This window comes from Anarhichas minor, unplaced genomic scaffold, assembly GCF_050575085.1.
Source record: "Anarhichas minor isolate MPS153535 unplaced genomic scaffold, ASM5057508v1 ptg000033l, whole genome shotgun sequence".
NCBI lineage: Eukaryota > Metazoa > Chordata > Actinopteri > Perciformes > Anarhichadidae > Anarhichas > Anarhichas minor.
Window position 1 is genome coordinate 5,684,987 of NW_027466479.1, and position 277,219 is coordinate 5,962,205.

The window sequence follows — 277,219 nt, forward strand, 5'->3', positions numbered from 1 at the left end:
ATAAAAGGTTTAATGAAATACAATTGTATTGTCAGCTACAATTCCTGCTCTGGAGCGTCAAAACAAGTGCAAAGTGTTCATTGATAACCGATTGATCTCTGCTTTCCAAACATGAGCAAGTGCCTAATCTACATGGGACGAAATCCTCTCTTTATGTTGTTGGCTGTGGTATTATCATCAATTTTTTAAAGTTTTTTGTTGAGTGAAAGATTAAAGCGAAGGCAGTTTTTTCTTTGAAAACTGTTCCTATTTTCCCTTTTTTGTTTCCTCTTAAGAATCAATAATCTTATTCCACGCTGTCTGACAGTATTGTATATATATATTTTTTCATCTTTTTCCAGCTCTTTATTAAAGCGATATGATGCTCAGACTGTTTCCCTAAATTGCCTCATAATCCGTCCATGCAGAGGACAAACTAAAATGACTCTCGATGTCACCCAGCTCTCTCTGGTGTCACAGTGAACCGCTTCCATCCAACACACTCACCGTCATCTCCTCCTTTCTTCTTCTCCTCCCTCTTACTCTCATGCGTGGTGGACTTCCTGCTGTGCTTTGCAGACTTTGTTACTGGACTCTCTCTGTCTGCGCTGCGGTTCTTCCCTTCGCCGTCTCCTCCTCGAGTGCTACTCGTCTGTGCGTGGCGTTGCCGCCGCTCCTCGTCTCTGTCCCGGTTTTTTTCGCCGTGGTGGTGGTTTTTGTTGGGTTCTTTGTTGGGTTTGGCAGGGCGGACCTCTTTGCGAAGAGGAGGAGGAGGACTAGGTTCAGGACTAGGTTCAGGCTCGGGTTCAGGCTCGGGTTCAGGCTCGGGGCTCTCATACTCGTCCGACTGGTAGCCTCCTCGCTGCGGGGGGCTGTAGTGCTCGTGTTGAGGAGGTGAGGGCGAGTAGTTCGTGTGATAGCCTCTCTCTACTTCTACCTCCTCCTCCTCCTCCTCTTCTTCCTCTTCCATATAGGAGGGCTCTTCCTCAGGGGAGGGCTCCCGATTGCGTCTGTGGACTCCTCCTCCTCCTCCTCCTCCTCCTCCACCACCACCACCACCCGCCTCTGGGCCTCGAGAGTGCGTGTGTGACCGTGGTGCCTCTTTGACGTTGGAGGGTCTGAGGTAGAAAGATGGGAAATGGTGAAAACACCAGTTACTTTTAAGATTAGAGTTTGACATGCAAAACATGCAATAAATGACATGAAGTTTTAGGGAGTTTAATGACCCAACAACATTTATACACCTCTAACAGGTTAACAGAGCAATAATTCATGAACAGTCTGAAAAGGAAAGCTCTTCAGAATAACCGCTTTATCCCAAACAGTGGACAGTAACCGCTGTGAAACGGTTGGATGACGTTTCCATTTAAGCAGAACTGATGTTAAATGATGTGAAATACAACAAACGAGATTGAAGGAATTTGCGCAATTGGTCCTCTGCGCGTCACAAGTTCCTCCCTGTACTCCGGAGCTCGTATTTATTTCATCTAGAACAATGGTTCCTAACCTGGGAGTCGGGGAACCTCGAAGGGCTCGAAAGATAAACTGCAAGACGGGCGGCGTCGAGACATTTAACAGGATAAGGAAGCAGGAAGAAAAAACTTTTTGTATCCTACCTCTCGTTAGGTCTCAGCAGCGTTGTTCTACTAAACATGTGCCACAATATAACTCTGCGTCAGTTTATTTATTAAAAATGGACTCAAATGTATCCCCCGTTGTGTGTTGAAGACGTCACTGATAGAGTTTAAGACCCCTGTGACAGATATAGATGTTGCATCTCCATCGCACATGCTCACTGCAGGATTAGAAACTTACAGTATACGGGGACATTAGAGCTAACACAGGGACATCTCCACTCCTTACGACTGTTTGCGTGTGTCGAGGCTCAGGTATGCACAACGTACCTGTCTGACTGAGGAACCAGTTTCTTCCATTTGGCCACGAGGCCTTTCGCCATCTCTCCAGCCAGCTGATGCTTCCTAAAAGAATTGACAGTCTTCCCCACACCGGTTTCCTACAAGAGAGAGCAAAACAAAGTCGGATCTAATTCAACAACACGAGGCAAGCTTGATGGAATCTTTATAGTTTATATTTATATTTTTAGATACCACATTAGTCTGACATCCTCTTACATCTTGTCTGTTTTCACTTTTACAGCTGTTATTTGGCAGCTTCAGCCGAGTGATCCGATTGGTCAGAAACAAGATCGAGGCCGCGCTCATAATTCCCACAAAATCACAATCAAAATTCTGCCCGGGAAGCAAAGCATTTTTGTTCCCAGCAAAGCTCCAATTCTTGCAACTACGACTGTCTGGATTAAATGCCTTGCTGAAGAGCTCTTCCCAAAACATGGTTATCTACTGGTCCTGTCTGTTTTATTGGCGGACATTGTAGTGTGGAAATCAAGAGGACCCTTACCACCAGTATGGTCACAGTCATGGGAAGCTCCCCCAGTCTTTTCAAAGTCTTCAGGAGCTGGAAAACAAGAGAGCATTTGAATTATTTAGAGGACGACTCTGGTGTTAAAGTCAACACATTTTTAGTATCGATACTTTCACTTTAAGGGTTCATACATATTTTTAACAATACTTTTTTTCTTCTCTGAAAACGTCTGTGTACACTGTACGTGAAAAATAAGAATAAATCGTCAGAGTCTGACGTTACACCAACGCAGGGAACGTAACATCAGGAGACCCAACTGATCTGCCCGAACATTACAGCACTGTTTAACCCATATAGATTTATCTCAGCCGATCTTAACTGAACCTCAAATACTCTATTAAAAAGGTATTTGTGAAGCTAATTTCCACAACTTCTCTAAAAAGTGTCTCGTTCTTGTATCCATAAAACACTAAAAAAAAGTGTTATATCTAAATCTTAAAGAATTGTTGTTCCAGAGTTTACAGGTCGGAGGATGGAGTCGGCTCAGTTGTCATGGACGACCACCTGTTATCACACAGCCGAAGTTCAACGCCACGGGTCACGTGGCGACAACTGGGCCATCACCATGGCGATGGAGCAGACTCCATCCACTAAATTGGAGCAGATGTGGTCGAAAGTGACGGAGAGATCCACCAAGTCATATCAATGTCAATAGAAAATGTACTTTAAATATAATATCAAATATGTGCTGACAGAATTGTATAGGATATGAAATATTATTAAAGTTATATCATATGTTTGAATTGCAATTTTAAGTCAATTAAATGACAAACTACTATAATATAAAATATATCAATATGGTGATGTAAAGTTAAAGTAAGAGAGGATTAGATCTATAGGTCTTCTCCTATTTGGAGACAGCAGGGGAGGTGAACCAGCAGTGTTTGTGATTAGAATAAATAAATAATCATCATCATCATCATAATCGAGATGGGATGGATGTGTCATAACTTAGTACACCCGTAGCTGTAGCATGACACACTGGGTTTCATTACTAATGATCTTCATCTTCATGATGACTGTTAGTGTATTACTTAATTCTAAAGCACAGTAACATTACTGTGTGCATGCACGAGCGGTGCGTTCACAGGTTTCAATTTCAACCACTGGAGTCCCTTCAGGATGATTTACATGAACACATTCTCACACGTGGACTACCTTTCTTCACATTATTGTCTTATGAATTAACTCCCAAAGAAGGGACACCTGCTTCAAGCCTGGTGTTTGAGGAGCTCTTCTTGACCTTTTCATTTACAGTGACATGAAACAGCAGCATTCACCAGCCTGCGTCATGGTGGAGACTGAATGATAACGTGGCCTAACGGGGCCGGGCTGTAGTAAAAAAACAAAAAAAAAAAAATCACCCAGCTGTGATTTTGCCAATTTTTAATAAAAGATTTACTTCTCTAAACCGGATTAAATCTTCTGTTTACCAAACCTATCACACAGAGCACTACTGCTTTGTGTTGGGAGGTTGAGCAGTGAAAGTAAACAAAGAAGGATCAGGACATTGTTAATTATCTTTTATCCGCTTTTAGTTTTTAACATTTTAAGAGCAGATCCCAATGCAGTGATGTGCAGCTGCAGACCCGACATTAGATAAATCATTTTATCATTACAGGCCTGGAGTCGGTGTAACGTTTACTGTCATCACTTTCCGCACTAGCGTTAGTTAGCTTGATGGCTAACGGCTACTCTGGCCCCGAGTGTCGTTATAAGAGAAATTACGTTGTGGTTGATGTTATTATTTGAATGACAGATAGAGTGTCTATGCGAGGTTATTAAACCAAGCGGACAGGGGTTCATATTAGCTAAAATATAGCGTTAAAGAAGTACATTATAACTAGTTAAAACCCCTTAATTATCGTGACGTCTCACGTGGTGCCTTCGCAGGCTGTCGGACATGCTGAAATTCTAAAGTGAGCACTAATGATTCACATCCAAGGCATTGACATGATTCCTTCCAAAGTATCAGGACACTGAAGAACTTTCATTTTACGGTATACTATAACACCAAGAGTGAGACATAAATATGTATCCGGTGAACAACACGGTAATGTATTTTGTTTCTGCAAAAACATAATGAAGCCACAGAACACATTTTAGTTTCTTCTGGTCACTCCCAGCTATATTGGAAGCGAATTAAATAATGTATAAATAAAATCTTTAGGGAATATGGATTGATAATAAAGAAGAAAACTATAAAGTTACTGATCACAAAGCTAAATCAACAAAAACGCCTTAAAATAACTTGAAAATGACAAAGGAACAGTTAATTATTAATGTATTGCATTTTAATTGAACATTATTCAAATGAATATTATAATTTGAATTATATCTTTGAGTGTTTGATGGGATCTGGAAAGGTCTACCACAGTCTGCTGCCTTGTTGTTTGTATTGTTGTTTGTATTGTTGAAAAAGATGAGCACAATTGACCTAATCGTGAATGTGGGATATTAATGGCAAAGACTGCCGTGTCCCATTCGTATTTTTAGGGGAAAGAGGATGTGCAAATGATAGCTGCTTCTGTTAATTAATGTATTTTAATTGATTTAAGAACATTTCCAAATATTTTAGTGCCAAAACAACTCAGTGTATTTTCTGACAGAGTTGATATGGTATATTTAATTTCAACCTCTAGCAATTTGCTTAAGACCTTTGTGATTACTTTAAACATTCTAAACTTGGATTCAATGTACAAACAACATGATGAAATTCATGGTTTCAGCCCAACTATTTATACTTGGTGATTGATGGGCTGTCACGGTTTTCATTCCTGTGTAGTTGGTTGACTTTACAGTTGTCACAACTTGTCACAACTTGCCACAACTTGATTGGACTGATCAACCACTGAACTATTCATTTATCAATCACACAATTACTTCAGGAAACGGCTGCAGTTTCAGAACTACTATCATTTGTATTTCCGACCCCCCAAAAAGCAGCTGAATGGTCTTTAACGTAAAAGCGTGTCAGAAAAACGAGTCCTGAGAGCGGCCCTCGAATGCAGCATTTAAAATAGCGTTGCGACTTTCGCAGCACTGCCGTGGCCGCGGCTTCGTTTAGTGCCGCCGGAGACGAACCGTCACATTTCGGGAGACGGTCGGTGCTACACACCAAATCTGTCCGTCTCCAGCTGTTCAGTCGTTACCTTTCGAGGCTCCGGATTCTCCAGGAGCCGCGACTGGAGTCTATCCACTGCTTCCAGCAGTTCCTCCGCCATGTTTACTGCTGGTACCCTGTCGCCCGGAAACTACTTCATCCTGACTGAACGGAGAAAGGGTGAAAAAAACGGAGAGGTTCCGTTTAACTCAGTGAACGCTGCTGCGAAGAAGAGGCGTTACAGCCGTTTGAAATAATAACGTATATATTTAATAATAAAACGGCATCAATACATACATTAAGAATGAAATTATTAAGAGCAATGAGGAAATCTGAAGTTTGTACATGATGAGAACAGTTACGAAAGACGGAACTACGTCACAGTACAGCTGACAGAGCACGCAGTGACGCTGGTTGGTTTGACGTCAGTGAAAACGCTGAATAAGCATGTAGTGTAGTTTACTATGTAACCTGTTGGTACAGTGTCATCTTTCATATAAAGAAGTACTATAGACACATATATATATATATATATATATATATATATATATATATATATAATATTATGTATATATATATATATATATATATTATTTCTTCCCAAGCACAGTTCAGAGACAAATATTTGTTTTTACTTTTTACTGAATTACATTTATTTGATAGCTTAAGGTACAAGTTACTTTGCAGAGTCACATTGATAATACAAAATGTAATCAACCAACACATTCTGATAGGTTGAGATTATGATATCTTTAGTACAGTTGTGTGGTACTTATTTCCATTTTATGCTACTTTGTACTGCCACTCCACAACAATGAAATATTGTACTTTTTACTGCACTACATTTATTTGACAGCTGCAGTTCACTTGCATATTAAGAGTGAGCATAACAAACATATGACTCATGAACTATGACGCATTTTCACAGATTGAACTATCCAACAGTAGGTTAATTAAGTTGTTAGAATTGATGAAAACATTTTTTATGAAATACCAGTATGTATAATATAACAATAAAACACATCCAGCAATTCGGCAGAATGAGTACTTTTACTTTTGATACCTTTGTAAAAAGTATGTTTTGAATACTTTTATACTTCAGTAAACTTTTGAATTCAGGATTTTTGCAATGGAATATTTTTACATTGTTGGTATTGGTACTTTTACTCAAGTAAAGGATCTCACCTTCCATCACTGTTAGGTAACTCTGTAGTAATCCTCTAGTAACTAACGCGACCTGTGGTCCCTCTTTAGAGTTACATTAGATAACATGCTCTAAACCTGTTCATGCAGATTCCCGGGGAGAGTTTCTCCTGTTTTGTTGGTGTGGAAGAGGAATGAGTGAGATTAACAGTCAAAGAAAGAAAGCAGACACACAGTCAAATCTAAAACCTGAAACCCAAGGGCCATGAGGGGGGTGAGGTGGGTGAGGGCGGGGTTGGGTGCGAAAAGAGCCCTCCTCTGATGGGATATTTTTGGAGGGGAGGGCGACGCCGAGTGCCTGTATTTGGAGATGGAGGTGGATGTTGGAGGAGGTGGGGAATGACGGAAGAGGCTCTGATGTGAGTATGGTTGGATTTTAGAGGTTTAAGCGGGTGGGGGGGGGGGGGGGCTGGTTTTCTTTTGATGCTGACACACACACACACCAACATGCACACACACACAGCCCTCTGACAGAGGACAGACGGACGAAGCAAAGGGCCTGTAGAAAAACAGAGAAAAGAGAGACGCTGAGAGAGCAAAAGGAAGGGAAGAAGAGCAGGAACCAGGAGGGAGAAAGAGGTAAAAGAAAAATACACTTCAATTTTGAGGTATTTGTACTTTATACTTCTACTCTACTATATTTCAGAGGGAAGTATTGTACTTTTTGCTTCACTACATTTATGTGACAGCTGGAGTTATAATTACTCTAAAGATTTTACAAACAAAACATATGAATTTAATATAATATCAATTTATCCAACAGCATAAAAAAGTTAATATTCGTTAACAGAGTATTTTTACGTAGTGTTATTGCTACTTTTCCTGAAGTAAAATATACTGTATGACTACCGCCACTGGAAACCGCATTTTATCAAATGATACATCTAATGACATAATCATAATAATTCGTAACGTATACTTATATTTATATTTAACCGCTGAATGGAAACAATGTGAAGAAGTTGCCAGTTGTGGATATTACTACTCTGCAGGGGGGGGGATCGGCCCTTCCTTTTCCATTCCTTAGCTGTAAAACACACAAAATACACACACAAAGTACATGTTGTGTGTGTCAGCACCTATAAATACACACACGAGATAGACGAGGAATTCAGCTGCAGCCACAGAACGATAGAAGAGTTGGGAAGGCACGCAGAGTGGTGTTTTTTGTGTGTATGTGTAGGTTCAACTGGTGGACAAAATAACAGAAACACTTGGATTTTTCCTTTGGATTTTCGATTATTGCAGAATTAAGCTCTGTGGCAAACATTTATGATACTTACTTCTGTTCAGCAAGATACAATTCAAGAATGAACATCACTTTTAGGATCTTTTAAGCGTAAATACAATCGGCAGGAGTAAAAAGCTAATGTTCGGCTTTAAATAAACTACAGCACGGTCACATAACTTCAACGTCACCACCATTAAGCTTAAAGGTTGACTAGTGTTCTAGTGATGATGTTTTTGAAGTCACGTAAAAGCTTAAAAATTCTCAAGAGTGGTATTTACTGACGTATGTTATATCATAGAAGAAAACGTAAAAATCTCTTAAGCTTGTGTTAAACACTGACCTTATTTCAGGCTCCTAACCAAAAACACAGTCAAAAGTAACGTTGACCCCCAAGACGAGGGAATCGGGAAGTGCAAAAATGCTGACTCATTTCTGAGTTTTAGGATTCTTTCCTGCAGCCCATTATACCAGAGCCCTGCAGTTAAGAGCACTTTGGTTGTTTAGTTTTTTTTTTAAATGATCATCTCTACAGAGTGTGTTTTAGCATCTTTTAGCCAATAGCCAACTCACCGCTCTCATATTGTAGTTTTTGGATACAGCAGGCAGCTGTTTTCATCAACAAAGCTGTAAAAGCCCACTGTACACTATACCTGCTCAGCATCAAACGGCAGATAGACACAGTTAGCGACTAGCTGGTAAACATAGTGGAGCATTTAGCAGCTAGTGAGACAGATAATTTCCTCTGGAGTTGGTGGAGACCAAACACAGCCAAAAGTGAGAGAATATGGACTTACATTCATCAGGTGGACACAAACACAACTCCTAGTGAGTGACAATGTTGCTCGGTAACTGCTAGATGGGCAAATTAGCAACTGCACGCTAACATATCTGTCATATCAACTTAGTACATGTTACCGTGTCACCTTTTCATGTTCACAGCTTGTTTACACTGCCTACAAGTGGACGAATAAATCAGTTATTAGAGGTTTAAAATAATTAGTTTGCAATTTTTGGGAATGCAATTATTTGCTTTGTTGGAGAGAGTTAAGTGTAGAATTATGTAAATCTCATGTTTGTGCGTTAAGTATGAAGCCAGAGCAAAGTAGCTTAGTTTAGCATAAAGATTGGAAACAGCTGGTCCTGCTCAAACTTTTAAAATACACCTGTACCTAAACCTACTCACGGTAAAACACATCAAAACACACCGATATAGACACTCAGTGAACTGGAATCATAAGAATGTGGTTGTTGCTCACAGTTGACACTCCTTAAAACCACAGCTCTGACTCAAGCATCACAACGCTTTCCCTCATGTCAGTTGTCTTTTTCCCTCTGTAAAGCTTCAAACACTCCGAGCAGATTCACACTCTGAGATCGGCGTCTAAAAATAAAACGAAGGGCCCCGGGTGCTTAGATTACCGCCCTTCTCCTTTACTTACGCACTAAAACAGTTTATTTTTCAGTTTGAGTTAACATACACACACACACACACACACACACACATACACATACACACACACAAATCACCTGACAACCACGAATTAATCTGCAATTACTTTTAATTGTTTTAGTTTGCATCGAGGAACAGGTTTTTTTGCTCCACGAGACACAAAACAGTCATTACTTGAGGAGGCAGTTTCGATACTGTCATATTGCTTTAAACATGACATTTGATGTTGGACATGGATTACTATATTTTAGTCGTATGCCTTTAAATGTTAAGGTTTTTGCAATTTTTTTTTCGAAATTTTGAAAAATGATTTTGTTTGGTGTCTGACCTGTTACTGACATCTGCAACCTTTTGGAGTTTGGCTACATTTTTAAAAACCCTCAAGGCTCCAGTTTTGTATATAATAACAACATAGTAACACATAGTAGTTCATGACAGGAGAATATTAATAACACGATTTTTCAAGTCTGTTTCCTAATAATTACACAAACGTTTCCTGTGAAATTAGTTCTAAAGTCTATAGTTGTTTATTTCTACTGCTCCATTTAAGCCAATAATTGTTTCTTCCCTGCTCATTATTATTAAAAACTTAATTATTTCTTGTGTTTTTTTTCTCATTGCATCACAATAACTTAGATTGTAAAAAAATATAAGAAGAAAAGAAAAGGAGGAAAAAGTATGTAAAAGAAAAAAAGACACACACACACACACACACACACACACACACACACACACACACTCATATATACTGTACCTACAATATCAGTACCCAAATACTATAAGTAACATACACATATAAATACTTAAAAACAAAGTAAAATAAGTACAAAATAAATGAGCAGTGTGACTAAGACACAGGTTATCAATTTCATTAGCATTCATTTGAAATTATTCAATTGGGAATGAACCAATTAAACCTGTTTTAATTGTAATTAGTACTAAACTACACAGTTCTAAGGACATTCTATGGAAATATTGAGGAATTTGAGTACCTTAAAAGTAAAGCATTACCACATTAATTGTCAGTAGTGTTTAACGATGGGAAGGTGTAAAAATGATCGATAAGACTATGTACCCTCCCTCGGTTGTTAATCAGGCCGCGGGGCTGTTGCTTAGAAAGCAGAGTTGTTAGTTCCAGTACATCTGTCAGTGATGATGGTGATGGTGGTGGTGGTTGGGGGTAGTGGTGAGGTCTGGTTCCCAGTATGGTGGTTGACAGAGCAGCTGCTCCCTGCGCCAACCTTGGTCCTGGATATTTGTGATGGCTGATCTCTGCAGAGATTATTTTCATGCCACAGAAAAGACATGGATTTTACATTTCATGGATTTGAACTGCAGTGGGTTATAATGCTGTACTTGTACTTTAGAGGCACTTGTATTTCTATTCTATACTACTTTATACAGTTATATAACAGCTACAGTTACTCTTTAATTCAACCTTTCAACCTTTCAGATAGTTTCATTTCAATAACAACGTGAAGCCCAAAGAGATAAAAGTATCACATAATTAAAAAAACAAAACAAAGATTAGAGAAAAGTCCAAAAAATTTGAACAAATTTGTGAAACATAACTTTGTTTTTTCTTCTTTCCTGCCCTCATTAATCATCTCACAACCCCTCAGATTGATCTGCTTACCCTTTGTGGACTGACCCGGATGTTGAAAACCACTGTACTAAAGTAGTTAAAACAGTAAAATGCTGCTTTCACATTGATGCATAAGTATTTGTAATATAATAATGTATTATATAATAATATATCAGTGAGATATTTATCTGCAGAAGGAGTACTTTTACTTTGATACTTTAGGTAAATTCTTCTGATAATTCTTGTGTACTTTAACTTGTAATGGAGTATTTTTACACTGTGATTTTGGTACTTTTACTTAAGTAAAGGAGATGCATCTGTTGTTATTTGTGGAAGGAGATTGTTTCTGTTGTGAGTGAGGTATTAGGAATACTTTATCAAAGCCTATGGAACGTGTGATTATTAAGACCATACTCCTCATTAGTAATAAAGTAAAGTCATAAAGTCATAGGATATATTTCATATCTTCCACCTTGTTGTTTTTGCATCAATCAAATATGTGTTTGACATCATCCTGCCCCTCGTGTCTCCAGTTGGCCCTGACATTGAACTCATCGTCTCCCCACATGTTTCAATTGCTCAGGGTCACATTCACAGAAGCTCTTGGCTGCTGTCAAATAATAAATAACTCTTCTTCTTGGTTAATTTGTGGTGTATTGAGGTTATACAGTGTCCTGGCAGCGAATCGTTGCTGTTCCAACAGTTTAAAGGGGGATAGCAACATATCAACAAGTAGCCTATGGTCTGTAACGGTGAGCCCCTCCTCTTCATATGACACCGACAACAGCTGCTGCCCCGTCACGTGCCATCCTGCCTCGGTCCCTGGTCTGCCCATGTGTGGAGCCTCGTTGGCTGGCAAGCCAATAGATGCTATTTAAAAAGAGCCAAGTTCAGACGCTGAGCGAATGAGGAGGAGGGGTGGAAAGAGGGACGCGGAGAGTCATGTACATGTTTGTAGTCAGAAGCAATGGAAGTAGCATTATCAGCATTGTCAGGATTGTTCAAAATGGCCACTAGATGAGGTTATTAAAGAGGTCACAGACAGTGGTGTGATATGGTCGGAGAAGGTATTTAAAAATAGAGACATGCAGCTTTAGTTTAAGAAAGTAATGGCAAATCAATTAGCCTTAGCGACGCTAATCTTTGATATTATGAAAAAAGATATCTGACGTTGCTTCAAGAGCGTTAAGCTCAATACACTTTCCAAGCACATTAATGACCATAAATTGTAAAGGAACAGTGCATGGCATTTAGGGGGGATCTATTGGCAGGAATTGAATATAATATTAATAAGTATATTTTCCTTAATGTATAATAACCTGAAAATAGTTTTGTTTTAGTTACCTTAGAAGGAGCCATTTATATCAACATAGGAGCAGGTCCTCTTCACAGAGCCGGAAGTCATGTTTCTACAGTAGCCTAGAATGGACAAACTAAACATGGCTCCAGATACGGATATTTGCATTTTAACGTTTTCTTATTGGCCAGCGTAGCGACTACACGCTTGGCAAACTGAAGAAGTTTCAGTTGGTTGCAACCTCAACGCTAGATGACGCCAAATCCTACAACCTGTCCATTTAAGATTCTACAGTCATACTAGCAGCTCTGTGATGCTGTACTTGAACTGAATGCTAATGTCGGCATGCTAACTCGCTCACAATGACAATCCTAACATACTGATGTTTACCATTTCCATCATGTTAATTTAGCTTGTTAGCATGCTAACATTTGCTAATTTGCACTGAATAAGGTAGAGCTTAGCCTAAAGGGAATGCCATTAGTTTTGCAGATATTTGGTAATAAAACAAAATATTGGACAAACTGGAAATTGGAGCTGGTTATGGCGCTAGATGAAAAGTCAGAAGATTCCCAAAGTTATTAGGATTCATCCACTGGGAACCAGATTCATGGAAATCCATTCAACAGTTGATGAGTTATTTCAGTCTGGACGAAAGTGGTGAACCAACTGACCGACAGAGACATAGGATTGGTGTAAATATAAGACATGAAAAAGGCAACTAAAAGTCAGACTATGAGAAGCTCCAGTTGAATCTAATAATGAACGGACAATAAATGATCTAACACCACTCAGGCCCAAAGGGCAAAGTTGAGAAAATGTAAAGTACAGATCTTGATGTGAGAGAAAGATCATTTAGAACCGGCACACAGCTGAGTCCCTAAATAGCCCCTTAGGTTTCATTTACTTCCCGCCCTGAACGAGCACTGAGGTGATCTCTGCACCGAGGCTCAGGTGAACCACAACAAAGATCCTGCTGCTGTTTACCACCAGACGTCCAGCTGCCAGTCACTTTAAAGGCCTTCAACTTTGCAATAATATATTGTGACAATACTGAGTCAGTGCGCTGACTTTATGACTCCTCTCCACGTGAGCTAGTATCACAAAAGCTTTAGCTAAATGCTAAAAACTACTTTAGTAGTTAGCATTATCCGACAATTGTTACAGCTGCTGCGGTTTAGAAAAATGTACAGCCTCACTGTGATAGGTGGAGAGTTGATTTTAACGTGTCTTGTTGTTTCCGAAGCTGTGTGAACATCAAGTACGTTTTTTTTTAACAAAAAAAATAGCACAACAAAGATTTAGTGGACGTGAAAACGAAAAAAAACATTATTTTGCTTCCTCAAATATGCTGCCAATTGGTGAAATCACCTCGTGCTCATTGCCTTTAATTAATGTCATTATACAATTTGCTAGAGTTTGGACACTATTGCTGACCACTTATGGCTGGTTGTTGTTGTTGTTGTTGCATTGTTCCGGTTTGAGCAATTCCTTCCAGCCAAGCCTCATGCAACAGATACAAAACTAAACCAACCAAGCACACAAAGTACAAAAAACCCACAACAAAAATTGAGATATATGCTCTGGATAACCCCTCCAGTATCCTCCACGACCCCCATTTCTCCTATTTGTTTATCTCAGACTCCCTCTCTGTGTCTCCCCTCTCTGCTGAAGTTGGCAGACTGCGGCTCATGAATAAGATTCCCCCAGTTGCATTAAATTCCTTGTGGCCGCTGTAAACCACAAAAACCTAACCCTGAGCTTCTTCACTGCACTCGTGCCCGTCATTCACACTGCTGCTGGCTCAGAGACAGAGAGTTTGTAGGTGACCCTCAGTTGGATTCAGAAAAAGGTGTCAGCCTGTGTGTTGTTGTGTTGTGTTGTGTGAGGTTAGAGATTAGCGGAGAAATGCGCGTCCGTCAGTGGGTTTGTCATGTCCTCCAGCGACCATGAAACTGTGGTTTAAAGGCTGGAAACATTTGCCAGGGACCTGTTGTCGGTTGTTTATGAGGAGCTCACTGTTGGCTTTGGAACACACCTTTCCCTTTAATGAGTCAAGATATAAAGAGGCATTGTGGCGGACAAAGGAGACATGACAAAGCATTTTAAGGGCAGGGAAGAGTGACTCTTGTTTTCTTAGCTTTGTGAAAGTCAAGTAGAAGTAAGTATAAGTGTTATTGTGCGTCATTTCAGTGCTGGAGGAAAATCAAGTTCCAGACTGTTGAATTTTGCTTTACAGATCTAATCCATTTCTGTGGACATTATGTTCTCTTATATCATTGTCAAAGTTATATTATGGAAGCACACATCGATTCAAAAAGTCAAAAACAATAGAATGTCAAGATAGATTAGCCTTCGTTCTATACCTCTGAATGTTGATTTTCAGACTTATCTTCAATGAATCCAAACGAAAGGCCGCCTAAAGTTGGACAAACATTAAAATATCCAAAAACTGTGACGCTTTGTGACTTATTGCTTCTGGTACACCAAAGATGTATTATGTAAAAAAGCCTTGTTTATGCGAAACTTTTGCTGTCAAAAAATGTATTGAAACTAACAGAAGTCAGAATAACATAAAAATATCCAAGTTAGTGTGATATGTTGGGGATTTTTAACACAAATGTAAAATATATGGAATAAATTAATACACCGGTGATCCATCAAGCAACATTTCTGCATTTCTATATACAGCATGTTCTTCCAAAAGGTCTTAAACTGGACCGTTAATGCGCCAGTTACATGACAGCCAACTTAACTTTTAATGAATGTAAAGACCAATGAAATAAAGGGTTTGAACAATTCTTCACTTTTCCTTCTTTTTTTCAGGTGCTGTGTGCTGTGTTCAAGTAAAAACACCAACAAAATCACAAATAATCCCAAACCAGTCCAACCATTTAGAACATTCTTAGCTACAACCTCCAGCTAAAAGAAGAGGACTTCAACTGAGTGTCAAGAAACATTTTACATTTTATTTTTGTTGATCAGCTGGATTTGTAGCAAGTGAAACAGCGTCCCTACCTTTCAAGAAGTCAACTCAGTTAACCTTACTTACTGTAGGAAACCATTTAGTGTAAAGTAAACACATGCTAAAATCTAAAAAAGACAACCTCAACGGTCAAACGATGGCGCCCAAGAAGAAGGCCTCCCGCCAGAAGAAGCCTGACGTGGAAACCATCCCTCAGGTTGCCGTGGAGACTGCCCCAGCCCAGCTGAAGGTGGTGCACCGCGGTGACGGTGTGGTGGTGGTGGAGAGCGGAGTGAAGAAGATCGAGCAGATGGCGGCGCTGGACATCGCTCAGCTGAACAGCCTCAATCTGCCGCTGCCGGTCATCAGGCCCGGAGAGCGAGGCCTCGGCCTGGGCAGCGAGCTGACACGACCCCTGCACGGCAACGCCCTGCTGGAGGAGCTCAGCAAGATGCGGCAGGAGAAGTGGGTTCTGATACTTTCTGTATTGCATTGGAATATAATATGAATTGATACAATTACTATAAGGCACAATAGCGACACGATACGATTAGATATGATATATTCACGATAGAATACAGTTTGGATACAATACAATTACAAGGCACAAAATAACAATGTGGTACAATTACGATACGTTCAAATTGCTATACAATAAAATTACATTACGATACAACAGAATTGTGATGCGGTACAACATCATAACGTGTGTATTGTATTGTGTCATGAGTTATTGTCTCAGGTGTGTGTGTCATCCATCGTCCTGCTCTCCTCCTCAGGTTCCTGACTGACCTGGAGTTGGCCTGTAAGACGAAAGCCTTTGACGTCCACAAGCTGGTCATCTCCTCCATCAGTCAGTACTTCAGAGAGATTCTGGCCAAAGACCCGGGCATGAAGCGCCTGGAGCTCCCCTCCCTCTCACCTCTAGGTACACCTACCAATTCAGTTTAAGCTGAGCCACGATATTACAATAATGTTTACAATATTTGAACTTCAGATCAAGATCCCAAACTTTCGAGCTGCCAAATATATTATGCTTAACTTTCAGGAAATTAGTATAAAATGAGAACGATTGACAGAATTCTGTAGTCTCAGCTTGACAAGTGTGGATTCTTCTTTATTTTATTTTGAGTTATGTGACGGCAAATTCAATATCTTTGAGTTTTGTGATGGCCTCAGTCCCTATTTTCTAACATTTTATGGGCCAAATGATGAATTAATTGAGAAAATAATAATAAAAATAAAAATAATAAAAATAAAAAGAACATTAGTTGCAGCCCTAAAAAGAAGCATATGTCAAATGTTGTAATGTTTGACTCAGTGTAAGCGTCATAAAGCCTCAATGGTGCGTTGAGGAGCTAAAATGTTTAAATTGTCTTGAAGAAATTTAAGGAAAGATATCAGTTTTCATGAATTCAGTTCCTCCTGTCCACAGCAGTTTTCTGCTTCCTCAAAAATATCTGGTTTTAAGTGAAATGTCCTGTCTCGCCCGGTCTGCAGGCCTGGCTAATGTCATTACCTTCGCCTACCTGGGTCGCGTCCACATGTCCCTGTACACCATCGGCTGCACCGCCTCGGCCGCCGCCACCCTGCAGATCCCTCAGCTCCTCAAGATGTGCACGGACTTCCTGCTGGCCGAGCTCAACGTGCAGACCTGCGTCTACATCTGGAACATCGCCGCCGCCTACGGCCTGGCGTCGGTGTGCGACGCCGCCCGCCGCTTCGTCCTGGAGAACTTCGTGCAGTTCGCGGACACGCCGCTCTTCACCCAGCTGACCCTGGAGCAGATCTCCGCCTTCCTGCAGGACGACTCGCTGCTGTTGCCTTCAGAGGTCACTGCCTTCCAGGTCAGAGGTCAAGCTTTGTCTTTAAAGGTCAAAGGTTGAAATTTGTAGCTAAAAATTTGGGTTAAAATATGACATTGCTGTCTAATGAATTTATTCACTACTGATATCCTAACTGAGGAGAAGTGCCAGGTCTTCTAGGAGGAGACCGACTTCCAGTATTAACTCGTCGACCCTCTGGGCCTTCCTGCTATTTTCATCCAGGCCCTAAAAACAGACCCCAGACCAGCTGCTCAGAGCATAACACAGATCCATGCAGCATTGTGGGCAGAAACCGCTGAGAATATCTCACTGTACACAAGAAGAGAGCTCGTGTATTAATATGCAACTCTGTTACAGACGCAAATAGACAGACAGCTGAGAGAAGCAGCAATCGCTGTATTTATAAACAGGACCAAATGTGAGTCTGTCTGCACTGTGAGATTATTATCACGATTCAGGTTTTGACTACATTTTACTTTACTTTTATCACTGGAATTGGTTTCACGAATCCAAATGCATTTTTTTTTGATTTTGTATTTGATTATATAATTTACTTATTTGAATTTGCTGCCTTGGGTGAGTCCCAAAACAAACAAAGGTGGCACAATGTTATCAGACAAGCAAAAAATATAACTGAATTTAATAAATCGGTTGTTAAATAATTAAAAGAAATATAAAGCTTTGTAATTTTCATTAAACCTCTAGTCAGTTAGTTCAAAAATAAATAAAGGTATTTATTTGTTTTTTCTCTTTACCATGGAAGTTGATGGAATAAATCAAAACTTTTTTTTTACTTTAATTTTATTTCCAAATAGCTCATTTCCTGCTTATTCCCTATTTCCGGCACATATTTAATAATTTATCTATTTCCTATCGTCCTCCTAACAACATTATTGATCTATTTTGAACTTGACATCCTTTGGACTGTTTTGCAGCTACATGCTAATCACTTTGTACCTTTTGGTTTTGAACAGTGCTTTGTGAAGAGATTTATATCATAACACATGACATGTATCTATGTATGAAATATCTTCCCTGTAAACTCTCCCTCCAGTTGGTCATGAGGTGGCTCGACTTCGACGCCTCTCGTCAGGCTCACGCCGCCGAGCTGCTGTCCCACATCCGCTTTGAGACGATCCCCGCCAGCGAGCTGGTGAGCCAGATCCAGCCGGTGCCCCGCATGATGATGGACCCGCACTGTCACCGCCTGCTGGTGGACGCCATGAACTACCACCTGCTGCCCTTCCAGCAGAACACCCTGCAGTCCCGACGCACGCAGGTCCGAGCCGGTCAGCAGACTCTGCTCACCGTCGGTGGTCGGCCGTCGCTGACTGAGAGAGCTCTCAGCCGCGAGGTCGGTGCTTTGGTGTTGTGTTGTCTCTATTATCCACCACCGTAGTAAAAAAACAACACAAAAAAACCCTCGCTGACCTTTGACCTCTGTAATCCAGGTGCTGTGGAGGGACCCTCGTGAAGGAGCAGCCACCTGGCGTCACCTCACCCAGCTGCCGGCGAAGAGCTTCAACCAGTGCGTGGCTGTGATGGACGGCTTCCTGTACGTGGCCGGAGGGGAGGACCAGAACGACGCCCGCAACCAGGCCAAGCACGCCGTCAGCACTCTCAGCAGGTAGCAGGGTGCTGCTGTTTAGGGCTGTGGATTGGCAAGCGCCTCACAATATGATGCGTATCGCAATACACGTGTCACGATACGATATATCGCGATAATTTACTGCTGTCTGACATAAACACAGTAAACAGTGTATGACGAGACACAAACCAATAGCCGGATTAACCCTAGTGGAGGCTACTATTAATCACTTAGTCCCAAATATGCAGGTAAACTGATTAAACATACATTAGTTGGGGAACATGCACCATGTAATGACAAGTCTTGAATCTAGATTTTGAGACACAGGGCATCAAGGTAAAACAGGACACACCTGAAGGTCCTGGGTCTGGGAGTCGGGATCCCCTCTGAACGTGACCCTCTACCCTTTACCTGCCAACAGATATGACCCTCGCTTCAACACCTGGCTCCACCTGGCCAGCATGAGACAGCGCCGCACCCACTTCTCTCTGGCAGCCAGCGGTGGCCGCCTGTTCGCCATCGGCGGCCGCAATGTGGAGGGTCTGCTGGCCACCACCGAGAGCTACCTGCCGTCCTCCAACGCCTGGCAGATGCGCGCTCCCATGGAGGTGCCCCGCTGCTGCCACTCCAGCGCCACCCTGCTCTCTGGAGACATCCTGGTGACCGGCGGCTACATCAACTGCGCCTACTCCCGCTCCGTGGCGTGCTACAACGTGGACACCGACGCCTGGAGCGAGAAGGCCCCCATGGAGACACCACGCGGCTGGCACTGCTCCGCCGCCCTCGGAGGGAAGGTGTACGTGGTCGGAGGGAGCCAGCTGGGGCCCGGCGGTGAGCGGGTGGATGTGCTCTCCGTAGAGGTCTTCTCCCCGGAGAGCAGCAGCTGGAGCCGGGCCGCCCCTCTCCTCCTCGGTGTGAGCACCGCCGGCCTCTCCCCGCTGGCCGACAAGCTGTACCTGCTGGGCGGCTGGAACGAGGCGGAGAAGCGCTACAAGGCGGCCGTCCAGAAGTACGACCCGGCCACAGACAGCTGGTCCTTGGCGGAGGATCTGCCCGAGCCCACGGTGGGAGTGTCCTGCTGCACCTTGACCCTGCCGCCCCGCCACGTGCCGCGCCGACAGCAGCACCGCAACACCCCGGCCCACGAAGAGCAGCTGCAGTCCGGGAAGAACCGGAGCAGAGAGAGCAGCATGGCTCCTTCCCAAACCATCACGGCATAGAGAGACAGGATGCACGGGAGAGAGTAGAGGAGAGGAAGGCTGGTTCAACCTCTGGAGAACATCTGGATAATGTTTGCTCTATATTGGGTTATATCTTGTGTCTGGAAAGGTGAATACTTAAAAATAAATTTAAATGTATTTTCATCTTTAAATAACACAAAGAATTTAGGAAAGAATAGAATTTTAAAAAACGACAACAAAAAAAGACAATCCTAAATAAATTTAGAAAACAATGCAACCTAGAAGATAGATATTTTTTGTAGCATTATTTAACTAAATTATATAAAATTTTAATAAATATTTAATATACATATACAGTATATAGATATATAATAAAATAAATACATTTTATATTTATATAAATTGAACTATAAAAGTACTGATAACAATGATTACTGAGAATTTGATTGGACAAAATTCAGCCCTTTTTTTTTATAGATTTACACCATTTAGATTTAGTGTTGGTCCTCAGTCTTTCCCAAAGGGATTTGGGAGTTTCAAAATCATATTAACTTGACATCTGACCTCCATTATTATAATTTCCAAGAGAAAGCTGCAAATCTAAAATACAACCAGATACAGATCTATGAAATGTCCATGTGCTGGTTTTGTATGAAAGAAAGAAAAGAGAGCTTGTGTGATCCAAAGTGGTCTCAGGAGGTTTTACATTGATGGAAACAGAGAAGAAAAACGTGGATAAGGGATGAATTGTTTAGTGGAGCAGGTGGAGGTAGAGAGGTGATGGATGGAGGAGGATGAATGATGAAGACGGGAACAGTGGCATGCGTTTGAGTGTGTTGAACAAACTATTAAAAGTTTGTGTACAAAGATGTATCTTAGCAGTGTTTGTAGCGTTCAACTGTGAAAATAAGTGCGTGTGTGTGTGTGTGTGTGTGTGTGTGAGAGACAGAATGACAGGAGTGTGTGTCCGTGACAGGAATATAAGCCAATTCTGACAAAAATTGCAATAATTAGGATTTCTCACCAGCAAACTTTAGCAGGTTAGAAATAAACAAACCTCATTTATTTGATGGTTATCTGTCAGAAGTAGCGCAACTGTAACAAAATGTATTTAAAAAACATAGATGATGTACTTAAATATATGAATATTTTATAAGTGCAATGCGAGAGGGATTACGGTGTGAACTCTACAACACAGGAGAGATTTTAAAGGAAGTAAAAATGTGCAAAAATGTATACTAAAGCGGGAAAATCGAGAATATTTATAACATATCTTAAAAAAAAAATCAAAAAATGTAGAAAAAAAATCCAATAATTTCAAACAAAGCCTCACCTGTTTGTTTCAAAACATTTGAAGATCTCTGACTGAACTAATTTTTACTGAAACTAAGAAACTACCAACTGAAGAACCAGTGAGACGCCAGCAGGTGGAAAGACAAACTGCAAAGAGCGGCAGCTGCATATCGAGTTATTGATTATTATTATTTTTAACATGAGATACAATGAGGTCAATCTGGCTCATCCGATTGGATGAATCCCTCTGTATTTGATACTGGACGAGCTCTGAGCTGGTGGTTTCACCGAATAAAGCCAAAGTGATCAAAACATGTCCATTTCCTGTCTTACTTTCTATTTCTACTTCAGGGCAGGCTGCTGGGAAATGTAGTCCGACAACAGAACGGAAGCTGTGCTGCAAGAAACGTGTTGTTAGAGGTCAGAGGTCAGATTTAGAGCAAATTGAGCTTTGAATTCAGCAATAAAAAGGGATCATTACTTTACGCGAGATGATGTGTGATCGACACTTTAAAGATGCAATGGTGGAAGGATTCAGATCCCTTACTTTAGCAAAACAAGCAATACCATTATGTAAGAACTACTACTGTTTATGTTGGAAATTTTAAGTAAGATTATAAGCAAAATGTTTTGAGTATTCGTGCAGCAAGAACGTCCCCTTTCACTGATGTTTTACTGATGCAATCAAGGGTAAGCAACATTTTGATGTAGCTGGTCGAGGTGGGGCAAGTTATATTTAATATACCATCAGGAAATGTACTGCTTAACAATGGATCTCACGTTGTATGCTCATACAAAGTAATTTAGAATGACTTATTGGTATCATTTCACATCTGTCCAGATGTTCCTGATTTTAAGGTTTTGTTCAAGAAAGTTTTTCCCTTTAACTCAATAAACAGGGCCGATTAGGCGATGACACAACTGCAAGTTTCTTTAAGTGAGGTACGAGACTCATGAAAATAAGTAGCCATGTCTAAAACGTGTACATTGTTGAAGTATCATAGTAACAACACCAAACAGAAAGTGTCCTTTTTTCAGATTTTATTTGTTACAAACATCAAAAAGGTGGTCCTTTACTTGCCGGGGAGGATGATGCCGTCATACTAAAGAAAGGGAAATAAAAAGAGACAAATATTAGATCGTAATATACAGAAAATAAAACGCAACATGAAAGACATTTGATTCTTAAAGTAACATGTCAGCTGCAGGGGGCCACAGACAAGAGAGTCAACACACAATATTAAAGCCACAGAATGCAGTCAATCTAATTAAATCATGAAAAATCTAATTGACCAGTTTACAATCATGCAGCAGTTTCTCTAGCATGTTGTTGGAGGTGGACGGTCAGTACAATAAGCCACTCTGGGTTTACATTTTCTGAAAATAAGCTTCCAAATCTCCCATCATAAACATGTTCATTTCTTCCAGGAAGTTCTTTTAAACAAAACCTGGAAAGCCAGTCGACAGTTTCCAGGTGTCTCAGGATGTCAATGACAACACTCACTTTCTGCTGGAACCAGCGCATGGCCTCCTCTTTGCGGATGCGGTGCCTGAAACCGATGCGGCCTCTTTTCCGCTTCTTGTCGGCGATGCTGAAGCCGGGTCTGCCCAGAACCTGAACAACAGAGGTGGTGAGAGAAGCTTCAGCAACGTCTCTCCGTTACACATGAACACTGCAGAGGCATCGATTCACATCACTGAATGGTTGTCTGGCCTCCTGACTTCAGTACTGGTTCAACATAATGTTTAAGATTCAAGGATTTCAGTAGACTCAGCAACAAGTCCAGTATATATTATTATATACAGTGTAGAAAATAGCATCTCTTTACATTTGAGAAGCTGCAAGTAAGAAATGATTACAAATCTTTACTAGATAAACGATTTGAAAGGTTAATCACTCGCTTACACAGTCGATAATTGGATCGATCGAAAATGAGTCATCTTATTGTTTTAGCACTAACATTTAATACTGATGTTAGACATTTTACAGAAGAAATCTTTTTCATGGAGACAAAACTGATTGTATTTGGCAAAGACAGACATAATCAAGCATACTTTTGATATTTGCACCTCCAGTGCTTTATCAGGTTCCTCATCAACAACATGTCAGCTGACCATGGACATGATTTACTTCAGACAAGCAACATAAAACAAACAAAAAACTAAAACAGCATTTAACCGATCTTCTGTTGATCTCCGACTGAGGAAGAAGTCCGAGGAGCAAGTTAACGACCTTTACATTAAATAAAATTACACAATCCATAATTCTACAAACACCTATTATCTCAGCTGCAACACGTTAATGTGTAAAGCACAAATCATGTCACACTTTACATAAAACCTTTTACAACAAAAAACATCCTAAGTGGTTTTAATTGTCTTAACTTGAAATTTAAAAATTGAGGTGCTCAATTAGTACAACTTCAAAACAATAACTACTTTTAATTTATCGTAACAAATCCTTCCTACACCTCCCACATCTGTATGTACTCCATCACTTAGACCAGTTCAACGAAATTTCTAGGCAGCATTTCTAGGCAACACCTTGGGTTCATGTTTACTTCCCGTCGGCTTTTGTCACACAGACTGCAACAGGAAATAAACTGGGAATTTTGGAATCTTTACCGTAATAACTGAAATGTTCCACACCCAATTTGTGCCGTTACAACTAAGAATTGTTTACATAATTAGCTCTCACCACAATATCAACCAGTTTTTGGGGCCACTTACCACGTAGAAGTCCAGTCCGTAGATGCCGATGCTGGGGTCGTACTTGATACCCAGATCGATGTGTTCCTGGATACCGAAGCCGAAGTTTCCGGTATCTGAGAAGTTGTTCTTTCTCAACTCGTACTCTCGCACCTGGAATCAGGAAGCAACAATACGGTCATAACATTGTAACACAACCCCTAGTTGGATGAGTGAAGCCAAGATTTGAAATAATCAGCCAAAAGCAGGAGTCAAATAAAAGCGGTCAAACATAATTTTGTTTCCGCATGCATTCTGTTCTTGGAAAGTTGATCGTGACGGAACTTAAGACACATTGTCATCTGTACAAACAACCCTGAGTACAAGGCAACAGAAAAGTTTTTTGCATGATGAGCACATCAACTTTGTCCTTTAATATTAAATTGAAGGTAACACAAAGACCAAAACCAGCTTTTAGCCGTATTTAACCTGACATCTCTCTATTTTCATTTAGTTGATGAAAAAGGGCCCTTTACCCTCTAGTTGATCTACATCTTAAGAAACCTGCAGCCAAGTCACAAGCCAAGGACGACAGTTAGGAACAACTGAACTAGTGAGATGTATAGACTTTCTGACCTTGAGTCCTTTTTCCAGGATCTCCTCTGCTTTGGCTCCACGGACGGTGCAGTGGACAGCAATCTTTTCATTTCTGCGGATACCGAAGGATCGCACGGTGTAGCGGGCTGAGAAAAGAAAACAGGACATTGAATACAAGAGAGCAATATAAAAAAAAACCTAATCACTTTCATGTCCAACAACTTTATCAAATCTTTCCCATTCTTAAGGCAAGTTTGACCATGACTGTCAGCTCGAGGAATGTGTATAAGTAGGCCTTGATCATGGTGTTGGATAAAACATTACTTCACTAAAGGCTGTACCTCAACACTTCCACAGCTCAGAGTCCTGCACTACAAACACTCACCCTTGGAGAAGACGGGGGTCTGCCCGGTGAGCTGCTCCAGCACCTTAGCAGCACGGGTCAGTCTGTCTCCGCTCTCACCGACACAGATGTTCAGGCAGAGCTTGCGAATGCGAAGCTCTCGCATGGGGTTCTCCTTCTTCTCACCCTGTTCCTGGAGGACACAAGACAAACGGTTGAATTCACACTATGAAGTCACAGAGACAAATGACTACGAAGAAGTTGCAACACCCTGTCAACCGCTGCTGCCATGTTGAGTTTACCTATTAGCGTTAGCCTGCTATAAGGTTAGCACAGGCTAGACAGATAAACGAACATTTCAACAGCTTAACAGTCAGCTTCAGGTTAAAATACACACTACCATCGTCTTTAAAGCCACGACTTCTCGCAATGCTCTCCTCTGTCTCTACATTAAACTACCAACAGTCTCAGGCCAACGCATGCCGGCCGGAGAACATGTCCGTACATATCCCCGCTGCTTCTGCTGTTAGCGTTGTCACCTAACGTTACGTGTCCTGAAAGTATAGCACTTCTACACAACTAAAATGATCACAATGAGAACATACACATGCCTGCTGCGTAGCCTTGGTGTCATTATACAACTACAATATTGTCTTCAATGACTGAATATTACTACAAACGTACGAGTCAACCGCATATTCCAGTAGCTAGCCTGTTAGCATCACTCGCTTTTTTGGTTAAACCGTCTTCCGCTTCATTTGTTAAAGAAATACGGCTCTAGTTTAATCCTTCATATTAGAGTTTAAGTCTCTGTACGTCAAGGAGCAGTTAGGATGACCCAACAGCTCCGATGATTGTAGATTTCAACTACAGCTTCGCTTATGATCACCATCGTACGGTGTGAGACAGTACTCACCGCCATGTTGGATCACTCGAAGAGGCCGAAACGTTTCCGGCAAAAGAAATTTATAGTGAAGTGTTCACCGCAAAACATCTCGGGGAGACATCGCGGAGAAACGTGAGAGTTCCGGTTTACGGCACTAAAAGCAACAAAATAAGTACATTATTTTATTGTCTATCGGAATTACACATTTAATTGGTTTGAATCATCCACAAGTATCTTCACAGCGTGTATTTGTTTCACGAGTAGAGTTGAAACGATTAGCTGATTTGAGTTAATTAGTTGAATAATCAATTGATGAAGAGGCAATTAATTAGCAACAGTTTTGACAATAAAACAAAATATTTTTCAAATCATTCCCACTGGTTCAATATTCACAAATATCACAATTTGCTACTTATATATAAATAATACTCGTTTTAAATATTGAATATCTTACTTGTTTTGGATGTTTGTTTGGCCAAAACAAGCAAACTGTTACCTTGGGCTCTGGGTATTGTTACATTTTATAAAAGAAACATTAATTGAGAAAATAATCATCAGATTCATTGTTGACAAAAACATTCCTCAGTCCTTGTTTATTGGCTTTTCACAGTACATACTTTTGCCATATACAGTATGTTTATGTATTAAACACCTATTATTCGTCATTACAGCAAAAAGATGAGGTATAATTATTTAATCTAGAAGAGATGACAGTAAACTGAGAGTTACAAAAACACAAAACAATACGAAACATTTTACATTAAAACAAAAAGGTGCCAAATAATTTTTATGAAAAAAGGTCTTGCACCGAGATGATGTTAGGCTCATCTGAAATAAGGAAGGAAAGTAAAACATTCATACATAGGTTACTAAGGTTTTCTCTTTTTGAAAAGAACTACATGATTAAATCTCCCATTAAAACATTTCTGAAACAATCTGCATTAAAAGTAGACATGAGGATAATTATTTTCCCTTTGCATTATACATTATTAAAACCTTCTTTATCACCATGGAAATATAATATTTGAAATAGTCACAGATGAATTAGAATCAATACGGAATAATGCCCTTTATTAGGCTCCCTGTTTTCACCTAATACATAGACTCCATCCTAACTTACATATAAAATAGGACACAAACGACAGCTACAGCAAACAGCAGGACCAGTATATACATAAATGCAGTGTCCAGAGAGAGAACTGTAGTCAGCATGGACAACTTGTCGGTGGATATCTCAGAGGAGGAGTCTCCTGAAGGACTCATCAGTCTGAGTGGTGGGACAGGAGCTGGATGCCTCAGCAGGGGCAGGCCTTCCCTCCTCTGCTCCTCCAAAGCGCTGACGAGGAAAGCCAGCGCTCTGCGGGGGAAGAGGGCCGGGGAGAAGAGGTTACAGTTGGGAGCGAAGAAGTGAGGGAGGAGGCCCGTGCGAGCGTGGCTCTCCATGGCCCCGAGGAGGTGCAGGAAGCAGGCGGGGAGCTGCTGGCGAGCCCACATGGAGTCATCGAACCTGACAGGGGAAAAAGGTGTCACAGAAATGACTGAAAGAGAAATTATGACACTGAAGGATATTTAATAGTAGTTTTTACAACCAGTTCTGCTAATATCATTCCAAAAACTACTTCCACCTCTAACAAACATACCAATAACAGCTAGATAACGCTGCAACTATTGATTATTTATATTATTTATTATTCTTTTTCGATTAATTGCTTCAGTCTTTCAAATGTCAGAAAAAGGTGAAAAACATAACCAAAATAATAAACAGCAAATATTCATATTTAAAGTAGCTGGGACCAGAACATTTTTGGCTTATATTTTGCTTAATCAATTACTTAAAATATGAATCAATTATCAAAATTGTTGTCAATTAGTTTTCTGTTGATAGACTAATCAATCAGTCAATTAATCGATACCTTGTTCCAGTACTATAGTTACATCATCCTACTGCGATAACTGTTGCTGATATACATTACATATTTTGAATACTGCAACCAATAATTTTTTTATATGACTGATTAATATGTTGCTCATTTTTTGAATTAATCGAATAGTTGTGTCGTAAAATGGCAGAAAAAGTGAAAATGTTGATCATAGAGTCCAATTAGGTGTCTTTCACCTGCAATAACCAATTATTTTGGCCACTTGGGGGCAGCGGAAACTAGTTCAAATACAAACACAACATTAACAGTTACAGAGCAACATTATCATTCATTTTTTAGTTGTGTTTGTGGCTCTGTTTTTGTTCTCGAGTCAATGAGCTGAAAGCTCCGTATATCAAGCCAAGGGAAGCTGCAGATTCAGGCGAGAATTCTCTGTAGGTTCATCCCTACGAGTGACTCCCTTCACATTGTAACATTGTTTATATTATTGTTATAAAAACAGATTATATGCTTTAAATGCATAAAATCCAAGGATATTCAATTTACAATGATAACACTACAACTACCTTTAACACTATAGAGCTACTACTAATGCAACAACGTCCACAAGGCTGTTACAGCAGCTGCTTACTTTGACAACAACCACCAGTGCTACGTTTCCATTCTTACAATGATAATAAAGATATTTTCATAATAATAAAGATGTCCTACCTGATGGACAGGGTGTGTAGGAAGACTGTCTTCCCGTGGTACGAGCAGAGGTCATCCAGCTCTTTGGGGAAACGTTGTTTCAGGCCTTCAATCAGAGACTTGAGGAGCATCAAGCACTGTTTACTACCAGAGACAAGATGAAATTGTTTCTTGTAAAAGGGCTCCAAGAAAAATGTTTTATTCCAAATTTATATGTCTTGCTTTTTTGAAATCGCGACACCGAAAACGTCTTCAGTTAGAGTTATGGTGGCCTTTTTCAAATCTCTTAACCATTTGTTCTTTTATTAAGTTATTGTTGACCCTATATACAGTATTGACTGCCTTTTTGAAGAAGTACATTATCTTTAATACCGTCCCCTTTATGAAGTGTTCATAAGTAGTAAACAATTGTTTTTATTGATTAGCCATCAATCATGTATTAAAGATTTAATCGGTTACAAACCATTTTGTAAGAACACATGGTGGTCGCCAGGGTTAGGGTCAGTTTGATAATAACACAGTTATTCATGTTGGTAATCCCATTTTATTAAGTCATCAAGTCTGCAGTTAGAAATGTCAATTAGATATTATTAAAGGGTTTAAATGATCAAGTCTGAAGCTGTAATTAGGTGTTTAGTACAGAGTGTCTGCAGACCTTTCCTAGAAATAATTGGTCTGAAAGAGATTTTTTTTTCACAACCTGGCAACCTTATTACAGTGAAGGATGTGAAAACAGACGGTTCAGAGTCTCACCGGCAGCATTTGGTGGCGTTGCTCTCACAGCAGGTCTTCTTGTTGCCGTGGCTCCTGATGAGTATCTTCTCGACGTGAGAGAAAGAAATCCTCCAACTTTCTGATACATAAAGACAAAAACAACCTGATGCGATGATGACAGCGTACAAATAACATGAACACTCGCACGCACAAAGAAGTCCTACATGTGTTACGAGGACAACCATTCAAACTCCTGCAGCAGCCGGGGGAAACGTGATGGGAACACAAAGCAGAGCCACGTTGTTCCTGTTTTTATCGGGTTACAGTTCAGCCCCACGACGGAAAATAACTTACAACTCCAAAAATGTGTTTTATAAACAAACAATTGGAAAAGAAAACGTTAAAATTTGACTTCTATCAATGGTTTCTGTACATATTGGAGCTGTAAAAGATTCAACTCTGCTGAGGTGGAAGAAGTACTCAGAGTCTCAGATCTTTTACTTAAGTAAAAGTACCAAAATGTAAAAATACTTCATTACAAGTAAAAGTCCTTCAAATAAAAGTTAAAGTTAAAATTACACTAAATTCACTTACCCTGTGACTGATATGATAAATGACAATATTAATACTGATGCATCGACACGTAGGAAGCACAGATACAGTTGTAGCTGGCCGAGGTTAGTTAGGTAGTGTAGTCCAGTGGTTCCCAACCTAGGGGTCGGGCCCCTCTAAAGGGTCACAAGCTAAATGTGGGGAGTTGTGAGATAAGTGATGGGAGAGTAGAGAAGGAAAAAAATCAAGTTATGATACACAAATGTATGCAATTTTTCTTATACAGAACAAACCTTATACAGTTATTTCAATGTAACTACTACTGCAAACGAATCACAGACACCTGAAACATTAGACTGAGGTTTTCTTTTTAGGTCAGAAGTCAAAATGGTTGGAAACCACTGGAGGAATCTTTAACAAAGTAATGTATTTCATTACATTCAACCAGAAAAGTAACAAATACGAATAAATGTAGTAAAAAGTATAATATTTCCCAGCAGAAGTGTAATGAAGAAGAAAATGGAAATACTTAAGTAAACTACAAGTACCTCAAATTTGTACTTAAGTACAGTACTTGAGTAAATGTACTGAGTTCTTGCTCCACCACTGCCTCCGGAGATAAACCACTGTCTTTGGAGCTCCACGAACTTCATGTCAGAAAGTTTTGCATGTTGGCATTAAAATCCTCTACGGATAAAGTACCGTCTTGCTTCTGTCACAGTCATTGTTGTTCAAATACAACAAAACCAGACGGACGTTTCTCTCACCTTTGGCTTCCTCACTGAGGTTTCGTCCTTTGAGCCTCTTCGGTACGAAGAAGCACGGCAAACTTTTGATTTCTTGGCGAACCTTCTTTCCCAGCCAGTTGTCCACATCTGGACCGTTGCGGACAGCGAGCGGCCAGCCCTGAGAGGAGTGAACCTCCATACAGCAACAAGAACAAGTGTTACATTAAGTACAACACTGCTGTCACTACTACCCTTACGTCTACTACCTACCTCTGTCAATACATTAGTACATAGAACCCTCACTAGTATTCCTTCAACTGCCATTACTACTACTGCCTTTACAATTATGACTTTTAATGCTACAATAGGTGGAAGATGTATATCTTTTACTTTGGTAAGATAATGTAAAAACTGCAAGTATTTTAAAAGCAAACATACATAAGTATTATCCAGTAAGTACTTTCTGGCGGAAAGAACATTTACTCAAGTACTATACTTAAGTACAATTTTGAAGTACTTTGAGGTCGATTTTACGTTACTTTATACTTCTACTCTGCTACATTTCAGAGGCAAATATTGTACTTTTTACTCCAGTACATTTTAACAGTTTAGTTACTACATATTACTTTGCGTATTTTGGAGCTTGACTCATACAAGAGAAGGAATTACGATATGAATTAGGAGATTAGAGGGGATACAACAGACATTTTGTGTCTGTGTGTGTGTGTGTGTGTGTGTGTGTGTGTGTATGTGTGTGTGTGTGTGTGTGTATTATCATATATCAATGCATTTGGTCTGTTTTTTCCCTCTCATCTCCTAATTCATATCAATCCGAGATCCGATGATTTGATCTGTCCAGATTTACACTAGTCCTCGTGATTAAACAAATCTAAATGATTACCTCCAGAGCAGGAACCAGGTCCACAGAGATCAACTCGTCACTGCAGATTTCATTCCCGCACAGAGACAAAGTCACAGCCGGCGAGTGAAGTCGCTTCCTGTTCATCTCCCAGCGAAAGCCTTCATCAGGCACTGGAAACATGGGAACGTGAACACAGACAGTTATCCAGGTTCCCAAAGTAGGACGGAGGTCCACAAAGAAGTGTAGAAAATGAGTCCTGATAACTCGAACTCCAACAGAAATATAGAGGGAGAAACCAGATGATTATCACAACAACAACAGCAACAGATGAGAGGTAATGATCAGACCTTTGTAGGTCTTGAGGAACTTGCGGACCAGGCGATACATCTCACTCAGGATCTTATTCGATGAGAGGGTGCGCCCGTTCTCCAGAACAAAGGCTCGTATGGGGCTCTGAGTGGGCCGGGCAAGATCGATCCGGTAGAAGAGGCCGCCGTCGAGCTCTGTCATGTTGAGGCGCGACGGGGCCTGAAGCTTCAGCATCATGTCAAACTCATCGGGGCTGTGGATCTGAGATTCAGCACAACAAAGAGACGGTGGATGGTGCATGTTTATCTTCCATACACTTGAAATGTCTAATGTTTACTTTATCTGATTCAAAGTAACTTTGGGGTCCGGGGTCCGGGGTCCGGGGTCCCGCTGCAGTTGTCTGTATGTGCTTCACAATAACAGAACATGCATTTTATGATGTTTAAATCTTTGTGATAAACCCTTTTAGTGTTTTAAAATAAATTAGGCTCTGTAGGCGTATTGTTGCCTTTAGAAATTGTGTTTATCACAACCTCACCTTGACTTTCTCAAAGTAGCTGCCGCTGTTGAGGAAGTCAGCGGACTGGAAGAAAGGCTGATCACTGTTGCATCTCAGGAATTTCAGCAGGTTGTCTCGGAAATCGTTGACCACCTCTGCGGCCCAGCGGCGGTCCGTCAGTCGGATCTTGAGGTCTTTAGCGTTGAGTTTGATCCAGCTGGTCAGCTCCGGAGAGACCGACTCCTCGACCACTTTGGATCCCTCCTCTGCAAAGAGACATGGATTAATAAGTACATTTACAGACTACTTTAGTAGTGCCTATTTCTTTGGCACTGTGGAACTGAGATGTTCTCCATTTATTTCCTGGTGTCAGTGTTACAGACCTGTGTGTCTGACACCATTGACATATTATCCAACTATCGAAATGTTCGAATTGGTTAAAAGAGCCAGGTTTCAAAATAACCCACAACACTCAAGGTGTTACTCATGGCTGACTTCCCCATGCCTCCTCCCACTTCACATTTATATTGGAACTTAGTAAAATTAGCAAGATCATTGTTGTGTGGGTGTATCTAAAAAGATTGACTGGGATTATGCAAATATATCTAGTTAAGTCAAAAACGCACAATTTATTGTGTTTTGAACAAATGCAGATTAACTTCAAACTAGATATTTTCATGTACAGATGTTTTATCACAGATTGAATTATGCTACATATACATCCGCTCAGTGCAATAGATTCCCCTAAATCCTACACACTGTATGATCTGAATATGTCTACCACACTAACAACAACATTCAACAACAAATAGCCATGCCATAATTACAGGTATTTTGAGAACAAATTGAATCTGCAGCATCACCTGAAGCTTGTTTCTGCTGAGTTTTCTGTCTCTGTCTTGCTGGTGTGAGTTGAGGAGGACTCGACTTTCCTCTGGTGTCGTCTTTACGCTGCTTTGCTTCAGCCAGACTGCACTTCACATCTCTGTCCTCTCTGTCCATCACTCAGCCTTGAACACTTATGGATGGAATCTGATGGAAACCACTGGAGGCGTTTCTAATGGGAAGAAGAAGATCAGAAGACCATCATTTAACTAAGTCACAGCATATACAGCATATAGTCACAGCATATACGTTATCAGTCTAGTCTTAACATTTAAAAAACACTTTTTTCAAAAAATTGATCTTTAGAAGCAAATAGTTCTAGATAGAACCTCGGCCATTCAGGAAGAACCCATTTGAAACACTTATTTCTTAGCGTGTCGATAGATAGACAGGCAGACAGACAGGCAGATGGACAGATAGATAGATAAATAGACAAACAGATGATAGATAGATAGATAGATAGATAGATAGATAGACAGATGGATAGATTGAAAGACGGACAGACGGATAGACAGATAGACAGATAGATAGATAGATAGATAGACGGACAGACGGACGGACAGACGGACAGATAGTAGACAGACAGACAGACAGACAGACAGACTGACTGACTGGTTGGTTGGTTGATTGATTGATTGATTGATTGATTGTCACGATCAGGCTTTGCCTTGTGTGTTCTGTGTGTCTTTGTTTAGCTTCACCCTCCTTACTCCCTCAGCATCAGCCTAACTCCCTTCACCTGCCGCTAATCAAGCACTCTACCTATCAGCCACTCCCTCAGCACCAGTCCAACTCCCTTCACCTGTCCCTGATCAGTAATCAAGCTCTCCCTCATCAGCACAACTCTCCTCACCTGTTCAAGTCACCTTATAAACCCCTGTCTCTCAGTCAGTCACTGCCAGGTCATTGTTTGTCTTGTCCCCGCCTGTTTGTCTTGTCCTGCTCCCGGTTTCCCACGTCTGCCTGTCCTGCTGGATTTGCCCCCTCGTCTCTTGTCTCGTCCCTGGATTCCCTGTGTGTTCCTGTAGTGTTGACGTTCTGAGTTAAGTGTTTATTAAATTCCATTTCACTCTACTTCTGGTCTGCGTTTGAGTCCACCACCATGCCTTGTGACATAGGTAGGTAGATTGATTGGTAGGTAGATAGACAGACAGACAGGTAGGTAGACAGACAGGTAGGTTGATTGGTAGGTAGGTAGACAGAATATCCTCATTATATTACAGTGGTTTAACTCACCTGTGTTTGAGAAGCTTCTGTTGCAGATGGAAATGATCGCTCCTGTGTGTCTTTCCTTCTCTTCAGCTCTCCAGTATCTTTCCTTTCACTTTCAATTTCCATGAAATGTAATCTGAGGATAACGCCTTCCTCATTGCCTCCTCATTTTACGACTTAAAAGGTTAATTCATGCCAGTTTTACAGTTCCACTCATTAATGATACTGCAGGTGATAATCAGTTTGTTGCACATTGGGCCAACTAGTTTAACCAGTGTTTCTGTGTCGCATTGTAACAAGGTGCATCGTTCTAATTGTTTAGGTTACGTATTATAATCTTATAATGATGTAACAAGTTCTTGAATTTGCATGTAAATTAAAAACTATATACTTTTATGACGATAATCCTCTTAGAATCTGCAGAAGAAAATAAGAATTGACCTTATCAGACTTTATTGGAATATAGCCTAAAAATTGCTCCACTGTGTTAAGATAGTTTCTTCAAGAAGTCAAAATTTTGACACCTGAGAATTATAAAAAGGTAGGCCTATCAACATCATAAAACGCCAAGAATAATAACTTTATTTATATAGCACCTTTAAAAACAGAGTTTGCAGCAAAAGCAAGGCAATAATATCAACAGACAGCTCAGCGAGACAGTTGATACGATAAAAAAAATAGAATAATAAGTAAAATAATTTAGTAAAATCAACAAATAAAACAAAAGCGACGAAATCGCATAAAAGCCAGTCTGTAAAAATGTGTTTTAAGATGTGATTTAAAAGAGATTACTGATTTTGCAAGCCTCATCTCCTCAGGCAGCTCGTTCCGAAGCCGAGGGGCCCTGATGGCAAAGGCACGGTCAGGAGGGCCCCACCCAAGGATCTGAGGCTGCGAGCTGGCTCATAGGGGTCAACATTTCCTCTATATATGTTGGGGCTAGACTCATAAGTGTTTTAAAAGTGATCAGTAAAATCAATTCTAAAACAAACAGGGAGCCAGTGGAGAGAAGCCAGGATTGGGGTGATGTGATGTCGTCTTTTAGAACCAGTGAGAAGCCGAGCTGCTGCCTTCTGAACTAGTTGGAGGTGAGAGAGTGACTTTTGGTTGATGCCAGAGAGAAGGGAGTTAGTAGTCGAGTCTTGAAAAGATTAATGCATGAATGACTTTTTCCAGGTCAGGGGGAGAGAGCATTCTTTTGATTTTGGCAATGGTTCTTATTTGAAGAAAACAGGACTGGATAACTTTTGTGGTTTGAAGCTTAAATCTGAATCAAAAACTACTCGTAAATTTCTGGCAGTGGACTTTATGTTAACGGAGAGGGGGCCAAGGGCACTTTTAATGGGAGTGATAGGGTTTGGGGGACTAAACATTATGATTTCTGATTTTGAGTTATTGAGTTGAAGAAAATGTTGTGCCATCCCACAGTTGATAACATTAAGACAGTCTAAAATAGCAGCGAGGCTTCTGGGGCCATCAGGTCTCAAGGGAAGGTATATCTGTGTGTCATCTGCGTAGCAATGAAAAGAGACATTGTGACGTTGGATGATTTGACCAAGTGGGAGCATGTATATGGAAAATAAAATTGGACCTTGGGGTACACCACAGGTAATGTGAGATGTAGAAGATGAGAATACCGATGGTGACCGAGTGGGTTCTATCTAAAAGGTAAGAATAAAACCAACTAAGTGCAGCGTCCTTGATACAGTCCCACAGCCCAGTCATCACACACAAGCTGTCAGCATGCCAATGTTAAGTAGTTGTAATGTTCACCAAAGACAGTTGGATTTATCTATAGGCACCATGAATATCAACATCTAATGTCATGGCATGGCTGTTCATGCAAAAGCTGTCAAGATATTTCTGTCTCAACCAAACTGGTGACCAACATATCCATCCACAGAGTAGACAAGTAAGTAGAAGTTTTAAGTCCCTCAGAGGATCATAGTGCTGCAGGAATGAGTCCTAAAACCTGGAAATCAGTCACTCTACCCTCGTCTCAAAGCCAATTTGTTTTTGGTTAGATGCCTGATATAAGTTATGTGATTAACACAAGCTGAAGCGATTTTAATGTTTTGTTCTATGACAGAAAATATGAGAGTAGTGTACATCTTTAAAATGAGAAACGTCATCATGCCGACTAGTGCGCCTTTAGAGCCTTGGTGTAGTTCATAGCCCGACGTCAGCTTTTTACTTCTGGAGATTGCATTTACGATTTTAAATAAAAAAAAAAAAAAAAAAAAAAAAAAAAAAAAATCATAAAAGTAGTCTTCATTTGTGAAACGTTTGAATATCATTAACTTTTGTTTAACACAGCTTATTTTCTGCAATAATCAACAAAATCCCATAGTCGTTTCGTCGAGGAAGCCAGTGCGATGCTTACTTCTGGGGTTGGCCTACAAAAATACGTCAGCCCCGCAGCACTCTATTCGCCTATCACTTAAAACCCATCTTCCCCAGTTCAGAGTTGGTATGAGGAACTTTTAAAGTGTCATGGTTGGCTCTGAACTCAATGTTAGTTAACTTAAATGTTTTGATATTCTGGAAACTGTCTTTCTTTTTTGAAATCCCCACCCAAGACATTGCAGAGGAAACTTGAGTACCCCAGAATTGAATATTTATGTCATCCTTCAGACCAGACATTTTGCAAAATGAATTAGTGTTCTTTTCCTTCGTTTCCCTCTCATGTTGACTGAAGGGTCTTATGTTCATCCTTCTTTAAAAGTCAATGAAAGGAAAATTACAAAAAAAGCATGCTGGATATTCAAAAGTTGTGAAACAAGAAAAGAAACATCTTCGACAGGCATGTTTAAGATTTTTTTATTATTCTGCTTTTAACCTAATTTGTTTCAACAGTTTTCTCTAAAAAGCCCAAACCCTCCTTTCCGGCGGAAACTTTTCCGATGGGTTTTAAAAATCATAAACCAGAAGGCGGCGTTGGGATGAAGACGGGATGACTGCTGAGACGTGACTTTTTGTTGGGCGTCCGGCATGAGAATTCATTTCTTCTTGTCTACCTTTTGTGCAGACTTGGTGACCTTTCCGCCAACATCCTTCTTGTTTACCGACTTTATGACACCGACAGCCACAGTCTGCCTCATGTCACGGACAGCAAAGCGACCTGAGAGGAAGAGATGGACAAGAAAAGACAGCCAGGGGAGTCAACGAGATGATAATGATAACAAATGCTATTGACAGATTTGACAAAGTAAATGACACACAAAAAAATGTTGTGCTCATATTATGTCCTGACAGAGCCTGAATTGAAATTTTAAAAATAATGATCAATAAAAGTTGCTAAGATTCTGAACGTCACATCAGTCTTTTTATTTATATTTTGAATACTATGGATGAATATTACTCCATGGATCGATCCCACTCTGTCCATTGGTCAGAGTGGGATACATCCCAAGTCTCTTAATTGTCGTTTCCTCGATCCTCGCTTGAACCGGAAGTTGTTCTGCGCCGCCATATTGACGGCCATCCCAAAGCTCTTATTTAGCTCGGAGGAGCAAGGAGTGAGGATGGAGGAGGGACCTCGGAGGAGCCATGAGCGAGGACCCACGAAAACAGACTTCCAGGAAGTCTTAACGGCCGACACGCCCCCTCATTGTTCATCAGTTATGTGATTGGACGCTGCAGCCGATCGGACTGACTGGAGTTTCATACCAGAGTGAAGACGGACCACAGAATAAACTCAAGCTTCATATTTGACGAGTGTTTGAGTTTTATCATTTAAGAGAAACAATCATATTCTGGGTTATTTAATAATGACGTCACAATTTCAAAACGTGCAGACGCAAATAATTCATAAATAAGACGATCGCATTCCGCCGGTAGAAATCTATCCTAAGCTTATAAACAGAACAGTTTGTTAAAGAGGTAACAGACTACAGAGAGAAAACACCTCTACAGTGATGATTAGTGTGTTATTAGTATTATTAGTTACTATTATTAAGTACAGTGATCATGTGAACAGACACAAACTTCTCAAAAGTCTCTCCAGCTGTTAAAGCCGACTGACAGCTGATCCAGCTTCACGTGACTCAACTGAGGAAAGGACGTCTCATGTCTCTTAAAACATATTTCCTCGTTCCTCTCTCTTCACATGGTTTCCTCCATGCATCCTTGGTGGGAGGGACAAAGACAAGGAAAGGACCAAGTGAGGGAAACGGGGATGCAATTAAAACTTCTTTAACCCTAGCCCTATTTTTAGGCCTCTGCTCAAAAATTGCATACCCATACTCAAGAGAGTCCACAGCTCTAACTACAAGGTCTATTTGAATAATTTTGATGCTAGAATACAGGTAACACTTGTCAGATGTGCTGAGATGTGTAAATATTGTGGATATGTTACTGGTTAATAACATATACACATATGGCACAGCTCAAATTGAAAAAGTTGCAGGTTCACCTGAAATAAAAGCACTTGTATTGAAAATTTTTATTTGAAATAATGCAGATCTTGGCCTAAAAATATGCCACAGTCATAGCACAACATGTTTTACATGTCTCAACAACTGATTTTACTTCGATTGAGTGAAGCAGGCCAGCATAAATGGTCTGAGTCAAGCAAAATTCTCATTTTTGGAACCAGCAGTTGCGCTGCTGTATTCTAATTTTATATACTATATAACTAAATATTAACTATATATTCACTTGTCTTATCACTAAGAGTGTTCAATAATCCAAATAAAGCAGTTTGGCATCATTTTGAGCAATTTTCAGCTGTCATATCTGTCATCCATAAAATAAATTTGTCAGTGCCTGTGTCTATGTAAGCCTTTGTTAAGGCCTGTGATTGGCCGATTTAATCATGTGACACCTTGTTTCATGCGGAAGAGTCCAACGAAAGCCATGGGGGTGTTTTGAGAAGCTGCAGGGCCTTTTACTCACTGAAAATCTCGATATACTTGGCACAACCCCCATATCTAAATTCATTGGTCCAGCTGACTGAATTCTTGCCATTCTCTCATAGAACCCTGAGCCGCCATTTCACTTCACAGGCACAGTTCAGGAAACGGGCTATAGAGCTGCCGCATATTTCAATGGATTAGCTGCGTGGTGGTTCAATTTTTTTTCTGGGGAGCGGTGGGTTGTTGGTTGGCGTTGTTTATGTAACTTTTGAACGGTTTGAAAGAGAGTAATTTGAACACTGCCAGTCGACGCGGGGTCGAATCACGCCCCTACTGCATATGTAAATCGGCCATGATCGCTGCCGGCTTTGTGATGAGAGACCTAAAAAAAGAGCATAGTACGCAGATTTCTGGCCAAAAAAACGTGGTATTGTGGTAAATCTTATAGATATCTTCTAGATATGATCTTAGTTTGTGTATAATTGTGTTTTGCAGTGTGTAAAATGGCTCCCATGGTTGTTTCGCCCAGAATCTCTTTGTTACATAGGTATATGATATGTCATAAAATATAATTTTATTCGTTTCGCAAAAGTGAATTGTACACATGTGTGTACTCTGTCGCCCCCCCTCTAGTCCCCAATATTGGGGACTTTCGGTACCAAGAGGATTTATTAAGAGACTTGAGAAGTACCCATATTTAAACCAGATGAATCAGAAAACTAATCAAATATAAAACAAAAAAAAAAGTGCTGAATAGAGAGAGACACTCAAAACAAACCCATTCTCTACGACAACAAAATGGACTGTAACCTTCAAATGCAGCGAATGAAGAAGAAAAAAAGCCTTTTAACTCACCCAGTGGAGGATAATCAGAGAACTGCTCCACACACATGGGCTTGCCTGGGACCAGTTTGACGATGGCAGCATCTCCAGACTTGACAAACTTGGGATCGTCCTCGATCTTCTTGCCGGAACGACGGTCAACCTTCTCGATGAGCTCGCTGAACTTGCAGGCGATGTGAGCGGTGTGGCAGTCCAGCACGGGGGCGTAACCTTTTTGGATCTGGCCGGGGTGGTTCAGGACGATGACCTGAAAACAAATAATTTAGGAGAGTTCTCTATCCAGTACTCAATTCAGGCTTTAGATGAACACATATTGCAGGTCCCCGCAGGTGGCCAGCAGAGTTCCACAGATATTTACGTTTACCTGAGCTGAAATCACTCATGCATCTCATTTTTTTTAGATTATCATTAAAGCAGGAAATGTAGCAGTCAATACTAAGCTATTCAAATAATACACAGGTTCATATATTCATGTTTTTATTTTAAACATGTGCAAGGTACAGTGAGTAGGGAGGCCGTGCCACTGCCATTTAGAAACACACCTTGTCAGCTGACACCAATGCCAATATCAACATTGTCTGTCAATTGCATGATAATCATGCATACAAGCTATTCAAATTGACGTTTTTATTTTAAACATAAATGTGGAAACGAAAATGAGTGATGGCCTATTAGTGCCACTGCCATGCATAAACATACCTGTTATCTTGCATACAATACTGAACTATTAAAATAATGGACAGATTAATGTTTGGGGGAAAAGAAATATGAAAAATTGTCTAATCAACCAAAAATGTCACGACCCCCCTGCAGTACCTACGCGGACCCCCTAGGGGTCGCAGACCCCCTGTTGAAGACCTCTGAGATAGATCATAAAGCAATAGATACAATATTGAAAGGGTCTTAGTGTAAAGGTAAAGCAAAATAAATCTTGTAAATGTTTGGCACTTTTTGATTATGCCAATCTAAAAATGGAAGCTCGGATGCTCGTCCATCATCCACTTATTCCTTTATCAATCTTTATGTACTTTCTTTCATTTTCTCAGACTCACCTGGGCGGTGAAGTCTGCAGCTCCTTTGGGTGGGTCGTTCTTGCTGTCGCCGGCCACGTTCCCGCGGCGGATATCCTTGATGGACACGTTCTTGATGTTGAAGCCGACGTTGTCGCCGGGCATGGCTTCGAGCAGAGACTCGTGGTGCATCTCCACGGACTTCACCTCAGTGGTCAGGTTGCAGGGAGCAAAGGTGACGAGCATGCCGGGCTTTATAATGCCGGTCTCAACACGGCCGACGGGAACAGTTCCAATACCTGAGAGAGCAGAAACAACAAGTTTCTATTATACAGTGTGTGAGCTGTGATTGTCAGCTTGTGGGAGCTGTGAAGTACAGGCTGTGGAAACAGTTAACGTCCCAGCCCGTACGGGGAATAAGGCTGTGACAAATCTGTGACACTTCTTAATTACCTCCGATTTTGTAGACATCCTGCAGGGGCAAACGCAGGGCCTTGCCTGTGGGACGGGAGGGGGGCAGGATGGCATCCAGAGCCTCCAGCAGTGTGACTCCATTGGCATTGCCATCCTTGCGCTCAACCTTCCATCCCTTGAACCAGCCCATCTACAAACAGATTCAAAGTAAGAATTAAGTCCAAGTCTAATCCATCAAGTCGACAACTTGAGCACCACAAAGATTAAATTCCCTTACATTGGCACTGGCCTCCAGCATGTTGTCTCCGTGCCACCCAGAGATGGGGACAAAGGGGACGGCTGCGGGGTTGTAGCCGATCTTCTTGATGTAGGCGCTCACTTCCTTGGTGATTTCCTCGAAACGGGACTGGCTGTAAGGGGGCTCGGTGGAATCCATCTTGTTGACTCCAACGACGAGCTGCTTCACGCCAAGGGTGAAAGCCAGCAGGGCGTGCTCACGGGTCTGGCCATTCTTGGAGATACCGGCCTCGAACTCACCAACACCGGCAGCAACAATCAGCACGGCGCAGTCGGCCTGAAACAGGGGAGACATTTTTTCTAAACTTCTACACATGTGCGTGTCTTGTTAAAGCCTGAATGATGGTTGTCTTTTGCTCTGTGTGCTTTTTTCTGAACATAATCATTTTTTTTTACATTATCACAACTTCAGCTTTTCCCTTTGGTTTTCTTTTAGGAACGAGGCTGAATACCAACTGAATCAAACTGAAGATCCAACATTACTTTACCTCCATTTTCAAAATGCCGTATTTGGGGACTTTTCAAAGGACAGTCGGGGTGGAAATTAATGAAGCGTAAGTTCAGTCAGGAAGGCTAGTCTTACACGCCTAGGCCTGTAGTTTATTTTTTATACATCTGCCATTCAGTCCTCGCATGCTCGATCATAATATCCTTGCTGTCAAAGGGTACATCCCAAGTCTCTTAATTGCATCCCCGTTTCCCTCACTTGCGTCCTTTAATTGCGTCTTAGTCCCTTCCACCAGGGATGCATGGAGAGACGCAAGGAGTGTCTGAGACCTTACTTCAACTTATAACTTTAAACAAATGTGATAGAGTGATTTCTTCTACAACCCCATAACAGTGGCTGCCCTTTAGAGCTCAAGCTAAAAACGTAACTGCAACTTGTTGTGTAACATACAAATCTGAAAGTGAGAAGTCAAATAAAGAGCAGGTTAAAAGGTGCGCCTGTACCTGAGAGGTGCCGGTGATCATGTTCTTGATGAAGTCTCTGTGTCCGGGGGCATCGATGATGGTCACGTAATATTTGCCGGTCTCAAACTTCCACAGAGCGATGTCGATGGTGATACCACGCTCACGCTCGGCCTTCAGTTTGTCCAGCACCCAGGCGTACTTGAAGGAGCCCTTGCCCATCTGTTGAGGTTAAAACAACAGACATAGAGCGGGAAAGACTCTGTGATTAACGTTTTTTAAATAAAAACATTTACGTCTGGCAGATCCCCTTTTTAGATTTTTATTTTGTATTAATACAATCAGTTTAAAGCTGGAATTTAATTTACTTTTTTTACAGTGTGCTTCAGCATTTTGTTTTCATGTTAGATTGCCTTTTGTGTCTTCTAAGTGTATTTATTTGAGTATTTACTATAATTGTAACTATCCAGCTTTCAAGCTATTTATGGTCATGTGCACGACAATTACAGAGAAGCAGATGTTGGCAATGAAAATCACACAAATATAATGAGCAAAATAAGAATCAAAGACACAAAATAGTTAATTAAAGTTAAGATAAAAGGCTAAAATATAAACAGGAAAATAAATTTGTCTTAGATAGTATTGCAAATAGATAAACAGAATGTAAACAGGAATGTGGTAAATGTACATGAGAAGTATTAAATATAGAGGTCATATAGAGGTATTACTTCAGTTTGTAATACATTAAGTATACACAAAGGTAAACGACAGTATAACTGTACAGCAGCTGTAATATCTGTTTTTTTTCGTCTTTATGAGTGACTACAATAACTTCCTTGTGATTCTTCTATCATTACTAATTATTTAGGTTTCCATTAGGTCAAATTGGTTATGCTTGTGTTTTTAAAGCAATTATTTTATGCATAATGTATGGAGGCAAATTTGTTTGCGATATAGGCTAGTAGCCCTTGTCACATGACACTTTCATATCTACGTTAAAACTGCAACTTCTCTAAACAGGAGTACTTTCTGAAAGACTGCCTTTAGTCAAAGTCAGTACAAGTATTTCAACAGCAGGAGGCAGTCGCAGCCAAGCCAAATCAGGGAACAGTCACATCCGCCACACCTGTGATGAGTCATAGATGTGACTTGTCTCATTGTGTTTTATACGGTGTGAATATTTCTCAAAAACCTCAATGAATTAATAAAACCAACCTCAGCGGCTTCCTTCTCGAACTTCTCGATGGTTCTCTTGTCGATTCCTCCGCACTTATATATCAGGTGGCCTGTGCTGGTGGACTTGCCGGAGTCGACATGGCCAATGACCACGATGTTGATGTGGATCAGTTCCTTTCCCATTTCGTCCTGTGTTAAGCATTTAACAAGTAAATGGTAGTATAAAAGTATATAGTTGGCAAAATAAAAGAAGTATCAAACATTGTATCTGTTGGAAGGGCCCCTGGCAGTGTAGCATGATGGGCCTCGTGTTCGAGGTGGCCTTCTTTTTTGGAGGGAGGGGGGGGGAGGGGCTATTTCCATACTTTTGGATGTTTAAATCTATAACTAAACACCAAGTTAAACAAACTAATAATATGTTTTGTATAAAATCTTAATCTGAAAAGTAATTAGTAGCTGTGAACAATGAGGAACATTACAGACCAATGGAAACTAGTTCATTATACTTCCTGCAATGGAAACCATCAGAAACTACCACATACAGTACACATACTAAGCAGTCACTGATGTTCACCCTCTGGAGACCAAACTCAAGCATTCAAAACCCCACTTCTAGTCTTATTTCATTTATCTAAAGGCTTTTGGTGCTATTTGCTGAGTTTTGATTTCTCAGTATCTGAAGCTATTACAGCGTTTTAACTCACCTGGTTCTTGCCTGTCTCCTGCTTTGTCTATCCACACCTTCCCTCGCTGCTATCCCCGTAAAAAAAGGACTCTGTAAAAAGTGATCAGCAAATTATACTTTCCTCCAACTTGCTCCTCCTCTTGCATCAGGAATAATTATACTTCTGCTCGTGCTATGTGCACGCACGCACACATTCTCGGGCAACAAGCTTTGCCAGTCTGTTCTTGTTCGTTATACCTTACAATAACACACCTCCTGACACCTGCCTGCCCCACCTTCTGTACCTGGAGTCTCTCTGTAATATTCATAAGAACTGAGAAAAGGCCTAAAATGTATCAAAAATGTGTGTTTTGACTTTATGTTTGAAGCTGCCGGAGAAGTGCTACTGCAGTTTTTGTGATCACTTCATTCCTGTAATGTAATAAACCACAAAAGAAACATCTTCGTTTGGCAATGTTTAAGATTTTTATTGGTTTGGTTTCAACTTAACTATGATCATAGCTTCCCCTAAGAGGAACAGGCCTTCCTTTCCTGCGGAAACTTTTCCGATGGGTTTTGATCAGCATAAGCCAGTCCTTGAGTAGAGAAGAGCTCTGCCTCAGAGGAGACGGCGCAGGGTGGCGGTGGAGGAGGAGGGACGTGGCGGGCCGCTGCTGCTGGGACGTGGCTCTTTGTTGGACGTCCTGCATGAGAATTCATTTCTTCTTCTCGGCCTTCTGTGCGGACTTGGTGACCTTGCCGCCGGAGGCGAGCTTCTTGTCGACGGACTTGATGACGCCGACGGCCACAGTCTGCCTCATGTCGCGCACAGCGAAGCGGCCTAGGAGCAGGAGACGGACGAGAAGAGAGAGAAAGGGAGGAGTCAACGAGAGGCTGAAAAACATCTTCTCTGTGGTTAAGGTGTAGCTGGTGGAAGCGGTGAATACACAGTGCACATTATACTAAAGACCAATAGCTGTATCTGAGTAATGAAGCACCAAAATACCTGCAGAAAAGCAAGTTTACAGTAAGAATAGCAAAATATTTCCAACTTATGTATTTCCTTCATCTTTGGTCATGTTAATGATGAATAATTGATTAATCATTCAAAGCCTAAAGAATGTTTAAATGAATGATTTTCCTCTGTGATGAAGATGAGATATTTTCACTGCATAACCCAAGTTGATATTAGTCATGTATTAATAAATACACCAGGAATTAATAAAAGAGTGCTTTAGCTCCAGACCAAAATATCTGCAGTAAAAAAAGGTTGATAGCTAATTATAACACCAACAAGAACACAGTGTTTCACTCACCCAGTGGGGGGTACTGGGAGAAGCTCTCCACACACATGGGTTTTCCAGGCACCATGGTGATGATGGCGGCGTCTCCGGACTTGAGCGCCTTGGGGTTGTCCTCAAGCTTCTTGCCGGAACGCCGGTCGATCTTCTCCTTGAGCTCGCTGAACTTGCAGGCGATGTGAGCGGTGTGGCAGTCCAGCACGGGGGCGTAACCCTGGGAGATCTGACCGGGGTGGTTCAGGATGATGACCTGCAGACGGACAGACGTGGGGGGAGGTCAAAAGAGCAACATCTAAGGATGTGGACTGGTTGGTGCTGGATAACACTATACTCCCAGAGGTAGACTGATGGCTGTGTGGTCTAACAGGGACACCAAATAGTCCATTCTGCTGTGTAATAAGGAAAAGGAATAGTAATATTTCGGTTTCAGGTTTCGAGATTTCTGGCATCCCTTCTCACCTGGCCTGGGACTAAATAAATGGTCAGAATAGGACGACTGAGGTTTATAGATTAGCTAAACACCTTTTCAGTCACAATAAAATAGCATTCAGAGAGCGTTTCTCTTCCTTAATTTAAAGGGACATTCCATAAAAAAATAAGCTCTTATTTGTTAAGGAAACGTACGAAGGCAAAGTTCCCCGGGCCAAGTTCTTTGCTAACTTTTGCCGAGGAGCAATAGAAAGCATCCTGACGGGAAACATTACAAACTGCCATGGGATGTGCACGGCCCAGGACAGGAGGGCTCTAAAGATGGGGGGACTAAAACCGCTCAGAATCATCAACTACTGAGCATCAGTGATATTGGTGACAAGAGGTGCCTGCGAAGAGCCCAAAGGATATTAACAGACAAAACCCAACAAATTTGGGGGACTCACAAGAGACAGATTAAAAAGGGAAGGATCAGAATTGAAACAGCAGTGGCTGAAATATCTGGAGTCGGCATTACCCATAATGCAACGTGACAGTGACTTTCACATAGACATGAATGAGAGTAGAACAGACATCAAACTGTTTGCTGTGGTCATTTGACTAGTTTGCTGTTACTATGGTGACAACACAACACGCCGTCCTTTGCTTTCTGTATGTACTTCATGTTAAATCGCTGGGGGATAAAATATGAGTTTTTTATTACATATAAGCAATCCTTCTTTTTCCCCTCTTGCTGAGACTCACCTGGGCGGTGAAGTTGTCGGCCGCCATGGGTGGGTCGTTCTTGCTGTCGCCGGCCACGTTCCCGCGGCGGATCTCCTTGACAGACACATTCTTGATGTTGAAGCCGACGTTGTCGCCGGGCATGGCTTCGGTCAGAGACTCGTGGTGCATCTCCACGGACTTCACCTCAGTGGTCAGGTTGGGGGGAGCAAAGGTGACGACCATGCCGGGCTTCAGGACGCCGGTCTCAACGCGGCCGACGGGGACAGTTCCGATACCTGAGAGAGCAGGATTATAGAGCGCTTTTCAGTTACCTTCAAAATAAAAAAAAACTTGTAAATTAGCAGACATTTTGATGAAAAACATCTTATACATTTTTCTATGCAGCCATCTTTTGATCATTTTTTATTTCTCTCACGGTGTTTGAAACGTGAGAGACATGGTCCTGCTACGAAGAGGAGTAACATGATAGCATGAATACGTGGCAGGTGAAACGTGGGCGCAGTTCAACTGTACACTTACACAATCCGGTACATCAAGCTCCTCCATCTATGATAAGCCTGTCTGAACAAGTTGACAAGCCGTCTGCCTCCACTCCCAGAACGTGTTGCTCAGCAGACATTAGAGGCTGGGTCTGTTCGCTGTGACTAAATCACTCGAGTGTCTCCGGTTTCATCGCGAGATGCTGCCTTTGCTGTTGCAACTGTTTCAAGAGTTCAGGTAAGTGACTCGACTCTTATTTCGTTCGGCTGTGTTTCGGTCCGAGTTTAGCTTTATTTTGTTAGTTAGTGTAGACATTGTGAGTAAAAAGTGTTCTTGGCACTTTTTTGTCAATACTTAAATTAAACCCTTTTCAGACACGGAACATGTGACATTACGGGCTTCGTGCATCTGTTAGAGTAATGGCCTTTTGGGCATTTTTCTGTACATAAACGTTCTTCATTCAGAAGCGAAAACAGTCACGGAGCCTCGCCTGATATTTGGCAACTCTGGTGGGAGTGGCGGCACTGCCGGAGAACTGCTGTGAGCTGTAAAAGCAACGAGGGAGAGAGGAGGCGCAAGGAGCAATGTTTTAAAGAGCTCTTTTTGCCCTTGAAGGCTTGATTTATGATCACCGTGGGCAAAAGAGAGAGACTCGTTCTGCATCTTACAGTAAGACTACTGGATACATTTCTCATCAATTTCATTAATTACACAAAAAATTCTGCTGCAGTTTATAACGTCCAACAAGACCGTAAGTCGGGATTTAATTGCTGTTTGCTCACATGCTCTGTACAAAGTGTTTGACTGGATATGCATACTGCTGGTTGGTTTATTTTGGTGACTGCACGATTCTTTCTTCTTGCACCGTGAGGAGAAAAAAACCCGCTATTTGCATCGACGTGAAGCTATGCACTGCTCGTTCTCAGTGTTAAACTGATGTTCTTTTCTTTTTGTGTGGGAGATGATACGTACGGCATTTTATTCAGCCTTAGATTAAGATTACAACTGTGACCGTTGTGTTAAAAAGAGACTTTGTAGTTCAGACCGAAATGTTGAATCACATTTATGTAACGTGTAGGTAGACTATAAAAAAGTTTGTAGAAAGTTTGCGCCCGTTTCCACTTAACACTATGTTGCATCATTTCCCTTGAGGGGATGTGCTACGAGGTGCAGGTGCTCCTTACCGCCAATCTTGTAGACGTCTTGTAGGGGCAGGCGCAGGGCCTTGTCTGTGGGGCGGGAGGGGGGCAGGATGGAGTCCAGAGCCTCCAGCAGGGTGACGCCAGTGGCGCCACCCTCCTTGCGCTCTACCTTCCAACCCTTGAACCAGCTCATCTGAAAAAAATGGAGAGTGCAGACACAGAGACGGAGAGGGGGTTCGGGAAAAGTGATGAGGGAAAGCAAAAGAACGATGATTAGTTTAAGAGGATCACTTGCGAAAATCCACGGCATATTACGCTGACGTGACATAGATCTGAGTCAATGTCACAATTTGATGTGAGGTAGACTTGAGCTTTGCGTGTAATAAGTCTCTCACCTTTTCACTGGCCTCCAGCATGTTGTCTCCGTGCCACCCAGAGATGGGGACAAAGCCGACGGTGGCGGGGTTGTAGCCGATCTTCTTGATGTAGGTGCTCACTTCCTTGGTGATTTCCTCGAAGCGCTTCTGGCTGTAAGGGGGCTCGGTGGAGTCCATCTTGTTGACTCCAACGATGAGCTGCTTCACACCAAGGGTGTAGGCCAGCAGGGCGTGCTCACGGGTCTGGCCGTTCTTGGAGATACCGGCCTCGAACTCACCAACGCCGGCAGCAACGATCAGCACGGCGCAGTCGGCCTGAAACAGGGGAGACATTTTTTCTAGAACATGCACATTTATACATAAAATATAAAGCGATGAGTCGGTGGACAACAGGTTAAAAGGTGCGCCTGTACCTGAGAGGTGCCGGTGATCATGTTCTTGATGAAGTCTCTGTGTCCGGGGGCATCGATGATGGTCACATAATATCTGCCGGTCTCAAACTTCCACAGAGCGATGTCGATGGTGATACCACGCTCACGCTCGGCCTTCAGTTTGTCCAGCACCCAGGCGTACTTGAAGGAGCCCTTGCCCATCTGTTGTGGAAATAAAATAGGTGTATAAATAAAAGTGTGAATCATTCAGTTTAATTTAAGTTCAATTTAAGATTTTTTTTAAAAATAAGTCATGCCTCTAGATGTAAAAACAGCAAACTTTATATCGCTCTATCATCCAAACACAGTTTCAGTCAATCCTTTAAGCAGACTCTTGGTACCGATACCATTTCAATATTCGTTTTTTCGGTACCATAGTTTGTGGAACATAAACATCTTTTAGACCCTTTTTTCATTTAATAAAATATGCCAAATTACTTAATACATTAGTGTCAAATAAAGGTCTCTGCCTTAAAATATCATGTAAAGTTAGAAACGTTTCCTGATTTGGATCAAATCGATATAATCAAAGAATAAGAAAACATACCGAAGAATTTGACCAAGCATTAAATGCCAATTTTGACACATTTCATTCAATATATACCAAAAATATTGAAGTTTGTTTCCATTCAGATCCCATACTTTAGAAGCACATACTTTTCTGCTATTATCATTTGTTTGAAGCTGCAAATCAATTCTCAACTACATGGTATATTAATATATTTAATTATGTAGTTACTTCAAAAGTATCAGGCTTTTTTCCCCCTTTCAGTTTAAAGCACATTTTTTAATAATTGTTTAAATATAACATTGGTGTGTGACCTGTTTGAGTTCAGTGCGTCTCAACATTTTGTCTAATTTTATATAGATTTCTACTTTACCATTTACTGATTTAAGTTCCCATTAGGAAACACTGGTTATAGTAATGTGGAAATGATTCCATTGAGTAATTGAGACAGATATAAAATGTACTATTAACCTATAGGTTAAATAATTAGACTTTGGACAGTACATGTCTTTAAACAGTAGGTGGCAGTTTTAAACAATAGTGAGCAGCTTCATCCACCACACCCACATACACTGACTTCATACATACATGTACTTAGGTGGGATTTTAATGAATTCGTAGCAGGCTGGTGTCTCCAAAAAAACCAACCTCAGCGGCTTCCTTCTCGAACTTCTCGATGGTTCTCTTGTCGATTCCTCCGCACTTATATATCAGGTGGCCTGTGGTGGTGGACTTGCCGGAGTCGACATGGCCAATGACCACGATGTTGATGTGGATCTTTTCCTTTCCCATTTTGAATTACTGGATGTAAACATGGGAGCAGTAATGTTAACTTTATAGAGACATTGTAGGTTTAATGTAGTCTCCAAGCTTGGGTGAGCCCAACTAGCGGTCACTTTGACTCTGTGTCGATGAGTTTATGTCGTAATTTATCTCGTATATAATAACTGCGGCATTCGCACTTCACTTCTATCTAGTCGGCCCTTTAGTACTATGCCCGTGTATTGGACATAAATGCAGCTCTGCTGTTGTGCAACTACATATTTAATGTCGCGTTACCGACTTCACACAATCTTTACTGAAACTGTCATAGTCGGTGCTCGTGCCCGCCACAGGAAAGGACACTGGTGAGTCACGCGCCATGTGCTCGATGCCGGCTACTCTGCTGCCTCCATGTTGCGCCGGGACTGCAGAGCCGCCATGTTACCGACTGATGCAAGCGCGCGGCCAGACATGTAGCCACAGCACTGGATGCGCGTTCACGACTGTAGATAGAAAGGACTACCATGACTGGCAGAAACTAAAGCTCAAGGTTCCCAATTATTGTTTTTTAACAAGCAGTGCATTAAAGCCCCGTTAGGACAAAGCCGAATAAACCACCACATGCTATACAACGTTTGGAAATGTATGAGGTGAGCTGGCATGTTTACCTTTTTCATGTTCAATAACCAGAACTCAAAGCAGTCCTGCAGGATGAGATTTAGTCTTTTTTTCCAGGCTCAGGATGACAGCCTGTTTCGAATATTACCCCGGCTCCTCTATTCAGGCATGCATTTTTAGATGGGATTAAAATATGACATTTTACCAACCTGTGCCCAGCTGAAAAAGTCGTGCCCTGATTTAGAGCGGAGGGAAAAAAGGACAGAATGTGATCAGTCCAGTTTTTATACTGAACCAGAAGAGAGGGGGCTGTGCATGCTCTTGCTGCTGTCAGACTAGAATAAGGGGGTGCCATTGGCTGGGGCGGCATAATTCCCATCGAGACGATTGGACGATAAGTGCATCACTGGGCACAGATAGCATGGTCAAAAACAGCTGCAGCACAGAAAGCCTGGCTTACCTGTGACTACCAGCTCCAACAGTGAACGACAGACAAGCCAATTTCAATTTTTTCAAAGACATTTATTTTATTAGTTACCAGCAGCTTTCTTTCCAATTAAATGTGGCATTTTAAACAACATTTCCAACTTAAACTTAACTGAGAAGAGGCACCGTCATGTGATTCAGGTAAGTGACAATGCCATGTAGTTCTTTTTTCCTGCGGAAACTTTTGCGATGGGTTTTAATCAGCATAAGCCAGTCCTTGAGTAGAGAGCTGTGCCATAAAGAAGAAGATCCGGGGTAAGGGCAGGACAGAGAGGAAGGAGTGGCCCGCTGCTGCCGGCACACATCTTGTTGCTGGATGTCCTGCACGACCGTTCATTTCTTCTTCTGGGCCTTCTCTGCAGCCTTGGTTGTCTTTCCGGATACATCCTTGGGAATGACAGACTTGATGACACCGACGGCCACCGTCTGCCTCATGTCACGCACGGCGAAACGACCTGGAATAGAAGCGGGGTGAGCGGTTAGTAAATGTGTTTATGTACTCATTTTGTTGCAGTAATTTATAAAATTGTGTACATGGTAAGTTTTTCCAGTACATACCAAGGGGAGGGTAGTTGGAGAAGGGCTCAACAACCATGGGCTTCTGTGGGATCAGTTTGACGATGGCAGCATCTCCAGACTTGACAAACTTGGGCGCATCCTCAAGCTTCTTGCCGGAACGACGGTCAATCTTCTCGATGAGCTCGCTGAACTTGCAGGCGATGTGAGCGGTGTGGCAGTCCAGCACGGGGGCGTAACCTGCGTTGATCTGGCCGGGGTGGTTCAGGATGATGACCTGTGGACACATTTTGAATTAGAACTACCAAATTGCAACTTGACTCAAAACTAAAGCAATTCTATTAAAGTTCACAATCCCCAACCTGGGCATTGAAGTTGTCAGCTCCTCTGGGTGGGTCGTTCTTGCTGTCACCAGCCACGTATCCACGACGGATTTCCTTGACAGACACGTTCTTGATGTTGAAGCCGACGTTGTCGCCGGGCATGGCTTCGAGCAGAGACTCGTGGTGCATCTCCACGGACTTCACCTCAGTGGTCAGGTTGCAGGGAGCAAATGTGACGACCATGCCGGGCTTTATAATGCCGGTCTCAACACGGCCGACGGGGACAGTTCCGATACCTGAGAGAGCAGAAACAACAAGTTTCTATTATACAGTGTGTATAGCTGTGATTGTCGGCTTGTGGGAGCCGTGAAGTACAGGCTGTGGAAACAGTTGACGTCCCAGCCCGTACGGGGAATAAGGCTGTGACAAATCTGTGACACTTCTTACCTCCGATCTTGTAGACATCCTGCAGGGGCAAACGCAGGGCCTTGTCTGTGGGTCGAGCTGGGGGCAGGATGGCATCCAGAGCCTCCAGCAGTGTGACGCCATTGGCATTGCCATCCTTGCGCTCAACCTTCCATCCCTTGAACCAGCCCATCTACAAACAGATTCAAAGTAAGAATTAAGTCCAAGTCTAATCCATCAAGTCGACAACTTGAGCACCACAAAGGTTAAATTCTCTCACCTTTTCACTGGCCTCCAGCATGTTGTCTCCGTGCCACCCAGAGATGGGGACAAAGGGGACGGCTGCGGGGTTGTAGCCGATCTTCTTGATGTAGGTGCTCACTTCCTTGGTGATTTCCTCGAAACGGGACTGGCTGTAAGGGGGCTCGGTGGAGTCCATCTTGTTGACTCCAACGACGAGCTGCTTCACGCCAAGGGTGAAAGCCAGCAGGGCGTGCTCACGGGTCTGGCCGTTCTTGGAGATACCGGCCTCGAACTCACCAACACCGGCAGCAACAATCAGCACGGCGCAGTCAGCCTAATATCAAAAATCCAGAGTTAAGTAAAGCGAAACATGATACAAACATAGTTCAAACTTTGAGCGTGACAATGTATTAACATGATAACTAACCTGAGAGGTGCCGGTGATCATGTTCTTGATGAAGTCTCTGTGTCCGGGGGCATCGATGATGGTCACGTAATATCTGCCGGTCTCAAACTTCCACAGAGCGATGTCGATGGTGATACCACGCTCACGCTCGGCCTTCAGTTTGTCCAGCACCCAGGCGTACTTGAAGGAGCCCTTGCCCATCTGTGGAGGGAAGGAATACAGAAATATTAAGATTTTGTTTGATATTAAACCAGATTTATACCGTAGAGAGATTACTACATGATTGTTCATCATGTATTATGTATGTTTTAGTAAATATCAATTTGAAAGATCATAATATATTATTTTAAATACCCAACACACCCACTAAGTCAACTTCCTGGCTATTACATCATTTTAATTATAAAACAAACAGTCATTTAACCTTTTCATTTGGTGACATTTCATTTGTAGGCTATAGCTTAGCAGTATACCAAATATGTAGTCTTTGTACAACAGCCTGAGACCTCCACTGAATGAAGTGCACAGTCACCAACAATGCTCCTTGCGTTAAGCCCCACCCCTGCGTGCGCGCACACGGGTTGATCACTACATTCGCGTGCCGGGCAGTTGCGCTCAGAGTGGGCACGCTGACGCCGCCATCTTGCCTCTGGACTCTAGCCTGTAACGGTTATAAAGAGTGAAAAATATACAACTGCTCACCTCAGCGGCTTCCTTCTCGAACTTCTCGATGGTTCTCTTGTCGATTCCTCCGCACTTGTAGATCAAGTGGCCGGTAGAGGTGGACTTGCCGGAGTCGACATGGCCAATGACCACGATGTTGATGTGGATCTTTTCCTTTCCCATTGTTGTAGTTTCTGTCACGAAATAAAGAAAAAAGATTAAGCTCTCAATTTTAAGCGCATCATCGTTTATTGGCATATCGTAGCATTCAACCACGAGTAACGGTAATCTGACGCCAATTAAACCATGACATCTCGGGCACAGCTCAATACGAACACCGTTCGACAGTAGCTCATGAAAATCGAGCAAAGCCAAAGCTCACATTATCACACATATCAGTCGAACCCGCTTCCCGTGTGAAACCGTTAACTAGTCGGTAAAGGTACGGGAATTTAGCCGCTAACAGGCGGCGGCTGCTAGGCCTCACTCGGCCACAAGCCATCTCAGACACGTGTTACTCCAAAGGCCACGTCGTGCTAAGTTGCAAAGACTTCCAAATACAGAGCAGCCATTTCGTTGAGCCTCCCAACACCGGTCACTTGAAAATATGTACGGTCGTTTCATGGAGGTGGAATAAAAAGAAACCCGATACCAGCATCCTCGACGCTGTGCATTCCAGTCCCTTCTTTGTTCCCCTCCACATTCTCTCCTCCCTCCTAACCCGCTTGTTAAAATAAAAAACCTTACGGTACCACTCACTACCGTTAGCATACCATCGAAACGGGAATAGCACTGAGGTTAGCAGAGGATAATGCTCACATTTACCGCCAAGTGTAGCGTTAGCTCCTTCGGAAAAAAACCTACAGGTTTATGTTGAAGTTACATAACCGAGAAGGCAAAGTTTAGGCTCCAACACTCAAACGCTCGACGGAAAATACTCGAAGCTGAATCGTATTAACGATACACATCAAAAACAGTTAGCGCTAAAGGTCCGCGTTATGCTCTCTGACTCTCGTATAACTCAAAAGTTCAGCTTACCGGTGTTTCTGGGTTTTCACGGCCGACGCTGCTGCCCCTAGCCAGGTAACAGAAAGAGGAAGACAAGGGTTGGACTGTAGGTTTTATACGGAATGGGAGGCGGCCTGACTTCCTGTCGCCCTCCCCGGTGGAGACCCCGCAAATCACACACATTCCTGCAAAAAACGTCAGCACGCAACCGGATGAACCGCCTGAAACATGTATGATGTCTCACACGGACGCTGTGCATTTTAGCTTATCACTGAAACCAACGACAACAGAGACTGTATACTTGGTATAATGATAACAGTAATAGTTCAGAAACAGATTTGGGTTATTTGACACACTTCATCGACACTTCATCGACCTTCATCGATAGGAATTAAGATTTTTTTTAAAAACATCCACTGAATAATATTACCATTAAGTGTTGGAAACAAAGTGTAATGAATGTAATAGGAATACTGATATTTTTCAATCATTACCAGATACAGCTTCACCCACTTATTATTACACAAATGATTACAGTGACAAATAATGGATTTCTATCATTGATATTTGAAATAAAATACAAATAAATAACTATTTCAGACCATAACAGCACAAAGCCCTCCCCCTGAATTCCCTCCCATCCACCCACTGGTTATACTGGGACGACTCTTCAGCCTGAAAAGATTATCCAAATCCGAAATTTGCATTCAAACAGAGCCCAGACCCCGAAAAGATGAACTCATGCTGTCTTCAAGACACCATGATCTCGCTGGCCCTTTACATTTACAACAGACGCACACACCCAAGTGTTTGATTGAATTAAACGCTGATGTTCTCAGGGGGAAGTGTATCTTCAGTGTCAGCTGATGTACTTAACAACCACCACAAAAACTGATGCCTTGATATCCTAACTGCTCTCCTTTGTTCACTTTGCAGTGATTTTCATCAAGTTATTCTCCTTTGAACCACTTGCCATCTTTAAAGTAGTTAAAGTGTCTGCTTAATTAGAAATAGTTGACTTATCTGGGAGAAATGTACTCAATCACAATGATGCAAGTTATTAACCGAAAAAAAATGGCCTGCTTTGTCACTTGGATGCTACTGGAGGTGACAGGAGGTCAGATTCTGCCTCTTCCTCCATCACTGTGGCTGGCATATTGCTCAGTACAGAGGCAGCTGGTATCGCCTGGTACACACACACTCGCTCGGCCTTCCCTCCAGTTCAGGTAACAGCCACTCCAGCTTGGCGGCTGCTGTTTTCACTCAGTGGAGAGCAGAGCGACCACAAGGGGAGGCTGAGCAGAGTGAGGGGCCCGAGATGTGGGGGAGAAGAGGCAAACAGTGGGTCGACTGAGAGGCAGAATAAGAGTTGAGACTTGCTAATAGAGTCATAAAAAAGTGAGTGTTAAATGACCAGAAATGGGGTTTCCTCTGAGAAGGAACGTTCAAGTTATTAAAAAGCACAAAATGGGCAGATGTCTTGTAAAAATGAATTATCTATTATAAAATGATTGGAAAGAAATCCCTGTTAAATGTCAAACAAACGTTTTAATTAACATTATATAATCCATCTGACCACACCTACAGTTCTCAATGTAAAGCACAAAGCACAATGTGCTGAGCAACTGCCCTCCCCAACCAGAGGCTTAAAAAATGTGGTCTGAGCCTGTTTAAATCATCATATGAAGTAAAAAAAAAGGACAAAAAATCAATGGTGACTTAAAAAGCATGGCTGCTTTCCTGGCGTATGATTTCATTTTGGAAGACAAGACAAAACACCCATTTTCTCCGGTGCTGGAGCTGTTGACTATATCCCAGAGAGTCTAGCTGATGGAAACAGCCTGTTTAATATTAGAATATACATGAAGGGCAGGGAAATATGACCTCTCTAATTGATGGGGTCAATTGGTTTGATACAAACACTGCAGTAAAGAGACAGAGGGGAAGACTGAGTCAGCGAGGAAGTGACAGCGAGAAGTTTTCGGGAGATACTTGACAGAAATCTTGAGGCGAACTCAGTGTTCAAAAGTACATGACTATCGTGTAGCGGTGGAAGAGGTACTCAGATTCTATATTTCACTCATGAACATGTGGGCCAGTTTTCAAGGCAATCCATCCCAAATGTGAGCCTCATGGTGGCGCTAGAGGAAAAGTCAGGTGATCCCCAAAGTTTTCTTCTGCACACCATGAGTTTAACTCAGAACATGGTTGTTGAGATATTTCAGTCTGGACCAAGTGACCGACACTGCCGTCCCTAGAGCTACACCGCTAGCAATGCTAAAAACACACCGCCTGGCTCATGAGGCCTGTAATGAGTGCAGTACAACAGCTGTGTGCAACAGGGTGTGTGGGTGTGTGTGTGAGAGAGAGAGAGAGAGAGAGAGAGAGAGAGAGGGAGAATGTGACTCAACAGGCTGAGTGGCAGCACGTCAGTGATGAGTCATCTGGTGTGAGGGGTGGTTATAGCAACGAGAGATGTGAACATTTTAGCATGACTGAGAAAAAAAACTGTAATTTGTTAGTACAGATTGATGGGTGGATGGATAGATACCAGGTGCCATATTTCTTTTATGTGAAAACTGTACATGGCAATAAATCTGATTCTCTTCCAAACACTAAATATGTTAAAATGTTCTCCCTTTCAGCCACATCAGCACCGAGGACGGCCACTAAGTTGGAGCGATAAGGCCTGGCTCGAAGTTCATCCCAAAAGGTGTGGTTGATTTCGGGGGGCTCAAGTTTGTCTTCATCAAACTGGGGAGAAGGCCTTTCTTCATGGACCTCGCTTTCTGCACAGGGGCGTCGTCGGGTTCAAGCAGGAAAGGGAGAAACAAACTGCTGCCACAGCAGGAGCTGCAGGATGATTTACAGGAGAACAAAAAGAGACAAACCCTCGTTTTAGGGGCTGACAAACCAAAAAGGTTGGGAACCACTGCTATAAATAACACGTAATCTAAATACTATTTGCTTTTTTTTGTGTGAAAAACGGGATACGCTAAACTCTTTAGCGTCTAAAAATGCATCAAATTGAAGAGGAGAAATCACTCTTTAGTGAAACTACTCAGGTGAACATGTGACACAACTTCATTTGAAGGGGTCATGAGTTAAAATGGTTGGGAAGCACTAGTCTAAGGTACAGTACACAAAAGTAACATACTTTTGCCCATAGTGTTGATAGACAGACAACAATTCACCTTGTACAGTAATATATAATAATATATAGACATACTGTATACTATCCATATAAACACATTATGAATTCCAGTTTAAACCACATTTTGCCGTGGGCAGCAGCATCAGCTGGTACTTCAGAGTCGTCTTTATCTGCCAGTTTTAAGAGACGTGACTTGGTGTCCGTGTGGGCGCAGAAAAGAAGTCTCTCTGACTGATTCAATGCCAACATAAAAAAAGAAAAATCTGGCATTCATGTGGAGGCAAGAGTTTCAGGTAACTCAATCTAAATATCAATGTCACCTAATGCAAATACAATCTGAGCCAGGGCGAGACAGTTAATGCAAATAAAGCGTATTTGCAACACACAGCCACTTTCACCCCCCCCCAACGCTTCACACTTGCATACAAAGTATTCCCTTCTGGTGTCCAGGCTATCGTCTGCATTTGTTTCACACCCTGAGTGGGAAGGAGACTTGTTTATCACATGCATATGACAGCCTCAAGGGTAGGTAGGATTAAACTTTTGGCTTTTACTTAAAGTGGCGGCAGCAAATTTCATTCAACCTCCTCTGGCTCAGATCGTCCCCTCAAGCCAAGAAGGGCAATCTGAGGCAAGCCAAGCGTTTTTACCCATATGCTGGTTCTGTGACGTAGCTTTTGTGGATCTGTAAAGCCTGTTAAAATATTGTATGTGATACTGGACTGTACAAATAAACTTGATTTTACTTTTGTCACTGATTAAGTGTATATTTCTTCTTCTTCCTGGATCACTTCATGAACCTTTAAGCCTTGAAAACACATTGCATGTTTAAAATATTGTGAATTTATTTTAAGGTGCTCCGATTATCGATTTTCGATTTTATCTATATTTATAAAATGTGCATCCTACTGCTCACATAAGTGGTTAGATTTGTTGTACAGTATGCTATAAGCTGTGTGACTTATGATCGTCATCATTTTTTTCAAAACTAACTGGCATCTAATCGGATCTTTTTCACTGTTTTTTTGGTCCAGGTATGTGGTAAAGGAAAAGCACAGTAGAAAATTGAGGGTAAAAGACAAAATGTCAGTTGAAATGTACACAGAGAACTGACAAAAATCAGCTAACATTCATTTAAATAACAGAGAAAATGTGATCAAAATATCCCTGAAGGCATACTGAGGCTACAGGAGGTATTGTTCATAATCAGTTTCGCAGGACATGATTCATATCTCAGGAACCTGATCAATAGTCCTGGCTCAGCAGTGAAATAGAGAAGTTTCCTGCCGGGGTTTTATTTCCAGCAACAGTTTTGCTTCATCTACTCCTGACTTTAGAGTTCTGTAAATGAAGTGAAACTGATAAATAAATAATTAAATGTACCACTGTGAGGCAACAGTCATAATAAGTGCTAGGGATAAGGTCTGTGCCATCCATATTTAACTGAACCAAACTAATTAATTGAAAAATATATATAAGTTTTTAAAAATAAAAACAAAAGAAAAAAATGCCCAAAAAAAGAAGAAATAATTAAGTGGTAAATTAACTCTCTGTGTGCAGAATGAGGACTCCACATAATAATTTATTTTAACATTACATATGTGAAGTGATTATTAGCCCCCTTCCTGTACAGTACAACTACTGCAGTCATCAAAAGATGATTAGCACAATGCTAATGTGACCTAGCTAGCAGTAACTGTTACCGTAGGTCAGAATTAAGGTTTTGAAACGCCAAGAAAAAATATGCAGATATGACTGTATTGTTCTGAGGTCCGGGGGTTTGACCGTAAATACCCTAATAAAACGGTGAATAAAAAGGTAGAATTAAGGCAGCTACATGTTAATTAAACGGAGATTTTAGACAAAGTGGGCGTGTGAAGGTTTAGTGGAGTAACAATATTCAATGGGTAGAGAAGTAAAATCGAAAGAGGGAATGTCAATCATAGTGAACAGTATGACAAAAGAAGGGGGGGGGGGGCAGACAATTGTGGTTACACAAAACCCGGTTTCGTCATAAGAACATCCGGGTCATTCGTCAAAAAATCTGATGCAAGCGCCAACACCATCGGTGTAACCATGAGCTACACCCACGGATGTTTAAAGAGACACTACACCCCATCAGCAAACTGTGACACAATCTATTTCAGCTCTAGTTGATGTGGTGAAGTATTTAGATGAAGTAAAAGTACTGACAATACCACAGTGTACAATCACTACAAGTACATGTCCTGCACTGAAAATATTTGTAAAAGTATGTAAGTATAATCAGGAAAATGTACTTAAAGTATTAAAAGTAAAAACTCAAAGTCTTTAAGACGTTGAAAATAGTTTGAAATAGCCTCACAATTACTAGAAGGGACACCTTCACAATGTTTGTTTGTCTAACCCACAGTACAAACTTGAAACTTAAATGATTTTAAAAGATACATAAAAATGATGAAAATACTTAAAGTAAAATCAGGAAATCTCTCACATTTGAGAAGTTGTAACCATGAATTATTTTTGTATGAAAAAATGACTCAGAGTTAAATTTCTCATATTTTTTTCATGCATAAAATCTGGTGTAAAGTAACTATTTACTTACATACTCTACTTAAGTACAATTTAACTTAAGTTGCTTTAATTGAGTGTTTTAATTTTGTGCTATACTTCTACTCCATTACAGAATTTTCATTGCACTACATGTATTTGATACATGTAGTTACTTTGAAAAACAAAATTGAGCATATAAAATACAGTGCATTGTTATACAGGAAATGAAACCACCCAACAGCAGGAAAAAAAAGCTACAACATTAAAATGCATCGTATTGTTACGGATTTATTAATAATCTAATAGCATAATAAATAATAATTTAACAACGAGCCCATTTTGGCTGCATATTGAGTACTTTACTTGTATGCTTTATGTCCATTTTCTTGGTAATACTTTTACTTAAGTAACTTTCTGAATGAAGGGGTATTTTTTAATTGTGGTATTGCTACTTTTACTACTTAAGTGTAGGATGTTAATACTTCTTCCACCACTGGTAGTATACATACACTGGTTGTAAAAAGTAACAACTATAACAGCTGCTTTGATTAAGAACTGTCATTCAAAGGGTTTTATTAACATTTTGACAGCCCAGAGATCACTGCTGGTATTTAGTTTCTTGTGCCATCTAGTGGCCGGAGAGAAACATTGCGTATCGTATCGCTGATCTCCTTCTGACTTTTGTTCATTTTTAGTCATGATGGGACAGAGGAAGATGATATCACCTCATGATCGGTTCAGTAAGAAAGGAACATCTATCATTTCAATATTATGTTGAAACACAGACAGAGACTCCACTCAGATGCCACAGATTTTAATTTTGCTCAGTAAAAGTGATTCTTCACACAATAAAATATAAATTAAAACATATTTCCCATATTTTGTACAATCTCACACATTTCCAAAGCCCAGAAAAGGAAAACACATCATTGCATCTGTTTAAAAACATCATATCTTTATAATCGCAGTACAGTCGGCATGAGATGACGAAAAATGGTTGAGTCCCGTTTTCTACAAAAACAACAATTATTGTAGTTGAAGGTGAGAGATTAAGTATCTCAAAAAGTAAGTCATAGTTCATGGCACTTTTACAAAAAAATATTGCAGTGTTGGCAGTAGAAGGTGCTTTGGTTTCCTGGATTAGACAAAAGATAAAAACATCTATCATGATAAAAACATCTCCAAGAAAGATTATTTTGCAAACATATTGGCGCTGTTATAAAATATAAGGCTGTTTGTTGTATTTTTGTATGAAGTGCTTCTTTGGGTCCTACTGGACAGCCGAGAAGTGGTCAGGAAACAGACACACAGTAAACAAAGCAGCTGAAGGAACAGGTGTTAATAACACTTTCAAAGTCATATGGTATGTTATGGCTGGTCCTTAAAACATACGCTCCCATCTCGTTCACAGCGCAAGAACAAGTTAAAAAAACATACAAAAAAAGTACACAAATTGATTTGTTTTTCAACCTGAGGTGCTGTATAGTCCATGTATTGTATTGTATGTAAAAGGCAAGTATTACTGGTTAGGATGTAAATATTTGTCTAACACAAAATGTAGTTTTTCAAACTATTCATAAATTCCTGATTGATAAACACAGTGAATATCCAGCAGTGGTTTTATTTGTTTTACTGTTTACTGTAATTGTAAAAATCAGTTCAAATGCTCACCTGAGTATAAACTTTCCAAGATATTATTGATTTAAAAACTCTGCAGAATCCCAAAACATTTAAACTTGATCAAACTATCCTGGTCCACTGATATAAATGTTGTGCTATTCTTGGCTGATAATAATGTCTGTACACCCCTCACACTCTTCATGTTTGATAAGTGGGAATACCGCATATATTTTTTAGGATTTGTACCATTTAAAGAGGTAGTAAGAGGCGTCTTCGTCTGAATATTCACTCTTTACTTGGAGTTGGACCTGCTCCTGTCTTTCTCAGCTTCCGCTCCGTCCTCCTCGGTGACGGCCCACGGCTGGATCTTCCCTGTGCCGAATATTGTGAAGACGACAGCACCGGCGACGTTGATCCCGGCAGCTAGCCAGAACACCTTTCTCCAGCCTGCAAGGGTGCGCTGACGACCGGAAGAGAAGAGGGTAGTGTGTTACTTCAGTGACCCGTCATGTGCGGTGCGTGTTGGGTACTGTGTGTGTAGTGTGACATTAAAGAGCCAGGAGAAAGTGAACAACAGATCAAGGTTTCTGGAGAGAAAAGCTCATTTTTGTGATGAAGGAAGTTTGTTTTGAGTTGTTTTTATCAATTTTTACTGGTTTGAAGGTCTGGGTAGAAAAAACAGTCCAAGAAAAGTGGTGGAGGAAGTATTCAGATCCTTTACTTGTGGTATCCTTATAATTCTGTAGATCATTGAATGTCCTCCTCCTCATAATGAACTCAACTTTAAATTTTAGAGTCTTGTGATTGTTTAAACGTTGTTTCACGGGTTTCAGTTTAATTTCATGTTGTTTCAATTTGTTTTTTTAATATAAACTATATATAAAATATTAACGATCAGCCATTCAATGCTTCGGCCAAAGAACGTCCATTAAAGGCCTCAAAGCCTTAAATATGTGTTGCTACCCAATCATGCACTTTTAGAGAGTTACACTTCTGTTACACCAGCACTTTGATGAGACTTACATCCTCAGTAAAGTATCCTGTAACGATGGGTGCCATGATCCCAGGGATGGTCCCGAATGTGTTGGTGATTCCTAGAAGGAGTCCTGCATACCTGCAGGAGAGAGAAAAACATTTTCTCCAGTATTACTTTCAACAGTATTTAGCTGAAAGCCCTTCTACATCATCATATATCTATTCATACATCTGAGTCTTGATCAAATCAAATCAATCCAAATCAAAGGTAACACCCACCGTGGAGCGATGTCTATTTGGTTCATGTAGACTCCGGAGGCGGTGACCCCTCCTATGGTTGTAGAGAGTGTGAGGAAGGTGACGGTGAGGATGTGGCTGCAGCCGGCGTAACTCACAGCCACGAGGAAAGCTGCAGCAGACAACAGACCTGCAGAGAGGAGGTGGATGTTAAAAGAAGAAGATAATACCAGCACGCGTTGAGAAAACATCACTGGTGTCACTGTTTTTAGCTGTAACAATGAATAAAACATAAACCACTCTGTTCGCTGAGTGTATATCTGGAAATTTATGTCATCTTTTCAATACTGAATCAAAACCAGATGAGGGCAGCATTACTCCACTCAAGACATGGAAACCACCACACTGCTGCCTGTGTGGTGGACAAGTGAAAACGTAATTCCCTTTGGTGAATGTAGTAGCGTGTCATGGTATTGCTGATTATTTTGTGGTGGAAAACTTTACTTATGTAAAAGCAGGCGCCAACCCCTGGGTCTGTGAAGTGAACCCAATGCTAAAGAGCCTTAAACTTGCTTTCTCTCTAGTGTCCACCAGGGGGAGACTCCTCTGGTTGTATAGAAGTCTATGAGAAAATGACTCTACTTCTCTCTTGATTTATTCCCTCAGTAAACATTGTAAACATGAGTTTATGGTCTCAATCTCTAGTTTCAAGTCTTCTTCAATACAGCATGATGTTGATTTAGTACATGATGGTCCATTTAGAGTCAAATAGACCATAAAGCAGGGTATGCTTTAGGGCGGGCTTAGTGTGATTGACAGGTCACTACCATAATGTTGTCCGGTCTGGGAGTTGTCCGTGTTTTTTCGTCTTTGAACTTTAACCCGTTCACAGTGTGTTTTCACTTCATGCAAGTTAATTGTAACATTTTGGTCGCCGACAAATATCTTTTTTAACGTTCGGTTGTCCGTAGCTCAACCATCATGCGTCACTTCTGGTTGCGAAAGAAAACAAGATGGCGACGGCCAAAGTGCCGAATTCGAGGCCTCAAAATGTCAATCCACAAACCGATGGGTGACTGCGTCCACTTCTAATATACAGTCTATGAGTACAAGTGGCAATACCATCATGGGAGAATACTCGTACAGCAAACACACACTACATTTAAACATTAACTTGAGTAAAAGTACCTTATAGTAAATCAGATTATAATTTGTAATATTTCCTGAAAAAGTATTCCTTATTGTTACATTATTCTGTTTACATTATTGCTACAAATATTTCAGTGTGGCAGATGGTCAAATCAACGAAAAGTCAAATTACTCCAAATATGATGAGCTTTACTATGAGCCATTAGACAAATCTAGTAGACTCCAAACCTGCAATATTTCTCTCAAAAAATACTTGAATAAAAAGAATGTGTCTCAAAAAATGGCAAAAAGTATTATAAGTGGCAGGAGCTCAAACTTGTATATATGCATATGTAATGAATGCACTGTTTCACATGTAATAATTTCCCTCCAATCAACATGCTCCTCCTCTGAATGAGCCTTTTAGCTTGCCAAACTACTAAAAACATCTCGTGACAAATAATTGATATTTGGCGAGTGCATCTAGAAGAATTAAACGCTCAGTTCCAAAGAAAGAGCTCGTCAATATCAGATAATAAGGGTGCATACACGCAGATGATCTAAGTGGCAGAGTTTCTTCTACCTATGAGTGTGAAGAGCTTGCGTACGACGGTGATGCTGAACACCTTCCTCTCGATGAGGCGGTCCGCTGCGACACCCGACAGCATCGAGAACAACCAGGCACCGAGGTACGGCAGAGCGGAGAGGAACCCATTCTGGACGGAGACAGAAAGATTTGGTCAGAGTTGCTGTCCTACTCTGAAAAGGATTTGATGATCACAGGTTGCTTGTCCGTGTCCAGCTTTAAGAGATCCATTAGTACACACATCCTATATCTACAGTTTGTTAGCCCATCGGTGTCTAGACGGGGGCGGGTTAGCCAGTTGTGGGTCGTATTCATTTAATCACACACTCAGCAGTAGTCGTTGCAGACACACCTGGCGGAGATCTGGGCGCACCTCTCTAGTTTGTTATTATTTTTGCTACGAAACTGAGGAACAAAAAAATCAAAACCTCACCGATTTGATGTCAAAGTGCATGATGTCGTTCATGTAGGTGGGCAGGGAGGTGAGCAGGGTGTAGTAGGACCAGTTTGAGCACACCTGGGTGATGATGATGGTCCACAGAGGGACCGACAGCAGCATGGGCAGCACGGGCACGGACCAGCCATGACCTGTACCCTGCAGATTAATGAAAGAATCTTGAGAAAGCACTACACACAGTAGGCGATTAAAGGCGCATTGATACAGCATGATAAATCCATGGCGCTGTCCATAGTGCTGAAGTAGCAGACATCATCTTTTCTGTCTCTCAGTTCTGTCCTTCTGTCAGTTTCGTCTTGGATCTATAATATTCTCTGAAATATCTAGCTGGGGGGACCAAAAGAGTAGTTCACGGTGCATTTCACTAGTGTTGAGTGAATGAAATGAACCGTGCCCACTGTTCGCCCACTGACTACACGTATATGATGAAAAATGCCAACAAAAATCCATATATATCAATGACAATTCCATACAATCAAAAAGATAGAATGTTAGGAAGAATGTAATTTCTAATCAATACTACTTACTTTTTTTTGATCAGAAAAAGTAGATCAAGATTGAGAAACCCGAGCTGCATGTCACAGGTAAATAAAAAATGTTCACCTGAGGTCCGATGGAGTTTATGATGTAATCTCTCTCCTCTTTGCTGATTCGACGGTGCGTGCGAGGGTCATCTGATACTAAAGCAAACCAAAAGACCGCCCACAGACAACCAGCACTCCCTGAGAGAGAGACACAGAGAGAGAGAGAGAGAGAGAGACACAGAGAGAGAGACACAGAGAGAGAGAGAGAGAGAGAGAGAGATTCATTAGACATGGTGGTGAAAAATGAAAGGAAAGATGCTAGTTTTTTTAGGGTTGACACTGAATGCCTGATGTCACAACTAAATCAAACTGCTCCATATGTGTCGTGCAAACAGGATTATTTATTATTTTGAAAATACAATCAGAGGAAAAGTAATATTATCACTGTCATGACACAACGAGATACTGTATAATGCTGTAATATCAGGTAGCAAAGTGAGATAAGTAAATCAAATTGTTCTTGTTGAGCAATGCTAAAACATTACCTTTGTTAATGTTAAGATAAGACTTTACTAGCTTTATTTACAAGCTAGTATATAAAGTAGTTAGAATTAGCTCCACCTTTACCAGCTGCAATATTACAGACGCTTCCGCATGAATGCATCAATAATTATAAACCAGCTAAATATTATGTATGATTCTACCGAGGGGCCTACATAATGAGTACTTTTTAAAAAACTTTTTTTACTTTTGGAATTTTAAGTTTATTTTGATTTCAATATATTTGTACTTTAACTTAAGTAAGATTTTGAATGCAGGACTATTACTTATAACAGAGTATTTCTACACTGTGGTATTACTACTTTTACTTAAATAGGAGATCCGAGTACTTCTTCCTCCACTGCTTTTGTGTAGTCTTAGTATTCTACAAATGACTGCAACCGATTTCTGTGTGTTAAATAAAGCAGCTACTATCATTTGATCACATCTAATGTTTTGCATATTAATCATTTATATCAGATAGGGATTTTACCTTTTGCATGTTTAAATTTCTTATTATTGTGCAGCGTCTACCACCCTGGCATCTTTTTCTGTGAGAGAAAAAAGGCCGTGGTTACACTTTTGTCATCCGACCATGTTGAGTCTGAATGCTCCGAGGCTCGCATTGGGATCCGCTCAGCCGGACTACATGCCGAGGTGGCCTGGCTGACTGAGGTATGTGATTGTATTTGGGTTTCCCTCCCTCACCACAGAGGTAGAAGACAGCGGGCCAGCCTAAGGTTTGGCAGATGTAGCCGGTGAGCGGCAGAGCCACAAAGGCCCCAAAGTTGCCCCCAGATCCAGACAGGGTCATCAGGCGAGAGCGCTCCAGAGGAGGAGCCCACCGAGCCCACATGGCCATCATGGCGGGGAATGTCACACCCTGGAGAAACGTAGAGACACAGGCGGTGAGACAGGACGAGAGTGAGACAGAGAGGCAGGCAGCAGATATCGAATGTGGATGTGTAGCAATCAGAGGTTTCAAATGTTTCTTTTGCAGTAATACTTCTGGGATGTAAAATAGAGTGGAAGTGATTAATCTACAACTATTTTGATAATCGATTCATCACTTTATAGCCCAAACGATTAATCAAATCACCAAGACAATAACCAGCAGATTCATTTTTTGTGGAAACATTTCTGAACATTTAATGAATACTGTGTAGAAGTAATAAAAACGATTGTCAAACTGGTCCGGAGTAGCCTCAATCATAGTCAATCTCACAGATTTATCAGCAAATAAATGTCCAGTACTCTATTATTGCTGTTAAATTCCTCTGTAACTGAGACAGAAACGCACAACATCGTAAATCATATTCCCCCACAGCCTCCTGCACAACTCAACACACTCTTACCTCCCCAAAGCCCTCCAATGCTCGTAGTGCAAACAGCCAGTATAAGCCCATCTTGGCGGCCAGAGGGGTGAGCATCGTGAGGGCAGCGGTGCCCAGCACACCTAAGCCCAGGAAGATACTCCCCCCGTAGTGACCGGACAGGTAGCCACCGGGGATCTGTGTGAACAGGTAGCCGAAGAAGAAGGCCCCCAGCAGCCAGCCCTGAGTCTCCGAGTCCCACGGGTACTGGGGGATCTGGGACAAGAGGTGTTTTTGGTAAAAAAGCATTCGGACAGTGTTGACAAGCCACACACATTACCATCTGATGTAAGATGACTTTTCACCAGCTGGAAAAGGTAGATAGAGGTGGTATACAATGTGTCTCTATTATAAATGTGTAAAAAGGGTCAAAGCGGATAGAATTGAGATGTCTCTTATCAATCTTCTTTTAACGCTATTCAGTCCCATAAGCAGAGTATTTCTGACATAACTTACTTTATTTAAAGAAACAAACTGACTGACATGTTATCTTGAAGTGGGTTACTTATCAAAAGAGTTTTGTCCCAAACTACACACATGTAACATGTTTAAGAATCAGTTAATTGGTAAAAATGTATAAACTGTCTGTTACCCCCACAGGTTGCAGGAAAGCATCACTGGTGTTTTCCGACCCCGCTGGCCGTGGACAGGCACTGATTACGGAGTTGTTTTGGGCTGATTTGGTGTCGGTGGTATTCACCATGGCTACCATGGCAACACTGAGGTTGACACGGAGACCGTAGACCACAGAGAACCCAAAGAACATGAGGAAGGCCAGGTTGAGGCGAGCCGAGCAGCACTGGGGAGGGACTGTCCACAGAGAATACAAGGACTTTTACATGTAGTCTGGACTGTGTGAATACCATTTCAGATATTTCAGATAACGTTAAGAATGAAGGTTCTACTTTACAAACACATTCAGTTATCTGAAGAACACACTGAGAAAACAAAACAAAAAACATGACCTTTTTAAAATAAATTGTTTCAATTCACTTTTTTGTGCTTTGAAGGACCAGCCTGTGTTCATTAGTAGTGTATAATCACATGAAACTAAGAATCTAAGAAAGAGGGGTGAGCAGAGGAGTATTCAGTTGGGTGCAATCTGCAACCTCACCAATAGATACCACTAAATCTTACACACTGCTCCTTTAAGGGTAAATAGTACAAAATGATCTTTGATTATCCTTTAATGTTAAACTGATATCCACTCTACTCTACTTTCATTTACGAGTTTTGTCTCGGACCATTTGAATTAAAATATGCTGAAAGTTTATTATGAATTTTTGCCTCAAATAATCTGCCTACCCCAGTTTTAACAACACAAGAGTTATTTGCATTAGATTGTGTTCATTTGTAAATCTGAGACTAACCATCCTGTTTTTTTTTTTGCAAACTTACAGTCAAGAAGACCATCTCCTGTTATTCATTTATAAAGCTCTAAAGTTGAATCCTCCAACCTCCTAATCTCTCCACTGATTTATATCTAATAACTATAGTAAATGATCCACTAACTGTGTAACTTTAGACGTCTCTCATGTACGCACTAACTTTGGCAGAACTGTTTTCAGGAACTATGCAGCTTTTAAATAGAGTGAACTGCAACCGCCCCTCAAACTAGAGTCTGGCAAGAAGAGCATATTGTTGTGCAGCAGCCATTGCTGCAAACACTGTTTTTTCCATGTTGCGAACAGAAGCAGAGCTAGCTTCAGCGCACTACACTATTTTCTTTATGTTTAGAAATGACATGCAACAAAACACAGACATACACCAAAACGTGGAGAAAGCGCGGTGACACAAGCAGAGAAATGCATGTTGTGCACGTTCAGAAAATTATTTTAAAAGATTCATTTGCTGCGTTTTTGAACTTCTCAGATCATATTTTTTATCATTGCACAAAAAAATGTTAAATGGCATGTTGGAATTGAGAGTGCCTTTGTTTGCGCCAGAGATTATGTTAAATGAAAATATAAACACAACTGCAACGATTAGTCGATTGACAGAATGAATCTGCAGCTATTTTAATTATTATTTCATTTCATTTTTTCTTACATATTTACATGGTAAATTTAATATTTTTAGGTTTTGGGCCTGACAAGATATTTCATGACATCACCTTGGGATCTGGGTAATTAGTTAGTTACAGTCTTAAAAACAAATACTATTGAAAGAACTTGGAGAATTTTGACGTGAATTTTGACGTGTTTGCAAACCCAAAATCTTGATCAAAATACATTGTTTCTTGCTACAAAGATAGCACACACCTGCATCGTTCTCGATGAGGGGTTCACTGTCCTCGCTCTCGTCCAATGGGGCCGAGTTGATGGAGCAGCCACTTGGTAGCGGCATGGCACTCGGCTGACCCGGGAAATATTAAGCCGTAAAATGATGTCACTGAGCCATGGTGTCCCCGAAACCTGCTGGACGGACAAAGGTACTGATCAGAAGACATGGAAAAACACAAACAAAGACGAACAAGGAGGATGCTAGATCAACACATGACACGGGCATATATATATAGGAAGACGGCACGACACATCAGCAGATTTTGACAGGAAGCTTGATAACACGGATGCACACAAACACACAGGGACGCTTCCTGATTTCACGAGATGTTGGAAAAGTTTCACCAAACCTGCAATCTGATTGAAGCTGAGAAGGGATCCACTTCAGAGCGAGGTGGACAGATGATGAAAATGAAGATCGATGAAACTGTGAACAACAAATAAAAAAGGTCACACAATAACAACAGACTGGTTGTGCTGTTCTTCTTCTATCCTCAGAATATATACTGTGTTTGATACACGTCTGTTCACAACTGTTGGTTAAAACTGCAAATGTACGCCATCTTCAACTCTGGGATATTATAACGGATATTTTCACTATTTCCTGACATGTTATAGACAAAACGATTATTCAATAATGTAAATAATCGTTAGTTTCAGCTCTAATAGTCATAATTAGTAATAATTAGTCAGAGCAATAACTCTTTATATTAAGTGCTATTATACTATATAGAGTGGATTTGTCTACAGAGGTAATCGATTTTTTAGCAGAGGATATAACTGCTGTTCAGAGTTTCACTTCTCACACCTGCTGCTGTCTAGCGTTGATGGGCAGAAAAGTGACGACTCGTGATGTTGCTGGCAGCAGAAAACCTTTTGTACAAAAAAATGTAGGAACTGAGAACAATATACTTGTCTGAATCGTTCCAATATGTTTTCAGGGGTTGGGCCGGGTTCCAAAGGTAAAAAAAAAGAGGCAAATATATAGTTTTCAACCAAGGTCTGAGGTCATCACGTCAATAAACAGTTACATGAACCTTTGGTTATCACTACAGCTCATCTGTCTAATCAATCTCAATGATTTTCACATTTCAGGTCAATACATATTGTCTGAGGAACATCTACTACCCAAAACTTAATTAATTAATCCTTTGGTCTATACCAGGGGTATTCAATTAAAGTTCAGCAAGGTCCAGTTTGAGAGAATTTCCTCATGCAAAGGTCCGGAACACCAAATAATGTCTTAACTTGTGCTATGATTTAGTCCCATGTATATTGTATATTGTACATGTATATTGAAGTGTAGCCAACAGTTGTATTAACGTCTGTATGTAGTCAACATCTGACTGTTAAATCAAATAAAGAAAGTTCAATTGAATAAAATCTAAACAATATTTATTGTCAGATTTCAAATTGAACTGGATTAATTATAAATAATATATACTCTAATAATAAATAAATGTTCTCTTATTCCAAGTAAAATGTAGGCTGAATTAAAAAATAAAATCAGTAAGCTTTTGAAAAATGAAAAATTAATTTAGAAAAATGAATTTAACTGAATTGTCTTTGCCCTGCAGCTTTAAATTGTGAGGTGTGAAGTGGTCAATCAAAACAGCCACGATATCCATATCATTTTCATCTTCGAACAAGAGACATTTGTGTGCAGGGACTTATATTGTGGTAATTAAACCACTTGTTTCAGCTCTATTCCTCTCTGTTAACATCATTGTTGGACAGTGAATTAATGTGTTAGGATTCTGATCATTTTGGTCTCTTCGATCGTTTATTTTTTGTACCTTCATTTCGGATTTGAGTGGGTACGTTTGCTCAAACAATGTGAGCTTTGTCTCGTAGTGGCGCTTCACATTACCGCTTCTAAACTCACTCCATGGTCTCTGAACATATGAGACATACTGGTTTTGAACTGCCTGTAGGAAGAATGAAGATATACGAGTCTGTCCATTCTTGGTTAAAGACTTTCTCTCTGGTCTCTCTGTTCAGATTTCTCTTCTTAGAGAACACCATGTGAAATAATTTCAATGTTTTCTCATTTCATTGACCTTTTTTTACATTTTCTTCTTTATGTTTCCCTTTAATTTCAAGTGATTTGAGTGCTTTTCTGGACTTAGTCGGTAATGTTACATTTTCTGTGTATTTTAAAGTACTTTGCAAATCTCAGTTTTAAAGATTTGACACAAATAAAGGTTATTATTATTATGACACGTAGCATTCATTTTGGTACATTTTAAAATGTCTTTACAGATTATTTACAGGTCTTTACAGATATCGATAAGATGACCGACACATTGAGCATCTCTTATATATTGCGCTACATTGCAAGTTTGTCTGTCTGACAAAGCATGTTTTTTAACCATTCACATGTGACTCATGTCTGCAAGTGTATGCGTGAGCCTCTCATGAGATCCTCAGAAAAACGTCTGAAACAATTAATGCATTATGTAACTAAAATGTCCCTTTTCTTTCTCCTTGTCCGGGGTGAACTTGGGATGAAAAGGTAAATTACTGAGGAAACGTTTTAAGTTTTCAAGTGGCATTTTTAAGTCCCATTGTCAACACTGACATATCTAAATAAATAAGGGCTTAAACATCCATCCTCTAACAATTACTATGTATCATGGTCAATTAACTGGTAAATGATTTATATTATTAAGATAAACTAAAAGTTACCAGAGCCCAAAGTAATGTTATTAGATTGGTTATATTCAAGCAAACAGCATAACAAATGATGACATGAAACAGAGAAAACTGGTTTGATAATTAGGTCTCACTACACTAAAGAACACCACCACACTGTCAAATGTGTGTAAATACTGTAAAATCGAATGTACTGTAAATTTAAATATAATAAAACAAGTGGAAATTAAAGTGCGAAACGTCTTTGTCTATAAATGAAAGAAAAACACCAGGAAATACCAAGAGCAACCTGTAATGTCTATAAGGCATAACATTACCATTACAACATTTTAAGATAGTTTAACTTAAGAAAATCATCAATTATTAGTGAATGTCTTATGTGCCGTGTGTATATAACATTAACCTTGTACAGCTCCGTGTTAGCATAAGACCACACATGACATGAAGTCAACCTGAACCTGCTAGGTTACAGTAAGGTTATTATATAACTGTAGCTATACAGCTCAACTAGCTATAACTGGTGTATTCATGTTTAACAACAACTTGTACGGATATTTCGGCAAATACTTCTTACCTTGTGAAGAGGTTTTATACCAGAGACACTTAGTTAAGAAGACATGAACGTAAAAATGAATGAACATCTAAATATGTCTTTATCTCAGCTGGTGAGACGAGTTGTGTTGTGTTGAACAGTCACATGAGCAAAGCTTTGCGGAAACGTAGATCTATAAAAGAGTGGACTGGCTTTAGGCTGTCCAGTTAAGACAGCTCATGTTCTATAGATCGACTCTAGGGATGTGACGCTGGAGCACGTGACCAACGCCGGGCCCGCCTTCCTCTCGTGCTCAAGCTTCGGTTAGCTTGTCCTAAAAAATAAATGTAAAACAAATAATTTCAAATTTCTTTTCACAGCTGTCCAGTCGTATTTCTTCCTTTAAGTGGGCTGTTTGGCAAATTAAAGCTAGCCCACAATGAAGTCATTTCCGGCAGCCGTTTAAATGTGTTGTTATGGCAACGAATGTCCTGTATGTTGAAGCAAACATACAATCCAGCTGACGTCATTGAATCACCAACCACAAGTCAGCCGTTTTAAGGCACCTGTAAATTATACAGGTATCGTCGCAGCCATGGCCCACTACCGAGTGAGTATTTGGTGACGTACTTTCTGTAGCTAGCTGTTATAGTTGCTGTTGTAAAGCGCTAGCTAGCTAGCTAGCATAACACCAATGTGCCCCCCTGCTTGTTGGGATGAAGCTAACGTTAAAGGCAGGCGTGTAGTTATTTAACCACAATTATTTGGCCCGTGGATGAAACCACGCAGCAGTGTTTTGCTAACCTATGTGTAGCCGTCAGTCAAAAATATTTGTATTGTGTTTCAGGCCTCAGAATCGAAGCGAGAACAATTTAGAAGATATCTCGAAAAATCGGGAGTCCTTGACACTATAACCAGCGGTATGTACACAATACATTGGGAGACCTTATTTTATTAGCATGTAACGCTAATCGTGCACCCAATACAAGGTGTTTAACCCACGCATGCGCTCACTCTCCACCGATATCCCTGCGCTGCTTCATTGCCATTTCGTTTGTCTTCTTGCAGTTTTAGTGGCACTTTATGAAGAGAATGACAAACCCGACAACGCACTGGAGTATCCTTTTCTCACGTGGGCAGCATTATATAACGTTCAGGGGTAATAAACGAGTCTTTCTGTGCCTTTAACGATGACATTAAGCTGATTCGTTTGGTCAACTATGGTACATTTGATGAAATATATAGACCAAATAATATCCAGCTTATTAAAACCAGAAGGCCTTGTGTCTGCTTTGAGTTGAACTTCTTCAGGGTTTACTCCAGGAACTAGCTGAGAAGAGTTGTGGTCCCTGTTGTAATAGTCCTAGAGCTAACATGGCAACAGAAATGGGAACGACTCAAACTTTGCCATTACAAGCCCTCTTTTCCACATGCACTTTAACCTGTAAATGCAATGGCAGTTCTCCTTGATGGCATACATTTAAGAATAGGAGACTTGGACCTTCCAAGATTTCCAGACAAGGAAGCGATATAATTCCTGGAAAAGGTTTTCAGTGTTTTACAGATTTATCACACAGTCAGTGAATAGAAAGCACAGTATTTCCCCTTTGAAAGCATGTAGGTATGTTTGAAATGTCAGCAATACTGCTGGGGAGATAAACAGCCATTCAGCTGGAATATGGCTTTTAAAACCTGTAAACAGACGTTGACCTTAACCCCCGGCACAGTTTCATAAAGCTTCAGCTCGATGCGGCTGGTCCAGAGTCAGCGGACGCTGAGGCTCTTCGCATGGAGCTGGCTGACCTGCAACAGAAATGCAACCTTCTCATGGGGGAGAACAAAGAGCTGAGAAACAGGGTGAGATGCTAGTAAAAGTCCACATTTACAGATAACCAGATAACCGTGTTTGAGTGTGCTGCTGCTACTGTGACCTCTAACCTCTGCATTAATATCATTTTCCAGCTGATGCAGTACGAACCATCGCCTGAGGAGGGGCCAGCAGAGTAGAAAGGAGGGGTTTTGTCATTGCTTTCTGGGGTAAAAACATAAAGAAATATTTTAAGGGATGTACAGTGAATACAAAATCACTATTTCTTTGTTACGTATCAACAAGGAACTTTTGCTTTGTCATAAATAAAAAGAAATGTTCAGCATTTGGCAACAGTCCTTCTCTTGATGTCCTACATTTACGATTGTTCCTCTGTTTTCAACCAAAGGATTCTGTTTACATACGCAGCCATTCATCTGAAATAAATACATAAAAAAATAATTATAATATTTTTTTAGACTGGCCTTTAATTTTTTCAAAGACATTTTAATTGATATCATCTGTATTACGTTAGTAAGAATACAAAAGCAATAATTCAGAGGTTGCTGCTCATGTGCCCAAAGGGAAGGTCTGATAAATGACAGCACATTAAACACCATTTTTTTTTATTCATGTCACCATAACAAGGCAAAGATATTTAGCACTTCTCTCCCACGTGACCCATCAGCGTCACTGATTTAAAAGTATCAGGTTGCGTAACTGCACGTTGTGACCTGAAACAACATTATAGATTTGCGGTTCAGTTTTCCATTCCCCTCTAATCATTCAGACAGAGCTATCGCGTACAGTCGAATCATTAAATGTCCATCTGAATCTCTGTAACAGACCAGTGAATGTACTAAGACTGAACAGTCCATTGTGGTCTGCTCACCTGGTAAAATCTGAAAAGTGGATGTTGGATTGCAGAGTTATTGGAAATCAAGGTTGCTCTTTGGAGTCGATACTATAATCTCCACAGCAACGAGTAACAAAGGCCTTTTGTGCTTGTTTCAATGTCTTTATAAGAACTCTAAATATGTGAAAAGTGCCCACACCTGGCTAATCGAGAGTTTCTGTTACCATGTCGACGAGCGTACAGTCTGTTTATATCTGCAGATCAGTTGGGGCCCTTCTGCTGCTGCTGCTGCTCACCGCCGACACTCTGCGGTTCGGAGAGGAAGCGATGGGGCTGTTGCTCTCCCGGCTGTGTCGAGACACTGAGCTCAGCTCCCCTGCGGAGTCCGGGCTCTGAGACCTGCTCGGTCTCTTAATGTCTGATTTGGAGAGCATCCTCGCTCTGGGTCCCACGCAGCTGCTGCGCAGCTTCATGCTGTTGTTCCCGTGGTAGGAGTCTCCGCTGTCCGAGCCGTTCCCCTCCACCAGCGTTGAGCAGTTCCACGGTGGACTGACCCTCCGCGACTTCCTCGCAACGCCTGACATCGTTGTGCACGAGGAGGCATCCGCCACGGGGAGGGTGGGGTATTCGGGGCTGGCGCACTCCATGCGCTCACGACGGGGCGAAGACTGCTCCTCCGGCTCCTCCTGTTTGTCCGCAGGAGGGGAACGCGTCTCGCTGCTCGTGTTATTGGAGTTGCTGTTCTGCTCCGTGGGGCTCGGCACTCCCTCCTTGCCGTCCTTATGGCCATCCGGCTTTGCGCCAGGTTCCCCTTTTATCGGGACGAAGGCAGAGGAGGCGTTAAGGAGAGGGTAGGTGGGCCCGTTGCCCTGCTTCTCCAACAGCAACGTGTATCCACACGGCGCCGTGGGGATCGTGGTCTTGCGATCCACGGACGTGCCTACGCAAACCTGATGCACGACAGAGTTCTTCTTCGACTTGTCGACGTAATACTCGTCGAGGTCGGCCTTCAGGTGCGGGTAGTAGTCCAGGATGCCCCTCTTGAGCTTCTTGAATCCCAGGTGCATGATCTCCAGGAGGCTGAGAAAGAGCGAGAGGCAGGCGATCCCTTGCATGAACACCATGAACACAGTCTTCTCGGTGGGCCTGGAGACGAAGCAGTCGACCACGTTCGGGCACGGCTCCCGCTCACACTTGTAGAGAGGGTGCAGCCGGTGTCCGTAGAGGAAGTACTGACACACCATGAAGCTGACCTCCACCACTGAGCGCGTGATAATGTGGACCAGATAAGTGCACAGCAGAGAGCCCCTGAGCGGAGCCTTGTTGAGCTTCCCCTGCTCCAGCTGCTTCATCTCCTTCTCGATCCTCCGCCGCACCTCCACCAGCTCCGCGTCCACCGCCTCCAGCTCCCGACGGAGAGCCACCTTCTTGCAGTGGCGCTCCTTCTCCAGAGCCCGCAGCTGGTAGATGGCGTGGCCCATGTACACCAGGGAGGGCGAGGACACGAAGATGACCTGGAGCACCCAGTAGCGGATGAGGGAGATGGGGAAGGCCTGGTCGTAGCAGACGTTTCGGCAGCCCGGCTGGTCGGTGTTGCAGATGAAGTCGGACTGCTCGTCGTTCCACACGTCTTCCGCCGCGACGCCCAGCACCAGCATCCGGAATATGAACAGGATGGTCAGCCAGATCTTGCCGACCATGGTGGAGTGGATATGCACCTCCTCCAAGATCCCTCCAAGGAAGTTCCAGTCTCCCATGTTTTACATTGGCAGAGCTGTTACGGATGAGGGAATAAAAATCAAAGTTATGATTGTTGATGAAACCTGATTAAAGACTGGATTTCAGAAGGCGATAATAAGGTCGATATTTGGGAGTTTTAAAAATCTGATAATGATACAGATGGCATTAAAATGGCTTTAATTAACCATTTACTCCATAGTGAGTATTTTTTTACACTTGCTACTTTAAGTACTTTTCTGATAGTACTTACGTACTTTTAAGATCAAAGTTTGAATGCAGGACTTGTAACAGAGTATTTCCACACTCTGGTACTGCTAAGACTAAAGATCCAAATACTTCTTCCACCATTGCTGAGAACAAGGTTTTCAATCGTGCAACCAGTTTACCCGGTTACAACAGAACCTCAACCCATCAGACATGAATTCAAATGCTTAAGTACTAATCTTAAATTGTTGCATTAGGCATTCTGTACCATTTTCATGTACACGATAACATTCAGCAGCATTTCAATAAAACGATATAAGATATATTGGTAACATTGGGCATCACCAATCATCTCAGAATCAAATACAAATCAATAATTGTAATGATGTTATTAATAAGAAACAGTTTTTTCCTACAACAAAAGACACAATAAAATGCACCGTATGACGCTGATATAATTAGCTCACTGTACTAATGTAACAGGATGACTTTAACAAAAAGAGTTAAGTCGACTTACCTTTCATCTTGGATATGAAATGTAACAATAAAGGCCTTTTGGCAACAACGCTGCTGAAAGCAATCCTACAAGCACATCGTTTATCTTCTTTATCCTCTTCTAAAAAGGTCAAACCTTCAACACTTGAGACTTCTCTCTCCACTGTTGGTGAATACTGGACACTAACAAATGATCCCTGCTGGCTCTGGTTGTTCACAACTTATAGCCTGTGAAAGACAGAAACGATCAATACCGCTGCTCTGTTGCCATTTACCTCGCAGCGGTATGAATGGACCGACTGCCAGTTCCTGCCCAGTCATTAGGGGTGAAATGTGTCGCAATTTATACCAGTTTGCGGTTGAACCCTAAAGGACCCTGAACTGGTTTGATCCTCCGCATCACACGGGACAGAAGTGGTGCACTGGGTTTGATAAGAATCTTGTGAAGTGGATTATAATCCATGCAAGAAGATGCAATATCCTGATTTAAATTTCAACCCTTACATTGAAAGATCATTTTAAAATGCTAGATACTTTCTCATTTACAAAAATATGCTGCAAGACAGCCTTGTTAAACTAATGAGCAGTGTGGTACGAGCTCGCTGCTCTGCGTTGGTTGTTGCGGCTCGAGCTGAACAAATTACACGATTAATCGGTCAAAAGAATTTAGAAAATCAATAAATCGTCCTGAAAAAAGTGCAGTGTGTAGGATTTGGCGGCTTCTAGAGGTGAGGTTGCAGATTGCAACCAACTGAAACTTGCTCCCAGGTTCCAAGCATGTAGGAGAACTACGGTGGCCGGGAGGTCAACGCCGAAACGTGAACGGCACTTTCTAGAAGCAATGTTCGGTTCGTCCGCTCCGGCCTCCTGTAGAAACATTATTTACCAGTTTTGTGTAGATATGAGCGGCTCATTCTTAGGTCATGAAAACACGATTCTTATTTTCATGTGATTCTATTCCAAAGAAAACACATAATAGTATCAGATTCCAGTACTGCCAAGAGATCACGGCTCAGCTACATCCTTTGTTGGAATTGGTTCCAAACCCTCAAAATCCATCCATCCTTCCTCCGCTTATCTGGGGTCGGGTCGCGGTGGCAACAGGCCAAGCAGGCTGACCCACACTTCCCTCTCCCCCGCAACATGTTCCAGCTCATTCTGGGGGATCCGAGGTGTTCCCAGGCCAGCTGGGAGATGTAATCCCTCCAGAGGAATAAGAGCTTCATCAGTTGTTCCTGCACGCGGAGCCATCAGGTACAAAAACAAAGATCAAGGAGCCGGCACCACAGACGTAATGCTGCAATCCACAGTGTTACGCACGCAGTTGGAAACAACTGCACCCGCCACCCCCTCTGTCACTGATCAGCCTTCACATGTGGGTCATCTGCAGCCCAGCTGTGCTCATATGTACTGTGGAGTAAATGCGGTACTATCCTGGTTCAGTTGGTTCTGAACTCGTAACCAACCCTGAACTATATTCCAGCTATTCCTGATGAAGTAACTGACATTAAGCCTCCATGCTGCCATTGTACTTGTTTAATCAATTTTTTTTTTTTTTTAAACAGAGATCAATGGGGCATGTCCGATTTCATCCATGGTTGCTTCTTCACCATGAATCTAATTTAAGTTGTTCCTCCCAGCTACTGATCCATTAAAAGGAAATCAATGTTCCTGGCTGGACTGGTCTGTTTTCCATGCAGATGACTGCAGACTGATTTAACTCTCTCCTTAAACTCCTGAAATAAAGTGACGTTTCTTCATCTTCAGTGAGTTGCATCTACAAGCAGAGTTTACAAAGTGAAGTCACACACCGTTTCCTAATACTAATGTTATCCATTTATTACTCAAAATAAGAGTTTTCTTCCTACTAAAGATAGAAGATTAGGAGAATAAAACATGCAGTGACGAGATTCATTCTGAAAAAACAGCAACACAGTCGTGCAAACACCAACAAGAGCATTTTGTTTCTCCTCTCACAACTGAAAATTGGAGAAAGGTTTCCAAAAAATAAAATACCTTTTGGATAAACAAAAGAAAAAAAGAAATGTAATCATACAGAAAACGCCACAAAAATTAAACGGATTAATGTACATTTTTAACAGTTTGTGGTTAAAGTCGCATGTCGACAACATCTTACAGCAGTGTTCCTGTGTGTTTCAGACTCAATACTTGATACTAGTGACACTACTGCTGATCTTTTCCCAACACAGACCACACACTTTACATTTTGTTTTAGGTTTTTCTTCCAGGCAGCCATTGACTCCTTTTCTTAGGAAGAAAATCTTTACTTTGTAGTGACTTAAAGCTGGGATGTCAAGTCTGCTTTTTTTTCAATCGTGTATAGTTGCTGGGTAAAGCAGTGCACTTCAAAATACAGTCGGCTACTTTGTCAATATAGGTTTTGGAATATTCATTTTCATATAGTAAAATAACACCGGTCACTGAACGATGGGAAGAAAAACATGAAAGACCTCTGGAGAAAGGTCAGCGGTAGATTAGAAAGTATGTGATTTGACATCAAACACACAGAAACGCTGGTTTGGTTCGCTAACAGACTGGATTCATTTTAAAATACTGAATGTTCTTTTTTTTGCAAAAATGGGTGCATAGGGTTTAGAAAACAAAATCCTCAGTAACCGTGTATAAAAAAAAGACAATTATTCCTGGCCGACTACCACTGAACACAGAAACCGCTGACTGTTTCATATTTCTAATCGGGAAATCTCACCAATACTATTTTATAAAACCAAGCAAAGCACCAGCATCGTTCTTCTTAAAATGGAGCCGCGAAAACAAGCTTTCTATAAATGCTTCAGTGGATGTTACATTCATGTCAAAACAAACATTTATCGACAGATGCACCAGCTCTGGTTAATCTGACACGATGACGGATAGAAAGGGGGGAGCGGGTGCTGTTCTAACGGCCTCCCGACTTGCGTCCGGCCCAGGATCGGGACCGAGAACGGGACCGAGAGCGTGATCTGGACGCGGACCTGGAGCGGGATGGGGTGTGTGTCCGTCGCACTTCTTCCTCGGGGTAATGGGAAGTCGACGCCGGATTGACGGCTTCTCGCGGAGATGCGGATTTGGAGCGTGATCTCCCTCTGGACTCTCTCCGAGGCCTCTGCCTGTATCTGAAAACACACGATGAGACCACTTAGACACCGATTGTCTGAACTCCTGGGCACTCAACATAAATGTCCCATGTGTCAAATGCAAAGACAATTCGGTTTGTACCCGACACACAATTATCTAAACAATTTCACAAGTCTGCCAAAGTGTATTTGTACAGCAATACACACCAAGATGACCAAGATAAACTTCTCTCAGCCAGCGTATTAAATTAATTATGGGAGCGCTGCGTATTTATGCTATGCTACAAAAGCTAGCTGCGTGACGAGGCGCTGAGCATCTATTCGGCTAAGCGCTGCACGTTTGGCATTTCTTTTACAAGAGTTGAAAATGTTCAACTTTGGTTTAAACACTGCGCTTGTCACCGTCACTTTTTACCCAGCCGTCCAATGACAGTAGAGGAGGGGCGGGACATAGAGCCTACTTCAAAGACGTGATCAAATGTGCTGTATTATGAGTATGTTGTGGTCTTATTGAGAATGTTATGTTATTGTTTACATTGTCCCCCTGGCTGCCCCCAACAGATGCAAAGCCCGTCTCCACAGTCAAAGAGAAGCTCTACCTTTCATCCTCGCGGCTCCTGCTTCTCCCTCCATACACCCGTCCGCGAGACCTGAAGGCAGACATGAAGAGTTTATTCTCCCCTTTTCAAACTAATATTCATGCACAACAATTGTGAGGAATACGTCTGCTGAAAGTAAAACTCACTCGCGAGGACTCTCGGACCGCCTGCGGTGGCGATCGTGAGAAGGGCTGCGCGATTTGTATCGCTCGTTGCTGCGGCTGCGCGAACGTCTGCGTCTGCCATCTCGATCGTGGTCGTCGTGTCGGGAAGATCTGCTCGGAGATCGTTCCTTCGTCTTCATCTGATTCGGTGCTGAAAAAAGAAGAAAAGAAAAAGTGATGAGGGTTAGAGCCCTGAGCAGGAAACAGAATGCACAAAACATTCCCACAAGTAACAGTTGTTTTATATTTTTGTGTCTAACAAAATTTGGATTCAAAAGTGCTTTCCGACAGGCATCACCTCTATAGACGTGAACCAGTTAACACTTCCATGACCAGTTTAGCTGGTGCCTGCAGTCATATATGCGTTAGAAGATAAGTACACACTGCATGGCTTACAATAGCTCTCCTCCGGTGTGCCAGTATGAATACCTAAATGGACCGGGAAACACCTGCAGAATATTTAGCCGGGTTTTAATCTTTTATCTTGCTACCACAGCGCGTTGCTGTCAAATTTCATATTATCGTTCATTTAACTCACTTCAACTATCGACACCCTCCATTCCACAGCTTCATCTGACCTCAACACCAGACCCGACAGTAATTGGTTGCAAAATTAAATATTAAAAAAAGTTTCAACACTTACTCTTTCTGTCACCCTGGGCAAACTGGATTTCAATCTGCCGGCCACAGACCCACTTCCTGTCCAGGCTGTGAAGGGCATCTTCTGCATCACGCACATCCTCAAATATGCTGGCTGGTTAAGGGTTTTTGTTTGCTCGCATTTTTGGTAAGGCCACACAAACTCAAAGAAGGTTTTGATTGTTGTTTTTACTCTCAGAGGGGCAAAGTAGGAAAAGGAAAAAAAATTCCTTGTAAAAATACATGTACATGTATGGTAAGAGGGATTCATCAAACATTTTCTCTAATTTGTGTGGCCTGATTTAAAGGACAAAACAGTTTATAATGAGCATAGATTACGTATTACTTGATGTGGTATAGCAAATGAAAAAAACCAACAAACAAATACACCTGTTGATTTTTTGTAGAGATAAAAGATGAAGCAAGTTTTTCAAACACATCAAATAATTGTCTGAGGGATCAGGACGACAAATGTATGAACAAATCACAAAACATTTAATATTCGATTTAATTACTTTGATTAAATATGTCATTGATGTCACAGGAAAGCTGATTTTGGTGTCATGTCAGATTTGTGGATTTGTCTTGTGAGGATACAAAATAATTCAGACTCGTTACCTTTGCCCATGCTTGACTTTGAACTTCATCTTGATCTTTACACTCTTTAATCGACTCCCACAGGGACTCTGGTTTCCTGCTCGCCTTTTCCTCTTAAACCTCTTTTCTTTTCCCAATTCTTTGCCGCCATATCCGAGCTTTGTCTCCGTTCCCTTTTCCTCTTCATGCTTTACTTTCTCTTTTCAACCTTTTCCCTCCCTCTGATCCTGAAGGTCTGTGTGACTTGTCTTTACTTCTACTCTACACGGGTCTTTGTTACTCTTTGTGGCCGATTCCACAACTGGATGCTTTTACATTTTCTGAAGCAATAACAGAGAAATACGTTTGTTAGATATTCAATCAAATTGAGTGCAAGAAAAACACATCACAAAAGTACATCTTCTCTGCTGAAAAGAAATTGAAAATGCTTTGTTAGCAGGAGCACACATGCACAGTAAACACTCATTGGGAAAGGATATTGAATGTATGCAAATCCTCTTGATCGACGTGTATAGAAGTCAAGTGGGATGTAGACATCCACTATCGGCCCATAGCGGCCAAACTCACGCCGCAAATCCTCAGGCCTGAACACCGTAAATACAAGTATGACTCAACTGACCATCACGGGCAACTCTACCTACATCATCAACCAGTAGCAGCAGCTGGGAGAGCAGCTGACGAAAGGGCTAAAAAGGGACAGTTCACCACAAAACACATTGCGAATTATTATTCTGGCAACAGTTCCGTCAAGTTTTGGGGTGAACTGACTCTTTAAGATACGTACACTATTTTGTTCAACATGCAATTCAATGTAAAACGCAATAACTTGACATAAGCAGATGCAGCAGTGTTGGTCAATTTGAAGAGAAAATCTTGATGAAGATTCGCACCTACATCATTTTTAAAACATTCTTACACACCGCTTAAAATAGACATAAATGTCATTTTATCATCTTACACTTTTTACTAATTTCCAATTACAATTTGTAGTTATTCCAATTTGTTTTGTTTATTTATACCTCTTGGGTAACAACAAAAGCACTTCTTCATTCAAAGTTACTTTTACAAGCACATTGTAGTAAAAAAAAAAAAGACTATCACTGACATAAACTAACTCTTAACGTTAACGACCAAGTAACGTTGAGCAGATTATTTATTTTACATTAGAGTAGTTTCAAATGCTCTGTGATAACTCTCTGATGTATGTCCATGTTTAGTCGGTATTTAAATTACAGCTAGTCATTACAACGCATTTAACCATAACGTTATAATAAGACGCTTACCGTTATAACGACATATTATAGCACGTCAGAATGAATTAGCTAATTTAAAATATCTGTAACCTGACGTCAGCTCATCTTGTTATAATTGAAGTCCAACCATATTCAATTATAGGTTTAACTTTATTTACCTGCAAATTATTAAAAACAAATCTACTGAAATATTGAATTAGCTGGCTAATGTTGCTACGTTAGCTTATTTTCTAAACATGAAAACGTGCGACAGAATAACAATGCAAACAAAGAAACGTTACCAACAAATTAAACCTCAACAAAGACGCATTGATATTACAGATAGGGTTTTATTCGTAACTATAGGAGCTGCAGCTGCAAAATATTTCAAACATAAAGCGCTTCTGCACGCTGGTTTAACGTAACCTGAGGCTTCTCGGAGGACGCTAACCTTAGCTGCTAAGCTAATTCAGCTAACGTGAGCGAACGTTAATGTGCGATGCTTGCGTTAGTAGAGGATCAGTGGTTCTCATCGGGTCGGAGTGTGGACTCACCTGGACTCATCGGAGATGTTTCTGACGAACAAAGACGTGTTTGGGGGCCTCATGTATTTGGCCATAAAGTTACACTCACTCAATAAAGGAAATGTTTTTTGGGAAAGGAGAATCTATAGTGAAAATATTTGTTGCGCATGCGCACTAAGAAAGCCTCCTGGTTCTTCCTCTCCAACAAAAATTGGGTAATAAATACTCACAGCGCTCTCTGTCGTTTGAGCTCATCACCTGCAGCTTTGGCAGAGGGTTCGGGTGAGTTGAATACAAACCAACCATTGATGGTGTTCAGAACATTTACATAAGTAAAGGTAGTAATACCACACTGTGAAATACTCCACTTCAAGTAAAAGTCCTGTAATAACCCTGAAATGTAGGCCTACTTAGAGTACCCCATCAAAAGTAAAAGTATTCTTTCAAGATATTCCCTGTCAGTGTTTCCAATATATTATTTTTTTTAATATTACTGCTGCATTAATGTGTATGTTGAATTTTATTGTTGTAAATGTTTGAGGTTGTGCTATTTCTTATATACTTTATATATACTGTTGGGTGATGTAATCTCTGTTTGTAGCATCCCGATGTACACATTTTCTTCAGGTTTTGATGCATTTTCCAGCTGATCTAAGAATATTTTAAAATATTTTATTTTGCTTAAGAAGTAGGAGAATTATCTCAATTAATATATCCCCCAATTTGGAGACACATGGTTTTCATTTGTACTTTATTTAAATTAGTACTTGAGTTAATGTAGGTTGCACCGTGACATTCCATCACTGATAAAAACAAACATGTTGGTTTATTTCATCATTCAATTCATTCATAAAAGTATTTGAAGCTTTTTTTTAAGGTTTACGTTTATTTTCCATCATGTCATTTCCACATGTCTCCCTGCTCGAAGCTGAGAAGTTCAGCCAGGTGTGGATCAGACGCGTTTGCTCCTGCTGATGAAAGTTACAGGGCCAGCAGTGATAGTCTGGAACAGTGAGGAGGCAGAGACAGAGAGAAAACACGGCACTTTCACATTAATAAAAGAAAAAAATAACTCACTTATTGTATAGGTTTCTCTCTTGCACTTAATCCCTCGACGTTACAGCAGTTTTAAAAAATAATTATATCCACTGACCTCAACCATGTCGCCCTCTTGGATCTCACGGACGGAGGTGAACTTTTCAGTCTCAGCAATCAGCTTCCCGTTCTCCTCTCTGACAGTGCACTGACCAAAAACATTGCATGGGACAGAACTTTACATTTTTAAAGACAAAACTCCCTTTAGCCAAGAAAATAAATAAAAAGTGCAAGTTAAACCATCCAAAAAATGTTTTAAAAGGACGCATATATCCCATTAAAGGTCCCATATTGTAAAAAGTGAGATTTTCATGTCTTTTTTAAAATAATAAAGCAGGTTTAACTCAGATAACATCAGCTGACAGGAAGTAAACATGGACCCAAGCTGTTGCCTGCAACACAATTTCATTTAAGCGCGCTAAAACAGAGCGTTTCAGACAGACGGTGAATACGGGTGTATTCAGACAGACAGTATGAGGAAAATAAAGGTTTTTTTTTTAGCATTAAAGCCTGTAAACGTGTTCTAGTAGAGAAACCAAACACAAGTATGAACTTGAAAAAGACAACAAGACAACAATGTTTCACCTTTAAAAATGCAGAGAAACAGGACCGAAGCCGACATAGACCCTGAATGGAGACACTTTTCAGGGTCAAATTTTGGCACCATCAGCTCACGTACAACTATCACGTCTTCACTTCTGTGTTCATAATCTACAAAAAGAGTTTAAAAGGCTTTGATTACCTTAAACTTCCTGCCATCCACAGCAGTCATATCGGACTCCTTCCCCAGGCTGAATGAGTAGACTTTGGTGCAGATGGGGGTCTTCATCGTGTAGGTGAAGTCTCTGCCGTTCTGCTCGATCACCAGCACCGGTTTGACTTCCTTTCGCATTTTGACAACCATTTCAGGTGCACCTTGAATGCATAATTTAGAAAAAATAAAATAAAAGATGCACGCATACATAAACGAATAAATACATAAAATATTCTTACCTACTACTTGTAAGAACCCTTCGAGGTTTTCCTCAGAATAAACTTTCCAGGTGCCGCTGAAGTCCATGTCTGCTGGTGGCGTCGCTTGCCCGAGGATGTTTGTCGTTCTTGTCATAATCCCGTCACACTCAACTGCTGGTTGGCATGCCGGGGACTTCAAACTCCCTGTTATTTGGACTGGGATTTCCAGTGAGAGCCAGGATGTGCCGAACAACAGATGTGAAGTAACATGTGGATGAAATATGACACCAGATAAACCAGGAGGATGGATGTGAAGATGCTTTCACGGATGTTTCTTCTTCCAAAAATCCCACAAAATCCCTGAATTTAAGCAATGGCATATTCTTTATTTTACACAGTAATTAAAGCTCTCCTTCATTTGAGAATGTTTATGACTTTTGTTTTTTTCAAAATAGAAAAACACTTCGACTGGATACCACACAAAAAGCAATATGTTTTAAGGCAAACATGTGTAGGCAGCAGAAGCTCAGGCAGTCCAGTGCAGATATGAAAAGGCGATTCACCTCTTTAACCTCAAAGCATGCTCAGTTACCAGGAACACAGATACGCAGAGCCGTGTCACACAACAAAAATTCACAAACTCCAATACTGCTGGAATGTTACAGAAGCTCACAAAACAGTCCCGGTATGAATAGAGACAAGTGGAGCACATTCTGGACAGAAACAGCTAATTTCTTTCTGCAGAGGCCGTCTGTTAATACATCTGTTAATACATCTGTTAATACATCTGTTAATACTGTGCCGTGTCGCAGTCCCTGAGAAAACACCGACCAGTCATGCAGCAATGTTAAACGCTTGTTCACAGACCTCGGTCGAACAATATTTGTTACAGTTTCTTCTTGACTTTTAAGGTATTTTAATATTCTTGGAACCCCAGATTTCTGCTTTCTACTTCACCAGGGTAGCCTGATCGATAACAATATAAATATCTGCGAGTTTTAATATAATTTATAATACATGAAAGAATATTTTTAATATTAGGGCATCAAATGCCTCTAACATCGAACACATCTTTGGTAGTTCTGTGCATCAACGCCTTGTTGCTAAAGATATATCGATAAATCGATATATAGCGATAGTAATACCACATCATGTAGAGTCGTTATACTGTGCTTTGAGGGAGTAAACTCCACCCATCTGGTGCCTCAAGCTTGTTAAAACAAGTGGTCTTCTATTTGATGGAAGTCTGCTTGTTATGACACACAAAAATGCTGACACTCTGCTCACTTCTGGCTGTAATATAACCCTGAAATGGTGAATGGCCAGTGGTGCATGCTTTGGTAATATGTTACAGGATAAAAATCCTTATGAACTTCTGGAAAAACTTCAGAAATATCAAGCTTTGCTACATCAGGGGTCTCCACTCATTGGGTGCAACAGACGACATGAGATCCATCCTCTGATTTCAAAAACTGTAAATGATGTGCTTCATCATGAGAGATCCTCTTCCTTGTTTGGACCGGGGTCACTGAGGCAGCGTGATAGTTTCAGTTGGTCCTGCTCCTCCTGCTCCTGGTCCGGCACTTTGGCTCCGAGCTTGCCGCTCTGTTTGGGCCCCGGGGGGGATTCGCTCAACAGGCTGACGGCATCGGGGGGGCTGGGACGCGGCTGAGCCGCCTGGCCTCGGGGACTCTCGCTGTCATCGTAAGTGTAAACCTGGTGTTCTGGTGGATACAGACGCAGTGCGGCGACATATTAGTGATTAAACGTCGTCTACGAGCAGCTGCAAATTCATGAAAAAGTGATTTTTTTGCTGCAGTTTGGGCTTCAGGGAGGATTGTTTCTTAGGGATGTTTGGATGAGTTTGTGTCTCATCGCTTAAACAACATTTACTCAAGTAATATACTTAAGAACAGTTTTGAGGTACTCGTACTTTACATGAGTATTTACATTTTATGCTCCCTGGAAGTCATTAAAGATGCACTAAACAGGATTCAGAGCATTAATATAGCAGCTAACAACTATTTGCTCCGTAGATATACAGTGGAGTAACGTCTAGCTGAGCAGAGAATGAAATCTGCCTCTGCGTGTGTTTTGTAATCAGAGTTCTTTGTTTATATATTCGGGTCTGGCCGCGCGTGCTTTTAGTGCATGTGAACGGCCCCCCCTCTCATACAGCTGATGACGCGTAGCACCCACCCTCAGGTAAACACTGTTAGCTCAGTCAGCTCTTTTGCACTGTTAACGTTGTGAGCACTGTTAGCTGCTCAGCCGGTGCCATGGAGAGGCAATGGGAATGCTCCCAGTGTCGTATTTAGCACCTTTTAGATGAGCTCCACCTTTACCAGCTGCAACATTATGATCCAGTAATATAACATATATACTTTTGGTATTTTAAGTATATTTTGATGCTGATACTTTTGTTCTTTTACTAGAGTAAGGACAGATCTTTAACAGAGTATTTAAACATTGTGGTATTGCTATTTTTACAAAAGTAAAAGGATACTTCTGAATACTACTTCCAGATTTAATAACCCTTAAATTAGTTTTTTTATCAAATAAATTTCAAGATATGTACTGAGCAGGACATTTTACAGTTGAAAAATTTACTTTTCAGCGCTGTCCGGTGGACAAACAATGTAATGGCGACACTGTTTTGTTGTCAACTGAGGTGCATTTGTATCAAATTAAAGTCTAATCTTGGTTTAGTTGTTATGTCATCACATAAGATCAGCTGTAAACTATTACTTTAACTGTTACTTCTTCTCTTTTTGATTTCACATCCAACATTCTGTTACCCAGAAACACGTTGAGTGAAAGAACATTCATGACTTCACTGTGACTCTAAAGCTGTGTGTAAAGGTGGACATCTCCACGAACACCTTCATCATGCGATGAGATGAAGTCTGACCTGGTTCAAAGCAGACTTTTCTCACTGGCGGTATTTCCTGGCGGTTTGCAGGAACTGTGAGGTAGTGACTCATCTGTGAATGAGACACAAGCATTTGTCAGGATTGACTTCATTTCATAACTTAATACCAACTAATATTCAGAATCCTGAAATCAAAGCAAGCATGAATAAGGTTCAAAGAATGAACTAGTATTAGAAAAAGTACTGAATCTATAAATAAGGTCACATACAGCAGCTAAACTCTAGAAACAGACACTCTTCTATCTTGTATTTCCACAGCTGTGTTAAACTCACCCTCCTCTCCATCTCCACACGCTGCTTCCTGAAGCGGACTTCACTCACGTTGTCCTCAAACGGGTCGATGAACAGGTCGTGTCTGCTGTAGGAGCGAAGCTGAGGAGAAAAAAACAAAACATGAAGGACAGCACCAGAATACTGACTTTGTGACAACATCAAAACCTGCATGAAAGATGGACCTCAAGATGGACCTCAAGTCACATCCGCCAACATCATTTCCTACCCTCTGCCTGGTGTTCTGCAGGTTTCCTCGCAGAATCTTTCTGATCTCTTGCTCTCGACTCTTGGAGATGCTCGGGATGGCCCGTCCTCTGGCCGACCCTCTCGGCTGAATGTTTCTGTGGAGACACACGTCTCATTTTACCACTGCTTACAACAACACACTTTGGGGGGCTTAACAGAAATGCTCCGAAGTGAGTATCTATACTGTTGGTTTGTAACCTTAATGTCGGTTTGTGATGCCGTATTTGAATACTTTTCAGAGGTAAGCTTACGAAATCATAAAGAAATACATTTTGTTTCTTCAAAAGTAACGTCTGCACGTTTTCTTTTTGCTCCTGCAATGTTTTTATATTCACTGCAGTAAATCAAAAAGATCTTGGTCCAGTCCAAAATCATTATAATCAGAATAAGTTTTTGTTGCCATGTAGATTTTCATATAAAAGGAATTTGCGTAATATTTTGGTGCTTTACAACACAGACACTGAGAGAAAAGGAAAAAAGAATTGTAAGTAGAAAGTTTTACAATAAAAAATTTGAATAAGTGCAATATGCTGAGTTAATGAAATATATTAAATCAGAGGATATTTTGGTACCATATAAATCATGTTTAACAAAAAAATATGTAAAAGAAATACAGATAGTCAGTTCTGAGAAGTTTTCTTACCACCTGAACATAGTCACAACAATGTCTCTCTCCTGGTTGTTCAGGTCCGTCAACACTTTTCTTTGATAGAACCACTCCTGGTATTCAAACTCAGGACTAAGTGGAGAAACCCAATCAGTCCCCTCACAACGACACTTACTGCATGGAGACGGAGGACAGGAGCGTGGGCAGCTTGGCGGCGCTCCCGCTCTCCACCAGCATCATGGCCTGTTTCATCTCCATCTTGTTGTAGAAGGAGATGAGCTGAGGCTCGGTGGAGCGCTCGCCCGCGATCAGCCACCTCTTCACGTAGGTCTTGTTGAAGCGGCTCAGCCTGAGAACAGCAGAGAAAGCACCCGTGCACGCACGCTTATAAAGGCTTCAATCATCGTCAACAACACAGTGATTCTAACTGCTGTCGCTCAGATTTTTTAGTTAATTTCCTTCTATTATCATTTTTCTATTTTACATCCTCAAAACTCAACTAAAACCAGAATTGTGATGCTGCTAAAAGCTCATTTCTTTGTGCCGTTTTCTTATGAAAGACCGTAACGGGGAAGAGACAGAAGAAAGAAAGTCATACTTGTCTTTCCAGTGATGATGTCCATAATGACCACAGATGTCTTCGATTCCCGTGAGGAGGTGATCCAGGAACTGGAGACAAAATGAGTTGTTATATGCTGTTGATGTGCCGCATGGAGTATCTCAATGATGAACAACACACAAATTGAATGTTCCCTCTATGGAAGGTCGTCAACACTAAAGTGATTGATGATCGATCCCACCTGTGTGTGAATCTCCTCATTAATTGACCCTTTGCTGTCCTTCTTCTTCTTCACGGCCAGAAGCTCCACCAGAGGCCTGATCGTCATTCCCTGGAGACACAAACAGGAAGTCAGGTCATGTTTGTGTTCTATATTGTTCAATGTTTGCTCATGTTATGTATCGTAATACTGCCTGTCCCACTTACATCAATACGATTTTTCCTAATCCAGTGATTAGTTTTGCTCAAAGAAGCGACTCATCTGCTCCGCTCTTCAGCAAATACAAACTTCTAGCAATTTCTAATGTGGACATATGCCGGACTTGTGTATTCATGTGTTAATATGTAAATCTAAATCACTTGTGGTCCTCAGCTACCACAAGTAGCTGAGGACTTTAATCTTCAGTATTGTTTGACGTCACAGTGGAATACAGAGGACCATCTCTTTGGTGAAGTTTTATAACACTTCAGGGATGTTATTGTAATGCATCTCAGCTGGTAAACTTAAACTTCTATGTATTTTTTTTCATTTTCATCAATTATTGTTTTACTGCTTTACCTTGAAACTTTGATGAATTATTATCATTTTTGATGACTATTGATATATTATAGGGGGAAGTATCTTCATAAGCCATTTTTGGCAGTTCAAACATTTTTACTGGGTTATTATATACGTGTATATGTGAAAATAAACAAATAAGCATATAAATAAAACTTTGTTTTCATGATTTACACTTAAAAAAAGGAAGTTGCAATTATATTTAGTTGCCAAGCGATCAATAAAGGTTACTGGTTACTTATAAGAGAGGAAAAAAACTGAATTATTACAAAAAAAGAAAGAAGAAATCAAATTCCTGGTTGCTTGGTTCAACATTTTCTACAAGTAACTTTATGTCGAATAAAATACTGAAAGGCAAAAGTTTGTCACCTGCACAAAGACGGTGAAGAAGATGACGGTGATGATGGCGGTGAGGAACATGCTCTTCATCTTCATCTCGTCGGTCAGCAGGAACCCCAGTGAGAAGGCGATGGCACCTCGCAGGCCACCGTAGGCCAAGATGAACTGGTCCTTTTTGGTCAGCTTCACGATGCGGAATTTATTAATGATACACGTGAGGCCAATGACTCCTGGAAAGCACATGGAAAACACCATAATGCAGTTTATAAAGAAGATTACAGTAACACGTCATTTTTAATAACAATCGTTTTTAAAAAGTGTTGCCCTCAGTAGTGAAGAAACATCGTTGTTTTAGTTATCCGGTTAACTCGGACACAAGTCCCTGTCTGACCGTGTTTTGCTGTGCTCACCCAGCACTCTCGACACCAGACAGAGGACCACGGTGACAATGACGAAGGTCCAGTTCCAGGCGTGAGGACCCGCCACCGTGGAAACACCGAGGAAGATGAAGATGAGCGTCTCGCTCACGCTGCTCCACATCTTCATGAAGTATTTGATGGTGGTGTACGACTTGTGGGAGACGTTGGCCTCCACGTACGGCCGCATTATCACGCCACATGCTATCAACCTGTTAGGGACAGCAAGGGCACACGGAGAGAGCGTCACGGACGACAAGGAGTGAGCTGAGCCGGTTTGTTTCTGAAAGGTTTAAAGCTGTATGGAACAGGATTTCTACAACTGTTACGAAGCACAATGTAAAGAGCAATCACTTCTCCACCTGAAGGAGCTGATAAAGCTATAAAAACTATAAAACCCATCATATTATTGTATAACCAGACAATACAAACATTATGCTCAGCTTTCAAAGCTTCATGAGCCAATATGAAGCGTATTTTTAAACATCTACACAGTCATTCTCCTTCCCTGCTTAATGAATTCATTACAAGACGCCAGCACACCAGCCGAGTCAACACACTGTCGCATTGCACTACACACAAACCTCACAATCAGTCTTCTCTGTTAACGGGGCAAAATGATGGAACCGTCTACCAACTAAATAAAAAATGCAGCACACGTTAAATGTTTTTAACAGAGGTGTTAAATCATGGCTAGAAGATAACCAACATTGTTCTCACACCCCCAGAGACAGCTGTATTTTGTTTCCTGAGGATGTATTCTATTTTTCTAGTTGAACTGTTTTTGTTTTTCTAACATGCTGTAAATTAGAAATTAGAAAAGAGTCAGGCCACCCGTTTTCCCCAGATTCCAGTCTTTATGCTAAGCTAAGCTAACTGGCTGCAGCTTTAGAATTTAACACTCGGATACAATCTCACTCTATGAATGAGTGTAAATGTCAAACTAATCTTTTTTTTTTTTCACTGTAGAAGAATAACTATCCCGAACATACAGGAGGTGAATTATCACAAACTCACGACATGATGCCTGACAGGTGGAAGACCTCAGCGGAGAGGTACGCCATGTAGCTGTAGAGGAAAACAAACAGGGGCTCGATGACCCGGGTGTGCGAGGTGAAGCGGGAGGTAAAGGCACCCAGGAGGCCGTAGATGGCTCCCACCAGGATGCCTCCCAGAGACACCACAAAGAAACAGATGACGCCGAGGAAGGCGTCGGCCACGGTCACGGTTCCTGCGTGAGAAAACTCCTCGAACAGGTGATACAGAACCTGAGCAGAGAGAGAGAGAAACACAATTACTGAGTGTTCTGTGTTTTATTCAAGGTAAAAACTCTTTACAGGTCTCAACAGTGTACTTGTTATCCTAGTGGAGCAGGTCATGTTCCCTTCTTCTTTCCTACCGTCCTTACTACCTCACTTCTTTGCTTCCTCCATTCCTTCCTTCTCTCTTTACTTCCACCCTTCCTCCCTTTCTTGTTGTCTTGTTGTGAAAAGATAAAGCAATGGATTTTGTAAGTAAAATCTCAATTTATAATGTAACCAGCAAATCCAACTGTAAGATCAATGTAGTGGAGAAAGAAGTACAATATTTATCTCTGAAATATAGTGGAGTAGCCTCGAGGTGCATAGTACAGTACATGTACAAGTACCAGCCCCTCCGGACTTCCCTTCACTCACCACGGTGACGGCGTCGTTGAGCAGCGACTCCCCGAACACCAGGATGTACAGCAGCTCGTTGATGTGGATCTCCTCGAACACGGCCAGGACGGCCACGGGGTCCACGGCCGAGACGATGGTGCCGAACAGCAGGCAGGACAGCAGGTCCACGCTGGCCAGCTGGGTGCCTTCGATCTGACACACGCCGTAGATGATCCCGCCGATGAAGAAGGCGTTCCACAGGGTCCCCACCACCGCGAACACCAGGATGGTGCCCATGTTCTCCGTGAAGGCCCGGATGGGCAGGAAGTAGCCGGCATCGAGGATGATGGGAGGCAGCAGGTAGAGGAAGAAGAGCTTGGTGTCGAGGATGGGGGTTTTATCTTGGATGAGTTTGATGATGCCGCCCACCAGCAGACCGACGCCGATCAGCAGGCAGCTCTCTGGGACGACGTTCGACACTCGGGGCATCATGTGAAAACCTGCAGACAGAGAAAGATTTTACTTCTGAAAACTAAAAGAGAAAGACAAATTGTTGACTTGTACTCCTTCTCACAAAGCTAAAGCTATTCATCACATTTCTTAAAATGCTCTTAAATTTCAGAGATCTCAGGAGGTCTCTTAAGCTGGATAAGAGTTGTCTGTCAGGATGAGTGTATTTTGTCATGTTATTACTCAGAAAAGGGTAGCTTTCATCTCTTATTTGCAACTGCTGCTTTCTTGTAAGCTATTATCTCCAATCCCAGAATAAAACGCTTTACAACCACTCCATCCACCTTCAGTGTCTGCACTCGCCAATGTGGTTATTAACTTCGTTTTATTATACCTAAATCGGCTCTTTGGAGCATTTTTAAGGGTTATTCTCAAAAGCTTAATTCATTTGGGACCTCAGGAGTTATTTTTCAAATGAGCTGAAACATTTTATCGAAGACAAAAAGGCAAAAATGATCTGGCTCCAGCATCACAAATTGCTGCTTTTTCTCCGTTTTGTATCATTGCAAAAATGAATAAAGAGTCAAATAAATGCACAAGAACATGTTTCATAAGTGAAGTAGTGGTGTAGGTCAATAAATATGCTACAACAGGATGTAACACTCACTGCAAACTGACACTGCAGGACATGAACACACATTACACACATACATTACTAGAGTCTACATTTAGTGATACATTACTGCGTGCATGAGAGCAGCCGCTTGAGACGGCCGTAAAAAACAAGATCCACTCAGTCAGTTGTGCATCACTGCAACGTCCTCATGAAATATAGAACGTGTTGCAGCAGCAGGCGAACAAACAGGCCGCTGATACGGCTGAACGGAAATATGTGTGTGGGATGAATGTTATGTTTTTAATGTGCATTTAACTCTTCACTATTGGCCTTTATTGGATGTTACTGAAATGAGCAACCGTGGGCGGCAACTAGCAATCATTTCAATTGTTGAGTCATCTGTTTTCGATTCATCCTGCAGTCTATAAAATGTCAGAAAATAGTGAAAAATTACCATCACAAGTCCCCAGACCTCAAGTTAACGTCAAATATATATATATATATATATATATATATATATATAATACTTTATTTACAATGATTATTGTACAGCGAGGAGCTGAAATCCTCACATTTCGGAACATAAAACCAGTGTTGTTTGAGGGTTAAATAAAGGGCTGATACAGTCGATTGATGCTGAACAGGACTTTGTGACTGCTCCTTTAGTTTCATATTTGGCCCGTTTGTCTCTCAGCTGAATGAGGCCTTGATATTCAGCCTCCCGGTCATGTGACCTCGGGGTCGAGGCTGCTGTCGCGAAGGTTTTTTCTGCGGTCAGTGTTCCCGTGTGCGGCCGTCCTCGCCCCCTCCTCTCTGACTCTGCACACTGGGCTGCTTGTTATCGAGCAGTGCATTAGGACAGGAAATCGGACCGTCCCTCGTGGACAACAGCTGGAGGGAGCAGATAAGACGCCACAGGGCTCCTCTCAGCCAGCAACAAACCACAGGAGAGATTCCCTCAGCCAATCAGACTCACCACTACCCGGTGTTTACACACCTAACATGGTGGCATAATACCATAATAAAAGTCAAAATGCATCATTATTTGTGCTTATAAAATGTGAGATTTTGTGAATTTCTTAAACGCTCCTAAAATGTCACAGTCTGGCTGGCGGCTGGTCACAAATGTCATGGGTGGGATCACTGTAAAAATAGTACAACATAAAACACTATGTATAATTACTCCAAGTAATAAAAAACTATGCACAATAATAATATATGAGGAAGTAATTGAGTACAAAAAGTCCATTAAAAAAAAGATTTAAATAGTTGGAGTTTATCAACATATAAGGAGTGTTGTGTACAAGCTAAAGTTCAGAGGCGAGCGATGGCTTATAATAAATCTGCACAGAGATACATTTAATCCCTCCAATTAGCCTGAACTGCTGCTATGAAACACCTCTTGCCAGGGCTGAATTTAAACTCTAATCCTTAACATTTGCTTCGTCTACAGACAGACACGCGCTCACACCATCAGGCTCGTCCTAAAATAAGTTTGTGTGGCACGGAAACACCACTGAAGCAGTTTGTGGAGAAACTCTCAGCACTCTGTTGCAGCCTGCAGAAGGTCTATCCAGTCAGTGATGTGCCTGAGATGACCCTCGGCTTACTAAGGCAAATAAAAACACTGCTACCAGACTTCTAACAAGAAAGAACTACTTTTATTTTTGTCTATAAAGCTTGTTGTACTTTCCCTGCATCTGATTGTTGGACCTTTTATTAATATATAGCTGGTTGTTTCTATATTCAGTTTAACATCCTCAGTCATTTGTATCACTGCTGTTCTTCTGTATTCACTTTTGTCTGATGTTTTATTGCAGCTTCTCTCTTGACCTGCATGTCATCTTGTTACACAAATAAACCATTTTACAAACTTTAAATCTGTACCATGTTTGGAGCCTACAAGCCCCCTTCCTTTTATGATGATCCAGTCCCGCACTAATGCCAGAGGTGGGAGTATTTGATTACTGTGGCAACAGGAAATCCTTCTCTAATGTGTGTCACATGTGTCACTCACCAAGTTTCATGAGCAGGGCCAGGAGGATCCACAGGGCGATCTCAAAGGGCTTCCTGACGTGGTCGTAGTTGAGGGAGAGGACGGGGAAAGCCTTTTTGTGGGCAGTGGAGTTAGTTTGATGATGGGAGTCCTCTAGTGTCTCTCCGGCTGCATTTCTCCCAGTCTCGTTGTTTCCAACATCACGACTCGCGGAGGCGACGGAGACGAAAACGAGCAACAAAACGCAAATGATCCCCGTTAGAGGCGGACCAGTGGCGCTCCTCCGGGCGGGACGGAGCTCAGCCATTTTCGGATGGTTAGACGGCTGAACTGCTGCTGCTCAGCTCTAGATCCAATGAAGATGAAGATAAGGATAGTACGGGAAGCGAGCGTGGTGCGCAACGGAGAAGCGCGCACTTTTACGCACAAACTCCCCGGGCATCTTAAAATGACGCATAGGTGTAGAAGAACAAATGATGGTTAATTTAGCAAAAAAAACGCTGCTGTCATCGGTGGGATAATTTTTGTAAAAAAAAAAAAAATCACGCCTCTTACTTGCCCGCTGAGATGATTTAAAGGCTTCTAAGTTGTTGCCCTAATTGTTTCAGACCCGTTATTCTCTCTTTAAACGAAACTCTCACAACTTCATCAAGTATCATCACTTCATCAGGCAGAACTCTCTCACGATTTTCTCTCCAACTTTACAGGGCGGCTCATCTGAAGCCGAGCCGGAGAGAGAGCGACGTCTGCTGGAGCGGCGGACCGCTGCGACCACCAGGCAGCCTCCACGAGAAGTAACGTCGGGCGTAGTGTAGACGTGTAGTCTGTGGTGGAAGTACATTTACTCAAGTACTGTGCTAGAATGCAAGTACAACGTATTTGTACGCTCGTATTTCTGTTTCACATAACTTTTATTTCTGCTTCACTACATTTCAGAGGAAAGAATTGTACTTTTTACTGTATTTTACAGCTAAATACGTTTCTTTTCAGATTAAGATTTTACATAAAGTGACTTGTTTATAATGATGTATTGTTGTAGTTTAAACTATCCTCGGCCAATTACAACATTAAAGTACCACTTATATGTATATTGCATCCATTATAATTATCCAATGATATAGTGCTAAACGCGTTAGCTTAATGGTAAAACCAACAACAGAGACTGGTTCCCACAGCGCCAGAGCTCCTCCTCGAGGCAAACAAATTGTCAGACGGCTGTTAATGTGACACAGAGGAGATAAGACAAGACTGGGACATATTTAATTGTTTTTTGATGTAGTTTGTTAGTTATTTGAACACCACTAAATGTATAAATGTCCTCTCAGCTACATACAATTTTGGGATTTGAGGATATAAAAAGAAAGGAAAGTATGATAAAGTTATAAAATCCAGGATTTAATGTACTTTTTTAGTTACATGTTTCCCTAAGTATGACACAGCTACCCAATTGGTCTAGTCTTGTTCATCAAACCTGCATTCAGTGATTTTTTTTTAGGCCACCTAAAGCAGCATAATCAAATTATGGACACAACACTGACATGTCATCATCTTTTAGGTTTATACCTTGAACTTTTTAGGAAACAGATTTACATATTTACACATCCAGCAGACAGAGCAACAGGGTCATTCATTTGGAGACGTGTTTGTGTCCACCTGATTAACGTAAGTATATTATTAAGTATAATATTCATTCTATGAAAACAAGGATATGAGAGCAGTGAGAGTGAACCAAAACAATAAAGTTGCTGTAAAACCAAACAATCTCTGAAAGACTGTTGGTTAATCACTACGAGTTACTTCACATTAAATACAGTCAAATTTCTCTTGTAAATATAAGTTATGGTAAATCCTGCTTTGGGCCAGCGCTGCATTGTTATAATAAAGGAACCGACGCTATTAAAGAGCCCTTAAGCAAGGCATTAAACTGCTGTTTCCTATAGGAAAGGCTTACTGTAATATGTGTAGTCTAATTAATGTGAAATAAGTATACAGATCTCATTCTCATCTGAAAATGTATCTCATGATGTCAAAGAACATGTTCACTTTCAACTCGCAGCAAAAGCACTTCCCCCGTCTGAGTTTCATCCACATGAGTCGCTCCATTCAGACTGTGCAGTCGCCCGACAATTTCTGTTTCCCACCAAACTTTTCCACATGATGAAGCCTGAGAACCCTCGGGGCTGTTTTAATGTTTTAAAAAACACTTTAAGAACATATAGAAGTCAGCACGCAGATGTCAAATCTGTGAACATATTTATTTGAGGATTACATCAATTTAGCAAATTTGTTACGATACAAAGTCAATCATTTTGAATGTGTCTTTGTGGCATTTTACATTTACATACATTTCCTTTGTTATATTAAATTCTAGTACAAACATGACAACAACTCTTCCTTTAGCTGCTTATAGTCTGCTTTGCAAATAAATACTCAAAGGGGTGATACTGCTCTAGGATGTACAATCGACACTCAAGATGTTAAAGTACAAGGAAGTGCATGTTTAACTGATATAAATAAATACAACAAGCTTGTGTGCTAAATTAATTTCCTACATATTTATTTTATTAGATTTTCTGTGGTTATTTTTCTTATTCATGTTCTACTGCACTATACAATGCAGGAAATAATAACGGCTGCAGGTCAAACTTTAATGCAGAGATCCTTGTTGACAAATGATATGCTCATTTATTGGATTAAAATACAATCACTGGTGAAGTTAAGGGCAAGCTGCACAAGATATGCAGAGTGGGCGAACTACAGGCTCACTCATATTTGCTTATAAATGTTGAGATTGCAAAAAAGGGTAAATTGTTTGACTACTTGACAAATGCTCCTGCTGGAACTGAACAATGACTCACATTTTTCCTCCTGGGACGCTTATATTTTTCCTTCAAGCAACACCACAAAACTCATAAACTCTCTCAACCTACAAAACCTCAAACCCCTCTGTGACGTACACAAACAAACACGCTGTCACATGAACCGCCCACAGAACCGCTCACTGATCCCAGGCAGCTGGGTGTTTCAGATCGACTCTCTCTGCCATCTGCCTGGCACTGTACAGAGACACTCCCATCCCCACCGCCGCCATCGTCATGGCGATGGGATCGATGAGACTGCTCTGTGGCTGCATCCGGACCTCACCTGAGACCTGCCTCTGCACACAGGACGGACAGAAAGATGACAACAGACAGTAGTTAAACACACAAGTATGATCAGAGAGCAGTTGAAGTTGTAGTATGCAACTTTTTTTTCCCACATGAAAACAAAACTTAACCACCTCAACATCTGCTGCATGATTATTGGACACTTGGAACTTCTTGGAACTTCTCAGTAACCTGTTATAGCTACTGCGTATAGAATTTATTTTTAAAAAATCTCAGACTTTGGCACCCTGGAATGGTGGTGCCAGTATAAGAAAAGTTTCTCTTCCGATCAGTGTTGCACACGAGCTGTGAGGTCGAGTCTGAACAGGTTATATAACCCCCCCCTCCCCGAGACACGCTGCATCAGCTCTCTGTAAAATATTGATTGACTCCCTAATTCAAAGCATTTAAGAAAGCTATAAAAAGCTATAAAAATGTATGAAGATAATCTGTCAAATATGAACACCAAATATGTTTACTTTCACTGAGTGGATTTATTTATTTTTGTGCGACAACATATTTCTCTGTGTGATACATTTGAGTGAACAAGATCTACAGAGACCAGTCAAATGAAACATGGAGACAGAAATAAAAGTGAAGTGCTCCGGGTGGTTGTGACCCACCTGGAGCAGACGGAAGTATCCTGGTGTCAGTCTCCCCAGTCTGATGATCATTTCTGCTGCTGGAGCTTCTCAGACGAGCCAACAACCTTCCTGCAAGGGAGGAAAAAAATGTCACTACTTCTCTACAAGTTTATGTTTACAGTTGTAGTATTCCAACACTTTTCTTCAGTAGTAAGTATTAAATGTCAGTCTGAACTTTTCGATCTGTGACTCCTCTCAGATGATCAGAGTGAATTTCTCCTCTCAGATCATTTTATGTGAATATATCTTTCAGGATCTCAAGATGTTTAAACTACCAAGTACGGCAGTCTTTGTTGAGTGAAGTCAGTCAAAATGTTCACATATTTTTTCTTGTCTGTTCCATTTATCATCTTATGACCCCCGAGATTCATCTTGAGACCCTTCAGGAGGATCTCGACCCCCGAAACCAAGGGACCTAAAAAATATGAAATGACTGTATATGTTTCATCTGTGTTAAATATTAATATGAATAACCCGTCAGTGCCGACAGAAGCCAAATTAGTTATTTGTAACACATTTCTTAAATACAATAAAGTTGTTCAAATCAAGCAACAATATATCACTCAGTCACTGATGAAACTATCCAGTGCTTTAAAAAACTTAAAATTATTTACTATTTAAATTGATTTGATTAAAATGTGAACATAAAACCAAGCTAGAGATTTTTAGGTTGTACCAAAAAAACTAAGAATTATTCATCAGTCTTTATGTGAAACAAAATTCTGCCTCACAGTTTTGAAGTAATCGTGTCCTCTCTGGAGTTGACGAACACCCGTCGACGCTCATCCTCACCTTCATCAACGACTCCAGCAGCTCAACGCCCGCAGACAGACAGTCAGATAGACAGCATGTGAAGCCCCTCAGCAGCTCGAACAAACAGCGGCAGCTTGTCGCACTGAAGAGGGCTCCCGTGTGCCCCTGCTCCTTTGTACAGTGTGAACGTCCCAGTCTGACGGGGGCTCAACACACACATACACACTCACAAAGCTGCATCAAGAGCCGCGGCCTGTCGGAGACCATTTGGTCATCCAGCCGGTAAAATGGTGAGAGCAGAGAGAGAGAGAGAGAGAAGAAGAAGAGGCTCTGTGCAGCATGTTGCACGCTTGAAGGAACATATGTGTTAATGAGCTGCAGTGACTTATGTAACCCAAAAACACTACAGAGAGAACACTTTTCAACAACTGTCCTAAATGGACCTTCTGGGTGGCACAAGCTGCCAAACAGCAGGTAGCCTTTCACAAACGAGGATCAACCTTTAGTGGAGATAATTAGGCTTTTTAAAATCTTTAAATTAAATTGATATTTTGGTGTTACATAAGGCCTCAGTTTCCATGATGCCACATTTGACTGTTCAGGGTCTCACTGTTCATGTCGCCCCGTTAGTTATAGATACAATGCTCGTTGGAGAATGAATGCGTAGAAACGTTTTAATTATATGTTTAATGATCTGACTGTTGTGGGAGAAAAAGGGTTTACAAATCAAAACACGTTTCATGTTATCTAAAAAAACAAGTATGTTGTTTTATTATTACATACATTTTAACAGCTAGTACTGCCACAAAGGCCAGTCAGTTTGTGTGTTTGTCTGTTGAATGGGTGGAACAGACTACAAGGTGCTGATTGTGCACATCAAGTGACCTCACGTCTGTATTTGAGTCAAAAGAAACACTGGGAATGAAACAGAGGCCGTTAGAAATAAACATCTATTCGTTATAAATAAACATCTATTCGTTATAAATGTGTGTCCGTGCTGCAAAGTTTGGTTTGTGTCGTGTTGGGTGTACAAGATAAAATAAATGTGCGATAACAATATAAAGGGCGTGTATGAAACATCAGTCTTTTACAGATACGGTGCTGAAGTATTCTGGGTCCTGACTTGTGGCTCCAACTTGGTCCTGACCGGCAGCCTTGATGGGAGCTCTGGCCAGAATCAGTTTCACTCCTGCGGGCCCCTGAGCGCCTGCTCTCTCTACAGACATCACCTGCCCGACGAAATGCTGAAACACACAGCAAGACATCACGGCACGTGTGAATCATCAGTGAGTGCATCTCTCAGTTGTCCTGCACAGCTGGTGACTTAAAGGCACAATGAGTAGGCTATTCCTAAAAAACAATGTGTAAACTCATGCAAAAAACACTTGTGAACCACTAGTGTGTGGCGGTATCTGTATTTGCCCTGGCTGCTTTTTTTTCTGTCTCTGACCACATGCCAGAATGTAAACACACGCATCCAAGATGAAGCTCCCGGAATGGCAGACACAGCGTAAAAAAACGCAAAATATATCCAGACTAAGCGCCAAGCGGACAAAGCTCGTTCCAAAACGAGTTTGTATCTGGGGTCGGCTTCAACTCGCTGGAGAGCCCCGTAAACCCTCGTTGAGCCGGGGACAAATCCTACTCATTGTTCCTTTAAGAGTAGGTACATCTGAACTGATTATACTGCCAGGATGTATTTTAAAAAGTAACATTGTTTTACAGTCTCAGTGAAAAAAAGACCAATAGTTGACTACTCATAATTTAATTATGTATACTCCCTCAAGTGTTGAGTTATATGGCTTTCAAAACAGTTTCTGGCTCTTTTTGTGAACCAGACACAAGAAATGTCCTCAAATTACACCGCAAGACATTTTGATAAAGAATTTGATTTCCAAACCATAAAATTCAAATGTCAAAGCAGTAGTATAATACATATTGCCTTCTTTCTAAATGTATCCTCTGCTTCTCTGCTGTTATCAGCGAGTGTATCAGGGACACTTTACCGGTTACATGTCTGTAACTCAAGGCAAGATGAGTGTTGGGTCTTGTATTATTAAAGTTTTCCCTGTTTGCCAGTGGAGGTCAGTGAAAGTCAGAAAACTTGGTTCAACCACCTTGCTGCACTGCAGGTTGTATCTCCTAAAGCTGTTACTGACTGTGGGCAGTACAATACTATAATATTTAATGTTGTGTGTCAGTGAGAGACCTCTGTTGGATGAACCGCAGCATCCTGGTATTTCTCCCTCTGTGCTTTCACTTCCTGTACAAAAAAAACAACAACATAGTTTTTCAAATTGATTCTTTGCCACATCAGTGATGACTGATATTTGCGAATGTTAAAAAATAAAACCTTCAGGATCTCATAGTTTGAAGTCTTGGAAACGTAGCGGTCCCATGACTTGGCTATCAGCTCCCGCTGCTTCCAATGAGACTTAATCTGCAACACAAGGACAGCAAAAAAAAGTGTGAGTGCAACTGATGAACAAAAAAGAGATGTCTGCTGTGTCAAGTTCCAGATTTAAATTGACAAGAAAGCATTAAGGCTGCACTCTGTCTAAAATATGCAAAATATGCAAAAAATACCAATGAAAAAACAACCTACTCACAGACACTTGTGGGGATACATTTGTCAGATTTTTCCCCATTTAAGTTTGAGAAAAACAACATATCTACACCAACACATCGACTAGAAACAAGTTTTGCGTGCTTTTATTCAAAGAAAATATCCTTATTCAGCTGACATTCACAGACTTTCTACTCTTTGCGATTAGTGAATTAAACTCTCAGCACCTCCGTGTACATGAGCTCCTCCTCGCCGATGTCCTCCTTCTGCTGTTGCTCCAGGATGCTGTTCTGTTCCGCCGCGACCCTCCTCGCCGTGTCCTCTGCAACCTTACAGATGGTACTCAGGGCCTCCTCGTCGGGGGTGATCGGCCTCACGCCGTCCGAACTCAGCTCCCTGCGGATCTCGTCCCACACCTCACCGACCTACAGCACCGCGACACACGCCCCAATGCTCATAATGTTCCTGTGTCTGAAACAGAAGCCTTTACTCGCTGTTTGCGATCATTTTAGAGTTTAAATATACATCTTACATATCATAAAAAATCAAAGCCTGTACGATGAGAATTTTGACACATCTTATTTATCCAATTATTCTGATGGTGTAAAAATGACACAATCCTGATGAAACCTGGTGACAACACGACTAGTTTCATATCCGGCACATTTTCTTTGCTTAACAAGCAGCAGCTCCACCTTGAAGTCCAGGTATCTCCTGACGATGCTCAAGGTCGCATAATCTTTTCTGGACAATCCAGGAAGGTCTTGAAAACCTGCAAAAGTGACAAGTAATAATTTTTCACAGCATAGTTTTAAACATTCAGCACATATTGCTGTTTGCAAATTTACTGTAGCTCGAATTTTACTTTCCAGGATTAAGGTAATTGACAAGTGAAATGATCATGGATCATGTGCTGACCTTGCATGTCAAAACCACATCTGTGTAGTACTAACAGATTGATCTAAATCCAAACTTACAGACATTGTGGCTACATTTTAGGCTGTGTAATGTGACTTAGACTACAGCTTCTAGGCAACATGATATAAAAAGCATTATCTACATATTTACAGATGTTGATCCGCTGTTACAGTACGTGACACTGTGTTTACTGCTTGAATTCTTTCAGAACTTTCTAATCTTTACCAAGTTTGCAGAAGATGGAGTAAATCTTTAACCGCAGGTTCTCTGACACCTCCAGCACTGCTGCACTCGGTATGTTAGCAGGAAATGACAGCTGGGTGTCCTCCTGATGGTACTGACTGATGATGGGTCTCTGGGGGTCTTAAAGTCAAAAAGTGAAAAAGCATAAAATAAGATACAAGGGAAAGATGTATAAATATGAGCCACTGCAGCTTCTATAAACGTTTTATCAGACAGGATTCAAAGTGGGATTATTGTTTAATCCTTTGATTAGTGGTTGTCCGGCTCCGAATCAACAGTTTTTGACACTTAGCACTTTGTCCTTCACTTTCAGTCATATGAAAAGTTCGACTGGCTCAGAGAATAAGTTGAAACGTGTTCCTTAATGGGCTTCCGTTTACTCTAACCAACAGGTCAGTCTAGATACATGTCACCGACATACTTCAGAGATGTACATTCATGTACTTCCTCAAAGTCTTGTCACTGACTCGTTGTTGTTAAAGGTCTCGTTGCAGACTGACCTGCGATCCCTCCGTCTCGGTTTCGGCTGACTTTCAGCTCCTCCTCCTCGTCCCTCCACAGCTGCAGCAGGAATCTGGGAGCGGTCTGACCGCCGGCGTCCCTCCAGCTCAGGATGTGAGACAGAGTGTTCGGGTTGTCACATAACTCCAGCAGGGTGGCGAGGACGTTGCAGTGTACGCATCTGGGGCTCGACTGTTGGGGAGAGAGAGAGAGAGAGAGAGAGAGAGAGAGAGACGCCCAAACAGTTTCATATCAGTTCTTTACATTTAGGTGCTTATGGACACACAAATACAACGATAACTTCAGTTGGAAGTCAATCATCCACTTACACTGAGTAAGTCCAACAGAAGACACGCCCCCTCTTTAGCCAAAAAGTAATCTTCTGTGGTGTAGCAGCCCACAATACAGGACCTGATGGGATACACACAAACTTTCTCAACAGTGGGGAATCAGTGAGTCCTTTCCTTCCTGTTTGTCTACCAAAATCTCCAAAATTAAATTTTACTATATTTACACTACAAGTGTCTTAGACTGTTCAGAAAACTATACAACAACGTAAAAGCCAAAAGTGTGTAAAGGGAATAATGATGCTATATTGTTAGAGTGTGGAGATGAGAGTTCAGTATGTTCTTAACCTTAATTTAGTTTATTCCATTGAAGAGGAAGTTAATACATATTCCTCTAGATTAAGTTTGAGTTGAAGAAAATAATCAACAACATTCATTCCCCTCTTTTTAATGAAGTTCATCTTTGTGTAAAAAAAATGAAAATAAACAAGAAAAGTTGAGGTTTAGCTGCACTGACCGCACGCAGTCCACTGTTGAGAGGATGAGCGTGTTGTGTCCCAGACCGCTGTAGAACTTGTCGCAGCCTTTCTTCAGGAAGTGAATCGCCATCTCTACTACCTCTGACCCAAACAGCTCCTGTGGTGCGACAAAACAGGACCGCCAACGAGGAGATACTGTATGTTACCTAACTGAAGCTGAAAGTGTGATGTTCTGATCTGAGCATGACATGACATCTAGCTGAGAAATATAAACATAAAGAAAGGAAAAATCGTGTTTTCACTTGAAGCACTAATGAAAACATATCACATTTATTAATGTGTTCATTAAAGCAGCTAAGTTTAGATCTTAAGAACAAAAACATGACCTCTTGTCCACCTTTCAAACGGATTTGAAAGTCACACAGTGGCTTTAAGTTGAACTAGTTGTCTCAAAGTGACTTGTGTAATTCTACAGGTTAGTTACAAAGTGCTTTTATCAGCTTTACCTTTCTGTATATGTCTTTCTCACACAGCGCTGAAAGTATCAGTTGAATATCTGATTTTATCTCCAGGGTGAGTACGTCCTCCTCGTCAGGACTCGCTTCCATCTGCATCAAAATCCCTGAGAAAATACGACGGGTAAGTCTGTGTTGACTTAGACTACACTTATTAAAAGGGGCAGTGTGTAGGATTTCAAAAGATCTATTAGCAGACATTAAATATGATATTTATAACTATGTTATATAAATAAAATAACTAGCCCAGAACGGAAGAACCACACACTGGTTCTAGAGAGGGTATTTTGTGTTTTTACGTTACTTATAGGCGGAGGGGTGTTCAGTTGGTTGCAATCTGCAACCACGCTGCTAGATGCCACCAAAATCCTATAACACTGTCCCTTTAAGTAAAATGTTTCTGCTGATGGTTTTGATTGAATTTACCCAAGAACTGGTTGATGGTTCCTTGATCACAAAAGTCCTGGTTGACCGAGTCTTCTCCTGAAGACGTCACAGATCTCAGCACTCTGATACAATGTCGCATCTGAGCCTTCATGCTGCCTCTTCGTCCTCCGTCATGGGAGCCGTGACCCTGACCAAAGAAAGCATCTGGAGAAAAAAATATAACAAGTATACCGTTATGTCACGAAAAAAGGGCTAATACACCCAAATTATTAAATCTGCAGGTGCAAACATTGTCAAGGGGTTATAGTGTCTGTTATTTTTAGGTTGTCAGTTGACCTATAAATACTTGTAAAAACACAATAATATATACTTATTATTTTTTTGAATTGCTTTAAGGTGATCCACAACGTCTCAGAGTGAGTGAGAAGGGGCCTCAGTGTTTTGATCAAGGCCACCCTGACAGTACACGTGAACATTGGTGTTTGACCTTTGACCTTGCAGATACAGGACAGGACTTCCTCTAGCCTCTTGTCTGTCTCTCCACGCGTGTTCTGCAGCGTCCTCACCTTGAGCAACGCACCGGTCCAGCAGGAGCAGCAGACACGTGCTCCCCTTATGAGTCATGTAGTCGGCCAACATGAGCGGAGCGATGGTGCAGACGGTGGCCAGCGCTTGCAGCTGGAGCTCCCTCTGCTGGACCGAGGACCACTGAAGCGACGCTGACCGGCGCTGAGACGAGGCAGCGGGCGGATTCACGAGCGTCAGCAGAGCCAGCATAACACTTTCCTCTTTATAGAGCTGTAGGAGAAGAAAACATGTAGGGTGTTCAAAATGTCACCTTTGGACTGAGACAATACTGACTGTGTGTGGGACTGACCTGCAGAGCAGCAAAGTCCTTCGACATCAAAACCAACAGATTCAAAAGCAACTTCTTCATTTTCAAGTCTTCGTTATTGTAGGCGAGCTTGAGGTTGCGGACCAAAGGGTTGGAACTTTTCACTAAAACATAAAGGAAGCAATTATGTTGTCATAAAAAAGGCTACTGTACTCATAAATATTCATATTGTAGAAATGAAATGTAGAAGGAAAGAGTGGCCTCACGCTCTGGAAACGTGGCCAAAACCACGAGCTGTTTGGCAAATAAACTCTCCTGAAAATTAGAAACACGATGTCAAGCAACCTGTAGTGGCACATTTCACACATTTTCTAAATGTGCTGGGAAGTTATGAGTCTATGAATATCAGCTGCAGTATGTTTCCATCTTACAATAACTTATCCTGTACTCACAATAAGCAGAGAACTAGGACTTTCTGCGATGAGAGTTGTGATCACAAGCAGATCGTTTCTGAGATGCAGGTCAGAGTTACGGGAACCGTTCATCAGCTGCTGAAGAAACGCTTCTTTCAGAGAACTAAGTAACAAATAAAAAGAAAGTAAGAAGTCTAATATCTATTTGTACTAAATGAGCAGAATCCTGCCTCATGTAAATTCCTCTAGATGCTTGTTGATCAATTTATCCCTTGTTCATCACTTGGCACATTCTTAGCTTTTTAATTATACATTTTTATCATTTTGTCTGCGCTAATACATAATGGCATTTTTTTTTTCTTCGAATTTTGAAAGTTCAACTGCAGCCCTATAATTAATAAACTGTGTACCCAGAAAAACGACACTCAGACCCTTAAGGACAAATATGTCCCTATTCAAACCACAATGTATTTTATTATATCAGGCTTTCAATCTAGAGCCCCGGATTCAAAATTGTACTTCCTTACTATATTCCACCAGATAGAGAGATTTTCTCATGTTTCCCTATGGGGCAAACACATGCTACTTTCTTAGTTTCCACTAGGGGCATTGCTGCTGTTGTTATGGAGCACTGCAGTGTTGATGCAATCAGAATCAACATTATTGCTAATCATTGACATATTCCAGAAAGTGAAAAAAAAAATCCCCATAGCATTTAGTAGACAGAAAATAATTACATTTTGTGTTTTTTTTTCACAACAACAGTGGCATTATGTAAACTTGCAATGTTTGAATGTAAAGTTCTGTAAATGAATGAATATTTGGTCGTTATGATCAGGACTGAAGTTGCTTAAAATGTTTAACTCAGTAAAAGTGGAAAATAACATTAATATATAATTTTTTTTATGAGTTTTTGACACATACATTTTTGTGCTTGAATGACACCGTAGCAACTTATTTTACAGATATGCGCAAGGGATAAGAAGATGACCATTTCAGGACAATATTTGATATTTGTGATATTTTTTCTTTTTTTTACCAAAGTGTTCTGTTTGTTTGTTTTGTTTGTCTTTGCCCTGTAAAGCGTCTTTGGGTATCTTGAAAAGCGCTATAGAAAATCGATGTATTATTATTATTATTAATATTAATTTCACGATTAGTCTTCCTCAAGTAAATAAAAGGTAATTCAATGAAATGAACTCTACAAGCACACACTGTCCTCATCAGCCATATATGGAAACAGGAGACACGTACATGACACACTCCATGCTGCTGAGCTGAGCAGTGACCTCCTTGCTGCCTCTCTCCAGCAGGTTCCAGAGGATTTCGGAGGAGCGGAACAGGACCCGGCCGGACGGGTCGGGTTCGTTCATGTGGAGACAGATCGTCTCTGCTCCTCGTGCATTCAGTATTAACGCGCAGTTCATATCTGTGTTTGTAAAATGAAATGCGATTAAAGTGAGTGATGATAAAACAACCCATTGACCTGCTGACATTGACACGAGGACACTTAAAATCACAGTTTTGATTGTTTGTCTGATTGTCATTTGGTCATGAGATGATTTATGCACTTGAGAGCTGGCTACTTTATCTAATGAACGAGGCTGGATTGACATGTCTGACTGATCCCCTCCTCCACAGAGTAAAATCAGTCACTGACCAGAGGACCTGGAGAGGATCTGAAGTGTGTGCAGGAGCTGCAGTTTGATGGCGGGCTGGTTCTCCAGAGCGGCCAGGGAGAGGAGCAACGTCTGAGCCAGCTCACTGCGCTCCAGCAGCTGCAGCCTGTAGCCTGGAGAGGTGGGCTGAAGCCCTGCAGAGACAGATTTTATTTTTATTTTTAAAGATAATGACAGTAAAACAAATGACCTGCAAGAAACAAACTTACGAGAAGACGAGAGAAAATTACAAATACGAAAAATGAAAAGAAGAGCATGTTAACAGGAAATTGGGGGTACAAGTACAACACTGATAACAAAAAGTGATACAAAATTTACAAAACCATAAAATTAGGACATACGACTGATAGAATAGCAGTTTTGGTGGAAAACAAAGAATAACCAACAGAAAAATGTATTCAAAAGAATATAAAAAATACAGCCTAACTGATTTCATGACCAGTTCATAACAACAGCCTTTTGATGTATCAGTAAGACAGAATAAGAAGAAGAGGAAGAAGAAGAAGAAGAAGAAGAAGAGAGGGTAAAACATGAAAGAAAGAGAGAACGAAAAGGAAAGTAAGAAAAGAAACAAAGGCACAAGCATGCCACCACAGAAGCCATGAGAAAACCTCACTCAGTGAAAGTCTAGAAAATCGGTTGCCAGAGGGGAAAGTCCAAGGCTTTGGCTTTGCAAGACGGTCAGTACCGTCAATCAGCTGTTTAGGAGCCACACAGCTGTAGAATGATTTCACAGACTCAACCGTCTGCTGTCTCACTTCAGCATGAGACACCCTCATCAGACAGCCTGCCAACAGAAACACTGTCAGAGTCACTCGTCATCATCTCTCCTGTCCGGAGAAACTGGACCCAATCAGTCTTAAAGGAAAAATGTAACTGTAAACACAAAAATAACAAAGTATAATAATACGGATAATAAGGACTTTGTTATATCTTAGCATTAAAAAGATTCGGCCGCTGCATTTCAAGTCCCTCCAGCATGTGAGCCGAAACACTGCATTACCACAGAAAGATCATTTAACCGTGACACAAAATACACGTGACACGGTGTTCACAGTGATGGGCGATCTATCATAAAGAGTAAGCCTGGTGATATTTTACATGTATTTTTTTGTCAACAAATCTCTTTGTTATAAATACTCACCAAAATGTGTATTTATCCGCCACTGAAAATAGTCCTCTATAATGCACTGTTTACTGATGTTAAGGTTATGCTTGCCAGAAGCTACAGTGACGAGCTGTTTTAGGAAATTACTTCTTTTTTAAATTCTCTGTAGTTTTGTGACTTGCTTTTGAAGATGTATATCTTCAGAAGGAACCAATGGGCTTGGGGCTGTGTGCCACGGATGCTCTTTCTGCGAGTGTCCTTAAGTCTTGAGTCTCTTCATGGGATTTTTTTAACAGTAAGAAAAATATATAACACCGCCAGTCTTATCCTTTAAGTTTCAAGTCTACAAATTAATTTTCATACCATATTGAAAGAATGACAATTAGTGGCTGCTAGGATGTAAACAAATGACTTTGAAAATTGCAAATTGCAATTAAATATATAACTATGAATTGACTTGATCGTGATCTGTGTACCCATGTGAGAGAGGAACTCTATGACGTCCTGAGCGTAGTTCAGCTCATCGGATGCTTTCTCCTTCAGGAAGGGAAGCCTGAGAGGAAGCAAAACTACATGTTGCTGTTCAGAGTCAGACGATGTCACACAAAAGAAACGTCAGTCTTTTCCACGTAGGCTTGATATATCGGAGTTTCTTACCTACAAATATGAAGTGCCTCACACAGAATGGGCACATATTCTGGGTGATCCGTCACTTTCTCAGCACAGATGTTGAGTATTTTGGCGATGCATGTCAGCTCCTTCAAGAGCTTGAAATAAGTTAAGAAGATCTTTGGCAAAACGTATATGTAGATAAATCCCAGTGAGGGAGGGGACGTGATGGGACAAAGATTCATCATCATAACCGGGTTATTTCTGAACACGGAAAATGCTGACAGACACAGCGATACAGCGGCAAATTAGAGCCTTGGGAACAACATTTGTCTTTGTGTTCAGGTTGCATGAGAGGAAAATCTATTTCCATCTCTGTACCAGGGGACAGTAATGAGGACGGTTTGACAATCGGCTGCAGTGTGTGACAAATGAGAGAGCTTTATTTTGGAAGAGATAGACACTTCTAAGAGAAGTCTGCGTTATCAGATGTGTCTATCAGAAGACAGGATCCAGAACAAAGGATACAAAGCCAATTTGGCTTCTCTTCAGTAGTTTCTTCAGGACAAAGAGGTGCCTCTCCTTCAAGTTAGCCTTTAGTAAAAAACAAAAAAAACAGAATGTACAGTATGATTACATATGACGTAACTTAAATCTGAAAAAAAGTCGGATAACATTCAAGTTAAACTTACTGTCAAAGGATCTTCAAGAAGACGGATCACCTTACTTAGTTCAAGACTTTTAACACCGACCTGTTGAGAAATTACAGTTTAGGTCCAAGTTCACACTGTCTTCTGTCTTCTTTGGTGGCAGACATACTTGAACACAAGATTGTCACAATAAATAATAAAAAAATAAATAATTATGTGTATTCTAAAGATGTTTTTTTGCATCAAAATGTCCAAACATGAAAAATTTGGTTGCATGTCTCCCAGTCTCTTTTTAAGCCAAAGTAATTGTACTCTGGAAAAATCATAATCATAATTATAATATTTAGTTTAGTTAAGTTCAATGCATATTATTTCCAAACCCTTAGTCCATAATAGAAGTAAGACGTAAAATATTGTCCATAGCATATGAATAAGTATTTCATATCAAACATTTTGTGATGCTTTAAACCTTATTATAATAACCCAATTCAGAGCTAGTATTTGCTCCATCTGGCAATACGGGTCATATTTGAAATTGCAACAGGTCATCACCACACTTCTATGTCAATATGACCATATGTGCATACTAAATGTGATAATATAGCTATCTATAGCTATATTATCACATTTATCACATATAGCTATCTTTTGGATAACTATTTCAACTGTTTACATAGACTGAAACACTATATAAGAATAATGTTTATCAATTACCTTTAGCTTCAGTTAACCATTTCAATTGTTTATCCATTACTTTTTCTACCATTAATCTGTTACTTTTAGTTGTTTTAAGATAACATTTTTAACTATTTAAGCATTACTTTTTGCTTTGAGCTATCTATTTCAAATGTGTGTCCATCACTTTTTGGGATTATTGAACGATATTCTTAACACTAAATTGTTTCTGAACATCTTGAACAATTCAAACCACCGTTGCATCTGTGCCGTTTTTACCGTCTTTGTTATTTTCTCCCAAACTCGGTGTGGTGTCGCTGTTGCATCTTCTGACGGAGCACCTCTTTAAAAGTGAGTTTTAATTGTGGCAGAGTATCTTTATATTGTAGCATTAAGTAAAATATCTTAATACCTCTTCCACCACAATAGATGCGTATTAACTGAGAACCAGCGTTACATGAAATACTACATGAAATACTTCATATAACCTCTAAGGAATTACAGTAACTGTTTACCTCTGGAATATGTTGCTTCTTATCCGATGCTCTTGGTCTGATTACAGGAAAGTCCGGTTTTCTTCTGTGCACAAGTTTGCCTGAATCCATTTCCAAAATGTCTTGTTGCTTTAAATACTCACTTTAAACATTGTCGGTTCATGTGAACGTTGCTTCGTCCAAGTTTACTTTCTAACCTCGGTATAACAACGAGCTACCTTTAACGGAAAACTGACCTGAACCCCTAGTTGCTTTCTAGTAACAAAACTCTGATAAAATTAAATAAAGAACGTCAGTCCTCCATCACCTGTCTCTGCTCCTTTTACGTTGCTCGAGTCTGACGGCGCAACGTTACTACAGTTGCCGTGGTTACCGTGTAGGACGGCGAGCAGCGGAGCTCAAAACTAATCTTAAAACGAAACGCCCATTTCCTCTAAAACAGGAAGTGGTATTCCCTCAACAACAACGCATTGATTTCCCCCCACAACAATAAAAGAGGTGACGAATACTAACAATTTAAGAAAGGGTCCCAGAAACTCACATTAGCGGAGAAATAACCACCGTGTTTTTGAAGAAACACCGCGACCAGCCATGCTGTCGGACGCAGGTCAGTGCTCGTAGCGCTCTGCTACGCATTGCTAAATGCTAAACGTGACAAGCGGACATTGTTTGGCTGGTTTAAAGAGCTTGCTAATGTGTCGCCACCTTTGCTGTGTTTACTATCAATATAATGTCGTGTTTCATTCGCTATGGTCAATTCGTAATTAGTTCCGTTCCTGTTATCCGTCAGAAAGAGCCCTTATCAGCCGTAATAAAGGCCCCATTTGACCTGAGCTGCACTGCATTGTCCACTGTTAAATATGTACATTGTTGCCACCAATGTTTTAGACTATCCTGGGAATGGCTCCGGGAATGCTCGACGAGCAAGGAAGAGGAGCTCCGGGGAGTCCCCGGGGGACGGGCAGACCCTGCGCTCCTCTGGGAGGCAGATCAATGTGCGGGTGAAGCGCACCAACAACCCTCCACCTGGACAGGTAAACTGCAGCGAGCATGCTCAACCGTCTGTCTGTCTGCCAAACACAGCCGTGTCTCACTTGTTCCCCCTTTATTTTATGCCAATTTTGTTTATGCCCGACCGATCTTGGGTTTTTGTGGCTGATGGTGATATTTACCAATATATGAGCCGATATATATGCAATTTTATTTTCTTTAATCGACAGTATAGACACAGAGAGTGACACAGTGTAAGGTCTGGCTGGTGATTTTGTGTTTCACATGGTAAACGTCTCAGCCCTTCGGCCACAGTGTCATAAGAAAACACGTTTGATAAATAAAGTTTTTAAAGGATTATGATCCAGATACATACTAATAACGTGAAGGACTGTAAAGTTAAAAAATATCTTGTTTGGTGTCCTTTGGCCCCAGGTTTAAGAACACACTACATGAACCATGACGCTGCTGGGTTTGCGCCCAGCTGTGGACGTCTATATTGCTGTCACTCTGACTCCCCTCATTACCTGTCATCTACTCTACTGTTATTCATATATATATATATATATATATATATATATATATATATATATATATATATATATATATATATATATATATATATATATATATATATATATATATATATATATATATATATATATATATATATATATATATATATTGGCCGATATATCACTCTAGCTCTAATTTATATGCTGCCATTAGGGTCATATTATTCCAAAATACATCTTCACTTTTCACTGCTCTATTGAAGAAAAACCTACCCTTGGAGCCTAACTAACAGACCTCAGTACTCTTCTTCAGGTCATCAAATGCTGGATGGTTGAAAACTTTCTCCAAGTTGAAAGAAAGAACAAACCTAACCTGCTTCTGTGTTCCTTCTTGTTGTCCCCCCCAAAGCCTTTTTAAAATGCTCTGTGAATAAAGTTGAGTGAGATGACTTTCTCCACACGCTCTTTCTAGAGCAAAAGAAAAGCCACAGACACGGAGGAGGAAGACGACCAGTCTGAGAAGAAGTACAGGAAGTGCGAAAAGGCTGGATGCTCCGCCACGTACCCAGTTTGTTTTGCAAGTGCATCTGACAGGTAGCATGTTTCTCCATATAATAGAAATCAGATCTCAACTCAGTTGCTCCTTTTTTAGACACAGACTGAATTCTTCTGTCTCTCCTCAGGTGTGCTAAAAATGGATACACGTCTCGCTGGTACCATCTGTCATGCGGTGAGCATTTTTGCAACGAATGTTTTGATCACTACTACAGAAGGTAATGTTGACGGAACAACTACTCGCATTAAAACATCAATGAACAAAGTGACCCTGAAACTGCCGTTGCATCGAGGCCATAACATTAACTTGTTTCCCCCCCTTTGGTAGTCACAAAGATGGCTACGAGATCTTTGCTTTATGGAAGAAGGTGTGGACTAGTAACGGGAAAAGTGAGCCCAGTCTTAAAGCTTTCATGGCAGATCAGCAGCTACCATTCTGGGTAAGTTCAGACGGCCTCCCTGGTTCTTGTTAACCAGTTGAACCCGGTTATCCAAGTCGGTAAACACAGTGATGGTCATTGGGATGTGTTCCTTTCAGGTTCAATGTACTAAACCGGACTGTAGGAAGTGGCGTCAGCTGACCAAGGAGATCCAACTCACCGCTTCCCTCGCAGCCACGTACCGCTGTGGAATGAAGTTCAACAACATCAAGGTAAACAGGAAATGGGGGGAAAAAAGAATCAACAGGCCACTCACAAGCATCATTTCTTAAAAAATAATAATAATATTATGTCTCTGCCTGCAGAGTGAGGGACCGGACCAGTGCTCCCAACCAGAGGACTTGGTAATCTGCTGATCTGTGTTTTGTTGTCACAAAATCAAATGCAGCTTGTAATGAGTTTTTTTCCCCAAAAACTACATCCAGTGTGCGTGCTCCACTGAACAATACAGCCTCTTTAACCCCATGCCGTGTCATTCTCACAGAGGGTGGCCGAGGTGTCTGACAGCTGGTGGCATTCCATGTTGATCTTGCCGCCGTTGTTCAAAGACAGTCCCGCCGGCCCGTTCCTCGCCTCCTACTACCCTGACTGCGTGGGGATGAGTCCGTCAGGCGCCACCAGCAACCCGTCTCTGTCTGAGCTCAGGGCGGATCACTGCAGGACCGTCCCGCCGCAAAGTAAGTCTGCGGTGTGAGAGGAAGAATGGAACGTTCCTGCTGGAAATTGGTCATCCTCCTATTTAGAGATATCCGTCTGAAGCATGTGGTAATGTGGTGTAGTAACTATTGTTTTTCGCCTCAGTTCCAGGCCTTTGTCCGTACTTCCAGCCCTTCTACCAGCCCAATGAGTGTGGGAAGGCTCTGTGTGTTCGGCCGGATATGATGGAGCTGGATGAGCTTTACGAGTTCCCAGAGTTTTCCCGTGATCCCACCATGTATTTGGCTTTGCGTAACCTCATTCTGGCCTCCTGGCACAAGAACTGCAAGGTACGCTGCAGACACCAGTGACTTATACGTTTTCACCTGTTTTAGGTTTGTAAATAGCTGGTTGTGGAGGAATATAGGACTCCACAGACAAACAGCTTCTTTGTTTTTTCTTAAAGGAGGTGCTGACTTCCCAGAAGTGTGCCGTGCACATCATCGCCCGGGGGCTGGTGCGTGTGCGCTGCGTGCAGGAGATGGACCGGGTGCTCCACTTCATGACCAGGAAGGGCCTCATCAACACTGGCGTGCTGGCAGTGAAGCGGCCCCTGCTCCCCGAAAGACACTGCTCTGTGAGTGTCCTCATCCTTACAGCGCACATCTCATGTCAAAGCTTTTTTTCTCTCATTAATTCGGTTAAGACTTAGAGTCACATTTATCATCTTTGCAGAGGAATGTTATCGTCATCGGCTCCGGGGCTTCAGGGCTGGCTGCTGCACGGCAGCTGCAAAACTTTGGCACTCGGGTAAGTGTGGTTAGTTCTTCTCTGACCTCCTGTCTCCCCCCCCCCCCCCCGTTCGCTCGTCACAGTGCTGTTTGCACTCTTTGTTGTCATCGGTTCACAGGTGGTGGTGCTCGAGGCGAGGGAGAGAATCGGAGGCCGCGTGTGGGACGATACATCTCTGGGCGTCACTGTAGGCCGAGGAGCTCAAATCGTCAACGGCTGCGTAAACAACCCCATCGCCCTCATGTGTGAACAGGTAAGAGATGTCTGGGGGAGGAAAAAAAAGAATCTTCATATGTGCACTCTGGGCTTTTCATTTGAGCTCTTCGCTCGTCTGTTGCAGATGGGCATCAAGATGCACAAGCTGGGGGAGCGGTGTGACCTCTTTCAGGAGGGGGGGCAGGTTACCGACCCGGCCATCGACAAGCGCATGGACTTCCACTTCAACGCCATCCTGGACGTGGTGTCGGAATGGAGGAAGGACAAGTCGCAGAGCCAGGACACGCCGCTGAGAGGTGCTGGGGTGTTGTACCCAAACTCTCAGCAAAATGATTTCACAAATAATAAAAAACAACAAGAGTGGTCAGCTTTTAGAGATATTTCATGTATCGGTGTTTATCTCCACAGAAAAGGTCCAGGAGGTGAAGAAGAACTTCCTTCAGGAGTCTGGAATCCAGTTCAGCGAGCTGGAGGAGAAGGTGCTTCAGTTTCACCTCAGCAACCTGGAGTACGCCTGTGGAAGCACGTTAGACCAGGTGTGGAAAAGTCGCACTAAAGGAATTCTGGATTTTTCTCTTTGTTATAATCGACTGAAGAGTCTGTTGCCATTACATTTTACAAAATTCATGCTGGTTTACTGCTATGAATACATCCTACACGTCTGCCTGTAGAATCATGGAACATTAACCAAAGAAGATAACAACATTGTAAGTGTTTGTGTGTTTGAATTTGGGGAGTTATTGTCTTTTTTTTATTGCATAAAGGGAACTCTAGATTCTGCATTCTGCACATCTAGTTTGTGTGGGTTTTGATATTGTGTCTTCACGGGAATTGCGATGAAAATGATACATTTATTTGTTTGTAGGTTTCGGCAAGATCTTGGGACCACAATGAGTTCTTTGCCCAGTTCTCAGGAGACCACACGTTACTCACCAAGGGCTACTCCGCTTTGCTCCACAAACTGGCCGAGGGCCTCGACATCCGCACAAAGTGCCCGGTTTGTAATTCAATCTATTACAGTCGGCTGCTGCTTTTACCGTTATTACTATACGTTGAATGCTACAAAGATAAATCTCAATGTTAAAAGTCAGGTGGTGTAATTTTTCTTTTCTTTCTTTTTTTCAAATCCAGGTTCAGGCCGTTGATTACTCAGGTGATGTCGTCAAAGTTACCGCCTCCAACGGGTCCCAGTGGACAGCACAGAAGGTAAACACACGTTGATAAATGTTATAAAAAGTATATAATACGCATCGTTTCAAGATGTTATCCTAGAAAACGTATCATTTCAGAGAATGTTGCATGTGTTCAATGCTGATGAACACGGTGTCATGTTACTCTTTTAGGTTCTTGTTACTGTCCCATTGACTTTGCTCCAGAAGAACTTGATTCAGTTCCACCCAGCGCTTTCTGAAAGGAAAATGAAAGCAATCCACAGTCTGGGAGCCGGCATCATAGAGAAGGTAATAACTGTTTTAATGTGTATTTGGGATTCATGGTTGTAGATAAGCACAGGATGTTGGCAAATAAATTTTTACATTTAGTTATAAGGCAAATATAACAACAGTGGCCTGCTGATTAGAAAAGTTGCTTTCTTGTAGATTCTTAAGAATAATATTTAAAAACGTCTTCCAGATCGCTCTCCAGTTCCCGTACCGATTCTGGGACAACAGAATCCAAGGGGCAGACTACTTTGGTCACATTCCACCAGGTCCAGACAAGAGAGGCATGTTCAGTGTCTTCTATGACATGGAGCCACAGGTCTGTGTTTTCTCCTTTTTATCCACCCTGCAAGACAATATCGCACCGCTAAGAAAACTTATTTTATATTCTCTGTCAGATACCTGTTCCTACCAGGGAAAATAGGTTTGAATTATAATGTTAGACTTGTGTGTGTGTGTAGGGGAAGCAGGCTGTCCTCATGTCTGTTATCACTGGGGATGCTGTGCCTGCTGTCCGGGACATGGAGGACAAGGAGGTGGTGTACGAGTGCATGAAGGTGCTGCGTGAGCTTTTCAAGGAGCAGGTAATGCCGTCGCTTTCGATGTGCAACCCTGTCACATTCAGCTGAAGCGTGACCGACATTTATTGAAGCTTCTTCTTATTCCATTCGGGGTAACTGATGAACAGTAAGACCAACAGTGAAAGTAACCGTTAGTTAAGCATGAAAAGGCCCCTTTCAACAAGAATAGTCCCATGAAATTCAGTTCAGGGGCTAAATTAGGAGCTAAATGTCACTTTCCACATTCATTGAGACCCTTGAAAATCAAAGGCTTTTATAGACATGCGACAACACAAGGACATCGTTTGTAACTTACTACTTTGCTACTCTGATGTTTGAATGGTTGTTAAAAAAAGGAGAAGTAAACCTCCACCTTCATAGTTGCTGGTCCATCAGCGGAGCGGAACAGCCATACCGGCCAGGAACTATAATCCAGGAACTAAACTTAGACCCTCATTCCTTTAGTCGAAATGCATGTAAAGTCACAGAGTTCCTAAAACAATTCTAAAATTCACTGCACATTTTCTCTCAAAAACTAAAATACACCGATTACCTGTTATAGTTCAGATTTACTTGTATTGTTTGTGGGGTTTTCTCATTACTGTTGTTAATTGCTGTCCGTCATCCCCGATAGGACGTCCCAGAGCCGCTGCATTTCTTTGTCACACATTGGAGCAAAGACAAGTGGTCCCAGATGTCCTACAGCTTTGTGAAGACGGGGGGAAGTGGAGAGGCCTACGACATCCTCGCTGAAGACGTGCAGGGAAAAGTGTTCTTTGCCGGAGAGGTGACGCTGATTTTACTTTTTTATTTTTTTTTATTTTTTAACAATCACATGTGGCTGATATGGCTAATTATTTGAGATTTATTTGCTTTTGACATTATTGGAAAGTTTTGGAGTTTCCCCTTCTGCATTTCCCATACTGCTTTTTCCATATCAACAGGCCTCTTCACAGCAGACTGAGCAAGAAAAGCACAGGTGTTATAATAACATTAATGATGGCTCTGTTCTATTCAAGTGTCTTTATCAACCACAACTGTGACAGTGAGCCAGCATGCACAATACCAGGAAGCTGACACCAAAGCAGCTAAATGGAAATAAGACATTAATGTTATTTACACCTGTGTTTTGTAACATTTCAGAATGAAATGGACACTATTGAAACTAAAGTTTAAAATAGAGGTTTGACAAAATAATAAGGAACTCAAGTTCCACATACAGTGCTAGCTTGTTTCCAAGCTTTCTAAGGGGAGATAATGGTGATAAATGAGATTTAAAAACCTAGTAAGTGGCCCTTGAGTGAAGATTACTTTGTCAAACTGAATTACTACTGTTTTACATTAGTTGTTTGTTTTTGTCACCAGGCCACCAACAGACACTTCCCTCAGACTGTGACGGGAGCCTACCTGAGTGGGGTCAGAGAGGCCAGCAAGATGGCTGCTATGTGAACTCTGTCAGCCCCCCAGCACTCTAAAACACCAGCACGGACACACGGGTCGCACTGAGCAACAGACCGCTAAACAACTCGGACTGCGTTAACCCGAATTGCTCCACTTGAAATGATATTTCGCTGTACTGTGATGTGTGTGTGTGTGTGTGTGTGTGTGTGTGTGTGAGAGATCAGGTCAAGTAGAGCTTCTTAGGGCCTGACATTTTTAACACAAGAGAAATGTTAATTTTGAGTTTAATGCGTGTATGTTGCACTTCTGTGATGGAAGTGGTCAGAACATGTCATTTTGAGAGATTGGGGTTGCATGAAACATTGGTAAACTCTTATCGTTTAATCATGAATTAAGTCAAATTGAATCTCCAAGGATTAGGTTTCTCGAGATTATATCATAATACATTTTAAATGTTTTCTTTGGGAGTTAGCTACCAATGTTTTATACGGCTTTAATGAATTAGCATTATGTGAGATATATTAGATATACAGTAGGAGTACTTCTGTGATAGCACTTTTGATTTAAAAAATAAATGAGTAGTTTATGTGTAGGAAAGGTTGGACAGTGAGTATGATCAGAGGATTGTCCCACTACTGTCTCAGGGATGTGATCAAGACAACAACACCCAGCAAGAAATGATGGAAGAAAATAATGATTGTGAATGGGTAATTCTGGAAAAAGGTTGGAAAAAATAATAATGAAACCAACCTAAGAATAACTTTCATTAGCTCCTGAACAATGACGCTTTTCCTCCAGGTCCTCATATCTCTACATCTTGATGATCACTTCCTGTTTGTCCAGCAGTACAGTGCTTGAGTATTTATCTTCTATGTGTGTAATAAACGGAGCTATCAACTGCCATACTGACCGCTTTCACTTGTGGATGAAGGTTTGGCTCCTCGAATTGTTTTTTTTATGTATGTCGACCTATTCTGTAAAGTCAACTTGATTGACTTATGACTCTCCAGTACTGTTATGACTGAAGATATGAATGGAGCGGTAACAAGTAGTCGATCAATTAGTGGATTTGTTGAAAATTAACCAGCAACAATTTGGATAGTGGCATCTTTTTGAGCCTTTTTCTTCTCATTTAAGTTTGTGTGCATGACTTTGACTGGACCGGAATATAAAACACATCAAAGTGAACTTAACACTCCTGAAAACTTTGTAATGTTACTTTTGTTAAATACAAATGCAGCTGAACTGTAATGCTAATTGCCTGAATGTGTTGAGTCAGCAGCAATTTTCACAGTAGAAAACACTTAACAATGGACGAGGTAAGTCTCAGGTTAACGTAAGAAAATTCACGCATTAAAATCTGAGGTATTTATTTCAAATTCCTGACAGTGGGATTGTTTTGTCAACTGCTGTTTTCAAGGTAAAAATGTACTTCAAAACTTCAAAAGAAAATGTGAAATGCCTTTGATGGAAAGAAGGAACTTGACTTCCTTCATACATTTACATTGACTTTAACCAGCGGTGGAAGTACAGTGGCTTTATTTTAGAGAGAGGAAAACATTACAGAGAATACTTGCAATAACTTGAATGAAGAAATACTTGGTCTATGTACAGTAGACTCTTTCTGTTGCTAAATGCTCAGAAGTTGTGGATGACGATGGACTCCCTGTGCTGGGGGCAGACGACCTCGTCAATGTAGAGACAGTTGGCCTTCATCTCGATGCTTTCCTGCAGCTCCAGCTGGCATCGAACCAGAGCCCTCTGCTCCTCGTCTGATTGGGCCGCTGCCTCGTGCAGTCTGAGGGAGCGGAGAAAAAGGAGACCTGTCCTAAACGGATGTATCTCTAAACATCAGCCAACACGGGGAGGAAACTACTTCTAAAACTGGAATCTAGGAAATCCACCTGGTGGGTACTTTCTGTGCGTTTCAAAATAACTTTTTCTACTGCTACTCCTTAAATTATACTGTCATACATGCTTTCTTACAAATTGAATTGTTTTATTTCTATATATTCTTGTGTTATAGCCTTTGTAAACTAGCAGATGTAATGGCTGTGTGTCCACACTGGCATCATTAAACCTCTTGAAAACATGTCTTGCTTTGTCCGTCTACATCAGAGGCGAGTGTGTCCTGGTCTTACATGCTGATGTGAGCGGTGAGCTGCTGGACCTCGGCGAGGAGGTGGGACTGTGCCGCATCATGGCACTGCTCTTTGCCGGGCCTCTGGCGGCGCAAAGCCAGCCGGGCCTGGACCAGACTCAGACCTTGCTCGCTCTCTGCGATGGCCACTCGCAGATTCTCCCCGATCCTCTGCTGGCTGTCAAACTCAGACAACATCTAGAGGGGATGGAGGCGTTCCGCCAGGGTCAACCAGTGTTTACAAAACTTCATTTCAAACAATAGCACATTGTTACTCAATGAAAGGATAATAACTAGCCAATAATATCCTTATATAATAAATGTTAGTTAAAAAGCAATGCTGACTTTTCTCATCGGCCATCAGCCGGACTTTGTTTACTCACTCCCTCTCAAATATACACCATACACTCATCTGCCCTACCTTGGCCAGCTGTTCCTCCATCTGGCTCTTGGCAGACTTGATCTCCAGGACGCTCAGCTGGAGGGCTGCCGCTGTGGCCTGGACCTGCCTCTGTATGTCGGAGGCCGTCTGCTCCAGGAGAGACTCCACCAGGGAACGCAGGGACAGAGAGTTGGCCAGCTGCTGCTCCGCTTTGGCCATGTTGATGTCAGAGATGTTCTGCCACTGCTTTGATGTCACTGCCAAGCTGAGAGAGAAAGAGAGAGAGAGGGAGACCTGGAACTAACAAAACGTCCTCTTTCTTCCCAGATCTGCGGGTCAGAATTTCAAATCGTCATGGTAGTTCACCTCTGCGGAACAAGTTCAGTGTTGGACCTCTGCAGGTTGTTGATGGAATGGTGGGTCATCAAGGCACAGGAGTTGTCAATGCACTGAGCCTCAAATTTCTCCTTCAGATCCTTCTCCAGCTGGTACTTGGCGGATCGGTTCAGTCTGGAACACAAAAAGACATGTTTTGTCTTGCTTTTACTGGCGACTTTATATACTGATTTGATATTATTTCCAGGTTTCAAGTCATTAAAATCACTATAAAAGTTAGAAAATCCAAAGCATTCTTTTGAGATCCCCTTCATAGATCATAGCCAGTCCATCTTTCTTACCTTATCTGCTCAGTGATCTGCTCCGCTACACTCTGCAGAAAGGAAGCCACTCCCTCAATGACCTTCTTCTCCTTCAGCAGCTCTCTCTCCACCTTGTCATGTAGCCTCTCAGAGGGGGGACGTTTCCTTCTGCAGGACGCAGAACAAAAACGTCTCTCACACTCATGCTGCAAGTTGTTGTTTTTATCTGTAGGCTTCATAGTAGGAGAAAGTGGTGCGGAAAGGTGGACTTCACGATACTGAAAGCTAACAAAAGTTGCCAAATCTAAAATAAAAACATTATAGATTTTTCTTCTGACTGTTCGAGATCCTCACCTCTCCTCCAGACAGACCACGGTGACTTTCAGAGGCTCATCGCAGGCCTTCAGGGCTTTTGCCACTCTGCTCTGCAACGCTTCGAGGACATAAATTTCCACAATAATCTCCTCCAACTTCAGCTCCAAACCCTTCTTCACAAACTGGATGTCTCCAAGCCGCTGATCTGAACAGCAGGAGAAGAAACCCTACAGGTCACCTATGTGGTCTTTGCAACATCATCCTTTTAACACATCTGTATTCCCCCACTTACCTAGTCGCTTGCTGTCATCATTTGGCATGCGTTTGCATGCTTTGTCAGTTTCCAGCATTAGCCTCGTGCATTCTGCTCTGAAGAGCTCCGAGCGGTTCCGCATAACCTCAAAAGTCACAAGATTGGGTCCAGCACCCTGCTGGGGACTGTGGTCCGGGACAGACATTACTCTCCACTGGGGGTCACTGTCAGTATGGGCTGGTAGGAAGAACATAAATGAAGAAATGGTTAAAATGTGGCTGCCTCATGGTGAAAGAGACCTCAAACACATGTACCAGAGAGAAATGATACTATACAGGTTTCACTGGACATCCACGGATCATTTATGTTAGAAATGTCAGAAATGAATAGCAGCACCTAGAGAACACCAAGTGCAAACACGTTGCTGAACGGAAAAAGCATTGGACATTGAAAACATTGCAAAATGGCATTTGAAAAGCCCATTAATCTCCAGATAATATGAATTTATTTAATGCTAAGGTAGTGTCATTACCAACACTTAATGCATGCCTATAATCTATAGTCTATAGTGTTGAAGCTTGGATTTCTGAGAGATCTAATTGGTTACAGGTGTTTCAGTTGCATTCTGGGTGCAGGTGACTAATAGTAGGATTGAGTGTGGTATTCCAATAAAGCTTTGAACTGTAGATATATAATTATATTGCCTTTTATTCAGCGTTAAATATGTATACTATGTTCTTTCTGTGGGTGAAGGGGCTACCTTTCATTGTTGTAAAATGTCAATGATGCTAAGCTAAGCTAAATAAACGTTGTAAGCTTGTAATGTTGGCTAGTTATGGAGCAAAGATATTTTTACTGTTAGGCTAACGTTATATGAGTTTACCGAAACTTTTCTTATAACTAATAGTTGAAAATCGAACACCGAAACATTTCTCACGTTTTCAAGAAACCAATGGCACATACCTCGTTACTGGTGGATGTAAAACAGCCAAACGTATCAATCAGCATCGACGTCGTTTACGTCTCAAACGTAAATTGCAACGAAACAAATGGTTACTGCGGCAACGAAACGTCATGGCGGTCTGTTCTGATGACCTCTAGTGGAGGAGAAGTATTCAGGTAAACACTAAACCACTCTGAATACTCTGCTGCGAGTGAAAGTGTACACCAACTACTACTAAGGAAAAAAGTGACATTTAATTTAACGTTAATTGGTGATTACAGAAGACATTGGAGCCCCCAAAGTCCCTTAAAATATTTGATAAAATAATTAAGAAATACAATCTTTAACAAATACCATATTAAAGCACGTTATGGTGAATACAAAATAAATGTACCAACACTTACCGAGTCTGGCTCTGCTCAGAGGTTGGGTGGTAGGAATTACATGAGATAACTATTTTCTTGGGACATATAAATAGTAATAATAATGGCCACTTTTGTAAGAATATTAAAGTTGTGGTATTTCCCACCCCAACAATCCTGAGACACATCTAATAAGCCAAATATAATTACAAACATATTTGCATGCAAGTGTAGTGACTTAAGAATTCATATGGCAGAGGAAAATGCAAAAACGTCCTAATAGAAAACTTAAAAGAAAATAGCTCTAATATATAAAATCTTTTTTCCGCCCATAGTCCCTCCTTGTTGGATTTTAAAGAAAAATATCGGACATAAAAATTGTATTTAAAGCATAATAAGCTGGATAAAACAAATTCTTGGCACCAAATGGCAACATCAGGAAATCAGCTTTGTAATTAACAACTCATACACACTTTTATTTTCCATAATTCAAAACCTAATAGTCACTATATGGCCTTTTGCAGAGGGACAGATACTGGTGAGACTTGCATGGTAGCACCAGAGGGAAATACTTCAGGTAAGACCCGGGGAAGGAGGAAACGGTCAGTCTCAGACGCGACTAAAGGGTCGATAGAGAGGGGCGTCAGTCAGGCACTTCCCACATCTCAAAATAAGGCATCCAGATGAAGAGAATGATGGAGACGTAGCAACAGAAATAAGCAGCATCAGAAGCAGCGTCCACTTCCCTTTGAATAAAAGCTCAGATGTTGTTTCTATTGTCCTGGGTTGTTCAATCGATCAGGATTAAAATGGGAAACGCATGACACACTCAAACCAAACAATCTCTCCATAAATATCCATGGTGTTTGAAGAAACTCTACACTTCACACCTGACATCTGTCGCAGGTGTGCTGCAGAGCTTCAAATATATTCACTGGCTGATAGTTAACCCCAGGAATTATAGTTATGAACTGAGGTGGGAGATCTTTACTTTACTTACCCACTTTTACAGAGCTTAAAAAACAATCTCTCTCTGCCTCCGTACAGAGTGAACACACAGGCCTCACATATCAGCTCTCCCCTCATTAAATACATGACAGTAACATTAATGCATGGCTGAATTAACTACAGTACAGTGATCATTACTTATGGCATATTTCAACAGGGCCCTTTCATGTTGATTTTACTCAAACTATGTGTAGGCCAAAACCAATGTGCTCCGCTGTGTTTCAATTTACAGCTTCACCATCTACGCCAGGATGTGGGAGGCACCAGTGATTAGACATTTTCCCTCCTCCTCCTCCATGTTACATGGTGGATATGACGTGGAGGGCGGAGCCGGGCTCAGTGGAGTCTCAGCGGGCGGAGGAGGGAGCTGTTGTCAGTACTGGAAGGAGATGACGGAGTTCACTTTGTACACGTGGTACGATCGGTTCCAGAAGACCCGCGTGAAGTAGTTTGTGTAGGGCGAGTAGTTCATCTTTATCTCGTGGCAGAATCTCCTGTGCTTGGAGAAAGAGTAAATCTCTCCTTTGTCATAAACCACCTGAATGAACGCAAAGGATATGGGACATTAATGAGAATATTGTATATAATATAACAATTGTATAACAGTTTTGTAAAAACACATACTTTCCAAGAAAGCTTTTGCAAAGCACTTCCATAATACACAAGCTTCCGTTACAATAAATCATGATGGGAAATACATATTTACTTTCTTTCCAACAGTTAGATGAGAAGATCAATACCGCTCTCATGTCTCAACGGTAAATATGAAGCTACAGTTAGCTTAGCTTAGCACAAAGACTGGAAACAGGGGGAAACAGCTAGCCTGGCTGTCAGACCTATTGACTCCCAGAAGTCACGTCTCCCAGTCAGTACACGACCTCCAATACAATCACATCGTGCCGTTATCACTTTGGTTTTTGTACGCAAAATCATTCAAAACCTACTTTGATAAACTTAAAAATCTTGATTTTCAACAACATGCACCATTTAAAAAACACATTACTAGACGCACAGATACAGGTGCAGCTTGTGCTGAACGAGTGTTTACTCACGTGTCTATTGGCGATGTCCAGCAGGTCTTTGATCCGACAGCCTTTATTGAGACTAAGCTCGTTACAAATAGACTCCTCGATGATCACGTAGTTTGCCTTCTGAGAGGTCAGAATCTTGTAGATGTCCTCTGCAGACCTCATTGAATACACCTGGTAAGTCTACAAGGAGAGGAATAAAAGGATATTAATAAATAGAATTTTAAAAAATATGTTCGCTAGTTCAACTAATCTGTGAGGAGGAAAATCTAAATATGTTTTGTCTTTTTTGTGTGTTTACGGGCATTTTGATGCCTTAATTAGAGACCCAGCAGTATAGAGATGACAAACAATTATAACTTAAAATATCACATTACTACAATACATTTTGGAGGAACATTACAATGGATTCAATCTGTTCCATGAATCACCTCTCTATAACCCAAGGACCTGAGATATCTCCCTTTGCTTAAAACTGACCGTACCGTCCTAAGTTGTGTTTTTAAATTACTTTCCAGTACCAGGAGGAGTCTCCTTTGTTTTTCCTGAAGAAAGAAATCTTTCCTCTCACTCACGTCTTCAGTCCTCCTCAGCAGGTCGATCTTTGAGTAAAGCGGTAAACTGGTCACAGCTGAACCTGAACACAACTTCACCGTTCCCAACAGCTGCGGGCTTCCTGCAAAGACTGCCGCCACCGGAGCCTGTGACCTGGAGGGCCAGAAGAAGACGTGAGGTGCCACAATGAAGACTTTAAAAGATATCTGTGAAACTACAGAAAGATCGGGTGACCCACTTGATCCAGCTGATCAGCTCGACTGTATCGGGATCGTAAAACTCCTGCACGTCCGACAACTCTGCTAAGACGCGAGGGCAGTACTGCAGGGCAGAAGAGCAGATGTTATGCGTCTGTAAATGTCCAACATAAAGAGCTTCACAAGATGAAGAGCTGAAATATCTCACCTCCCTCCATAAACTGAAACCAATGATGGTAGGAACCGCTGTGCTCAGGATCATAGACTGGAGAGTAGAACGACAATTAACACCTTAAAGTCCAAGTGATTCGGCATTTATAATAAGTGATGGGATTAGGCTCTTCTGCAACTGTATCTAATAATAATCTGAATATTAACTTAAAATTCCCTTTTGAGTGAATTTGATGGGAGAAAATGCATTTACTTTTTTCATTTAAAGAGCACGTTTGTTGTGAAAAGTGAGCCTGAGGCCACTCACCAGTACTACCGGGTGGATGGACTTCAGTTTGAGCCACTTAAACACAGTCATCCAGAGGTCTGGAGAACACACGCCGAACGCTGTAAACATGCAGACGTACGGGGTCCATAAATACTTCATCCTGCGGGGAAAAAAGAACACAGTCGACGTCTAGTTGTGCCAAAACTGAGCAGGAACAAACAATTCATCAATGCTTCATAGATACATATTGAAAATCCAAATTCTAAAACGCACGTTTACGCTGATGAACGTACCCGTCAAACAGCAGGGCCAGGCCTCCGAATAGCAACGTGTGAAAAACATGATAGATGACCTCAGGCTGCTCCCCTATTCGCCCGTCTTCAAGTCTGAGGTTGGTTTTCATTGGCTGGCCACTGTATCAGAGTAAGAATGCTTTCAGCATCATTTACATCAAGAACCATGATAGAAGCCCTTCACAGCAGAACTTCAAGCTGTGATCACCAGCTCTGTCTAATATAACCTGAAAAAGACACCAAGGAGTAATGTCATGTGCATAGACTGTATATAAGGTATTTGTGGACGGCCATTATGAAGCCTCCAGTTCAGCGTTTTGGCGGTCACCATCTTGGCTTTTAGGAACCAGTGAACGGAAGTGACCATATTTGGACTGCGGAGGAGTGATGTAGTGACGCTGTATACAGCTCTGGTAGCGACCTGTCAATCACCATGTAGCCCCGCCCTAAAGCATACCCTGCTTTATGGTCTGTTTGACTCTAAATAGATCATAATTTACTAAATGAACATCATGCTGTATTGAAGAAGACTTGAAACTAGAGATTGAGACCATAAACTCATGTTTACAATGTTTACTGAGGTAATAAATCAAGAGAGAAGTAGAGTCATTTTCTCATAGACTTCTATACAACCAGAGGAGTCGCCCCCTGGTGGTCAGTAGAGAGAATGCAGGTTTAAGGCTCTGCTGCATTGGCTCCACTTTTCAGAACCGGAGGTTGCCGCCTGGTTATGCATTGTTTGCTCTCTAACCTGAGTCTTCTGTAAATGGTCTGCAGGGTGGACAGCAGACACACAGTGAGCACCAGCAAGTAGAAGGGAAGCACTGAGGCCTGCGTCAGTCGTAGAAATAAGTCCTGACCGGGTGTCTGGAAACTCTCTTGGCACAGGAGGAAGTTGGTGATAAAGTCACTGCCATAAAAGAAAAAAAACATTGAGATTAGATTACAGTAGAGTAGATTATACGGACATACTGACATACTGACTAATATGGATGCTGTTTGAAAACAGGTAATACACCATGCCACCACTGTACAATAGCCTGCATTGTAAAAGCTAACTTTTAACACAGCTGTGACTCACGTTGTCATGTTGAGCCCAAATTTTACTTCAAGGAATTTCAGAATGAAGTCACTCTCACTTACAGGTATAAGTTTCTGTGAATGAAAAACAGGGGTGATTAACCAACAGTTATCATAGAATACATAACTAAGGGAGACAGCTGATCCATGTTCTTGTCCTTGATTATACCTTGACCAGATAACTGAAGGTGATCCCAGTGGTGAAGACGAGGTAGAAGTGGAGGAAGAGCTTCATGACTCTGGCCACAAGAGGTCCCATCTTCATCTTTTGCTGCATTAGGAATACAGGAAACAGCAACACATGGTGTTATTCTACGTTCAAAAATATGTTCAAAAGTCATTCATTTTTTAATGATAAAATACAGAAAGAAATGAAAATTGTCACATTAAAGCAGGTGCAACAAGGAAATATTACTGTTTTACTGTATAATCTAGTTTAAATGATGAATCAGTTATCACTGATGATTATCTGTTAACCAATGATGTAAAAAATCGTGTAAGCAGTAAAGCTCACTCATCTTGGATTCTAAACAAACGCCTGTGATGTGGAATTCCACTGAGCTCTGACGTGAGGGAGCAGCTAACTCTACCTGGAAGTACCTCGCGAGCACTGAGCCAATCAGGAGGCTGAGCAGAGGCGAGCTGAGCAGGGCCGGGTTCTGAAACTGGAACAAGTATGCCAGGAACAGAGCGCCGAGGTAAGCTTTGTGAATGTCAGCATACTTAACATCCCAGAGGGAAGTAGGATGGAGAGAAAGAGAGACGGCAAGAGAGAAGAGAGGAAAAAAAAGGAAAAGGTACAATGTCAGGATCTCAACATATCGAACATACAGGTGTATTTCACAGTTACATTTGGGAACACGTTTGTTCTTGAAGAATATTTAAGCTCATTATAACAAAACAACAACAACAGCATTTTGTTCTTTTTCCACATTTATAAAACACTGGCCAAACGAGTAGTTTGGCATTTTGGGAAACAGTTATTCTGACACCGTCTGAAGGAAACACAATTGAGCACCTCTAAAGCTCAGTAATTAACACATTATCTCTCAGTTGTTTCCTCACACAAAAAGCAGAGTGTAAAAAATGACTACGTGTGGTTTCATGTGCAACACTATTATTCTTGATTAGGTGTGATGACAGATCCTCACCTTACGCGGTGGCACCAGGTCAAAAGAGTCCAGTAAGAGAAGACAGAGGCCTTGGATGAAGAGCACGTAGTGGCTGTGCTCCCAGACCAGGAGGAAGATGAAGGTGGTCGCACTCAGGGTGAGGTAGCAGCACATCTACGGAGGAATGCAGTTCATCAGTGTTGTGCAAACGCTAACTTGGAAACAGTGGAGGGTTATATATAAAACTTGTTTCGTGAGAGGCTCACCTCGGTGGCAGAGCTGATGTTATTACTCAGGAATCCAGTCAAAGCTGCAACCTGGCAAGAGAAGTAAGGCAGAGCCCAGTTGTCCCGCAGAGGAATAGCGTAGTCCACTTTGGTTGTATCCGGTCTGAGGAAGAAATGACATGAGTGGAGTGGACAAGTCCCCATAAAACTGAAAGAAAACAAGTGAAACAGGAGAGTACTATAATGGTTCACCGCTTAAATTTGTATTAACAGCGGCGAGTGTCCCATTTTTAAGTCTGTTCTGTGACCAGAAAGTCAGAGCAACAGGGAGAAAAATGGACAGAAAGGATGATCTGATAAAGTCCACAAGAGGGCGGCAACTTTACCGCGCGGACTGACTTTGACGGCAGGGTTCCTCTCACCTGTTGATCACATACCAGGACACGGTCAACATGCCGGCCACCCAGGTGCCGCTCATCACCCAGCTACACACGAACAGGGCGGTGACATAGATGGCCTGCAGTCCGAAAACCGCTCCGACGTAGAAGTAGATCGGCTCCACAAAATCCTGAAGGGAGAGACAGAAACAGAAAGCTTCCACCACAGACGAGGCCAAAATCATATGAGCAAGAAGATATACACACTATGTGTACTGTTTGCTTTAAATGGCTGTAGAGGGACTATGCCAATGCCAGAAATCATGTACCTAACGACTGTGTGATTATTAGGTGACCAGCCCTAGGAGGCATTTTACATGATAAACCACTGAATCTGACAAAAGATACATATGCAAACTTCAAAAATGAAAATTTAACTGACTTTGGCAGCACCACAGTACAAACTGATGCAAAGCAGCTAACGGTCAACTGTTTTCTGTCTCACTGTGCAACAAATCTCTGGCTGAAAGGCCTTCGGGCCTATGACATCGGTCTGCCAGTGTTTATCTGCTTTGATACAGGGGATTGTACTGGTTTAGCACCTTTGTTCTTGGAAAGGAAATACTCATTCCATTGTATGTATTATCTGATAAAAATACGACACAAATATGTTGTAACATGGTCAAAACTGACAATGGCTTTATTTGATGTAATTTAAAGGAGCTATATATGACATTCAGAACATAAATATACTGTAGCTGCAAACCGCTATTTGCTATGTAAAGATATAGTGGAGTAATGGCGTCCTGAGCAGAAACAAAGATGACTGTCGGCCCTCCTCTTTCTTCCCCTCCCCCCATTCGTGTCCCACTGGCAAGCTAATCCCCGCCACGCCTACATTTAGTTGATAGCCTCTTTAGCTTAAATCAGATGCTCACCTGGCTGCCTGTGACTCTGTATATGAAGCTTGTGATGAGCTCTGGATACAGTGACAAACGCTCCACTGCGTTGATGGTCTGACCCGAAACGGTCCGGTTATCTAGCATCAGCTCATAAAACCCTGGGAAACCCAAACCACATCAGCACAGACTTGATTGACAAGGATAGAGTGATATTATTAGCCTTTAAAGTTAAGTTAGTGTTCGTTTCAAAGTTGTATTTAGTTAAACATTTTCTTTCTTTAATAAGAAGCTCAAAGGACACTCGTACCTCTCTCAAAGGACGGTGCCGTCAGCATGTGCTTGTAGTAGTAATAGTAGAGCCCGCTGCCTCCCTGGAAGGTGATTTCTCGCTCAACCTCCTGAGAGACACGTAAGAGAATTTTAGAATTGATATGTTTATGGCAGCCACGTGTCAGCAGACTCATGACAAACACGGTGTCACCCACCTGTCTGATGGAAAACCAGAACTTCCTGTCATGATACAAAGACATATACGTGGCATAAAGCACACCACAGGCAACTGCTGCCAGGCATCCGAAGAACAGCCTCGCAAGGCGCTGCAGTAAACCCGCTGAGGAGCAGAAATAGGACAATGAACATCACATATCACAACAATACTTTAGTAAGCTATAATGTTAAGTGTGTATTTAAAAAGGAAAAAATATTAATATCCTGCCACGCCATCATCAAAGGTTTATCGAGTCAGTGAAGAAACTAGTGTCTGTTTTTGTTTTAAATCACTATTATCTCCAGCAGGAGAATCATGCAATCAGTCGCGTGTGCATCCTTCCGGTTCGTGAGTGTGCACCTCTGTGTCTGTAAGTACTTGATAATTTTGATTCTGTGGCTTATTGGATGTAAGAAGACTTTTTATATAAGCCCTGCAAAAACAATCAAGCATAGGGAGTAGGAATAACAGTGGACTGACACCGATAGTTGACATTGAGCAGTGCTTACAGTGTAAAGAGAGCGTAGATCAGTGTAGGGGACATGGACTTACATGCAGAAGAGCACTTGGATCTTTTGACAGAGGCCTCGGGTCTGTTTGATTCGTCCTGTTTCTGCTGAGCATCCTCTTCTTTCACTTCACCCTCATCTTTCTGCTGCTCGTCATCTCCACCGACGGACGCGCTCCCATCATCCACTGCGTTCAGCGTCTCTCTAGCCTCTGGTCAGGTGTAAACACAGATAATGGTTTAACTTTTAGCTTTGTGACAGCATATTACAGGTCAGACGTGTTTCTGTGGGCAAATTAACTGATGTTAATGCATGGTTTTTTTGCACAGGAAGCGACCGTGTGTTTGGTTAGCAAACCGCTAAATTAGCTTAACTTACGTGTAGTCTCCAACTCGAGCTCATTTTGGCCCTCGTCCTCTTCTTCTTCTCCCTCCTCCGAAGAGTCTGTTTTTCGACATCGTAACTCGGTCATGACGAGATTAAATTAGAGTCGTCTGATGTGTGGAGACAGCAGCATGCTAGTTAACAAGCGGCTAGCTCTCAACCCAATATTCCGCTTTGAGGTGAACTAGGCAGGTGACAAGCCGAACTATTCGATCGCTTCCCTCTTTTAGCGCAACTTCCCTTGTTTCAAGTTGGAAACTAGCGGGTGAAGTTTCGGTGTTTGCGGTGTCAACTGTGTGCAGCGCTGCTGGGATGTGACATAGCGGAAGTTCCGGGTGCGGAAAGGTACAGAAAGCAACGAAGAAGAGGGAAGACCAAACTTCACTGCAGAAGAAAACTGTCAAATTTTCTTATGTTTTATGTGAATTAAGGAACTGTTTTGAACATGATTATAAATGTAGCTTAATGAGGAAGAAAATATATAAGTAAATAATTGTAAATTTATCATATTTGGGGAAAACAATCGAATTGGCCCCTAAAGGTTGTGACGGACATATTTAGTATTTTTTAAGATTAAATTATTTGTTGATTAATCGGGAAAAATCATTTACATTGATTAACAATAAAAAATAATTGCAGGTTTCAACTCTTTTTTTAGTAACGTTAAATATTAAATCTTAACATGATAACCGACTTGCCTGTAAAGTACAATCAAATCCTAACTGGAGAAAGTGTGCAACTGATGTCCGGTTGTTTCAAATTGAGAGCTGATAATCCAGAGTAAAAATTAAGAATAAAAGAAAATTTAGATTAATAAAATACCCTGATTCACAGCTGAAGAGCTGCGGAAAGGCCTCCTGAGACAGTAATACAAGTGACTTAACATCCAATCTCACTAGACTGAAAATGACCAGACAAGAATAAAGAAAACGTGTGGGTGCGTGGCAAATAGAGACCGATTTATCTGTTATGAATGTCACAGTGAAAGCAGTTTAATCCAACACAACAGTATGTCCCTGCGGCATGCTAAGAGTACAATTCGTATGAAAGCAGAGATGTAAGTTAATATCAATGAGCGGTAAATTATTTTCTTTTTTAAAAAACATTAAAGCCAGAGGAGACGGGCAATGCAAACGATATGCACAAAAAGTGAAATAACATCAAAGACTGTGCATAAAATCTTTTGGGAAACTACAAAAACGGGTCCCAAACTTAAAAACGAGAGTAAAAATATCAACACCTTAAATTAATATGTATGCACTGTATATAAAAGACACTTAACATGAACACTAAGTGTAATTTTTTTTTCAAGAGGCGCCTCTCCGAGGGATTTACTCTTTAGGAAGTCCTTTAAACTTTTAACTACTAAGTGCTTTGAAGTTGGCCGTCCAGCTGAAATGTTGCTGCCTATTCTTCTTCTGGTGATTCCTCAGACTCCTCCCTCGACGTCTTCTTGTCAATCTGTGTTTCTGTGTCGGAGTGTAAGAGCTATGTTACTCGTTATTTATAGGCTCTGTTACAGCAGCAATAATGACTCGGTTATGTGTTCAGTACCTTTCCTGGTTTTGTTCAGGCTCCCTGCGTCCCCAGCTTCTTCACCATCACACCTCTCTAGTATAATGTTCAGGATTTTGGTCACTTGTGGGTGTTTAGCTGCCTTGGTTGAAGTTTCATCGTCTGAACTGTTCCTTGAAGACTCTGAAAAATGATTCACGAAACACAAATACATGATAGAGAGTAAGCAAATGCTTTGAATATTTGTTTGTCCGGTGAAGGGTTTTGTATCTGATCTACCACAGTTGCTTTTCCTTTCTGTCACCTAGCCAACACTGGCTGGGCCGGAGTCCTTACCTGACTCAGACGTCTTTCTTGGCTTTTTGGGAGTTGTGTTTTTCTTCTTCTTCTTCGGAGGTGAAGCCTTCGGAGGTGAAGCCTTCGGTTTATTTTGCGATCGTTTGTCTGTGCGTTTCTTTTTCACCACATTAATCAAGGGTTCGTCATCTGAACTTTCATCGGAGAGTCCTGCAAAACAACAGTGACAGGAGCAAGGACTTGAAAAAAAATCCTCTTCAAAATGATAGGTTTTGTTCATCGTCATGATTGCTGCTACGGTACCTCGTCTCTTTCTTGACGCAGTTGCTTTCTTTGTGTTTTTCTTCTCTGGCTTCTTCTTCTTGGCAACGAGCTTCACCAAGGGCACGTCCTTGTAGTCTTCGTCGTCGTCGTCGTCGTCGTCATCATCATCTGAGCAGCTGTCTGAGGATGAAGGGTCTTTCAAAATCTAAGTGGTTAGTACTAAAATGAGATTATTCTCTCTAGTCGGTGTGATAAAAGTGCTGCCTACCTTTTCGTGATTTGTCTGTAGGTTTAGTTTTCTTGCTGTTTGCTGCATTCCTTTGCTCTTTAGGAGCCTGCGTCTTCTTCCTCGTCACTGCTGCAAGCGGTACATCATCCGAGCTGTCACTGGAAGGCTCTGCATATTTAACTAGAACAAAACATGGATTTTATATATAAGTGCTATGAGAAAAAAATCATTTCAGATGACTTTTGATTATCACATTGGAACACCTACCCTTTACCCTCCCTGCGTTCCTTTTGGATTTTATTACCGGCGGAGTGCCAGAGGCCTTTCGCTTCGGGTAAATTTTCTTGCGGAGTTCAGTCAAAGGCTCATCGCCCGAGCTATTATCGTCATCCAGCGATTCTGCGTCAGAAATGGAAGTCAAGAAAATAAGCATCTGCTGCAGAGCACAGCAACTTTCCGTTGATGCTGCATATCCAAGGAGATGAAATCCTCTCACCTTTCTTCTTTGAATTGACAGTTTTTTTTGGACGCCCTCGGGAAGTCTTCTTTGCAGCTTTAGAGGACTTTTTGGCAATTTTTACGAGTGGCTCATCATTGGAGCTATCTTCTGAGTTCATATCTGAAACAGTTGCATATATCAAAAGATTTAAAGCCATGCATTACAGACAAAACAAAAAACACAGCTGAAATATGGTTGATGATGTGGTAATATAACCACCTGTTTTCTTGTCATTTGTGCCATTAGACCTGATTGACTTGTTGCCTTTTTTCTCTGTTTTTTTAGCTGGTGCAGTTTTCTTTTTCATTAAAGGCTCGTCATCTGAAGAGTCACCCGAAGCTACAACAGGAGAAAATGTAAACAAACAAAATTCAGTGCCTTTTGCTTTTGATTGTCACAAATATTGTTTCTGTTTGATTTGTTGTCCTCACCACTTTTGTCCTTTGCTGAGTTAGTGCTGGATCTGTGCCCGTTTCCACGTGACTGTTTCCCCTCCCTGCATGGCTTCTTCAGGAGCTTTGAGAGAGGCACTTCATCATCAGAGCAGGAGCCGCTGTTTCCTAATCAGAGACAGGATGGGATGAATACCATGAATTACATCTCAAGTTTGGCCTGCTAAAATGATCATTAAAGTTCGACAGTACATTCAGACCCATTAAACTTCCCATTTTCTAGTTTGCATATCCTGATTTTACTTTGCTTTACTTTAAGTATTTTCCAGTACCTGGAGCCGACTCATCAGTTGTCTCAGCAATGTTAAACAATTGTAGTTAACTACACTTTTAACAGATAATGAATGATCGAAAACTTGGCATGCAAAGTTTTTTTTTTCCTTTGGCAAATCAAGTAAATCATGTCAAATTGTTTCCCCAGTGTTATTGTCCATCTACAGAGGAATTAAGTCATTTTTTTCTTCATACTTAAAAACTGGACGTCTATAAAGGCCAGGCACGTTTGTGAATGTTAGAGATTATGTTTATGATGTGATTACTTTTATGGCATTTGCATCAACATTATAGATTGATAGGAAATATGTGGTTTAAGAAATTAGAATTACAAGCTTCAAGGTTCATGGGTGGAGTCAAACCAGTTATGTCACATGTACACAGGATGGGTCTTTAGACCAATACACCATTTAGGCATCCATATATGTGAATACTATAGGGATATCAGATATGTGACCAATGTTCTCCACTAGTTACTAACTTCAACAGTAAAGACTGAAGTTGATCTACTAGCAAGTTTATTAGCATTAGTTAAAAAACAGTAAACAGTCTATGAGGGGCAGCTCCAATAACTCCAAAATGTATCTGCTTTTTAAATAATAATACTTTTAATAAAAGCGTACTCAGTATTTAGAATAGAACTTTAACTGCATTAAGAACAGAGCAGCATTTCTATGTTGGAGCTGGTTGAATTTTAGCTACTTTTATATACTGTGGGATGTTTAATCTATATGTAGCATATTTTAGAAGCTCGTTATGTGTTTTTCTTTTTACGTGAAATTAGTCATTTCAGATGAATGTGGTGGGTCATAGTATGTAAATATTCAAGAATATAAAAGTAAGTCGATGATTTGATCAATATAACATCCCCCATTTTAGCTGTTCTGACAGATGTTAGCAGCACGGGTGTCAATGCTTTGTGTCCAAGTTGTAAATAAGCTAACTTGGCTACAACGCAGCCCTATAACATGTCTGCCTTTTCAGCTCTAATTAAAAACAACATTGTTACTCTAACTACCTGGGGAGTCGTGTGCCGCATCAGCTGTGCTGCAGTCCATCTTGTTGTTAAGTATAAGTTAGCTAACGCTCTTCATCAAAATCGCGCCAAGATGGTCTACCGTGGTTAGCTTCTTCTTTCAGCTAGCGCTAAGTTCGCAGTTTGTTGGTTGTTGTTGTCACCAACTGTTAAGCGTGCTGGTGCGCGAACGTTACACTCCCTGTGTCCCAGAGGGTGATAAAACAAGTTTTCTAGAAACCAGTTTCTCCAGTCATAACTGTAAATATGTCACGTTTGGTTTGTTTTCTTCCGTTTCTGTTTCGGAAAGAAGCGCAAAGGGCGAGTGTTGATGACGTTTCTTCTTCTTTGAATTGTATGGTGGCCTGAAACCGTAAGTTATGAAGCTGCATACCGCCGCCTACTGTATCGGAGTGTTTAGTATAACATATCCCAGCAAAAAAAACTTGGATATAAAGTATTGTACAAAAGTATTTAATGTACTTGTACTCCACTTGAGTATTTCCATTTTATGCAAATGTCCACTAGGTTACACCTCGGAGGCTTTTTACTCAACTACATTTGTCTAACAGCTTAAGTCACTTTTCAGTTTGCAATGTTTCATACGTTTCCTGCCCGGTAAAAAGCATGTATCACCAGGTGATTTTGACGGATGAAGTGTTCCTTTATGGGTTGAGAAAAAATACATCTTCCTATTTAAAAAAAATGTTTTTACTGTGTTTATGGAGTTTTAGAATGAACAGGAACAGGAACATACATAAACCAAAACGGGTCTAAGAGGTTCAACATCACTTATACATTGGTTATAAGATTGCAAAGTGTTAAGTATTTTGAAGTACATTTAGCTGATTATACTTTTTACTTGAGTAATGTTTTCAATGCAGGACTTTTATTTGCAGTGGAATATTTTCACAGTATAGTAATAGTACATTTAATTGGCCTTAGTAGGCCTAAATGATCTGAAAAAAGTACATATATCAGTCACAACACAACACCAGTGTCATGGTCCTATGGTTTTTATTGAGTCTCTGTGCTCCACTTGTCTTTTATCAATAAACTTTTGTTGTCACATTGAGTTTAATGTACCAAAAATGTGCCCTCTGTTACTGCCTTATTTTGGGACTCTTGCCACGTTTTTACTTATTGGTGCACTGATGGTTCGGTTAATAAGCACCACCTGCAGATATCCAACAGTTGTGTCCTTTTCATTCTGAAATGTTACAGTTGCAAAAACACAGGTGTAAATAATAACATTAACGATGTCTGATTTCCATTTTGAAAAGACCTGTTGATATGAAACTATCTTTGTCATAGACCAGCAACTATCAGAGTGGATGATTATGTTTGCTTTTTAACAGCCATTCAAAAGTGATAGATTAATTTAAACCCTATAGGGTTAATTTAATTTAATTTAAACCCTATAGGGTGAGGGTTTAAATTAACGTGAAAAGTGGATTTTAGCTCTTTAAATTTAATTCATGTGACTAACTGGTTGAAGAGGATTGCGTTCCTGTTCATTTTGTACCCTTTGATGATCATTGAAAAAAGTTTGTAAAGAAAACTTTTTTCTGAACTTCTGAAGCCCCGGTGTTAGGTCAAAGTCTGTTCCCCCGTCAAACTGTGTTTCCCTCCTGTTAAAATGAGAACCCCACCCACCCACGGTGGTTAGGGTTAGTTGGTTCAGGTTTTCTTAGGTGGAAACAAATGTCGACGGGGATACAGTATTCGACACAACACAGGCACCGATAATGAAAATATTAAACACGCTCAAAATATAAATATGCGCAGACACGGCGCACTGTGTGTCTCCCTGACAACGAAGCGGAACCGGAAATATGGCGGCGAGCAGAATGAATAATGTGAGAGTCAAACTGTTCGTGTAGCTGGTCCAGCCTTTAATTTTGAGATTTTTTTGAATACATTTAGCTCAAATATCTTCTACCTGTTCATTTTGGCCTGTTAAGGTAAGCTAGCCGGTCCCTCTCAGTCCAGGCCGGGTTGTAGAATATAGCTAGTTAGCTTAGAATATCAGCCCAAAACAACGGTAGCTCTGCAAGCAACAGAGAATGGGTGGAAGGGATGCGCTTGGTTTAAACATACTTGCACCTCCGAGCCACATTGGTTCAGTCATGTTCCCACTCATCTTGTGGACAATTTGAAAACTCCGCCCTCTCGGGACTAAACGTTAATCAGACTAAACCTCCCCTGGCCACAACGGAAAATGTAACTATCATTGATTAGTAGTTAACTAGCTGCTTTCACCTAACATCAGAAGCTACCTAGCTGTGTTTCATAGCGTTAGTGTCTGTGGGAGGTCGTTTCTGTAAACACTTTTTTATATATATATATATATATATATATATATATATATATATATATATATATATATATATATATATATAAAATAAATATCCAGAAAATATACTGAATCTGGCCATGTATTTTCAATAAGGAAACGTTTTTTCTTTTTACAAATCAAATGTGCCTCACCTTAATGTAAATATGTATACCCCATTACAAGAAATATTAGCAGCAAAATGTAATTTTTTTTTTATTAAGCTATGAAAAGTCACCCTGATCATAATCATAATCAGGGTTATGGCCAAGCAGGTTTTCAAATACACAAGATGAGATTAATCTTTATCCAGAGGGAAATTATTGTGCAGCAGTTGAAGTACGTAGTATATACTAATATATAGGCCTGGAGTACAATTTAGAAATAAACGTAGTGTCATAAATGGATCTCGTTAACAGTAAAGTGCAAATTCATAATACACATGCCAAAAAGATACCGGTTTTACGGTGAGGATCATGAATAATCAGGTCGATGATAAGGTGCAAGTGAACAGAGCTGAACAGGACAGAACTGAAAAATGGAGCCTCCTCAGCACCTCATGTCTTAGCTGTCCAACTGTCTGCGGGCGTTGGGTAGATTAAGATGAATAATCTTCAATGTTTTGGTGGCTAACGGTCACAATAAGCAATAAATATAGTTAGGGAAAATGAAAATAAAACATACTTCCAGTTTAGAATCTTAAATATATAAAATAATGTATATTAAAAATATGTAAAATACATATTCACTGTCATTTTCTCAGACTTGACGACAGCATTACTGTTTACGTTACAGTCAGCTGCTTTTAGAAGCTCAATATTACTCCCCCTGATGAGTAAACTGATCCTGCATGATAACATGATAACTATCCTTTTGTTCACTACATGTCACTGTATGTTTTGCTGCCATACAACTCTAATATAGTCAGGCAAATTTCTTATAATTCTTACTACGGGTCACTGTGATGCCTCAAAAGATATAAACAAATGTTCAAATCCTCCTCACTGTTCACCAGGGGAGGATGAGTTCGGAGACGGTGGACCGGGTGGGGGCCGTGGTCGGCAGTCGGCCCAGCACGCCTCTGCAGACGTCCTGGTTTGAGTTCCTCCTGGACAGCAGCCTGCTGGAGAAACACCTGCAGAAGTCCAACTCAGGTCACTAGCAGTTATGCGATGTCTCGTGGTGGATTTGTCGTGGTCTCTTCATCAAGTAAACCCAGAGCCAACAAAATGTCACGGATAGCTCAGTGAATACTGATTCTCGTTCAAGATTTTTTTGTCATAATTTGGTGTTCATGGCCTAAAGATGCTTTGTTGTATCCCATATCCTTTGCTTATTATGACTATGTAATAAATTATCTTCCGAAAAGAGATTCTGATGAGGCAATTTAATGAAAAGTGGGTTCACTATAAAAAGATAAATCACAACAAATAATTGCTAAATAGTTTCTGGCATGTAGTACATTTCTAAAAGGAACAAAAAGCATTGAAAGGTTGGATGTATTTGTCCGGTCAGTGTCTCGAGCGGACACCTTAAATGGACTGTGTTCTCATTGATGCATTGATGTGTCTCCACAGACCCGGCACCGGTGCAGCTGATCGTCCAGTTCCTAGAGCAGGCGTCCAAGCCCTCCGTGAACGAGCAGAACCAAGTGCAGCCTCCGCCGGACAACCGCAGGAACCGCACCCTGAAGCTGCTGGCACTGGAAGTAGCCGCCCACATGAAGTGGGATCTGGATGCTCTCGAGAAAGGGTGAGTGTGTGTTTGTGGGAAAGGCTCTTTAAACTTACAATGCGGCCGACACCAGGGGAACTTTAAAACTTGTCCACCTTGCATTTATGGAAGAGGTTTCAGGGTTGCAGAGATGTGTGTTGGTGCAATCCTTCACTTTAGTGAAAGTCTGTCATGTCGACCTCTAGTGATGATTCATCCTTCTTCCCGACCCAGATTGACCATTCCCGTATTAAATATGCTACTGAACGAGCTCCTGTGTGTGAGCAAAGTGCCACCAGGGGTGAAACATGTGGACCTGGAGCTGTCCACTCTGCCTCCGACCACGGCCATGGCTGTCATCATATACAACCGCTGGTGAGTGAGATCCACAAGGAAAACACTCACAGACGCACTGGCTGAAATGATTATATTAGTCACAGTATTAAATGTTGATTGACAAGAAGAAACTGCTCGGATAGAAATAATTTGAACAAGTCTTTGTGTCCATTTCTTCTTGTGTCGTTCAAAGGGCCATCAGAACCATCGTGCTGAGCAGCTTTCCAGAGAAACAGACCAAACCGGGACCTCACCAGATGAACATGTAAGTTCTGCTCCTTCCGTACTGTTAACACACTCTGGGTCTTTCTCATTTTTCAGATTTTGTGTGAAATACTGATGTATCCTTTCCAGGAGGGAACACACAAAACAAATAAAAGAGGTGTGACACACAGCTATAATGATCTAGAACCACGGCTGGACTCTACAAATGTAACAGTTCCATTTTGTATTCATAAATTGTATTTATGTAAGATGATCAGATGCGCGATCAAACTTCACAGTTTGTGTAGCTCCTCATAAGTCTCTGTTCTAACCACATTTCTGAACAACATACACCTGATGCTTATGCATACTGAATGTAGGCTACATCCAATGCGACTGCTTTGACCCTGACATGTTGTTTACAGGTGCAAACAGCTGCGGACTTCAAATTATTATGTCAACAAGAACGTTCTCTTAAATTCAGCACTAATTTGCTGTATTTCATGTCGTCGTATAGACAGACAGGACTGTGTTTGTATGTATATAATCAGTCATATATCATATGTCACTATTTGTATAGTACTTTTAATACAAACATCTGTAGTGCTTCACACGATGGAACATATGAAGTCTTTATTACATATAGCCCATGTGTGTGTTAAATATAAAATGCGTGACATCCGATCGTTGTTGTCACATTATCCCACGTTGTGAGTTGAATTAATAGTGAATATATTAGTTATGAACACCTGCATGCTCATCTGATAGGGATCATGAAATACAGCGGCATAACTGAACGATGGACTCAGCTGTCTCATTTGTTAAATGCCTGTTGCCTCGACTCCTCCGCTCGCATCTCCCATGGGCGGGATTAAGACGCAAGGCGAGGGAAGGAAGCGAGGAGGCACAGAATGGGGAAGTGAGAAAGACCCTCTGATTTGGGTCCAGCTAAAGATGTTTACAGAACAAGTAAAGTGAAACATCCAGGCCCCGTTTCACATAGTTTGAAAAGCAGAAATCTAGCTTTTAATGGCATCAAAAGAGTGAGTTCTTGTCTTGTGGCCTCTCGTAGGTTAAGCATTGTGCAGCAGGAGAAAGAGATGACTGACAACATCCTTACTGTGGTGAGTACGAAGTGGAAATCCTTGACAACGCTGATGTGTATATAATCATGCTATACACATTTCCGTATGCCTGATAGTTTGTGGTTTTGTTAAGTCTGTCTAAGGAATTGTCTTTCTTCTCGTATCACGTCACACCCTCAGCTGAAGGAGCAGGCGACCGACTCCATCAGTGTCCTGGAAGGAGCTGTGCAGCTGAAGAAAGACTTCTACGTCCACACCCTGAGGACTCTGGATCTGCTGGCCGCCGACGCCGCTGCCAACGGAGAGACGGAGTCCTCCACCGCAGGGCTTCGCATCAGCGCGGATGAGCTGCACTGTCAGGTCAGTGGACGGCACAGTGTTTGTTTTGGATTTAGAGCATAATTCATTCTGATTACATACAATACGATGCACTTTATTGGTTTCTCCAGGGAGCAACTAGAGAAAAAAAACAGCATACTTTCATATTGAATCTACAGAGAAAACATGGAAATGAAGGTTGTAACTCCAACTGTAGTGTCAGTCAAACGTAACGAATCCTAAATTGGTCTTTTGGTGTTTCAGGTGCATTATGATTTGGGAGGTATTTTCTTCCAGCAAGGCTGCACAGACCAGACGGCCTACAAGAAGGCCCGGGATCACTTCAGACAGACAAAGGAACTGTTAACAAAGGTAGATTTACTTGTTTATTACTCAACCATGTCCAGATTCTTCTTCTTTTGGTTCTGTAATGATCTCAGTCGTTCCTTTTTTTACAGCTGGACTCGACCGTCCATGTGCACCTGGATGAGAAACGTCTGGCGGGCTACTGGAACGCCTGCAGAGCTTTGACCGAAGACTGCGACCCCTCCGACTCCCAGAACACGCCCTACAATCAGATCAACAGCCTGATCCGGGCGCAAAGCTACCAGGTCAGAGCCGACGCTGCAGGGACTAGTAGGAGACGTGTCATGCTCATTTTCACGTCCATACTTGTATTTTGGGTCTCACACCTGGGACTACTGAATGCGTAATGTGGCATGTAGTAAGCTGAAGGTACATGAGAGATGTTTGACTGAGTGGTGAGTATTCAGCGCTGTACATCATGCGTCGTGCTTTATATGATGTGTTCCTCTCTCCGACAGGCTGTCATCGAACTCTTCGTCAAAGACAACGTGTGCCGCAGTTTGCCGAACAACTTCAGGCGGTCTGTCCTCAGGGAGTTCCTGTACAAAGTCCAACAAGGGTGAGAGCACAGTGCGATCCGAAATCAAGACTAAATCAAACAGCTGGATAAACCTACAGATAGATATCATATGCATTGAAAACGTTTTCTTTACTTAGTTTATAGTGCAGTTCTTTTTATCTGCATATCTAACAACCCGTTCGGGACAGGGAATCGAGCCTGGATGAGGTTTGCTACAAGCTGTGCGTTTGCAACGCTGTCCGAGACGCTTTGGAAGGGGAAGTCCTCAGTGTGCGTTTCCAGCAGCTGCTCCTCAAGCCCAGCAAAAGGATGGTGGACTTCATTTTAGAGGTGCTGCTCTCTCACTCTCTTGTGTCTCAAATAGTTGCGTGTCATTTGAGTGAGTAATGCGAGTGGTATAAGCTGTGCCGAGGTTTGAGGAGCACGACGTATATCTGGGCCGAGCCTGAATTCATCTCACCGTGAATAAATACAACTGAAAGCTGCTGCACATTTGTTACCAAAACTCTTTGTCCTGCAGGTGTGCACGCTTTCTCTGGAGAAGGACCGTCTGTCTGAGACATCCAGAAGAAACATGGCCACTTTCATGAAGTGAGAGAGAGCAGAGTTTAAATTATTACACAATGATGTATGAGCTGAAGTGACTTCAACTTGTATTTAGTCTGAAGAAGTAGCAGAACCTACAGCTGGTAGGCTCTGTTAACATACCCTCATCTTTTAAATGAGAGCGTTCTTCTCCTGCAGGACTCTGTGTGAAACCCTGGAGGAGCTGCCGCTGCTGTTCGTGGTGTCCTCTCACAAGCTCTTCATGGAGCTGTTGAAAGAGGACGAGAGGAAGGTCCTGGTGGAGCAGCTGAGGAAGAGATCGACCACGATCAACCTCAGCGCCAAGCCTCTGCCTTCTTTCTATGACATTCCAGGTACAGCACTGGGATTTTAAAAAATTTGTTTGTACATGACGTCCAGATTATCCGTTTGTTTGTTGTGTGTTAAACTTCCTCCCTCCACAGCGTCAGCGAGTGTGAACATCGGGCAGCTGGAGCAGCAGCTCATCCTTCTGCTGGAGCCGCGCAGGATCCGACAGATCCTCCTCGAGCTCCACGGCATGGCCGAAAGACCTTTCTGGAGGGTCAACAGCAAGGTCAGAGGTCATTTATGTGATAGATTTCTATAATAAGACCTCTATTAACAGTAATAAACACGATAAACACATTGCTTACTTACTGTGGAAAACATTATTCATTGTCAGCTATAGTGAAATATGAACTGAAATAATTCAAATACCGCTTTCTGTTTGTGTGCACAGTGGGAAGTTCCTCCAGACTACGTCAACGTGATCCTCGGCATTAAAGACAACCTGACAAAGGACCTGGTTTACATCCTCATGGCCAAAGGACTCCACTGCATATCAATAAAGGTGTGCTTACACCATCGGGGCTCACTTACTTTTCTGGGTTCATAATTATGCGTCAAAATGGAAAAAGTAAATATATTCGGTGAAGAATATTGGAATAAGCTTTACTGACAGTATTAAGAATCCCAAATGGCTTGCCACGAATATATAATTTGCCCTGGTACAAGGATGTCAGCAGGTTGTACATCAGCTCTATCACAGTAACGTTTCTGAGCAGTGAGAATCTGCTCGAAGTATAAATGTTGAATACCCGTTTCCTGTCGTCTCAGGACTTCGCCCACGCTCGGCAGCTTTTCTCAGCCTGCCTGGAGCTCGTCACCGAGTTCTCCCCGAAGCTGAGGCAGGTGATGCTGAACGAGATGCTGCTGCTGGAGGTCCGCGCGCACGAGGCGATGGCGGCCGAGGGCAGCAAGGAGCGACCGCCCCCCGACCTGGTCAGCAGGGTCAGAGGGTACCTGGAGATGAGGATCCACGGTGAGGATATGGAAGTACTCCGGGGAGTTGTTCATCCACCTGTAGTTTGTTTTTAAATGTTCAGATGTGTGGTAAAGCAGCATCACAACCTGCTCTTCTGTAGATTAATACCGCAGTGGAATAAGAGATCATTTATGAAGTTTGGACATTTTAGAAAATAAATGATAAAATAATAGTATTGACTGTGCAAAACCCAAACCCTATTTCTTATGTTTTAACGCTTCTCTCACTGCAAACAGCATCAGCAGACACTTTTCAGATGCACTTAAGTCACGTTTTCTTGCCTCCAGATCTGCCGCTGCGTCAGGTGGTAGGAGAGGAGTGTGTCGCCTTCCTGTTGAACTGGAGGGAGAACGATTACCTGACTCTGCAGGTGCCACCATCTCTGGTCATGAACAACCCGTACATCAAGGTAAAGAAAGGTCTCACTGCCTCATTGTAGCAGGTAGATGGATGCTGTCATTGTCTCTTACACTTGATGTCTTCTGCGATTTTAATGCTATTGTATTAATGTTTCCTCTAACTTCCCTGTGCTACCGTAAAGGCTCTGTATGCTCTTTAATGGTACAAGTGGTGTGCTCCCTGAATTTATTAACATCCTAAAATGTTCAATAAAGTTCATGATTCAGTTGCAATTTAGCCAGTTGCAATAATAGCCGAGATAGTGTCTAAACTCCCATGAATTTGCACATGCAGGCAGATATACATATACATCTTGAATTAAAAATGTTGACATTGAAACGGTCAGTTAAATTGACCCCCCCCCTGCCTCCTCCGTGTCCGACAGCTCGGTCAGCTCCTGGCGTCAACGTGCAAAGAGCTCCCGGGTCCTAAAGAGTGTCGGCGCACGGCCAAGGAGCTGTGGGAAATAGTGGTGCAGATCTGCAGCGTGTCCATCCAGCACAAGAGGAACAACGACGGCAGAGTGGGCCTCATCAAACACAGAGAGTCCTCCATGGGCATCCTGTACCGGTACGCCAACAAACATCCCTCCTACTTCAGAGTTTAGAATAATGCAGAGCAGTTATACGCTGTATACAAACACACACACACAGGCGAAAGAATCATGCTCATCCTGGTGTGTTTTCATTTTCTAACCCATATAGGAGCAAATTCATCACTTTCATCAAGAAACTCAGAGTAAGTATTCAATAGACTAAACCTAATCCCATAGTGGATGTATGACATTTACATTGGATGAGGTGCTATTGATGCAAAAGTAACGAGCTTCATGTTGCGTCTCACAGGAGCCGTTGGTGCTGACGACCCTCATCTCACTGTTCGTGAGGCTCAACAGCATAGTGCGGGTAGGTCTTTAATTTGAGCCGTTACGTTGTTGAATTTTGCACACTGATGGCACACTGTAGAGTCTCAACTAGGCTGTGTGGTGGGAGGAATAACCCACAGCACAACCAGGGGGAGAAATGGCTTTAATGTTGCTAAAAGTGCACACATACCATAGCTTGATTGTAGGTTTTGCTGCCGTTTCAGTCGGTACACGTAAAGTAGTTGCTTCTGCTTCTCACAATCTGCTTGTCTCACTCGCTCTCTCTTTCTCTCTCTCTCTCTCTTTAGGACGATATCGTAAATGAAGTGACGGCAGAACATCTCACCATCTGGCCGTCTACTCTTCCAACGTAAGAAACATTTTGGTTAAAAGATTTCTCAAACAAAGCCAGTAAATGTGACGAGTGTGTGTGTGTGTGTGTGTGTGTGTGTGTGTGTGTGTGTGTGTGTGTGTGTGTGTGTGTGTGTGTGTGTGTGTGTGTGTGTGTGTGTGTGTGTGTGTGTGTGTGTGTGTGTGTGTGTGTGTGTGTGTGTGTGTGTGTGTGAGTGTGTGACAGCATACAGGCCGTAGACGTTGAAGCTGTGGCTGTGACGGTCAAAGAGCTGGTGTCCTACGCCCTCACCCTGAATCCTAACAACCAGTCGTGGCTCATCACACAGGCAGATATCTACTTTGGTGAGAAACGCTCCAGCAACCTTTTGCTTTTCTTCAGTGACATCTGCTGCAGAACTTAATTGAAGTTCCTGTTCCTTAAATGCTCACCAATGGATTTAAGCTAAAAAAGCAGTAAAGCTAAACTGGCTACGACAATGAATGCAAAGTATGAACCCAGAGTTTCCCAGACGTCTGTTGGACTGAAGCCTTCTTGTTCCTCTCTTTGTTTTTGTTTTTGCAGTGACCAATCAATACTCCGCTGCACTGAACCTTTACCTCCAGGCCGGAGCCGTGTGCTCGGACTTCTTCACCAAAGCCGTCCCCCCCGACGTCTACAGCGACCAGGTAGATCACACGGGAAACACTGCACCTGCTTTCTCCCCCACAAGCTTTGATCAAATCCAGAGCAATTAAAGAGTCGAATAATTACAAAAATAATACAACACAACGCATACTCTATGAGCGAATTACAATGATGTAAAAAGATAGAAACTTAACATGCGTTAGTCTCTGTGAATTTTAGTTTCAGTCCACTGTAGAATGAATCAATCGTCTCATAACACTGACTGTTGTCTGCAGGTCCTGAAGAGGATGATCAAGTGCTGTTCAATGATGAACTGCCACACACAGGTCAGAGGTCCATGCAGTCCCGACAGTAAAGTCGTTTAATTGGTTAACAGTTTGATTCCTGCAGCTGTGCCTCTGAAAATGTCAAAGTAACCTGAAGAAATCCCTCAGACTTTATTACACTTTCATGTCAAATGTTTATTTTCACACGCTGCAGTCGCAGAATCAGAACATTGTACGTTGTGTTAGCGCACCGATTTCTTTTTCCGTATTCAACTAGTTTGTCTCTCGTCCTCGTTAGGTTGCCGTTCTCTGTCAGTTCCTCCGAGAGGTGGACTACATGACGGCGTTTAAAGCTCTTCAAGAACAGAACAGGTACGTCATGTCACAGTCTAACCAGCAGCACTACTCTGAACATCTCTTACATCTTTTTCTTCTTCCACCACAGTCACGATGCCATGGACTCGTTCTACGACTACATCTGGGACGTCACCATCCTGGAATATCTCACACGTATCCTTTCTTTTAGTTGATGGAGACAAACACAGACCGTCAGAGAACTGGCTTGTATTGTAACGGGGTGTGACTTATACTCGAGCTCTTTAAAGAAACCCACCATTAACATCAACATCTGTGTCCTTCCTTGACTGGGCGTTTAGATATTCACCACAAACGGGGAGAGACAGAGAAGAGACAAATAGCGGTAAGCAGAGGAAACCTGCTGATTTGCATCTCTGTCTATCTGAAAAACGTCTTTTCATCATTGTGTGATGCATTTCAGATTGTCCACTGGGTTTAAGTGCTGTGTGTCATGTTTCCAGCTCTTTTAAAACACATTTTGTCCTTCACATTATCTGAAAAATGTAAAAAATTCACCAAATGTGTTTTTAGTATTCACTTGACGGAGCGTTCATTTGGCGAGGTTAAACACTTCGGGGTTAAACTGGATCTAAAATGGAGTTTTAGATGGAGACGGTAGTTTTGTGACCATAATTCATCAGTCTGCTTACAACTGAGTAGTTTAAAATGCTGTTGGAGGATTTATGTGCACCAGACACATAAATCTCAAAATCTAACCTTTATATCTTCTAAGTCTACCCTTACAGAGAGGCTGCTTTAACTTCCCGACTCTTTCCCCAGATAAAAGCGATCGGACAGACGGAGCTGAACACCAGTAACCCAGAGGAAGTGCTGCAGCTGGCTGCTCAGAAGAGGAAGAAGAGATTCCTGCAGGCGATGGCCAAACTCTATTTCTAGGAGACATGTGGACCACTGTCAAGACTTTTGGGGGGGGTGGGGATGTATATTTTATTTTGTGGTATAAAATAAATAGTTGCTCAAATGTACATTTGTAATCATTAAAAAAAAAAAAGAGAAACGCATCACTGACTATCCACAGCCCTGAGTTACACAACAAATAGCTCGGTAAAGATTACTGAGAAACACTGAAGAGTACGCCCTTTATTAAGCCGGGGCTTTCTGCCGCATGGCTTTCATCAGGGGTCGTACTCGTTCACACATTAGCCGACAGGTGAAATGGAGGCCTAAGCAGCATTTCAACTGACCCTGAAGCAGTGTTTCAAAGGTTTTAATCGGTTGACTAGGACCATATTTAATATGCTACAGGAGTAAACGATTGCACATCACTTTCAGTAATATCACATTTCCTAGAAATGACATTTGACACTTTTTAAAAACATTTTTTCTCCTTTTCTTAAAAGCACCCAGTTGCTAAAAACAGCTTAAAAAAAAAAAATAAGCTTTGGCCGAGATTTAAAAGTCTTTTAAATATTATTCTGAATAATGCAGTCAGCGAAAAAATGTCCCATCCAGACTCAGTGTTCCAGTAAAAGCCTTCTTTTCTTCCCCGTTTCCAGTTCACAAGGCTCGGTGTCCGTGGGACCTTCACTTCCCGTGTCCTCTTTGCTCACACCAGAGTCTTCCTCTTGTGGTTCAGCGTGTGCACGTCTTCTCTGTGCTGTTGGGAGGAGTGAGGAACTGGCTGTTATCCTCCTTTTGACTGACATCCTAAAAGAAAAGACAGGTTGAAAATCAGAAACCAATGAGATAGCATTGATTCATATTTAATGAAGTATATATTATGGCAGTTTTCTTTGGGGCTTGAGCTTCGACGTTAAATGATTCAGCTCAATAACTAAATCGCTCCTAAATCTGTTTGTTTTCTTTCTCCATCCTCGTGTGTATGAAGCGTAAACCGCACAATGAGAGCAGATCACAACATCTTTAAACTGTGTTTGGTTTTACACTTTAATACGTGCAATTATAATCCATTTTACACTAAAGGTTTTCATATTGGTGAGTAAAATGTAACCAAATAAGGACCAGGGCTGGAACAATAGTGGAACATATCCATCCTAGTTTAACTGAGCCAAAGGTCTCGTCTTGTAAAGTCTGACCAACAGACTAAAACCAGTCCTCACTTTACGATCATTTAAACCAGGAAATCATCTGAAAACTAGTTTTTGTTCCATTTGCGTGAACAATGACTTAACAGAATTAGTTTTAGCTTTTCCGGCAACTATGTTGATCAACCGATCAAAATTAAACTGTTATTGTTACTGACTTATTCAATCAAGAGCAGGGACTACCGTTTTAAGGACGTATTTTTTCACAATTTTTAAACATTTTAGATGAATTTGAAATGAGGGACGCGCTCACACTTGCTGATAACATTTAGCTCTAGTCCCAAAGAGGGTCGAATGCACTTAGCAACATCCCAACAAGAAAAACAATACCAACCAGCATGGTCATGTACTGCGTGTGCGTCTGGACGTCGTGTCTGTCTTCTTCCTTTATTCCCGCAAAATCCTTCAGCGGCGCTCTGCCGAACCACTTCGCCGACTCCACAAAGGGGGCCATCCAGTCGACACACAGCTGGACGGCGTCTCCCGACAGACCTGAGCGCAGAAAGTCACACTGCGCTTAAGGCCGTGATGTATTTGATAAGGGGTCAACCAGCGTGTCGACGTTACGGATACAACGAAGTGACGTTGACTGAAATATTTTCCGGATTACTTCTCACAGTGCCAGAAATAAACATAGCGACTCAGCTCTTTCTGATCCAATTTTCCTCTCATCAGGCTCCAAAACTTTCCCATTTACATTTCTATAAACGTAACAATCCCAAATCTTACCTGACACTTTCTCAGCCGTTTCCCTTTCAATGAAATGGCTCAGGACGGCGGCAGCCAACACTCTATACTCAAAGTCCAGAGAGTTTATGTTGAGGATACACAGGTCTAAAAGCTGGACAAGGAAAGAATGGAAATAGAAAAAGATGAGAAAGAGCTCTGATGCCACTGAGGTCATGACAGCATGTTCTTACAACAGAATGAAACCCAATAGCCCAGCCCGACAGAAAAGGGTTTGTGAGACGTTACATTTTGACCATTTTTAAGTCGCTCAGAGACGGAGGTTTGCGTCGAACAACGTGAAATCCAAACACCTACCCGTGTCATCTGTACGTAAGCGTCCTGTGGAAACTGCGGCTCCAGCAGGTCAGAGTCGCTGCTCATCGACGCCACCTGGAAGTAAAGCTTCAGCCAAGAGACGGCCGTTTCGGGAGAAAGGTTCCACCTCAACGCCTGCGTAACAAGCACAGAGTTATTAGAATTATGCATAAAATCAAAGCAGGTTATTAAGAAGAAGAATAACGAGACAAAACGTGGTCCTGCTTGTAATCGCATTACCTTCAAAATGATTAACTCCATCTGAAGGATCTCCTCTTCGTAGTAGGTCCCTGCAGTCACGTAGGCCATCTGTGAGAGCTTCGGAGGACAGGCTTCCTACAAGGCAACAAAAGAGCAGCCATACCCATCAGAAATGTGTGCACTGCTGTCATCAGACTCATTAAATACCTCAGGGTCAACGGGCCTGTTTACCCCATTATAAATAACGGCTTCTCAACTGGCTGCTGACTGTTTTGCACCAAACAGGCAAAATGTGGAACGTCTACATGTAATCTGATTTTGGGTTCTCCTCACAGTGCTGCGGTTAAATTTAGTTTGAAGGATTTGTGGGAAAGGAAACCTGATTGTGTTCCTTACCTCCATCTTTGATGCTATGAAGAGACACGTTATCCCAATGAGCTGCAGCATGCCCTTTTCAATGTTGTCCTGCGTCAGCATGAAGCGGTCAAAGTAGTCCTGAGCCAGGTAGAACGTCTGCCGGTGGAGAGTGTAGGCCTCGCTCACCTGGCGAAACGACAACGTAAAGAAATGTTGGTAAATCTGTTCTGATGGGGGATCTAAATACAAGTTATGATTTTTGCAGTTTTCAGTTGATTTGATAAAAGAATAAAAAAATATTTCATTGGCCTGATGTTTAAAGTGAATTTAGTGTTATTATAATAAACAAGGCTTGTGCCAAATACCCAAAACATGGCGGATGAATAAAGGTCAAACTCACTTACTTGGTTAGAGTTTTGTACATTGCTATTTTAAGCATTTACAACATTGCGACTCTAAAAATAAAAATTAGGGTTTCACACAAAGTTGGACCATCATGGACAAATACCCAGAAATGAGAGAAGCAAAGATAAATGTTTAACTCCAACAGGTATGCGTTTGTTTATCGAGATTCATTTACTCCAGTTGAAGCACGTTGGCGGCATAAATCTGAGATGCAGTTGATGACGCACCTCAATTAACCAGTCGAGGAGTATTGATCTCATCGTGGGTTGTATTGCCGGGTGTTCCTGCATGAAGCTCTTGCTGTGTCTGTAATTGTGCTCCCGGCCGACCATCTTCACCCACACATCTTCAGGCGATCCCCATCTGTAACACGCACACAAATAGAGCCGCAACAATCAGTCACATGAAAAAACATCAGCAACTATTTGGATCATTATTAAAGTACAAACGACAAATATTTGATTGTCCCAGCTTCTGAAATGTGAGAATTCTGGTGTTTTGTTTCATCTTACGTTGCAGTAAATTGTACATATTTGGGTTCTGGATGACTACATCATTAAATGGTCAGGGAGAGGATACCAGATAACTGTGAGTCACTCCACGGCTGAATGATAAATACCCAATATGAGGCAGAGGCGACGGCAGCACTAAAGAATCTGTGGAAGTGGGAGCTTCATCACAGTCGGCCCAGACTCTCTTCTCAGCAGTCTCGATGAGGACGGACGGCTTGGCGACACCTTTAAGTACCAGCTGGTTCTGAAACGGAGAGAAAGCCGAATGCATGTATAAACAAAGAGCGATGGACAGCACAGGATAGGGACTTGTTTTTTTTTTAACGTTTTGGGGAGAGGGTGAGGGGCTCTTTGTTTTACCGCAAGAACACTGTGCACACGTTTATTAAGTGATACATTGTGTGCCCTTAATACAAAACTTAGCCAACACTGCACATACACTCACTGCTTGCTCTATATGCACTCTCACATGCCCATACATAACACTGTCCGTACTGTATTCATAGTCCTTCCACTGTCACAGCGTATACACCGTACTCATACATTACCCCCCGGCTGTTTATTCTCTATATAATAGTCTTACTTACTATGTTCCTACTGTTTACCTTAGCATATTTATACACACTGTTAATACTGTATATATATATATATATATATATATATATATATCTAAGTGTATTCATAAACCTTACTGTTTAATCCACGTCCTATGTTGTATTCTGTTCACTACAGCAAGTTGTTGTCAGTACCTGTGCAGTGACAGTAAAGTTGAATCTAATCTAATTAGACCAGGCATGTCCAAAGTCCGGCCCGCGGGCCAATCACGGCCCGAGGTCAGATTTTATATGGCCCGCACCTTCTGTCTTAAAATGCATTATTTATGGCCCGCCAGCACAGTCAAAACGGAATGAATAAATCATACAAATTCAACATGCAATTCCTCTTTTTACCTCATGGTGGCAGCACCACTCTGTAACTGTCTGGCTGTTTGAAATTGGCTCTGACCCTTGACCTGTCATGTTACGGCAAGTAAAAAAAGGAAAGTCGATAATGAGGGCCGCCGCTTCCAGGAGAGGTGGAGATCGCAATATTTTTTTCACCGAAAACCGAAACAACTGTGTCTGCCTCATTAGTCATGAGACTGTTGCCTTGTTTAAGGAATATAATGTAAAGAGACACTACGAGACCAAACATGCTAATGCTACAACAAGCTATCAGAGCAACCGAGCTAGAAAAGTGAAGCAACTCCAAGATAACTTGGCCTCACAGCAGCGGTCCTTTTCACATGAAAACATCATCAAAGTAAGCTACCAAGTGGCCATGGTAATTGCTAAACATGACAAACCTTTTACGGAAGGTGAGTTTATCAAAGACTGTGTTATGAAAACAGCAGAAAACATAATTGCCCCGAGAAGAAGAGAGTTTGCTACTGTTTGCCTGGCTCGTAACACTGAAGAGCTATCATCAGATACTAAGAGACAACTTGATTTGTTTCGTTAGCCTGTTTCATGTGTGTTGAACTTAAATGTGAGACAACTTTTCATTACCCTCACTAAGTCATATTTAAGATTGTCTTGAGGTGAGAATATTGATCGGTTTCTATGTAATGAGCTTTTAGATGGCTTGTTCTTTGTGTTATCTGACTTTCAAGATGTGAAAGAAAGGCAGAATAGTTGTTGAGATGTGTTCATACATGAATGCTTACATTTGGTTACATTGCTATTTGCTGTCATTGAAAATAAAATGATTAAATAACAATGTATGTATAGGCTACTTGTATTGTTTAAAATAATGTCAGCAGGGACTGTTGGCCCTTGGGCATTTTCACATTATCAAATCTGGCCCTCTTTGAAAGAAGTTTGGACACCCCTGTGGTAAAATAACAATGTCAGGAAGTAAAGTGACATTTTTTATCAACCTGACAAAATTATGTTCTTGTGGGAAGAAAAGGCAACAATGTAACTTCTTTACATTCTAATAGAATGTAAAGAAGCTACATTGTATCAGAATGATTCTATTGAAGTTATTCCTTTTTTAAATGTTTTAGACGAGTCACTAATCACTTTAAAATAGTGATTATAGCTGATTTAACTTAGACATGAGATTGATCTTCTCATGTCACTCTCTTTATACAATGATATAAATTCATCCCCGTTTTATCTACAAGGCTACTTGTATTGTTTAAAATAATGTCAGCAGGGACTGTTGACCCTTGGGCATTTTCACATTATCTAATCTGGCCCTCTTTGAAAAAGGTTTGGACACCCCTGAATTAGATCAATAAAAGAGGGACTTACCTTCTCACACTGCAGCTTTGACAGGGGCTGGACCTTTTTTCTGTTGCCTTGCTGAAGAAAAAGAAGAAACGTTGTATGTCAGACCCTGTATAATATGATTGTCTGTGTAATGACTTATTAAAGCTGTATGCTCTTCAGTGAACGGTTCCTTACCTTGGTTACTCTGCCTCTCTGCCCTGGAGCATTTTCAGATCTTCTCTGCAGGCGAACGCTGCAAAGACACCGAAGTCAAGTCAACACGGAGATTTGACAATCTCTAGACTCAATCAAGCTTCAAACAACAAGTCACAGGGCAGGACAAAGAGGCCATTACCTTCGTCTAGACATGTTTGCTGCAGTTTCTGTCTGTAAAAAACAGAGAAACAAAGTCAGTGTTTGCCAACAACATAACCAGGAAGTTATAGCCCTCAGATGGAAAGGGTAGCAGCCAGCTGCAGCTATCTTTCACACAACATACTTTCATTACAAACCACGCCCGATGAAAACACAAAAAAACCCACATTGTTTCAGGGATGAGACCTGATCATATGCGCCGACATTATTAATGAGCGCGTAATATGAACGCTCAGCCACCACGCGCGAAACAAAAGGTTGCTACTGAAACTTCAATCTAAGACACTTTATGTCAACTCTAGGTATCTTCCTGTATATTTCTCAGGATCCTGCAGTTGTTTGAGATAAAACGACCGTGAACAGCACAAAGAGACATGCAGCAAAAGCCCCCCAAAAAGCTTCAGCTGCTCCCTTCATGCAACAGCACAAAGGGCCAGGGAGGACATCTTGTGCATAGTTCCACAAATAAAATGATATGAATTCAACACTAACCGAAGACCAGACTATAGTCATTTTTTAAACAATTAATCCGTTGTTGTTTCTTTTGTCATTGCTGTGCAACGAAGTAGTTTAATCGTGATTCAGGTAATCATGCGACTTTACCGACAGAAACCAGGAACAGACTGCAAAGAACTCGGAAACTAGTTTCTAATACTTGGGTCTCAGATAGGAAGCTATTACCAGGATGAAGTTAGCTATCTTTGAAGCTAGCTTGCTAAACGCAACCACTCGGACTACAAGCTCGACAACGACCGACTTAACAAACATATATCAGCAAGACAACAAACACACCGCTGCGCTGCTGTGACTGAATAATACGGTTACACACCTGCAAACAAACCAGCTACTTGAGAATGATTCAACACTGTAGAGGTGAAACTACGGAGATAAAGAGACTAGCTCAATCTACAGGAGCACTACCGTGATCAGCTTACCCTCCTCGGTTCCGAGATCAAATTAAAATGATGTCCAGTTGGCGCTGGCGCCAACAAATGAGCGTTTGCGACACATTGCGCATGTGTACAAATACTCCCGACCCAAAACCATTCAACCGGAGGTTTAAAGAGGTTCACCTTCAATTTATAGGCGAGTATCGTTAAGTGTTTGTATTATTTTCTTTTATCGTCTCTTCGCTTTAGTCTCAACCTCCTTAACGCATCGAGTAGAGTTTGTTCTTAAACCGTAACACTAACTAAACCAGCAACTAACGCAACGTAAAGAAACCGTCCTTTCTTTAAGCCGACTGCTCATTACCAAATCAGATGTTTGGTTTTAGTATTATTAAGTCTTAAATTCAATAGCAAAGTTATAGAAAAATAACATCTTACATTCACTTCGTCCTTTTCTTTTTGTTTCTGTCAGTTGTATTTTCTGGTCGGATGTGACGGGCGGAGCTACATAACAGCACAGCCAATAGGAGAGCGAGTTGACTTGAGCGCGTGCGCCCGTACCAGGATGTAAACAAAGCAGGCAGCTGTCAGAGCTGTCAGTTAGGGAAGTCGAAACAGAGCTGCTCTCCTCAGTTACACAGCTTTTAAAACTGAATCATGTTTGTTCAAATGTCACAACACAGACTTTATATAGCTTACATCTCCTCTGCAGAAATATATACAAATATATTCATTTTTATTTAAAGATATGCATATAGATGCAAATATGTTTATGCAGATACATGTTTTTTCCAGAAAAATATACTATGTTTTGTCATTTAAATTCAACAAGAAATGTAAACCCGTCTGTTAACAGACTAATCAGTTTTACCATGAGATGGTACTCAACATTTTGGCAATAAATGTGCACCACCACAGAATGGAGGTTTTGTCGCCCCCCTCTGGTGAAATGCAGGTATATAAAATAAGATTCAACTTTATTCATCCCGTGGGAGATTGCTGTCCAGCAGTTGCAATACAAAGTTGGAAGACTGCAAATATAAAGAGTACAAATATAAAAAGTGGAAGATAACAATATTGTGCAAATAACGTGCAAATCCGAAATGTATACAATATAATGCCATATATTATATACTTCATCAGAATCAGAATCAGCTTTATTGGCCATGTATGCTTACACATACATGGAATTTGACTCCGGTTTCCACTCCGCTCTCAATGTACAAACACAATTTACAATAAACAACAAAAAAATATATATAAAGAATAAAAAAGGGCAGCAAAAAAAAAAGTAGAACAGATGTAGGTATAAACATTTAACAGCTATATACAATATAAGTATAAATATATATCCAAATGAAAAAGTGTACATATATATATATATATATATATATACACACACACATGTGAGCATAAACCTATAAACAATGGCAATGGAATTGAGGTGATAGTGCAAGTGGTGGTAACAGTGCAAACAGAGGTAGTGCAGTATGACTTATTTATTGTTCATGAGAGTGACGGCCAGTGGAAAGAAGCTGTTCCTGTGTCTGGTGGTTTTGGCGTACAGAGCCCTGTAGCGCCTACCAGAGGGGAGGAGTTGGAACAGCTTGTGTCCAGGGTGTGATGGGTCTGCAGTGATCTTTCCAGCCCGTTTCCTGACTCTGGAGGTGTACAAGTCCAGGATGGAGGGCAGGCTGGAACCAATGATCCTCTCTGCAGACCTGACAATCCGTTGTAGTCTGTTTCTGTCCTGTTTGGTGGCCGATCCAAACCACACAGTGATAGAGGAACAGAGAACAGACTGGATGAAACATGTGAAACATTTTGTAGCTCAAATTATTTTCTTTATAACCTAGTACTGTAGTATGATTCCCTGACTGTTTACATGACATCACGTATATATGCTGATAGTATAATTTAGTTATATATTCATCATCAAACATACAAGAGAATATTTAGCATCATTAAAATGATTAATACCTACAAAAACATGTGTACACATAAGTAATTTCAATATAACTATAACTATATAAATACTACCCTCTGATCCCTCTAAAGATAAATTATCAGCACAATGTGCTTCTTGTGTAATAGGCTTCAGCATCATGAATGTGGTTGAGTCCTGTTAATTTATCAGTGACAAAGCCACGGGCTTCACTTCCTGTGATGATGCACTGTGGTAAATGGGAAGTCCTGTCTGTCAAATACAGAGGGAACACGAGAGGAAACCGCACTTAGTGTCAACAGGCTCAGCATAAAAGAGACAGTAGAAGCTGTTTCCCTCTCTCTGTCGACAACATGAAGCTGGTTTTAATTGTGCAACTGAGCTGTCTGTGTCAAGGTATTGTATACAGTTTTATACATTCATAAATTCGATATGTAAAAATGATTCACAAACTGTTAGTTCTGCTCTGAGGTATGGAGTGAAACCGTCTGTAACAGAGACATTCGATTTATTTTGGGTATATAAAATTATATTTATATTTAATATGATTTTTCCGAATGTGTTAACACTAGCAGCGCATAAACGATGTTACAATTTAAATGGGAGTCATAAACAACTGAAATATGTAGAATTATTGTTGTCAGTGACGGAAAATCGCAGAGGCTGGTATTGTCTCTTTTTAAAAACTTTTTTTCTGATTTGTATCACGAGTTGCACTATACATTTGACATGGACAAAAAAACACACTGCAAACTACACAAAACAAAGGTATTGTGAAGTTGGCTTTTCCTTATTCAGTGTATTTCAGAAGAAAAGCAGTAGCTTCTGTACATATCTTTGGTTCATTTATATTTGCTCTTATTTTTGTAGGTTTGAAGTCTACAAAAGCCTTAGAACATGTTTTGAAGTAAAATAAGAGACAGTTAAAATTTTTCAAAAAAAGATTAAAACAGAAATAGAGTTAGTCACATATTTTTTACATTGATTTAGAATTTTATTTTTTATATTTCACTTGTTAAATCCTAATTTTCAACCCTTTTTTATGACAGCCTTAGGAGCATGCTAAATTGTATTTCACTACACATACAGTTTATTTTGAAAAACTAAAACTAGGGCCCTCTTTTTGTCGAAACTCTACACACAAAAACAGACATACAAAACAAAAACATCTTGCATCTCTTGGAAACACTTCATTCAAAACTATATAAACACACAAAACACCAAAAAATTTGTTTTTCCCCCCACATGCCAACTGCACACTTATGTGCTAAATATAAAATAAAATCATCCAGAGTCTTTGGCATTTTCATTTGTAGCACGCTGTAAATAAAAATGATGAACACAAATGCAATGTGGTTTTTTTATTCTCATATACTCTTAACAGTGTCTGACACAATTACTAACTGAAGATACTGTACACTACATACAGTATATTGGAATTGCATTCCTCTAACTCTTCTATTGATGTGCACAACAAAGAGCAAACCCTGTATCTTATGTATAGTGTTTTATACCTCTCATTTCAAAGTGATCTAATTTTACAGATGTGCATTCTGGGTGCAGGTGATTGATAACTGAGTGTTGTATTTCAGTGGCATGTGTATGACAAATAAACCTTTGAATCATTTTAACCTATTGATGTTTCAGATTCAGTCACAGGGAGTGGAAAACATAAAGTTAAGTGTTGAAAGAAGAAGAAGATAAATGTGGAAGATCCCACACACCGGAGATAATATATTGGTGATGTGGTCTCGGACCTCTTACCATATTGCACTCCATCCACTTGCTGAAAGACAAAAGTCAGACATTTGGTCAAGCGGTTATTCATCAAACATCCTGTGGTAAACACATGTGGTGTGTAGCTAGTACAGGCTTGATGCTCACATTCATACTGACAGTGAAAGTTAATGAGTCTTTTCTCATCTTCATTTCAGCGTTGCAAAACTCATCCACTCAAACAGACCCTACTGATGTCGGGGTGACAGCAGAGGGAGATAATACAAGAGGGAGAACACAAGAGGAAAACAACAGTAAGATACATTTTTCTGTCTCTCTCTATCTCTGACACAAACAAACAAACACATTTATAAAATAATTGTTTGTACCACTGTTTTTGTCCAGAACCAAAATAAACACTTAATGCAGAGAGAATATGAATATTCTCGCTCTTATTGTCACAGGATGTGGGTTAACCTGCTTGTGAAACGCATCATCTCGGTGAATTTTGCAGATGCAAATCAAACTTGGGGGTATAGCAAAGCAGTCTCTCTCCCACGCAGACAACTCTGCAAGCTAGCTTTGCTGCTGGTGGTTGCTGTGCAGCTGCACACCCTCAGTCACACATTTTTTGTGGCAGAAACATTTCAGTCCAATACACTTTACATTCAGAGTCAAGAACAACACAGAGTCCCTGTATGGTAATTCGAGTTCTCTGTTGAAGTAGCCGGGCAGGCCGCGCGTGCTTTACGCGCATGGTAGTTAGTGCATGCCCCGCGGCCTACCCCACTGGCTAGTTTCGGGGTGGACACTGGTCTCATACGGCGGTTACAAATGATAAAGAAGCGATAAAGCCGTCCCAACCGGCTCCGACGGCGTCATCGCGGAAGCATAGCAGCCACCCTCCGGTTCCCCCTCAAGTAAAACACTGTTAGCTCTGCCAGCACTTTGCCCTTCTTTGCCCTTGTTTGCACTGTTAGCAACGTTAGCCGGTTAGCCACCTGCTCAGCCCTTGCCATATTTAGAGCCATTGACAGATTTAAAGATTACAATAAATATGAAGGTAAGTGTGACAGTAAAAATGAAAAAAAAAAAACACAATACTTTTTTTTGGGCATTTTCATTTCATTCATATTGTATAGTTGACAGTATAATTGTGTGGGGGAGAGAGAGGGCTGTGTAAGCTAGGTTCTGGCCAGAATCACACCAGCACCATTGTTGGTGAGGCCTGTGTGTCAACCACTAAGCCACCAGAAAATAATATGAAATGTTGTAAATGTATTACAACTGAGAATCACATTTGGAAAATCTCACTCACAAATTATTGCTAAATGAATGCAGATATTATTAAACAGTATGTTTGAATTAGCCAGGTTCATTACAACCTTACACCATTAAGTAAATGGGCCAAAAGTACTCAGGCATATAGACAATATTACATTTTCAAATTGTGAATAGTTTATAGAAGATGTAGATGCTTCATTACTGTCAGTAAAAGGAAATGGTAGAAATGTAGCTATTTATCTATAAGCAATTAACATAATACATTTTACACGGAAAAATAAACTGCTACTGAGATTATTTTATATTCAAAAACCCTAGCAACAGTATTGTAGATTTGGCAATGTGTTTCAAAGGAAATACTTCAGCTTATTTAGGTAAAACTGAAGATCCAGTCGTCTTTGATTTGAAGTTTTAATGTGTATAATTTTCATTTGGAAAACACTTTTTTCCAGTAACAAATACCTTCAAGTGTTACATACACATATGTTGCGGAAGTTAAAACTAATTTGAAAGATTAGAATGTAGAGAATTAGATCGTTGTGGGCTCAGGATGTGGTCTCCTTTCACCCACACTGCTCTGATCCACGAGAATAAACTCGAAATAATTGACATTTGGTCAAATGGTTGCTCTTTAAACGAGAAACTTCTCGATCAGTACATGTGGTTCGATGTGTTTAATGTGGTGTGTTGGGTGGCCTGTGTAGAGGTCACTGCCAGTGAAAGTAACTACCTGGCCAATCCTGCATACACCATCCTGGTGCTGGAATAACAAGAACACCAAACGTGTATTAATCCGCAGTTGAAAACAGTCCTCAACAAATGCACTATTTCCTCTTGTTTGAGTAAAGTTTCCTAAAAAACTACAGTGCCCAGCTGTTTTGGGAAATAACTAAGCTTTTAAAGAAACAAAACTATATATTTGTGACACATTGTTAAAGATTTTACGTCTGTAGAAGACAGACAGAGGAGGGAAGTCTGAAGGTATTGAGAAACTGACCACAATAAATGAACAATAATTTATACTTTTGAGTTTTACTGGAATAATCACCACATAAGTCATTTTGTGTTTCTGCTTCTGTGTGTCCTCAGGTGACCCTCACATTCACAAACTTGCTGGCAAATGCCGCTTCACGCTTAGGATGCGTGGAAACAGAAGCAATGATGTGGCGGCATTGCCAGCGGACTCTACAGATGTGCTCGTTGAACAGATGTGTCAGGATCTGGACTGCGGCAGCGTCTATCATGTGACCAAAACCAAATCACCTTCCAATGCCACCTGCTTTCACGACTGTTTGTACCGAGACGGTCGTTTGCAGAACTGTTCACAGAGTGTAGGCGGTAACTGCATCCTGATTGCTGATGCAATTTGTGGTAAGGTTTTTGTAATTTCAATTTTTAATTTAATAGTATATCTTGTGCAGATTATAGGATTGTGATCAAAATAAATCTTGATTTTTATTTTCCACTATAAAAAAATATCATTACATTTACTTGTGAATTCAGCTATGTAGGCCTATTTATTTTTTATTTTTTTAAGTTCTTTAGTCCACTATACTTCTATTAATGTATGTTTCATATTTTTGGCAAACATAACCACCTGTTACACATTACTTTACTTTTATACTCCACTATATTTTGGAAGCCAATATTCTACTTTTTACTTCACTACATTTATTTAATACAAATTAATACAAAATATAAATCAACTAATAAATGATGATGTAATATTTTGTATTACACTACACAACAGCAGTGTTGTAGTCAAGCCCACCCAACCCGAGACCAAGTCAAGACCAAGACCAGACCAGTGCGAGTCCCACACAATATATAGCATAATACTGTATATAATTTAAATAATTGGACCGTTCTGCATAGTGATTGCTTTTACTTTTGGTATAGCGTATGTACATTCACTTAAGTAAGATTTTGAATAGATGACTTTTACTTGTATTACAACAGCATTTTTTATACTGTACTTTTACTTTACTTTTACTGCTAAGAAAAAGATCTGACACTACTTCTTTCACCACTGCAAAAGAGTGTGTACTTATGTGTGCATATAGGGATAAGACCCCCTAGACATAATAACATAAATAGGCTAAATAAATAAAGCCTCTCTAGGTTATCAGTCCAGTCAGATACTATTCTAATGCAAGTAGTGAATCAATCTATTTTTTATTGATTCCTGCATTGATTAGGCTACTAATGGCCCTTTAATATGCACTGATAAAAGATAGATAAATGTACTTATTTGCAAGAATTTTAATTCAGTCTCTTCTTTTGTTCTTTAAATCTTGTCAAATAAACTGCCATAAAACTATTTCCCAGGCTTCCTCAGCCCTTCATCATAAACAGTGGCAGAAGTTGACAGCATGATCTTGTCCTCCTTTAGGCCACCAGGCTGTGCGGCTGGCAGGAGGGGAAGACCGCTGTGCTGGGCGGGTGGAGCTGTGGAGAGACAAGAGGTGGGGCACCGTGTGCGATGACCAGTGGGACCTGCGAGACGCTGACGTGGTGTGCGGCCAGCTCGGCTGCGGTTACGCCCTCAGTGTGACGGGACAGGGCGGCTCCTTCCCCCCGGGCAGAGGACCGGTCCACCTGGACGAGCTGAACTGTACCGGTAGAGAGGAGAACCTGTGGGCCTGTCCGGCCGCACAGGACGACCCCGACTGCGGACACAAAGAGGACGCTGGGGTCGTATGCTCAGGTCCAGTTAAAAAATCATTCTCATACAGAAAAATACAATTATAATGAGAAAGTTACTAGCTTCCTGTGGTTGAACGCTTCAAGGTTGACCTTGGATGGAAACTTAAAAAAGTCCATGCACAACAGAACCAAGAGTGCACAGCCATGCTAGCAGCTCTGTGAGGCTGTACTTGGGCATAGAGGTGCTTTGAGCTAATGGCCAACACCAGCGTTTAGCAAGCAACGCTATAGCTAACACTGTTTACCATGTTCAAGATCTTAGTGTAAGGTAAGCATCCTAACATGACCACAAAGAACACGTGAGACTAATAGTTTGTGTCTCTGCAGAGATGAGAGCAGTCAGACTGACGGGAGGTCTGGACCGTTGCACTGGTAAAGTGGAGGTCCACCGCAATGGCAGCTGGGGTACTGTGTGTGATAACTGCTGGAACAAGAACATGGCCTCCATGGTGTGCTCCATGCTGCGGTGCGGTGCCGAGCCGCAGAAGTTCTCCCGATTTCTTCCTTCTCTCGCCCTCAACGACGGGGCGCTGTGGTACTATCAATGCGATCCAAACACGCAGAGTCTGTGGCAGTGCGCGGAGTTCGTCAACCAAACGCACCTGTGCCAGACCTCAAAGGCATCCGGGGTCATCTGTAATGGTGAGTGACGCAGTGTTTGTTCATGAAGTATGTTTTCTCCAACATCAACAATAATACAGGTTTTGTTGAATCGGCTTCGTATAAGGCAGCAAGACCTGATGTCTTGGCTTAGACACAGTAATACACAGGGAACGGCAAATGTGAAAGTGACATTACATTTATCATTTACTTTTCTGCTTGTACAGGAATCAAAAGCAGCTGTAAACATGTATTTTATTAATTTAATACAAATTATTTACTTTTGTAACCAGACAATTTTGAGCTCTTGTATAAAATGATATTCTCATTTCAATATTTGACTTTTTTGTCACTCAATAAATAGCTGGTGATTTACAGATGCCTCTTAAATTATGTTTTCATCAAAGCTAAATACCAAGATTGACACATTTATGGTGTGAAATCCAAAATAATTATTAAAGTTTAATTTCGTCAGTACCCCTGTAGGTTCAGTATTCACAGAATCATATCATTCTAATAGAACTATGTAAATTCATGTTGAGCTCATTCTGCGTATATGTAAATAAAACAGGTGAATCATTGCTTCTCTTAATTTGTCAGCTCACATCCAAATTGTGTTGAACTTAAAATATAATGTTGTTGTCCTGCAGGTTCCCTCGGGTTTCCTGCAGCCACCACAGCCACCACAGCCACCACAACTAATGCGACTGTATTGACCAGATGGACTGGTAAATATTTTATCTTTTTATCTTATTTAAAATAGACAGATGTCACATGATGTTAATAAATGTTACTTAAAATATCCTTTCACCTATTTAGGAGGGTAAGTAGGACAACGCAATATGTCTCAGTGTGACGTTCAGACAAACACTTATTACAACCAACCATGTGACTCTTACATAAACCACCAGAAAGAACAAGAATGATGTGTCTTCTTTTTTCTTTGTGTTCATGCCAAAAGGAGCAACCTCAGTCGTTGGTGCTGAAGGCTTCCACTTACGGTTTCCAGAGCTCATCAGCTCCATCTCTCTGGCTCTTCTTCTCCTCGTGGTTCTCATCACAAACTCGGTGCTGTGCTGCCATTACAGAAGACGACACGGTTGGTTCTCCTCCCTTCAGCCTGCGCTACAGTGTTACTACTCTTTACTACAGTCATGTTGTGATTTTTTATTTCTCTGCACGTGATTTACAATCATTCCTAGAATGTCAAGGATAAGTTGTGAACTAAATCAGTGAAATCATATACTGGTTTTGATTATTATGTGGCCTCAGTTCCAGATATCTTGTTGTCTTCATGAGATTGAAGGAAATGAAAAATAGGTTGCACAACATTTCTTCAGTATACTTTCTAATGCTTTTTTCTTTTTTAAATTCAATTCTGAATGTCTTTATATTTTCTTCAATCTTTTTTTTATTTGTATTTGTATACATATATATATATATATATATACGTATATATATATTATATATACGTATATATATATTATATATACGTATATATATATATTATATATACAACTTTATATAAACAAAATGAGCAGTTTATTGGCTTTTCTGTGGGAAAAAACACAGATTCAGACGCAGACTATTATTCAAAGAAGAGTATTTTTTTTTCTTAAAAAAAGTCTTAGAGGATCCTAAATCTCCACGACAAACAACAACAGACCATATTCAAGTTTCTCAAAGCACAGCACATCTAATTTGACCCCATCTCTTCAGTATTCTTCTGACCCGACAGCACAAGTTAGATAAGCCAATACTTATCTTCATCCTTGGTTACTGTGTCCACAGCTATCTTGCTCCAGCAGACTCGCAACAGCTCACGACCGACCTCCGAACATCATCACAAAAGCTACCAAGGCGCGGTCGACCTCGTTAAGGTCACTCCCAACCCACTGCATACAGAAGGTCAGTGGCTGAACATTTGATAAATATGACCAATAAAAAGACTATCCCTTGGATACTAACACAACTTAGACTTTTCTTTCTTAATACCTTACACATATATATATGTATTTATATCGATGCATCGTAGTGAGAAAGTTGCAGAATTGTGCAGCGTTTACAAAGAATCAAGTCATTTCACCAAGTCGTATTTTTTTTTTGTGTTTGTCTCAAAAAGTCCCCTCCAATCCCAGGTATTTTTGGACCCAGCTTAGTAGCGTTGACAGCACGTCAGTAGATACAGACTATGAGCAGTATGACCCAAGCAATGAGCCGTCTGTCCCTTTATCAACCTTTCGGAGTGAGATACTTTCTTTTATTTCCTTTTGTATTCATCCCTGTGTGTTTCTCTCTCTTTGCCTCTGTTAAGATCTTCTCTCGCTGTGTTGCTGCATTTTGCAGTTGAAGCTGCTCTGCCCTGCGTGTGTGTGTGTGTGTGTGTGTGTGTGTGTGTGTGTGTGTGTGTGTGTGTGTGCAGTCTTTGCAGATCAAATTTTGCTGTTTGCACCGATTGTTTGCAGGATGGCTTGTGATTAAAACGTGTGCATCGTTTGGTATCCAGATTCTCAGCGGTACAGAGTTGACGTGAACCCTTTGATGAGGCCCTCAGGTCTCGACAGCCTCTGCGAGGAACGTGAGTCACTGTTCGTCTGCAAGGATGCCACAGAAACACAGCAACACTTTGCAGATCTCAAATACACACAATCATAGTGATCATCGGTAGGGAAGAGGATGGCTCAAACATTTAGACACGGAGAGGGAGTTTTATAATGACTATATACCCATTATTAGTGTTTTTTTATTTTGATGCATTATGTACATCATTTACATTTCACATAGTCCTTTATTTACATGTTTCCTATATTTCTTTATGCTTGTATATGATAGTAATAGTAACCAACTTTCCCCTGAGGATAAATAATTTGTTTATGAATCAGATTTTAGTTAAATTGAACCTTTTATTTAACAGGAAATCTAAGAAATATTTTGATTTGATATTGGTTTGTTTTGGTTTTGGTTTTTATAACACACACCAAATATTCACAAACACGCACACAAAGAAAAGAAGTGACAATTGAATGATGCCACACAGATTTAACTATAGCAAATACAGTAGTACTTATTATACAAAAAGTTAGATTTTTACTAAAATAATTAGTAAATGAATCCACCTCTCTTTCAAATAAAAAGTATTTATACCTGTTTTCAAAAGTTGTAATAGGTCCTAACTTTGTCTCACATTATCTGGGGAGCTGTTTCAACTGTGCCTTAATATACCTATTTTATACTTATGGACTCCAATAAGCTTAAACTCCTTTTAATATGTCAGTGTCGGACAATGTAAGAAACTTTTTGTTTCTGTTTTAGTCATAAAAAATTAAACCTCTGGGCATTTTTTTAACCATAGAGCTAAATTATCCCTTTCAATCATTTCATTTTTAATTTTTAAAATGATTATTATTAGTGTTATATTCTCATTTTTATTTTCCAGCTCCTGAACCCACAGAGGAAGTGATGGGAGTCTTTACAGCCTGCAATGGCGGCCCCGCAGAGGCTCCATATGCCAGAGTGTCAAAGATCTCAGTGGACTCATTCGGCACCTCCAGCACCTCCTCCGGGGAATGCTACGAAAACACAGACAACGGCTACGTCCAGGCCACCCCAGGTCAGTCCCATTCATGCTTCCCTTCAACTAAGTTACCATAAAAAAACAACTAAGGGACTGTGTTCAACATTTTGAATAGTGGCTGAATATTCACACCTTTATTATGTCTGCCATTAATGTCACACTTCCACTTCATATGTGTGTATTGGCAGCTGTTTATGATATAATATTAAAGGAGTAGTGGCTTTGAGTGGCATTGAGATGAGAAGATCAATACCACCCTCATGTCTGTATGCTAAATATGAAGCTACAGCTAGCAGGTGTATTTTGTTAACTATGGACAGAACCAGGCCAGCTGTTTCCCCCTGTTTACATATACAGCATATGTATATATATATATATATATATATTACCATACGCTACGCTACATGCTAAGCTGAGCTAACTGGCGGCTAACTGTTGCTTCATATTTGCCAAACATGACATGAGGTCCGTGCCAGTCATCTCTTGTAACTCTTCGCTAGAAAGTTAATTAACTGAACTATTCCTTCAAGATTTACATTACTACTAGGAGTCATTTTGTATTGATACAAATTTAGCTGTTTAAATATAAGATTCATCTTTTTGTACAGTCCCTCCCTAAACTAAATCTGTGGGTGTTTGCAGCGTAGAGTCAAGAAAACCACACCCATGACTTAGAGGTGGGACATGAAAGTAGAAAGCCAACCTGAAACTGTCTCAAAAGCTTTCACAAGATAGATGTCATGAGACAGAAGATTTATCCCCTGTGCTCTCACAAATGACAGATTCAGGACCTGCCCAGTCATCTGTCGTCAGCGATGCCTTTGACCACTCAAAGTTCGTCTACAGCAAAGATCAACTTTACCTGGCGAAAACGACCAACCTGCAGAGTTCAAGTAAATGTCACCAAACAGATATTACACTTGTGTAAAAATGAGATCTGTAACATTTGCTGATCGCTGTCATTGTGTAATCATTAGGTGACGAAGACGACGGCCCCCTCTACTCTCCCGTGAGCCCCGACCAAGACTCTCCATCTGAGGACGACTACGACGACGTCGGCACGGCTCAGTAACCAGAGGAGGTAACTCAAGAGACTAGAGAGTGTGGGACTGGAGCTGAGAACTGCACAGAGAGGAAACGTGTACTGTGCTTACAGTACACGTTTCCTCTCTGTTTTGAGGGAGGAAATCCAATGACTAACTACGGTTTCCTGTGAACCGCATTAATACGTTTAATGTGCAGCTGTTGAGACTCGACGTGTGATTGACACTGCAGGTATCACAAAAACATATTGGTGCCCTTTTTGCCAAGCAAATTTGGATGTTGTGAAAAGGATGATGTGCGATTTGCTTTGAAAAGTTCTTGCTTTCAGATGCATTGCCATGCAAATATTATTTAACAAAAACAAATTCAACAAAATGTTCACTGCAATGACTACCAGGACGGTAGGAAATCAAACTGAGAAGTTAAGGCATATTTAGCTATTCTGTGAATGTAGTGGCAACTGTAACATATGTATGGTTTTTATTTGCAATATTTAACTAATGTGTTGTGTATGTAATAACTAGTATGTGTTCAATCAATGTGCTAATGTTTGCTTTGTATTTTCCTGCAGAGATCAGTACATTCAAACTATAGAGTTCCTACGTGATCTCTAGAACTGTGACGTGCACTACATGGCCAAAAGTATGCGGACAGCCGAACATTACACCCATATGTGATTGTTGATTCTAAAACTATGGGCTTTATTCTGCTGCTGCAACAGCCTCCACTCTTCTAGGGAGGTTTACTACAAGATTTTAGAACCTGGCTGCAGGAATTTGATCCCATTCAGCACCCAGCACCAAGAGCGTTCATGTTGAAAAAGGTAGAAAGTCGTCTTCAAAAGCACAAGAATATACAACTGTTTGCAGTCGTATTAACGTTTCCCAACAACTACAATAAATGACCCCAGACCAAATGCACACAACAGTAAGTGTCCTTACACTTTTGGCCATATAGTGTGTTCAAATAATGTTTGCAACACATCATCCGGGTAAAAGTGTGATCAAACTATTGAGTCCTACCACAAGGTGGCACTATGAGCTTGTAGTTTTTATTTTATTTTTTCTGACTGGAGTAAAGCCCTTTCATATAAACTACAAACACAAACAAACTTGTAATGCCATCAAATATTTGCCAAATAAATGTTATCCAGGCTGTAACACTTTTATTCAAATACATATTCGTGCTAAGCGAGGGAGAAGTTGAAAACAACGCTCTGTGAAAACGTTTCTGAAGGGGAACTCTGGATCCTGATCAGGGGCCAACATAAACCATCAGTGCGGTTTGAAACCAGACCTGGCACGGCTCTTCTCGGTCCATTACGTCTGCAGCAGCTGCAGAGCATCAACGCTTCCCCCTGATCCAAAGTGATGCCTTGAATCAAAGTGATGTCTTGTTTTGTCGAAGCAAATATGACAAACTGCTCTCGAAAGCACCTGTGAAACTTTTAATAGGGGGCGGGGGCGATGAATGCAACAGATGAGCATGGATTAGCTCGGCTAACGTGAGAATCAGGGAGTGATGATGCATTAGGCTGATAACCCAGCAGAATTGGGTGTTTTTTGACTGGAAGGTATTTGGCACAGGAGGACGAGTGTGTGTCGGGGTGTGCGGAGGGGGAGGATGGGGGAGAAAAGGAGGAGGTGGACGGAGAAGTCGGCAGAGATAACGCGTGTCTGAGAGAACCGTATATTGCACTCAAATTTAGTCCAGAGCTCTGCGTCGAGATAAACAGGCGAATTAACGACCAGATCTCCTTATGAAACTCAATCTCTTTCACATGCCGGAGAATCCAGCACACACACACACAGACACACACACACACACCAACCCACACACACTTAACAGAGATTCCATCTAAAACTATGCAGCCTGATATATTACAGATCCTCCTCCGACAGTTTGCTTTTGTTTTATTCTGCTCTGAGAGATCGATAAATCAAAATCTTAAAATCTGCGGATTTACAGGCCTGATTAACATCAAGGGGAAAGAAATGTAGCACACCAGTATTTCAAGTAGCTTGTAGTATTTGAGGGATTAGAAGATCAACCCTCTGTTTTTACTTTGTTCATTAAATCAGTTACACACAACGGATTACGGCTCCATAAGTCCGTAAGTTGCTTAAAGTGTCCCGACAACAGATCCTGCACGAGTTTAAACTTTTGAACTCTGTTTGGTGCTGGAGGCCTGGAGACGACAGTACCTGCCTGCAAACAGTATATGTGGCACAAGCTGGAATCACAGCTGCAGCAGCTTCTAGTTAGGACTCTTTTTGAGACAAAATGAAAAATATAATAATTAAAAAATAATATAAAGAGTATTACAACAACAAGAGTTTGGCCAACTAGTTTTTGGGCTTTTTAGCACAGGAAGTTAGTTGATAATCACGTGTTACACTCTGTTAGAGCTGTTAAACAGACCGCTTACCCCAACATCATAAATACTGTACATATTATCCTCCTTGTTGACTATGTTTTGAGCTGTTTCATGTAGGAACTATTTCTTTCAACCATAGTTCCTACACAAAACTGCTCACAACAAGTGATCTGTGTATCTGTGCATTATCTTGAGTAACCCGGTCAGGATTTCTGGAGTTTTTTTCAAATGTATTTTCTTTGCACTTTGAGCAGATCGATAAACAGCACTACAGATAAGAGGAAAAAAGTATTTCTGATTTTGAGTTGAACTGTCCTCTTAAAGTTCCGATCAATGTTCAATACCTGGCTTTGTATCTCATTTCTTGAATCAATGTTTTGACTGTATTTCATTTCCTTCAGTGATTTTTATGACCTCATTATGGATAACAGGCGCTTGTGTATGGGCAACAATATTTGCCTGAAAGCTCCAGAAGCAAATTAGTGAACCTTAAATTAGGAATATTTTATGACAATATGCAGTCCCCGGGTCAACAATGACCCTCCATGCTCAAATAATATTACAGTGTGAATCAAATCACTATGATGTAAAAAGGGTCGTGAACCCACAGAGAACAGGTAATTGTTTTGGTTCCATGACTGGTTCAGTCTCACCGCTCTCATCAACCTGGTTTCAAGCCGGAGCAAGCCGCAGTTTCCTGCAAACAACCTTTCAAAATTCCCACTCTACACCACCTGCCCAGCACCAACAGCCGACTAATGTAAAGAGTAGCTGGTGAACATAGTGGAGCATTTAGCAGCTAAAGAGACCGATATTTCCCTCAGGAGTTGGTGGAGACCAAAAACAGAATTAAAAAGAGAGAGAATATTGGATTTATGTTAATGGCTCCAAATGAATGATTATGTCGCTCTGTTACTGCTGAATGTATAAATAAGCAGCAGTTTGCTAACAAGTTCATCATATATCATCTTGAAACGTGAATATGTCACAGCTGTGGGTTTGTCAACTTTCTTTTCTGCCCCCTAGTGACCCCAAAAAAATCCTGATTCCTGCAGCTTCTGGAGAGTTTCTTAAACTATCAAGTGGTCATTTTATGGCTTTATTGTTATCTGGTTCAAAGCCCACCGGTCTCATCTTTTTATGTTGAGTTTGTTGGTCTTGAAATCTGCAAAAACGGACTTGACTGCGACCTTGTTTGTTTTGCTCCTGACTTGGCTTTTGTATTGGCACTGCTCTTTGATTGCCAGGGACATGTTGCAGGATGGACTGCAGCCAGTGAAATGCAGTGAGGTCATTAGTTTAGGTAGAGCCCCAGATGGTTAGAGACCCGGGCGAAAAATCCACTTCAGCTTATTAATCAAAGCTTTTCCCCTCGGCCTAGAAATGGCAACGATTTATACTACTGCCATTAAATTCACTATTATTCCTTTTCTCCTGATTAGTCGCTCTCACAGTGAATCAGTCTGTAGCTTGGCTGTAAACGACATTACAGCCTGCTGGGCAGAAGGTTGGGTGCGCTTGCGAGCCCCGGTAATAGTGTTGATTACTCCTCACTCATTAGGTTGCTTTCACTGCCGCCGCTAAGCCCTCATCAGGAGGTTTTTGGCTGAGCGGCCGGGCAGGGGCCCTGATCCAATTCACCTTTAAAGTTCAGTGGACCTGTCTGGGTTGCCACGGGTCAGTGCATCGCTCTCCATGCTGTGCACTCCCAGAGAGGCCCTCATTACCTCATTTCCTGTTACTACTGTACCAGACAAGCATTTGAATCCCATGGTTTGGTTGTGTAAAGTTCGCAATGTTTGTCACCGACGGTATTTTAAAATTCTGGAATAAAACCTTTGGAAAAGAATGAAGGTAATAATTGGTCATGATTATCAGTCCTACGGTGGCCCTGTGGTGCAAAACACATTAATAACAAAATAGAAAGCACAACTAGAATTCACAGAGTACGACTTTACAGAAAACACAAATAATCAGAAAGTGCAACATTTTAGAAAACACAGTAAAAAAATATATATATATATTTCGAAATATGTTAACAAATCAGAAAATGCACATTCTAGAAAACATTAACAAAAAGTAAATTTTGTTTATGATGGACAGAAAAAACGAAAAGTTAATTCTAGGGCTGCACCTAACAATTACTTTTATTGTCAATTTATCTGGGGATACTTCCCTGATTAACTGATTCATTATTTGAAGTACCAGTGATGACATCATTAATAACAAAATAGAAAGCACAACAACAATTCAGAGAACACACATCAACAAATTAGAAAGTGCAACATTTTAGAAAACAAAATTAAAAAACAAACAAATCAGAAATAATAAATCAGAAAACACAATATTAAAAAATGTATATATATATATATATATATATATATATATATATAGATTTGAATATATTTGCATATCAAAAGATCCAACAGCATTCTAGAAAATAAATGAACAAAAAGCTATTTTTGTATGAATATACCAGATAAGAATCGAAAACTAACCCTGTTTAAGAAGAGCTAGAGTAGATTTGAACAGTTTGCATCAATTGCAACCGTGCCATATTTTAATGTCGGTAAATAATCTAACAATTATCCAACCATGGGTACAGGGTAAAATTAACACATTATTATGTTGTTGCCAAACTGCCCCGATGATCTTTAGATCTGAGAAAATCTAAGAATTCCTTTGTGTTTTCTATTTCGCTAATGTGTTCCATCCAATGTTGTGTTTTTCACCTCAGGGCCACCGTACAGTTCTCACAAGACACATTTATTGGTCTGTATAAAGAAACGAATCCCAACTTGAAAGCTGGCCGTGGCAGTGCAGCGTTTAGCTCATTAACCTTTTTTTTTCTTCTTCTTCTTCTTCTTAGCACCTCGCTGCAGTTAACAGTCTGTGGCCTCTTCCCCACCAAGACACATTCATGTAGCTGCCAATCAGGTCAATGCTGCAATTAAGCTGCTTTAAACTTGTTCAGTGGTGCCTGGAGGCCGTAAAAATACTTCCGTTTGAGTGTCAATGGGAGCCTGCGGTGGTCAACGCTGCATTCATGGGAGCCTACAATGTGTCTAGTTAGTGTAAGTAGTCTGGTCAGCGGGTCAAAAGGGCAACGTGACTGACTGATACGAGGACGTGCGGCAGTTTCCAGCTGTTCGAGACATGATTCACAGTGGTCTTGCCACTTCGTCTGGTTTCTTCTTCACTTTGCCCGACGCTCAAATTTTTTCTCAAGCAAGAATTTATGGACACATTTCCTTGTTTGTCTCCGACCAGATGGACGGAGGTTTATGAGTGTGCGGTGCATGTCGGATGGCAGCATCTTGCTCTGAGCACCGGTCAGTCAGGACAGGCGTCATCAATCTTAGTCTCCAGTGAATGGCAGATTGGCTGCCATAAACCGGGCCTGATTGCTGTGTGCCGTTCCCTTCGGAAGAGCTTTCAGGCCGAGGGAGGCATGGAAACAAAACCCCGCAGATACAAACACTGTGTGTGTGGGACACCGAGGACTGTGCCACATTGCAGGATGGTTTACTGTACGCATATTGGACAAGCTTCATCTATTTATTATCCTTGTCGATCAAATGACGATCCTGTAAAAATTTGTGAAGCAACAACAGGTTTCAGATGGATGGTTAATAATGAGAGAGTAATGAAAAACAACGCAATATATACAAATGAAGTACTCTCTGAACCAGGGCTGTAGCCAGGATTTAGCCACGGCCAGAGTAACCCTTTCGGTGACTAAACACAGCCTTTGATTAAAGGCAAGGCCGTAACACCAGGTCATCATTTTACAACACTGAGCATTACCACAATAGGCCCTTTTCACAGCAGACACAGCAAGAAAAGCACAGGTGTAAATAATCACGTTAAAAATGGCTCCATTCTATTAAATGTCCCAGCAAAGCCTCGGCAGTGAGTGAGCACGCAGGATACCAGAGCCCTGGAACTGGCTCACCTATATGGAATGCAGCCGTCATTTATGTTATTTATTCCACCTGTGCTTCTCCTGCTTATACTGTGAAAAGTGTTTGTCCTTAATTAACTGATGTGCAGAAATGTACTTTGGTGGTCTGCAACAGTCTGCCAGAACCAAATGGAAGTTGGGTCCCCACTCCCCACATTGGAGCAATAGGTAATCTTGCAGAGGACTGGTGTTAGTGGGAAGGCGTACGTGTGTACAGAGTGGATGATGAAGATGGATGAGGAGCAGGTGTGCCGGCAGGTGGTGATCGGGTGACTTGGGAATGGTGGGAAGTGATAATCATGGGATGTGTGTTGCGAAAACTTGATCTCTGTCTTTAATGAACACAAGTAAAGCTAAAATTAGTTTTTGCAACTTGTCATGACTGAATTATTTTGACAGATATGGAACATTGGCGCCCAATGACTTATGGTAAACCCTGAATTTTAATTTTGTCCAATATTTTGGTTTATTCGTCGATACCCGCTAAACTGATGACATTCCCAATAGCCTCGGCTGTTCTTTGTGATATCACAAGTGCAGATTAGATCAGCTAAACTATGATGTACCTGCTAGATATCAGCAGTGTGTGCAGCCATCGATATTTTGACTTGATATGATTTTATGTTTTATCAACATTATATTCCGTAAAAAGATGAAAAGGGCAAAGTTCTAATCACCAAATGCCATTTTAGAAGATGGATTATTCTTTAAAGCTAATGGTTAATTATTGTTGATAAATGCACACTGTCTCCAGTGATTATAAGAATAATAATATATTTATAATAATTCATTACGCCCAAGCTAGAATTCCTCCCACTATACGAGAACCGACCAACACCACTCTGGTTCAGTGTGGGTTACTGCTGCTGTAACATTAACACACAGAGAAAAAAGTTTGGCGCAGACAGCACATCAGGCCAGGTGAGGGGCCTCACTGTGGGTATGAGTCATCTGTGTTGTCATGGCTACGCAGCATCGTCATTTGTTTGTGCGCTCCAGGCGAGGGCATTAATTACAGAGTCAATGTGGGACAGCCTTAGCAAATCATGTTCCGTAAACGTGAATGGCAGACGTTCGAGCCAACAGAGTTCTCATTCACAGGACCTCAGGCTCTTCATGCAGAGGTGGAAGATTTCCCCTCAGCTGCAACGGAGGAAGAGGAGCAGTACAACGAGGAGGACAACTATTTTGGTTACATTTCACAATAAAATATTTAGTTGCAAATATAAATATTATGTATGTTATATTTAAATGTACAGAATGTATGTTGTAGTCATATCTTTTATTTTTCCATTGTTATTATTATCGTTTTTAAACTCACTGAACACAATGTACTTTTTAATAATATATTTAATTTTATTTGTAATATTATTATTGGCCCCGGGGGGGGGGGCAGGCAATGTATCATTTTTATAACTTTCTGACAATATAACAATTCTGTTTATCTTTTTATTTATTTTATTATCATTATATTTAGGACAATGTGGAAAAAAAATCAATTACACAGGTCTGCAAAGAACTGTTATTTTCATTATTGGTTAATTTGCAGATTCTTTTTTTATATTTAATTTGCTATATGATAAAACCAAGTTGTATTTTTAACTTTTGCTCGAATCCGTTATTAAAAAAGTTACCAATTAATTTTCTTTTTAACGTCAAATCTGTTAATCAGCTCTAGTATTGAATTACTCGTAAAATTGTAAATATTATGGCGTTTCTTTGCTTCCATAGCTGTGATCAGTTTATTCTTAATCACATGATCACAGTTCTAGGACACGCGTTGTTTTTCAGATTTGAATGAGGTCACTGCAAGATTGATAGCATGGCATGGTAGGTGATGGTGAGTGAGCTCGGCCAGTTTAGAGTCGAGGAACTGTGTGTGTGTGTGTGTGTGTGTGTGTGTGTCTGGTCAGCCGCTCCATGCCACTAGCTTAACCTCTGGATTCTCCACATTCCAGCCCAAAGTCAGGCACAAGTCTCGCCGCTGGTCCGTTTAAGGTGATTGACGTTATTTGCTACCATTAGGCACTACTATGTAATTGACCTTTGACCCCTCACAAGCGACCTGTTGAAACAGCTTTAAACCAGATCGTCTAATCTCCATGGGAAAAGCCCTCAATCGAGACTTAGGGCTCTAAAAGCAATCAACACCTAAAGGTGAAAGAGGGGAGCCGGGGTCACTGCTACCAGATCGCTCTGATCCAGTCGGGGGGGCGAGGATGATCATTTTGTTCTGACTCACCGAGCCGCACACAAACACACTTTATCAGAAAAACAACTCGGGGCTTCACCTCCACAATGCACCATGTCTAAAATATCCCTTACCTATTGTTGTTATTTAGTAGACAGTCCATACTGTAAGAGCGGGATCAAGGACTACAGCTGTACACTTTGTGAGTACCATAATGTACTCACATTTAAGAAGTTGCCATTAATAAGGAGTAACAAATTGACAAAGTCAAATAAAATAATAAAAATAAATATTGCCACGTTTGAACTAAACTTCACTAGAAGATATAAACTAAATGTAACATTACATTTTACTACATTTTTTTAGAGTAACTTTTTCCTCATTTCAATGAAAGGAGAACAAAAAACAAATACATCTAAATACATTGTATTTAGATGTATTTAGGATACACTTGTATTTAATACAAGTGTATCCTTCCCAAATTAATTTACAGGAATTTCAATACTAACACCACACAACAACTAAATCAAAAGTTTTGCAGTGAGGTGATCCTTTTATTTCACCTTTAAGATACAAAATAAGACACCAAACTTCTGAAAAAGGGGCTCCTTTCCATACAAAAAACCCTACAAAATATAAGTAAATTATTTTGAACTCAAAGTGGGCAACTTTAAATCCTACGTGTGCAACTTGCTGCGTAAAAGCGGACCTTTCTCTGGATGTTCTGGTAAATCTGTGAGGTGTACTCTGTTCTCAGATTTATAAAGTGAAAAAATAACAGGCCGACCTATAATCTTATTTTCTAATCCCCAACAAAAACCAACTGCCTTCAGAAGGACAAAGTTTCATTCCTCGCGGTGGCACGGTAACGAGAATATTTCAGAACACATCGACACGTTGCATTTTTGTCCGCAGAGCCTCAGCGTGTGACTCCGGGCCGCTTCTAAAATCCACTTTGGTCAAGTTCTTACCCGCTGGACGTGATGCAGTCTGACAGTTTGGGGGGGATTACCGGAGGTTTTGACGACAAGACATTGTTTCGAATGATATTGATCAAAGTTCACTTTAATCCTGTTAATTAAAGCAAAGAATAACACTGAGCAAATCCACGACTTAAAATAGAGGCTGGATGAAAGGCTTGATGGGAGATTTTGATTTTGTAATTCTCCGTTAATGCTTCGAGTTTGTGACTCGGCCTCAGAAAATTGCCGCTGCTGCTTCCAGGCTACAGAAATGTACGATTGACCACCTTAACAAGGCCTGAAGAGCGAAGGAGTGGGAGTGAACCTGCTTTATTCGATGAATGCACACGTGGTGGGAGGTCCGTCTGACTTGTTGTTAATGCCCATAAACGCTGACCTCTCCCATGCCATGTGCTTCCCAAATCCAGATATGAAAAGTGGCTTATGGATCAAAACAGGCTTTCATCACCACGCTCACACCGATGGAGAGAGAGCGAGGACGAACAATACTACAGTTCAGTAGGATCACAACGTCGAATACACTGTGCAGTGTTATTCATTACACATATGGAGGAAATAAATGGCTGCAATGTCAGAGAAAAAGTAAAATAAAACACAATGTGCATATAAAATAAATAAATCAATGTGCACTTTAATCAATCAACAAGGTTACCGCACAAGAACTCACTTATTTAGGTGGAAACTTCGACACACAGTTCTGCAGTATTTAATGTATGATAAGGAAATGATACTATAAGTAAATGTAAATGTTGAACAGATCAACAAAGTATTTGTTAAAGTTGGCCTCAAACTAACAGCTATCTTCATTGTCACTTCATCTGGACATTCATTTCCTGATTCAATAATGAATCAAAAGTATTGGCGACATCGACGTCTTATTGTTTTGTCTGACCAACAGTCCAAAAAGATATTTATTTTGCGATCGTGTAAAACAGATCAAATCCTCATATTTGAGAAGTTGGAACCAGATTTGCTTGAAAAGATGAGCTGCGCTAGTAATCACTGATTCCTCTTCACGGGTCGAAGATACTCACAGCTATTGCACAACAGATCGCCCCAAAAATGATATTATTTCTGTATTCTGCTTCATTACAATAGAATAGTCGATCCCACCAGACAGCATCTTCTGAAATAGCCTTAAATAAATAGTTTCTCTGTAATTTGTGTTAATTGTGTAGATATTCATCATCTATGCATTCAGTAAATCTGTGTATTTCCTTAATATTGCACATTTATTTTAGCTTTGACCTTTGACCTCTACACTGCTTTCTTACTGCTACAGCTACTCTACCTCACTTCGGGGCATTTCTGTTGAATACATGAACTTTTGAGGTGAAAATGTTCATTTGAACACATCTGTGCTTCTGTTCTGCTCCTCCACATTCACCCCGTTTTCCTTTTCACTGCTGCGTTTTCCTTTTCTGTGTGCAGATAAAACCCAGAGCCAGCAGTTTACACAACGTACAATGCTCCTCTATCACGGCCGTGACATGTCAAATATTTCCTCTTGAAGTTACCACACGTTTCCTCAAACTGCTTAAGAGCCATAATTGGAAACAGACAGCTTGTGTACCTCTGAGTCACAGTAGCCTGAAATATATTTAAATCTTTATTATTTTCTTTCATTCCGGGCGACTGACGGTCGTTTTTAGTCTTTAATCAAACTGCTCTGGGGAACGTTGCACCGGAGCAGTTTGGTAAATGTTGATTGGATGGATCTTTCACCCCTCAATCATGCTTCAAGCTTCAGTTTAAACCAAATGTTTGTGTATGTTGTCCTTAAAGTATGCATGGGAAAGTGGCCCCGCGGCCGGCTCCGAGTGAACGCTCCCTGTGAATAAATGCATGAATTTATGACTCTGTGTGTGTGTGTGTGTGGCATAGCAGCGGGGCTTTTCCGTCTTGTCAATGGAAAACATTAGTGTCATGCCCCCACAAACCCCCCCGCCCACCCCCCTCCCTTGTTTAATTCAGTCCATCAACACTTCCTCCTTCAGCCTGTTAGTGTCACACTGCATTTCCTCTCCGGCCTCAACTCGGAGCGACTCGCCACAATCGGCCCCGGTTCAGGTTTCCCTCAAACGGCAAAGGGCTTCAAAGTCAATAACTGCTTTTTTGATTTTTATTGACCCAAAGACTCGGCTCCCTCCTTCTCTGTCTGCCCCGAACGCCACTCGCCCCCGCATGTCTTTAAAGGGGAATAAATTACAGCAAGGAGGCCGATTGTGTTGAGGTCTGAGAGTGGCGTTGTCTCGCTGATTGCACCTGCAACTCATTTAACAAGGTGTTCAGAAAAAATGTCCGGCGCTCAGCAACTTCAGAGCATCGCTGGATGTCTGAAGAAGGGCCAGACTGAGGAGGGGAATCTCTCACCTATAACACTGATGCTTTTAGTTTATTTAAGTCAAAACTGATTAAAAAAGGCTTAAACTTTTGAACTAAGTGATTAGGACATTAACTGCAGGTTTCCTCTAATACACTACGTGTTGGAGGAAAATATTGTCAAGTTTAAAGGTTCATTCTTGACGTTGGAGATAGAAAAAAAAAACATTTATCACATAATCCACTTACCTGTTTTTTTCAGTTTGCTCAGTTGTCATAGAGATGGTTTCATACCACATGACCTGGGTATGAAATATTGTACTTTTTACTACATTTATCTGATGGCACTTTGCAGATTAAGATTTTACACTCAGCGTAACAAGGGCTCATCAAATATACCGCTTTTGTCTTGTAAAAGTCTTTCGTCTCAAAAAGGTCACCTTTCCAGGAACTCTGTAAAAGTTTGTGTTTGGTGACTTTCAGACATTTTCTAAAGAGTCAATCCTTGGAAAACTCAATCTTTCTGTCTTTCTTTCTTTCGTTCCTTCTTCCCTTCTCATCGTACCTCTTCAGCTGAAACTTCGCTTTTCTTCACTTTAAGTTTTACTTTTGATATTTGAGTTTGTTTTATTGCCAATTTGCTTCAACACAAGCAAGAATATAGTGAGAATGTATTTGTCGGGAGTCTTTGAGTAAGTTGATGACAGTATTATTCAGACTCACACAAATGAACTTCTGATGTTTGAAGGTTTGGACTTCAAAATGAATGTGATTCCTTGAACCACTGCCAATCTAGTCGTGTTTGACTGTTTTGTTTTTTTAAATCAGTTGATCTTTGTATGCAATGGCCTGTAGAAAGACAGTGATTTGTATTACTGTGTGAGTTGATATCTATATTTAAATTATAAATTTAATGAAATGGATCCAAGAACCTAACAGCCAAGAAATAATCTGACACAATCCCTCGCAAAAGAGAAAACTGTCAGAGATATCTGGGTTTTACGCAAGATTTAGACAGAGCCAGGCTAGCTGTTTCCCTCTGTTCCCAGACATTATGCTAAGCTAAGCTAACTGGCTGTATAGCTTCATATTTACTGCACAGGCGAAAGGTACCGGGCGCTCCGCCAGACAACAAATGAGCGTATTTCCCACAATGTCAAACTTTTGCTTTAAGAGAATCTTGGGAAATGAAGTGATTTCCTTTATCCTGTAATTACTACCTGTGGCCACAGAGGTCGCTGTTTGACCAAAGTTATGAACTCTGGCTATAATTGGCATGCAAACAAAAATCAAAATATGTGATATTTGGGAATACATCAGATCACATCATTGTGCCATTTAAATTTCCCTCTGTGGAGTTTTAGCAGGATTAAAACAAAAAAGCTTCAGCGTGTCCAGTGTGGAAAGGTGAAGAAAGAACAGACAATCTGTAGGTAATCAACCGCCAAATGGCTGCCTGTGATCTTTTTGGGGAAATCGACTCACTAATGGCTCCCCCTGTGTCTTGTGTCATTTCCTTTTGATGTGATCGGCCAGTGATGATCAGTGATCTGGCTGCATGTAGTAAAGAGCTCTCAGCAGGCACTTTTAATTACCGGGGGGACTGATTTTGGCTGTGGAGCCCACCCCGTCTGGTTTTTATTTCCAACTGCAGACTGACTGTAAAACAACACTACCAGCGCTGTCACCCAAAACCAAAGCTGCTCATGTACAAAAGCAGCCGGGGCCCTGATTATCATTCTGTGTCGGGCATGTGAGCGACAGTTGCTCTGTTTTTACTTACAACCCCTTCCCTCCCTCCCGCTTTCCCTCCCTTCCTCTTCCTCTTCTTTCTTTCCTTTAAGTATCTTTCTGCACACATAAAAAAAAAAGGCTGATGTCAAGTGCACACGCTACCATGCTCTATCTCAGACAAATCAGAGCCAGGTGCGTCCGTATGAGAGAGTTCATATTAGAGAGATATTGCAAACATCTGCATGTTCTGCGTGTCCTCATCATTTAGATCCCTGTGTGACAGTAAAAGGCTGCAGAGAGGAGAAGAGGGGAACACAAGCTAGAAAGCAACTCTGCCCGGTTTGTTCTGCAGCCAAAAGGCCTGACTGATGGGGCACACACACACACACACACACACACACACACACACACACACACACACACACACACACACACACACACATTCCTGTTTCCATCACTTTAGAGGACATTTCATTGACTTGCATTCGTTTCCTGTAGACTTACCTAACCATAACTACTACTAATCCTAACCTTGAACTAGGTCTTCAATCTGAAATGTTACCATTTACGTTATGGGGACTTGCATTTTGTCCCCAAAAAGAAGGTGACTGTGTCAACAGATTTAAGTCCCCACACACATATCCCTACCCCTGTGTTTCCCCCAATTTCATGGCTTTCCTCTCACTTTCTTTCTCTCAAATTTTCACCATTGGTATCACTTTCATTACAGAGCTATTTTATCCCATATAGGATGGCCCCAAGTTAGAAAAGGAAAGGCAAAAGTGCCCTCTTGGGTGCTCCCATGGTAGTTCAAATATGATAAAGTGCCCTGTAGGGTGCCCACCCAGTGGAGAAAACGCGATGCCATACAGGCCGCCCTATATGCTAGAAAACTTGGCCCCCACATGCAGCTGGAGCCCTTTTTAAAAAGAAATGATCTCCTGACCCCCAGACAACAGCAACAGTCCACCACTATGTCAGGGTTAGAGTGGCTCCACCTACAATGTTTGATGGATGCTATTGGTTGCATCTTGGGAAATGTAGAATCCAGTGTTTTTAGAACCTCACATATAGTAGGGACTAAGAGTCAGGATGTCTCGGACATTGCAGCTTTGGTTTTCACTGTTCTTTTTAGCTCTATGGATGGCAATGTTAGTACGACAGTCGGTTCCACCACATTGGTCCGAACTGAAATATCTCAACTACTATTGGATGCATGTACAGACATTCATTGTCCCTAGAGGATGAACCATCGGGACTTTTGGTGATCTTCTGACTTTTTCTCCAAAGCCCCACGACTCATTAGCAACAAACAACTATTGGAATGATTGTCATGCAGTTTGCTACAAACATTTAGGATGAATGGTTACAATTTTGCAATCCCTTACTTTTTCCATTTCGTCGAACACTTTGGTTTATGACCAAATACCTGCAAACTATAGTGACACTTTACTTTGTGTTAAGGACTAAATAGCAAATGTTAGCATGCTAAAACGCTAAACTAAGATAGTGATCATGGCAAACATTATACCTGCTAAATGTTAGCATTGCCATTGTGAGCATGCTAGCATGCGAGCGTTAGTATTTAGCTCAAGGCACTTGCACTTTTACAATTTTCTTTCTCTTTCACCTCTTTTACTCTTCCTGTCTTTCTGTCTTTTCTCTCCCTGCGTTTATCTCTCTTTCATGAGCACACACACACACACACACACACACACACACACACACACACACGCACACACACACACACACACACACACACACACACACACACACACACACACACACACACACACACACACACATAAAACCTTATGCTGGCCCTTGTTCTCTTCAACTATAGTGCATCAGAGAAGAAGGAGTGGTATCAGGACTTTTTCCAATCTCTATAAAACTTTACCATTACGAGGTGTTGTGGATAACGTGCATCTTTAAGATGTCAGAAAAATGTGGATCTGCCTCAGCTGCCCTCTCATGAAACCCTCACCCCAGGCCTCAATCTGTAAGAGACCAGAGAGAGATCAAGCATGGGAACGAAACCAGAGGATCTTGTTTAAAGTGCAGAAACATAACATGTGTTACAGAGTACATGTGTTCAGATAGAGATGGAGAGGTTACCGGTATGAGGCTTCACATGGGTTAACTTGAGTTTCAACAAGTGAAATCTAATTCCTGTCTTTGAACTTTAAGAGGAAAAAAAGTGCCGGTATTACTGGCCAAACGCTTGATACACATAATCAACATGCTGCGGAGGATGATAAAGTTGCTGATAAACTTTAGTTGAGACAACAATTCTCCCTGAAAATGAATGCTAACACTATGTGACTAAGATATCTTAAGTTACTCTAAAGACCACCTGTTGAACATTAGAACATGTTGCCCTACAACTATAAAGTATTGCAGGGTTTGTAATTCATGCAAATGAGCCTGAGCAACAAAGGTAGCTCACCATGCACATTTACATGGATACATATACGTACATGCTAAATTGATCAGTTTCTATCCTCGCATCAGGTTTAAGTTGGTTTGTGGATCAGGTCGTTGTAGGCATCAGCTTTCAACATATTCGGGTTTAAAGAACATTTAATTAGTGTTATTGAGATGGATTTCTTGTCAAAGTGTTTGCTTCAATTATTGCTAAACTCCAGGGAAGTGGTATGGCAAGTAGTGTTGTTTCTACAGTTGTTAGTGATTTGGAAGAACTTGCTATTGGACTGCACTCCCAAGTTAAGCATGAAATACTGACTGGAAATAAACAAACCAGTACTTTGTATCTGCTTGGGGATCAAAAACCAAATCAAAAGACAGATATGAGGACATTTGCGACAGAAGTTGTGTGAATCTGTGTCAAGTAAGAAAAACCCCTTTGCTTTTTGGTGACATTGTGCCAGCAGGAAACCCGAACTGGACTTTGCTGCTGCTTTAACTGCAGATAATCAACATCACATTTTCTCCAATGGTTACACAGGCTTATGTGATTTGTCTGGGTTTTACAGAATGAAAACGATACCTCTAGTCGACAGTGTTATCTACGTAAACTTTCTTGTAATTTATAAGCTCTTTGACATACAAAGGTGCATTTGTAGTTAAGTTGTGTTCACACTGCTTGGATTTTTATTTCTGAGTGAATAGAAAGATAAAATGCTAGTTTGTTTTAATGATTGATTATACTTGTTCAGTGTTAAGTCTTGTGGGCCAACACATTTAAACTTATGTAAACACAGATAGTAAAGAGATTACAGTGTTCTTTCAGGTGAATGTGGAAGCAGTTTCAGTACTGGTGAAACATTCATGGCAGAGTTGCAGTGCATACATTAGTACGTGGTAAACACTTCAACATAATGTAATAAAACTCTGAATGTTATTAATTCAAGGGATTCAGTTAATCCACATCTGGGGTCAGAAAAAGGACAAGCAGGAGGTCAACCCACATGGCTTTTCACTCAAGATTAATTGAAAAACATTGAAAAATTAACAAAATGTTCATTGGGGTTTAAAGTATGGATGAGGGGGAAAATATTGCGTTGGGATAAACAACAACTCTAAATCAAACTGAACCAAACAGAAGGAGGCGACCTAAAGACTCCTGTTTATGTAGGTGAGGAGCAGCACAGGTGTCCGTCATCCTGCTGATGGAGGAGGAGGAGGAGGAGGAGGTGGTGGTGGGAGGTGGGTTGTAGTTTCTACTGATTGAAGTGGAGAAGTGTCACCAGTCAAATCCAAACTGCACACACTGCAAACTAACTGTTTGTAATGAATTGATTAAATACACTTACACCTGGCAACATGTAGGCTAAAATCATTTGATGAGTTCCAAAAATGCTGCAATGGCAGACATTGGGAAACTCAGCTGATACAGATTACAACAGATCAGGAGCAGCGGTGCAAACAGCTGCAGGGACATCTTGGAAAACACTTGTCACGTTTACATTGGCAGTGAATTCGGCATCACGCTTTAATTGATGTCCGTTCGGTACATTGTGTGTAAAGTATTTGTACACAATGCGAGGGGCACAGTGACAGATCTGTACGTGTCACTTATCTGTGATGTTATAGAACGTCACCACGACAAAGACACAAAGCCAAACCCTGAGAGGACTTCTGTCGTTCCAAGTGACTTTCAAGAAGCCGCTGTTTGTCAGCAGCAGTGACCCAAAGAGAGGGCTCCCCTGTCTGACCTCCTCCTCCTCCAGCACTTTGCTCTCTCACTCAACTGTGTAATCCCTCTTCTATTCTGAGTCCACATCAGTCAGCACACAGGCAGAGGGATCTCCAAACGTCTCTTAAATTTCAACCAGGTCTGAGTGAAATGTCGAGAAAATCTAAGCGCTAGAGTAAAGTGCAGCTCAGTTACAATAGCCCCATTTAATTTATTATGTGTAAAGAATATATAGAGCCCAAAGTTTTCACTGCTGAAATCAGCAAATGGCCTGTTATGCTCTGTACCTGTAGGGTCCAGTATTACAAGAATACTAGATGTCACTGCATAAATTTTATGTTTAATTGTCGTTCTTTTTGCCCAAATTTGGACAAAGCGTGGTTGAATTAACACTGTCTTCTCAATCCCAGGCTACTTTTACAGTTTACACAGGCGTTTCTATTATTTTGTCCACCCTATTTCATATCAAGCAGGGTTGAATGAATAACAGAAACTCCTCTCTGTTTAACAGCACCAAAAGATACATCCTCCAAATAATCCTAACGTTGTCTTCTTAATAAAGGTCACATTCCTTACAGGACTTTTGTATTAGACTGCATCAGCTTTAGCTCGGTGGACCTAGCAAACTAGCATGTGACTATATGATTTACTCTCATTGTCCAGACTACAGATCCCACAAAGACCCCTACAAAGACTTAATAAGTTGCATCTAAAACAACCGAGGTGATGAATAGTAAATAAAATGTCCTGCAGCATTTCCGTCACTATATTTCAACATTTATTTAGGATCTGCTTGAGATTTGGTCGTTTTAATGCTGTCGAAACATTGACCAACGTCTAAAAAGCTTGTTAAATCCCATTTAGCCCAGTTTTAAACTAGACATCTAAAAAAAAATCAAAGCGTACTGAAAATCACAGACAGCTGAACCCTGCAGCAAAGAAAACAAATACGAAGTCCCTAAAGTTTTCTTAACAAACAGAGCGAGTTAACAAGCCACTTCCCTCGTATGTCAGTCAGAGGCCTTTGAGCCACTCTAGAGGATTTCCACTCTGCGTTTACCAGAGCAAACACAGAGGTCAAGATGACAACACATCACTTTTGCCGGCGACTAAAAGCAAACAAAGGAGACGCGTGTTGGAATTACATGGAGTAAATACTTCAGAGGAAGGCTTTCTCTCTGTCTGCTGTGGCTGTCTTGATATTTCTTGGACACACATCACATGTTGTAAACTATCTTGTTCCAGATCTCGGCCTCTGAGCTCACTCCTGATCCTTTCTTTTCCTCTTGACTGCACTCTGGACATGTGTGAAACATTTAACATCACAGAAAAACTCAGCTAGAAAGCAGAAAAACATGAGCTCCCAGTCAGCCCCCCCCCCCCCCCCCCCCCCCCCTCTCTCTCTGATGACTGTTGAATCCTGCACCCAATTTACACCCCGCTTTGTTTCCCCTGCAAAAAAATGTTTCTCCATCCAGCAGCAAATCTGCCACAGTGCAGAAACGCCTCCGTGCGCCGCCATAGAGACGGAACATTCCGGTCTTTTGTCCTCCGCTGGCTGTTCAGAGCAGCTGCTTCAAACCGGCCGCCCCTTTTTTATATCTCACCTTGTTGTTTGGGGGGGAATGACAGCGCGGCCCTCAGAGGGCATCACGCGCATTCCTTCCCCCTCCCGTCCTGATTGCCGCCCTTTTCTAAGGGGACGTGCACGTTCTTTAATGTCCACAGCCCACGGAGACAATACCCCACTTGACCTTTGACCCCAGTGAGGAAAAGGCAGGCTTAATCTGATGTTGAGATCCTCGACCGCCATTGTCTGTGGGGCAGGGGACCCAGTATGGCTCTAGACTGGAGGGGGGGGGATCAGTCACTACATCTGCACACCAATTTGTTTGTCACATATTGCCCCCCCCCCCCCCCCCGACCTCCAACACACACAGAACCACAGCCCACCCAGGGAAGATGGCGCTCTTGTCTGCTGACCCTGTTTTCACCCTGCAAACTGTCACTCACCCCGCTATTCACTTTAACACCAGAGACGACAACTAATGAGTCTGTAAGATCCTGACGCTTGTTTGTATTGATCAATAGCTGGTCTAGGTGCACTGTACCTTTAACAACAAAAGGTCAACGACAGTCCTCACTTTCAGCATTATAAGATGTCTGGCAAATGGCACGGATAAGAGATACTTTCCACATTTTTTATAGGGATAGTTTGACATTTTGGGAAATATGCTTAGTCATGTTTTTGCTGAGAGAGCAGTTGGTCAGTTAGATTAGCTTAGCATAAAGACTGAAGTTGAACACGTGATATTTGTCCACTAAGAGTAAAAACAACGATAGATGCTGCACAGTTGTTCTTTTTTAAAACTGGGAGCATGAACTTCACTGGTGAGCACACTTTTTGTATGAATGAACCAAATGAGATGTATAACGTGTTAGTTAGTGAACTTTAGAGCTGCTGGCGGTTTCCACCTGTTCCAGCCTTTGTACCAAGCTACATCGCTTCGTAGTTAATATACTTCGTATTTATTGAATAGAAATGAGATGATGCATGAGTTTGTTTTGATGTGGTTTTTTTTCATGCTACAGACCAAATTTCAAGCAGGAATAAACTTAGATAATTTAAAGGTACAGTCCACCAAATATTCAGATTCATTTGACATTATAGAAACTATTGTCTTGATTGATCTGCAATTTGGACTAAAAAGAGTAAAATTAAGAGTATGACTTTGTGATACAATAAGATTTAAAACAAGCACCATAGCTAATATTAGTGTTAGCAGTGATAAATTGCATAAAATGACGAAAAACCTATTAGTAAATTCTATAACAAGATTTTAAGTTCAAGACATTTTAATGTGCCTGTTACTCTACACATCTTACACAGTTTATAAGAATAGATAAATTTGGTTAAACAATTTTACTGATAATTTTACTGTGTAAAAATACATTATCAACAAATGTTCCGCTTTAATAAGGTTGGATGCAGGAGAGCAAAGAGATGACACTGAATTATCCATTCATCTTACTGAAAGTCATTATCAATCAGTATAATATATTATTTTCAGATTCCAGTAAATAATGCAAAACAAAATATAAGAGGCTAAAATGTGCTACTAATGTTTTAAACAACAGTATAGCCTAAATAAGAGAGTTCAACAAACAAATACAATTATTTTGTTTGGTGAATAATTATTTCTTATGTATATATACAACAACAACACTGATAATACCACAGTACTTCACAGTCTGTGACCAGAACATAGCTGTCACGTTCCGTTGCCAAAACATTACCCATATGTGTTTGTTTGAACCTGAACATCCAGATGTGTGACTCATGCCGTCTGGAAGTTGTATTGGAACAAAGTGAACAATAAAAAAAGAAATGAAATAACTTATTCATAAAACATAAATTATTTTTTCCAAATATTTACACATGGTACCTCTGAACATCAGTGCATCGCAGACAAAGTTATGTATCTCTTCAACAAAAAAAAGTAAACTGGCGAGAAACCCTGCGCTGTTTTGTTTTGGTGGTTTAAAAAAAAGAAAAAAAAAAGAAAAGGGAGTTCACATTCTCTCCAGCACTCGAGGACGTTCCCTGAGTCGTAGGCCATGTCAAGTGCTGAAAATCTGCTTTTTAATCCTGGCAAAGATGTCACTTAATACGTCCATTATAGGAAAAATGTTTACCTGAACTTTGTCTTTCAGTTTCTATAATAGTAGAAGAAGAGACGGGCTAAAAAAGTCTTAGATTAAAACAGATTGACTGTTTTTGATCATAAGAATCTTGGAATAAATTTGGACACAAAGTTATCAAGGAAGATCACATTGTTGGGCTGCTTTGACGGTCGGGGGACTTCATATTTTTAGGGTTTAAGTTGTGTACTCTGGTGTACATTGTACCAGGATTATTTTTACTACTTTTGAAAATGAACTTCAGTCTGAATCTAACATCACATATATTAAATGTTCCTATTTACATGTATGTAACTCTTCATAAGTTTTTTTTTTACTAGCAGTCCATACAAGTTAAACATAGTGCCTGTGTCCCAAGGGTCAAACAGTTGGGGGTAAAATGATTAAAAAAGTGACATAAATTTTTTCATAATTTCACAAGAGTAAAATATGAACTTTCCTTAAATGGGGGGTATTTAATGTGTCTCTTTTTAAAGAAATGGTTCAACATTTTTGGAAATGATTTGCTTTCTTGCTGAGAGTGAGAAGAGAAGATCGATATCACTGTTGTGTCTGGGCTGTGACTAAGAAGCTGCAGCCTGGAGGCGGTTATCTTAGCTTAGCATAAAGAGTGGAAACAGGGGGAAACAGCTAGCCTGGGTCTGTCCAATGGGAACTCAATCCACCTATCAGCAACTCTAAATCCCATTAATGAACATGTTATATCTTGTTTGTTTAATCAGTAAAACGGAAGTTTAAAAATGACAGGTTTTGTGCAAGATTTTATGCTAAGCTAAGCTAACCAGCTGCTGCCTGTAGCTTCATATTTAGCATACAGACAGGTGAGTGGTATCAATCTTCTCATGTAACCATCTACATGAAAGGGAATAAGTGAATTCGCCAAAATGTTGAACTCTTGTTTTTAACTTTTTCTTGATTTGGTGACAGAAACGATATAGAGTTTCCAACATGTTTATCTCATTGTATATTCATGAATATGCAGTCACTGTAGTGATTTCGTGGCAAGAACGTACAGAAAAAATAAGAGAACAAACGTCTGAGGTATTAAACTTGACCTTGTTGGGTGCATGGTTGGGAAAAGCATCGCTAAGTTTTCCTTATTTCAGGTGCAGCCTCGTCACCACACGGACTGTAATGCTGTTCGATTCCCACTAACCAGAGACCCTGACGAACAAGGAAGCGGTCAAGGTGAAGCATTACTACCTACAGCCACAAGACTCGACCACCATGTCCTCGTACTGTTTGTAGACCACATTGTTTCCTGAGTCGATGTAGAGGATGCTGATGGGGCTGAGCTTGGACGGGGCGCAGCAGCTGGGCGGCATGTTGCTGGGGTTCATTGAATTCATCAGAGTCTGGATGATGGCGTGGTTGGTGGGCTCCAGGTGGGAGCGCAGGGGGAAGTCGCACACCCCCTCGCAGTGGTACGCTTCATAATCCAGGGGGGCGATGATCCAGTCATCCCAGCCCAGGTCTCTGAAGTTAACATGCAGCGGCTTCTTGCTGCACCGGGATTTGGACTTCTTGCCGTGTCTCTTCCCGTGGCGGGTCTTGGACGCGGCCGTCCTCCTTCTCCTGCTGGCTTTGGCACCAGGGCCCCTTTCTTTGGCCTTCCTCTTCAGACCCAGCAACGCTCTCCCCTCTCTCCTCTCACTGAAGAGGGTCTGCCTCTTCTTAGACCTGGTGAACACCACCAAGATGGCCTTCTTCTGCTGGGGCCTGTCGTGCCTGTGCAGACCCAGATGGTGCAGGTCCAGCTCTCTCTCCGGGTTGTCCAGCATGACCCTGAGCTCCAGGCAGAAGTGCTTGCCCTGTCTCAGGTGCCGCTGCTCTTTGAATATTTCCCACACGTCCAACACTTCCCACTTCGGCCTCTGGGAGTCCTGCAAGTCCAGTGTTTTGGAGTCGAGCAGCTGCTGGTCGTGGCAGGAGAGGAGCTGGACGTCGACGGGCTCTGTTTCAGATATCCTGAAATTCCCAGACACTTTGGTGTATATCCTGAGCTCAGCTCCCAGCACCTCCGCCTTTTTGGACAGTGTTGAGACGTCGAACAGATACTGCTGTCTCCTCAGAGGGAGGAGTGGGAGGTCATCTGTGGAAAGCATTAAAGCAAGCGGGGTCAGACGCATTCTCACGGGGACGATGTGCATACCACAGAGATGTGGAATCTGACAGGAAAAATCCCACTATTGTCTGCACCGAATTAATGTGGGAGACAAAGTAGGCTATGAGTCATGGGTGTTCAATCAATCCTACCTGCACGCACGCAATTACACACACACACACACACACACACACACACACACACACACACACACACACACACACACACACAGTTGTGTTTCCATCACTTTGGAGTACATTACATTGACTTCCATTAATGTTCTGGAGATTTATCCTAACCACCACTTTCCTAATCCTAACCCGAACCTAAACTAATCCTAACCTTAAACCAAGTCTTAAATGTAAGGATTTACGTTATGGGGACTTGCATCTTGTCCCCAAAAGTAAAGTGAGTCCCCAAATGTTGTAAAGAAATGTATGTCCCCACAACATGAGTAATACAAACACACACGCCCGCGCTGTAAAGCCTCCACATACCTTGTCCACTGTCCACAAAACTCGCAATGGTGTTCGCAGCTTTGGAGGAGCGGAAGAAGCTGGCGTTGAGTCCCAGTCTCTCCGCCGTGGAAAAGGTCTTGTAAATAGACAGCATGTAGTCGTGCGGCTCAACGGAGTCTTTAGAAGTGACTTTATTGTTTCTGTCGACGGACGGCGGCGCGTAAAACTCCTTGAAATATTTAGAGGCTTCTTGTCCATCAAAGATCCTCGACACCTTGCTGCTCTTCGGGGCCGCTGGAGGGGAAATAGCGAGAGCGTGAGAGACGGGGGTTTCCCAAACAAACAGCAGAGCCCCGCAGAGGGAAGCGACGTGATAGAGATCCATCCTCTGGTCTCGTCCCGAATCAAAGCCGGAGCCTGAGCTGTGGCCGGGGAGGGGTGTGGGGGACCACGGGCAAAGCCGGAGCTGAACTCTGCATCCACTCCGCAGCAAGTGGCTGCTGCGCAAAAGTGCGCACAGCTCCGGAGGACAGGCGGTGCAAAAGTAAAAAAAAAATAAAAAATAAGGGGGGGGGGGGACACGCCCACATTGTGCTGTTACCGTTAAATGGAGGGCGCAAATTAAGGCTGTAAAACTATTTGTTCCTCCGTCGGCCGTCACCTCTCTCCCCGGGAGGCAGATGTGCGCTGAATGGACTCTCTTCAACTTCTGCTGCATTTGCGGACGCTCACAAAACCTGTTTTAAAAAAAACCAAAATGGCTCTTTTCTTTGGTCTCAGTTTTAGAAGTTTTTCTCTGTTCAAGCAGGACTGGTTATGCCACTGCAACTGTGCCTCAGTTGAGGATGAATTTAGGATATACCACGGGGTCTCCCGCCCTCTAGTGAGGCGCAGACATATCGACCTGCAGCTGCCGCACAGGTGGAACCGCTCAGCCAATCAGCTCCCTTCAGCACCATGGACAGAGTCTTCACTCGGCTTTAGAAAAAGGACCGGATTAATAAAGAAAAACACGGATGCAATGAAGATGTGTAATCAATGACAAATATAATTTATTGAAAAGAGAACATAGTTTTTTTTAAAAGCAGCAAAAAAAATGCTAACTTCTTATCTCCATGTTGTTACAGAGTGGAGTTAAGCACCTATTACATGTTTTACAAAAGAAAATCTATATCTGGATCCTACACCCTGAGAATAACCATATCAAACAGACATTTAGATATAATACAACAAAGGAAAGAAACAGAAACACAGTCTTTGCAGAGGGGAGGGGTGGGTGCTTTGGCTTTTTGCCTTGGTTAACTGAGTTTTGAAAAACCATACCCCTATCCGTATTCTTTTGTTTAATTCGAAGTGAAAATTTAGCCCGGAAAAAGAAAAGCCAGATATGTGCACGATATATTTATATATATCTTTTTATTCAGCAGACTTGTTTGTGCCAAGGTGTTGAGGTATCCTTCATAAAAACCCTCTCAGCCTCACAGAACTATCTAGCAAATGGGGACGCAGTCCGAGCAGTAGGCCACAGCGTAGATGACGCTGACCAGACACAGACTGCCGGCAGACACGGCGGTGCTGGAGCTGCTCTGGGTGGTCGGATTTTTGACGGAGAAGGTGCGAGACTTGGCGCCCCACTCCTTCAGGGTGAAGACCATGGTCAGGTTCTCACCTGCAGGGAGAGGACGAGTCATTATTGTGGTGATTCGTGTTGCATGTTTTTTTTTAATGGCTGCTCGCTCAGCGAGGATGCACCACAGTGAATATTAATGATGTGTCATAATGTAACAGTCCATAACACAAAGATAGTCAGTTTACAATCATATAAAACGAAGAAAAGATGCAAATCCTCATGTTTGAGAAACTAGAATCAGAGAATATTTTTGCTTGAAAAACAACCAAACGATTATTTCTCTGTCAATTGACTAATTATTTTAGCTCTATATGCTGAAAAGCTTGATTTCCTCTCAGGGGAGAAGACAGTTAATAAAGGTAAAATTTAAATGAGGAACAAAAACCATCAAGAATCTAGTGATTTTTGTAGGACTGATTTTTTAAAGTTTGACGCAGACGTACCGCTGTTCTGAATGGACAGGTCGGTGAAGTTTGCCCAGCAGGTGCTGAACAGGATGGTGGTGTTTCCTTCCAGTCCGCCTACGCTGCTCCCACTGGCGTCCTTCAGGCTGACAGTGACAGCGAGAGTCGTCACTCCCACAGAGACACAGTTACCCTGCGGACAACGGCACAAAAGAAGCGTCTACTTTAACACGGTGTTGACTCTTCTTGGTGTGCGTCTCCTTCACTTTTCCAGAGATTAGTCTGCCATCCTATAATGTTTTATTTCTGGTGTCAGCTCAAACCTGATCCCAATAAAATGGTGAGTGAGAATCGTATTCTGTGTACATTTAATTAATCTAGTTTTTCCAATAAAGGGAATATGGTTTCCTATAGGCTAAGAAGGCCTTGTAAGCACCTTCTGAGATGGCTCTAGCTGAGGAAAATTCAGATTCAGCAGCAGCTGTGCGGTGCCTCACCTGCTCGTCCACAGCCATCAGACTGGGCTGCTGGTGCAGAGGACCCACAAACTCCCCGGCTATCGGCTCCTCGATCAGCAGCAGTTCGCTCACGCTGGACACGTAGTTCACCGTCGGCTCTTCCCTCGTCACTTCTTCCATGGCCTCCTGAGATTTCAAAGCAGAAACCACAAACCAGTGAGCACTCGCGTAAAGCTGATATTGTTTGTGTAGTTTTTACTATGCAGATGTTGTCAAGGGGAAGTCTTGACATTCACCTTATTCCAGCTGGGGTCAGATGACGGAGGAGGAGGAGGGATGATGCCCATCGAGGAGACGTTGAAGCCGATGGACTGACTGAGGTTTCCGGAAACGGCTGCCTGACCCAGATCATCAGCGATGTTCTTCAACTGCACGAAGTCCTCCTCATCTGAGAAGACGAAAGGGAACAGAGAGCTGTGACAAAACATCCTGGATTTCTCGGCCAGTGTTCTCATATTAGACATTGAAACAGGCTATAAAAACAAATATCAACACGGAAATGAGACTTCTTCTCCCACCAACCTTTGGTAGTGTTGGTGGTTTGCTGGACCGGAGGTTTCTTGATCTCCACCTCCACCCTCAAGCCCGTGGATCTCTTCCTGCGCCGCGCGCCTCCATCCTCCCGGATGATGTTGGTGATTCGGATCATGTTTGGGGGAACTTTGAGGAACGCAGCGAGGTTCTGAATCAGGCGGTCTCCGAAGAACTCTTCCTCGGTCACGGCGGGCAGCTCGAAGGAGAGGAAGAGAACCGGGGCGGTTCGGATCTCCACCGGTTGGGAGCCTTTCACCACGACCCTCAGCATTTTGTAATCCTGGTCGAAGTAGTTGGTGCCCAGAGTGGCGTTCAGCTGGGGGTCGTACTGACCTAGAGGGATAAAAGAAAGATGAACAGATTGCTGAATGAAATAAGATTTTGTCAAATTCAAAGGCCCATGATCTAGTCTCCTCCACATATGTGATTACGCCTACAGCAAAAAGACACTGGACATGGCTACCCTGCTTGTGTAAAGCAGGAGTACCTGGATAGATGGGCGTCTTCAGGGTGTAGTCGGTGTTAGCAGAGTTCCACAGGACGTTAGTTGGAGCAACCAGATTGTTGTCAACGTACACGTCCAACCGCTGCGGCTTTGAGTAGAAGACTGACACTATGATGCTCTGCACAAATCAAAAAGCAACCGTTGTCTTAGTGAAAAGTTAAAAAAAGGACCAGAAGACTTCTTTTTAAATTCAAGAGCTCAGGAGGTCACATTGAATGAATTCTGCAACGGAAAATGTAGCTATTGACGAATATCTAGTATTCTGACCTCAGATGGATCAGCGTTGAGCATCATGAGGCGAAGTTTCTGAGGGCTGACGCTGGTGAAGAAGACGTCGAAGGAGCGACCGGTGGCCACGATGCTGTGGAAGAGAGACACTCTCTTCTGGCAGGTGTAACCAGAGCACCAACCGTGATCCTGAGGACCTGGATGCAAAGACACACAACCGAATCTAAGACTTTCTCTTGTTGTTTTTTTAACTAATCTTTGAGAGACCATTGTGATTCTTTTGGGTTTTAATGATTTCAGAACTATAGGACGCAACCCACCGTTGATCAGATCCAAAAAGCCGTCTCCGAGCACAGCGACGGGGGACAGACGCCTGGTCTCTGTGTCAGAGTCCAGACTCTCAATCGCCAGCATCCTGTAGTTCAGCCCGAAGCACTTGTAGCTCTGCCAGGAACTCATGTACGTGCAGCCTTCCCTGATCACACCTGAGGAAAGAAGCAACACAACATTTTGTAAAACAAGTTGTATTTTATGATGCACCTGTCAGCAGAAGCGTCACACAGGACAGTAAAGGAATCCTTTCATTTTACTTTTCCTCATCTTTCACAATAAAAGTTGTGACTCTCTGCAGAATGTTCACCGAGCTTGAAACCAATAAGCGAATGTATTCATTTGAGTTTGGAGTGCTAATACTGAACCTTGAATTTAAAGAAAATTAGTTTGTGGAATAAGGCACATTATGAGACTGAATGCATGAATGGATGATTACTTAATTCCTTTGCCTATAGTTCCCAGTTCAGTTGTATTTGAAAGTTGGGAATTAAAAAAGCAAATAAGCAAAGATTTATTAAAAGATGGTCATAAATACGTGGAGTGACCACGCCTGTTTCACTTGTTCGCTGGAACTTGTATTTCATTGTGTTACTTCTTTACCAGCTACGATGGCACGTTACCATTGAAGGTAAAACTCTTGTTTTTTTATGGAGCCGGTAATATTTTGAGAAAAAACTCTGATATTATGATGAAGTCATAAATTTGCAAGAAAATCTAAATCTCTCAGAACTTCTGAGATAAAACTTGGAAACCACAGATGCCACCGTTAAGCGCTGCGGTAACGTGAGCCGCTGAGTGCAATGTACATTATGTATCTACGTATCTTGCAGGACCTTTAGGCGTAACAACATTCAGACTCAATTCTGCTAAATGTGTCCCTTTATTGTCAGAGAATATTCAAGTCTTTTCCTCATAAAGTTTTTGATGGGAAATTTACGACTTTTTATCTCGGAATATCACCCTCCTCTCCCAGGTCTGTGATTTGTTTATTTCTACCTCCGATGGTCCTAATACGCCGTCATAGCCAGCTACTATTTAGTCTTTAAATGTTTGTACTGAAGTACTTTTCCCTCCATTAATCGAGTCACCTTTGTGTGGAGCGATCTGGTTCACAGGGATGCGGCTGCCGTTGGGGAAAGTGAGCATGACTTTGGGGATGCGGTAGTCGCCCAGCCCTCTCCTGGGATCACCCCCCCACTCGTACTCGGACTGAGGCACCACAGCTCCCACTGCGCCCAGGAACGAACCGTCCAAGTCCTTCAGCAGGCTCTTCTTCTTCGCATCGCAGTCCATGTCCACGCAGTCAGCTGGGTTCGCTTTTCTGAGGCACAAAAACATCTTGTTATCCATTTCATGTGATCATGTGCAAAACAGCAGAAAGTTGAAATCAAAATCCTATACCAACTGTTTAGTGTTCAAAAACATTGTTTTTGTCAGTTTAAATCCTCAATTCAAGCAGCAGCACTTAATCCATTTGACTTAGATGAGCTGCCAAGTGACAGAAGACTTATTCAGAAGAGTAAAAGGAAGCGGGAAAATAAAAACATCTGAATGTCAACATATCATTTTTACAACTTTGAAGACATTGTTAGATTATTGTTTATGCCTGGTGTCTGTTGATGTGCAATGATTTACCCAACGTCAGGCCTGTGGATGAAGACTTTGGCCTCCTCTGTGCTGTCTATCAGCGTTATGCCTGAAACCTGCACAGGGTGCTGCAGGTCCTCGTTGATCGGGTTGGTGATAAACATGAAGTTCGTCTCGCGAGAGCAGACTGTTTTGAAACCGACGAACGTCGTGTCTGGGAAGGTAGGAAGAGAAAAGAGGAATATGCTCTTCTGTAAATCGTTGTGAAGATTGTTTTTGATGGCAAACATCACTACTAGAGCCTGAACTCACCCGTGACTTTCATCAGTCCTTTGATGGCGTTGTAGTTCATGTTCATATGATGGACCTTCTTTGGAGCAGTGTTGTGGTTAGAAGCAAAAGTCGGCCAACAGATTCCAGATCTGCCACCTGTACAGAGAGGAAGGAGTCACACACCCTGGATTCTCTTAAGTTAAACCAGCCTGCGTTTATAACACATTTTTAATGATGTTCAAATTCTTGGTTGGTTAAATTAAATGGTCAAAACGACAAAATTAGAACCATCCATCCATCCATCCATTTTCCTCCGCTTATCCGGGGTCGGGTCGCGGTGGCAACAGGCCAAGCAGGCTGACCCAGACTTCCCTCTCACCGGCAACATGTTCCAGCTCATTCTGGGGGATCCCGAGGCGTTCCCAGGCCAGCTGGGAGATGTAATCCCTCCAGCGTGTTCTGGGTCTTCCCCGGGGGCTCTTCCCAGTTGGACGTGCCTGGAAAACCTCCAGTGGGAGGCGTCCAGGAGGCATCCTAATTAGATGCCCGAACCACCTCAGCTGACTCCTTTCGACGCGAAGGAGTAGCGGCTCGACTCCAAGCTCCCTCCTGATGACCGAGCTCCTTACCCTATCTCTAAGGCTGAGCCCGGCCACCCTACGGAGGAAGCTCATTTCGGCCGCTTGTAGCCGCGACCTTGTCCTTTCGGTCACGACCCAGAGTTCGTGACCATAGGTGAGGGTAGGAACGTAGACCGAGTGGTAAATTGAGAGCTTTGCCTTCCGGCTCAGCTCCCTCTTCACCAAGACGGTCCGGTGCAGCGCCTGCTTTACTGCTGCAGCTGCACCGATCCGTCTGTCGATCTCAAAATTAGAACCTCTTTTTTAATTCATTCAAGATCTTTAAGTCGAGGTTTCAATTTTTCTAAGTCTAAATCTTTGAGTTATCAGCAAAAATGTGAGTTTGGCAGCATCGGCTGTACCTGTGAGAGGTCTTGGGGCTCGGTGGGCGTCGCTGTTGACCAGGTTAAAGTCACCGCTGGGCAGAGTGGCTGAACAGTTGAAGCTCGGGCTGCTGCCAACAATCAAGGCATTCTGGGGAAAAAGACGAGCAGGAGGAATATGAGATCTGTCAACTAAGTGATATGTGATAAATATGAGAGGAAAGGGAAACGAACAATGAGTGAATCACCTGAACGTGTACGGTCTTATCGGCGTACGTGTGGGAGAGAGAAGGGGGAGCGTAGACGAGAGGCATGACGCCCATCCCGTTGTCCACCAGGGTCACGTTGGAAACGATAACACTCATGATGGTCTGTCAGGGCGAGAGGAAGAGGGAGATGAGGACGGTGATCAGTTGTCATTTCTTGTCAATCATCCATCTAGATTGAGCTTTTAATCGTTTCCTCAGGATCCCTCAACTCAGCTTTTATAGATATTTGCCAGAAATATTTCTCAAGTAAAAGTTTTCACATGTAGATTCGCATAATGTATCCTAAAAAGAGCAGAAACAGAGTGAACATCAGTTACTTCCTCCAAACCTATTGTATCTGAGTAAAGTTGATTTTTACTCTTCCAGACACTGAGCATCACTTGACCTCGAGGTTAAGAGGCCCAACTCCAGTCAGACCGTTGCTTTGTGGGCAAAGTAAGCACATGGATGAAGGTGTCAGAAGGAGCAGAAGTTCTAAAGTATTGTAACCTGAAAGTAGACGCCGTAGTCGAAGCTCCTCCAGACGAAGAAACCCTGGATGAGGCTGCAGCCGGGCAGACCGTCTTTGTTCAGATAGACTCCGAACAGACCGCCGTGAGCCTCGTTGTGGATCCACTTCTCATTCTCATTCAAGTAACCTGCAGAAATCCCGGAGGAGAACAAAAAAAGCTTTAAGGATATCGGTTCTGGATCTTTCTCCACAGTCTAAGTAAATGTCGGGCCGGCTTTGATTTCGATCGTTTCCGTTACCTGGACACGGTTCACCGTCGATGCGATAAGCGACTCTCTCGTAACCTGCCACAATGTTATGCTGCAGCACCACATTTGTCCCCTCATTGACCTGAAAACAAAGAAACAGTACAGTACAGAAATGCAGCGACATAAGCTGTTTTTGTTGTACTCTTGAGAGTTCGGACCTCGATGGCAGCGTTCCAGGCGTAGTTGAAGGGCTCCTCTCTGTCCTGATACGAGCCAGGCCACAGCGTCATCATCACCAGGTTCCTCCTCACTGTTATCTTGTCGCCCCAAATCCTGATACCTGCACACAGGGTCAAGACATCTCAAGACTTTAGCTGGGGAAAATCCTTTCGCTGTTAAACTTGAATTCAGTTTGGACAATCTGGCCAATCGGGTGTCGATTGCAAAGCGTTAATAAATCATTTTGACTGCGTATTGACATCAACGTGTTTACCTTCCCCCACAGTGCGGTGGACGACGTTATCATCAACGTTCAGACCCTCTGTCCCGAAGACTCCGATGGCTGGGGAGAAGCCGTCATGGAAAGCGCAACCCTGAATGTACGAGTCTTCTTCTGAAACCTTTCAACACAGAACAAAAAGATTAATTTAGCTTTTTTTCCAATTGAATAGATCGTTTTTACTGTTGCGTTAAACTACAACAAGGGTAAGCAGCATCTATTGGTCATGTGAACCCCTGCTGGATGTTACAGGAGATGAAATATAAGTTCAGCTCTGTTATGCAGTTAGACGATGTAGAAGAAGAAATACGAGTTATTATTTCTGGACACATTTTTTTAAATTTAAAGAAAATGTTTTCTAACATACTATTTTTATTCTGCTGTATTTAAATTGGACTAAATATGACTACTACAAGATCTATTTCTCCAACATGCTGGAATCTACTGCTCAATATGTGATTATTAGAAATGTGTGATGGACATGTCTAAAATCTAGATTTATTAATTAGTTCATTTTCAGGTTTTAACATCCAATTAAGACGACTCTTCAAAGCATCTTGAGCGAACACATTTTTAAGTGTATGTGTCCTCCAGTTTAAAGTTGGATTTAATATGCAAGTAGTCCTGTAGTCCTAAAGCTTTAATGTGTGTGTGTGTGTGTGTGTGTGTGTGTGTGTGTGTGTGTGTGTGTGTGTGTGTATGTGTGTGTGCTGCTGTACCTCTCCCAGGTTGAGGAAGGCCACAGAGTAACGAGGGTCGGTGTAGTCGGTCCAGCCTTCCTGACCAGAGCGGAAGAACTCCACGTTCCTGATCTGAGCCTTGCCTGTAAAACATCAAACAACGAGGTGGTGAATGTGTTTGAATGTAAACTAGAAAGGGGCTCTTCATGGATCACAGATCAGGTACACAATGGATCTGCAGATCCTCCGGCTCAAAATGAGACCAAACCTCTCTACTGTCTACCTCTCTATACATCTATGCGCTTCATCATGTTGACACAAGGAATAAAAACACTATCAAATAATAAATAACTTAAATATAATCAGTGAGAACATGGCTAATGATTTATGGCTCCTAGATGCATCTTATATAAAACAATAAATGAGTTTTAGCAGATAAAACTGGTAGTGGGTTTGATTCAACATTTTTTGACGTCAAATTTTTTTATTAATAATAAGATCCTCGGTTTGTGCTGGGTTACAGATGCAAAGACGTTTCAAGGTTTCAAAAAAAGAAAATGGCAAAAGACATTAAGCCCATTCCATCATCAGTGTTCCTTCCAAACAGAAAACAACAGCTCAAAATCTAACTACAGATTGACCGGTTGAATCTACCAGGAAGTGAACCGCTTTATATCACCCTGAGAGGCACAAAGGTCTGAACTCTAGTTTAGTGATGATGTTACAGCGGATTAACACGTCCAGTCTGTCAGAATATAAACCCCGTCATATACTCTACTTACCTTTGTAGTCGACTCCAGCCCAGGAGTAGCTGCCCACTAAAAGTCTGGCTCCGAATGACTCCGACATCATCTCCGGATACTCCTCACCGATGATCTTAATGTTCCTGGTCACGAGGCCGACATCAGCCGCCAGAGTGTAGGAGAGCGACGTACCTGAGACGGAGTGAGTCTCACCTGAAGACGGAGAGAGAGACTGAGGTCAGTATAGTCCATCTGACACACTCCGGAAAGTGCTATGAAAACCATTTCAGGGGATTTAAGTAACACAATAAAAAAAGCACACCACAATATTATACACATATAATATCTGGAAACAAAAGTTCAAATTAGATCTCTCACATCAACTTTTATTCAATGGCAAATGTAACAACTTGTATAAGGTGACAACAAGCTGAATATCTAGTGAGACACATTAGCAACATGGATATTAAATGAAATATTAATGTCACAAGTTATTGCAGTGGGTTTGACACCATTTTGCAGCTCTGGAGACATTTGCTGTGTCTACAGAGACACTGAACTGACCGATGTGAGTGTGGGTCAACGGCTGGTTCAGGGTCAGGACGCGGCCGTCTGTTGACACGGCGGTGATCTGGAGTTTTTCTGTCTCCCACGCGTTGTAGCTGGTGGTGGAGATGACGACCTCGTCTCCAACCTGCACACAAGCCGACATGTCAACAGGTAGCTGAATACTAGCTTTCGCAGTAGTTGTAGGTTCTAAAATTAGTACAGTTTGGATTTATTTTTGAAGTGGGGTTGTGTGAGGTACTTATACATAGTCAGTGATGGCAGTCGGCACGCGCCCAGTTTGGAGAAACAGACTGGAGTACCGGCACAGGACTTTAGTGTTTTAAAGAGTTAGTTCGGATTCAACAAAGTCAAACAATAACACTAACCGAAAAGGGGTCTTGTGACTGTGAAGAGAGCTTAGATAACGGCATCTGTTCCCCGTCAGAAAGGTCTGTCTGATGGCAAGTTAAAGCGGTAAAAAATATTCTTGATATGACAACTTAAACTGATACTGATTTATTTTTTTTTAGGTGTCCCGTGCTGGTGCTCCTGTCTGTTTCTCCAAACTCCATCTACTGTAGTTAATACTCTTAAAATGGATAAATATCTCATACAAGCACACTTCAAAATCATCCGAACGATCCGTTTTGTCACACAAGCACTGAGGGAAACGTAAAAACAAAGCACTCTAACCTGCCAGTCGACAGACTGCGACAGGTTCAGAGTATCGGATCCAGCGTCAGCGGTGGCGGCCAGTTTGGTGTGGTAAACGTTGTGAGGTTGTCCATAGAGTTCCAGTGTACCGAACACACCTGTGGTACAACACACACACACACACATTGAAGATTCACAACAGAGCATCAAAAGCTCAGTCATCTGTTTCATGGAGCACAGTCATAGCATTTTATTACAATTCACACCATCTGAAAAAGTTCGGACTAAAAATGTGTAACTTCATTTCAGTAAATAAAAAAAATAAAAATAAAAAAGCTGACTTCATGAATAAAATAATTTCATATAATTTTACATTTTTAGATTTGACGTAATCCAGTTGTAGCAGTACACAAACTCCCCTTGGTTCCTTGGCTATTCTAGTGGTATTAGTTGCTGTATTAGATCCCCTTCTCAAATGTATCTATTTATTTCTTCTTCTTTCCCCTCTCTCTCATTTTCGTCAAACCATTTTTACATACATGCACATACATGTGTCTGCGTGTGAGGAGAAGTATTTCATGTAAACTTTTCCTGATAAAAAAAACTAAAATAGAAATAAAATATGTGGCAGGGTCCACATGTACAGTATGTAGTTATATTTACAACATACAAATTACAGCAGAATATTACACAAAATATTGCAAATATATTACACAATATGTCACAAATATATCTAGAATATGTGTAAAACATATGTAAGAAATACACGACAACGTTGAGTTGTTTCTGATGCGTTTTCTTACCCAGGACTTTGGAGCCCTGGTTGGGCCCGTTAGGCAGAGGCCAGTCCGGCGTGCGGTGGTTCCCTCTCAGTTTGATGTGCAGCTGACCTCTGAACGGCTCGTCGTCCCACCCTGCAATCAGCCTGCCGCCCTGAAACAGCACGAGACGCCACCATCACCTCACTAAACATACCAATCAAACTGCGTGGGTGGTACTGTGAGTATCTGACTCTTTGCAGAGTATTTTTACACTGCAGTATTGCTACTTTTACATAAGCAAACGGTACTACACCAATACTGAATGCTGACTAGTTTGAAGTAGGTGACGCTTTTTCTCTGTTCAGTCATGGTCCTGATGATATTAAGACATAAACTGACATCCAGCATCACAACAAGCAGAAGATGGAGATGACTGATCACACTGACCTGGATGGAGATGTAGACGGCGTCCAGCACCACCGTGCTGTACTCAGGTGCAGCACGAGCCTGTCTTGAGGACGAGCTGTTCATGTTGTCGGGGATCTCCAGAACTCCGATGACCGTCAGCTTGTTGAGGGGAGGAGTGTCACTGTCCAACACGACCCACTTCCCTGTGGGGATACAGAGGTATTATATATACAGAGGTATATTATAATACAACAGTATACAATCACAAAATCCAGTTAGTGTGTATAAAAACAACACTGTGAAGATTCCTCCAGACGCTACCTGATGGGATGACCACATCGGAGCCCTCTGTAGGTGCAGTGAAGTTGTTTTCAGGTGAGCTTGTCCAGAAAGAGGCATTAGACCACCGGCTAGAGAGAAACACGCACAAAGAACTTTTAGCAGAAGGAAACCAGAGTAAACATGAGAACTATTTTCAGTTTTATAAATTACATATATTGTGAACACATGCTGCTTTTAAAACATATGTAGCCGTGGGAGGGACATGGAGGGAAAAAAAATGAAAGGTTAAACATTTTTTACTTTTAAGAGATCTCGCAGAAAAATTTGCAAAAGTAATCCTTTTTTTTTTCAACCTTCTATTTCCCCTCCTCCATGTCCCTTCCGATTTAAGTTTTATTTTTCTTGTAAAAAGTGAAAGACATCTAATACAACAATAAAAAAAATTCAAAATGTTTTTAAATATTTAAATTAAAAACAAGTAATATATTTAGATCTGACTGCAAAATAAGTATTTTAGGATTCGCTTATAGACTAATATGTCTTTATAAGTTTGACATTTTTTCAGATTAAACTGTCCAACACTTAATTAAAGTTTTCAAAATCACCTCGACCAACCACAACAAAATACTGCATCATAATGCATCAGTGATAATAACCCTATAATATACACAACACTGTGACAACAACATGCATACTCCTACATTTAATACTTTCAGTATATTTTCTTCCTGGTCATGAATATCATGGTGCATTGGGGGGAGGGTCAAACGTACATGAAGTTGTCAGGCCGGTGGGTGGGTAAGGGGGTGAGTGTGGCTGGAGGTGGTGGCGTTGGTTGGATGCAGTTGGGGTAGAAGCAGCGGTAGACCCTGAAGTTGACCGCGGAGTCCGTCATAGAGCGGTCCACGCTGGCACGACGCCTGCGCTGGTTTGTTTTCCCAGACACTGCAGACAACAAGATGGCAAATGGATGAAGGCGCACGGATGACTAAGTTCACTGAATGTGTTGCTGAATGTTTTCGTGTGATTGAAGGGTAAATAATCTCGAAGGACAAAGATGTCAACAATAACAGCTGATAAAAATAATGGTGATAATTAGTGTAGTTTATGCCAACTTTTAAAACCCAAAGATATTCAATTTACAATGATGTATATTTAAGATTTAATATTACAACCTTTCAATGTTTGCGTAGTAAACAACTTAAAAACAATCATCAAAGTTAGCAAGAGATCTGTGTCAAAGTGTGTCTTACCGATGTAGTAGAGGTTGTTGGAGCTGTCGTTGAAGTACCAGTCTCCGTTGTTGTTGTCACTGAAGCTCAGCGGCGTCGACGAGCCGTTCCTCTCATCGATGATCCTGAATCTGTCTGGACTCTGGGTCAAGTTGTGGTTGATGATCACGTATTGATCCGACTGTGAGAGGGGAAAGGTACAGGCAAAAAAAACACATCAGTATACTGTAAATAGGTAGAAAGCTACATTTACAGCATCGTCCTGTCATATCACAGCATGTCGGGTCTATCACGTACGCTGAAGCCGTAGAATTTTGCAGCGTAAGTGATGTTGGTGATGTGATCCATATCGTTGAAGTACCAGTTGTACGTTTTTCCAGAGGGCAGCATGGCCATCCAGCCAAGCTTATGAGTCATTCTCTTCTTCAGATAGGGAATCACACTGCTGCCTGTAATTAAAAACAACTTGTATATATATATATATATATATATATATATATATATATATATACTCTCATACTATTTTACAGCAGATACGTTTATACATTTTAATCGCCCATTTAGCATTTAAAAGCTGTTTTTTTTTTTTAAATCACACTTTCATGTAGTTGTACTTAAATAAAAGTGTTTATTCTTATACAATATTTGTCAACAATTATAACTTCTCCTATGAGGACATATTTTATATTATTACAACTGTGTGATAGAAAAAACAACATGTTATTCATTATCTGTTTATACATCACACTTAAATATATAAATATGAGTATATATTTACATTGTTTGTGTTATATGCTATTTATAACCTAATTTTATTATCTTTTGATGACAGCGATCTACTGCACTTCCCACTAATCACCAGTAGAGGTCAATACAGATTTACAGATGACTTTCTGCATTCTCAACAACAAACTGACATGAAAAAGTAATTTGTCTGTGTGTTTTAGTACCATGGGAGTTGGTTAAGATGACGTCCTTGGCCTTCAGCGAGGCCGGCGAAGGGTTGTTGAACGACAAACGATGGAAGTTGACGGTGTGGTCGCACACGGCGCCCGGGAAGCCCACGCTCCACTCGTCACTCTGGGAGCAGTGAGCGGGGTCGAGCAGGGGGCTCATGGGCACCACTTTGTGGTTGATGTTTCCTGAAAACAAGGAATCGTGGGTCAGTCGGATGCAGGGACGGAGGAAAAGCCCACCTGAGCTGCATTAACCGGAGTTTTAAAAACTGGTATTTGCAGTTTTATGGTGCGGCCGGATATGTTGGTTAAATGAGCTGTTTAGGTCTTATTGACTAACTTAAAACAAAAAAAAATGAAAGATATAACTATGAACCATTGTCTTCAGTAGGAACCAACAGGCTTTGGACTGAGTGCTACAACCAAGGTAGGGAATTATGTTTGGTTTTGGCAATTTGATAGCTATAAGAAATATACTTTAACAACACTTTTCTGAAAACGGATTGAGGGACTGATTAAAGAAGTAGTTTGGAAAGGTTATACAACATTGAGTACCTGTGAGAGAGCCATCAGTGTCCACCAGCTGCACCTCATGCTCCCACCTGAAGCTGGCCTTGTTGGGGGAGTTAAAGTACTGGTTCCCACTAAACCTGACAGCCCAGCCACCACAGCGATCCGCACACGTCCCGTCGATCGCGGCCACCCCGATGGCTGCGCAAGAGCTACGGTTGAAGTTGATGAACTTGGTGTTGAGGACACTCAGGCCATCGTCCAGCGGCGCAATGACACCTCGGTGGGTGCAGTAGTTATCTCCCAGTCCGAGCTCGTCCACGTGGCCCACGATGGTGCAGTTGGACATCGTCGCCCCCCCTCCCTCTCCGTAGCCCTGCACGGCCCACTGCAGGATGCGCTTGGTTTCGATACCGGCTTTCTCGTTGTTGACCATGGTGAAGTCGTGAAATTGCACGGCGCCCACGTTGACCCCCTCGGCGCCTTTCTCACAGTTCCAGGTTGTGAGGGAACGGAAGACAGCGGGCTCGGGGGTTTTGGAGCGGCAGCCTCCGTCCTTCATGGGGAAGAAGTCCGTGAAGATCCAGAGGCCGAACCAGCCCTGGGAGTGCACGGTGTTGTTGTAAAACTCACCGAGGGGAACCCTCTTCTGGCAGATGTTAGGGTCGTAGGACGGGCCGTCGGGGTGCTCGTGCATGCGGTACCAGAAGCCGAAGTGGGTGCCCCCGGCGGCGACGTTGTGGCGGATGATGTTGTTGGGATTGGTGACCCAGTAGGCGGCGGGCGTGACGTCGTCATTCAGCAGGCTGGTGCTTTGTTTGACGAACACGGCCAGGTTGTACTGCAGGATGTTCCCCGTCTCGATGCCGTCCTCGATGAAGAAGGCCCCGCCCATGATGTCGTAGATGACGTTGTGCTCCACCAACAGGTTGTGGGTGTTGTGGATGGTCACGGCCCTGTTGAAGGTCCGGTGGATACTACAACCCCGCACGTATGACTTGTAGTCGATGTCTCCCATCAGATGCCAGTGGATGGGATAACGTCCCAGCCTGAAGGCCTGTCCTGCATAGTAGACCTAAAAGAGCATAACGTTTATCATTTCAATTTGTGTGATTTATCTCAGTAATCTGATCAACATGATTAGATGCAAAGAATAAAATACGTTACAGCAGAGAAAGCTTGAAGCGTCTCACCTCAACATTTTCCAGTCTGCCTATTGCGAGATTCTTATTTGGTGTGGGTGCGTGGAACATGATGCAGCCTCCAAACTGGTCGCTGCCGGTCTCCTCTCCAAACCGTCCTTGGAAACAGGTTTGGGTGCTGAATTCACCTGCAGCACAGGGACAGAAAGATGTTTACCCATATATGTTACATGTTGGTGAATCTGAAGTGGTTGTCAGTTTGAATATATTTGACTGCACAGCAACGTTATGTCTCTTCTTTACTTTTACACAGCGGTTTGTGTCAAATCAAATCAGACAAGTTGAAACACAGTACCTGTGTTGAAGCCGTCGGGGCAGGCTTCGATGGTTTCGTCCCAGTCTTGGTGTTCGGAGCCTCGCACCACGATGTTCCTGGTGAGGAGACCCACCTCGGCTCGGCCCTCAAACACCGTACCATCGGGCAGCGTGACGGTCACCCCGAGGTGAGTGTACTTGAGCGGTTCTGTCAGGGTTATGGTCCTGCCGTCGGTCGACACGGCGGCGATCCTCATCTGCTCGTTCTCTCTCTGGCTGTGCCTGAAAAACGGAAATACATGATTTCTACTTGCGGCTCCATGACATTGTTTTATTTGTGTCAATGCATAGAATATACAGTAAATATGACTGGACCTCCCTAAAAGAAAAGGGTCTTAGCATTCAATGTGTCAAAGCCGCCCACCTGTGGCTTTTGTGTTGTTGTTTTTTTCTTATGACATTTTGGCTGAATAATCTTGTGATCATACATATTTTAGGAGATGTTTTTATACATGTGTAGCACGTAGATATTTCTTCCTGTATTTCCCTTTCAGAAGTGCTTTTTTGTGCTGCGCTGTTTAAGTAGTGAAACATTTTTACGGTTGATTAATAATGATTTGCCGTTAACTTTACATAAAGGCGTACAAAAATACGGCACTACATGCTTGGAAAAACACAATATCTACAACCAAAATATGTTCTTCTTCTGCTTTGTTCTCCATTTATTTATCCTTTACTTAGCCAAGAAGGTTCCATTGAGATACATGATCTATTCTTTGTGAACTAATGACTTAGTTTAATAAATGAACCTTTAATTAAATAAATTCAAATATTTGATTTAAAGTTAACTACCACAAAGGCAGCTCCTCTGCTAAGCTAGGCTAGTTACCTTTTAGCAGGACTAGTTTATCTGGAGTTCCTTTTGTTTTTTCTCCACTATGTTCTAATTTAGCTACCGCCTTATTTATGGGTTACAACAAACTCCCAAAAAGATTTTGGAACATTTTTGTCTTCACTCAATGTTGACACAATTATAAAATTTGCAGTTTTGACTTTTAATCATTGTGTTTTTCTGCTTCGACCACATGCATGAATTGGAGACTGCACCTGTGGCCGGTGGAGGCGATGACAATTTCATCTCCAGCTTTCCACGTCACCGCCTTCATCAGAGTCAGTGTGACGGAGCCGCTGGCCACCGTCTGGGCCAGGTGGGTCCAGGGAACAGGAACTGGGATGCCTGGAGGAACAGGTTGTCAACAATGACTTGCACCCGAGGAGGGCAGGTGAGGTGTCACTCATAATGACATCCATAATCCCTTCAGGACACACGACTCAAATGACTGTCAGTTTAGCATTATGTGACATAATGACATGCAATCAGGGGTTTTTAGGAATATTTGGGTCACGACTATTTCAGTTCTCTGTTGCTGCTGGCGGTGGAAGTATTCTGATAGTTTTAAGACATACAGCAAATTATTTAATCTCACTATAAAAGGTTTTGGTAGGCAGATTATTTTCTTTGAACAGAGCCAAACTAGCTGATTTGTGCTAAGCTAAGCTAACTGTCTGCTGGCTGTAGTTTCATATTTAGCTGTTTGAATGTGTATGTTTCATACCGTGCAGGTCCAGCACTCCCTCTCTGACACCCAGCGTCTTGGCTCCATAAACAGGTATTTCAGGTGAGCGCAGGTGTCCATGGAGCGTGATGATGGCTTTGTGCTGGAATGGCGCCCCCTCCTGGCCGATCTGGAGCAGTCCACCGTCCGTGATCAGGATGTTTTCTGCCTGCAGCTCGATGTCCGCCTCATCAAACACCAACGCGCCTCCTGAGGACAAAGAAACAGTAAGTTTCAAACTCAAGACTGGTGGCAACATTTTTTTTTTTACAAGATTTACATGAGGTCCGAAACGAAGACTTTTTTTAATGTTAATATATCATCTTTTTGGCACTAGTTCCACCAAACCAATACTGAATTCAGAAAATGCTTGTCCCAGCTGACATTTGACGAAGGCATAGGTCGCCAGACTATCGCAGTACTGACGCATAGAGACAGGCAACCATTCATGCTAACCTAGGCAAACCTATGCCGACACAGGGAGAACATGCAAACTTGACACAGAAGGGCCGTCCAGCCCGGGCCCTTCTTGCTTTGAGGTGACAGTGCTAGCCACTACACCACCGTGCAGCCCACATGTAATCGTATGAGCTACTATTTCAGTGACATGTAATCCGTCGGTTCCTTCAAACACACAATGTGCGTAGTTAAACATGTCCAAAACAGCCAGGATCAAGATCTTTGTGTACCTTGAATGAGGAGCATTTTCAGCACAGGGGTGCTGGTGTCCAGCAGGATGGTCTGGCCTTTAGTGATGACGGCAAACGAGCCCTTCTCAGGTGGAGACAGACCGCCCCACGTGAACCTGGACGACCACATGTCCACGTAGAAGAAGTCCGCGTTATCCTGAAGAAAGAGCCGAATAACAAACATGTGTTATAGAAACACGAGTCTCATCATATAAGGAACTGTGTTGTGAGTCAGATCGGGGGACGTGATCTCACCATCTTGGCGATGCCTCGGTCTCCGATGCTGAGTCTGACTTTGGTTTCCTGAGACTGTCGCTGAGAGTTGGTCACACAGATGACGTGTGTGCTGTTGGTGGACTGAACGTCACACACGGACCCCGCCACGGTCACGTTGACTTCATTTATGTCGGTGCTGTGGGGCGGGAAAGTGAGCGGTCAATAGATCCATGAATGAATTGATTATATTATACATTTTACTGTGGCATACACATATGTGTATAAAAGATACAATAACATACTTTACCTTAACATGATAACCCTGTATACGATAATGTACCATGCCTCAGTTAAATCGCACATGTATAGTAAGAATATATATAATTTTAAAGGATAATATAATACAATGGCATGCTAGATAATGACTGTAAAATAATAACATATAACTTACTTTAACATACTATATCATGCTACAATATATATAGTTTATATACCATACTAAAACATTATAATATACCACGTACTTTACCCGATATTATCATACAAAATAATATTATTTTACATTAAGCTATCATAGTATAATTTAATATTACAATTAATGATATACTATAATTAAATAGAATAGAGGGGAATATTTATGTTTATATTTATGTGTTACTACGGTGTCTTGTTATATAAAACTATATGATATAATGTTTCACATATAATTATGAATACATTTTTCTGCTCTTCATCATAATGTGCTTTTAATGGGCTGTATGTGCAGATAGAACTGTACATTGAAGCTTTATTCTTGGCACTATTTATAAACTAATTATATTAAAAGTATTCTTTTCGTATCGTTCAATTTCTAAAATCACTTTTTGCCAAAAACAAGAGAAGGTCTTTGCATTAAACCCAATGAAAGCAAAGACGTCCCCTGGGACACATTGTGTAACGTGAGTCGAGCGCCTGATTATTAACCAGCGGTCCGTAATCCGGGGGTGTGTCTCTCCATTGTGCTCTGTTCCTTCACTGCACCTGAAACCAGAGCCGGTGATTGTGAGCCGCGTGCCTCCGGCGGTGCCTCCTCTGCGCGGAGAGACATCGGTGATCACCGGCGTCAGCTGAGATTTATAGGCGTAGCCGTCTGATATGTTGACGGCGTCCAGCTGGTTGATGACGGCGACCACGCAGCTCACCTCCGACTGAGTGTCTGAGAGCAGACGGGACAGACGACAACAAAAGGGACAGGAAGAATCGAGATGCTTAAAAATAACAAGAAGCCTTCAGATGTCTTATCGGCCGTGACAAGTTATTTTCTTACACAACATGCCCCTGATTGCATTGACATTGTCTCCTGCCATGAAAGGCTGTCAACATTCCTCTTAGTACAGCTTAATGAGTCGAGAACTAAAAATATCGTGAACCGGCAGGAACACATTCTTTCCAAAAGAAAAACTTGAAAACCCTTCAACCCCTTAACCTTTACTAGAAAGATGGAAAGCTGTTGATGAGAACAAGCAAACTACAAAGTAAAAAAGCTGATACAAATTTGGGTTTTTTGGCACGTATAAAAGCGTAAGTTTGGTTTCAGAAATCAAGATGAAATTGGTCACTGTGCTACCCGTAATAATGTCAGTAAATAAATAACTACTTTGTACATCTCTTACTGCACTAACCCTACTACAAATCCCCACAAGGAGACTATCCTGGTGAAGTAAAGGACGCTGAACTAAACTTACCGTTGATGGACGGAGACTGGCAGTACAGACGGGACGATGTGGAAGCCTCTCGGCGAACTTCACACTCCTCCCCGCAGATCGTCACATTGGAGGTGTGCGGGTCGAACCCAGAACCCTCCACCGACAGCAGAGCGCCGCCGCCATAACTTCCTGAGTCACGGATGAGGGAGGAAGAATTGATCAATATCAGACTTGAATTGTGAGGAAGAAAAGGGAACTCGGAGTACGAGGATAAAGACAAACAAAATTCAAATGTACACACAAGCACGCAAACAAGAAATGGATTGGAATGGATACCCTCATTGGGCTGCACGCTGCTCAGCGTCAGCTCGTGCGTGAACATGACATCTGACTGGGCGTGACCTTTGACCTGGTGGTGCAGATCGACTGGGTACGCCCCCCCCGGGTTGTCTCCCGCAATGCACTAAATCTGCGCATCAGAGATGGTGGACAGGACACAGGGGACGTGGTTTATGGAGACGGAGACGTGCTGGGAGTCGTTGCCAAATCCTGAGCCTGTCAGCGTGACGGTCACGCCGCTCGGCCCTGTGGGAAATAAACCCAGGGGAAGGTTATCATAGACATTGGTGAACACATACGGTAAACACACACACACACAAATGCTCAGACGGATCCACTGATGTATGTGATACTTTAATTATGATGGCTTCATTGTTTTGATCAAAATTGTCGGGTGCAGAGGACCGTAGTTACCAGAGCTGGGGCTGATGGAGCTGATGACGGGAGTGTGGGCTGCGGAGTAGGTGAAGTTGAGCGGAGGGTACCGCACCGAGAAGACCTGGATGTCGGCGGTCACCAGCCCCTCGCCCCGAGGAGGCGTCAGGCAGCGGAGCAGGCCCGGCGTCACCTCCTGAACCTCGCAGGGCGAGCCACCGACCGTCACGCTGGTGTTCCCCGGAGCGAAGCCGTTTCCGGTGAAGACAAGAGGGGTTCCTCCAGCCAGGCTGCCCACGTCCGGGTTGAGGGTGGCTCGGGCACGGCTGCTCAGGGTGGCGGAACCGGATGCAAGGCCCTTGCTTCTCACAATCACTCTGACTGGGTGTTCTCCCGCGGGGAGGGCGTTTACCATCAGCGTAATGTTGCCGTCAGTCACGGCGGTGACCCCCAGCTCCGAGGTGCCGGCAAAGACCGCCACGTTGTCCAGGCTGCTGCCAAAGCCTGAGCCGAAGACGGTGACGGTGGTCGGGTCGCTGATGCTGTCGGGGGAAATACTGGAGACCGTGGGAGTGACAGAAGAAGAGTACTTGAAGGAGCAGTTCGAATGACAGGAACTTAGGATCCTGCCCGCGTGGAAGACGACATCACCGGCCTGCGGCTGAGAGGGAGCGGTGTCGCAGGTGATGTGAGTGTAATTGAGTGACACAACAGAGCACAGCTGGCCGGCCACAGTCACCTGTCCTCCGGAGAAGCCGGATCCGCGGACGCGGAGCCGCGTGTGGCCGTTGGGGCTGCCGACGGGAGGCGAGATGGAGTCGACCGCCGGCAGAACCACAAAGCGGCGGCCGAGCTCGTTCGGCACGGTGATGATGGCGCTGCCCAGGTTGTTGACTCTGACGGCTACGGGGAGAGCGAAGCCGATGGAAAGCTGGCTGTCGCCGCCGAGCCGACAGTTGATCTCAGAGTGAGAGCTGTTGATCACCTGGCAGGGCTGATCTCCCACCGTCACCTACAGGACACACAGACGCCAGAGTCAGACAGGTGAGAAAAACTCTCAGCAGCACAAAGATGATTGAACATTTCAATCCATTTGAGATTTAAATCCATTGAGATAGATAAGGCTGTAAAAGTCTCCTGCTAACCTCATTAGCGCAGGCGGTGTCGCTGAAGGCTGTGCCCTCAATGTGGATGACCTGGTGGTATGATCCCTGGTTGGGAGAGATGGAGTGGACTGTGGGGGTGGAGCAGGCGGAGGCGCTGAAGGAAATGGCGCCTGAGGTCACATTGGTCTCCGGGCACTGTGGGGAGGCGACGCACTGCGGGGCTGCTCTGGAGACGCGACGAGAACCTGAAGGGAGGGACAGTTTGATCCGTTGAATTGTTTTTGAGTTTCCTGTCTATCTTTAAATATCAAAAGATAAACTTATTCTACCCTGATCTGACTTGATTTGCATCCTCTTAAATATATCAAATAATAATAAATACACCTCTACTTTTTTATTTTACTTGATACTTTCAGTCTGTTCGGGACTCTATCTAAAATAATAAAGTAGGGGGAGACACATTTCTCTACACAGGTGGGGAGGAGTGGAGTAAAACCTGCTACTTCTCTGAACAGCTGATAAAATGGATGCTGAGTAAGTCAGCATAGTAAAACATCCTTTCCAGGACTGTTTTAATCCTTGGTCTGGTTTTTTAAATGATTTCTATGACTGTATTATATTGATGTTTATATGTTTTCATTAGGTGCATTAGTGTACAAACGGCATATTAGTAGCATATACATCTCCTTCCACTGCCTCCCTGACTACAGGGTCACAATGATAATAAGTCATGGGACTTCTAATTTTAGCACTTTATGCACATTTGTGGACTGTATTTTTAATATACCAAATCAGATCACGTTCTTAAGGAGCTCCCCGAGTATTATTTTTACTTTCACTGGAGGATCAAGCTGCAGACCGAGAACATCTCATCCACATCTATACGTTTACCTCCGGTCACGTGTATGGCCTCCATGCCTCCCACGCTGACAGAAACCCTGCTTCTCCTCTCCGCCCGGGCCTCGGCTTTCACGACTCCCTGCAGGCTCCTGCGGTTGGCGTCGTCTATGTAGCCGCTGCTGTAGTGGTACACACCGGGCGCAGTGAAGCGGTAGGCGAAAAACCCTGAGGGGGAGCGAGAGAGTTCATAAGTGCTGTACCCTATAGGACATCGAATCATAATGAAGCATTCTTGGACATGGTGTGCATTCGTCTCGACACATCACATTCCTCACGTCACATATCACAACATTACAACATCGCAGAGTGCAGACACAACAAGATTTTCATTTGAATGAGATCACGTTGATGTATTAATTAAGTGCAGCTGCAGCAGAATTTATGGGAAATTAACTAGAACTCAACCATCAATGTCCTTTTTCTTAATCCACTAAGAAAAGGGTGAACACAGACCAACGGACCATATTGCAATTCAAGAAAGTATGAGCTGCAATTACAGCTATTATTCAGGTCAGGAAACAGAGAATAACGTCTCTGTTTAGAGTCATAATGCTCTTTTTGAGCTCTCTTCTTGGATAGTTCTTGCTTGAAAAAGAGATTTTAATATCACTTTTATCTGATTAATCAAAGGAAAAGAAGAAGAGAACAAACCCAACATAAAGCCTCATAACTAAATAAAGCTTCCCGGCACACTGATGGTATCGAACAGTAAAATCAGGGCAGGTGACTCCGTATTCTACCTTTGGGTGTCTTGGTGTCTCCGCTGTAGAGTGGTCCCCCATCGTGGGTGGTTTCACTCGGGCTGGAAACACTAACGACCCCGTAAACGTCTTTCTGGAAGGCCGGTGCCTCCCAGCGCCACAATACCGTGTCTCCGACGAACACCGTCAGTGAGGCGGGATTCCACGCATACCCCTGTCCATAAGCTGGAACACACAAACAAATGTCAAGTCTGACAGACAAAATAACACACGGGAAAGGTTTCATTGTCTGAGATCGAGCAACATCTAATCAAAATACCTTGCGAGTGCAATTCTAAATGTGGCTAATTATGAAAAACTGGAGGTGGAACAGGTTTTGAAACCCACAGCTTCGTTGCTTGCAGCAGCTTTGGGAAACGTGATCCTCTTTCTGTTGTGTTCTGTTTCAGTCAACTCAGATTTAATGTGACACCTACAGAAAGGATCAAAACGTTAACCTACTGCTGTGAGATCCCTGGTTGGTGACGACGTGAGTCTTCTCCTCCGACTGCAACACACACTGCAGTTCGTTCTCTGAGGCGGCCTTCACTTCACACTTAACTCCTCCTGTCACATCGCAAACCAACACAAAACATGTGTGAGAACACATACGGAACCTGAAGCGGTCGCATTATCGTGCAGCTTTTCCATATTTGCGCGTGGTTACATCACTGTAGATTACCGCCAGCTAGTTCCCCCCTCAACCATTCATTTGATATCCAGTTCCACAGATGGAATCTTGTTGTTAAACACTGACAATGTTGAATGGTTTTTGGTGGGGACTGTTGGCGTGGTAATAAGTCTGTTTGATATAGCCGGGTCTCATTTCGCTTACCGACGGAGACTTTGTTGTCCGAGGTATTGTTGCTGAAACCAGACCCAGACACAGTCAGCATGGTTCCTCCCATCAAGGAGCCGATTTGTGGGGAGATGCTGTAGATTTCCAGGACGTATTCAATGGTGGCGTTCACACCGTTGCTATGAAACAAAAACAAACATTTCAATTAAGTCCCAAAATGAACCACGCCCTCTGGCTTGTGAGCAAATTGATTGTGTAGTATGATCTGTTTTGAAGTGTGTCATTAGTTGGAATGTGAAAATAGAAAATAGGAGGAGGATTTACCAGCCATAGTTGTTTCATTGGCCTTTAACTTGTGTACATTTTTAAAGACAGTCAAATGAGGTCAGCCTAAACCATTCCCTTTAATCAAACATAATACGTAATGCCATATCATTGTTCATTTATTGTGGGTTTTTAAAGGGGAACACATCCTAAATTTAGAATTCCAGTATGTTTTTTGCAGAACGTAGGAGAGTTCCATCTGTGATCATGAGCTACTCTCTCTCAGGTGAATTGCTCGGTGTCTGAAAAGTGTAGCCAATGCCAAAGTGTCTTAAACCTGCATTCTCTCTAATTGTCAGCAGGGGGCGACTCCTCTGGTTGCAAAAAGAAGTCAGATTGTATCGAAGTCTATGAGAAAATGACTCTACTTCTCTCTTGATTTATTACCTCAGTAAACATTGTAAACATGAGTTTATTACTATGATACACATACTGGGCATGTGGTGCATGGTATGTCATTCTGGAAGCAGTAAATTAATGTGAGACTGATTTTGTGAACTTACAGAATGTTTGTGTACGTTATGTTTTATTCTATTGCAGCGTTCTCAGTTATGAAACAGAACATGTACCTATATGATTAGAATCTCAGTTTCATAATTCATTGTCTATGGAGCAGCTCCACACTTTATAATCGATGACATCACAAGTTTGAGTTTTGGATTTGGGAGAGAGTTGTTCACGTTCACTAATGTTCTTTGGCTGTCTTGGACAATAGGAATAACATGTATGACTTTTGCAAATGGCCGTAGTTCCCTTTTAATGTTTCCCCACGTAAAAAACAACTGCTACACATGAAGTCATTTACATGAACTACGTTTTTTGTTTCGTCTCCAAGCATGCTGTACATACTATTCGATTTTTTGTTTGTGTGTGTTAAAAAATCCCAAAACATAACGGTATATTTCTGACAATATGACGCCTAAAGGTTTTTGATAAAAATCTTTATCTTCAGATCTACTCTGTACCCTTAAGCATTGTGTAAAAAAAGCTCTCTTGACGCCTTTCTGGCCTGCAGGAAAGAATTCACAGCTGCCGATACGACATTCTCTCGGTCGGTGCGTAACGGATGAACTGTTGCCCGGGTGAAAAGATCTTTCACGGTAGCTCTACCTTGTCTGTGGGTTGCCATTGTTTCCAAGCTGTACATCCACCTTGTGCGTGCCAGGCGGCAGCACGGGGAGACGACATGTGATGATTGTCGTCGTCCACTGCACCGTCACACACTCCTTCCCGCCCACGAACGCGACGCTGTCGTTGTCTCGGCCTCCCAGGTTCGAGCCCTGGATGGTGAGAACCTCATGTCCTACACAAAAGGCATCAAGAAAAGAGAAGAGAAACGTCAACAGATCTTTTCCACGGTGGAGCTTCTGTCACTCAAGTGCCAAGATAATTAGCACTTGTCTTCTGGTAAAGTGAGCACCACTGGTTATCCGACACCTTAACACGTAGTCTCGTTGTGTGGATGCTTCTGTGTTGTTTACTATAAATGTGTGGGAAGACGTGGTAGTCTGTCATGGTCAGATTCTTAAGGTTTAGTGAGTACAAAAGGAAAAAACAGAAAACCTGCAAGTCAACATCACAGGACACACAAGACCAGAACTAATGAGGTGACGGTGATGACATTGACAAAAGGTTGCGAGACATGACAGTGGAGTCACATGCCAACTCTGAACAGTGAAGCACAAACGTCTCGCTATCTCTATTCCCTTCAGACACGTATATAATTGGACTGGTACATTATGTTCCTCAACAACAGGATGTTGACTGTTAGTAACCTGTTCTGAATCATCTGGTTTCAGAGTACAGCATAATGTTCCCAACAATCAAGAAGTAATACAAAACATAGTCTTCCTGGCAGTAATTCACTTATGACAAATGTACAGTGCCTTTAGATAACTAGTGATTTGTTTTGCGAGAGAGAAAAAAGGCGTGGCATTGAAACACAATGAATACACATGAAATCTTTTTCTTTTCGTAAACAAAGAGAAAGCCGAGCACGTATGTCTGCTTCATTCACTAGAGCGATAGTATTACTATTGACCTTTCAGGACAAAACAAATCCTCCCCATTAAACCTCTCGTCTGGGTTTTGCCCATCTCAGTGACTCTTTATAATAGTCGTACCTCACTGAGTGGTATACAAATGCATGAATACAGTTCATAAAGGCCTCCCAAACTCACCAATCACAGTGGTACTGCTGGGACTCAGGCCTGAGATCCGGGCTGTCAGGTTGTTGTCGTAGGTGAAGGAGCTGCCGGCTGTCTGACTCATGTTTCCCACCATCACAGTGACGGTCTGTGATCCTGCAGTCCCCTGAAATAAGTAATGTAATCATTTATTAATTAAGAAATAAGTGCCTTATTCAGAGCTCAGGCTCTTTGCAAGGCTGGAAAATGACATGTCTAAATAATTTGTCAAAAAAACTTGCTTTCAAATGAAAATTTGTATTTATGTTCAATAAAACACCGTTTTAGCACAGTGTATAGTGTGTGCTTAGTGTGCTCTCTTTGAGTTGATGCAGGAAAATGTTTCTCCCTCATAAACAGCAGTTTGCCGCCTGTACACTTACTGCTGGCGTTCTGCATTTCAGCTCAGTGTCACTGGCACGAACCACGGTGCACTCGTCACTGCCGACAGTAACCGTGGTGTTCTGGCTGAAGCCGAAACCTGTCATCGTCAGCAGAGTGCCTCCTGGGAAAAAAACATATAAGAAGATAATGGTTATACACTATCGTATTCCAGAGAAAGTGATTCTGCTTTTGATTTTCTGATAAATAATAACACTTGTACAGATAGGTTTGAGTAAAGTCTGACCTGCCACGCTTCCAGAGAGCGGGGAGAAAGAGGAAACAATGAGCTTGTAGGTGAAGTGGAAGATGTTGCCTCCCGAGGAGCGTGCATCACCCAGAGAGGGGAAGCTCACCAACACGGGGTAAGTACCCGCGCTGGAGCTGCCGAGTCTGCACACCTGAGTGGTCGCTGAAATACCATTGTCAAAATGTGTTTTAACTCCTTTCATTAGATAATAAACAGCCGACTCATTTTAACGACAGGATACAGTGTTCACTCCTAAAATCGTCTTTCACTCACCGGTAATCTGTTCAACGTGGCACCGGGTCTTTCCCACAAGGATGGAGGCGTTTTCACTACTGAAGTCAGTCCCAGTGACAGTCAAAAGAGTCCCCACGCCATTAGATCCTGAAAAAGTCAGCGATATAGAACCCTCATCACCATCGCCATGATTTACATGAAGCGGACAATTCACTAAATCTTGACAGGATTTTTGTGAGTTTTTTTCTGTACTTGAAAATGCAATATATAGTATACTGGTTTGGTATTGAATGTTTTACACATAAAATAATTTAAACCTTCGATATAGAAGAACGCCAATTAGATATATATTAAGCCTTAAAAATCAATCAATAAGCAATAATGCTTCATGTTCAATGAATCAATAACATTTCAGAGACAGGACACCTTGAGATGGGCTGATTCCAGTCACAACTGGAGTCTTGTCCTCAGACCATTCATATCCACAGTCGCCAGAACACTTTGAGGGAATGCCGTTGATGTAAACCTCCACCTGCAAACACGGAAAATCACAAAATGTCAAGTTCAGGACCAAGTTTCACCACATAAAAAAAGACCCACTAGGCTGGGATAACCACTAACACAGGGGCCTAAGGTTGTGTTTCCCCAGAACATTTTGATTTCCTGCTGAATGTCTTTATTTATTCTACGGAAATCACAAAACTCAGGCGCCAAGTGACAAATAGCCCTAGTAGCCTGTGGGAGAGCACATCGTAATTATCTAATGTGACTTCACTCCAAAGATAATGCAAACAAGTTCGCTCAAATATCGGTAGAGACAATTCTGTCCCCCCAGATATCGGTATATAAATAACGGATGTGTCCCTACCGACCACATGCAAAACCTACGCCCTTGCACTTCCAGGTGAAATTACTGCTATAGCCATACAATAGAATATTAGAGGTCTTCAGCTGTCAGTCACTTCAGTACAAAGCAATTATTCAGTAGCATGCAATCATTTGATTCTATCCTGCCTGGAGGCACCTAATGTACAGATGCAGCTGCATAGTGCACCGCTACCAACAGAACCAGGACTTGTTCTGCAGACTTTATGGTAAGACACAACACACTTAACCAGCAGTGACCAAAACACACATTTGACAGACAGATGATGCTGAAACCCCAAACCAGATGTGCCCGAGGCTTTTTGAATCACGGTTGTACCTGTGGTTTGGTTTCCCGGACACGGAAGTAATCTCCTGTCAGGCTTCGCGTCAACAGACCTCCCTTCTTCTTCTCATACGCAAAAACAACTGCGTTTTGGCCGACGAGCGACGAGCCGACAACCTGCAATGACAATAAATCAGCGTTCAGAAAAAATGACAACATGTAGATATAAATGAAATTTGAGACACAAAAACTAAACAGAGCAATTCTCACCAATCAGCAAACAAGAATGGTCATCGTCAAGATGAGAGCATTTTGAAATGATATCAGAGGGAATATTAACCATATCTGGCTCGCATTATGAGAATGAATTTCAGAATGAAGTTTGGTAGTGAAGAACATAATTCAACACATATCTGATGAATATCTGTGTGATATTACTGCTGCGACTGCTACAGCTACTACTTCTGCAAATACAATCTTGATTATTGAAGATAACTTGTTAGTAACAAATAGATAACATTTTTGGGCAATGCATCGATATTAAAACATCGAACAATTGGCATTTGAATAAATCACCAAAGATCTAAAAAAAACACACAAAAAAAGACAAATCTACCAAAATAATGACGAAAGAAGAGTGTGACCTGGATCAGAGGCTGGTCTCCGGGTCTGGTGAGCCACTCGACCCTCCACTTGGGCTCTCTGCAGCTTCCCTGCCTCTTGACGCTGACCTCACCCATCCCCGCGATTCCCTGTAGAGCGTACTTCAGGTCCTCCTCGCTGATGTCCACCGACAGACCTGAGAACAAGCACCGGCTGTGTTAACACACACTCTATTACGTATGTCGTAGAAGCAGGCAGTGATGGGATTCAAGTACATCTACTCCAGCACTGTACTTTACTTTCATGTTCTTCTATACCTTCAGCTCGGCCTCCGTAGATCTCCACGTCGAAGGTGCCGTTCAGAGGAGGGGTGGCTCTGTGAGGGCGAGTGATCCTGACGGTGGCTGCTCCGTCCCGGAACTCAGCCGTGTCCTCGCTGCGGTTGGACATCTGTGGACACAAACTGCCGAATGAGGCAATGACGGCTTAACGTCAGATTTAGATGAAACATCTAATCAGGATGCCTCCTGGGCGCCTCCCACTGGAGGTTTTCCGGGCACGTCCAACTGGGAGGAGACCCCGGGGAAGACCCAGAACACGCTGGAGGGATTACATCTCCCAGCTGGCCTGGGAACACCTCGGGATCCTCCAGTATGAGCTGGAAAATGTTGCGGGGGAGAGGGAAGTCTGGGTCAGCCTGCTTGGCCTGCTGCCACCGTGACCCGACCCCAGATAAGCGGAGGAAAATGGATGGATGGATGGAACGGACACTACACCCTGTAGTCACACTTTTCCATACCAGCCATGATACACAGTTGTCAGTTAATCTGTTGACGATGACTGAACAGCATGCCGAGGCGTGAGACACACACAGGATCACTGTGGCGCCTCTCTGTACTCTTTAAGTCATATCACATGGCCGTGGGCTGTATTCATGAGTCACACTGCTGAAGATGACACCTGGCTTTTCTTGTGTTTGCTGTTTCAGAGAAACGCTATCGGGATAAATCCCACTAGTTCACGCTCGTATCGCCCTTTTTTGGACCGTGTTAACGGCACATCAGCACAGTTGCATCGCAGTAGAAAGGTTTGACTTCTAGAACTCAAGCCTTCTTTTGTGAAACGCAAGCCAGGCAGATTTACCCCGACTGAAGTAGAGGGGAAATCCCCATCTTCTCTTGTAACTCAACACATAACGTCGAGAAGTTTGGATCTCAACAGCGATAAAAACATTTATTTTCATGTGTGCGTTAGTGACAATTTGGAAACTAATACTGTCCTGTTCAGGGGGAAAATCTTGAGGCTCAAGTGAGGAGGTTGATGTTTTGGGGAGTGTCTGACTAACTGTCAGGTGGCTGCTCCTTTCTTACTCCACTTCAGCTTCACCCCAAGCTCCACACTCCCAGATTTAGGTTTCCTGGGTCTAAATATTAAGATGAACGGACAGCACAGTCTACACTGCTGCCCAAAGAACGAATACACAGCAGAAGAATGAGTCTTTAATATGACTCTGTTACATAAATTCAACATATCCGTTACCTGCAGGAAGCCAACTCCTAGCAGCGGGAACCCGAAGGCACAATCGACTGGTGTGGCTTTGATCTCGTAGCTGATCTGTGAAGCGGTCGACGTGTCTTTGGCAACAGCGATCACCTCGAAGGACCGGCCAGAGCTCTCAAAGGGCGGAGGCCTCCTGTTGTGGGGAACGGCTGGAAGAAAATAACGCACAGGAATATATTGAATGCAAAGAAACGTAATACGAAAAAAAACGTGCAGGAAAGACTATCAGGAATATAATCTGATTGCACTTCCAAACTTTGACATTGAACCCCAAATCAACCGTACCGTTTTCATCATTTGTGGCGGGATACTTCCCGATGTGAACAGCGTCTACGTAGAAATCCCCCCCGTCTTTGTAGAGGTTAAACTCCTTCAGATCGTAATTGCTTCCGATGTATTCCGTCTGCAGGGAGCTCTGCAGGTCCATGCATTTGTAACTCCATCTGTCAAGAGATAACCATGTCTAGAAGCCGCGACTTTGCTGAGAAGTTTGCACATAACTGAGAAATTAAAAGTGGCGTTTACTGACTTGTGCCCCTTAATGAAGATAGTGCTGATCTTTGCGGTCTCTGTCTGGGTTCTGCCTTGGCTGTCGCGGTAAGTGAACTTCATTCCAACTTCATCCTTCAACATCCCCTTGTATGCAAAGCAAAGCTGCACGGGGAACAGTAGGGAAAAAATAGTAGAGATCAATAACCTTTAGTACATTTATCAACCACTTTCTTGATTGCATCCATTTGTTTTCATTTACAGTATGAATTCTACCCATCTGTACAATAAATGAAGCCACTGTGTGTTTTACCGTGGGATGCTTGTCCAATGAGACCGATCCGTAGCTGCCACCAGACTCTTTGGTGTAAGTGTCCTTGAAGAGGACCTCGGCGTTCTTCAGCGACCACAGGCCGCAGAAAGCAGTGTTTTTCACCGGAGTGCCTTTTTGAGCACTGTTGAACTGGTGGGTGCAAGAAAACAGAAACCCGTGAGAACCCCAAATCAGATGCTCTGCAAAGATTTAACAATACTGAGCCGATTCACAGAAGTAAAAGGAGCACGAAAAATAGGTGAAACTCGTAGGGCGTGAACTCAACGTGCGAATGCTTGTCACATTTCTCCAAATAAGTTTGTTTTCTCTCTCACTTTAAAAAAACCGCACCGTTGATTTGTCCCCACTTACCTGAGAATTGTCACTTTCAAAGTCGTTGAAGTACTTCACATCAGTCCCTTCGGAGGTCAGGACCTCAGCGGGACACTCAGCTTTCATCGTGTCCTCCAGAGCCGACTGCACCTGTTCACGATGGCACAAGCCGGACGTTAGTATTGTTTCTACACTGTACAGGCAACAACCTCAGTCCAAAAAGAGAATCTATTTTGACAAATTGTTTCAGAAATGAAATGAGATCTTATTTAGTCATTGTCTCAAGGAGTAATGAGGCTTGTAGACGCTGACAGAGAGACACTCTCTATCAACACACCTCAGACTCGGTTGCATTGAATGCAATGGGCTTGGTGGGGATTCCCCCCCAGAGCAGAGTGAAGGTCTGCATGTTGCTTATCCCCTTTGTAACCTCGGCAACGGTGACGTTGGTGTCGGAGCCAAAAACTTCCCAGTGAAGAGGTTTGAAATCCCCTGCAGTCAAAAAAAAAAGTAGTTTATAGTATTAAGGTCAGCTCCACAAATGCATGTGAAAGAAGTGTGATAACCACTAACTACTTTTCTGTCTCTTCATACCTCTGTCAGAATCGAATGTGACCAGGTAGTTCGATCCTCGGCTGTCGACCTGTTTGGTGACCTGGACCGTGTCGGGTTTGATGGTCCAAAGGCTGTTCAACGATGCCTCCACCACATCAGCCGAGGCCGTAACTGGGATCGGTCCTTAAAAAACAAGGAACAAACACGAAGCTTGTGAACAAACATAACGGCTGGACATACTGCACTGTGGATTTATTAGAGTAGAGCAACAGGTTGAGGGTTTTCCTTTAGTGGCTACCAATGCTAAACATGTATGCAGTCGCGTGCCATTACGAATCATACCATGGCGAAGGCATGACCCGCCCTACTCTGCCTCTGATTGGCTAGTGTTCGTTGCCATCGTTGGTTGGGTCGGTAAGGTTTTGGCATGATGAGTATGATCGGTGAGGGTTGGTAAGAATATCAGGGTAGAGTAGGGCGGGTCATAGCTTTTCGCCACATTGTGTTTCGTAATATCACTGCAATCGGGATATTTTAAGGTTTTTAACGTGCAAGAAACCAATTTAACAATTTATTTCTTAAAGGAATCAATTGTACAACACATTACCTGTCTTTGCGTCTCTGTAGCCCAGGCTGAAGAAGGTGCTCCCACAAAGATGGCTGGCACAGCCGCTGCTGACGGTGACCTTCTGGACCTCTTTGACTGCGGTGACATTGCTGGGCCAGGAGTCAAAGGTCACCACCTGGGTAACAGTGAGAGGGAGAGCATGTGAGGTACAGAAGAGAGAAAAGGGTGTTTTTGTTGTACCCACCTTGCCTCAACCTCTTATATTCACCTCTTCCTCATTTCCAACATTCTCCAAAATGACTTTTAACAAATCCCGCAGATTTGTTAAAAGTCATAAACAATGGTGCTAGCAGTAATGCTAGCTGGCTGTCCTGCTGTGGCTACAGACATCGGTGTCTGTGGCTCCAAAAAAATTGGAAAGCCAGAAACAATCAGAAATAATAAGACCTAACCTCTTAGAGGACTGACTGAAACCAGTTCATGCTAAATTGTCATTAGCTGCTTTCAACAGAAATGTTTAAAGGGGGATTTTAAAGAACATCCAAGTGTATCTTAGTTTATTACTCAGTAATGACAAAAGGAAACTGTGAAGATGTAAAATACAGTTAATTTATGTTTATTTCACTGTTAAAATTAATAGTTTGACATTTTGGGAAATATGCTTATTCACAGATAACTACTGCGCTAGCTTAGCATAAAGACTGGAGCAGTGACTTCCTTGGATACAGCCAGCTAGCTTTCCCCTCTGTTTTACGGTCTTTATGCTAAGCTAAGCTGCCGATCGGTCTTCATATCTAACTGGGCAAGGAAACATCTAACCATTCCTTTAAAGGGAAGCTGAGAAGATAAACTTGATGTGCTGTGTTTAACAGAAGCTACAGGTACGTACCTGTTCCTCATCGAACACGTCATATTTAACCACGATATTCTGAACCTCATTGACCGCGTCGTCCGTCTGGTCTTCTGTAAAGGGACTCTCCTCTTGGAACAAGGCAACGTTGACACTCGCACCACCGCTATATTGTTGATGCAGAATTTCCATGTAGTAGCTACAGAAAAAATAATGTTTTTAAGTGATGAGACACGGTGTGCTATGAATTAATGATTAGTCATTTTTTAAAGAGGTAATAAGAGCCATTAGAATCATGTACTTACTAATTTCCTTGCTTTAGAGGCAGTACTGCAGACTTTTGAGATTCCATTTTCGTGAAATCGGAGACATACCTTGTCTGGTACGCAACTTTAACCTAAAGTTAAAGGGGAGATATGAATATTTCATCACAACATAATCTTTGATTGCTTCATAGGAGGATTTATTTTGATGATAACAGCAGGTGTGCTTCACCTTGTCTTCTGGGCGGCTGGAGTTGCTGAGGTAGAGCTCACATCGGTCGTCACAGTGCAGGTACATGGTGTAGTTGGCGCTGGCTGGTGGGACAAAAAAGCCTCTGGATCGTGAGCTGAAATAATTGTGTTCCCTCGGATAGACGCGGGGCATGGAGTCGACCCACTCCGCCCAGTATCCAGTCGTGTTCTCATTGTAGCTCTGAATGTCAGTCAGGTATCTGGGTCTTGTCTTGTTCCACACCTCCATCTTCAAGCCTCTTCCACCTGGATTTAGAGGAGGTGCATGTGACGAAATGGGAAATAAATGATGGTGCATCAAAGTCAGAGCTCAGCAGATTAATCAATAAGCAAACCAACAGAAACTGAAAACAGGAACAGTTGGATCATCCGTTTTCAGTCTTTTTTCAGGGAAAACAACACTAAAGATTCACTGATTTCAGCTGCTCCAATGTGTGATTGTGCTGCTTTTCATTGACATATATGATAGTGAACTGAATATCTCTGGGTTTTTGTTGGTCTGACAAAATTAAACATGTGGAGACACCACTTTCTCTGAAATTATATTGGAAATTGTTCACTATTTTCTGACATTTTATAGACAAAGAAGTTAATCCATGAATCGAAGAAATAATCAGCAGGACTTAATGTTAGTTGCATCTCTTATTCAACAGATGGGTGTCAAGCTGTGTAGCCATTAGACAGCAGAAATGGCCACACAAGGACCAAGGTACCTTTTTGGCTTCTTTTGCAATTCTTTGCAGAATCCAACGTGAACTGTTTGAGCGCTCTTTTGCATGCTGCATACTTCAAATGAAAACCTTTGAATCACCTGAGCGCTGTTCTGAAACTCATCTTACTCTTGAAATGATATAAAAAGGAGAGCAGCTAAGTTGACTGAAGTTTATCTTGTTTTAGAAATCCAAAACCGGCGTCTGTATCAGCTGTTCACATCAGCTCTACGAAAGGTGTTACGTATGATGTATGATCAAAAAGATGTGCTCTAGTCACAGTCAGATAACAGGTTATCTGTTCACAGTACTCTGCACATCAAAGCGCTCCATTCTGTCACAACTGTGATGAGAGATGGTGACAACGAGATCACCGTCTTCTGTTGTCGAGCAGGACAAAGCGCTTTAGATTCCTCCAGTGATGGAGATGTCAACTGGTGTTCATGCTTCGTTCGGACAATGACACGGCACAACGGTGGAACGAATGTGGCGAATGTAGCGTCACGGCCAAAAGACAAACGGAGGAGGCGGGTCCTCACCTGGGTAGACTGTCATGTTGTTCATCTCGTGCTTGGCGGTCCTGCACGTGATTCTGTCGTCAGACACAGTCTGGATTTCACAAGGCAGGCCTGAAGAAAGAAACAAAATAAAAATCACGGGAACAGTTAAAATATTCTTATTATCTACTCATATCCTGTGTTACCACCTCATTTATATACCTTGGTCGCATTGATGCATTTCTTCCTTATTACAATTTGAATACAAACCTGATGATGAATATTATGTGAAAAGACTTTGTGTACTGTCAGTTGATACTGTATCATCTGCATTCTATATCTGGTATACGGTCTGTTGCGTCTCTGAGCTTTCAGAAGATTCTTCTCTCTACCGCGCGACAACCCTGCTGTTTACTTCTGTTTGCCGCACAGTTTCTGTTTGCGGTGAAAGGGATTATCACCATCGCACGACTTGAGGCCCCACCAACGGATCAGGTTTTGTTTTGGCTCAGATGCATCTATGCGACACTTTGCACCGCGTGACAACAATATCAGAAAAGTCGGCATGTTGTTGGAAACCGGCCACAGCTGATTACCTCCAACATGAACTCGTGCTGGCCGGTCAGTTTGGTCAAAGAAGCGGCCGTAGATGGTCAACAGGGTTCCGCCCATGACACTGCCCGCCGACGGCGAGACTCCTGTCACCTCTGAACAGGAGACACGACACACATTTCACTGTCGTAAGAATAAATACGACACAGGAAGTACTTTGTTGTGAACATCTTTGTGTGTATCGTACCTGCAAAGGTCTGAAACATGGAGAGCTTGCCCAAAGCTGAAACCCTGAACAGCTTCTTGTCCGATAAACTCCTAAAGATATGAAAGAAATGAATCAATATTCTCACAGTTGTTCGTACAATAAAATTGGTGTTGATTAAAACAATCAATGGCCAAGAAGTCAAACTTAAGGAGCTGTTTCTATCTCAATATCCGTGCAGGTTGAATCAAACCTAGAGGTCTTTCTGAAACCATAAAGGTATTCAAATGTTAGCTGACGTGACAAAGAAAAGACTTTCTGTAACAATGCTTTACCTTCCAAATTCATCATCTAGAATGTAAGTCAAGTTGTGATGTCCTGTTGGAAATAAAAGATAATTATTAAAGGACAGTTTATACAGTCTCAAAATGGACCTTTTTTATTTTTTAAGGCGAGATCTAAACTACACATTCATGTGTTTATTTCACTACTTTGTCTGCTTGCGTCTGTAGATTTCTCCTATTTACCAAAAATTACCATTAGAGAATGCCTCATTTGCATATTTAAACATAATATTTCAGAAAACTTATTATACAAAAAAGAATTGTCTTAATGTGAGTAATCAGCTGGTGAAGTTTCATGGTGATATCTATCAGTTCATTATTGTACTCTATTCACCTGTAGTGTTTACAACATAGTTATATAAAAACACATCTTTAGGCCGTTTTCTCAGAATGAGTTTTTTTTTACTCTGATCCATTAATCTCCACTTCAGCAGCTCTTACATACACCAAACTTTACAGTTTCATTCCGTTCTATATTCTGAAGGTTTTTACAGAGGGGTTTGTTCAGATATCGGTCATAGCCTGATTTATACAACTTTTATTACCAAAATCATGTACAAAATGGATTTTTTTTTTTATGGCTGTTGACAGTATTTTCTAATTTATGGAGTGATACAAATGAGATATCCAAAATTCCCTCTAGAGAAAACATTTGACTCTAATATGTCAACAAAATGAAACAAGAATTTTCAACCTGGCTTTGTCCAATGTTCAGGTTTCTGTTCTAGAAATGTATGCAAATTAGCACATTAATAAGATAATGCCTCATTTGAGTATTTAAACATAACATATCAGAAGAAAAAATAATTTTCCTAATGTAAAAAACCAACTGGGTAAGTTTCATGGTGATATCTATTAGTAGAAGTAGTGTCTCCCCTTAAATATGATATGTATTCAGAGCGTCTGTAATCGAGAACAAAACCAGCTTACCAACGTACGTCCCCGTCATCTTGCAGCTCATGTGTCCCCACTGAGAAGACTCGGAGTCCAGTCGTAGGTTATATCTTCAGGAAATATTTGACAAACTTGTAACAGTGTTTAAATTGTTTCTTCCGTCAGTTTTATTTAACATAACCTTGTCACAGTTCAGTTCAGCTCCTGCTGTTTCTGGAAGTTTGTAATAAAAGCCAAAGATCCCTGGAATCTTGTGTGTTGCATTTGGGTCCGTATACAACCGGTTACAAACCTCATCCCACAAAAGACTTCTCAGCTGTGAGACACGCCTAGACTTGAATGTGTGTGTTTGTTGTCCATAGAGTAGCAGTCTACATCTACTGCGTACAAACTACTTACAGTTCGTCTGACTCCGGTTTGAGCAGCTCGCATGGCATCCCTCCCATGTAGGCTCTGCAACAAACGAGACCGTATTCACTGACCGCTCACAAGACGAGTGTCTAGTTTACATTTCAAAGTATACATCTTCCTGTTTGAAAGGTAGTTGAGCAGATAAAGTTATTTTGTAACTTGTAAAACATGTGAGTTTTGGTTGGGATCATTTCAACTGTTTTTATTGTGTGACTATGTTATTTTAGCATCTACCGGTGGGTCGCTCTGCCTTCTTTTATTCAACATTAACAGGATACCACCATAAAGCTGCCATAAAAATGGCCCTTGTTTAAAAACTGGAGTGCTTGGGTGAGACAAAATGCTTAACTTTTTATTTTCATACCTCAGAAACCTGACGTTGAGGCCGTTGGAGCTCTTGTCGGTGTTGCTCCCGTACACATCGGTGAAGATCAGTCCTCGTATTGTCACCAAGCTGCCTGCGGGGGTTTTGGAGGTGGGTTTTAATATAAAGTTGAGTGGATGAACTCAGCCTGAGAACTGTAGAAGTAAAGAACTGTGTACCTGGGGGCCCGCTGGCTGGATACAGAGAGAGTATAGTAGGCGTGCGATACCGAACAGACTGAGAAAAGTTGGAATGAAGGAAAAGAAAAAAAACATTAGGATCCAAAACATGACTGCAAGGTCAGTCAACTTGACCGTGAAGGGGCTCCCTGTTGCGTCGGCTGCAAACTTACTTGGAAGCTGCATTGGTATGCTTTGAGCGCGCCTCTGCACACACTGGCATCAGGAATGGGAACACCGTCCACGCTGACTCGGGCCGTGTATTTACCATGCGGCATGGCTCTGTGATGGACGGATGAGTCGTTTTAGATATACATGCATGAAGTATACTCACTTAAAAGCCCCCTTCAGCCTAGAAGCTACCTGGTGTAACACGCGATCCGGCTGCCGTGCGTCGAGTCTCTCTCCACATCACAGGGGACGGACAGGGTGTCGGACACCAGGAGCACGCGGTTGCCAAAATTGTCATCTTTTGGATTCAGCTGGAACTGTTTCTCCTGGGCAAAACCTGCATACGGGTTCATGTCAAATGTTTGTTTGTTTTTTCTGGATAAAGGAGTCAACAAGCAGAGGGATCCTAATCCGGAAAACATAAGACATCATGCCCAGTGAGCACCAACCTGCATTTCAACGTTTATTTCTGGTTAAACTGGTTGAAATTGGATCTGAACGTCGAAGACCTATTTTCTTTTCAACCAGCTAAAATGTGGTTACAATATCAACGTGTCTCGCAACACCAATTTGTTTTAAAATATTGATATTGAATATTGAACTTTGAAACATGCACTGTCTCTGGAAACTGCACGGGATTTGAGGAGCAAAAGTGAACGAGCTGACTGAATAAACGTGAGGCTTCATGCTAACGACATACTCTAAGTACTTGAACTACTGGATTACAATATTGCAAACCAAAATATGCACCATTAGTATCATTTTATGCTCACCATGCGGGCGAGGCTGCTAGCTTGTAGTGTTAGCATGTTAGCTTGTAGCTACAGCAGCATGGATGAACAGTAAACAAACGTGTTAGTTAATGTTGGAGACTCTTTATGGAGTGTCACTGTAGCCCAACGTTATTAAATAGAGTATTTAGGACATTTTACATGTAAAATACACGACAGAGTGGGGCTGTACACAGTTTAAATGGCGAGGACGCGAGTAAAACAAAGTAATGTACAAATAAGAAGACGGTCAAAACATTGTTGTTTGGCTTACAGCAATATACAAAAAATTGTGTATACTGTGTAATATCCATGTCAGCAGCTTTCCGTTGAAAATACTATGGTCTCCAGTGAAAAGACGTTCAAAACTGGTCTGAAAGTGAAAATGTTTTTCTAATACTTGTTTTATTTACAGATGTCCACCTTGAAAATATGGCAGACCTTCTGAAACCGGCTCCTGTCTGCTCCGACTTTTAGAAAAGGAAATGGAGATTGTGTTTGTTATATTTATATCGTTGCTTAATAAATACAAATTAATTGTTGTCTGTCACTTGGTCTTTGTCCTGTAAGTGGTTACTATTAAGTATTTAATTGCTACATATTGAACTGTGAGCATTTGAAGACGTTTATTAAACTGTCACCTTTAGACCAGATTTCACCAGGAGGTGCGATATTGGCTTTCAACTGGTGGATGTGGTTTCTCAGTAAACCTCTAAAATGATGATATGCTATTATTAGCACAATGTAGAGGACAGAAAATTGTAGTCTTGAAAATCCCGTTGAAATCTAGTCTAAGCAGTGAACGTTCAATCAACGTCTATAAATAGTCGGTGAAAAAACGTTCACGTTCGAACCAATTTTCAACGGAAAAACTCTCACTGGTGACGGGGGCAATTAGCTCAAGTTTTAGATTAGGAGTTGACTTGTCAGTTCAGAAACTATCTACAGGTGCATGGTAACATACAAGATTACAAAAAATGTAATGTTCACACTTATAAAGATGAAATTAGGTTTAAAGCCAGATGTCAGCACCATCACTCTTGATTCAAACGGTACAGTAACGTCTCTTACCGCTTCCTGTAATCATGAGTCGTGTTGCTCCATTCGAGCTGCCTCGATGTGGAGTTACGTAGTCAACACGTTGAGCACCTGAAATACACAAATATAATTATATTTATTAATAATACATAGTAACCCCCCCCCCCCCCCCCCTTTCAGTGTAGTGGGCGAGCAGTGACAGTTATGAAAAAATGTCCGCATATAAAAAGGCGCCAACAAGACCGACGGAACTCTATTAAAAAAAAAAAGCTAATTTTATGAACTTCCATAAATATGGTACTTTGTGACCGGTTACTCACTACAGCAGCACCAGAAGGCGAGGAGGAGAGCCGCCCTCTTCATCTGGGAATACATCGCGGAGATTTCCGAGGTACCACTGCTGCTTCACCCGCAGTGTGCTATGGTGGTGTCGCCCTTAGTTACGTTTAACACCAAAAGTGCCGTTATAGAATAGTCGGTACAGGCCTCCACGTGAGGCAGAACTGGCCGTATTTCAAGGCTCTTTTGATAGATACATTTGATGAGTAACAGGGAAGTGAAACTGCCCAGAAAACGCCCAAAGTGGTCAGTGATACAGGTCATAGTGATGGGAAATAATTCAATTCAAATGTATTCGTAGCACCGCATGTCGGAAGTGCTTTGTGTGAAAACAAAACGACAAATAGACAGCAAAAATGTGCGACTAAACAGACATCCATACACAAATACACATACAAGTACACTTACATACACACATACATTATATAACAAGCGTGCTGTACACATTGTGCTGTTAATAAAGAAAAACACGGATGCAATGAAGATGTGTAATCAATGACAAATAGAATTTATTGAAAAGAAAATATAGTTTTTTTTAAAGCAGCAAAAACATCTAAACTTCTTATCTCCATGTTGTTACAGAGTGGAGTTAAGCACCTATTACACATGTTTTACAATAGGAAATCTATATCTGGATCCCACACCCTGAGAATAACCATATCAAACAGACATTTAGATATAATACAACAAAGGAAAGAAACAGAAACACAGTCTTTGCAGAGGGGAGGGGTGGGTGCTTTGGCTTTTTGCCTTGGTTAACTGAGTTTTGAAAAACCATACCCCTATCCGTATTCTTTTGTTTAATTCGAAGTGAAAATTTAGCCCGGAAAAAGAAAAGCCAGCTATGTGCACGATATATTTATATATATCTTTTTATTCAGCAGACTTGTTTGTGCCAAGGTGTTGAGGTATCCTTCATAAAAACCCTCTCAGCCTCACAGAACTATCTAGCAAATGGGGACGCAGTCCGAGCAGTAGGCCACAGCGTAGATGACGCTGACCAGACACAGACTGCCGGCAGACACGGCGGTGCTGGAGCTGAAGACGCTGTTGTCGGTGATGCACTGCGGCCCGTCTGTGGACGGGGTGGTCGGGGTGGACGGGGGCATCTGGGTGGTCGGATTGTTTTTGACGGAGAAGGCACGAGACTTTGCGCCCCACTCCTTCAGGGTGAAGACCATGGTCAGGTTCTCACCTGCAGGGAGAGAGTCAGCGAGGATGCACCACAGTGAATATTAATGATGTGTCATAATGTAACAATCCATAACACAAAGATAGTCAGTTTACAATCATATAAAACGAAGAAAAGATGCAAATCCTCATGTTTGAGAAACTAGAATCAGAGAATATTTTTGCTTGAAAAACAACCAAACGATTATTTCTCTGTCAATTGACTAATTATTTTAGCTCTATATGCTGAAAAGCTTGATTTCCTCTCAGGGGAGAAGACAGTTAATAAAGGTAAAATTTAAATGAGGAACAAAAACCATCAAGAATCTAGCGATTTTTGTAGGACTGATTTTTTAAAGTTTGACGCAGACGTACCGCTGTTCTGAATGGACAGGTCGGTGAAGTTTGCCCAGCAGGTGCTGAACAGGATGGTGGTGTTTCCTTCCAGTCCACCTACGCTGCTCCCACTGGCGTCCTTCAGGCTGACTGTGACAGCGAGAGTCGTCACTCCCACAGAGACACAGTTACCCTGTGGACAACGGCACAAAAGAAGCGTCTACTTTAACACGGTGTTGACTCTTCTTGGTGTGCGTCTCCTTCACTTTTCCAGAGATTAGTCTGCCATCCTATAATGTTTTATTTCTGGTATCAGCTCAAACTTGATCCCAATAAAATGGTGAGTGAGAATCGTATTCTGTGTACATTTAATTAATCTAGTTTTTCCAATAAAGGGAATATGGTTTCCTATAAGCTAAGAAGGCCTTGTAAGCACCTTCTGAGATGGCTCTAGCTGAGGAAAATTCAGATTCAGCAGCAGCTGTGCGGTGCCTCACCTGCTCGTCCACAGCCATCAGACTGGGCTGCTGGTGCAGAGGACCCACAAACTCCCCGGCTATCGGCTCCTCGATCAGCAGCAGTTCGCTCACGCTGGACACGTAGTTCACCGTCGGCTCTTCCCTCGTCACTTCTTCCATGGCCTCCTGAGATTTCAATGCAGAAACCACTAATCAGTGAGCACTCGCGTAAAGCTGATATTGTTTGTGTAGTTTTTACTATGCAGATGTTGTCAAGGGGAAGTCTTGACATTCACCTTATTCCAGCTGGGGTCAGATGACGGAGGAGGAGGAGGGATGACGCCCATCGAGGAGACGTTGAAGCCGATGGACTGACTGAGGTTTCCGGAAACGGCTGCCTGACCCAGATCATCAGCGATGTTCTTCAACTGCACGAAGTCCTCCTCATCTGAGAAGACGAAAGGGAACAGAGAGCTGTGACAAAACATCCTGGATTTCTCGGCCAGTGTTCTCATATTAGACATTGAAACAGGCTATAAAAACAAATATCAACACGGAAATGAGACTTCTTCTCCCACCAACCGTTGGTAGTGTTGGTGGTTTGCTGGACCGGAGGTTTCTTGATCTCCACCTCCACCCTCAAGCCCGTGGATCTCTTCCTGCGCCGCGCGCCTCCATCCTCCCGGATGATGTTGGTGATTCGGATCATGTTTGGGGGAACTTTGAGGAACGCAGCGAGGTTCTGAATCAGGCGGTCTCCGAAGAACTCTTCCTCGGTCACGGCGGGCAGCTCGAAGGAGAGGAAGAGAACCGGGGCGGTTCGGATCTCCACCGGTTGGGAGCCTTTCACCACGACCCTCAGCATTTTGTAATCCTGGTCGAAGTAGTTGGTGCCCAGAGTGGCGTTCAGCTGGGGGTCGTACTGACCTAGAGGGATAAAAGAAAGATGAACAGATTGCTGAATGAAATAAGATTTTGTCAAATTCAAAGGCCCATGATCTAGTCTCCTCCACATATGTGATTACGCCTACAGCAAAAAGACACTGGACATGGCTACCCTGCTTGTGTAAAGCAGGAGTACCTGGATAGATGGGCTTCTTCAGGGTGTAGTCGGTGTTAGCAGAGTTCCACAGGACGTTAGTTGGAGCAACCAGATTGTTGTCAACGTACACGTCCAACCGCTGCGGCTTTGAGTAGAAGACTGACACTATGATGCTCTGCACAAATCAAAAAGCAACCGTTGTCTTAGTGAAAAGTTAAAAAAAGGACCAGAAGACTTCTTTTTAAATTCAAGAGCTCAGGAGGTCACATTGAATGAATTCTGCAACGGAAAATGTAGCTATTGACGAATATCTAGTATTCTGACCTCAGATGGATCAGCGTTGAGCATCATGAGGCGAAGTTTCTGAGGGCTGACGCTGGTGAAGAAGACGTCGAAGGAGCAACCGGTGGCCACGATGCTGTGGAAGAGAGACACTCTCTTCTGGCAGGTGTAACCCGAGCACCAACCGTGATCCTGAGGACCTGGATGCAAAGACACACAACCGAATCTAAGACTTTCTCTTGTTGTTTTTTTAACTAATCTTTGAGAGACCATTGTGATTCTTTTGGGTTTTAATGATTTCAGAACTATAGGACGCAACCCACCGTTGATCAGATCCAAAAAGCCGTCTCCGAGCACAGCGACGGGGGACAGACGCCTGGTCTCTGTGTCAGAGTCCAGACTCTCAATCGCCAGCATCCTGTAGTTCAGCCCGAAGCACTTGTAGCTCTGCCAGGAACTCATGTACGTGCAGCCTTCCCTGATCACACCTGAGGAAAGAAGCAACACAACATTTTGTAAAACAAGTTGTATTTTATGATGCACCTGTCAGCAGAAGCGTCACACAGGACAGTAAAGGAATCCTTTCATTTTACTTTTCCTCATCTTTCACAATAAAAGTTGTGACTCTCTGCAGAATGTTCACCGAGCTTGAAACCAATAAGCGAATGTATTCATTTGAGTTTGGAGTGCTAATACTGAACCTTGAATTTAAAGAAAATTAGTTTGTGGAATAAGGCACATTATGAGACTGAATGCATGAATGGATGATTACTTAATTCCTTTGCCTATAGTTCCCAGTTCAGTTGTATTTGAAAGTTGGGAATTAAAAAAGCAAATAAGCAAAGATTTATTAAAAGATGGTCATAAATACGTGGAGCGACCACGCCTGTTTCACTTGTTCGCTGGAACTTGTATTTCATCGTGTTACTTCTTTACCAGCTACGATGGCACGTTACCATTGAAGGTAAAACTCTTGGTTTTTTATGGAGCCGGTAATATTCTGAGAAAAAACTCTGATATTCTGATGAAGTCATAAATTTGCAAGAAAATCTAAATCTCTGAGATCTTCTGAGATAAAACATGGAAACCACAGATGTCACCGTTAAGCGCTGCGATAACGTGAGCCGCTGAGTGCAATGTACATTATGTATCTACGTATCTTGCAGGACCTTTAGGCGTAACAACATTCAGACTCTATTCTGCTAAATGTGTCCCTTTATTGTCAGAGAATATTCAAGTCTTTTCCTCATAAAGTTTTTGATGGGAAATTTACGACTTTTTATCTCGGAATATCACCCTCCTCTCCCAGGTCTGTGATTTGTTTATTTCTACCTCCGATGGTCCTAATACGCCGTCATAGCCAGCTACTATTTAGTCTTTAAATGTTTGTACTGAAGTACTTTTCCCTCCATTAATCGAGTCACCTTTGTGTGGAGCGATCTGGTTCACAGGGATGCGGCTGCCGTTGGGGAAAGTGAGCATGACTTTGGGGATGCGGTAGTCGCCCAGCCCTCTCCTGGGATCACCCCCCCACTCGTACTCGGACTGAGGCACCACAGCTCCCACTGCGCCCAGGAACGAACCGTCCAAGTCCTTCAGCAGGCTCTTCTTCTTCGCATCGCAGTCCATGTCCACGCAGTCAGCTGGGTTCGCTTTTCTGAGGCACAAAAACATCTTGTTATCCATTTCATGTGATCATGTGCAAAACAGCAGAAAGTTGAAATCAAAATCCTATACCAACTGTTTAGTGTTCAAAAACATTGTTTTTGTCAGTTTAAATCCTCAATTCAAGCAGCAGCACTTAATCCATTTGACTTAGATGAGCTGCCAAGTGACAGAAGACTTATTCAGAAGAGTAAAAGGAAGCGGGAAAATAAAAACATCTGAATGTCAACATATCATTTTTACAACTTTGAAGACATTGTTAGATTATTGTTTATGCCTGGTGTCTGTTGATGTGCAATGATTTACCCAACGTCAGGCCTGTGGATGAAGACTTTGGCCTCCTCTGTGCTGTCTATCAGCGTTATGCCTGAAACCTGCACAGGGTGCTGCAGGTCCTCGTTGATCGGGTTGGTGATAAACATGAAGTTCGTCTCGCGAGAGCAGACTGTTTTGAAACCGACGAACGTCGTGTCTGGGAAGGTAGGAAGAGAAAAGAGGAATATGCTCTTCTGTAAATCGTTGTGAAGATTGTTTTTGATGGCAAACATCACTACTAGAGCCTGAACTCACCCGTGACTTTCATCAGTCCTTTGATGGCGTTGTAGTTCATGTTCATATGATGGACCTTCTTTGGAGCAGTGTTGTGGTTAGAAGCAAAAGTCGGCCAACAGATTCCAGATCTGCCACCTGTACAGAGAGGAAGGAGTCACACACCCTGGATTCTCTTAAGTTAAACCAGCCTGCGTTTATAACACATTTTTAATGATGTTCAAATTCTTGGTTGGTTAAATTAAATGGTCAAAACGACAAAATTAGAACCTCTTTTTTAATTCATTCAAGATCTTTAAGTCGAGGTTTCAATTTTTCTAAGTCTAAATCTTTGAGTTATCAGCAAAAATGTGAGTTTGGCAGCATCGGCTGTACCTGTGAGAGGTCTTGGGGCTCGGTGGGCGTCGCTGTTGACCAGGTTAAAGTCACCGCTGGGCAGAGTGGCTGAACAGTTGAAGCTCGGGCTGCTGCCAACAATCAAGGCATTCTGGGGAAAAAGACGAGCAGGAGGAATATGAGATCTGTCAACTAAGTGATATGTGATAAATATGAGAGGAAAGGGAAACGAACAATGAGTGAATCACCTGAACGTGTACGGTCTTATCGGCGTACGTGTGGGAGAGAGAAGGGGGAGCGTAGACGAGAGGCATGACGCCCATCCCGTTGTCCACCAGGGTCACGTTGGAAACGATAACACTCATGATGGTCTGTCAGGGCGAGAGGAAGAGGGAGATGAGGACGGTGATCAGTTGTCATTTCTTGTCAATCATCCATCTAGATTGAGCTTTTAATCGTTTCCTCAGGATCCCTCAACTCAGCTTTTATAGATATTTGCCAGAAATATTTCTCAAGTAAAAGTTTTCACATGTAGATTCGCATAATGTATCCTAAAAAGAGCAGAAACAGAGTGAACATCAGTTACTTCCTCCAAACCTATTGTATCTGAGTAAAGTTGATTTTTACTCTTCCAGACACTGAGCATCACTTGACCTCGAGGTTAAGAGGCCCAACTCCACACTTTTGCCTCTTGATGCAGTCGCATTAGGTCAGACCGTTGCTTTGTGGGCAAATTAAGCACATGGATGAAGGTGTCAGAAGGAGCAGAAGTTCTAAAGTATTGTAACCTGAAAGTAGACGCCGTAGTCGAAGCTCCTCCAGACGAAGAAGCCCTGGATGAGGCTGCAGCCGGGCAGACCGTCTTTGTTCAGATAGACTCCGAACAGACCGCCGTGAGCCTCGTTGTGGATCCACTTCTCATTCTCGTTCAAGTAACCTGCAGAAATCCCGGAGGAGAACAAAAAAAGCTTTAAGGGTATCGGTTCTGGATCTTTCTCCACAGTCTAAGTAAATGTCGGGCCGGCTTTGATTTCGATCGTTTCCGTTACCTGGACACGGTTCACCGTCGATGCGATAAGCGACTCTCTCGTAACCTGCCACAATGTTATGCTGCAGCACCACATTTGTCCCCTCATTGACCTGAAAACAAAGAAACAGTACAGTACAGAAATGCAGCGACATAAGCTGTTTTTGTTGTACTCTTGAGAGTTCGGACCTCGATGGCAGCGTTCCAGGCGTAGTTGAAGGGCTCCTCTCTGTCCTGATACGAGCCAGGCCACAGCGTCATCATCACCAGGTTCCTCCTCACTGTTATCTTGTCGCCCCAAATCCTGATACCTGCACACAGGGTCAAGACATCTCAAGACTTTAGCTGGGGAAAATCCTTTCGCTGTTAAACTTGAATTCAGTTTGGACAATCTGGCCAATCGGGTGTCGATTGCAAAGCGTTAATAAATCATTTTGACTGCGTATTGACATCAACGTGTTTACCTTCCCCCACAGTGCGGTGGACGACGTTATCGTCAACGTTCAGACCCTCTGTCCCGAAGACTCCGATGGCTGGGGAGAAGCCGTCATGGAAAGCGCAACCCTGAATGTACGAGTCTTCTTCTGAAACCTTTCAACACAGAACAAAAAGATTAATTTAGCTTTTTTTCCAATTGAATAGATCGTTTTTACTGTTGCAGTAAACTACAACAAGGGTAAGCAGCATCTATTGGTCATGTGAACCCCTGCTGAATGTTACAGGAGATGAAATATAAGTTCAGCTCTGTTATGCAGTTAGACGATGTAGAAGAAGAAATACGAGTTATTATTTCTGGACACATTTTTTAAAATTTAAAGAAAATGTTTTCTAACATACTATTTTTATTCTGCTGTATTTAAATTGGACTAAATATGACATTTATGTGAATATGTGATTATTAGAAATGTGTGATGGACATGTCTAAAATCTAGATTTATTAATTAGTTCATTTTCAGGTTTTAACATCCAATTAAGACGACTCTTCAAAGCACCTTGAGCGAATACATTTTTAAGTGTATGTGTCCTCCAGTTTAAAGTTGGATTTAATATGCAAGTAGTCCTGTAGTCCAAAAGCTTTAATGTGTGTGTGTGTGTGTGTGTGTGTGTGTGTGTGTGTGTGTATGTGTGTGTGCTGCTGTACCTCTCCCAGGTTGAGGAAGGCCACAGAGTAACGAGGGTCGGTGTAGTCGGTCCAGCCTTCCTGACCAGAGCGGAAGAACTCCACGTTCCTGATCTGAGCCTTGCCTGTAAAACATCAAACAACGAGGTGGTGAATGTGTTTGAATGTAAACTAGAAAGGGGCTCTTCATGGATCACAGATCAGGTACACAATGGATCTGCAGATCCTCCGGCTCAAAATGAGACCAAACCTCTCTACTGTCTACCTCTCTATACATCTATGCGCTTCATCATGTTGACACAAGGAATAAAAACACTATCAAATAATAAATAACTTAAATATAATCAGTGAGAACATGGCTGATGATTTATGGCTCCTAGATGCATCTTATATAAAACAATAAATGAGTTTTAGCAGATAAAACTGGTAGTGGGTTTGATTCAACATTTTTTGACGTCAAATTTTTTTATTAATAATAAGATCCTCGGTTTGTGCTGGGTTACAGATGCAAAGACGTTTCAAGGTTTCAAAAAAAGAAAATGGCAAAAGACATTAAGCCCATTCCATCATCAGTGTTCCTTCCAAACAGAAAACAACAGCTCAAAATCTAACTACAGATTGACCGGTTGAATCTACCAGGAAGTGAACCGCTTTATATCACCCTGAGAGGCACAAAGGTCTGAACTCTAGTTTAGTGATGATGTTACAGCGGATTAACACGTCCAGTCTGTCAGAATATAAACCCCGTCATATACTCTACTTACCTTTGTAGTCGACTCCAGCCCAGGAGTAGCTGCCCACTAAAAGTCTGGCTCCGAATGACTCCGACATCATCTCCGGATACTCCTCACCGATGATCTTAATGTTCCTGGTCACGAGGCCGACATCAGCCGCCAGAGTGTAGGAGAGCGACGTACCTGAGACGGAGTGAGTCTCACCTGAAGACGGAGAGAGAGACTGAGGTCAGTATAGTCCATCTGACACACTCCGGAAAGTGCTATGAAAACCATTTCAGGGGATTTAAGTAACACAATAAAAAAAGCACACCACAATATTATACACATATAATATCTGGAAACAAAAGTTCAAATTAGATCTCTCACATCAACTTTTATTCAATGGCAAATGTAACAACTTGTATAAGGTGACAACAAGCTGAATATCTAGTGAGACACATTAGCAACATGGATATTAAATCAAATATTAATGTCACAAGTTATTGCAGTGGGTTTGACACCATTTTGCAGCTCTGGAGACATTTGCTGTGTCTACAGAGACACTGAACTGACCGATGTGAGTGTGGGTCAACGGCTGGTTCAGGGTCAGGACGCGGCCGTCTGTTGACACGGCGGTGATCTGGAGTTTTTCTGTCTCCCACGCGTTGTAGCTGGTGGTGGAGATGACGACCTCGTCTCCAACCTGCACACAAGCCGACATGTCAACAGGTAGCTGAATACTAGCTTTCGCAGTAGTTGTAGGTTCTAAAATTAGTACAGTTTGGATTTATTTTTGAAGTGGGGTTGTGTGAGGTACTTATACATAGTCAGTGATGGCAGTCGGCACGCGCCCAGTTTGGAGAAACAGACTGGAGTACCGGCACAGGACTTTAGTGTTTTAAAGAGTTAGTTCGGATTCAACAAAGTCAAACAATAACACTAACCGAAAAGGGGTCTTGTGACTGTGAAGAGAGCTTAGATAACGGCATCTGTTCCCCGTCAGAAATGTCTGTCTGATGGCAAGTTAAAGCGGTAAAAAATATTCTTGATATGACAACTTAAACTGATACTGATTTATTTTTTTTTAGGTGTCCCGTGCTGGTGCTCCTGTCTGTTTCTCCAAACTCCATCTACTGTAGTTAATACTCTTAAAATAGATAAATATCCCATACAAGCACACTTCAAAATCATCCGAACGATCCGTTTTGTCACACAAGCACTGAGGGAAACGTAAAAACAAAGCACTCTAACCTGCCAGTCGACAGACTGCGACAGGTTCAGAGTATCGGATCCAGCGTCAGCGGTGGCGGCCAGTTTGGTGTGGTAAACGTTGTGAGGTTGTCCATAGAGTTCCAGTGTACCGAACACACCTGTGGTACAACACACACACACACACATTGAAGATTCACAACAGAGCATCAAAAGCTCAGTCATCTGTTTCATGGAGCACAGTCATAGCATTTTATTACAATTCACACCATCTGAAAAAGTTCGGACTAAAAATGTGTAACTTCATTTCAGTAAATAAAAAAAATAAAAATAAAAAAGCTGACTTCATGAATAAAATAATTTCATATAATTTTACATTTTTAGATTTGACGTAATCCAGTTGTAGCAGTACACAAACTCCCCTTGGTTCCTTGGCTATTCTAGTGGTATTAGTTGCTGTATTAGACCCCCTTCTCAAATGTATCTATTTATTTCTTCTTCTTTCCCCTCTCTCTCATTTTCGTCAAACCATTTTTACATACATGCACATACATGTGTCTGCGTGTGAGGAGAAGTATTTCATGTAAACTTTTCCTGATAAAAAAAACTAAAATAGAAATAAAATATGTGGCAGGGTCCACATGTACAGTATGTAGTTATATTTACAACATACAAATTACAGCAGAATATTACACAAAATATTGCAAATATATTACACAATATGTCACAAATATATCTATATGTGTAAAACATATGTAAGAAATACACGACAACGTTGAGTTGTTTCTGATGCGTTTTCTTACCCAGGACTTTGGAGCCCTGGTTGGGCCCGTTAGGCAGAGGCCAGTCCGGCGTGCGGTGGTTCCCTCTCAGTTTGATGTGCAGCTGACCTCTGAACGGCTCGTCGTCCCACCCTGCAATCAGCCTGCCGCCCTGAAACAGCACGAGACGCCACCATCACCTCACTAAACATACCAATCAAACTGCGTGGGTGGTACTGTGAGTATCTGACTCTTTGCAGAGTATTTTTACACTGCAGTATTGCTACTTTTACATAAGCAAACGGTACTACACCAATACTGAATGCTGACTAGTTTGAAGTAGGTGACGCTTTTTCTCTGTTCAGTCATGGTCCTGATGATATTAAGACATAAACTGACATCCAGCATCACAACAAGCAGAAGATGGAGATGACTGATCACACTGACCTGGATGGAGATGTAGACGGCGTCCAGCACCACCGTGCTGTACTCAGGTGCAGCACGAGCCTGTCTTGAGGACGAGCTGTTCATGTTGTCGGGGATCTCCAGAACTCCGATGACAGTCAGCTTGTTGAGGGGAGGAGTGTCACTGTCCAACACGACCCACTTCCCTGTGGGGATACAGAGGTATTATATATACAGAGGTATATTATAATACAACAGTATACAATCACAAAATCCGGTTAGTGTGTATAAAAACAACACTGTGAAGATTCCTCCAGACGCTACCTGATGGGATGACCACATCGGAGCCCTCTGTAGGTGCAGTGAAGTTGTTTTCAGGTGAGCTTGTCCAGAAAGAGGCATTAGACCACCGGCTAGAGAGAAACACGCACAAAGAACTTTTAGCAGAAGGAAACCAGAGTAAACATGAGAACTATTTTCAGTTTTATAAATTACATATATTGTGAACACATGCTGCTTTTAAAACATATGTAGCCGTGGGAGGGACATGGAGGGGAAAAAAATGAAAGGTTAAACATTTTTTACTTTTAAGAGATCTCGCAGAAAAATTTGCAAAAGTAATCCTTTTTTTTTTCAACCTTCTATTTCCCCTCCTCCATGTCCCTTCCGATTTAAGTTTTATTTTTCTTGTAAAAAGTGAAAGACATCTAATACAACAATAAAAAAAAATTCAAAATGTTTTTAAATATTTAAATTAAAAACAAGTAATATATTTAGATCTGACTGCAAAATAAGTATTTTAGGATTCGCTTATAGACTAATATGTCTTTATAAGTTTGACATTTTTTCAGATTAAACTGTCCAACACTTAATTAAAGTTTTCAAAATCACCTCGACCAACCACAACAAAATACTGCATCATAATGCATCAGTGATAATAACCCTATAATATACACAACACTGTGACAACAACATGCATACTCCTACATTTAATACTTTCAGTACATTTTCTTCCTGGTCATGAATATCATGGTGCATTGGGGGGAGGGTCAAACGTACATGAAGTTGTCAGGCCGGTGGGTGGGTAAGGGGGTGAGTGTGGCTGGAGGTGGTGGCGTTGGTTGGATGCAGTTGGGGTAGAAGCAGCGGTAGACCCTGAAGTTGACCGCGGAGTCCGTCATAGAGCGGTCCACGCTGGCGCGACGCCTGCGCTGGTTTGTTTTCCCAGACACTGCAGACAACAAGATGGCAAATGGATGAAGGCGCACGGATGACTAAGTTCACTGAATGTGTTGCTGAATGTTTTCGTGTGATTGAAGGGTAAATAATCTCGAAGGACAAAGATGTCAACAATAACAGCTGATAAAAATAATGGTGATAATTAGTGTAGTTTATGCCAACTTTTAAAACCCAAAGATATTCAATTTACAATGATGTATATTTAAGATTTAATATTACAACCTTTCAATGTTTGCGTAGTAAACAACTTAAAAACAATCATCAAAGTTAGCAAGAGATCTGTGTCAAAGTGTGTCTAACCGATGTAGTAGAGGTTGTTGGAGCTGTCGTTGAAGTACCAGTCTCCGTTGTTGTTGTCACTGAAGCTCAGCGGCGTCGACGAGCCGTTCCTCTCATCGATGATCCTGAATCTGTCTGGACTCTGGGTCAAGTTGTGGTTGATGATCACGTATTGATCCGACTGTGAGAGGGGAAAGGTACAGGCAAAAAAACCACATCAGTATACTGTAAATAGGTAGAAAGCTACATTTACAGCATCGTCCTGTCATATCACAGCATGTCGGGTCTATCACGTACGCTGAAGCCGTAGAATTTTGCAGCGTAAGTGATGTTGGTGATGTGATCCATATCGTTGAAGTACCAGTTGTACGTTTTTCCAGAGGGCAGCATGGCCATCCAGCCAAGCTTATGAGTCATTCTCTTCTTCAGATAGGGAATCACACTGCTGCCTGTAATTAAAAACAACTTGTATATATATATATATATATATATATATATATACTCTCATACTATTTTACAGCAGATACGTTTATACATTTTAATCGCCCATTTAGCATTTAAAAGCTGTTTTTTTTTTTTAAAATCACACTTTCATGTAGTTGTACTTAAATAAAAGTGTTTATTCTTATACAATATTTGTCAACAATTATAACTTCTCCTATGAGGACATATTTTATATTATTACAACTGTGTGATAGAAAAAACAACATGTTATTCATTATCTGTTTATACATCACACTTAAATATATAAATATGAGTATATATTTACATTGTTTGTGTTATATGCTATTTATAACCTAATTTTATTATCTTTTGATGACAGCGATCTACTGCACTTCCCACTAATCACCAGTAGAGGTCAATACAGATTTACAGATGACTTTCTGCATTCTCAACAACAAACTGACATGAAAAAGTAATTTGTCTGTGTGTTTTAGTACCATGGGAGTTGGTTAAGATGACGTCCTTGGCCTTCAGCGAGGCCGGCGAAGGGTTGTTGAACGACAAACGATGGAAGTTGACGGTGTGGTCGCACACGGCGCCCGGGAAGCCCACGCTCCACTCGTCACTCTGGGAGCAGTGAGCGGGGTCGAGCAGGGGGCTCATGGGCACCACTTTGTGGTTGATGTTTCCTGAAAACAAGGAATCGTGGGTCAGTCGGATGCAGGGACGGAGGAAAAGCCCACCTGAGCTGCATTAACCGGAGTTTTAAAAACTGGTATTTGCAGTTTTATGGTGCGGCCGGATATGTTGGTTAAATGAGCTGTTTAGGTCTTATTGACTAACTTAAAACAAAAAAAAATGAAAGATATAACTATGAACCATTGTCTTCAGTAGGAACCAACAGGCTTTGGACTGAGTGCTACAACCAAGGTAGGGAATTATGTTTGGTTTTGGCAATTTGATAGCTATAAGAAATATACTTTAACAACACTTTTCTGAAAACGGATTGAGGGACTGATTAAAGAAGTAGTTTGGAAAGGTTATACAACATTGAGTACCTGTGAGAGAGCCATCAGTGTCCACCAGCTGCACCTCATGCTCCCACCTGAAGCTGGCCTTGTTGGGGGAGTTAAAGTACTGGTTCCCACTAAACCTGACAGCCCAGCCACCACAGCGATCCGCACACGTCCCGTCGATCGCGGCCACCCCGATGGCTGCGCAAGAGCTACGGTTGAAGTTGATGAACTTGGTGTTGAGGACACTCAGGCCATCGTCCAGCGGCGCAATGACACCTCGGTGGGTGCAGTAGTTATCTCCCAGTCCGAGCTCGTCCACGTGGCCCACGATGGTGCAGTTGGACATCGTCGCCCCCCCTCCCTCTCCGTAGCCCTGCACGGCCCACTGCAGGATGCGCTTGGTTTCGATACCGGCTTTCTCGTTGTTGACCATGGTGAAGTCGTGAAATTGCACGGCGCCCACGTTGACCCCCTCGGCGCCTTTCTCACAGTTCCAGGTTGTGAGGGAACGGAAGACAGCGGGCTCGGGGGTTTTGGAGCGGCAGCCTCCGTCCTTCATGGGGAAGAAGTCCGTGAAGATCCAGAGGCCGAACCAGCCCTGGGAGTGCACGGTGTTGTTGTAAAACTCACCGAGGGGAACCCTCTTCTGGCAGATGTTAGGGTCGTAGGACGGGCCGTCGGGGTGCTCGTGCATGCGGTACCAGAAGCCGAAGTGGGTGCCCCCGGCGGCGACGTTGTGGCGGATGATGTTGTTGGGATTGGTGACCCAGTAGGCGGCGGGCGTGACGTCGTCATTCAGCAGGCTGGTGCTTTGTTTGACGAACACGGCCAGGTTGTACTGCAGGATGTTCCCCGTCTCGATGCCGTCCTCGATGAAGAAGGCCCCGCCCATGATGTCGTAGATGACGTTGTGCTCCACCAACAGGTTGTGGGTGTTGTGGATGGTCACGGCCCTGTTGAAGGTCCGGTGGATACTACAACCCCGCACGTATGACTTGTAGTCGATGTCTCCCATCAGATGCCAGTGGATGGGATAACGTCCCAGCCTGAAGGCCTGTCCTGCATAGTAGACCTAAAAGAGCATAACGTTTATCATTTCAATTTGTGTGATTTATCTCAGTAATCTGATCAACATGATTAGATGCAAAGAATAAAATACGTTACAGCAGAGAAAGCTTGAAGCGTCTCACCTCAACATTTTCCAGTCTGCCTATTGCGAGATTCTTATTTGGTGTGGGTGCGTGGAACATGATGCAGCCTCCAAACTGGTCGCTGCCGGTCTCCTCTCCAAACCGTCCTTGGAAACAGGTTTGGGTGCTGAATTCACCTGCAGCACAGGGACAGAAAGATGTTTACCCATATATGTTACATGTTGGTGAATCTGAAGTGGTTGTCAGTTTGAATATATTTGACTGCACAGCAACGTTATGTCTCTTCTTTACTTTTACACAGCGGTTTGTGTCAAATCAAATCAGACAAGTTGAAACACAGTACCTGTGTTGAAGCCGTCGGGGCAGGCTTCGATGGTTTCGTCCCAGTCTTGGTGTTCGGAGCCTCGCACCACGATGTTCCTGGTGAGGAGACCCACCTCGGCTCGGCCCTCAAACACCGTACCATCGGGCAGCGTGACGGTCACCCCGAGGTGAGTGTACTTGAGCGGTTCTGTCAGGGTTATGGTCCTGCCGTCGGTCGACACGGCGGCGATCCTCATCTGCTCGTTCTCTCTCTGGCTGTGCCTGAAAAACGGAAATACATGATTTCTACTTGCGGCTCCATGACATTGTTTTATTTGTGTCAATGCATAGAATATACAGTAAATATGACTGGACCTCCCTAAAAGAAAAGGGTCTTAGCATTCAATGTGTCAAAGCCGCCCACCTGTGGCTTTTGTGTTGTTGTTTTTTTCTTATGACATTTTGGCTGAATAATCTTGTGATCATACATATTTTAGGAGATGTTTTTATACATGTGTAGCACGTAGATATTTCTTCCTGTATTTCCCTTTCAGAAGTGCTTTTTTGTGCTGCGCTGTTTAAGTAGTGAAACATTTTTACGGTTGATTAATAATGATTTGCCGTTAACTTTACATAAAGGCTTACAAAAATACGGCACTACATGCTTGGAAAAACACAATATCTACAACCAAAATATGTTCTTCTTCTGCTTTGTTCTCCATTTATTTATCCTTTACTTAGCCAAGAAGGTTCCATTGAGATACATGATCTATTCTTTGTGAACTAATGACTTAGTTTAATAAATGAACCTTTAATTAAATAAATTCAAATATTTGATTTAAAGTTAACTACCACAAAGGCAGCTCCTCTGCTAAGCTAGGCTAGTTACCTTTTAGCAGGACTAGATTATCTGGAGTTCCTTTTGTTTTTTCTCCACTATGTTCTAATTTAGCTACCGCCTTATTTATGGGTTACAACAAACTCCCAAAAAGATTTTGGAACATTTTTGTCTTCACTCAATGTTGACACAATTATAAAATTTGCAGTTTTGACTTTTAATCATTGTGTTTTTCTGCTTCGACCACATGCATGAATTGGAGACTGCACCTGTGGCCGGTGGAGGCGATGACAATTTCATCTCCAGCTTTCCACGTCACCGCCTTCATCAGAGTCAGTGTGACGGAGCCGCTGGCCGCCGTCTGGGCCAGGTGGGTCCAGGGAACAGGAACTGGGATGCCTGGAGGAACAGGTTGTCAACAATGACTTGCACCCGAGGAGGGCAGGTGAGGTGTCACTCATAATGACATCCATAATCCCTTCAGGACACACGACTCAAATGACTGTCAGTTTAGCATTACGTGACATAATGACATGCAATCAGGGGTTTTTAGGAATATTTGGGTCACGACTATTTCAGTTCTCTGTTGCTGCTGGCGGTGGAAGTATTCTGATAGTTTTAAGACATACAGCAAATTATTTAATCTCACTATAAAAGGTTTTGGTAGGCAGATTATTTTCTTTGAACAGAGCCAGGCTAGCTGATTTGCGCTAAGCTAAGCTAACTGTCTGCTGGCTGTAGTTTCATATTTAGCTGTTTGAATGTGTATGTTTCATACCGTGCAGGTCCAGCACTCCCTCTCTGACACCCAGCGTCTTGGCTCCATAAACAGGTATTTCAGGTGAGCGCAGGTGTCCATGGAGCGTGATGATGGCTTTGTGCTGGAATGGCGCCCCCTCCTGGCCGATCTGGAGCAGTCCACCGTCCGTGATCAGGATGTTTTCTGCCTGCAGCTCGATGTCCGCCTCATCAAACACCAACGCGCCTCCTGAGGACAAAGAAACAGTAAGTTTCAAACTCAAGACTGGTGGCAACATTTTTTTTTTTACAAGATTTACATGAGGTCCGAAACGAAGACTTTTTTTAATGTTAATATATCATCTTTTTGGCACTAGTTCCACCAAACCAATACTGAATTCAGAAAATGCTTGTCCCAGCTGACATTTGACGAAGGCATAGGTCGCCAGACTATCGCAGTACTGACGCATAGAGACAGGCAACCATTCATGCTAACCTAGGCAAACCTATGCCGACACAGGGAGAACATGCAAACTTGACACAGAAGGGCCGTCCAGCCCGGGCCCTTCTTGCTTTGAGGTGACAGTGCTAGCCACTACACCACCGTGCAGCCCACATGTAATCGTATGAGCTACTATTTCAGTGACATGTAATCCGTCGGTTCCTTCAAACACACAATGTGCGTAGTTAAACATGTCCAAAACAGCCAGGATCAAGACCTTTGTGTACCTTGAATGAGGAGCATTTTCAGCACAGGGGTGCTGGTGTCCAGCAGGATGGTCTGGCCTTTAGTGATGACGGCAAACGAGCCCTTCTCAGGTGGAGACAGACCGCCCCACGTGAACCTGGACGACCACACGTCCATGTAGAAGAAGTCCGCGTTATCCTGAAGAAAGAGCCGAATAACAAACTTGTGTTACAGAGACACGAGTCTCATCATATAAGGAACTGTGTTGTGAGTCAGATCGGGGGACGTGATCTCACCATCTTGGCGATGCCTCGGTCTCCGATGCTGAGTCTGACTTTGGTTTCCTGAGACTGTCGCTGAGAGTTGGTCACACAGATGACGTGTGTGCTGTTGGTGGACTGAACGTCACACACGGACCCCGCCACGGTCACGTTGACTTCATTTATGTCGGTGCTGTGGGGCGGGAAAGTGAGCGGTCAATAGATCCATGAATGAATTGATTATATTATACATTTTACTGTGACATACACATATGTGTATAAAAGATACAATAACATACTTTACCTTAACATGATAACCCTGTATACGATAATGTACCATGCCTCAGTTAAATCGCACATGTATAGTAAGAATATATATAATTTTAAAGGATAATATAATACAATGGCATGCTAGATAATGACTGTAAAATAATAACATATAACTTACTTTAACATACTATATCATGCTACAATATATATAGTTTATATACCATACTAAAACATTATAAAATACCACGTACTTTACCCGATATTATCATACAAAATAATATTATTTTACATTAAGCTGTCATAGTATAATTTAATATTACAATTAATGATATACTATAATTAAATAGAATAGAGGGGAATATTTATGTTGATATTTATGTGTTACTATGGTGTCTTGTTATATAAAACTATATGATATAATGTTTAACATATAATTATGAATACATTTTTCTGCTCTTCATCATAATGTGCTTTTAATGGGCTGTATGTGCAGATAGAACTGTACATTGAAGCTTTATTCTTGGCACTATTTATAAACTAATTATATTAAAAGTATTCTTTTCGTATCGTTCAATTTCTAAAATCACTTTTTGCCAAAAACAAGAGAAGGTCTTTGCATTAAACCCAATGAAAGCAAAGACGTCCCCTGGGACACATTGTGTAACGTGAGTCGAGCGCCTGATTATTAACCAGCGGTCTGTAATCCGGGGGTGTGTCTCTCCATTGTGCTCTGTTCCTTCACTGCACCTGAAACCAGAGCCGGTGATTGTGAGCCGCGTGCCTCCGGCGGTGCCTCCTCTGCGCGGAGAGACATCGGTGATCACCGGCGTCAGCTGAGATTTGTAGGCGTAGCCGTCTGATATGTTGACGGCGTCCAGCTGGTTGATGACGGCGACCACGCAGCTCACCTCCGACTGAGTGTCTGAGAGCAGACGGGACAGACGACAACAAAAGGGACAGGAAGAATCGAGATGCTTAAAAATAACAAGAAGCCTTCAGATGTCTTATCGGCCGTGACAAGTTATTTTCTTACACAACATGCCCCTGATTGCATTGACATTTTCTCCTGCCATGAAAGGCTGTCAACATTCCTCTTAGTACAGCTTAATGAGTCGAGAACTAAAAATATCGTGAACCGGCAGGAACACATTCTTTCCAAAAGAAAAACTTGAAAACCCTTCAACCCCTTAACCTTTACTAGAAAGATGGAAAGCTGTTGATGAGAACAAGCAAACTACAAAGTAAAAAAGCTGATACAAATGTGGGTTTTTTGGCACGTATAAAAGCGTAAGTTTGGTTTCAGAAATCAAGATGAAATTGGTCACTGTGCTACCCGTAATAATGTCAGTAAATAAATAACTACTTTGTACATCTCTTACTGCACTAACCCTACTACAAATCCCCACAAGGAGACTATCCTGGTGAAGTAAAGGACGCTGAACTAAACTTACCGTTGATGGACGGAGACTGGCAGTACAGACGGGACGATGTGGAAGCCTCTCGGCGAACTTCACACTCCTCCCCGCAGATCGTCACATTGGAGGTGTGCGGGTCGAACCCAGAACCCTCCACCGACAGCAGAGCGCCGCCGCCATAACTTCCTGAGTCACGGATGAGGGAGGAAGAATTGATCAATATCAGACTTGAATTGTGAGGAAGAAAAGGGAACTCGGAGTACGAGGATAAAGACAAACAAAATTCAAATGTACACACAAGCACGCAAACAAGAAATGGATTGGAATGGATACCCTCGTTGGGCTGCACGCTGCTCAGCGTCAGCTCGTGCGTGAACATGACATCTGACTGGGCGTGACCTTTGACCTGGTGGTGCAGATCGACTGGGTACGCCCCCCCCGGGTTGTCTCCCGCAATGCACTGAATCTGCCCATCAGAGATGGTGGACAGGACACAGGGGACGTGGTTTATGGAGACGGAGACGTGCTGGGAGTCGTTGCCAAATCCTGAGCCTGTCAGCGTGACGGTCGCGCCGCTCGGCCCTGTGGGAAATAAACCCAGGGGAAGGTTATCATAGACATTGGTGAACACATACGGTAAACACACACACACACAAATGCTCAGACGGATCCACTGATGTATGTGATACTTTAATTATGATGGCTTCATTGTTTTGATCAAAATTGTCGGGTGCAGAGGACCGTAGTTACCAGAGCTGGGGCTGATGGAGCTGATGACGGGAGTGTGGGCTGCGGAGTAGGTGAAGTTGAGCGGAGGGTACCGCACCGAGAAGACCTGGATGTCAGCGGTCACCAGCCCCTCGCCCCGAGGAGGCGTCAGGCAGCGGAGCAGGCCCGGCGTCACCTCCTGAACCTCGCAGGGCGAGCCACCGACCGTCACGCTGGTGTTCCCCGGAGCGAAGCCGTTTCCGGTGAAGACAAGAGGGGTTCCTCCAGCCAGGCTGCCCACGTCCGGGTTGAGGGTGGCTCGGGCACGGCTGCTCAGGGTGGCGGAACCGGATGCAAGGCCCTTGCTTCTCACAATCACTCTGACTGGGTGTTCTCCCGCGGGGAGGGCGTTTACCATCAGCGTAATGTTGCCGTCAGTCACGGCGGTGACCCCCAGCTCCGAGGTGCCGGCAAAGACCGCCACGTTGTCCACGCTGCTGCCAAAGCCTGAGCCGAAGACGGTGACGGTGGTCGGGTCGCTGATGCTGTCGGGGGAAATACTGGAGACCGTGGGAGTGACAGAAGAAGAGTACTTGAAGGAGCAGTTTGAATGACAGGAACTTAGGATCCTGCCCGCGTGGAAGACGACATCACCGGCCTGCGGCTGAGAGGGAGCGGTGTCGCAGGTGATGTGAGTGTAATTGAGTGACACAACAGAGCACAGCTGGCCGGCCACAGTCACCTGTCCTCCGGAGAAGCCGGATCCGCGGACGCGGAGCCGCGTGTGGCCGTTGGGGCTGCCGACGGGAGGCGAGATGGAGTCGACCGCCGGCAGAACCACAAAGCGGCGGCCGAGCTCGTTCGGCACGGTGATGATGGCGCTGCCCAGGTTGTTGACTCTGACGGCTACGGGGAGAGCGAAGCCGATGGAAAGCTGGCTGTCGACGCCGAGCCGACAGTTGATCTCAGAGTGAGAGCTGTTGATCACCTGGCAGGGCTGATCTCCCACCGTCACCTACAGGACACACAGACGCCAGAGTCAGACAGGTGAGAAAAACTCTCAGCAGCACAAAGATGATTGAACATTTCAATCCATTTGAGATTTAAATCCATTGAGATAGATAAGGCTGTAAAAGTCTCCTGCTAACCTCATTAGCGCAGGCGGTGTCGCTGAAGGCTGTGCCCTCAATGTGGATGACCTGGTGGTATGATCCCTGGTTGGGAGAGATGGAGTGGACTGTGGGGGTGGAGCAGGCGGAGGCGCTGAAGGAAATGGCGCCTGAGGTCACATTGGTCTCCGGGCACTGTGGGGAGGCGACGCACTGCGGGGCTGCTCTGGAGACGCGACGAGAACCTGAAGGGAGGGACAGTTTGATCCGTTGAATTGTTTTTGAGTTTCCTGTCTATCTTTAAATATCAAAAGATAAACGTTATTCTACCCTGATCTGACTTGATTTGCATCCTCTTAAATATATCAAATAATAATAAATACACCTCTACTTTTTTATTTTACTTGGTACTTTCAGTCTGTTCGGGACTCTATCTAAAATAATAAAGTAGGGGGAGACACATTTCTCTACACAGGTGGGGAGGAGTGGAGTAAAACCTGCTACTTCTCTGAACAGCTGATAAAATGGATGCTGAGTAAGTCAGCATAGTAAAACATCCTTTCCAGGACTGTTTTAATCCTTGGTCTGGTTTTTTAAATGATTTCTATGACTGTATTATATTGATGTTTATATGTTTTCATTAGGTGCATTAGTGTACAAACGGCATATTAGTAGCATATATACATCTCCTTCCACTGCCTCCCTGACTACAGGGTCACAATGATAATAAGTCATGGGACTTCTAATTTTAGCACTTTATGCATATTTGTGGACTGTATTTTTAATATACCAAATCAGATCACGTTCTTAAGGAGCTCCCCGAGTGTTATTTTTACTTTCACTGGAGGATCAAGCTGCAGACCGAGAACATCTCATCCACATCTATACGTTTACCTCCGGTCACGTGTATGGCCTCTATGCCTCCCACGCTGACAGAAACCCTGCTTCTCCTCTCCGCCCGGGCCTCGGCTTTCACGACTCCCTGCAGGCTCCTGCGGTTGGCGTTGTCTATGTAGCCGCTGCTGTAGTGGTACACACCGGGCGCAGTGAAGCGGTAGGCGAAAAACCCTGAGGGGGAGCGAGAGAGTTCATAAGTGCTGTACCCTATAGGACATCGAATCATAATGAAGCATTCTTGGACATGGTGTGCATTCGTCTCGACACATCACATTCCTCACGTCACATATCACAACATTACAACATCGCAGAGTGCAGACACAACAAGATTTTCATTTGAATGAGATCACGTTGATGTATTAATTAAGTGCAGCTGCAGCAGAATTTATGGGAAATTAACTAGAACTCAACCATCAATGTCCTTTTTCTTAATCCACTAAGAAAAGGGTGAACACAGACCAACGGACCATATTGCAATTCAAGAAAGTATGAGCTGCAATTACAGCTATTATTCAGGTCAGGAAACAGAGAATAACGTCTCTGTTTAGAGTCATAATGCTCTTTTTGAGCTCTCTTCTTGGATAGTTCTTGCTTGAAAAAGAGATTTTAATATCACTTTTATCTGATTAATCAAAGGAAAAGAAGAAGAGAACAAACCCAACATAAAGCCTCATAACTAAATAAAGCTTCCCGGCACACTGATGGTATCGAACAGTAAAATCAGGGCAGGTGACTCCGTATTCTACCTTTGGGTGTCTTGGTGTCTCCGCTGTAGAGTGGTCCCCCATCGTGGGTGGTTTCACTCGGGCTGGAAACACTAACGACCCCGTAAACGTCTTTCTGGAAGGCCGGTGCCTCCCAGCGCCACAATACCGTGTCTCCGACGAACACCGTCAGTGAGGCGGGATTCCACGCATACCCCTGTCCATAAGCTGGAACACACAAACAAATGTCAAGTCTGACAGACAAAATAACACACGGGAAAGGTTTCATTGTCTGAGATCGAGCAACATCTAATCAAAATACCTTGCGAGTGCAATTCTAAATGTGGCTAATTATGAAAAACTGGAGGTGGAACAGGTTTTGAAACACACAGCTTCGTTGCTTGCAGCAGCTTTGGGAAACGTGATCCTCTTTCTGTTGTGTTCTGTTTCAGTCAACTCAGATTTAATGTGACACCTACAGAAAGGATCAAAACGTTAACCTACTGCTGTGAGATCCCTGGTTGGTGACGACGTGAGTCTTCTCCTCCGACTGCAACACACACTGCAGTTCGTTCTCTGAGGCGGCCTTCACTTCACACTTAACTCCTCCTGTCACATCGCAAACCAACACAAAACATGTGTGAGAACACATACGGAACCTGAAGCGGTCGCATTATCGTGCAGCTTTTCCATATTTGCGCGTGGTTACATCACTGTAGATTACCGCCAGCTAGTTCCCCCCTCAACCATTCATTTGATATCCAGTTCCACAGATGGAATCTTGTTGTTAAACACTGACAATGTTGAATGGTTTTTGGTGGGGACTGTTGGCGTGGTAATAAGTCTGTTTGATATAGCCGGGTCTCATTTCGCTTACCGACGGAGACTTTGTTGTCCGAGGTATTGTTGCTGAAACCAGACCCAGACACAGTCAGCATGGTTCCTCCCATCAAGGAGCCGATTTGTGGGGAGATGCTGTAGATTTCCAGGACGTATTCAATGGTGGCGTTCACACCGTTGCTATGAAACAAAAACAAACATTTCAATTAAGTCCCAAAATGAACCACGCCCTCTGGCTTGTGAGCAAATTGATTGTGTAGTATGATCTGTTTTGAAGTGTGTCATTAGTTGGAATGTGAAAATAGAAAATAGGAGGAGGATTTACCAGCCATAGTTGTTTCATTGGCCTTTAACTTGTGTACATTTTTAAAGACAGTCAAATGAGGTCAGCCTAAACCATTCCCTTTAATCAAACATAATACGTAATGCCATATCATTGTTCATTTATTGTGGGTTTTTAAAGGGGAACACATCCTAAATTTAGAATTCCAGTATGTTTTTTGCAGAACGTAGGAGAGTTCCATCTGTGATCATGAGCTACTCTCTCTCAGGTGAATTGCTCGGTGTCTGAAAAGTGTAGCCAATGCCAAAGTGTCTTAAACCTGCATTCTCTCTAATTGTCAGCAGGGGGCGACTCCTCTGGTTGCAAAAAGAAGTCAGATTGTATCGAAGTCTATGAGAAAATGACTCTACTTCTCTCTTGATTTATTACCTCAGTAAACATTGTAAACATGAGTTTATTACTATGATACACATACTGGGCATGTGGTGCATGGTATGTCATTCTGGAAGCAGTAAATTAATGTGAGACTGATTTTGTGAACTTACAGAATGTTTGTGTACGTTATGTTTTATTCTATTGCAGCGTTCTCAGTTATGAAACAGAACATGTACCTATATGATTAGAATCTCAGTTTCATAATTCATTGTCTATGGAGCAGCTCCACACTTTATAATCGATGACATCACAAGTTTGAGTTTTGGATTTGGGAGAGAGTTGTTCACGTTCACTAATGTTCTTTGGCTGTCTTGGACAATAGGAATAACATGTATGACTTTTGCAAATGGCCGTAGTTCCCTTTTAATGTTTCCCCACGTAAAAAACAACTGCTACACATGAAGTCATTTACATGAACTACGTTTTTTGTTTCGTCTCCAAGCATGCTGTACATACTATTCGATTTTTTGTTTGTGTGTGTTAAAAAATCCCAAAACATAACGGTATATTTCTGACAATATGACGCCTAAAGGTTTTTGATAAAAATCTTTATCTTCAGATCTACTCTGTACCCTTAAGCATTGTGTAACAAAAGCTCTCTTGACGCCTTTCTGGCCTGCAGGAAAGAATTCACAGCTGCCGATACGACATTCTCTCGGTCGGTGCGTAACGGATGAACTGTTGCCCGGGTGAAAAGATCTTTCACGGTAGCTCTACCTTGTCTGTGGGTTGCCATTGTTTCCAAGCTGTACATCCACCTTGTGCGTGCCAGGCGGCAGCACGGGGAGACGACATGTGATGATTGTCGTCGTCCACTGCACCGTCACACACTCCTTCCCGCCCACGAACGCGACGCTGTCGTTGTCTCGGCCTCCCAGGTTCGAGCCCTGGATGGTGAGAACCTCATGTCCTACACAAAAGGCATCAAGAAAAGAGAAGAGAAACGTCAACAGATCTTTTCCACGGTGGAGCTTCTGTCACTCAAGTGCCAAGATAATTAGCACTTGTCTTCTGGTAAAGTGAGCACCACTGGTTATCCGACACCTTAACACGTAGTCTCGTTGTGTGGATGCTTCTGTGTTGTTTACTATAAATGTGTGGGAAGACGTGGTAGTCTGTCATGGTCAGATTCTTAAGGTTTAGTGAGTACAAAAGGAAAAAACAGAAAACCTGCAAGTCAACATCACAGGACACACAAGACCAGAACTAATGAGGTGACGGTGATGACATTGACAAAAGGTTGCGAGACATGACAGTGGAGTCACATGCCAACTCTGAACAGTGAAGCACAAACGTCTCGCTATCTCTATTCCCTTCAGACACGTATATAATTGGACTGGTACATTATGTTCCTCAACAACAGGATGTTGACTGTTAGTAACCTGTTCTGAATCATCTGGTTTCAGAGTACAGCATAATGTTCCCAACAATCAAGAAGTAATACAAAACATATTGTCTTCCTGGCAGTAATTCACTTATGACAAATGTACAGTGCCTTTAGATAACTAGTGATTTGTTTTGCGAGAGAGAAAAAAGGCGTGGCATTGAAACACAATGAATACACATGAAATCTTTTTCTTTTCGTAAACAAAGAGAAAGCCGAGCACGTATGTCTGCTTCATTCACTAGAGCGATAGTATTACTATTGACCTTTCAGGACAAAACAAATCCTCCCCATTAAACCTCTCGTCTGGGTTTTGCCCATCTCAGTGACTCTTTATAATAGTCGTACCTCACTGAGTGGTATACAAATGCATGAATACAGTTCATAAAGGCCTCCCAAACTCACCAATCACAGTGGTACTGCTGGGACTCAGGCCTGAGATCCGGGCTGTCAGGTTGTTGTCGTAGGTGAAGGAGCTGCCGGCTGTCTGACTCATGTTTCCCACCATCACAGTGACGGTCTGTGATCCTGCAGTCCCCTGAAATAAGTAATGTAATCATTTATTAATTAAGAAATAAGTGCCTTATTCAGAGCTCAGGCTCTTTGCAAGGCTGGAAAATGACATGTCTAAATAATTTGTCAAAAAAACTTGCTTTCAAATGAAAATTTGTATTTATGTTCAATAAAACACCGTTTTAGCACAGTGTATAGTGTGTGCTTAGTGTGCTCTCTTTGAGTTGATGCAGGAAAATGTTTCTCCCTCATAAACAGCAGTTTGCCGCCTGTACACTTACTGCTGGCGTTCTGCATTTCAGCTCAGTGTCACTGGCACGAACCACGGTGCACTCGTCACTGCCGACAGTAACCGTGGTGTTCTGGCTGAAGCCGAAACCTGTCATCGTCAGCAGAGTGCCTCCTGGGAAAAAAACATATAAGAAGATAATGGTTATACACTATCGTATTCCAGAGAAAGTGATTCTGCTTTTGATTTTCTGATAAATAATAACACTTGTACAGATAGGTTTGAGTAAAGTCTGACCTGCCACGCTTCCAGAGAGCGGGGAGAAAGAGGAAACAATGAGCTTGTAGGTGAAGTGGAAGATGTTGCCTCCCGAGGAGCGTGCATCACCCAGAGAGGGGAAGCTCACCAACACGGGGTAAGTACCCGCGCTGGAGCTGCCGAGTCTGCACACCTGAGTGGTCGCTGAAATACCATTGTCAAAATGTGTTTTAACTCCTTTCATTAGATAATAAACAGCCGACTCATTTTAACGACAGGATACAGTGTTCACTCCTAAAATCGTCTTTCACTCACCGGTAATCTGTTCAACGTGGCACCGGGTCTTTCCCACAAGGATGGAGGCGTTTTCACTACTGAAGTCAGTCCCAGTGACAGTCAAAAGAGTCCCCACGCCATTAGATCCTGAAAAAGTCAGCGATATAGAACCCTCATCACCATCGCCATGATTTACATGAAGCGGACAATTCACTAAATCTTGACAGGATTTTTGTGAGTTTTTTTCTGTACTTGAAAATGCAATATATAGTATACTGGTTTGGTATTGAATGTTTTACACATAAAATAATTTAAACCTTCGATATAGAAGAACGCCAATTAGATATATATTAAGCCTTAAAAATCAATCAATAAGCAATAATGCTTCATGTTCAATGAATCAATAACATTTCAGAGACAGGACACCTTGAGATGGGCTGATTCCAGTCACAACTGGAGTCTTGTCCTCAGACCATTCATATCCACAGTCGCCAGAACACTTTGAGGGAATGCCGTTGATGTAAACCTCCACCTGCAAACACGGAAAATCACAAAATGTCAAGTTCAGGACCAAGTTTCACCACATAAAAAAAGACCCACTAGGCTGGGATAACCACTAACACAGGGGCCTAAGGTTGTGTTTCCCCAGAACATTTTGATTTCCTGCTGAATGTCTTTATTTATTCTACGGAAATCACAAAACTCAGGCGCCAAGTGACAAATAGCCCTAGTAGCCTGTGGGAGAGCACATCGTAATTATCTAATGTGACTTCACTCCAAAGATAATGCAAACAAGTTCGCTCAAATATCGGTAGAGACAATTCTGTCCCCCCAGATATCGGTATATAAATAACGGATGTGTCCCTACCGACCACATGCAAAACCTACGCCCTTGCACTTCCAGGTGAAATTACTGCTATAGCCATACAATAGAATATTAGAGGTCTTCAGCTGTCAGTCACTTCAGTACAAAGCAATTATTCAGTAGCATGCAATCATTTGATTCTATCCTGCCTGGAGGCACCTAATGTACAGATGCAGCTGCATAGTGCACCGCTACCAACAGAACCAGGACTTGTTCTGCAGACTTTATGGTAAGACACAACACACTTAACCAGCAGTGACCAAAACACACATTTGACAGACAGATGATGCTGAAACCCCAAACCAGATGTGCCCGAGGCTTTTTGAATCACGGTTGTACCTGTGGTTTGGTTTCCCGGACACGGAAGTAATCTCCTGTCAGGCTTCGCGTCAACAGACCTCCCTTCTTCTTCTCATACGCAAAAACAACTGCGTTTTGGCCGACGAGCGACGAGCCGACAACCTGCAATGACAATAAATCAGCGTTCAGAAAAAATGACAACATGTAGATATAAATGAAATTTGAGACACAAAAACTAAACAGAGCAATTCTCACCAATCAGCAAACAAGAATGGTCATCGTCAAGATGAGAGCATTTTGAAATGATATCAGAGGGAATATTAACCATATCTGGCTCGCATTATGAGAATGAATTTCAGAATGAAGTTTGGTAGTGAAGAACATAATTCAACACATATCTGATGAATATCTGTGTGATATTACTGCTGCGACTGCTACAGCTACTACTTCTGCAAATACAATCTTGATTATTGAAGATAACTTGTTAGTAACAAATAGATAACATTTTTGGGCAATGCATCGATATTAAAACATCGAACAATTGGCATTTGAATAAATCACCAAAGATCTAAAAAAAACACACAAAAAAAGACAAATCTACCAAAATAATGACGAAAGAAGAGTGTGACCTGGATCAGAGGCTGGTCTCCGGGTCTGGTGAGCCACTCGACCCTCCACTTGGGCTCTCTGCAGCTTCCCTGCCTCTTGACGCTGACCTCACCCATCCCCGCGATTCCCTGTAGAGCGTACTTCAGGTCCTCCTCGCTGATGTCCACCGACAGACCTGAGAACAAGCACCGGCTGTGTTAACACACACTCTATTACGTATGTCGTAGAAGCAGGCAGTGATGGGATTCAAGTACATCTACTCCAGCACTGTACTTTACTTTCATGTTCTTCTATACCTTCAGCTCGGCCTCCGTAGATCTCCACGTCGAAGGTGCCGTTCAGAGGAGGGGTGGCTCTGTGAGGGCGAGTGATCCTGACGGTGGCTGCTCCGTCCCGGAACTCAGCCGTGTCCTCGCTGCGGTTGGACATCTGTGGACACAAACTGCCGAATGAGGCAATGACGGCTTAACGTCAGATTTAGATGAAACATCTAATCAGGATGCCTCCTGGGCGCCTCCCACTGGAGGTTTTCCGGGCACGTCCAACTGGGAGGAGACCCCGGGGAAGACCCAGAACACGCTGGAGGGATTACATCTCCCAGCTGGCCTGGGAACACCTCGGGATCCTCCAGTATGAGCTGGAAAATGTTGCGGGGGAGAGGGAAGTCTGGGTCAGCCTGCTTGGCCTGCTGCCACCTCGACCCGACCCCAGATAAGCGGAGGAAAATGGATGGATGGATGGAACGGACACTACACCCTGTAGTCACACTTTTCCATACCAGCCATGATACACAGTTGTCAGTTAATCTGTTGACGATGACTGAACAGCATGCCGAGGCGTGAGACACACACAGGATCACTGTGGCGCCTCTCTGTACTCTTTAAGTCATATCACATGGCCGTGGGCTGTATTCATGAGTCACACTGCTGAAGATGACACCTGGCTTTTCTTGTGTTTGCTGTTTCAGAGAAACGCTATCGGGATAAATCCCACTAGTTCACGCTCGAATCGCCCTTTTTTGGACCGTGTTAACGGCACATCAGCACAGTTGCATCGCAGTAGAAAGGTTTGACTTCTAGAACTCAAGCCTTCTTTTGTGAAACGCAAGCCAGGCAGATTTACCCCGACTGAAGTAGAGGGGAAATCCCCATCTTCTCTTGTAACTCAACACATAACGTCGAGAAGTTTGGATCTCAACAGCGATAAAAACATTTATTTTCATGTGTGCGTTAGTGACAATTTGGAAACTAATACTGTCCTGTTCAGGGGGAAAATCTTGAGGCTCAAGTGAGGAGGTTGATGTTTTGGGGAGTGTCTGACTAACTGTCAGGTGGCTGCTCCTTTCTTACTCCACTTCAGCTTCACCCCAAGCTCCACACTCCCAGATTTAGGTTTCCTGGGTCTAAATATTAAGATGAACGGACAGCACAGTCTACACTGCTGCCCAAAGAACGAATACACAGCAGAAGAATGAGTCTTTAATATGACTCTGTTACATAAATTCAACATATCCGTTACCTGCAGGAAGCCAACTCCTAGCAGCGGGAACCCGAAGGCACAATCGACTGGTGTGGCTTTGATCTCGTAGCTGATCTGTGAAGCGGTCGACGTGTCTTTGGCAACAGCGATCACCTCGAAGGACCGGCCAGAGCTCTCAAAGGGCGGAGGCCTCCTGTTGTGGGGAACGGCTGGAAGAAAATAACGCACAGGAATATATTGAATGCAAAGAAACGTAATACGAAAAAAAACGTGCAGGAAAGACTATCAGGAATATAATCTGATTGCACTTCCAAACTTTGACATTGAACCCCAAATCAACCGTACCGTTTTCATCATTTGTGGCGGGATACTTCCCGATGTGAACAGCGTCTACGTAGAAATCCCCCCCGTCTTTGTAGAGGTTAAACTCCTTCAGATCGTAATTGCTTCCGATGTATTCCGTCTGCAGGGAGCTCTGCAGGTCCATGCATTTGTAACTCCATCTGTCAAGAGATAACCATGTCTAGAAGCCGCGACTTTGCTGAGAAGTTTGCACATAACTGAGAAATTAAAAGTGGCGTTTACTGACTTGTGCCCCTTAATGAAGATAGTGCTGATCTTTGCGGTCTCTGTCTGGGTTCTGCCTTGGCTGTCGCGGTAAGTGAACTTCATTCCAACTTCATCCTTCAACATCCCCTTGTATGCAAAGCAAAGCTGCACGGGGAACAGTAGGGAAAAAATAGTAGAGATCAATAACCTTTAGTACATTTATCAACCACTTTCTTGATTGCATCCATTTGTTTTCATTTACAGTATGAATTCTACCCATCTGTACAATAAATGAAGCCACTGTGTGTTTTACCGTGGGATGCTTGTCCAATGAGACCGATCCGTAGCTGCCACCAGACTCTTTGGTGTAAGTGTCCTTGAAGAGGACCTCGGCGTTCTTCAGCGACCACAGGCCGCAGAAAGCAGTGTTTTTCACCGGAGTGCCTTTTTGAGCACTGTTGAACTGGTGGGTGCAAGAAAACAGAAACCCGTGAGAACCCCAAATCAGATGCTCTGCAAAGATTTAACAATACTGAGCCGATTCACAGAAGTAAAAGGAGCACGAAAAATAGGTGAAACTCGTAGGGCGTGAACTCAACGTGCGAATGCTTGTCACATTTCTCCAAATAAGTTTGTTTTCTCTCTCACTTTAAAAAAACCGCACCGTTGATTTGTCCCCACTTACCTGAGAATTGTCACTTTCAAAGTCGTTGAAGTACTTCACATCAGTCCCTTCGGAGGTCAGGACCTCAGCGGGACACTCAGCTTTCATCGTGTCCTCCAGAGCCGACTGCACCTGTTCACGATGGCACAAGCCGGACGTTAGTATTGTTTCTACACTGTACAGGCAACAACCTCAGTCCAAAAAGAGAATCTATTTTGACAAATTGTTTCAGAAATGAAATGAGATCTTATTTAGTCATTGTCTCAAGGAGTAATGAGGCTTGTAGACGCTGACAGAGATACACTCTCTGTCAACACACCTCAGACTCGGTTGCATTGAAGGCAATGGGCTTGGTGGGGATTCCCCCCCAGAGCAGAGTGAAGGTCTGCATGTTGCTTATCCCCTTTGTAACCTCGGCAACGGTGACGTTGGTGTCGGAGCCAAAAACTTCCCAGTGAAGAGGTTTGAAATCCCCTGCAGTCAAAAAAAAAAGTAGTTTATAGTATTAAGGTCAGCTCCACAAATGCATGTGAAAGAAGTGTGATAACCACTAACTACTTTTCTGTCTCTTCATACCTCTGTCAGAATCGAATGTGACCAGGTAGTTCGATCCTCGGCTGTCGACCTGTTTGGTGACCTGGACCGTGTCGGGTTTGATGGTCCAAAGGCTGTTCAACGATGCCTCCACCACATCAGCCGAGGCCGTAACTGGGATCGGTCCTTAAAAAACAAGGAACAAACACGAAGCTTGTGAACAAACATAACGGCTGGACATACTGCACTGTGGATTTATCAGAGTAGAGCAACAGGTTGAGGGTTTTCCTTTAGTGGCTACCAATGCTAAACATGTATGCAGTCGCGTGCCATTACGAATCATACCATGGCGAAGGCATGACCCGCCCTACTCTGCCTCTGATTGGCTAGTGTTCGTTGCCATCGTTGGTTGGGTCAGTAAGGTTTTGGCATGATGAGTATGATCGGTGAGGGTTGGTAAGAATATCAGGGTAGAGTAGGGCGGGTCATAGCTTTTCGCCACATTGTGTTTCGTAATATCACTGCAATCGGGATATTTTAAGGTTTGTAACGTGCAAGAAACCAATTTAACAATTTATTTCTTAAAGGAATCAATTGTACAACACATTACCTGTCTTTGCGTCTCCGTAGCCCAGGCTGAAGAGGGTGCTCCCACAAAGATGGCTGGCACAGCCGCTGCTGACGGTGACCTTCTGGACCTCTTTGACTGCGGTGACATTGCTGGGCCAGGAGTCAAAGGTCACCACCTGGGTAACAGTGAGAGGGAGAGCATGTGAGGTACAGAAGAGAGAAAAGGGTGTTTTTGTTGTACCCACCTTGCCTCAACCTCTTATATTCACCTCTTCCTCATTTCCAACATTCTCCAAAATGACTTTTAACAAATCCCGCAGATTTGTTAAAAGTCATAAACAATGGTGCTAGCAGTAATGCTAGCTGGCTGTCCTGCTGTGGCTACAGACATCGGTGTCTGTGGCTCCAAAAAAATTGGAAAGCCAGAAACAATCAGAAATAATAAGACCTAACCTCTTTGAGGACTGACTGAAACCAGTTCATGCTAAATTGTCATTAGCTGCTTTCAACAGAAATGTTTAAAGGGGGATTTTAAAGAACATCCAAGTGTATCTTAGTTTATTACTCAGTAATGACAAAAGGAAACTGTGAAGATGTAAAATACAGTTAATTTATGTTTATTTCACTGTTAAAATTAATAGTTTGACATTTTGGGAAATATGCTTATTCACAGATAACTACTGCGCTAGCTTAGCATAAAGACTGGAGCAGTGACTTCCTTGGATACAGCCAGCTAGCTTTCCCCTCTGTTTTACGGTCTTTATGCTAAGCTAAGCTGCCGATCGGTCTTCATATCTAACTGGGCAAGGAAACATCTAACCATTCCTTTAAAGGGAAGCTGAGAAGATAAACTTGATGTGCTGTGTTTAACAGAAGCTACAGGTACGTACCTGTTCCTCATCGAACACGTCATATTTAACCATGATATTCTGAACCTCATTGACCGCGTCGTCCGTCTGGTCTTCTGTAAAGGGACTCTCCTCTTGGAACAAGGCAACGTTGACACTCGCACCACCGCTATATTGTTGATGCAGAATTTCCATGTAGTAGCTACAGAAAAAATAATGTTTTTAAGTGATGAGACACGGTGTGCTATGAATTAATGATTAGTCATTTTTTAAAGAGGTAATAAGAGCCATTAGAATCATGTACTTACTAATTTCCTTGCTTTAGAGGCAGTACTGCAGACTTTTGAGATTCCATTTTCGTGAAATCGGAGACATACCTTGTCTGGTACGCAACTTTAACCTAAAGTTAAAGGGGAGATATGAATATTTCATCACAACATAATCTTTGATTGCTTCATAGGAGGATTTCTTTTGATGATAACAGCAGGTGTGCTTCACCTTGTCTTCTGGGCGGCTGGAGTTGCTGAGGTAGAGCTCACATCGGTCGTCACAGTGCAGGTACATGGTGTAGTTGGCGCTGGCTGGTGGGACAAAGAAGCCTCTGGATCGTGAGCTGAAATAATTGTGTTCCCTCGGATAGACGCGGGGCATGGAGTCGACCCACTCCGCCCAGTATCCAGTCGTGTTCTCATTGTAGCTCTGAATGTCAGTCAGGTATCTGGGTCTTGTCTTGTTCCACACCTCCATCTTCAAGCCTCTTCCACCTGGATTTAGAGGAGGTGCATGTGACGAAATGGGAAATAAATGATGGTGCATCAAAGTCAGAGCTCAGCAGATTAATCAATAAGCAAACCAACAGAAACTGAAAACAGGAACAGTTGGATCATCCGTTTTCAGTCTTTTTTCGGGGAAAACAACACTAAAGATTCACTGATTTCAGCTGCTCCAATGTGTGATTGTGCTGCTTTTCATTGACATATATGATAGTAAACTGAATATCTCTGGGTTTTTGTTGGTCCGACAAAATTAAACATGTGGAGACACCACTTTCTCTGAAATTATATTGGAAATTGTTCACTATTTTCTGACATTTTATAGACAAAGAAGTTAATCCATGAATCGAAGAAATAATCAGCAGGACATTCGCGTGTGAAACTTAATGTTAGTTGCATCTCTTATTCAACAGATGGGTGTCAAGCTGTGTAGCCATTAGACAGCAGAAATGGCCACACAAGGAACAAGGTACCTTTTTGGCTTCTTTTGCAATTCTTTGCAGAATCCAACGTGAACGGAAGCCTGTTTGAGCGGTCTTTTGCATGCTGCATACTCCAAATGAAAACCTTTGAATCACCTGAGCGCTGTTCTGAAACTCATCTTACTCTTGAAATGATATAAAAAGGCGAGCAGCTAAGTTGACTGAAGTTTATCTTGTTTTAGAAATCCAAAACCGGCGTCTGTATCAGCTGTTCACATCAGCTCTACGAAAGGTCTTACGTATGATGTATGATCAAAAAGATGTGCTCTAGTCACAGTCAGATAACAGGTTATCTGTTCACAGTACTCTGCACATCAAAGCGCTCCATTCTGTCACAACTGTGATGAGAGATGGTGACAACGAGATCACCGTCTTCTGTTGTGGAGCAGGACAAAGCGCTTTAGATTCCTCCAGTGATGGAGATGTCAACTGGTGTTCATGCTTTGTTCGGACAATGACACGGCACAACGGTGGAACGAATGTGGCGAATGTAGCGTCACGGCCAAAAGACAAACGGAGGAGGCGGGTCCTCACCTGGGTAGACTGTCATGTTGTTCATCTCGTGCTTGGCGGTCCTGCACGTGATTCTGTCGTCAGACACAGTCTGGATTTCACAAGGCAGGCCTGAAGAAAGAAACAAAATAAAAATCACGGGAACAGTTAAAATATTCTTATTATCTACTCATATCCTGTGTTACCACCTCATTTATATACCTTGGTCGCATTGATGCATTTCTTCCTTATTACAATTTGAATACAAACCTGATGATGAATATTATGTGAAAAGACTTTGTGTACTGTCAGTTGATACTGTATCATCTGCATTCTATATCTGGTATACGGTCTGTTGCGTCTCTGAGCTTTCAGAAGATTCTTCTCTCTACCGCGCGACAACCCTGCTGTTTACTTCTGTTTGCCGCACAGTTTCTGTTTGCGGTGAAAGGGATTATCACCATCGCACGACTTGAGGCCCCACCAACGGATCAGGTTTTGTTTTGGCTCAGATGCATCTATGCAACACTTTGCACCGCGTGACAACAATATCAGAAAAGTTGGCATGTTGTTGGAAACCGGCCACAGCTGATTACCTCCAACATGAACTCGTGCTGGCCGGTCAGTTTGGTCAAAGAAGCGGCCGTAGATGGTCAACAGGGTTCCGCCCATGACACTGCCCGCCGACGGCGAGACTCCTGTCACCTCTGAACAGGAGACACGACACACATTTCACTGTCGTAAGAATAAATACGACACAGGAAGTACTTTGTTGTGAACATCTTTGTGTGTATCGTACCTGCAAAGGTCTGAAACATGGAGAGCTTGCCCAAAGCTGAAACCCTGAACAGCTTCTTGTCCGATAAACTCCTAAAGATATGAAAGAAATGAATCAATATTCTCACAGTTGTTCGTACAATAAAATTGGTGTTGATTAAAACAATCAATGGCCAAGAAGTAAAACTTAAGGAGCTGTTTCTATCTCAATATCCGTGCAGGTTGAATCAAACCTAGAGGTCTTTCTGAAACCATAAAGGTATTCAATCGTAGCTGACGTGACAAAGAAAAGACTTTCTGTAACAATGCTTTACCTTCCAAATTCATCATCTAGAATGTAAGTCAAGTTGTGATGCCCTGTTGGAAATAAAAGATAATTATTATTAAAGGACAGTTTATACAGTCTCAAAATGGACCTTTTTATTTTTTAAGGCGAGATCTAAACTACACATTCATGTGTTTATTTCACTACTTTGTCTGCTTGCGTCTGTAGATTTCTCCTATTTACCAAAAATTACCATTAGAGAATGCCTCATTTGCATATTTAAACATAATATTTCAGAAAACTTATTATACAAAAAAGAATTGTCTTAATGTGAGTAATCAGCTGGTGAAGTTTCATGGTGATATCTATCAGTTCATTATTGTACTCTATTCACCTGTAGTGTTTACAACATAGTTATATAAAAACACATCTTTAGGCCGTTTTCTCTAAATGAGTTTTTTCTGACTCTGAGCCATTAATCTCCACTTCAGCAGCTCTTACATACACCAAACTTTACAGTTTCATTCCGTTCTATATTCTGAAGGGGTTTGGATTCACTGTGGATTCAAGAGGGGTTTGTTCAGATATCGTTCATAGCCTGATTTATACAACTTTTATTTCCAAAATCATGTACAAAATGGATTGTATTTTATGGCTGTTGACAGTATTTTCTAATTTATGGAGTGATACAAATGAGATATCTAAAATTCCCTCTAGAGAAAACATTTGACTCTAATATGTCAACAAAATGAAACAAGAATTTTCAACCTGGCTTTATCCAATGTTCAGGTTTCTGTTCTAGAAATGTATGCAAATTAGCACATTAATAAGATAATGCCTCATTTGAGTATTTAAACATAACATATCAGAAGAAAAAATAATTTTCTTAATGTAAAAAACCAACTGGGTAAGTTTCATGGTGATATCTATTAGTACAAGTAGTGTCTCCCCTTAAATATGATATGTATTCAGAGCGTCTGTAATCGAGAACAAAACCAGCTTACCAACGTACGTCCCCGTCATCTTGCAGCTCATGTGTCCCCACTGAGAAGACTCGGAGTCCAGTCGTAGGTTATATCTTCAGGAAATATTTGACAAACTTGTAA

At 42.0% G+C, this 277,219-nt stretch overlaps 24 protein-coding genes and 1 long non-coding RNA gene across 40 annotated transcripts in view; 6 read left to right on the top strand and 19 right to left on the bottom strand.

Annotated features, from left to right (window-relative positions):
* eloa (elongin A) overlaps window positions 1–5,708 on the bottom strand; it is a 14,140-nt gene extending 8,432 nt beyond the window's left edge. Inside the window, exons 1-4 of the mRNA XM_076105899.1 lie at window positions 5,574–5,708; window positions 2,398–2,454; window positions 1,884–1,993; window positions 487–1,097 (exon numbers count right to left, since the gene is read on the bottom strand). Coding sequence (XP_075962014.1) covers window positions 487–1,097; window positions 1,884–1,993; window positions 2,398–2,454; window positions 5,574–5,645 — 850 coding nt within the window. The 5' untranslated portion in view covers window positions 5,646–5,708. The remainder of the gene's footprint in view (window positions 1–486; window positions 1,098–1,883; window positions 1,994–2,397; window positions 2,455–5,573) is intronic.
* A 9,416-nt stretch (window positions 5,709–15,124) lies between these two features.
* Window positions 15,125–19,921, top strand: klhl43 (kelch-like family member 43). The gene is made up of 6 exons (XM_076105965.1): window positions 15,125–15,720; window positions 16,035–16,183; window positions 16,756–17,102; window positions 18,136–18,435; window positions 18,533–18,708; window positions 19,091–19,921. The coding sequence occupies exons 1-6, from the start codon at window positions 15,374–15,376 to the stop codon at window positions 19,887–19,889; spliced, it is 2,118 nt and encodes a 705-aa protein (XP_075962080.1). The 5' UTR covers window positions 15,125–15,373; the 3' UTR covers window positions 19,890–19,921.
* Window positions 19,922–22,167: 2,246 nt separating this feature from the next.
* Window positions 22,168–25,748, bottom strand: rpl11 (ribosomal protein L11). The gene is made up of 6 exons (XM_076105964.1): window positions 25,688–25,748; window positions 24,814–24,964; window positions 24,468–24,574; window positions 23,874–24,005; window positions 22,648–22,758; window positions 22,168–22,246 (listed from the first exon to the last, which is right to left on the bottom strand). Exons 1-6 carry the CDS (start codon window positions 25,691–25,693, stop codon window positions 22,217–22,219), a joined length of 537 nt encoding a protein of 178 aa, XP_075962079.1. The 5' UTR covers window positions 25,694–25,748; the 3' UTR covers window positions 22,168–22,216.
* Window positions 25,749–26,267: 519 nt separating this feature from the next.
* Window positions 26,268–34,071, bottom strand: LOC142965287 (cyclic GMP-AMP synthase). Its single transcript, XM_076106149.1, has 9 exons — window positions 34,013–34,071; window positions 32,755–32,948; window positions 31,931–32,157; window positions 31,431–31,653; window positions 31,123–31,253; window positions 30,261–30,414; window positions 28,981–29,080; window positions 28,249–28,371; window positions 26,268–27,164 (listed from the first exon to the last, which is right to left on the bottom strand). The coding sequence occupies exons 2-9, from the start codon at window positions 32,891–32,893 to the stop codon at window positions 26,774–26,776; spliced, it is 1,488 nt and encodes a 495-aa protein (XP_075962264.1). The 5' UTR covers window positions 32,894–32,948; window positions 34,013–34,071; the 3' UTR covers window positions 26,268–26,773.
* Window positions 34,072–35,135: 1,064 nt separating this feature from the next.
* LOC142965426 (elongation factor 1-alpha-like) lies at window positions 35,136–43,676 on the bottom strand. The gene is made up of 7 exons (XM_076106357.1): window positions 43,533–43,676; window positions 42,360–42,539; window positions 41,389–41,685; window positions 41,151–41,301; window positions 40,740–40,996; window positions 39,700–39,934; window positions 35,136–37,109 (listed from the first exon to the last, which is right to left on the bottom strand). The coding sequence occupies exons 1-7, from the start codon at window positions 43,674–43,676 to the stop codon at window positions 36,988–36,990; spliced, it is 1,386 nt and encodes a 461-aa protein (XP_075962472.1). The 3' UTR covers window positions 35,136–36,987.
* A 948-nt stretch (window positions 43,677–44,624) lies between these two features.
* Window positions 44,625–51,279, bottom strand: LOC142965424 (elongation factor 1-alpha). The gene is made up of 8 exons (XM_076106355.1): window positions 51,141–51,279; window positions 50,200–50,352; window positions 49,026–49,205; window positions 48,631–48,927; window positions 48,278–48,428; window positions 46,632–46,888; window positions 45,474–45,708; window positions 44,625–44,998 (listed from the first exon to the last, which is right to left on the bottom strand). The coding sequence occupies exons 2-8, from the start codon at window positions 50,341–50,343 to the stop codon at window positions 44,874–44,876; spliced, it is 1,389 nt and encodes a 462-aa protein (XP_075962470.1). The 5' UTR covers window positions 50,344–50,352; window positions 51,141–51,279; the 3' UTR covers window positions 44,625–44,873.
* Window positions 50,152–58,893, top strand: LOC142965428 (uncharacterized). 2 transcript variants are annotated; one of them, XR_012957664.1, is made up of 2 exons: window positions 50,152–50,963; window positions 57,627–58,893. It is a non-coding gene; the product is annotated as an uncharacterized LOC142965428 (long non-coding RNA). The 2 variants fall into 2 exon arrangements; XR_012957665.1 differs by lacking the exon at window positions 50,152–50,963 and adding an exon at window positions 50,972–51,895.
* LOC142965425 (elongation factor 1-alpha) lies at window positions 51,433–55,168 on the bottom strand. The gene is made up of 8 exons (XM_076106356.1): window positions 55,012–55,168; window positions 54,013–54,167; window positions 53,332–53,511; window positions 52,942–53,238; window positions 52,704–52,854; window positions 52,296–52,552; window positions 51,976–52,210; window positions 51,433–51,872 (listed from the first exon to the last, which is right to left on the bottom strand). Exons 2-8 carry the CDS (start codon window positions 54,154–54,156, stop codon window positions 51,751–51,753), a joined length of 1,386 nt encoding a protein of 461 aa, XP_075962471.1. The 5' UTR covers window positions 54,157–54,167; window positions 55,012–55,168; the 3' UTR covers window positions 51,433–51,750.
* A 2,572-nt stretch (window positions 58,894–61,465) lies between the features above and the next one.
* LOC142965488 (sialin) lies at window positions 61,466–73,879 on the bottom strand. 3 transcript variants are annotated; one of them, XM_076106442.1, is made up of 13 exons: window positions 73,619–73,879; window positions 70,740–70,816; window positions 70,369–70,521; window positions 68,700–68,917; window positions 68,090–68,323; window positions 67,443–67,617; window positions 66,274–66,392; window positions 65,647–65,808; window positions 65,211–65,343; window positions 63,542–63,689; window positions 63,311–63,401; window positions 62,534–62,747; window positions 61,466–61,802 (listed from the first exon to the last, which is right to left on the bottom strand). In XM_076106442.1, the coding sequence occupies exons 3-12, from the start codon at window positions 70,451–70,453 to the stop codon at window positions 62,580–62,582; spliced, it is 1,533 nt and encodes a 510-aa protein (XP_075962557.1). In that variant the 5' UTR covers window positions 70,454–70,521; window positions 70,740–70,816; window positions 73,619–73,879; the 3' UTR covers window positions 61,466–61,802; window positions 62,534–62,579. The 3 variants fall into 3 exon arrangements, with proteins under 3 accessions (XP_075962557.1, XP_075962554.1, XP_075962555.1); XM_076106439.1 differs by having other exon boundaries at window positions 61,466–62,747; window positions 73,619–73,878; XM_076106440.1 differs by having other exon boundaries at window positions 61,466–62,747; window positions 70,369–70,524; window positions 73,619–73,878.
* Window positions 73,858–75,737, top strand: mycbp (MYC binding protein). Its single transcript, XM_076106444.1, has 5 exons — window positions 73,858–74,186; window positions 74,424–74,496; window positions 74,645–74,693; window positions 75,304–75,433; window positions 75,539–75,737. The coding sequence occupies exons 1-5, from the start codon at window positions 74,172–74,174 to the stop codon at window positions 75,581–75,583; spliced, it is 312 nt and encodes a 103-aa protein (XP_075962559.1). The 5' UTR covers window positions 73,858–74,171; the 3' UTR covers window positions 75,584–75,737.
* A 130-nt stretch (window positions 75,738–75,867) lies between these two features.
* On the bottom strand, window positions 75,868–80,335 carry gja9b (gap junction protein alpha 9b). Its single transcript, XM_076106443.1, has one exon. The coding sequence runs from the start codon at window positions 77,994–77,996 to the stop codon at window positions 76,488–76,490; it is 1,509 nt and encodes a 502-aa protein (XP_075962558.1). The 5' UTR covers window positions 77,997–80,335; the 3' UTR covers window positions 75,868–76,487.
* Window positions 80,336–80,491: 156 nt separating this feature from the next.
* On the bottom strand, window positions 80,492–85,638 carry srsf10b (serine and arginine rich splicing factor 10b). Its single transcript, XM_076106445.1, has 6 exons — window positions 85,559–85,638; window positions 84,235–84,356; window positions 83,180–83,290; window positions 82,519–82,687; window positions 82,373–82,423; window positions 80,492–81,812 (listed from the first exon to the last, which is right to left on the bottom strand). Exons 1-6 carry the CDS (start codon window positions 85,621–85,623, stop codon window positions 81,596–81,598), a joined length of 735 nt encoding a protein of 244 aa, XP_075962560.1. The 5' UTR covers window positions 85,624–85,638; the 3' UTR covers window positions 80,492–81,595.
* A 748-nt stretch (window positions 85,639–86,386) lies between these two features.
* fabp10b (fatty acid binding protein 10b, liver basic) lies at window positions 86,387–87,800 on the bottom strand. 2 transcript variants are annotated; one of them, XM_076105497.1, is made up of 5 exons: window positions 87,617–87,800; window positions 87,366–87,538; window positions 87,209–87,250; window positions 86,682–86,771; window positions 86,387–86,531 (listed from the first exon to the last, which is right to left on the bottom strand). In XM_076105497.1, the coding sequence occupies exons 1-5, from the start codon at window positions 87,729–87,731 to the stop codon at window positions 86,481–86,483; spliced, it is 471 nt and encodes a 156-aa protein (XP_075961612.1). In that variant the 5' UTR covers window positions 87,732–87,800; the 3' UTR covers window positions 86,387–86,480. The 2 variants fall into 2 exon arrangements, with proteins under 2 accessions (XP_075961612.1, XP_075961613.1); XM_076105498.1 differs by lacking the exon at window positions 87,209–87,250.
* Window positions 87,801–87,942: 142 nt separating this feature from the next.
* On the bottom strand, window positions 87,943–99,073 carry slc9a1b (solute carrier family 9 member A1b). Of its 2 annotated transcripts, XM_076105495.1 has the most exons (12): window positions 98,448–99,069; window positions 95,404–95,864; window positions 94,745–94,995; window positions 93,722–93,939; window positions 93,342–93,541; window positions 92,436–92,525; window positions 92,234–92,304; window positions 91,811–91,984; window positions 91,009–91,123; window positions 90,783–90,881; window positions 90,489–90,561; window positions 87,943–89,301 (listed from the first exon to the last, which is right to left on the bottom strand). In XM_076105495.1, the coding sequence occupies exons 1-12, from the start codon at window positions 98,731–98,733 to the stop codon at window positions 89,069–89,071; spliced, it is 2,271 nt and encodes a 756-aa protein (XP_075961610.1). In that variant the 5' UTR covers window positions 98,734–99,069; the 3' UTR covers window positions 87,943–89,068. The 2 variants fall into 2 exon arrangements, with proteins under 2 accessions (XP_075961610.1, XP_075961611.1); XM_076105496.1 differs by lacking the exon at window positions 92,436–92,525 and having other exon boundaries at window positions 98,448–99,073.
* A 4,564-nt stretch (window positions 99,074–103,637) lies between these two features.
* On the bottom strand, window positions 103,638–115,666 carry cfap69 (cilia and flagella associated protein 69). Its single transcript, XM_076106413.1, has 23 exons — window positions 115,350–115,666; window positions 114,202–114,261; window positions 114,038–114,103; window positions 113,558–113,667; window positions 113,377–113,453; window positions 112,481–112,579; window positions 111,774–111,926; window positions 111,368–111,542; window positions 110,153–110,276; window positions 109,967–110,015; window positions 109,743–109,864; window positions 109,432–109,663; window positions 108,905–109,069; window positions 108,470–108,585; window positions 108,002–108,120; window positions 107,527–107,608; window positions 107,197–107,389; window positions 106,679–106,816; window positions 106,231–106,307; window positions 105,763–105,960; window positions 105,323–105,409; window positions 105,179–105,232; window positions 103,638–104,213 (listed from the first exon to the last, which is right to left on the bottom strand). The coding sequence occupies exons 1-23, from the start codon at window positions 115,437–115,439 to the stop codon at window positions 104,049–104,051; spliced, it is 2,751 nt and encodes a 916-aa protein (XP_075962528.1). The 5' UTR covers window positions 115,440–115,666; the 3' UTR covers window positions 103,638–104,048.
* An 85-nt stretch (window positions 115,667–115,751) lies between these two features.
* kdm1b (lysine demethylase 1B) lies at window positions 115,752–123,775 on the top strand. Of its 6 annotated transcripts, none has more exons than XM_076105533.1 (22): window positions 115,752–115,935; window positions 116,217–116,362; window positions 117,306–117,427; window positions 117,517–117,606; window positions 117,717–117,828; window positions 117,927–118,040; window positions 118,134–118,172; window positions 118,313–118,505; window positions 118,630–118,814; window positions 118,931–119,101; window positions 119,200–119,274; window positions 119,375–119,509; window positions 119,597–119,768; window positions 119,881–120,008; window positions 120,144–120,179; window positions 120,338–120,469; window positions 120,604–120,678; window positions 120,816–120,932; window positions 121,105–121,230; window positions 121,373–121,447; window positions 122,106–122,258; window positions 122,416–122,821. In XM_076105533.1, exons 1-22 carry the CDS (start codon window positions 115,920–115,922, stop codon window positions 122,512–122,514), a joined length of 2,511 nt encoding a protein of 836 aa, XP_075961648.1. In that variant the 5' UTR covers window positions 115,752–115,919; the 3' UTR covers window positions 122,515–122,821. The 6 variants fall into 6 exon arrangements, with proteins under 6 accessions (XP_075961648.1, XP_075961645.1, XP_075961646.1 ...); XM_076105530.1 differs by having other exon boundaries at window positions 115,754–115,935; window positions 121,373–121,495; window positions 122,416–122,817; XM_076105531.1 differs by lacking the exon at window positions 122,416–122,821 and adding an exon at window positions 122,837–123,775 and having other exon boundaries at window positions 115,755–115,935; window positions 121,373–121,495.
* Window positions 123,776–124,394: 619 nt separating this feature from the next.
* Window positions 124,395–127,697, bottom strand: tekt1 (tektin 1). Its single transcript, XM_076105538.1, has 8 exons — window positions 127,564–127,697; window positions 126,640–126,837; window positions 126,387–126,552; window positions 126,072–126,200; window positions 125,761–125,904; window positions 125,434–125,659; window positions 125,014–125,210; window positions 124,395–124,670 (listed from the first exon to the last, which is right to left on the bottom strand). The coding sequence occupies exons 2-8, from the start codon at window positions 126,803–126,805 to the stop codon at window positions 124,511–124,513; spliced, it is 1,188 nt and encodes a 395-aa protein (XP_075961653.1). The 5' UTR covers window positions 126,806–126,837; window positions 127,564–127,697; the 3' UTR covers window positions 124,395–124,510.
* Window positions 127,698–128,353: 656 nt separating this feature from the next.
* LOC142964940 (putative C-mannosyltransferase DPY19L4) lies at window positions 128,354–136,824 on the bottom strand. The gene is made up of 19 exons (XM_076105537.1): window positions 136,498–136,824; window positions 136,163–136,330; window positions 135,609–135,733; window positions 135,431–135,521; window positions 135,160–135,281; window positions 134,267–134,412; window positions 133,884–134,007; window positions 133,657–133,791; window positions 133,096–133,227; window positions 132,675–132,776; window positions 132,507–132,580; window positions 132,177–132,335; window positions 131,426–131,545; window positions 131,172–131,292; window positions 130,902–130,958; window positions 130,735–130,817; window positions 130,517–130,649; window positions 129,966–130,124; window positions 128,354–129,451 (listed from the first exon to the last, which is right to left on the bottom strand). Exons 1-19 carry the CDS (start codon window positions 136,589–136,591, stop codon window positions 129,287–129,289), a joined length of 2,310 nt encoding a protein of 769 aa, XP_075961652.1. The 5' UTR covers window positions 136,592–136,824; the 3' UTR covers window positions 128,354–129,286.
* Window positions 136,825–137,441: 617 nt separating this feature from the next.
* LOC142965169 (uncharacterized) lies at window positions 137,442–141,385 on the bottom strand. Of its 2 annotated transcripts, none has more exons than XM_076105962.1 (10): window positions 141,051–141,385; window positions 139,739–139,867; window positions 139,527–139,646; window positions 139,305–139,427; window positions 139,076–139,207; window positions 138,848–138,988; window positions 138,619–138,759; window positions 138,355–138,525; window positions 138,058–138,201; window positions 137,442–137,972 (listed from the first exon to the last, which is right to left on the bottom strand). In XM_076105962.1, exons 1-10 carry the CDS (start codon window positions 141,088–141,090, stop codon window positions 137,911–137,913), a joined length of 1,203 nt encoding a protein of 400 aa, XP_075962077.1. In that variant the 5' UTR covers window positions 141,091–141,385; the 3' UTR covers window positions 137,442–137,910. The 2 variants fall into 2 exon arrangements, with proteins under 2 accessions (XP_075962077.1, XP_075962076.1); XM_076105961.1 differs by having other exon boundaries at window positions 138,619–138,774.
* A 1,506-nt stretch (window positions 141,386–142,891) lies between these two features.
* ints8 (integrator complex subunit 8) lies at window positions 142,892–153,663 on the top strand. 2 transcript variants are annotated; one of them, XM_076105931.1, is made up of 28 exons: window positions 142,892–143,011; window positions 144,398–144,536; window positions 144,960–145,134; window positions 145,330–145,470; window positions 145,625–145,696; window positions 146,708–146,759; window positions 146,901–147,080; window positions 147,303–147,410; window positions 147,497–147,649; window positions 147,863–147,963; window positions 148,113–148,254; window positions 148,445–148,515; window positions 148,669–148,844; window positions 148,935–149,065; window positions 149,231–149,341; window positions 149,608–149,812; window positions 150,103–150,224; window positions 150,600–150,784; window positions 150,919–150,952; window positions 151,060–151,119; window positions 151,388–151,449; window positions 151,657–151,775; window positions 151,996–152,099; window positions 152,334–152,384; window positions 152,623–152,696; window positions 152,770–152,834; window positions 152,981–153,024; window positions 153,462–153,663. In XM_076105931.1, the coding sequence occupies exons 2-28, from the start codon at window positions 144,404–144,406 to the stop codon at window positions 153,576–153,578; spliced, it is 2,988 nt and encodes a 995-aa protein (XP_075962046.1). In that variant the 5' UTR covers window positions 142,892–143,011; window positions 144,398–144,403; the 3' UTR covers window positions 153,579–153,663. The 2 variants fall into 2 exon arrangements, with proteins under 2 accessions (XP_075962046.1, XP_075962045.1); XM_076105930.1 differs by having other exon boundaries at window positions 142,893–142,906.
* Window positions 153,604–161,277, bottom strand: LOC142965152 (G1/S-specific cyclin-E2-like). Of its 3 annotated transcripts, none has more exons than XM_076105933.1 (12): window positions 161,225–161,277; window positions 159,877–159,908; window positions 159,717–159,774; window positions 159,564–159,614; window positions 157,374–157,510; window positions 156,982–157,117; window positions 156,389–156,535; window positions 156,032–156,127; window positions 155,792–155,926; window positions 155,477–155,588; window positions 155,082–155,239; window positions 153,604–154,349 (listed from the first exon to the last, which is right to left on the bottom strand). In XM_076105933.1, exons 2-12 carry the CDS (start codon window positions 159,888–159,890, stop codon window positions 154,275–154,277), a joined length of 1,119 nt encoding a protein of 372 aa, XP_075962048.1. In that variant the 5' UTR covers window positions 159,891–159,908; window positions 161,225–161,277; the 3' UTR covers window positions 153,604–154,274. The 3 variants fall into 3 exon arrangements, with proteins under 3 accessions (XP_075962048.1, XP_075962049.1, XP_075962047.1); XM_076105934.1 differs by lacking the exon at window positions 161,225–161,277 and adding an exon at window positions 160,832–161,031; XM_076105932.1 differs by lacking the exon at window positions 161,225–161,277 and adding an exon at window positions 160,726–160,869.
* A 1,725-nt stretch (window positions 161,278–163,002) lies between these two features.
* On the top strand, window positions 163,003–174,815 carry LOC142965173 (T-cell differentiation antigen CD6-like). Of its 2 annotated transcripts, XM_076105966.1 has the most exons (13): window positions 163,003–163,127; window positions 164,666–164,761; window positions 166,821–167,102; window positions 168,124–168,438; window positions 168,765–169,079; window positions 169,688–169,765; window positions 169,999–170,136; window positions 170,829–170,945; window positions 171,160–171,282; window positions 171,544–171,615; window positions 172,474–172,647; window positions 173,394–173,504; window positions 173,589–174,815. In XM_076105966.1, the coding sequence occupies exons 1-13, from the start codon at window positions 163,085–163,087 to the stop codon at window positions 173,681–173,683; spliced, it is 1,959 nt and encodes a 652-aa protein (XP_075962081.1). In that variant the 5' UTR covers window positions 163,003–163,084; the 3' UTR covers window positions 173,684–174,815. The 2 variants fall into 2 exon arrangements, with proteins under 2 accessions (XP_075962081.1, XP_075962082.1); XM_076105967.1 differs by lacking the exon at window positions 171,160–171,282.
* Window positions 174,816–196,286: 21,471 nt separating this feature from the next.
* Window positions 196,287–198,519, bottom strand: gdf6b (growth differentiation factor 6b). The gene is made up of 2 exons (XM_076106261.1): window positions 197,689–198,519; window positions 196,287–197,179 (listed from the first exon to the last, which is right to left on the bottom strand). Exons 1-2 carry the CDS (start codon window positions 198,365–198,367, stop codon window positions 196,287–196,289), a joined length of 1,572 nt encoding a protein of 523 aa, XP_075962376.1. The 5' UTR covers window positions 198,368–198,519.
* Window positions 198,520–199,139: 620 nt separating this feature from the next.
* On the bottom strand, window positions 199,140–239,692 carry LOC142965355 (fibrocystin-L-like). The gene is given in 76 exon segments (XM_076106272.1): window positions 199,140–199,318; window positions 199,723–199,876; window positions 200,181–200,327; window positions 200,438–200,589; window positions 200,724–201,068; window positions 201,223–201,358; window positions 201,508–201,665; window positions 201,789–201,953; window positions 202,890–203,122; window positions 203,437–203,602; window positions 203,701–203,817; window positions 204,644–204,755; window positions 204,853–204,975; window positions 205,363–205,511; window positions 205,624–205,714; window positions 205,791–205,912; window positions 206,066–206,192; window positions 206,791–206,894; window positions 207,534–207,707; window positions 208,059–208,188; window positions 208,737–208,855; window positions 209,501–209,630; window positions 209,906–210,069; window positions 210,188–210,276; window positions 210,922–211,093; window positions 211,402–211,561; window positions 211,678–211,829; window positions 212,331–212,522; window positions 212,892–213,921; window positions 214,040–214,176; window positions 214,344–214,585; window positions 215,411–215,540; window positions 215,920–216,129; window positions 216,609–216,765; window positions 216,864–217,020; window positions 217,845–218,019; window positions 218,549–218,698; window positions 218,846–219,094; window positions 219,263–220,235; window positions 220,369–220,574; window positions 221,221–221,394; window positions 221,970–222,155; window positions 222,432–222,536; window positions 222,805–222,947; window positions 224,203–224,395; window positions 225,273–225,405; window positions 225,662–225,783; window positions 225,907–226,071; window positions 226,183–226,290; window positions 226,570–226,675; window positions 227,348–227,470; window positions 227,938–228,092; window positions 228,214–228,346; window positions 229,436–229,605; window positions 229,742–229,899; window positions 229,986–230,110; window positions 230,259–230,408; window positions 230,631–230,741; window positions 230,929–231,083; window positions 231,186–231,329; window positions 231,754–231,889; window positions 232,604–232,763; window positions 232,870–232,961; window positions 233,060–233,325; window positions 234,329–234,418; window positions 234,883–234,993; window positions 235,086–235,156; window positions 235,379–235,421; window positions 236,318–236,391; window positions 236,681–236,734; window positions 237,057–237,150; window positions 237,236–237,293; window positions 237,409–237,517; window positions 237,599–237,743; window positions 239,248–239,325; window positions 239,535–239,692. Coding segments are annotated over 76 exon segments (12,573 nt in total). The 5' UTR covers window positions 239,590–239,692.
* A 410-nt stretch (window positions 239,693–240,102) lies between these two features.
* LOC142965185 (fibrocystin-L-like) overlaps window positions 240,103–277,219 on the bottom strand; it is a 40,132-nt gene continuing 3,015 nt past the window's right edge. Inside the window, exons 7-75 of the mRNA XM_076105984.1 lie at window positions 277,118–277,191; window positions 276,163–276,205; window positions 275,871–275,941; window positions 275,668–275,778; window positions 275,114–275,203; window positions 273,823–274,088; window positions 273,633–273,724; window positions 273,367–273,526; window positions 272,517–272,652; window positions 271,949–272,092; window positions 271,692–271,846; window positions 271,368–271,504; window positions 271,022–271,163; window positions 270,749–270,873; window positions 270,505–270,662; window positions 270,199–270,368; window positions 268,977–269,109; window positions 268,701–268,855; window positions 268,111–268,233; window positions 267,333–267,438; window positions 266,946–267,053; window positions 266,670–266,834; window positions 266,425–266,546; window positions 266,036–266,168; window positions 264,964–265,156; window positions 263,566–263,708; window positions 263,193–263,297; window positions 262,731–262,916; window positions 261,982–262,155; window positions 261,127–261,332; window positions 260,021–260,993; window positions 259,604–259,852; window positions 259,307–259,456; window positions 258,603–258,777; window positions 257,622–257,778; window positions 257,367–257,523; window positions 256,678–256,887; window positions 256,169–256,298; window positions 255,102–255,343; window positions 254,798–254,934; window positions 253,650–254,679; window positions 253,089–253,280; window positions 252,445–252,596; window positions 252,169–252,328; window positions 251,684–251,860; window positions 250,954–251,049; window positions 250,672–250,835; window positions 250,267–250,396; window positions 249,506–249,624; window positions 248,828–248,957; window positions 248,303–248,476; window positions 247,560–247,663; window positions 246,883–247,009; window positions 246,608–246,729; window positions 246,441–246,531; window positions 246,180–246,328; window positions 245,640–245,762; window positions 245,431–245,542; window positions 245,077–245,193; window positions 244,813–244,978; window positions 244,266–244,498; window positions 243,165–243,329; window positions 242,884–243,041; window positions 242,599–242,734; window positions 242,100–242,444; window positions 241,814–241,965; window positions 241,557–241,703; window positions 241,093–241,252; window positions 240,103–240,748 (exon numbers count right to left, since the gene is read on the bottom strand). Coding sequence (XP_075962099.1) covers window positions 240,501–240,748; window positions 241,093–241,252; window positions 241,557–241,703; window positions 241,814–241,965; window positions 242,100–242,444; window positions 242,599–242,734; window positions 242,884–243,041; window positions 243,165–243,329; window positions 244,266–244,498; window positions 244,813–244,978; window positions 245,077–245,193; window positions 245,431–245,542; window positions 245,640–245,762; window positions 246,180–246,328; window positions 246,441–246,531; window positions 246,608–246,729; window positions 246,883–247,009; window positions 247,560–247,663; window positions 248,303–248,476; window positions 248,828–248,957; window positions 249,506–249,624; window positions 250,267–250,396; window positions 250,672–250,835; window positions 250,954–251,049; window positions 251,684–251,860; window positions 252,169–252,328; window positions 252,445–252,596; window positions 253,089–253,280; window positions 253,650–254,679; window positions 254,798–254,934; window positions 255,102–255,343; window positions 256,169–256,298; window positions 256,678–256,887; window positions 257,367–257,523; window positions 257,622–257,778; window positions 258,603–258,777; window positions 259,307–259,456; window positions 259,604–259,852; window positions 260,021–260,993; window positions 261,127–261,332; window positions 261,982–262,155; window positions 262,731–262,916; window positions 263,193–263,297; window positions 263,566–263,708; window positions 264,964–265,156; window positions 266,036–266,168; window positions 266,425–266,546; window positions 266,670–266,834; window positions 266,946–267,053; window positions 267,333–267,438; window positions 268,111–268,233; window positions 268,701–268,855; window positions 268,977–269,109; window positions 270,199–270,368; window positions 270,505–270,662; window positions 270,749–270,873; window positions 271,022–271,163; window positions 271,368–271,504; window positions 271,692–271,846; window positions 271,949–272,092; window positions 272,517–272,652; window positions 273,367–273,526; window positions 273,633–273,724; window positions 273,823–274,088; window positions 275,114–275,203; window positions 275,668–275,778; window positions 275,871–275,941; window positions 276,163–276,205; window positions 277,118–277,191 — 12,085 coding nt within the window. The 3' untranslated portion in view covers window positions 240,103–240,500. The remainder of the gene's footprint in view (window positions 240,749–241,092; window positions 241,253–241,556; window positions 241,704–241,813; window positions 241,966–242,099; window positions 242,445–242,598; window positions 242,735–242,883; window positions 243,042–243,164; window positions 243,330–244,265; window positions 244,499–244,812; window positions 244,979–245,076; window positions 245,194–245,430; window positions 245,543–245,639; window positions 245,763–246,179; window positions 246,329–246,440; window positions 246,532–246,607; window positions 246,730–246,882; window positions 247,010–247,559; window positions 247,664–248,302; window positions 248,477–248,827; window positions 248,958–249,505; window positions 249,625–250,266; window positions 250,397–250,671; window positions 250,836–250,953; window positions 251,050–251,683; window positions 251,861–252,168; window positions 252,329–252,444; window positions 252,597–253,088; window positions 253,281–253,649; window positions 254,680–254,797; window positions 254,935–255,101; window positions 255,344–256,168; window positions 256,299–256,677; window positions 256,888–257,366; window positions 257,524–257,621; window positions 257,779–258,602; window positions 258,778–259,306; window positions 259,457–259,603; window positions 259,853–260,020; window positions 260,994–261,126; window positions 261,333–261,981; window positions 262,156–262,730; window positions 262,917–263,192; window positions 263,298–263,565; window positions 263,709–264,963; window positions 265,157–266,035; window positions 266,169–266,424; window positions 266,547–266,669; window positions 266,835–266,945; window positions 267,054–267,332; window positions 267,439–268,110; window positions 268,234–268,700; window positions 268,856–268,976; window positions 269,110–270,198; window positions 270,369–270,504; window positions 270,663–270,748; window positions 270,874–271,021; window positions 271,164–271,367; window positions 271,505–271,691; window positions 271,847–271,948; window positions 272,093–272,516; window positions 272,653–273,366; window positions 273,527–273,632; window positions 273,725–273,822; window positions 274,089–275,113; window positions 275,204–275,667; window positions 275,779–275,870; window positions 275,942–276,162; window positions 276,206–277,117; window positions 277,192–277,219) is intronic.

What these genes read in the sequence shown, in the direction of transcription:
- klhl43 (XM_076105965.1), top strand. Translation starts at nt 15,374, where the DNA reads ATGCTAAAATCTAAAAAAGACAACCTCAACGGTCAAACGATGGCGCCC. An exon ending in CAGAGGTCACTGCCTTCCAG is followed by an intron (nt 17,103 to 18,135) that starts GTCAGAGGTCAA and finishes CTCTCCCTCCAG; the next exon opens with TTGGTCATGAGGTGGCTCGA. An exon ending in GCCGTCAGCACTCTCAGCAG is followed by an intron (nt 18,709 to 19,090) that starts GTAGCAGGGTGC and finishes ACCTGCCAACAG; the next exon opens with ATATGACCCTCGCTTCAACA.
- rpl11 (XM_076105964.1), bottom strand. An exon ending in ACGGACTGGACTTCTACGTG is followed by an intron (nt 22,759 to 23,873) that starts GTAAGTGGCCCC and finishes TCTGTTGTTCAG; the next exon opens with GTTCTGGGCAGACCCGGCTT. An exon ending in TGCGCTGGTTCCAGCAGAAA is followed by an intron (nt 22,247 to 22,647) that starts GTGAGTGTTGTC and finishes CCCTTTCTTTAG; the next exon opens with TATGACGGCATCATCCTCCC.
- LOC142965287 (XM_076106149.1), bottom strand. Translation starts at nt 32,893, where the DNA reads ATGGACAGAGAGGACAGAGATGTGAAGTGCAGTCTGGCTGAAGCAAAG. An exon ending in GCTACTTTGAGAAAGTCAAG is followed by an intron (nt 31,654 to 31,930) that starts GTGAGGTTGTGA and finishes GCTGAATCTCAG; the next exon opens with ATCCACAGCCCCGATGAGTT. An exon ending in AACGCCACCAAATGCTGCCG is followed by an intron (nt 28,372 to 28,980) that starts GTGAGACTCTGA and finishes TGTCTCTGGTAG; the next exon opens with TAAACAGTGCTTGATGCTCC.
- LOC142965426 (XM_076106357.1), bottom strand. Translation starts at nt 43,676, where the DNA reads ATGGGAAAGGAACTGATCCACATCAACATCGTGGTCATTGGCCATGTC. An exon ending in TGCTGGAGGCCAGTGCCAAT is followed by an intron (nt 41,302 to 41,388) that starts GTAAGGGAATTT and finishes ATCTGTTTGTAG; the next exon opens with ATGGGCTGGTTCAAGGGATG. An exon ending in CTGCAGACTTCACCGCCCAG is followed by an intron (nt 39,935 to 40,739) that starts GTGAGTCTGAGA and finishes ATTTGTTTTCAG; the next exon opens with GTCATCGTCCTGAACCACCC.
- LOC142965424 (XM_076106355.1), bottom strand. Translation starts at nt 50,343, where the DNA reads ATGGGAAAGGAAAAGATCCACATCAACATCGTGGTCATTGGCCATGTC. An exon ending in TCGAGAAGGAAGCCGCTGAG is followed by an intron (nt 49,206 to 50,199) that starts GTTGGTTTTTTT and finishes TTTCCACAACAG; the next exon opens with ATGGGCAAGGGCTCCTTCAA. An exon ending in CTCCCAGTACCCCCCACTGG is followed by an intron (nt 44,999 to 45,473) that starts GTGAGTGAAACA and finishes TCCTGCTCCTAG; the next exon opens with GCCGCTTCGCTGTGCGCGAC.
- LOC142965425 (XM_076106356.1), bottom strand. Translation starts at nt 54,156, where the DNA reads ATGGGAAAGGAAAAGATCCACATCAACATCGTGGTCATTGGCCATGTC. An exon ending in TGCTGGAGGCCAGTGAAAAG is followed by an intron (nt 52,855 to 52,941) that starts GTGAGAGAATTT and finishes ATCTGTTTGTAG; the next exon opens with ATGGGCTGGTTCAAGGGATG. An exon ending in CTCCAACTACCCTCCCCTTG is followed by an intron (nt 51,873 to 51,975) that starts GTATGTACTGGA and finishes CTTCTATTCCAG; the next exon opens with GTCGTTTCGCCGTGCGTGAC.
- LOC142965488 (XM_076106442.1), bottom strand. Translation starts at nt 70,453, where the DNA reads ATGCCGCTACCAAGTGGCTGCTCCATCAACTCGGCCCCATTGGACGAG. An exon ending in CGCTGTCTTCTACCTCTGTG is followed by an intron (nt 66,393 to 67,442) that starts GTGAGGGAGGGA and finishes TCTCTCTCTCAG; the next exon opens with GGAGTGCTGGTTGTCTGTGG. An exon ending in CAAGCTCTTCACACTCATAG is followed by an intron (nt 63,690 to 65,210) that starts GTAGAAGAAACT and finishes TCCTCTCTGCAG; the next exon opens with GTCTGTTGTCTGCTGCAGCT.
- mycbp (XM_076106444.1), top strand. An exon ending in CCTTGACACTATAACCAGCG is followed by an intron (nt 74,497 to 74,644) that starts GTATGTACACAA and finishes GTCTTCTTGCAG; the next exon opens with TTTTAGTGGCACTTTATGAA. An exon ending in ACAAAGAGCTGAGAAACAGG is followed by an intron (nt 75,434 to 75,538) that starts GTGAGATGCTAG and finishes ATCATTTTCCAG; the next exon opens with CTGATGCAGTACGAACCATC.
- gja9b (XM_076106443.1), bottom strand. Translation starts at nt 77,996, where the DNA reads ATGGGAGACTGGAACTTCCTTGGAGGGATCTTGGAGGAGGTGCATATC.
- srsf10b (XM_076106445.1), bottom strand. Translation starts at nt 85,623, where the DNA reads ATGGCCAAATACATGAGGCCCCCAAACACGTCTTTGTTCGTCAGAAAC. An exon ending in TGCCCAGGGTGACAGAAAGA is followed by an intron (nt 82,688 to 83,179) that starts GTAAGTGTTGAA and finishes TTCTTTTTTCAG; the next exon opens with CACCGAATCAGATGAAGACG. An exon ending in AGGAGCCGCGAGGATGAAAG is followed by an intron (nt 81,813 to 82,372) that starts GTAGAGCTTCTC and finishes GTGTGTTTTCAG; the next exon opens with ATACAGGCAGAGGCCTCGGA.
- fabp10b (XM_076105497.1), bottom strand. Translation starts at nt 87,731, where the DNA reads ATGACAAGAACGACAAACATCCTCGGGCAAGCGACGCCACCAGCAGAC. An exon ending in TGGATGGCAGGAAGTTTAAG is followed by an intron (nt 87,251 to 87,365) that starts GTAATCAAAGCC and finishes GTCTCCATTCAG; the next exon opens with GGTCTATGTCGGCTTCGGTC. An exon ending in AAGAGGGCGACATGGTTGAG is followed by an intron (nt 86,532 to 86,681) that starts GTCAGTGGATAT and finishes TCACTGTTCCAG; the next exon opens with ACTATCACTGCTGGCCCTGT.
- slc9a1b (XM_076105495.1), bottom strand. Translation starts at nt 98,733, where the DNA reads ATGGCTGAGCTCCGTCCCGCCCGGAGGAGCGCCACTGGTCCGCCTCTA. An exon ending in GTGTGGAGATGGAGAGGAGG is followed by an intron (nt 90,562 to 90,782) that starts GTGAGTTTAACA and finishes TCTCATTCACAG; the next exon opens with ATGAGTCACTACCTCACAGT. An exon ending in AAAAGTCTGCTTTGAACCAG is followed by an intron (nt 89,302 to 90,488) that starts GTCAGACTTCAT and finishes TGTATCCACCAG; the next exon opens with AACACCAGGTTTACACTTAC.
- cfap69 (XM_076106413.1), bottom strand. Translation starts at nt 115,439, where the DNA reads ATGGATTCAGGCAAACTTGTGCACAGAAGAAAACCGGACTTTCCTGTA. An exon ending in AGAAAGACATATACAGAAAG is followed by an intron (nt 108,121 to 108,469) that starts GTAAAGCTGATA and finishes GTCGCACCACAG; the next exon opens with GAGCTGTTTGGGTCAGAGGT. An exon ending in TTCTGTTGGACTTACTCAGT is followed by an intron (nt 107,390 to 107,526) that starts GTAAGTGGATGA and finishes TCTCCCCAACAG; the next exon opens with TCGAGCCCCAGATGCGTACA.
- kdm1b (XM_076105530.1), top strand. An exon ending in ACAACCCTCCACCTGGACAG is followed by an intron (nt 116,363 to 117,305) that starts GTAAACTGCAGC and finishes CGCTCTTTCTAG; the next exon opens with AGCAAAAGAAAAGCCACAGA. An exon ending in CCAGGACACGCCGCTGAGAG is followed by an intron (nt 119,769 to 119,880) that starts GTGCTGGGGTGT and finishes TTATCTCCACAG; the next exon opens with AAAAGGTCCAGGAGGTGAAG.
- tekt1 (XM_076105538.1), bottom strand. Translation starts at nt 126,805, where the DNA reads ATGTCTGTCCCGGACCACAGTCCCCAGCAGGGTGCTGGACCCAATCTT. An exon ending in GTGGTCTGTCTGGAGGAGAG is followed by an intron (nt 126,201 to 126,386) that starts GTGAGGATCTCG and finishes TGCGTCCTGCAG; the next exon opens with AAGGAAACGTCCCCCCTCTG. An exon ending in ACTGAACTTGTTCCGCAGAG is followed by an intron (nt 125,660 to 125,760) that starts GTGAACTACCAT and finishes TTTCTCTCTCAG; the next exon opens with CTTGGCAGTGACATCAAAGC.
- LOC142964940 (XM_076105537.1), bottom strand. Translation starts at nt 136,591, where the DNA reads ATGACCGAGTTACGATGTCGAAAAACAGACTCTTCGGAGGAGGGAGAA. An exon ending in ACAGAGTCACAGGCAGCCAG is followed by an intron (nt 134,413 to 135,159) that starts GTGAGCATCTGA and finishes CTCTCCCTTCAG; the next exon opens with GATTTTGTGGAGCCGATCTA. An exon ending in ACCATTTACAGAAGACTCAG is followed by an intron (nt 131,546 to 132,176) that starts GTTAGAGAGCAA and finishes ACTCTGATACAG; the next exon opens with TGGCCAGCCAATGAAAACCA.
- LOC142965169 (XM_076105961.1), bottom strand. Translation starts at nt 141,090, where the DNA reads ATGGACTGCAGCACAGCTGATGCGGCACACGACTCCCCAG. An exon ending in CTCAGCAAAGGACAAAAGTG is followed by an intron (nt 139,647 to 139,738) that starts GTGAGGACAACA and finishes CTCCTGTTGTAG; the next exon opens with CTTCGGGTGACTCTTCAGAT. An exon ending in CCTGAACAAAACCAGGAAAG is followed by an intron (nt 137,973 to 138,057) that starts GTACTGAACACA and finishes ACTCCGACACAG; the next exon opens with AAACACAGATTGACAAGAAG.
- ints8 (XM_076105930.1), top strand. An exon ending in TCCACTGCATATCAATAAAG is followed by an intron (nt 149,342 to 149,607) that starts GTGTGCTTACAC and finishes CTGTCGTCTCAG; the next exon opens with GACTTCGCCCACGCTCGGCA. An exon ending in CTTTCATCAAGAAACTCAGA is followed by an intron (nt 150,953 to 151,059) that starts GTAAGTATTCAA and finishes TGCGTCTCACAG; the next exon opens with GAGCCGTTGGTGCTGACGAC.
- LOC142965152 (XM_076105933.1), bottom strand. An exon ending in TCCTCGACTGGTTAATTGAG is followed by an intron (nt 156,536 to 156,981) that starts GTGCGTCATCAA and finishes TCGTTTCGCCAG; the next exon opens with GTGAGCGAGGCCTACACTCT. An exon ending in TGGAGTTAATCATTTTGAAG is followed by an intron (nt 155,927 to 156,031) that starts GTAATGCGATTA and finishes CTTGTTACGCAG; the next exon opens with GCGTTGAGGTGGAACCTTTC.
- LOC142965173 (XM_076105966.1), top strand. Translation starts at nt 163,085, where the DNA reads ATGAAGCTGGTTTTAATTGTGCAACTGAGCTGTCTGTGTCAAG. An exon ending in ATCCGGGGTCATCTGTAATG is followed by an intron (nt 169,080 to 169,687) that starts GTGAGTGACGCA and finishes GTTGTCCTGCAG; the next exon opens with GTTCCCTCGGGTTTCCTGCA. An exon ending in TGTATTGACCAGATGGACTG is followed by an intron (nt 169,766 to 169,998) that starts GTAAATATTTTA and finishes TCATGCCAAAAG; the next exon opens with GAGCAACCTCAGTCGTTGGT.
- gdf6b (XM_076106261.1), bottom strand. Translation starts at nt 198,367, where the DNA reads ATGCAGCAGAAGTTGAAGAGAGTCCATTCAGCGCACATCTGCCTCCCG. An exon ending in TTTTGTGGACAGTGGACAAG is followed by an intron (nt 197,180 to 197,688) that starts GTATGTGGAGGC and finishes TGCTTTCCACAG; the next exon opens with ATGACCTCCCACTCCTCCCT.